The sequence below is a fragment of the Lepisma saccharinum genome, chromosome 26 (genome assembly GCF_977018435.1).
Source record: "Lepisma saccharinum chromosome 26, izLepSacc3.1, whole genome shotgun sequence".
NCBI lineage: Eukaryota > Metazoa > Arthropoda > Insecta > Zygentoma > Lepismatidae > Lepisma > Lepisma saccharinum.
The window spans coordinates 12,358,780-12,591,824 of record NC_139254.1 but is presented as its reverse complement, the minus strand read 5'-3'; the positions used below and the strand labels follow the sequence as shown (position 1 = coordinate 12,591,824).

At 38.7% G+C, this 233,045-nt stretch overlaps 2 protein-coding genes across 3 annotated transcripts in view; both read left to right on the top strand.

Moving 5' to 3' along the window:
• LOC145979540 (ubiquitin carboxyl-terminal hydrolase 37-like) overlaps nt 1-16,271 on the top strand; it is a 59,844-nt gene extending 43,573 nt beyond the window's left edge. For both annotated transcript variants that reach the window (XM_083112508.1, XM_083112507.1), the window contains 5 exons: nt 5,792-5,906; nt 7,325-7,471; nt 12,899-13,001; nt 14,501-14,642; nt 15,981-16,271. In XM_083112508.1, the coding sequence (XP_082968634.1) occupies nt 5,792-5,906; nt 7,325-7,471; nt 12,899-13,001; nt 14,501-14,642; nt 15,981-16,017 (544 nt within the window). In that variant the 3' untranslated portion in view covers nt 16,018-16,271. The remainder of the gene's footprint in view (nt 1-5,791; nt 5,907-7,324; nt 7,472-12,898; nt 13,002-14,500; nt 14,643-15,980) is intronic.
• Nucleotides 16,272-23,372: 7,101 nt separating this feature from the next.
• On the top strand, nt 23,373-192,064 carry LOC145979830 (transmembrane protein 59-like). Its single transcript, XM_083112856.1, has 7 exons — nt 23,373-23,683; nt 108,831-108,936; nt 117,384-117,487; nt 169,432-169,645; nt 172,725-173,014; nt 182,191-182,365; nt 191,300-192,064. Exons 1-6 carry the CDS (start codon nt 23,540-23,542, stop codon nt 182,317-182,319), a joined length of 987 nt encoding a protein of 328 aa, XP_082968982.1. The 5' UTR covers nt 23,373-23,539; the 3' UTR covers nt 182,320-182,365; nt 191,300-192,064.
• Nucleotides 192,065-233,045: the final 40,981 nt, after the last annotated feature.

Genomic DNA, 233,045 nt, shown 5'->3' with positions numbered 1-233,045 from the left:
AGCACAAACGGTACTTCCTCTCCCCCCTTGACAACCCAGGTGTATACGATGCAGAGTGTGAATGCAAGGCTCATTACATCGGCAGGTCCATCAGATCTGTCAATGAAAGAATCCAACAGCACCTAGCAGATGCGAAAAAAGCCCAACCCACTACTGGTCTTGCTAAACATATCAAATACAATAGCCATAAAATTCAAAAGGTTCGAGTCAAACACACTGCCCACACGCTCATAGACACCAAAATCAAGGAAACACACGCCATAATGCACTTCCCGCACGAACTAAACATCGATAGCGGGCAAGCGCACCACACTTGGATTCCACTACTGCAGCAGTTATCACCCGGAAATAGCAGACGACGCACCAAGATGCACAGCGCACCTAACCTCAGCCAGAGAACTACGAACAAAAGACACACGCCAAGCAACAGCGCAGCAAGTTCCAACGAGGATGGTGGCAGTGGCCACTGAAATTAATCGAAAAAGAAGAAAAAACAGCTTCGCGGATAAAAGTGAGTACTAGTTTCTCCGTATTTATATACTACTCTCTTTTCCCAATTATGAATTACAGATTACGTTAAGGGTTTTTAGGTTAAATTCCAAATTAACTTTAAATCAAATAATAAACTCTCTTAATAACAGACAAAATAACTCAAGTTTCTCAAATTCAATTTTACCAAAACTTAAATTACAACAAAGTCATCATTACACTTTTCTTTATCTCATCTAAGAGATCTAAATACATGGAAGGGGAGGGGGACAAATTACGGATTCAGAAATGTAGGTGATATGAAGTAACGCTTGTTCACCTAAAGAAAGAGAAATGAGAGAAACCGGAAACTCCAAACTAATTACAATAAATAGAATGGAAGGAAGTTAACCTTCTTAAGTTCTGCTATTTTGTAAGTTTCCTATTTATGAGTTAGGTTACAGAGAAACTTAGTACAGTCAACTCTCGATTCAACGACCTTTCACAGTTCCCGGGAAAAGGGTCGTTATTTCGAAGGGGTCGTTATTGGAATATGCACCAATTTTCAGCTTAAAGGGAGCTGAAACGGACAGAAAGATGCCTAGGAGATGGTAACACCATTTATCCTGGTAGTTATACAACCTGTTATGCACAGGATGCGTGTTGTGAGAAGGAAAATAGAACATGAAAAAGTTTTCACAAACGAGAATTTATAATAATGTTACTTTGTTTCAATTGTGCACAGTCCTTGCTTTTCCAGTAAATTCTTACAATTCTAGTTCCTGAGAAACCCGTGTGCACTGAGACCAATGGAAAGGAAAACAATCTCTCGCTTATTGCAAGCGAAACTCGAAGAATCTTGACACCAGTCAGACTGGTGCCAGCAAAAGTCGGGAGATAATCGGGCAGAATGAATGTTGGATTTTATACAGGTTCACTGGAGCATTGTCTGTTACAAGATTAACTGGTAAGATTAGATCTCTCGGGAGAAACAACACAGGTTGTCTCTAGGTACCAGACAAAAAAAATAAAGGCAGGGCTGTAATTTTCGTTCTGGTTCGGCTGTGTAAAATACATCGTAAAAAAAGTCACTTTTCTTTGCTTCAACCAACTTCATTCTCCCTCCTTCCCCATTCAAGGGAGCAGTCCAAACTCCTTCCTTGACTTGCATTGTAATCCAGCGTGAAAAAGGAAACGTGCAACTTGCGATCTGTTTTCACCCAATGCGTATTCTAGGACACGTCATTAAACAGCGTGGCAGTCGATAATCATTCGGGTTTGGAATTGAATTTCACTTTAAACTGTATATTTAGTCCCGATTAGCCCATCAGCATAAAATGAACTGAAAACAAGCTTTATGAAATTGCGCATTTTCACATGTCAAAATGGTAGATCGTTATTTACTCTCATGTTAATCGATGATTGAATGTTGGATTTAGGAGTATTCTCGATGTCAAACACCCACCCCTCCAAACGTTTTCCCCTTGAATAATGTCTTTTTAATCGGTCTCAGCGACCATTCCTACATTGAACTCTTTTTTTCCCCCTCCACATGAATGGTTCTGAAAAAAAGCGGATGCAAATTAAATTAAAGATTTGCTTATCAGAAGGCGCAGAACATGAAGTTATTTTAACTCTTGTTTTCCTTTCTGGAGATCGAATTTCGTTATCGTCAAATCAAAACAGCTTTGCGAGATTCAAAACAATAACCTTTTTCTTCACGCTGGATGAGTCATCGCTGTTATCGGCAAGGGACAGCTTTGCAGATGCTAGACAAAACACTGGCGCCAGCTGCATCGTAAAAACAGAGAGACCTGCTGGAAGTTCGAGCAACAGGTGGCGGAAGAGAATAATCCCAGCATTTTAAAGATAACGCAACTGTCAAAGACGGAACTTTTAACAGTAGTGTAAGGAAGAAAGAAATGACCCTTGCTTTATGTTTTACCATGCAACAGACAATAATAGGGGCAATATTTCCTATGCAGACAACAGCATTAAAAAAAAAAAAAAAACAATTCTGCAATTATCAACATTGCCGTGCACACCAGTGGCGGAGAATGAGCTGGGGAAAGGGAGTTGGGTCACGTTTTTTTATTACTTGTTCTATGGTTTTTGTTCGTTTCAAGAATATATCCAGAACTGGTTGCCCCATTTTAGACGTCAAAGGAAAGGAAGAGGGGTGGGTCATTTTCCACCCTCGCCTGTAATCAGCCCGCATCAGCAAGAAAATCGGGGCTGAAACAATCTGCATCCCCCCCCCCCCCCCCCACGTTTGCTGACATGAAAAGTGGGAGAAGTCAGTCAGCCAACGGAACACTTTTTTGGCAGATATTACGACATCGACACAATTAGGAAAACGTATGAAGTGGGATTATGATGCACGTAAGATCGAAGTAAACTTTTATGGAAACCTGGATGACAACGCATTAAGCGGCTTGACGATCTTTAGTTCACCAATGTGGTTTTGATTATCTAAAAGTTTCGCTTTTTTATGAAGTGTTGCAGGGAACAAAGAACACTTTTTGAATGAAAGCTGTTACCGGAAGTTGTCGTCTACAAGGACGAGAGTTGCTCACTCACGGGAACCTGCTGAACTGTAGGTCAGAGCTGGACAGATGGGCCAGACTTCCAGGCGCCAATCATCTGTATTTTCGAACATTTGCGATCTTATCTCTCAAGGTGGTGTATTTATCGATGAAAGAGCTTGACCTGCCATACACATTGGCAAAGTCTGCAAGTCCAGCAGTCATTTCAGGCTGCTCCTCCCCCCCTCCTCCGCGAGTTTTAAGCAGCACTTAGGACAAGGAAACAAGTCAAGTCGATTTCAAATAACATCCAAGCACATTCGATTTTCTTTTCTCGCATATCCAAGACCAAGCCTGGCGCGTTGGGTAGCGGCCGTCGGGTGCGGTGTAACATTGGTGCGCTTGAGGGAGGGGAGGGCAGAGGTCAAGTGCTATTGGATATCACTCAAGCATGGTGTGGTGGTGTCTATTTTTAGGTCAGACCTAATTGTGAGCGGTAGAGCGCTCGTAAAGGGAATGAGTGGAGGAAAAAACAACGCATTTTTCGGCCGATTTCCTTCAATTTTTCAACTTTTTTTTTCCAAATTTTTCTAATTTTTTCTAAATTTTTCACGATTCCCGGGAAAAGGGTCGTTACTTCGAGAGGGTCGTTATACCCGGGGTCGTAGAATCGAGAGTTGACTGTATTCACATTTTCCATGAAGCTGTTTTTGAAACCGTGATTACTAAGTGTGTGTGAAATTATTTACTACCACATCTCTCATTTCCATAAATATGAATTTAAGTGTTTATGAACAGAGAATGGGATTTATATGTAGTAAAAATGTGCTAAATACATATTTACTTATTTTAACCAAAATGTGGAGTTAAATATGGAATTAAAATTGTAAAAATTTACCTTTATGAATAATATAAGACTATGCAAGCTACATAAAATACAATCTCAGCATTGTAACTATTACCATGACTGTCTTAAAGAGAAAGCAGTAGCAGTTCTCGCATGTGTGCCACAAAATCATTGCTTCTGGCACTCCTGTTGGGCACGCAACTGGTATTGAAGGTGGAGGTAGGAAAGGATTGTTCTACTTGGGAGACTCTTGCTGAAATAATGTTTGTAAAAACCAGGAGCCAATGCTTCACCCCTATGCTCTATTATTCACAATTGTAAATAAACAGGAATTTAAAGTGTTTGACAATAGCAAAATCAAACAGTTGGGATGTTTTTTTTTTAATATAGATATATATATATAGATGACAGAAATCTTGTAATTAACACAATTGGAGGGTATTTAAAAGGTTGTAAACTTTCATTTGTCTTACGTCACTTCACACTGTCAGATATTTGCAAGAAATTCAAATGTTGAGAAATGTTCTGAAATATGTAAAAATAACTAAAATATGAGTCAAAATCTAATATATGTACAAATATGGAAAATATAAACTGCATTTTTCGAGTCTACATGCCATGGTGCGCAAAGATAATACAAAATATAACTGATTTGAGCTTCATACATGAATATGTATTTACATATAAATCCGTTCCCTGTTCATAATTATTTCATGACAAAATGTGATAGTAAAATGCACTTTTCACCCTTTGAAACAATCTCAAATGAATGTTACAGTGTGTTTATGTTGGAAACAAATATCCCACCTATATCGTACAGAGTATATGTTCCAAGGTATTGAAAAGTTATATGCAGTTGTCAAAAGATTGATATAAAGCAGCATACTCTGTATACTATTAAGTAGGAATGGGCCAGATTAAGTGGTGCTTTATCAGTATCAGTCGATGTAGACATATTGGTGTATCAGTAAAATTACAGATTATTTTGCCAATCTGATATATCTACAATTGTCTTACAATTTAATGCAAAATTCTGTTATTTTGTTATAATTTTTAAGAATCTCCATTCCCTACTGTTGAAATGTCTAAATACGCATCTTTTGCACTGCTGCCACCTAGAAACACACATTTATTAACCCATCCGCATACCATTTAAATGCCAATTTTTTTGCCATAAATACCATTTAAATTTGGCTATCTCCCATGAAGGTTGCACAGCAAGACAAGATGTCTATTGTGAAAACTATCCAAGCAATTTATGTGAAAATTTTATATATTGAAGTGGAAGTATAGTAATAAGTATGCACATATGCAGTTTACTTGAAAGATAATTAGAAACTCACCTAATAATTTTGATCACACACATCTTTGTATTCAATTTCCATTCCTCAACCTTTTATATTTTTCCTGCCACAGCCACCTCTTCCTCACTTTCACTACATTCTTCAATTTCACTAACACAAAATGAACCCCCGTGTTCATCTCCACTTCCAAAATCCACATTTTCCTCTTCATCGCTATCGAAAAGCAACTTTTCAATCGCAGAATCTTCTACAACATTCTTATGCAACATGTTTGCAAGACGTAACAAATGAAGGTTTGTTTACATGAGAAATTACTGAACAAAACACGCTTGAAATGGTATGAAAAACTTAGCAGCACAAACATACACATCATAGATTCGAAAGATCATACAACCTCTGCCATCTATTGAATGATAAAGAAACTACGTGATGGGTTAAGGAGGTCAATGAACCAACCATTGAGGTTCTGCAAGGACCATTTGGAATTTTTAATCAGATTGGTAAAATATCAGTATCAGTAAATTTTATATCACTGTCGGCCATAATTTCATATCAGCCCATCCCTACTATCCCTACTATTACCCTACATGTCCATACTAATTTTAATTAGGATCCTCGTAGCAATTAAGATATAATTTACTTCTCAGGCCACCATCACACCTTGAGGAAGGCAATTTTCAAGGATCGCAAGGAAATAACCCACAGACCAATGAGAAGGCACCAATAATTGTAGATGAATCCGAAGAGGACAATGAATTAGAGGTGTAGTATATGTAATATATTTTGTATCTAAAGCTGGCCTCCGTGGCAGAGTGGTTAGCTACGATGCCAGGGGTCCCGGGTTCGAATCCTGACCTGGGCATGGATGTTCGTGAATGTCCATCCATCAATTTCATCATATCATCCCTCATCTTCGCAAGTTAGCCAAAAGTGGCACAAAAATCGAAGTAAAATAAACAAATCAATCAATCAATTTTGTATCTAAATTTCTTTAAATTGTTCAATATATGTACAGACATATATCTTCCTCAAGAACTAAAATACAAGGAAATCTAATTTCCCAAGACAGTTATGATTACTGCCAATTGTCTCTTTTTGATAGATTTAGTTTATCTTACTTCACTTTTCTGCCACTTTTGGCTAATTGCAAAGATTAGGATGAATGTAGATGAAGTGGATGAAGGGACAGTTGCAAACATATAGGGACAGTACAACTTGAGCTCCATGGAGGATTATCCTGGCCGTACGTCCAGGTGGCAGAGCCTTGCTAGTCTGCAAGATGCAGTGTGTCGTCAGAGAGGGTCACAATATTGAAAATTGGAAGAAAATATTTGAAATTTATCGTACAGAACTTTTAACTTCCTAACCCACTTACCTTTTTGTATGACAAATTTCAAATCTTTTCTTTCTTCTGGGCATTCATTGAATAACACTTGGTGTTGCCCTCTGACGTGACCAATGTTGCCAATAGCCGGCCCCCGTGACGGAGTGGTTAGCACATCACTCTATGATGCTAGGGGTCTTGGGTTCGAATCCCAGCCTGGGCATGGATGTTTGTGAGTGTCCATTCATCAATTTCATCATGTCATCTCTCATTTCCATCTTCGCAAATTAGCCCAAAGTGGCACAAAAAGCGAAGTCAAAAAAAGCAAATTAAAATCAAAGAATGTTGCCAATGCACCTCATAATTTTGAGGAAAACCACACTTTTTTTAATGAATATGCCATAATTAACCCATAAATCATCTGTAATGCATAAAATGCGTAAAAAATTATTGTTCTTTTATCAGCTTTATAAATGCACGCAGTGAACATCGAAACGCATCGAAAAGTTTTTGCAAGCAACTCCACAGCTGCTTTCTTTCTATCTATGTTTGTTTTTCCTCCCTTTCCGAACGTTCATGTAGAGCATCATTTTCTTGTTTAATGTTTAAAAAATTTCGTATAAGACAAAGTTAATTAATACCCAGTGTAAATTTCATGTGTCTTATCACTTTTTGTACAAATGTTACGTACGTTGAAAATCTGTTGTGTGACATTTTGGACACCCTGTACAATGCAAGCAATACATACATAGAAGAATAAATTTTAATTGTTTTAATTTTCACGGCAAGAATTGGTAGAAAGATTGAAAATGGTATCGGTATCGTCTCAGTCCTAATCATGACCATTCTCTTGCAGGAAGCCATGCGCCAGTCTCTTGCTGAGTGCAAAGAACAGGAGGAGAAGGAGCAGGCTGAATTACAAGAAGCTATCAAGCGAAGTATTGAGCAGCAGGAGAAGGATTTGGGGATCGGAACCAGCTGTGGCGATCTGTCGTTGAGTGGTGTAAGTATATCTGTGAGGATAATTTCAGAGAAAGCGATTACATGCTCATAGCTGTCTGCTTACCACATTTTGGAGGATGAAGTTACTGTATTCCTTCATAATAGTCTCCGGCCAAGTATAGCACATGTTGCCAAATTTGTGGCAATGCCATCACGGAATTATTTATCCATGTAACACCTATGGCCTGCACTATGGTCTTGAAGCAACATCACTGTACTGGAACTATAGCTTCCGAAAAAAGTCCTAGTCACAAGAAGAACTTACGTCCGGACTATAGGAGGTTGCTCAAGCAATTGCCCCAATTGTACATTCTTGAATTTACATTTTCCCCCATTCTCGTACACCCAATCTTGATGGTCCCAATGTAGCAAAATGTTATAAAGTTTTCCTCCATTTTACATTATTCCTTATTTTAAGTTTGTCAGCTATGTCAAAAACATAAAATCGAGGTTCCACTGTATTTGTGCAAGCAGTGAATTTCAACTGTACTTGGGCTATGAATTTAAATTTTATAACATCTTGCTTTAATTGTGATAGTGGAATTTAATCTTAACAGAAGAGTTAAAATATATTTGTAAATAGGATGATGGTTTTAAATGACTTGATAAAATTTGGGATCCATAATTAAAAATTCATAACATTTTCATTTAGAATTATAATAATAAAACAAATTGTTTGCTTTACAATGAAGTTATGTTTCAACAATGTAACATTATTGATCAGATTCATTGCTCAACTGCTCCTTTTTATTGTTGTTAAATTTATTCCATTGTTATAAAGGCCAACTGTACACAGATCCAACACAACACAACATGAAGCGAAGCGAGGCAACGCAACGCAACACTAAATGACACAATGTGACATGACACGACAAGTAATTTTGTTTGTTAGCTAAAATATGATAACAGATTTCGTCGATGTTCGCAGTAGATCTAGGCCAGTCTGTCTATTATAATTTGGGAAAAGGGTAACAATGCAGTATAAGAGTTTACACAGGGTGACTACTCACTGAGAATTCCTTGAATTGTGGTAAATGTGCATGAATTATTGGTTCCGGAAATTCTACGTGAATTCTGCATCCATAGATGTGAAAAATTGCAACTTTTGTTAATCCAAACCCCATTGAATTTATACATATTTATAAATGCCCAGAGGCAAGTTTTTCAGTTTGGCCTTTATTTTTATTGAGAAAGGAAAATAGAACAGAATTGTCTCAATCCGTTTACTTTGTTAGTGTCCTTTGCAGAACAATCTATCTGACAGACGGAAGATTATTGCAAGATACGATATATTTGAGTTGATTAAGTAAATTCGAATGGAAATTCTTGTACAATTAACAATTTTTCGTTGATTACAATACCCCATAACATTTGTGACTTGTTTGTTTGTATACGTATTTTGAGTCTGAAAATGTGAAATTGCAAATGTAAACTCCGCAGCTTATATTAAATATTTAAAATATAGTAGGAGTGCTATCCAGAAAGTAGCTTACGTTTTGGTGGAGTGGGGTGGGGCAAACACCGCCATCTTGGTGTCAGAGCGTCCCCTCACTCAGTATGCATCCAGCTGTGGTAGCGTGTGGTTTGTGTTGCTTCTGCTGTGTTCACTGTGAATGTTTAAAATGTGTGCTGCAATCGAAAATCCCGCAAGTTGTGAAGTGAGGTGAGTGATTAGGGTTTTGTTGGTGAAAAACCACAAACGAATTGAAATTCATCGGCAACTTTGTGAGGTGTAGAAACGATGTAATGATTGAAGGCGGAGTGAGGCAGTGGTGCAATATGTTTAAAAATGGGCACATGAATGTGCACGATGTAGAGCGAAGTGGCTGACCGAGCATTGTGACTGATGAACTGGTGGTGAGAATCAATGCAAAGATTCGTGAAAACTGCCGCTTCTCAATTATGGAGCTCTCGCTTAGTGCGGCCATTTTTAAACATATTGCACCACTGCCTCACTCAGACTTCACCCATTACGTCTTTCCGTACACCTCAGAAAGTTGCCGATGAATTTCAATTAGTTTGTGGTTTTTCGTCAGCAAGAATCTAATCACTGACCGCACTTCACAACTCGCGGGATTTTCGATTGCAGCACACATTTTAAACATTCACAGTGAACACAGCAGAAGCAACACAAACCACACGCTACCACAGCTGGATGCGTATTGAGTGAGGGGATGCTCTGACACCAAGATGGCGGCATTAGCAATGCCCCTCGCTCCACTCAACCAAAACGTAAGTTACTTTCTGGATAGCCCTCGTATATACCATTTTATTGTATTGAATTAGAATGACACAGACTCTAAATATTGTTGATATATTTGTGTGTGCTTGCATGTAGGTGGTGACAAGTGGTAATATGTAAGGTTAAAACATCTACTTGTACCTTTGAATATTTGGAAAGTTCACCTTGAACTGGGAATTATACTTGGAATTTTATCCTGGTCCTAGAGTGGCGATTTTGTTACAGCAGAATGAGTATGATGTGTATGTTGAATTAATCAGTTGATTAGTTTTGAATTGAAAATTGTATATGTATATACTGCTACTTCCCTTACACTGCTGTGATGTTTATTGCGTGGACCACAGGAGCTATTGAAATAGGATTTTTTGCCTCCATTTCCAGTCTACGAGGTTTGGCTAGAAAAAAACCGGATTGATGTTGCTATTAGCAAACAACGAATGCGCGAAGGTTGAGCAATGCATGATTCTATACTACCATACCCTGCCTACAGAATGACTAATTGCCCTGGGTGCAGGCCTCTCAGTTTCGCTGTGGCACTTGGACAAAGCGGAACGTGCGTCTGTGCTCTGTCGGAAAAATGCTGAGTATTAAAATGGAACAGCGTGTCAATATGAAGTTCCTTTACAAACTGGGGAAATCCGCAACAGAAGCGTACGGCATGTTAAAATCTGTGTACGGGGATGAGTGTTTATCACGCACACAAGTGTTTGAGTGGTTTAAACGGTTTAAAGAAGGACAGGAAATGATCCAAGACAACCCACGTTCAGGACGACCATGCACGTCGAAAACGGAAACAAACATTCAAAAAGTGAGTGATGTGATTCGAAAAGATCGTCGATTGACCATTAGAGCAGTTGCTGAAATCACAGGAATAGACAAAGAAAGTGTTCGACAAATTTTACACGAGAATTTGAACATGAGTAAAGTGTGTTCAAAACTCGTGCCAAGGAACCTCACACTGGAACAGAAGGAAGCTCGAGTGAACATTTGTACGGACACTTTGAAGAACATTGAAACAGACCCTACATTCTTAGAGAGAGTGATAACCTGTGATGAATCGTGTTTTTTCACGTACGACCCTGCCACAAAGCGCCAACCAATGCATTGGAAGACCCCGAGTTCGCCACGTCACAAGAAAGCTCGCATGAGCAAGTCCAAATTCAAAGCCATGATGATTGTCTTTTTCGACATTCGAGGCATTGTGTACGTTCATTGGGTACCCGAGGGTCAAACTGTAAACCAACATCATTACATTAATCTGCTGAAAACCCTTCGTGAGCGAATAAGAAGACGACGACCTGATTTGTGGCAACGGAAGTCATGGATTCTGCACCAAGACAATGCTCCTGTCCATACGGCCCTGTCAGTGAAGACATTTTTGGCTAAATATGGCATCCCAGTGTTAGAACATCCACCGTATTCGCCGGACCTTGCTCCCTGTGACTTCTTTTTATTCCCCAGAGTGAAGTCCGCCCTAAAAGGAACCAGATTTGAGACAGTAGAAGCTGTGCAAAGAAAAGCGACGGATGTAATGAACATGATCTCCGAAAATGACTGGCAACACTGCTTCCAGCAATGGAAAATTCGTATGGAGCGGTGTACAGATCGTGCAGGGGAGTACTTTGAAGGAGATAAAGTTCCTGTTGTACAAAATGCCGAATAAAAGATTTCATAGCATCAGTCCGTTTTTTTTCTAGCCAAACCTCATATATAGTATTTAGACGTCTGAGGCTGAAGTGAATAGATTTGTGCATGCGCAGATCATTTTGTTGCAAATCGTCACAATGTGACTCGAATCAACTGTTTTGTCCAGTGTATGGCTGCCCATAAGACAGTATAGTATGTCTTCCCTGAGACGGTTTGCAGCAAGAATGACTTGTGTCAGATCCGGTGTGTGACTGGCCTAATCAAACTAAGAATAAATGTCTGATCAATGAAGCATGTGTTCTTCCGAAGCGTTACATTAAAAGTTGCTTTTATGTAAGATGTGATCTCTTCTGTCGTTGATTATGGTTCTTGCAGGCATATAAACACAGGGTGGCTACTCACCTTGAATTCCGGGAATTATGCATGAATTCTGCTTGAATTTTTCCCAGTAGACGTGAAAAATTGCAACTTTTATTAATCCAAATGTCATTATTGAATTTATTACATATTTATTAATGCCCCGGAGCAAGGAAAAGAGAAGAAAGCTGCCTGGAAAATAAAACAGAATTCTCTCAATCCGCTTGCTTTGTTAGTGTCCTTTGCAGAACAATTTATCTGACGAACGTAAGATTATTACAAGATATCTTGAACTTTTACGTAGATTATTACATCCCGTAATATTTGTGACTTGTGTTTGTAGATGTATTTCTAGTCTGAGTATGCGAAATGGCAAATGAAAACTCTGCAATAAAATATATATACCGTTCAATTGAATTGAATTATAATTTTTGGATACATTGGAATCGCAACGATGTTTTATATTGTTAATATATTGTCTTGTGTGTGGGAGGGGGTGGGGGTGGTGACAGGCAGTAATATGTAAGGTTGAAATGAAGAAAACCCGTGCTTCTACCCTTGAAATTTTGCAAAGTTCACCTTGAAAACTGGGAATTGTACTTGAATTTTATCATGGTCGTAGAGTAGCCAACCTGGTATTGTTTCAGGAGAATACCCACTCCCTTCATCGGACATGGAAAAGGAGCAGTTATGCATTGTTATGTACTTGTAAGAACTGTAAACTACAAGACATGTCAGGAAAAAAAAGATACAACAGATATATATCTGAGGGAAAATATGTAAGACATTAGTTGTCAACACTAACAGTAACCTTGATCCTGGTCCTTTGTTGACAATGAACGTCCACTGGACATTCGCTTTTTGCCTGGAGAAACCGTATTACAACCTGCACTTCGTATTTGGCAGGATTCTTTATCGCCGGAGCTATTTCCAGCACGTGTGACTCTCACAACACTCAGCGCAGCATTGCGAATGAATGCTACTGGAAAGAATAAGATAAAGATTACTGTCAGTCTTGTCAACTTATGTCTTGCATATTTTCCCTAAGATATACATATATCAGTTGTATATTTACTTTCCTGACACGTCTCGTAAATCCAATACGTACATACAAGAAAAATTATTGTTGTGTAACATTTTTGTTAGAACTCGATAAAGACTTAAATTCTTATTTGTATTTAGGTTGCCAACGAAGACGATAATATGGAGGATGTGTCAACAAGTTCTGATTATTCATACAGACTGATCAGTATAGTTAGTCATTATGGAGCATCTCTTAGCTCAGGTGTGTATATCTGAAAATATGGTAAGGAACATAGGGGGTGTGATATTTATGTGAGCTCACGTCCAACGTGGATGTACCCAATCCTACTGTAAAAATTTACTATTTTAAATTAGAATGATAAACTATAATAGTGAGCCATCAAATAAAATACAAAAATACAAAATTCTGGAATTTTCACTCGGTGATTAAATATACAGTGTCTAAAATGTTGCCAAAGGTTTGGCATAGAGATATGCCGAAGACTATTACTGATGCATGAATATCTGCATAAATTGACATATCGGCATCAGTATCGCCATCGGCAAAAATCGATATTTAAATCTGTACCGATAATACTAGAATTTTACCTTCTATTAAGTTTTATATTTTAATTTTGTAAGATTTATTGAGAATTAGGTTATGGATCTTAATCACTGTAGAGTTTTTGTTTTAAAATTAATGCAAACTCTCATTCAGAGGATCAACCTACCTCAAAATCAGAAATTGAACAGTACATTTCTGAACCAACTATTCCATGTGACTAGGATCTGTTGTTGTATTGCAAATTCAAAAATGAGTATCCAAACCTGAAGCAAGGCACGAGAAAATACTTGGGCATACCTGCTGCATCAGTATTCTGTGAACAAGTGTTCAGTGTTGCTGGACAGATTTGCAATAAAAGATGAAGTAGGTTACTACCAGAAGTGTTTCAAAAACTTGTGTTTCTGAAGTTGAATCTGCCAGCATTAAATTTACAATATTAAGAACAAGAACTCATTTTTCATTTCAAACAACTGCTTATGTACTTATGTTAGATATCTGAGAACTGGGGACTTGCAGTTTAAAGTGGGATCCGAACAACTTGTGCCTCAACCTTGCATCAAACCCGGGACCCCTTGATTACAAGGATGCAACATTACCACTATGCTATCCATCAAAGAAAGAAAAACGAAAACTGTCCCACAACTTGTCAAGACATGGGCTGTTCCATTTGGAACAAAGAAAAGTAGGAGAAAGGTTTGTTCCACTTTCTGATAGGGGAGGAAGTGTGATAATTTACATTGACATTTCCTAATATTTTAAAAATTATTTTCTCGAAAATGATACGAAGTCCCAAAGTTTTTTCATTTCCTGGTGTTAGTACATATATTCACCTACAAGTTGGCATACTTAGTGTATTTTTACCTTGATGCTGTTTTGAGATAGGCCTAATTCTAAAGATGCATATTTCGATCGACGAACATTGGCACAGTGGGTTGGATCCCACTTTAAATTGTAGATCCAGACCCGTTTAGCCTTTCTGTGCATAAAGTTGGCTTAAAACAATAAATCAAATTGAAATCCAAGGCTAAATTAATCTCTTGTGGATAATTGTTGAAAACTTTCCAAGTGCTTACTGATCTTGAAACTGTGCCAATTTTGAATCATTGTTCTCATGTTCTCAGTCAATTGTTTGCTAATGTAGATGTAACACTTTGTGAATATACTGTATTAATGCATGTAAAATTTGCTTCTTTTAGGGCATTATGTAGCAGATGTGTTCAACTGGAAGGAAAAGAACTGGTACCATTATGATGATGAAGTGGTCTCAAGCAGATCCGAAGACGAAGTGCTGGGTGAATCTGCACAGAGGAATGGATATATCTTTTTTTATATAAACCAGTAAGAATTTTTCTAATTTCTCTTTTCGTATCGGTACAGGTGTCAGTATTCAACGTTACATTGGTTGGTCCAGTCTTACAGTTATGCTGAGCCGGTGTGGTGGTGAGCACTTTAGGAGACAGACTTTCGATCTCCACTGAATTTTCTAGGTTCGAGTCCCAGCCTGGACATGTGTGTTGTTTTGTGTCGCTTCATCAGTTCACAGTAGATGAAAGCACCACTCATAAGTGGATGTACCCAGACCTTCAATTACCTTAAATTCCTTGCATCACTTTTTTTTTAACGCTCAGTATCTTGAGAACCAGTAGACAGATATTAACTACTTTTTTCTTTGAAGTGAAGCTAAATGACGAAATATTCCAAAAATGTAGTTTCACATATTATAGCCAGATATTTACAGTGAATAGAACATCAAGATTTAGGTACAACATATTTCCGGTATATAAAATGGAATTTTAGTGTTAAAATGGTGAATAAAACCCTAAATTTGATTTGAAAACTATACTTATTACACAAAATAAACATTTTCCCTTCTAATAGCACAAGTTATCAGAGTATTAAATTTATTCCTGTGTAAAGGAGTCTTATGTTTGCTTCTCAAATATTTACAGCAGAATTAACCAATCAGTAAGTAAACTCTAATTTTCAGATTTAAGAGTTTCTTTTGCATTTTACAGTTCATTTTGCATCATTTCGTGACAAAACCTCGGAGTAAAATGCATCTCACACCTTTCAAAAACATGAAAAATGTACATTAGAGTGTGTTATTCCACATTTCGTGTTTTCTTCAAAAATTGAAATACGAATGCCTCTACATGTAAGGGATTCAAGTATTCTTAGTTTTGTAAACATTTAGAAGGATAAAGTTACAAATATGAATTGGATTTACTTAAAATTGGGCTGTTTTATCACAAAACATGTTCAATAACATTCATAAGCTTTAATTTAAGGTATGAAACATGACATTTAGTTGAAAATTAATATAATATCATCTGTTAAATTGTTAGTACATGTAGCACATTTCGTTGTACTGTAGTAAATATATTTTATGTAAAGAACTGTGCAAATCAGTAGAAGACCAGATTTTAAGCTCAGTTTTTTGTAAACTGAACGTGAACAATTTAATTAATGCACAATGAGGAAACATTTTAAATATGATGTGAAACTTATTTTTTGCTCTTGTTTAATACAGATACATGTAAATTATGCCAAAACATTGAGTAAAGAAAGTTATAATTTGATTAGCTTGCAGTAAATTTTGCATCTTATTAGTACTTACCAAGAAAATTAAACCATAACGTGTATTGTTTCATTAGCCATTTTGTTTTCTCTTTCCAGAAAGCTATTTGATCATCTGCAGAGTGGGGATACGTGAAAAGGCTGATATGTTGTTTCTTTTGGCTTATTGCAAGAACTGAAAGAAGATATTGCTAGTTTGTGGTGAGCCATAGAACAGAAGAGGCTGTATTCCGTACAGCATTTCATTTTGGTTATGTTAACCAATAAGAAACATAATTAATTGTGTGATGTGATATTCCTTTGGTTAGAAGATTTTTTATTAATATTTAATGTAGAAAAGAACAGAAATGCCTTAAACTTTTGTAAAAATATATATTCTTTTTAAGATGATTCTTTGTTGCCTTATATTTCTTTGTAAATATATTTCTGTACTCCTTTCCCTTAATTCTTGGATTAAAGTTCTTCGTAAATATCCACATTACTGCTGTATAAAATATGGTGAAATATCCAAAGGTCTGTGTACATATGAACAATATCTCTTTTCTTTGTCCAACGTTTTGTTCATTTATACATTGTCTCCCAAATGGAAGAAGAAGAAAATTTAAATAAAAATAAAGTCATTCAGCATGCCCCTGTGCCTACCACAATAGACTAAGTGAATGAAAAAATGTAGTATGTAGCAGTGGAACATTCCTACAACCATGAAAAGTTTCGTTGGAAAGAGATTGATGCTTTTTAGGGGGAAGAAACATTGTATGAGAGCAGCAGTGTGTTGCCAGGTTATAGATAGAATTTCTGGAATTTTCGCTTCTAGCAGTGCCCCTATAGATGCTGGATGAATCAAATTCAAAGGAAAACACGACAAAAGAACACTATTTGAGGATATGTAATGCTCATGACCCAACATTGAAAAAAAGAAAAAGATAGAATATTATGTAACATTTCCGAATGCTGTAATTTCTAAAATTGTGCCTTTTGCCCTCAAGTTCCCACACATTAAAGGTATTATTTTTGTCTCATTATTACATGTAAAAGTGAAATATATCAGATAAAGGCATTGGTTGAGGAGTTAGAGCCCCTTTTTGTAAAATCTTGCCCACAATACCAAGAGGGAAACAAAGAACTTTTTCAAATGTCACTTGTTAATAATAGTAACAATGGATATATTGTTTTGTAATTCGAGTATTTCATACCTTCACATGTATACTAAGGAACAAAAAAGACCGAACTGAAATATCATGTGTAGTTTTCAAGAAATGGTGGTTAACTCTGCGTTGGTTCACGCACAGTCTCTCGTTCCAGGTGTGTGGTTTTGACGTTGCCATTTATTAACGATTATTTTGTCAACACCCTCCATATGTCTAGCTGAGTTTCTCATGTTCCTCTTTTACACCACAACTCATTTTTCAGTGCTAGACAAATCCTCGAGCCATTAGGGGAATTCATTGAAGCGCCCGGTCTCGGAGTCAGTGCTTGACCGTCGGCGTAACTAGTTTTTTCTGAAAATCCGGTTTGCTGTTCTGTATCTCTCTTGTTTATTTGTGTTGTAAACATTGATACTTCTACAATAACTGAACAACTGTTGTAATAAGGTGGACATAAAGGAAAAAGAACTGATTGAACTGCTATTTCTGGAAATTTCGAGGGGAAGTGACTCAACACATGGACAGTTTGATTCAGATGATCATTGAGATCCAGCAGCGCAACATTTGCAAGAATTCCGTGAAAAATGATAAAGATTTTCAATCAGCAATTATTTTATTTGCGAAAGATACATTTTAAAATTGTCTCCCCAATGGCGCAGTGGTAACTTAATCGCAGTGTAATCGGAAGGTCCCAGGTTCGATATCGGTGAAGGAACATAGTGGTTTTACTCACTTTGAACTGTAGGTCCAGTCCTGATTAGCTTTTCTGTGCATAGAATGGACTTTTAAAAAAAAAAAAAAAAATTCAAATTTTAAGTTCGGATATGTAACATTGAAATTTTTAACATGTGGATTATTAGTTATTTTGTTCTGTGTATTTAATTTATTAACTAAAATGCACATTTTATAGTTTTATAGAATCTCAATTGCTTGTAAAAAGATCTAATCGTAATAATTGAGGAATTGGCATTTTAAACCATTAATTTACCTTCTTTTAAAAACCTGGTCTCTGAGACCGTGTGAGACCATCGACTTAACTTTTTGCATGCAACCCACGAAGTGTTAATTGATGCCACATGGTGCTGGGATATACAGTGGAACCCCCATTTTACGTTCCCGGATTTTACATCTTCTAGCATTGTACATTTAATCTTGATGGTCCAACATAGTAAAATGCACGGGTGTGCAGGATCCTGAAAAGTCGGGACCGGGATCGGGAAATAACTTCCCGACTTTTTGGGAAATACCGAATGGACATTTTAAAAAAATGTTAATTCTAGACGTTTTCTGCATTGCAAGTGTCTGGAACTTATCGGAAATTGTTTGTTTTTATTCCAGAAATGCAAAAACAATCACTTAAGTTGAAAATGGCATGTAGAATTCGAGATTTCAAGAGCTTCGGTAAATTTCGAAAATTTCAGACTTCGTTGGGAAATGGCGAATTTTTCCCATCCCGAATGTTGGGATTAAAAAAAATTTCCCGTCCCGACCAAAAAAATTCTGTCCCGCACACCCCTAGTAAAATGTTCATAAATGTTCCTCGAATTTACATTTTTCAATATTTTAAGATTTTTTAGCTTGGTCCCCTGAAAATGTAAAATCAAGGTTCCACTGTATTATAGCCTATCAAGCGACTGAAGGTTAACAAAATGGCAATAGAGCCTAGGAAGTGCAAATTTAAAACCTTATAGAAAAAAAGGATAGAAAATGTGCATCAGCACATTGGTATAATATCCAACATATCGCCCAGTTCACTTTGCTTATCAGGGAGGATATGAGAGACATTAGTACTTACGAGGGCGTAAGTCTGAGTAGCGTACAGTTTTCTTTTTACAGGGGTTTAACTGAGTGAAGTTGTGTCAATGTGCCAGAATGGAGAAAACTGAGGTGAGAGCGGTGATCAAATATTTTGTGAAGAAGAAGTGGACGGTATCCAAAATTCATGAGGACTTGGTGGATACACTAGGGGACAGTACTCCTTCATACAGTATGGTGAAGAGATGGTGTCGTGAGTTTAATTGTGGGAGAGAGTCGTGTGAGGATGAATATGCAGGTGGAGCACCAAAAACTGTCATGACGACAGAAAACATTAACAAAGTCCACGATATCGTGCTGAAGGATCGTCGAGTCACTATCCGTCATGTTGCTGAGATGTGTGGCCTGTCATATGGCACTGTGCAAGACATAATAACCCAGAAATTGCAAATGAAAAAAATTGCTGCAAGATGGGTCCCTCGAAACCTCACCCCACATCAGAAGCTCACCCGAGTGCTCATCAGTCAAGAACTTCTTGACAACTTTCGTGCTGATATAGACGATTTCCTTCCCCGATTTGTAACTATGGATGAAACATGGGTCTATCACTTCGACCCAGAAACAAAATCACAAAGCATGGAGTGGAAACACCCACATTCTCCACCAAGAAGAAGTTCAAGGTGCAAACGTCAGCAAAAAAAGTTAATGGCCTCAATTTTCTGGGACTGCAAGCGTGTCCTACTTGTGGACTATCTACAAAGATGGCAAACCATCACTGGCACATACTACAGTGACCTAATCAAGAAATTACGTGATTCCATCAAGAAAAAGAGGCGTGGGATGTTGACCCGTGGTGTGCTCCTTCACCAGGACAATGCACCTGTCCACACCTCACGCATTGCGAGGGCCGCTATCGCAGATGCATCGTTCCAATTGTTGCCCCACCCACCTTATTCCCTAGATTTGGCCCCCAGTGATTTCCATTTGTTCAAACATTTGAAGAGTGACATTTGTGGGCAAAAATTTTCTGATGATTCTGAGGTGATAAGGGCTGTGGACTCATGGTTGGAGAACCAGTCGGAAGAATTTTTTTTGCAAGGTATCCAGGTGTTGGAGCACCGATGGGAAAAGTGCTTTGGAGTTGCAGGGGAGTATGTTGAAAAATAATAAAAAAATTGAAACCCTATTGCCGCTCTTTCTATGTTAGGGTCAGAGCAACCTGATCGCCCCTCGTACATGTTTAAGATATGATGAGAATATTAAAATGAATATGCAAAGGGTAAGAATTATAGAGAATTGTTTCTAAGGAAGACTAAAATTGTTCAGTTTCAGAAATAAAGTGTTCTTTTTGCATTTTTATGTAGGTCTGCCTGCATGTGGATATAGGGTGTCCATCACCTGGGAATTTATGAGTGAATTTTCTTCAAGGCTGTGAAAAATGACCATATTTTAATTGAAAATGCACATTGCCCTTTTTCCCTAGGTGTCACCTCCTAGCTTCATTGAAGGTAGTATATATCTTGTGGAGACATATAGTCTTGAGAGGTGGACAACAGAACAGGAAGACAATAGCTATTTATTATTCCCTTAATGAGCAATTATTGGATGTTTCAGTGGTATTTGGATGATACTACTAGTCATGCCAAAAATATTGAGTCCGTACTCAGTTTACGTGCATATAACATAAGAGGAGAAAAGTCTAATATAACTCATTGGAGTTTCCAAGTATCAATTTAGTCATCACTACTTTCTTACTATAATGAAAATTTCACAAAAAGTGTCATATTTTTATTCCATTTTGAACACCATACAGTTCACAATCATCTCTAGATATAATATCGAGATGATGTATGTTTGAAGGTGGACAATTTGGCATTTCTGTGGAAAACATTAAAAATTGAAATTTTAGGGAAACGTTCAAACTTTAAATTCATTCATTTTTATTGCTTTTTCCAACTTTTATGCGAAAATATTTTTTTCAGTATTTTTTTTTGCACATTTAAACAGCCAGATTGAGTTTTGAGTTGTCCACTTTGTACACAGATAGGCTAATTGTGACTGGACTTGCCGTTTGATCTGAACCACTCTCTCTTGTACTGGGTCCCTTTTTTAAACATAAAATATAGCCACCCAATATATGACACTCACATTCACATACTAATGTTAACATAATATGCCACTGTATTCTAGAGCTTTGCCCTCACACACCAATGGAGGATCATATAATAAACAAAAGGTAAAGTCATCCTCTGCATAATAAGCCATGCCACGAAGTTAATGTAGGAACTTGTACATACACTACCTTGTTTTCCAGGCCTGTAGCCAGAATTTTATTGGGTGGGGGGGTAATCTTTTATCAGCAGCAACAATCTAAAAAGAGGCTGGATTATTACAAACCAACAAAACATTTGTATGATTTCGGGGGCCATGACTACGTGCCTGTTCTTTGATGATTTCTTCATTATTACTCTAACTGAAATAAAGATATAGATGGGATTGTGGAGCTGTAAACAAGGGGTGCTTAAACAACATCCCACAACACTGTAGGCCTTACCGATTTCATTTCGTGTGAATACTTGCTTTCCCAGGTGACCATAGGCATGCGCAGACCCTCTGATTATGGGGGGGGGAAGCCTTGATGAAAGTTCAGTCGGGGAAAAATCCTAATTTTGTCGCACTGTTTGTGTTATTGCCTCTATAAGTGTGTATATATACACCCCTCCCCCCACACAAATATAGGCTATATATACATAATCGGTGGCTCAGAAGTGTGGGGCGTTACCCCCACACCCCTTCATGGCATGGTGCTAAGCATAGAGGACCACTTTACCTTTTTATATACATAATCAATTCATCTGCCCAATAACAGACCAACAGCAAAAATCATATAATTTCTCTCTGAAATGCGTGCGCTACTTTTTCTCCAAACAGTTGTTCATGCATAGATTTAAATAATTGTTCATGCATTTAAGAGAAAACCGTTTAGCAGCAGTATTTCTCTCTCCCTGGTAATTTACAATGCATTATAGACAAAAAATTGCGAGCAAGAAAATATTCAGATCCAAATTTTTGCAAGATGAAAACAATATTGATTTAATATGGTGCCAAAAATTTCATGGAGCCCCATGCAATTCTGTTTTACATTTTTTATTTAGATCTTCGGCGTTTAGAAGTTGACAAGACTGCAAGAAAGAAGATACTGCGAGCGAAGCTAGCAAGAAAGTTTTGCAAAATGTTTATTAAAGTTTGAAATCGATTGTGCAATTCCATCTCTGTGCCCCCCATGCAGGTGCTCTTGGCCATCTGAAGAAATAATGCAAGATAGACATGAAAATTAATTCCATCTTGAGTATACCTTTTTGTCCTGCTATTCTGCTAGTCTTGCTTTCCTTTACTTCCATGTTTGCCCCCTAAAATTGATTTCCGTCCAAGGTTGGGGGACAATGCCCCCTGCCCCTTCTGTTTACCACCACCCCCTTCGCCCGTAGTTGCTTTGAAATTTCATCGGCTTGAAAATACTTAATTTTCTTTAAGAGTATAATATCGTTTAATAACGGCGATAAGATTCCTCTATCCTAAATTTCTAGGTGAAAATATAAAAATATTTAGGGGCATGGAAGTCTGGAAGGGGGCAAGGATGGCCATATCTCCCACTTAGAAAATGAATGTCAAACTAAAAGTACATTTTCACAAGTATAATTTGATTTCAGTCCTAATAATTTACATTAATTATTATAATGGGGATGCAGGAATGCGATAATTTCAAAATCGAGAAGTATCTTTTGAGGGAGAAACACTATTATCGGGGTAATATGATGCATGGTAAAATACCATGCTTGTCCCTTCGTGGATAAAATCTGCGGACGTCCATGATTAGGAGGTCATTGCCCCCCCCTGTGCGCATGCCTATGCAAGCGACTTTGAATCACTGGCGTACTCAGGGGGAAGCTGATGAGTCTACAGACCCCAAATTTTGAGGAAATCCAAATTTTCAAATGAAAGCAATAAAGAATTCTGGAAAAGACTAGTTGTAAATCCAAACCCTCCTTAAAATAACCTCCGATTACCATTTTTGTTCTTGAACAACTTTTAAAACTAAGGTTAAAGATGGTAATATAATTAACGAAATTTATGCTGTACCCAGCCACTACCTAGAACGTAGTTATGTAATATCCACTTTTACAATTCCAACCCCCCTCCGAAAAAGAAACCTTCGTTCGGTGGCAGCTGAATATAATATAAAAATATTGTTACAGGAAGCGCCCACATTACATTACAATGGGGCAATTTTCCCGTTCACTAGGCCTAAATCTGGCCCTGCGAACAGTGTCTCTCTTCTTGAGGCAAGTTTGCAGAACCGATTCATTTTTTTATTATTATTATCCTAACAGGAATAACTCCTACTCGCCTCTTTTTCCACTCTTCAGTAATTTAATTCACTTCCAATTTTTTTGCCTTTTTATTTCGATCGCTTGAGCTCCGATCGACAACTGCGCAAAGGCATCGTTTTCGTTTGTACGTGGTTCAGTGCCAAGGCCACACTTGCGAAACGCGTCATTCTTCTGTTCAGCACTGTCGATTGCAGAGACATCTGCATAATTCGATTTTGAGCGACATTAGCTGAAGCGCTGTCAGGGATAGTGGTTCTTAGCAGACGAATTGTGTATGTTAGTTGGTTTCCATACGAATATATTTCTTTGTAGACTTGTGTGTAGGAAAAACTTTCGCGCGTGTGTGTGTGCATGAATGTAGACTAATATGGCGAGATATGTGCTGTTTATTGGACTTACATTATTAGTGTTTTGTGAGAACGTTGTTTCGGAAATTCTTGACAAATTACACAGTATTGATGCTTGTGTAGCTTCGTGTGATGAAACATATCCACTGCATACCTACCCAAATGTAAGTATACAAATTCATTTTAAGTGCACATTTTGTAGTTTACGTAGATTATTAGATGTAGCCAGTGAAGGTGAATGAAATATTACATTTCTTATTGTTGAACATTGTAGACAGTGTAAACAATTCACGATCAACTATTCGGCTGCAATTTCCGTTGACAAATGAAACGTCAAGTGCCTGCTTTTCCAACACACGGTTGCAAGTAGCCTAATAATTTTCGTGTAACTATTACAGTTTGAATATCAGTAATAGATTATGCACTTAAAATAAGCTTGATTAATTTATGTTCTTCTGCATAGATCAATTGTTTCAAGTACGTCCTATTGTACTAGTCTGAGTCTCCCGATTTAGTGTTAAAATGTTTATTTGCAATCTAGAGATTGAGCATTACTTTTTTCGGCCATAAATGTAAAAGCGATGTTATTAATGTGACATCACACATGCTTGCATTGTCTTTTTTTATATACATGTTTTGTCGATTGCAAAGCAGATAAAGACTGATATCGCCTTTTTTTCTTTATTTAACGTTATGAAGACTGTACGAAACTACTATCTACTACTTTAGATAAGTTAACTATAAATGACCCGAATCCTTATGATGGAAAAAATGAAATGACAAACGTAAATAACCATATCACACAGTAATTGACACTTCTGAGTTGTAATGACCCCATTCATAGTCAACCCCCCATCGATCTCGCCACCGAATTTCCAGGGTTAGAATCCAGCCTGGGCATGGGTGTTTTTTTTTGTGACCCCCCCCAATCAATTTCATCTAATCATCACCCATTCTCATCATCGCGATATACTTACAAAGTAACAAGAATAAGAAAGTCAACCCAGAAATGTCCAGGATTGTGCATGAATTCGAACACGAGACTTTACCACATGTATCCTGAATGTCTAGTAGTAGTCAAGACTCGGTTACAATTTACCTGTTTCTTTGACTTAGTAAGACTAAGAGCAAGATCTTGTCACTGTTAATCATCAGCATTTAAACTTTTAGAGAAAGATGAAGCTTTTTCAAGCCGATGACCGATGAAAGTGCAAGGCGGGAGGGGCGTCTATTATTTATTTTGTAATTTGAAGTTATCAGCGACATAGTGGTGCTTAAAACTCTGTACCAACTGAAACATTGAGGATAGGATAGAATTTTGTCATCGTGTGTGTAATGAAAGTTTTAGTTTAAGAAGAGCCGTGAATTTTGTTTTGATCTGGCTTCCCTTTACTTGGTTCCATTTTCACATCAGGGGTATGTAATGTATTTCACCTAAAATTACACTTAATGTAGTACACAGGGATGTGATTGGGGTCCGGAACCACCCTAGATATGCCCCCTTTCTGTATGCAGTAAGACAGAGAGTTCGTAAAATAGTGAGGTGGAATGTGATTTTAATTTCCCAAACTGAACTTTCATTACGGCTTTTGCCCCCCACTCCAAAACAGAGGGGCTACGCATGTCTGTGCAATATCTTCATTGTCTTATGCAGTTTTATAATATCGTATTATTTATAGATTAATACGATATTAATAACATACGGTATATGAGTCGTAAAATTTTGTAACGTATTTTCACGTATCATTCTCAGGGGTGAGCTGAGGGGAGCAAAGGGAGAAGTTAACCCCAATGGAAAATCAGATTAAATTATATATTTTACGTATATATTTTCATTTGCCACATTATGACGCATTTGATCGCTGCTTTTATTTTTTTCGGTCTTCGTCATCCATTTTGTGTATGGTATTATGACAAGTCCTCTCTCCATGTTAATAAAATCTTGCTTTCAGTGACGCATAACGAGTTCAAGATCATCGCTACCTACCTCACCTCATGATACTGTCCTTTTTTTTCGTCATCTTACAAATTTAAATCGGCAATCAAAATTTTACAATACCAGTTTATTGGTCAAGCCATCTCGAATTACTATTTGCATAGAGAGTTGTTTTCGTTCATAAGATGAGCATTATAACCTCAAACACGAGAAATCATACTTTAGAACTCAATACAAGAAATGCATGCGGGGAAACGCGCCATTCCTCTTGTTTTATGCCCAGAGGGGTGTGAAGTTTTCTTCCGCACCCCCTTTTCAAAATCTATTTTGTATTTTCAACCGAAAACACTATTAAGTCTTCCATTGTCATATGGAGCGTAGAATGTTTGATATTGAAATGAGACCGCTGTTATTGTATTACAACCGACAAGCCATTGATACTTATCTGAAAAACATTGTTGAGACTACCCCCAGTCTCTGCAATGATCGGCTGATGTCCTTCTTTTGCCATTATTGTTGTTGAGCATTGTTTCTTCGGTACTTTAGTATTATACGGACTACCTCATTTCAGATGGTCTATAACTTGGTTCGATTTCGATTTACTTCTGTTAACACATACTGTGGGAGTTTTACCGAGTACTTAAGATGCTCAAAATATGCTTTCGTGGTTAGGTTAGGCAGGTCAGGTTTGGTTCACTTAGCATTAAAATAAAAGTAAGTCACAATATATATCATTAGCCTGCCTTAGAAAGCTTTTTTCGTTACAAATTACAAAACATAGAGTCAAAACAAGTCACTAGTTGTATTCAGTTTCATTGGCATATTTTCATAGAAGCCTGCTAAACGTTGATTGGTATTTTAATATAATGGTTAAAGCATGAACATGTTTCCTTTGTTTTGAACATCGTATCCATACATTTTATTCCGCACCCCTCAACACCCCTGGCGCCGCCGCTGTTTATGCTGCTTTTCAATATGCATAGAGTAATGACAATAAGAACTAATCTGTCAGTTTGATGACAGAAACACTCACAAATAAATATATATTCCCTGCCTAGGTACAAAACTAGAAAACTGGTTTCATAAGAAGCGAGCAATTTTAGATGGCGGCGTACTTCTTTAGGGCATCGAAACCAGGGCCTGTCGCCATTCTGTGGCTATTCTGAAACAATGTTATGTGTTCGTTGGAATAAACGCAGCCGGAGGACGTTCTTTGTTTTAAATTTAGACACCTGTTTGGCGACGGTCTACCAGTTCTCTATTTTCATCTGTTGATTGGATTTTGGCCATTCAGCACCCTGAAGCGTGCGGGGATTCATTAAACAGAAACGTTACTCGCTCCAGAAGTGAAAGCAAGCGTCCATGTTTCGTGGAAATAAACATGTCTGTGAAGAAAGAAAGTCACGGCGATGAAAATAATTTGAGAAATTGTTACCTCAAAAGCAACGACGTACCCATAAATTTCGTAAAGGGAAAGGGCATATAAGGGACGACATTCTGGAAAGGTACTCGCTCGTCAACCTCTTACCCTTAACTGCAACCTTGTAGGCTTAAGATGCTCTGGCTCCTTGATCTTCTGTGGGGTTGTGCGTTGCTTCGTGTGTGTCCTTCCATGTGCTGAGTTCCCCCTTTACAGCACCACCTATTAACCTATGGAGATTTTTCAGATGACAGCAAAGTTTTAATTGTTGTCCCCCCCCCCGAAAAACTAACGCAAGTCCAAAATTAAATAAGAAAAATACAGGGCAGCTGTTTTTACACAAATGTTAATTATCTTAACTACACATACGTCGGATAAATAATACATGCCTCTCTTTATCTGTTCATGCAATAATAACAATAATAAGTATTATTAATTTACCTGCTGAGTGGTTAGCACATCGCGCTGCGACGCCAAGGGTCCCGGGTTCGAATCCCGCTCGGGCTTGGTTGTTTGTGAATGTCCTTTCATCACTCATCCCCATCTTCGCAAATTAGCCAAGAGGCACAAAACGCGAAGTAAAATAAACTAAATCAATCAATCAATATTAATTCAGATATTTAAATATCATTATTATTATTATCTTATTAATCTATGATTATAATCGTTATTATTGTTTAAATATTATTACATGTGAGACACTTGGTTCGGCCCCCCCCCCAAATGTAATTCTAGATCCCTGTATTGTGTGACGGGCACAAATAGTTGATGTGCTCATAATATTAAGATTCTATGAATCAATCGTAAAGGGATTTTTCTTTTTTTAAACAGCCAGTCATAAAAGAATAAATCTCGGGCAAAAGGGGCTTATATCCCCCATCAACATCTCTTGAGTACACCACTGTCAAAAAGCTTAATGGCTTCCCGTGCATTGCTATACTACTCTTTTTAAGTGGTGTGTTTGGTTGAAGGTTTGGTAAATTTACAATCTAAGAGCAAATCGGGAAAAAAGCGTGCTTAGACATTTCGGTGCCATTTGGCTACTAGTGCATAACATTTACGCGCCAAAGGTGAAAATTTAGTCGTGAAAATGTTATTTTATTCAATAAGAAAAGATCAAATGCCAGAAATAGTGTGTCCGAGGAACAAATGTGAAACCTTTATTTGCGATTTAGGATTATTCAATGAACGGTAATTTAACATTTAACCTACCTTTGCGGTCAATTAATGTCATTTCTTTCTAGTTCCGCACAAAACAACTTGTGTTTCCAATTCAATTTAACACGTACTGAGACTAGGCGTTATGTAGAAGTCACGATTCGAACCAAGAAATCGTAACTCCACGGAGTCTGAACCAGCACTACAGCCAGTGCCGGATCTACAAGCCTTGCCCTCCGCGCAAAATATTACCAAAGGCCCTCCTCTACCTACACCCACACACACACTCGAACCCAACTCAATTTTTTTAAATGGGAAGGGGGTTGGTTATGTGAGATATATATATATATATAGTACACTGTTTTCTCACACCTGGAAAAATGATAGGTACATTTGCAATCACGCAGTCGTAACTTTTTGAAGGAACCTTTACCCCGGCATTTCTCGTGAAATTCTAGCCTTATTTGATTCTAGTCTGACTGCCACGCGAGAAATCTGGGGTTGGTAATCTAAGGTCGGAATTTTTCCGGCTTTGTCCCCGCGTAAACCGGCCATAGGACCCACCCAGCCTCAAATCAAATGGTATTGGGGGGGGGGGTAAAGGCGGCCGCAGCGTGGTGCTGATCACATCACCTCCAATATGGCCGACATGGAAAATATGTGGGGCCCTACCCCCATTCCCTAAATGTGCCTTCATGGCAAGGTACTATATGCATAGGGCTTTTTACCTGTATATATTGTATTAGTTTCTGTACCCCCGAGTAACTACGTTTATTTTTTACTGTGTCAATGGCTGAGGCCCCCCTAAAGGCTTACTTGTCTCCTCCTCCTCCTCCCCCCCCCGCACTGCGGTGATTTGCTGCTTGTAGATCCGGCACTGACAAACTGACAAATATAGCATTTTAGGTTGGACCAAATTATTTGCAAATAAATAACGGGTCTGGTTTGCTTGTTTAAAGACTGCGACAGCTCTTGAGGCTATTTGCACACCCTTCAAGTACTAGACGTCCCGCCGATCCCAGTGGCAGAGTGATAAGTGTTCCGAAGTTACATATCCCGGGTTCGAAGTCATGGGTGTATTATTGTACGAGGCGTGTCAGGAAAGTAAAGATACAACGGATCTATATCTTAGGGAAAATATGTAGGGCGTAAGTTGACAACAGGGACAGTAACCTTGATCCTTACTCTTTCCTGTAGCGTTCATTCGCAGTGCTGCGCTCTTTTGTAAGTCACACGTGCTGGAAATGACTGCGACGATAAGAATCCCGCCTGTACATCTTGCAGATGTCTGGGCTGATTCCTTCCCACGTTAAAGCGACTCTTCAGATCTTTTGACTTGCACTCATGTTTATGAACACGTTTCTTCAAAAGTGGCCATAAATACTCAATCGGATTCAGATCTGAACTAGTGAACTGCTTGGGTACATTCAAAATCAACCAGTCCCTGCTACCCGATTTGCTGGGTACCTTTTTTTCACGTTATTCTTCAGGATATTATTACAGACATGTTTGTCCATGATTCCGCCAATGACTTGCATTTTCCCAACTCCTTTAGTGAACATACAGGCCCAGATCATAATGGATCCTCCACCACGTTTTACCGTAGGCGTTGTATTGGCAACATTGTCCTGACCACACTCTGCTCACACCATCTGATCCGTGCAGGTTTGTTTTGGTTCAATCGGAGAAGATCACATTGTCCCAAAACTTCTGACCTTCATGTAAATGCTCTTTAGCAAATACGACTCTGTCGAGTGTCGATACGTTTGCCCTGTACGAGCAACATTGTGAGTAACTGTATATCCGTTGTATCTTTACTTTCCTGACGCGCCTCGTATTTGTCCCATTCCATCAGTTCATCACTTGTCCTCAGTGTTGAATCCAGTCACTTTCCTCCGGTGGGGGCATCAACTTCACGGAATACCAATAAAACAGTTGTAATATTTTAAATTACCCCTTACTTGGTTTAATTAACTGCCATTCTAAGAACGACACTTTATGGGGTTCTTCGTCCCTCTCAGCAGTTGGCCATCTTCACACAAATTTGAAGCGTATCATATTTCTTAATTTAGCAGTTATCAAAACGGACTATAGTTTAAATTCGTTCATTATTTTGACTTTTAATTATAAAGGGACTGAATCAGAGTTTATTACTACGGAAAAAAATGCGTTCTATGTTAAATTAAAGTGAATGAAAACAAGCCAAAGTCAACATTGCTGCTAAATTTCTTGGCTATTTTTCGGGGGATAATAAAACTATAATATCTGGAATTTTGAAAACCGGGAAACCGGCATTTATTTATTGGATTGCATGGTAGAATATGAAAGTACAGGGTGATTCAGAATTCCTATTACACACTTCTAGGGGTTGTAGAGGGGACTTAGTAGATCAAGTTTTGATAAGGAACCCATGTCCGGAAACGTACCGTTTTGGTACTATACACATGACAACATCACATAATTTCACATCTCCCGCTTCACGGATTCCTCTATTTTACATTATTTTTTTTCGATCTAATTCACTTTTTACTTTGGTTACTCTGTTCGAAAACTAACTAACCGATCTTTTCTTTTCTGTTATTAACAATAAAAACAACAAACTTTCTGCTTTTTTGTAACTTGGAATTAACGATGCCAATTTTCATGGGGCGCCAATGTGATAATGATGAGGCAAATAACGGTAAATATTAACCGTCGTATGGACCACCCTGTATATAGTTTTGACTTTGTATATTACAGTGCAAACATACGCTATTGCGCAGGCCCATAGCCAGGATTTCATTTCGGGGGGGGGGGGGTGTCATACCTTATCAGCACAGGCGTCGCCAGAAATATTTGTAGAGAGGGGCAGGCCACTAATAAGACTTGATTAGTAGAAATAATAATTATTACCACGGTTTTAATTGTAATTTTACAATAATAACTATTATACGATATTAACAATAAACCAATTTTAATCCAAATTTATTGTTATTATTATTATATGAATGGAAAGACTGCTACTCGATCCACGTATGATTCAATATCCAACACTAGTGTTGTTCATTATTTTTCTTACAGTTTATACAGTTAGTTTACTGAAATTCGTAGTTATTGCATTTTGTTATTAACTTTTATACATTCCATTAAAAAAAATAAAAGTTAGGGCCAAATTTTACTCAAAGTTTATATTGTGTCACCTCTCACAAAGAAAACTATACATTTTGAGAGCTGTGGATCCATTTATTCTTTTGATTAAATGGTAGAATATAAAATATAATCGGGTTCCTCTATTATACACTAAACTTTTTTCGATCAAATATTAATCCTGCTAAGGGAGTAAAATTCATTACCACTGTACACTATTTAAATTAGATGTTTGTAGGATTTCGGGGCTGGCTTCAGCCCCCTTAGCCCCCCACCTGGCTACGTGCTATTGCGCAATGAAATTGTAATCATCATTGCTTTTGTAACTTTAGCTTCTAGTACAGTTTCATCTATGTCAGCAGAGTTAACCAAAACAACATTGCAAAACAGCAATCCTGCGAGTGCTTTTCACGCAAATAATTCCGTGCATTGCCATTGCTTTGTTTTGCAAGCTAAATATTTGAACAAAGCTTTAAACAGGCCACGCTGAATCGTTCGAATTGCATTTGCAGTCAGTCCTTTTCAAATGACGTGGAATGGGTCCCTTTGGTATTGGCCATTAATCATGGTGCGCATGCTCGACAGTCTTTTTTTTCCTTTTCCGTTGACAATGTCATCATGGAAATTCTGCCTAATGGCATTATTTTGAAAATGTGATGCTTCGTTCTAATGTTTTTCAGTGTTGAATGGGCTGCTTTAGTTTTTGTTATAAGATGGTTGTCTCCTAGTATTAAACACTTCTTTTATTGCGTAAAGAATTGAAAGTTTTGTCTTAGACACTAGCGTACGCCTGTTTTTTTTCTCCGTAGGATGCTGGAATGGTAAAGGTGAATATAGCACAGCGCGACGATTAAAGGGATATCGGGTTCGAATTCCGTCCTGGACATTCCTTCATCAATTAATCATATAATCATTCATCCTCATCTTCGTGATTAAGTAAGATATTCAAAAAAAATAGTTTCCTGTATAAAATTATCATCTAACAGTGTTGCCACATGTAGGGAAATTTCCCATTTGCAGGGAAATTCGAACCGAAATTTTAGCCAAAAGGGAAAAGGGTATTTCTATGAAAAATACCACAATTTCAGGGAAATTTTAAGGTCATCTGACTTTACATTATTACAGTTTATGTTAATTTCGAATTTCAAATCCACATTTTTATGTTATTTATTAATTTTGATATTCATACTTGTTTCTGCTCCTTTAAGTTTATTGTACGTTACTTTTATGCATCTTTGGATAAATAGTAACCATGAGGATTAACGATTAAATGGATTCCTGACCAGGATTCAAACCTGGGACATCTGGCCAGGAAGTGATGAACTTAAATGTGAAATTCCTTTAAAATATTCTTTATTAACACTAATAACGAATTCAACGGAATACTTAACTACGTACTACCACCACCACCACTAATAATGCTGCTACTTATATTTGCAATTTTCCACTTGTCTGGAAAAATATCAAAGCGCATAGAAAGATTAAAACAATCAGTGATGTATGGCAGTAAATGAGGTAAAATCAGCTTTATAAGTCGCAATGGAAGGTTGTCGGCTCCTTCAGAACCACATTTGATGAAGATTACCAATATTTGATAATATCTTACACCAAACTTTATAATTCATAACATCTATTATACAGATGATAGACAATTGACATATAATTTCATGTACAATTGGAACATCTGTTAAAGGTACAGGAATATCTTCATCGGGGGCAAAAATTTTGCAAAAAAAGTGCACATTATACATGAGTAAATACAGTAATACACATAAGAAAATTTAAAAGAGAAATGCTTTTAAAATGAAGTTTGGATCTCAAGACAAGTGTACCTGCCTGACCTGAAATTTATTAAAAAAATTAAATAATTAGTTTGTTTTGTTTTGTTTGAAGACCACTTTCCGCACAGATAGGCTAATCGGGACTGAGCCTACAGTTTAAAGTGGAGTCCGAACCACTATATGCCTCCACCAGATATTAATAAAATTGTAAAATATACAACTGAATCTGCAATTATTATTATTATTATTATATAATTTGCTTACGTGAAGGGAATAAATGGTCCAAAAAGGGAAATGTTGCCCCTTGCAAAGGGAAATTGTGCCCTCATATTGTGTCAACACTGTTCTACTGTACATTGCCGCATTCTAGGAGAGAGAGAGAAGGGGGATCGGGGGGATCCACAATTAAATATTTTGCTTGCTTGATTGATTTTGTTTATCTTACTTAATCACGAAGATGAGGATGAATGATGATATGATTAAATTGATGAAGGAACACTCGCAAAGAACACCCATGCCCAGGACGGAATTCGTTCCGGGATCCCTTGAGTCGTCGCGCGATGCTAACCACTCTGCCACGGAGGCCGGTAAAATATTTTGCGATTAAAATATTTAACTTTCCTTTTAAAGTTTATCAATTGAGGGTAATTTAAGGGCGGTTTGTATTTACTACTTCGAGTTTTTTCTAATTTCATTTGAAATGTTCGATTATATCAGAATTTCGGGAGGGGCTGTATCCCCATTAGCTAGCTCCCCCCTGCGTACGAAGTGGTCTTAAATATACTACTGCTTGGCGTCTGTCGCAGGCAATGGTTTTCAACAGGATGCGAAATCACGTCAGGTTGGTTGGATGTGTAGGCTATGTATGTATGTATAATGTCTTTATAAATAAATATGTGTCAATTATTAAATAATCAAATTATATTATAAATTATACGTATTAGACAAGTATTATATCGACTGTCCTTCATTCAAAATTCGTTTGCAAATTCAAGATTTTAATATGTTATGACGAATGATTTGCGTGATTAAGGCGAGGGGCAAAAATTAAGAGAGATTGAAAAATATATAGTTTCCTGTATAAAATTCTCATCTAAATGCTATTACGTGTTTTATTAATGTATTTATATACTTTGCGGTAGTTGACGATAGGCGATGAGAAATGGAGAAGAAATAACATCTTCTGTGTTCTGGGGATTGCTGGGTTAAGTGTCCTTAGAGATTAAACTCTTCGATGACTGTTCTTTGTGTGCGTTTTCCATATTATTCCAGTAAAGTACAAGGTGCGGTAAGAAAAAGTATTCGACTCCCAAATTAATTGTTTATGTTTGTTGTGAGAACAAAACAAAACCTCTCCCCCCGGAAAAGTTTGGTGGTGGGGAAAATTTCAGGACAAAATCGTTGGTGGGGGGAATTCTCCTATGTCCCCCCTGGATTTCGCACTCTGGTTATCAACCTTTTTTAGTTCACTGCACGCTATTTTTAAACTGAAAACATATTTGAATACCAAACAGACACACTTATCTGGAAAAGATAAGAACTATTTGGGCTGATTGTTGACATGGGAGGTGAAGCAAACATTGACTGCTGCGCGTTTATTCTTGTGTCAAACTTGAGAGCCTCCCCGATGTCGTAGTTCTAACGTCGTCGTCTTTGTAATCGAGGGTTCACGGGTTCGATACCTGGTGGAGGCACATTGTATAGTGGTTCGCATCCCACTTTAAACTGTAGGTCCAATCCCGATTAGCCTGTCTGTGCATAAAGTGTACTTAAAACATCATTTCAATTCTTGTCTACTTGTTGCTTGCACTGTAGAATTATTCGGCTTCTGGTTTACGGTTGTTTTAAAGCAGACAAGGATAATAAACCTGTCCTTATCTGAATTAAAAACTATAAAGGAAAATGCAGGAATGTTTCGAAGGAAATGATTTCATTGGGTGATGCGTGCTCAGCCCCTCGAGTCCCATCAGTGTTGAATCCAGCCATTCACGGGGGAGGGGATGTCATAGACCTCAAATTATAATTCTACTAATAAAATACTAATATTTTCAAATTATTCCTTATGTCTGATATGTAATTAAATTAAGGTAAATTTCGATAAGACTGCAGAAGCATGTCACCACCATTAGACGTCAAAGCGTTGACTTAAAAATAGCTGTAAGATGTTGAAAATCGTTACAACAGAAGCTCACATTACACCAACCCTGCCGCTTTATATGTACCCATTATTGAGTTTCGCCGCCTCCCGTGGCGGAGTGGTTAGCACATTGTGATACGACGCCAGGGGTCCCGGGTACGAATCCTGGCCTGGGCATGTATGTTTGTGAGTGTCCATTCATCAATTTCATCATATCATCACTCATCACCATCTTTGCAAATTAGCCACTAGTGGCAGGAAAGGCGAAGTACAGTCCCTACCAAAAGTTTAAGACCACCTTGTCATGTGCTTTTTCAGACAAACAGAAAAAGTACATGTGCGAGTGCTTTTCATTAAATAAACACTTTAATACAAAATTGGAATTATTATGTAATGTTATTGAAAGGTGCATCAAGATCAAGAAAGTGTAAGGGCATATTAATGCACTTTAACTAATAGATGCAACTCAAGGTACAATTTGTAAAATCATTAAATCTGAACTTTGAAAATATACTTGGAAACAAACATTTCTCCTGAAATTAGATGAATAAAGTGTGAAATTTTAATAGTCAATAGGCCCACCTTTAAGTTTCAAGCACATTTGCACACGCTTTCTCATGCTGCGGACCAATTTCTGGCATTCTTGGGGCATTATCTCATTCCATACTTCGGAGATCTGTTCACGAAGTTCCTGGACATTCCTTGGCTGGCGTCTGGCTACACGAAGACCAACGGTATTCCATAGGTTTTCTATAGGATTCAGATCCAGACTTCATGCTGGCCAAGGCAACAATGAGATTTCCCTTGCTTGAATCCAAGCCATTGTTGCTGCTGACGTGTGGCAAGTCTAGCGATAATCCGGTCCTCGCGTAAAGACGTTACCCTGAGGCAGCCGCAGCGTGGTTTATCAACCACTGTACCTTGCTGCTTGAATTTGTTCATTGTGTTCGCCACGCAGGTTTTACTCACATTCAATGCGACTGCAATTTCTCTATGAGATCTATTGCATCTGTAGGCTACATACCAATTATTTGCCATTTCACGGCCACGGGCACAGATTTTTTCCCCATTATCACGTAGCTTGCGATTCAAACAATCTGTTTTAATCACAAGCTTTCTGCGCCATCTATTGACACACATTTCAACTAATGACTGATAAAATTTGTTCACTCCAGCGCAGTCGCTGAGGAAGATATTCTTATCTGAAGACCTCTCAGTTTTCGGTGTATTATTTTTATTTTGCGAATTTAAAAAAAAATGAAACACGAGAAATTTTTTTTGGATTTTTTTTAGCGCCAAAACCTTCGTTCATGTTCCACAATACTGGAAAAAATTCAGTACTGTCATAATGGCGTCGGTTACGTGTATACACATTCATCTGTACTTCAAAATGCTGGATTTTTCAGTTAAGAAATTTGATTTTCCACTTTCGTATCTCAAGAACTACAAGACGTATACCAATATTTTCTCTGCAATAATATGCCTCGCACACTATATTACTTCCATACAATTTCACTCCATATTTGTACCAAAAACTTTCGGTCAGGATTCATTTATATGAGAAAAGTTGGTGGTCTTTAACTTTTGGTAGGGACTGAAAAAGTAAAGTGCTCCCCTGTGCTTAGCACCACGCCATGAAGGCGTAGAGGGGGTGTGAGGGTAACGCCCCACAGTTTCTTGATCGGTCGTGAGTGGGGGTGATGTGATCAGCATCACGCCCTTGATCGCCTTTACCCCCCAGGTACCCATGTTATTCGACGCTGGGTGGGCGCCGGGGCCGCTTCCAACGTTAGAAAAGTTCCCGGATTTGAACAGGCCGGGGATCGAACCCGGGACCTTTAGCATGGTAGTCAAACGCGTTACCGACTGAGCCACCGCGGCCAGGGACTGTGAAATAAAGCAATTCAGTCAATCAATTATTAAGTTTCAATGATATGGAATTATTATTTATTACTAATTAGCAATTATCAAAACGGGCGATATTTATACTCGTTCATTATTTTGACTTTTAATGATAAAGAAGACAGAATCCGTGCTTATTAGTAAAAAGAACACTCAGAAATAGTACGTTCTAACGCTGAATGAAAGAAAATCAAAGTGAACTTGGTTGCTAAATTTCTTAGCTGTTGTCCGAATGATCTACCAGGTTATAGAAATTTCTGGAGGGGAATACACAGGGCCGGCGCGTGGCTTTCCAGGCAGGCAGGGCACATTTTTCTTTTGGGTGGGGAGGTGGTGGGGGACAGATAACCTCTAAATTTCTCTTTAAGGCGTTTGAGAAGAGTTCCTTGAAATAGAGTAAGTAAATTGTTCGAACAATGGGTCACTATTTGGAATGAAATGTAACAAATTCCTATCTAATAGCAATAACTAACTAGGAAAATGATGCACCGTTAAGTTCAGTTACAACAATTTTTTTGTGGCCATGTACCCCCAAAAAAGTTCGTTTATACTTACGAAGAAAATCTGCATGTCTAGTTGTCTGGAACACAGACACAACCACTCAAATAAATACATACGTACAGTAACTATAAACTCTTTTTCGAAAAAAAAAAAACTAGTTATTTCATAAGCGATCAATACGCACATAGATGGAACGCAACGCAGACTCACACACTAACAAATTCGAATCCGTATGCATGCAATGGAAAGGAAGGATGGTCTTTTTGAAAATTCCGAGGGACTAGTTTGTGAAATGAAAAGTGTTGGCAACTTTTCAGGTCGCCGGAACAAGCTCGAAGAAAGGCATTCGAGGGATTTTTTTTCTAGCTTATTGCTGCATCTTACTGCGGAAGGTGAAAGTACGAAGGCTGGAAGAACGAATGAAGTGCCTGCCAAGAGTTGGAAACACTGAACGGTGAACGAGGCAAAAATGAATGGGCAGGGCACCTCGTCCACTGCCTAAAGACGGCTACGAATTTTGCGCTTTTCCATTGTGAGGGCCTACTGTCCCTTGCCTATGCTGTAAAGCTTTGGATCAGTCAGTGATGTCACGTCCCAGGGTAGAGCTGAGATCAGACTCTCTCCAACAGGACGCAGAAATATATTAGCCTCGCACAGGATGCACACCCTGTACCAGTGGCGTATGCTGGTTCTAACGAGTGGGTAATCTCCGACCCTTGATCATCAAACTCCAAAAGTTTCCGTGCATTTTATATCAGGATCCATATGGGTCCAAAAGTTTCCGTGCATTTTATATCAGGATCCATATGGGATTTAGGAATATTTTGTGGGAATGTTTGTCTTATTGTGGCGACCACAATCAATTAATTCTCATTATTGCAGTTTAATATACGTGTAGAATTTCAAATAATAAAACAAGACAGTATTATAAAGCAAAATAAAAAAAACTGTGAAATATAAAATGAAAGACATGCACTAGTGAAATAGAAACCCTCATTATTAATTTAAGTGCAAAATTCAACTTACTCCAGGACTCAGAATGAAATTCCCTATGAATGATAAAAAAAAATCCCTTTCCGAGCTCCAAATTCCCTGCGATGACAGGTTTAAAAGTTCGAATCAGTGCAGGCCTGAGCCAGAAATTTATTTCGGGGTGGGGGTGGAGAGGAGGGTATTAGCAGCCGCCACATAAAGTTGAAAAAGTGGGGGTAGAAGTTCTGAAGATAAATCTCAGATAATTACAACGTATTATGCAAGGTGTTTAATCTGCAAATGAAGTAAAATTAATTACCACTGTACACTTTTTAAATTAGATATATGAATGATTTCGGGGAGGGGATTTCAGCTCCCCGAGTCCTCCACCTGGCTGCGTGCCTGATGTGTTTGTTCCTTATATGTTTTAGTCGTTCATCTTCATCACTATTAATCTAAAAAGGTGGAATAGTAACTTAAATAAACTAAAATATATGTAATTTATTTATATCTTTTCCTTTAAAAAATATTCAGTTCCGTGAAGGAAGTACTCTCGCTGCTTTTGAAGATTAGAGAGAAGAAACAATCACTATTTTTGCAAATACAAGAATGGGGGGGAGTCAGCTTATAGGTGCATTAATTGCTTAAGTTTTGAATTTTAATTTAGTTTGCTTCATCTTCAATATTTAAGCATTTTCCTTTTGATAAATTTCTATGTAACAGACATCAGCAAGACAGAAGTAAATGTATAGTGAAAATTAGCGTAGAATTGGTTTGCCTATGTTATTCATATTTTCCTGTTCTTCGCACTTTACCGGGTATGTTTTCCCTATTTCCCTTACAGAAGGCAATTTGTGAACCCAAAATTCCCGTTCCTGAGAAATGTCCCTGCCATAAAAAACACAGTTTCTATGTTTAGCGACGACATAGCATTCGGGAAAGAATTGTGGAGGAGGGTTGTAGGAGGTCAATGGTCGCCAGCGGAGGGAAAAGCAAACTCTAGGGGTTGAGACCGGTGGACTCTCACCAGAAGGAGCTTACCCTGACCACAGAATCAAGCAGAGTTTCCTCCCCCCTCTTTTCTTCAGGGTGGCGACAGACCTGGAAAACCTGGAAAACCGGGAAAAGTCAGGGAATTTGAGGTGTCAAAAAAAGTCAGGGAAATGTCAGGGAATTTCGTCTTCATTGACTTTTTAATTTTTTTTATTTAAAGATATCGTTATGGAACTCTGCACGGGAACAGAAAATTGTTATAACTCTGGCACTATGGGAGCAATCTACTTCAGATAAGTTTTGTTTTTCAGCTAAAACATAAGCGCATGCAACCGTGTACAATTCAGAACGCCGGACCGAGGAAGGGGGTGGGGGGGGGCTCGACCCCCGAATTTCAATAGAGAAAACAAAAATCTGAAGTTTGCCCCCTCTTCTCCCACTATTTTGGGGAGAAGGCGCAAACTTTAGAATTAGTTTCAAAGATTGGACATTTCTCAAGAGATTGAAACATGTTTCATGTTCTTGGGTACCATACAAGTAGAATAATAAGTCAAAATGTGATTATTATTTTTTTTTATGAAAAATATGTAATTTGCATTTTTGGAGGTAAATTGTTATAACTCGGGCACTATGGGAGCAATCTACTTCGGTAAAAGTTTTGTTTTGCAGCTAAAACATCAGAGCATGCAACCGTGTACAATTCAGAACGCCGGACCGAGGAAGGGGGTTTGGGGGGCGCGACCCCCGAATTTCAATAAAGAAAACAAAAATCTGAAGTTTGCCCCCTCTTCTCCTACTATTTTGGGAAGAAGGCGCGAACTTTAGTATTCTTTTCAAGGAATGGACATTTCTCAAGGGAATGAAACATGTTTCATGTTCTTGGGTGCCATACAAGTAGAATAATAAGCCAAAATGTAATATTTTTTTTACGAAAAATATAAAAATATGTAACTTGCATGTTTGGAGGAAAATTGTTATAACTCGGACACTATAGGAGCAATCTACTTCAGATAAGTTTTGTTTTTAAGATAAAACACAAGAGCATGCAACAGTGTACAATTCAGATCGCCGAACCGAGGAAGGGGGGCTGGGGGCACGACCCCCGAATTTCAATGAAAAAAAACAAAAAAATGGAGTTAGCCCCTACTTTCCCTGCTATTTTGGGTAGAGGGCGCGAACTTTATTATTCTTTTCAAAGAATGGACATTTCTCAAGAGAACATAACATGTTTCGTGTTCTTGGGTGCCATAGAAGTTGAATAATAAGCCAAAATGTGATTTTTTTTACGAAAAATATGTAATTTGCATTTTTGGAGGTAAATTGTTATAACTCGGGCACTATGGGAGCAACCTACTTTAGATAAGTTTTGTTTTTCAGATAGAACATCACAGCATACAACCGTGTACAATGCACAACGCCTGACCGAGGAAGGGGGGTTTGGGGGAGCCCGACCCCGAATTTCAATGGAAAAAAACATAAAAATCTGAAGTTTGCCCCCTCTTCTCCCACTATTTTGGGGATGAGGCGCAAACCTTAGTATTCTCTTCAAAGAATGGACGTTTCCAAAGAGAATGAAACATGTTTCATCCTCTTGGGTGCCATAAGCCAAAATGTGAAACACTGTTTTTTACAAAAAATAGGTAATTTGCATATTGCTCAGAAAATTGTTATAACTCGGGCACTATGGGAGCAATCTACTTCGGTAAAAGTTTTGTTTTGCAGCTAAAACATCAGAGCATGCAACCGTGTACAATTCAGAACGCCGAACTGAGGAAGTGGGGGGGGGGGGGTTGTGGGGCGCGACCCCCGAATTTTAATGGAAAACTATAAAAATCTGGAGTTTGCCCCCTCTTCTCCCGCTACTTGGGACTAAGGCGCGAAGTTTAGTATTCTTTTTAAAGAATTGACATTTCTCAAGAGAATGAAACATGTTTCAGGTTCTTGGGTGCTATACAAGTTGAATAATAAGCCAAAATGTGATATTTTTTTTACGAAAAATACGTAATTTGCATTTTTGGAGGAGAATTGTTATAACTCGGGCACTATGGGAGCAATCTACTTCGGATAAGTTTTGTTTTACAGATAAAACATCAGAGCATGCAACTGTGTACAATTCATACTGTCGAACGGAGGAATGGGGTTTGAGGGCGCGACCACCGAATTTCAATGGAAAAACATAAATATCTGAAGTTTGCCCCCTCTTCTCCCGCTATTTTAGGGAGAAGGCGCAAATCTTAGTATTCTCTTCAAAGAATGGACGTTTCTAAAGAGATTGAAACATATTTCATGTTCCTGGGTGCCATACAAATTGAATAATGAGCCAAAATGTGAAACTCTGTTCGGAAATGTGGAATGGATATGTTGCGGAGGGGGGGGAGAAGGGGGAGGTTGGTCATCAATATGAATTTCCCAGGCTTGCTCCAGACCTGTGTCAGAGTTTCCACCCAAACATAAGAGTATGAACGTCCAAAAAGCACATTCATTTCGTAATCAGCACAATTATACCATATGGTATCTATCATCAGGCCAGTACGACGTTACTCGGATGATACCATATGGTATTATTGGGGTAGTAAAGGTTAAGCCTCTAAATATTACGTGGAAAATGCATTGAATTATATTTTTTTCTTGTCCATATGGGAGTAGTAAGGGGACTTGTCACGTAGTAAGGCATTTTGTTGGACAAACTGAAGGAACATGGTAACAAATAGGTTCCATTGATACATACGATTTTTGTTGAATATCGCCACCTGACAAGGTATCTCACTACAACATGCGACAGAAATTGCATGGACTGCAACATCCAACAAAAATCGAATGCATAAACAACAAGAGCTTTATACTGCAAATATGCGGCTGGAATTTTATTACTCTTCTGGCTCACTTCACCTTATTTAATGTAGCAGTGCTTATGAAGGTCTTCTTTCATCATCCTGATGTATTACTGGTTTCGCACAAGTTAACATACGTTTACAATGACATGCACTATTCTTAGATATCAAGAAGAATTCAACCAAACGGGATATATATTGAATACTATCACGAAAAAGTTAAACATAAATCTGCAATGGTGAACGTTATAAAAATTGGCAAGAGCATGCTCCCAACCTCAAATTTACTGTAACACTAGTATTGCATTGAAATTAACGCCACTCTCTGTCCTGTCTGTTTAAACTCGTGAGAGATGGTCATTAATCTCTCACAGGGTAACGTTAATGTCCAATATTATGAAACAAAATACTAATAATAAATACGTAAATATTTTAATATCATATTTACTAGATTCATTCAATCATAAAAGCAAATCACTTTCTTCAAGGATTGAATTTTCTCTGCCAGCCCTGCTAAATTTTCACTTTCCATCTACTATTTATATGAGGGGTGGCCAGAAAGTAATTTCCAATTAGTAGGGACATTGATTTTTCGCAAACGCCAAAACCATGAAAAATGGTAATTGCTGCGAAGTTATGTTTAGGAATGTGCAGTGATGTTTGGACACATTTTTCGCCCATTTGAAATATCGAAATAATGCGAATTTGGCATAAAATGCGAATTGTTGGCATTTTTAACGATTTTTTTTTAAAGAAATGTCCTAAAAAACGAAAAATTCCATGAAATCCAACATTCTTGTCTTTTCTAGGCCATGTTTGTGTACATAGAACATGCAAGTTTTCCAACATTTTACTCAAGAGTAAATTGTAGAGTTATACGAACATGGAATAATTCCGACAGACACATTAAGTCATGTATTTCCCACGATCAAAACCATTTGCATCACAGAGCAAAGTGGCAGGGTTCTAACAGGAGATCGAGTGCATATCTACCGTCACACGGGAGCCACATCTTCGTATGTGTCACACAAGATATGTTTTGAATTACCAAGCTAAGTGCGCACCATCGGCATTTGTCGAGCCAGTAATAATGGAGCTCAGTCGTTAGGGCGTCTGACTACTATGCGAGAGACCCGGGGTCGATCCCCTGCGGTGGAGAACCGGGATGTTTTCCACATATTCAAACTGCTCCGGCGACCGCCCAGCATCATACGAAGCTGGTACCTTGAGGAAACTTTGAGGGATAAAGGTAGCCAGGAGCGTGGTGCTGATCACATCACCCCCACCTTCAGCCGTGATCAAGAAAGTGTGGGACCCTAACTCCACACCCCTATACACCTTCATGGAAAAGTGCAGGGGAGCACTTTACTTTTACTTCCTCAAAAATCTGTTCCAACATATCAAACTGTCACGAAAATACGTAGACCATGTGACCTACAATTTAAAATAATAGTTTAAAAGCACAATGAAGTATTAAGTTTCGGTATGTTTGGCAGATAAATGTTCTAAAACAAAAACGCGAATTTTGGGAAACGTAACACTAACAAGTCAAAAAAGATAATGCCAATTTTTGGTGCTATAATATATCGGTATCTGTCACGTGAGATTGATTGATTTTAATTTTTTGGTGCGTCGCCACTTATGGTCATTATGCACCCTTCAGTATATACGGAGAAAATTCCATTATCTAAAATCCTTACCTTAAAATTAAAAAAAAGGGGTATGGAAAATAACTTTCAAGATATCAAACTCTCACGAAGAGGCGTAAGCCATGTGACTTACAATTTGAAACAGTAGTTTAAAAACACCATGAAGGTATAATTTCAGCTATTTGCCAGAAAATGCGCTAAAATGAAAATGTGAATTTTGGGAAAAATAACACTGTATAGTAAAAAATAAAAAATAAGAAAATACACCAATTAAAAAAAAAATAACAAAATATTAAGGTCCCTACCAATTAGGCATAAATAAAACAATAATATCAGTAGTAATTTATTGCATTAGTAACAGTGAGTCCTAACTTAATTTTCGGCATAATTACCACCGTTGTTCTCGCATTTGTCGTAGCATGGCACTAAATTTTGTATGCCCATGGTATATGTGTCTGACAAACAAACAACTAGAACTATCTCTACCGCAGTGTAGCTGTCAAATCCTTGCCCTGCCTGAAACCTATTCAGTTAAACCAGGAGATGAAAGCCAGTACATTAAAGGGCAGGGCTGTACAGGGAGTGGTCCAAGATCTCTCACATGAAGTGATGCAAAGGGCCTGTGTTGTGCTGTATGGGGTTGTGCACATTCGATTGGCCTTCCGTGAATTGTCTGCACCATCGTCTGACCATGCTATTATTCACGACATCCGGTCTACACACCTCACACAATTGCTGGTGGCTCTGTGCCAAATTCTGAGCGTGCAATGTAGGCTACATCGCAGTCTGTGGGATACTGTATGATAGCTGCAATCTTTAACCTAGAACTGTCCTAAAACATCTGCATTACAACTGTACCAGATTACAGCTACATGCCACTTCTTCCTGCCTGCATGTTTGTGTGTCACTCTCCGACCACTATTGTTCCGTATAGGCACCATTGGAGTTTTTTTTCAGGAGGCCCCTCGTATATGAACTTTCAGAAGCTTTTATTATTAGAGTGTTCCTGTTTTAATGTGTGGTTAGCTAAATCAGGTACCTATACAATGCAATTCTATAAATTTCTTGCGTTAAATTTCTAATACCTACATACCCTTTTCGTCAGCATTAAAGGTATAACTGCATGTTGTTAATTTCACAGTACTTCACTTGGATATACTGTACTGAAGCAGAAATCCCATTGATAAAGTAAGGAAATATGACACTTTATTTTGTTTGATTCAATTGTTTCACTTATATGAAAGAGTTAAGTTCTTTGCTTTACAGAGAAGAGAGAAGTAGCTTTATGCATTGAAAAATGAGTCCGCACTCATGGTTCTTTCAAGCAGAGGGTTCCAAACTTGAGTGGAAATATCAACATATAATACCGAGAATGGATAAGGAGACTGATAAATTACAAATTGTATTTCTTAATCAATCACTCTTCACTCTTATCTCATTTAGTCGTAACTTTAAAAATAATCAAGTATTTTATTTTAAAGTTACTGTGTATGACAAAATTCCGTAATCAATCCTTCCCTAGCTTGTGAATTGTAATAATTTTCCAAATTCACTATTTTGCAGTTTGAATTCAAATCATAGAGAATAGAGGAATTAAGTCAATTTCATAGAAGATAATATTGGTGTTTAACAAATCCATGCATGGATCTGTATGAGTTTATTATTTCAATTTACAAAAACATCGATTTAGTTTAGTTTGTAATTGTCAGGGAAAAATGTAAATTTTGTCCTGGAAAACCTGGAAAAGTCAGGGAATTTCATTTTTGCTTGTTTGTAGCCACCCTGTTTCTTTCTCTTCCCTTCTCGCCAAGGGTTGTAAAGGAAGCGGGTGGAATGACGTCAGGGTGAGATTCCCTAACGTCATTCCACCGGCTGGAGAAAGGTTCCCGGATATTCAGCGGCAAACGGTTGGAAGCATTCGCGGCGCGCTGGAAGCAAAGAAATGTATGCATCGAAATTGGTTTGGAAGAATATTGCGAAGAAATCTATATATATATATTTTTTTTAAAAAAAAGAAAGAAATACAGCCGGGTCATCTGCGATTACCTAGATGACCCAGAGTATACGCCGCTGCCCTGTACGTCTGGTTGCAGCAACGTATGAGTGGAGGGGAAAAATAGTTATATACCGATCGTCTCTTCAGATGAACTTTTTATGTTAAAATTGTTGCGGGGCAGTGCCCTAGTTGCCCTTTATCACCGGACCACTTCCCGAATTCATCACTGAGTCCCATTGTCGCTGTTTTCTGGCTTTCGAGACCGGAGTCCGCAACTTCTTCTTTCCAAGTAGCTCCCAATTTGTCCTCACGACACTAACGCCGAAGAGAATCAAAGAGTACGATTCAAACCCCGCCAGGGAAAGCGAAAGAGACTGAAATTAAATAGGAGAAAATTGTACACGAGAAGAGTCTATCTACTCGTAATAAATTTAGTTAACCGGAAGTCCGTGATTGCGCGCGTATCTTGCGACGAGGATGAGGAAGATAAATTCACGATACAGGGTTGGGTCATTGTGTCCGTGTCCTCAAAAGAAAAAATAAAATAATCGAGCCTCATCTGCATGGAAGAAACCGAGAGGGGAGGCTGCACCCCCTCCCTTTTCCAGTCACTAATGCAATTTCCTCGGAGTAACTTGATTTCGCGAGGTGGAATTTCGTGTTCCTGCTTTTGATCCCTACAGGCTGATGTGATTACGAGTGTGTTGATCATTAGTAGGCTCCTGCAAACGGTAAGTTGGGGGAGGGGGGGGTGCTTCCCATTGTTCGGAAAGGGGCTAATCTACTCCGGTCATGTAAAATTGGTTTGTGTGCCAGTCAACAGGGCTTAAGGAGAGCAACATGTCGGTTTGTTTATGCTTCGGTGGAAATCCACCCCCGCGAGATAATGGCGCGGGCAGTTTCTTGCTTATCGCTGCCCAAAGTGGATTACCCGAGTTCTTTTCGAATAACTGGATCTTCACGCTTTGGAGCGGAGGTGTTGCGCCCACACGGCCTTACACAGAGCGATCCATTGAAGTGTAGACCGCCGCGTCATTGTTTGCGCTATCGGCAAGCGAGGCGCTCGCGGTCCGGTAACTAGTTTGAATAGTGATTTATTTACGACATGAAACTTTTACACCCGGGAATCTTGTTCCAAATCGTTTTTGAACTTCACGTGCCGATTGAGTTAACACTTATGAATCATAAATAAATACACCCCGTGTTGAATGCACTAGAACAAACGCAACGAGCACCCTATCACTTCACAGTCGCCACACCAATACACAGGCCACAGAATACAAAACAAGGACCCTTATCAGATTACTTCAAAGTCTCATGTCTACTTTCAGGACCTCCTTAAAAACAGATTTCTAGCCCCCCCCCCCCCTCCTCGCCAGCTTTCGTTAGTGGGTGTCTTAATGAAGATGTATCAAAAATCTGTGCTCATCGAAGGCAACTAGTTTGAACACCTCCTTTTATAAAGTAAGTAAATCACTTTTTAAAAATAATTCTGGAAACCGTTGTGCCCAAGCTTCATCGACACTCGACGATGCCGACAAACGGCCGCGAGGCCCTCGCTTGCCGGTAGAGCAAACACCGACGTGGCGGTCTGCACTTCAATGGATCGCATTGTATAAGGGAAAGGTTTAACGGGGTACACACTTTTTCCATTGGTCCAGTGAAAATGTTGCACTAATTGTATAATCAAAGAGACAACATCTTAAAATTGGTCAACACACTACTTACTATGTTAACATCACACACACACCCCAAAGTTTAATGTGAATATACTATTGTTTTGGTTGATATAATTAACGTACAGCCCCGTCAATAAAAATGGGACACCTATATCGTGAAATACTTGCTTTGACGTATGGCGTTGTGTGTGTTGCCTAACTCTTAAGGCAATGGCCAAACTTCAGTAGCAGGTGTTCAAGAGAAATTTCTGCTTACGCCGTAGAGTTAAACAACACATATAACTGTATGCAGGGAAACAAGTATTTCAGGATATAGGTGCCACATTTTTATTGTCGGTTACTGTACATCAAGCCAACATGTAGCTGATTTAGGCTCTGTCCGAAAGGTACAAAGTACGTACTTGAAGTATGGTCTTGACGGAAATGACGTCACGTAGTACAGTTTGAAAGCGTCAAGTTTACGAGGGATCGAGACCATAGTGCGGAGCAAGCAAAGTTGCATGCTTGGTCACGTGACTTGTTCATTTGTTGGAAATCGCGGAGGTTGAAAGCCATCAAGTTGTTTGTTGCAGTTCTAACGTGTGGAAATGTATGTATAAGAACATTTGTAAATGCTATGTTATTTCTGTGGTGAAGAATAAGTGTTTAAAACGTGGAAAACCAACGTGTCCTCGCTTGTATTTAATAATCGTATTTGGCGCTGCAGTCGAAGTGCAGTTCGAAAGATCTTCACTTCCAGTCCACGACTTCAAGACCGCACTGCGAGACCATTCTCGAAGTTTGCTCGCTTCAAGTATGGTCTTGCACTTTTCGGACACGGCCAGAATTACACATATAGGCTAGGTAATGAATACGTGCTGTTATATCTCAATTCCTATGCTGTCTTGTTTATCTATTCATGTAATAGTAACAATATTAATTGACTTACCTATTTTAGTTTTTTTATGAATAGATATTAACTCATTAGTTGTAAACTTTTAATTATTATTATTATTTGTGAGACATTTGATTCGGACAACTCCCGAAATATATTCTACATATGTCTCTGATTCTGAGTATACATGAACCACGCAGTATAAGTTCACATTGCCACTAATAGCTACATTGAATTTGTACTTATGTTTGATTTGGTTTGATTTTGTGTTTTAAGTCCACTTTGTGCACAGTAGGCTAGTCGGGACTGGGCCTACAGTTTAAAGTGGGATCCGAACCAGTATATGCCTCCACCGGGTATCGAACCCGGGACCCCTTGTTGTACTTAGGTGTTATGGCCTGCTATGTATATAGACTTACATGTAGGTGTATGTTTTGTGTTTGTCTATGAATTCCTATTTTTACTGTGGTTTGTTTGATTGAAAGGTGTTCATTATTTTCTAGGTTTATATGTAAATTATATTATGAATGTATGTTATGAACCCTATAGTTGAGTGTAATATTCAATAAGCCTTAATGTCCGCCATACAAAATAAGAGATAAATAAATAATACTATGAACAAAATATGTGATTTATCTACAAGAAAAGTCAGGCATGTCTTATGTCGCATAGGAAAATATATTTGATTTAGGTAAAATTTTAATTATCGTGCCAGTAAAACGAGACAGAGTATCGTCCTCGTCTCGATTGTTACAAGCCTGTTTCGGTCTCGATATCATCTCGACTGGCTGCAGAAATTTAGTTACAACGTGGTGTCGATTTTTAAAAATCAAACAGGTTCTCAAGTTCGATTCTCTTCGTAACACTGAGGCTTCTGTGCGTAAATTTAAATTTGAAATTAGCATGTACTAACTTTAGCTGTGCATCATTACTCACCCGACTAGGTGTATTTCCACTTTCACCACACCATTAAAAATAACTCCGCTATTACTACAACAAAGAACATCCTTGACACGATAAATTGCACATTCACGGCTGTTCCGTAACTAGCATTACCATGCATATAAGCGTGAAAGGAAATGCCATGCACTGAAGAGAATTATGTGCGTGTATAGCTCATATCCTTGATTATCATAAGGGAAAGCAAATAATAAAAGTTCAAGGAATCCACCTCCTGCCGACATCTCTTGGTGGTGTCGCTTCAACCTAAACACGGTTGCCCTCGTAAGCGGTTACCGCATCAGATTTGTATGCCAGGCGAACGAGAACAAGTCTCTGCGCAAGAAGTGACGCGAGACGGCTCCACCAATGAACAGTGAGAGAAACGGGATTGCGTAATGGACGACGGGAGTTACCCGCTTTCTCAGGTTTACTCTGTCAGCGTTGCAACCTTTTCAAACCGATAATACCGTACACACATGGCAAACGGACCGTATCTTTGTCTCCAGGTCCGTACGCTTGGTTTAAGAATTTCTTAGGGAAATATTAGGGATAAGACAGCAACTGCAAATTTTGACAAGCCGTGCATCTAGCTTAGATGCCTTGACATTTCTGTACATGTACGGTAATGACATACGGTTGGCAACGTTGCGCTTTCACCACTTGATTTTCCTCTTCCTCTGCCGCTATGCGCGGCCCTGCTCTACAGTTAGCTGGGAGAGGGTAAAGTAAAGTTGAAGTCCTAATTCGAACGCCACTTTACTTCAAAGAAAGTTCCGAAAGATCAGTTTCTTTTTGACAACCATATGTCAAGTCCACGTGGAGCCCAGTACATCCTCCCCTCAAGCCTTTTCCACCAATAGCCTCCGTTTTAGAAACAGATAGTGCTTGTCAAGTCCACGTGGAGTAAATGAGATGTTGCCAAATCAATTTCATAGCGTGTGGTTATCTTTGCTAGGTTGTGTTGGTGTGTTGTTTATACAATGTGGAGTCCTAGGGAGTGTAACGTCGTCGCAGTTCGTGTTGCAGGCTCGACCAGGACTCGAACCCGGGTCTCTAACATACAATACCAGCGAGCCCTGGCTTCACCTGATTTTTGCTGTCGCTGTTTTACCTGTGTGAAATTATCTGCAAGTGCTACCGTAACGGGGTTTTGGAAACACTGATGATGTCAACAGAAATAGGACGGCATGCCAGAGACCCGGGTTCGAGTCCTGGTCGAGCCTGCATTTGTCGCTGAAATTTCTAATGTGTATTTATGTGTCAAGAAAGGACGAATTTCCTATCTTCCACCACAAGCAAGATATTTCACACGCTGTGAATTTTAATTTGTCCAGATGTGTCAGCTTGTATTAGTATCTAGTGGCGTACCTAAGGGGGTTTGGTGGGGTCATATCCCTCCCCTTGCGCCCAGAATTCCTAAAAAAAGAATGTCAAAGGCAGGAAAAGATGACAAAAAGTTAGGGCTGACTACTAAAGAAAAGTATATGTAACCCCAATTCGAAGATTAGGGCACGGGGTGTAAAGGGTGATCCTTCCACGTGGTACACCCTGGTCTGCATTTGGTAGACTAACGAGGCTCTGGCGTCTGAACGCACTGCCAGTATATTCCTCGTAGGGCTGTGTGTTTTGTCCTTATGTGTTCTGAGTGTCCCTTTACAGCCTCAGCTTTTAACCCAAGCAAGAATATTTTAGTCCCTCGACATTGCAGTTATGTTATATCAGTTATTTTTTAGGAATGGTAAGGGGCTGGACCCCGTATAATGTGGCGGTTACAATATAGCCTAAGTGCTGACGCACCCAAAATTTTATATTCAATAAATCAATCAAGATCCTGGGCACGCCGCTGATTAGGATTAATATCATTCTTGCTCATTGTTTGAATTTCAGATGGGAGTGTCCTTGCTGAACCTATGAAGATTTCCGAGAGACTTGAATATATCCAAGAAGAATTGCAATGCGAGCGACGTGCCAGTCTTCACGAATATACTTAACGAGAGGAACCCTTCTCCGCCACTCTTTCACGTGAACTGGAGGCTCGAAATGGCCAAAGGGGGAAAAGTGGAGGAACGAACTGGGAAAATTAGAAGCTTTTATTCTGCCCTGAGGAACGCGGCATTAGAGATTCATACCGGGGATGGATCTCTCTCTCGCCAGAATTGAAAGATGCCTTGAGTGGCCTCTGCCGAGGTGGAAGCGTGATCAGATGGCTTGGATGTTGGAGTTTTATCGATTCGCTCCTGGTGTACAGGTTTCTCGCCGTATCGGCACGCTTTTTGGCTCGGGGAGGCAGGGTGTGCGGTCAATGAGCAAACATCGCTATGTGCAGCGCGACGTCCGTCTCTTCCCAGTGCTCGGCGTCTAAGTGCCTGTCTCGTTCTTTTTTCTGCTTCTGTTTGTAAACACCCGTCTGCCTCTCGACGTGGAAGTCTCGAAATCGTCTCGGGTCTCGAAACATAAATAGTATAAATAGGGGCATACATATTTAGTTTTTGACGAAAACACGAAATGTGAAATAACACAGTCTAATGTTAATTTTTAATGTTTCTGAAAGGTGTGATTGATTGATTTGTTGTTTTAAGTCCAGGGTCCAGGGTTCGAATCCCGGCCTGCGCATGGATGTTTGTGAGTGCCCATTCATCAATTTCATCATATCATCACTCATCCCCATCTTCGTAAATTAGCCAAAAGTGGCACAAAAGGCGAAGTAAAGTAAAGCAATTCAATCAATCAATCATACATAGGTTTTAATAACAAAAGGCAGTTCTCAATAAGCTCACTGAAGTTATGGTCAAATTACATAAATACATATGAACGAAACGAAAGTACAAGGTAGGCCTATACGCATTGGAATACTGGCCTCCCCAAAGGCGCAGCCGTAGCGTCGTCGCCTTGTAATCAAGGGGTATCGGGTTCGATACCCGGTGGAGGAACATAGTGGTTCGGATCCCACTTTAAACTGTAGGTCCAGTCCCGATTAACCTTACTGTGCATAAAGTGGACTTAAAACATCATCTCAATCAATCAATCAATCAATCAATCAAAAGCATTGGAATACTGTATACGCTGATGAGTACGGTTAACCATACCGCCATTACGCTCGGCTACATCCCTGACAATGTATAGAGGTCATTAAGATACGCCATGGACCTTCGCCTTGCGCCAGAAAAGCCTTTCTCGGATTGATTGATTGAGTTGATTTATTTTACTTCCCATTTCTTCCACTTTTGGCTAGTCGCGAAGATGAAGGGACAATCAGAAACACAAGTCCTACAGAGTATAATCCTGGCTGCTGCTCCAGGCGCCAGACCCTCGCTAGTCTGCAAAATGTAGTCTAGGATGTACTATGTGGAAGTGGAGGTTGACATTTGGGTGCCTTCTTCTTATACTCACCCTTCTCCCTCTCGAAGGTCAAGTCTCCAAAATCATCTCGAAATTGAAATTTTAAAAAGTTGTTGGTGAGAGAGACATTGTGAGTGTCTGCACGTGCGGGACGGAGTGTTTTACGGCTCGACTGCATCTTTCGCAGCCATCAGGGCGTTTTTTTTTTTTTCAAATTTTCCTATCCATTCCAAAAACCGCTTTGATTTTCGAAAATATGGAAAATTACATCAGCTTGGAATTCCTTCTAGATCATTGACGTGAATTTTCGTGTTGTTTGCTTTCACTCTTATCTAGAAATTATCAATAGTTTAATAGACTTACGTAATCGCGAAACTATTGAGAATATCTAGATAACAGTGAAACCAAAATTCACGTCAATGATCTAGAATGTAATTTTTCAGATTTTGGAATATCACATCAGTTTTTCGAATGGAGAGAAAAATTTTAAAAAATCGCATCTGCAACCAGCATAGTTTTGATTTGTGATTTGATTGCTTTCTTTTCCTGCGCTTTTCGTGTCACTTTTGGCTAATTTGCAAAAATGGGGATGAGTGATGATATTATGATGAAATGCATGAATGGACACTCACAAATATCCATGCCCAGGCCAGGATTCGAACCCGAGACCCCTTGCGTCGAAGCGCGATGTGCTAACCATTCCGCCACTGGGGCCGGCGCAACCAGCGTAGTGAACTGAATATCCAGGCTTACTTAAATAATTAATTCTCTGTAAGTGCGCTCATTTCCCGACATCAAATAGTTTATTTTGGGCCTCCCAATGGCGCGATGGTAGCGTCGTCGCCATGTAATCAAGTAGTGGTTCGGATTCCACTTTAAACTGTAGGGCCAGTCCCGATTAGCCTTACTGTGTATAAAGTGGACTTAAAGAACAAAATTAATCAATTATTTAATTAATCGTTTATTTTCTGTGGTTTTCTCTTCTATTCTAATCACCCCTGTTATGGAAGTGTAACCTTATTATTTAAGTTCTCATATATTTCTCTGTACATTTAAAATTTTTAAAAAGTGGTAATTAAGACATGAAATGTGGTGTTCTTCCCGCCACTGGGAACAGGTCTTACCGGAAACTGCCTAACCCCCCAAAGTCCAGGCCCATTCTACCACTATTTACCAACGCTCTTCTGGACTGTGTGCGACTCACGCTTGAGACGGGCTGTTTCCAGTCGCGCCTCTTGACCAAACATGAGAACACAAACCACGTAAGCCATTTCCAGAGCTGATGGCCACGTTTCAGCGCCACAAATCCCTTACTTGCGAATGGTCTGCGCTAACGCTCCCATAAGGCAACGGCGTAAGCGGGAATTAGGGTACGTTTACGACCTCCGTCTTCGCTCTCTGGCCGCTGCGTACCTTTCATTGTGCGTTTCTTTGTTTCGCAGGCTCAGTCTTGAAAAAAACATTGCCGTTAGAAACGTTATGGTACTGTTATTTCCGCCTCTCATTGCTGAGTCCATTATTGTTTTGCCAGCACGTAATTTTTGTAATGTGTTCCTGGCAACACTGCACGTCAGCATTGTGAAGTTAAGTGATGCTTACCCATGGGAAAAAATGTGTACCAGAAGAAAGCGAAAGTGAATGCAAAGATCACGAAGTAACAAGGGTGGAAAACGTAAAAAAGTCCTTCAAAAACGTCAGGTAAAGAACATTCAGAAGAAGGTATAATCAACGCCTACTCCAAAAAATACATATCATGTACGCATTTGGCTTCACAGGTATGTGATCAAACTATTGATAACAATATCCGTATCCCAAACAAACTAAAAGATGATTTTTTTATGGTAGATACAAGTGACTCATCCAAAAAAGAATCTATGAAAATCAGGGAAAAAGCTAACGTAAATAAAAGGAAATTCAATAACAAATCTGAGTATTCTTCACTTATATATACACAAGGGCTCGAAGGGAAAGAAATTGATTTAGAGATGATAATTCAAGATGAAAATCAGGCAGACATAATATGTATCACCGAGTATTGGCTCCAAAGTGATAAATACAAACATATAAACTTGCCAGGGTACAATCTAGTAAATAGCTACTCTAGAGAAGAATACAAACGTGGTGGTACATGTATTTTTACCAAGTCAAACAAAGGTAGATCAACTGCAAGTTAATATTCAAAAAGTAGAGAAAAAAATTTGAATTCTCAACATCAATGATAAAAGAAATGCAGCTAATCGTAATATGTATATATAGAACACCGGATGGTGATTTTGAAGTGTTTCTAAACAATCTCAACTTCCTGGTTAAACACATTTTCTTTCAAATCCAACATAGTGGTCTGTGCCTAAACGTTGACTTTTTAAAAGACTCCACCCAGAAAACAAGACTAAGACATCTAATATGTAGCTATGGCTTGACACCTCATGTTGACTTTCCTACAAGAATACCAAAACCACACAGTCCATGATTGACCAAATTATGTCAAATTATAACCTAAACAAAACAGCATGAAAAGAATTGAAATATACTTCTCAGACCATGATGCTCAGCTACTCACAATAGACACAAGCTGCAATAAAAATACAAAATATACCAACACTGCAGAAATGCGTAATTATAACCCAAACAATGTACTATGTTTTAAGCAGAAATTGTCAAATGAAAAATGGACAGAAATCTATGAAGGTAACAGCACAAATGAAAAAAAAATATAACAACTTTATTAGTATTACTAAATCTGTATATAAAGAAACCTTCCCTGAAAAACGTAGAAAACTTAAAAATATAGAGAACAAAAGCTGGATTACAAATGGAATTACAATCTTAAGTAAAAAAAAGAAATCACTTCACAGAGAGAGCAAAACCAATAACACTCCCAATTTCTGGAACAACTATGCAACATACAAAAAAATTACAGAAAAGTTTTGAAAGTAGCAAAAAGCAGCTGTATGACAGAGAGATAAGCAACGCAGCAAATAAAACAAAAACAGTGTCGAATATAATAAAGAAAGAAACAACTCCGCACCAAGGAACCACCAAAACATAAGCCTAAAGCTAAGACAAAATAACGTTAACAACCCTCAAAAATCTCAAATGTTTTTAATAATCACTTCATAGAAAGTGTTAGAAACTTGTACCCACAAAACCTCACCCCCAAAACAAATCATCATCACTGACAATCAACTGGAACCCAATAACATTTTTTATGAAACCAACAGATGACTCAGAAATTATACAAATTATCGGGAAACTAAAAGAAAAAAAGACAGCAGGATTTGATGAAATAACAGACCACATTATAAAAGCAAGCCATTTGCAAACAGTAAAACCCCTTGTACGTATTATAAACCACTCCTTTTCAACTGGAATTTTTCCAGAAGAACTTAAAACAGCCAAAATAATACCAATCTATAAAGAAGGTGAAATGAAATGATGTAAAAAACTACAGGCCAATTACACTACTGTCAGTGTTCTCTAAAATAATCGAGCATGCAGTTGAGAAACGACTAAGGAATTTTTGTAACATGCCAAATTATAACACCAACCCAACATGTTTTTTTTAAGAGAAAGAAAAAAGTACAACTACAGCGCTTCTTGAATTCACAGAAAATGTACCGGGACTTCTCCACATGGAAAGGAAACTACTGAACACAACAATTTTCTGTGACTTAAGTAAAGCTTTTTATACCATAGACCATGATATACTCTTTATAAACTAGAAAGATATGGGATTAATGGAATTCCTCTAAATTGGTTTAAATCTTACATGACAAACACAAAGCAAATTGTAGAAATATCACATGAAGATAAGTATGGCAACATTTACAAGCACATTTCAAGTACCAATACAAATAATCGTGGTGTGCCTCAAGGAAGTGTACTAGGTCGCCTCTTGTTTCTGCTATATATAAATGATCTCTCATCTGCTGTACCTGCATCAACTACACTACTCTACGCAGATGACACCTCCCTAGGTGTAGATTGTAAAGGCAACTACCTTATTTCTGATTACCTAAATGTGGCTATTTGTATGTTTGTTGAGTACATTTTTAAGTCTACTTTATGCACAGAAAGGCTAATCGGGACTGGACCTGTAGTTGGAAGAGGGATCCAAACCACTATGTACCTCCATCGGATGCGTGGCTATGTGTTTTTAAATAGTTTGATTTATTGTAGATAAGAATTAAAAAGATAAGAATTAATTGAAGTTTCTGCTGCATAACATAAGTATATTGCAAAATCATGTATGTGGATGACATTATGTAGTTATTACGTAATTACATATTACAATAAACGTGTTCCTTAACAGTATTAAAGTATTTTTAAAATAAGGCTATTATCGTTCGTCATTACAACTGTAAACAATAAACATGATAGCGTTTTTCATTGAACGAAGGTGAAAAGTAGGAAGACCCGGGTAGAAAGATTGGGGAGGCGGCAGGGTGAAAATTACGGGGCGACACAAATTCACCTCGCCCAGGTGAATTTTCTTAATGTCGAGCCGCCCCTGTGCATCCAGTATACGTATATGTAAGTCAAATGGCGTGAATTGTAAATGTAATTTATTCTCGTTCTGTTGACTACATTGTTGATATTTCTATCTGCAGCAGTATAGAACACGTCATTTGTTACATATAACATTAGCATGATTACAGTACAGATACATCCACTTGATTACATATATGGGATTCGGCATAATTAAAGTTACAAGTATATATTATTACATCGGTTTGATTACATACATGGGATACAGCAGTTATAATTACACACATATATTACGTACCCTTGATAACATATTTGGGATGTAGATCAGCATAATTGCTACATATATGGGATGCATATCAGCTTAATTAAAGTTTCGTACATGTATCAAATTGATCAAATAGAGAAGAAAGGTGAAGAAGACAATGAACTGGAATGGGGGACTGAAGATAAACAAAGAATAGAAGAATGTGTTAGAAAAAGTGGAAAGGAGAAGTGCGAAGGAGGAGAGAAGAAGGAAGAGGAATGAGAAAGAAAGGATAAGGAAGAATCGCGTGAGATAAAGAGTCCAACCACTTTCCAGATGAAAGGAAATGTTTATCTAAATCGCCTGTCAAGTGAAACAACAGTTGACAAGGGAAGGCCACCTGCAGGAACACCTGGAAAGGAATATTCCAGATAAACAACAAGCGTAGAATCTAGACTAAGGTATGGCATATTGCTGTGGTGGAACTCAACAAAACTGTCGAAGGTTTTCATTCTAAAAAAAAAATCATCAGAACTATGGTCCAGGAGCCTCAATAAACATCTTGTAAAAATCTGTTCACCAAACTTTCAATACTCACAGTACCATCCCTATATATATTAGAATGCCTTATAATTTTAAAGCACAACATCAAAGTCTTCAAAAAACAAAAAAATATATATATATACATAATCATAACACAAGAACAAAGGCAAATATACACATACACAACCACTTTACATTATATAATTCGGAAAATGAGCAGTATCTCTAACTTAAAAATGGTAAAAATACTTTCTAATAATCTTGTGTCTGGAGGGGGGTGATTTTTGTTTATATATATATATATATATATATATATATATATATATATTCCTGTTTTGTATCTTATTTCCTTTGTACTTAGTACAGAGTCTGGAGAAGACCTTGCTATAAGATTGTAACGTAACGTTTATTTTTTGTTTTAAAAATAAAATAAATTCTGCCTTGGTCAGCATATTGAGTTTTTCATATCATGGAAACAAGGCTTAATGGTGTTATAATTCACAAACATCCATGCCCAGGCCAGGATTCGAACCCGGGACCCCTGGCCTCGTAGTAAAATAATTATGTTAAATTAATTAAGATAGTATATTCAAATTAATTAATATTATATTTTTATTACATGAATGGGTAAAAGGACGGAATGAGAATAGTGATATATTAGCTTATGTGTAGTTAAGATCGATAAAATTTGTAAAAAACTACAACAACTGCTCTGCCAAGAAAATTAATTTCACATAGATAAAGAATGTTTAATCCAGTTGACGATAAGTCAACTGGATCTAACGATCTGATATTTTATGAATGTTACGTTATGAGTACTAATAATTCTTGCATAAATCTTTTTTGCTACTGTGATTCAAAGTCGTATGATCACAATATAATCCTGGTCTTCCAATTATTTGGCGGAAATAAATAATCCGTACCCCCTGGAACCCCCCTCCTAAATACGTCCTTGGTGGGAAATAAATTCTAAACAGACTAAACTAAACACAAGTCCGCAGTCTTTTCATATCCAAGGCATACCAAGCGGTTTTCGTTGGGTGACGCGTGGTCAGCGCATCGAGTCTCATCGCCTCTGTTTCCGGTTTTTTCTAGACTGGAGCCCGCTGCTACTTCTTTCCAAGTAGCTGCCCAGAAATTTTGGAGACTTCCACCGAAATCACTCGCACCAAAGGCGAGAGCATTTGGTTATGCGGGAGCCCAATTCCATACAGAGTAATAAAAAAATAATGACCTAGTTTTACACACAGCACAAACAGAGAGTGGTGCAGAAGCCACTGTACACTTTGAAAATAACGAAGTCACTTTATTTTTTGTAATACTTACACTATATTACTTTTTTTTGTGTTCCTTCTGTATTAACACACAGCTGAAGTCTGTTTGGAACACTTTGTCCGACATGAAAACACATCTGAGTATTCCTGTTCAAGTGTGGAAGGCAGTAGCTTACGCAGGATTTTCTTCGGAGAACCGGAATTGTGGCGCGCGGGAGTGGGAGATTTTGATAATGCCGTAATGCACAGTAATAATATATATATATATATATTGTTACATAATTCAGGACATAAAGAGGTACATGTATGCCATTTGCAAGAAACAAAACATAACTCACGGTGTGAAAATATCGTCCTCTAAATGGCGTCCCTCCCTGAGGTAACATTCCTGCATTCGGGAATGGACGTTTCTCATAACTTTCTGCAGTACGTCCGCAGTGATAGACCGAATCTCTTCACATATCGCAGCCTTTAGTTCCTCCAGTGTATGAGGACGAATAGTAAACACACGACCCTTTAAATATCCCCAAAAAAAGAAATCATACACGGACAGATCTGGCGATCTTGCAGGCCAGTTCATATCGCCGTTCCTGTACATGATACGCCATTTAGAGGACGTTATTTTGAAATCGTGAACTGTTTTTTTTTTTTCAAATGGCATACATGTACCTTTTTATGTCCTGAATTGTCTAACAATATATATATATTATATATATTATTACTGTGCATTACGTCATTATCAAAATCTCCCACTCCTGCGCGCCACCCTGTATAAGTGAAATAATATTATATAGCTGTGTTCTAGGTAGGGACGGTATTCACTATAAAATACAATAGTTCGTCATTACTATTTTTAACTTTTATTTTAAGAGTTGTTCAAAAACAAAAACTGTAATTGGAAGTCGTTTTAGGGGAAGTTTGTATTTACCATTTTTTTCTTTCATGTGATAATTTTGATTTTCTCGCACTTGCGGGAGTGGTTGTAGTCCCATCAGCTTCCCCTGCGTACAGCAGTACAGGAAGGCGTCCTCAAAGTTATCATTCAGCTTTTCAAATGCGTGCGGTTTCCTCGCATACACTGAATGTTTCACCCTACCCCACAGGAAGAATTCAATTGGGTTGAGATCCGGTGAACGCGGCGGTGGCAGGTTATTGGCAGACAGAGTTTTCCAAATGCATCAGGAGTTCTGGTACCGAACCCAGGACCCCTTGATTTCAAAGTGACTTCCAACGGCAAGTACTGTATGTGTGTAGTGTATGTGAAAGCGAGAGAGAAGAGATGATATCGTTTTCAACAATTTATTTTTTAACCACTATGGAAGAGGGCTGGTGTTTATTTTTCAGTCGACCGGACACAGGACAGCTGTGCAAACAAAACGATACTGGAAGCAATACTTCTTCTTCCCCTCTTCTTCCTTTCCTGAATGAAGGCATATGCAAACAGTGGATGCTCGAGCGAGAGGCCGTTGAACAAAGGTAACTTCCTGGAAACTGAATTTCAAAGATCGATTCCGTTGCCGAGACTTGGGTAGCTCGTGTGGAGTATAGAATGGAGAATTACGCTGCTTTTTCTCAACCAATGAGGTAGAGGTCTTTAGCGGCACTGAAGTGGTTTCACGGCTGAATGCGAAGTTGTGCCTAACTATCTGCGGGGAAGGAAATCGTGCTCAGGTTACACAACTGTTTCAACGCCGGCTTCCACTCTTTTGACTAGGGCTAATTGGATTAGTGTAACCGATCATTGAAATACTCTTGTGTAAATATGAATAATTTAATCAGCTGATACTCTTTATTTACAGCCTCACTTTGCACTATATGTACCTACAAACTAACTTCCTCTCGGCATTTATTCAATGCGAGAAGTTCGAAAGTTTATCTAAAGCCCCTATCACACGGAACTGGATTTCTAGTAGGAATGCCCTAGTTGGTGCTGAACTAACTTTCTAGGTAGCCTGGCTGACTGCTTGACTGGTTTGTAGGAATAGGACATGTTCTAATTGCTACTTGCTTTCCTCGACTGGATTCTGTGGAACAGCCAATCAGAGAGAGGTTTCGCCATGTGAAGATAATCTATAAACTGTGAGTGTGAAAAGAAGCGTTTTTCTCTGTGGTTTCCGAGTGTTACTCCAGCAATGTATAACGTATACAGCATGAAAGGCTCGTCAAGTTACACCATCTATGCTGAGTGCACGGTGTTTACATTTGAAACAATTAAAATATTCGTCCACACGTGTACAGTAAACGTAAAGTATGTATTTAAGAGGCGCCATTGTTTTGTACCTAATAACATTTTATACGAAACGATATTCCACTCGGTTGAATAGTTATCGGCTTTTAAAAATGTGAAGTGATACATTGTTTACATCTCACGCGGCTGCCATTACAACTTCACTCGTGACCTCTAGATTGGAACAAAAGTCTATCGACAAGTACGCTGATAAGCATCGTGTGAGGCGAAAACTAGCAAATGGGTAGCCAGTCCAGCGCCAACTAGGACATACCTACTGGATATCCAGTCATGATCGAGTTCCGTGTGATGCGGGCTTAAGGCAGTGGTTCTCATGGGCGCCGGCAGAATTACTTGTAGGGGTATACACGCCGTTTATAAACATGCTTTTGCTAACATCAAGCACTTTAAGAAGCCCAGCCGTCCCCCGTGAAGGAGTGGTTATCACATCGCGCTACGACGCCAGGGATCCCGGGTTCGAATCCTGGCCTGGGCATGGATGTTTGTGAGTGTCCGTTCATTCATTTCATCATTATCATCACTCATCCCTATCTTCGCAAATTTTCCAAAAGTGGCACAAGAGCGAAGTAAAATAAAGCAACTCAATCAATTTAAGAAGCTCTCTTTTACAAATTACACATACTTCATTCTAGAAAAGTAAAAATATAATTCGTAAGACTAATTTATTCTTTTAGTCTAACATTTAAGTAAACACACATGCTGAATTTGAAAACATTTTTTTTTTTACTCGCCGAACTATTGTGATAATGTGCAATGCTAGAGCGAGAATAACATAAATGTAGAGTTTAGACTACGTACAACATGGGTTGAATTTAAATAGTTAAAGAATATATATATTAGAAACTTAAATGTAATAGGTTTTTAAGATACGTTAAATACATTTTCAAACCCGACTTCACGACCCACCAAATGCCCCCTCAGGACCCAGCAGTGGGTCGCGCCCCATAGGTTGAGAAACGATTGTCTAAGGTGTTTTGAGGTCTGAGGTTTGTTTTTAGCCCACAGATAGGCTAATCGGTACTGTACCTACGGTTTAAAGTGGAGTTCCGAACCACTATGTGCCTCCACCGGGTATCGAACCCGGGACCCCATGATTACAAGGCGACGGCGTGACCACTACGGCATCGGGGAGGCACTCTAAGCTGTTACCAATGGTCGTCTCGAAGTTCGCGGGTTCGAAGCTCGGGTTGGGCATAAGTGTTCTTTGTGAGTGTTCCTTTATCAGTTTCATCATATCACTCATCCGTATCGTCACGATTGGCCCAAAAGTGGCAGAAAAGCGACGCTAAATAACAAAATACAAATACAGTCTGTAGTGCGTTATCCACGTCACCGAACACTCGTGGTTTGGCCAGGAGGTACTCCATTTTGCCGTTCTTTGTGGAAAAGTAGGGGGATTGGTTGACTTCGTGCTTCTTCCAGAAACCCGGTCAAAAGTCTGTCGCGTGTCGCTCGGACTGGGCCGTTATCTCAATGGCCCACATCGTGTCGCTTCCGTCTGTTGGGAGCACATGCACGGTGAATGCTTGCTTATAAACTAAAGGGAACTGTGTCGCTTGTCACTTCGGTATGGCCCCTCACCTTGCGCTTGTCGTTTTGGTCTGAAATCTCCTCTGTCAGATTAGCAACTATCGGTGTGCCAAAAATTGTTCTATCTATTTGCTTATGTACAGATGCACCCCATATATCGGTGCTTACGGTTTATCGCACCTACCAACAGGCATTCTCTTTTCCCTCAGACATGTTCTATGCCGAGTTTCGTAGTCGGATTATTTCGAATATCCCCAGCTGACTCTCCAGAGTTTAGGTAGCGTGCCTATCAACAGTGTAGAGCGCAAGCAAGAGAGTTAGCGATAGGCGCTGGGTTGAGATGACGTCAGAAGCTCGCTTGTTGATTGGTGTATTCAGGAGTTGAGACTCGTTCCCAAGCTGCAAATGAAGAACTGCCCGAGATGTTGCGGAAATCATCTCACTCTACCCAGCTAGCAAGCCTACCAACAGTGTGGAGCGTGAACACGAGGGTTAGCGATAGGTTTCGGGTTCAGATAGCGTCAGCGGCACGCTTGTTGATTCGTAGGTTCGGGAGTTGTGACTCGATCCACACCTGCAAATACATAACTGTCAGAGATGATACGAAAACAATCTCAACTATGGGATATATCAGTGCGTAGTTAGAGATCGGTTAGTTCATTGAACTTTCCAGTCTAACTATTTTGGGGGAGCAGGAATAGGCATTTAAAGTCCTTGCCTTGACTCATTCTCACCTAACAGGTCGGTAGGTGCCGGGGCTTGCCCCGAGTTGATACCTTCCTGGAGATGAGACCTGCTCGAGGATAAGGTATTTAAAACAATCTTTCTCTATCTAGGTCACTGACCAATGGTGCATCTAGGTAGAAAATCTAGTTCACGAGCAACGAACTGCATTATATCGCAAACTAGTTACATCCTGTTTGTGTGTGTGTTGGTACGGTACGGTAAACAGCACACAGCGAGAGCTGATGAATTGGGCATACGCCATTTGGCGGAAGAGGCTTCACCGAAAAGCGCACAGTCCAAATTGAAATCAAGTCATTACAGTAATGAGTTTCCTGAAGTATGCATGTCCGCCGTGGTGCGGGGCGGTCTGTGAATGGCTATCGATTTGTGCTCTTTAACAGTCGCTGCATAGATGATGAGGCTGCTGATCTATCAGGGCCCGTTCAGACGGGCGATTGATAGCAAAGGCAGTGGCCCAGCCCCTTTCACTTCTGAATGGAGCACCCAGGGCCAGGAAACGTCTGAAAGGGGGACAATGGAATGGTTTTCCCGGCATGTTTTTAGTCATCGCATTCGACCGTTTCTTTCTCTGTTTCGTTTTGCTGCCTTTTGATTATTTTCTTTCGTTATTTTCTGCTGAGGCACCCTCAAAGTTAGAAGAGATTGATTCGATTGATTGAATTTGATTATTTTACGTTGCTTTTCTGCCACTTTTGACTAATTGCGACGATGAGGATGAGTAATGAATGATATGATGAAATTGACACCGCCCCGATGCCCTGGTACCCTGATAATGTATCGTATTCTTCCCGACGCAGTGAAAACTTTCAGACAAGTCGTGCCTGTAGCAAGTGCAACGTGAACGATAAAAAATATACTGCAATGTTTCGCAGCATTCCGTGGAAATTTCATTGCCCATTGCTGTTAAATGACATCAGTGTTTTTTGTCACGGAATGATGTAACACATATCCTGTGAAGATAGTTATTGGCAAATTCGTGTACTGAATTCGAAATGGCTAAATCGCTACTTACTTTGATTTCACAATGATTCTACACGCAAGACTGTACGTGTTCGTTTCGACACCAGAACAGTTATCTCCCTTCAACTGGTTCGTCGTTTTGTGTTGTTTATTTACGTTTTCCTTCTGGTTTTTATCCCATCCTCACCTTCGTCTCTTGTTGCTTCTTGTGTCAGCAGTATCATTATTCTTATGCTGTTTTTTCTGGCCGGATTACTCTAATTTTGTTTCTACTAGTTAATCCCGTTGCTTTTTGCTAACGGTATTCTTTGTTACTGCTTGAACTCCGTAAATATGGATCTCCGCTTGTAAGTTTACAAGAAAGTTTTTTTATTGGTTTCCAATGTAGAATCTGTCTTTAAGGGGGTTTTAAAGCCATTTCCTCACGATGGTGGGTTGCCACCGGTCCTATACACAGGCCGAGAACCCAGAGACTGAACCCAGTGGACTCGAACCAATGCCGTCCCGCAGTCAGAGCCAAAAGCACAGCGCCTTAGACCGCACGGCCACGGAGGAGGACCTATACAAATAGTACCTACTCTTGATTCATGCGTAGATCTGGCAACATGGCACTCGGTTGCCATGACAAACGGTGCTGCCATCTATTATCGAAAAGTTACTACAAGATTGCCTTTAGTTCCCCCTTAAAGTACCTACTACTGTGTTTCTCTATGTATTGTGGCTGAGCTGATACCAATTTGAACCGATACCGATACTCTTACCGATTCCCACCGATACCGATACTTGAAAATTGCAATAATTAAAATTTGTTCAAAATATTGATCAATATTGTTGTGTAAATTTTCTTCTCCTATTATATGCATCAATTTACCAAGAAATTTGGTTTAGAATATTCAAGAATTGCATCAGAATATTAAAATAGATAATCACAAATTATAGTTTTTCATGCAAAATTGATGCAAAATGAAAATGAAGTTTAGGCCTCCCCGATGGCGCAGTGGTAGCGTCGTCGCCTTGTAATCAAGGGATCCCGGGTTCGATACCCGGTGGAGGCACAAGTGGTTCGGATCCCACTTTAAACTGTAGGTCCAGTCCCGATTAGCCTTACTGTGCATAAAGTGGACTTAAAATACCAAATCAATTACCAAAAAAAAAAAATGAATGAAAATGAAGTTTGAATTTTGCATAATTTCCAGGATAATTAGAAAGTGTTCCGCGGAATTTTTGCGTACCCCGTGAAAGACCAAAATGCCGAAATAGTATCGGCTGGTATCGGTATATGAATTTCAACCGATACTTTCCGATACCGAATGCATCGGTATCGGCTCAGCCCTAGTATGTATGTATATATATATATATATATATTTGTGTGTGTGTGTGTGTGTGTGTGTGTGTGTGTGTGTGAGAGAGAGAGAGAGAGAGAGAGAGAGAGAGAGAGAGAGAGAAGGAAATTGTTAAATCATTCCCTATGGAACTTAATTACTTGTGAAAGGTGCATGATGAAATGCTGCTTATTAACCCCAAAAATACTCCTCACAAAAAGTTTGGTTATACAATATTAGGCATTGGGTGATAAGTAGAGCCCGGAAGTTTGGCAAAATGCCTCTTTTTATCTACTGCATATATTGATAAAATTTTTCCGGATATACGTTTCTTATGTTGTTTCGAATGTTTTGGAAGCCTTTTCATTTTGCCTATTTTGCCTATTTGGTAACCCACTGCCTATTTTTAATTATAATGCCTTTTTTGCCTTTTTCAATGAAATTTGACATTTTTTAAAAAAAAATGTGTATATAAATTATTTTTCTCCCAAAAAACTTTGTTGGCATTTATTTTTCTTCCGTTTATTATGTGAATAATTTTCGCCTTATTTAAGTAATATTGAACTCACGCATGTTTCAACATTGCTGAAGGAGAAAAGTGTGAGAAAAAAGTATTTCATGCTGATTCAGGATATTGCCTTTCGGTTAACATTTCTTGTGCATGATTGACTGCTGAAGTGGACAGGTTGATTTCGAACACAAAGAAAATATTTCTGAAATCTCCCTCTCGAACCCGAAAATTTCAGGAAGTTGCGATTGAGCTTAGTTTAACTCAGCAACCAGTCTTGACGAGATAGGGAACCTGGATATCAGCAGCTATATATTATGCTAACAACCTTCAAAAAATCAGTGAGGTGATCGATGCTCTTCCAGAAAATGAAGCGGCTTCAATTCGTGAAGTGAAAAAACTCCTGTGCTATTCAAGTTTACTTTTGCACATTATGGTGCATTGCCAGAGACAATTACAATTATAGCATCCATAAAAATCTTCGCGGAATCTATGCAGCAGATGATGGAAGTGCCAGGAGAAAAGGGGTGAGCTGTTGCGGAAAAGTGCTAACGGGTAGTGAGTGCAAATGAGGACTTGAAACAATTGAAAACAATTTGTGATATTCTAAAAGGTGAAAATGCTGTTACCAAAATGAGTCCAGCTACATTAGCTTGTTATATGTATGCTCCAATAACTTCTGTCGAAGTAGAAAGATCATTTTCTATTATGAAAAACATTCTCTTTGACAGACGACTATCAATGAATGTTTAGAACTTAAAAAGCACCTTGTAGTTATGTGCAATCAAGACGGAGAAAATTGAAATGCTCTTCCCAATTTAGATTTTAACATTTTGCCAGAAATTATAGATAAAAGTAAGCGACTTCTAAATGTGCCTTTTTTCGGTTTATTTTGCCTTTTTTTTCATTTTTAGTGCCTATTTACCACATTATAAATGCCTTTTTGCCTGCCTATTTTAACGAAAATAAATGCCTGAACTTCCGGGCTCTAGTGATAAGCAAGATCTTGGAATTCAACAACACATGGTATCTGTCTGCTGGACGTTCTTGTGCTTTCACCGACATATGGCTATCACCTATCGCCCAATCGTCGTCGCTTTGTAATCAAGGGGTCCCTGGTTCGATTCCCGGTGGAGGCACATAGCAGTTCGGATCCCACTTTAAACTGCAGATTCAGTCCCGATTAGCTTTACTGTGCACCAAGTAGACTTAATACTCCAATCAATCAAAACCTATCACCTAATATACTCGTAAAAATATTCCCAACTTTTTGTGAGGAGTGTAATTAATATCTACGATATAGTAAGACATATCAGATTTATGAATGTCGCTTTTTCTCTCTACATAACGTGTGTATTTCTCAATAGCTCATTCTCGGCCCTCCTCTCTTTCTCTCTTCACCCACTCTTTCACACAAAGGCAAAGACAAGTCACCCTCACTTCCACATATTACACCCGGGCAACTCGAATGTTGCAGGTCAACGAGGCTCTGGCGCCTTGACCCACGTCCAGTATAAACCTTTGTCGGACATGTTTACTGTCCATGTGTGCTTGTGATTGTCCTTTCATCAATTTCATCACATCACCATTCATCCTTATCTTCGCGATTAACCAAAAGTGGCAGAAGATCGAAGGAAAATAAAGTAAATCAGTCGAACTTTCACACACACACACACAACACGGGCGTCCGACAGTGTAGTTACTAACGCTGTTGCACTGTAAACAGAGACCCCCAGCTTCGATTACACATGACGGCACGAACCACATAGCACAGTGGTTCAGATTCCAGTTTAAACTACAGTCCATGTCTGTGGATACATACATTAGACTTTGAACTGAAAGAAAAAGTAATAGGCACACACACGCGCTGGTTTTCATTCTGTTTTTCACCACCTCACTATGGGTGCTCTCAGGTGAGAATTTTCCCGTTAATGTCCCTGCATAAGCGGTTCTGGTTGTCAATCAGTGGGTACGCCCGCTCCCCCCCCCCCCCCGCATTTTCCTTCACGAAACGGTGCAATGCACACGGGACAGGTTTATTTACTGTATTTTTCAACCTCGCTGTTGCTTTGTTTCTGTTTTATCCCCTACCCCCTCTCTCTCCTTTGAGATTGTATTTGCACTTCTTTTTACTAAGAGAATTACCCACCCATTCACACCGACTGCGGATGGATATGCCCGAAAGGTTTATAACCACGACTGAATTGTATTCAGCAGCATAAACTTTTAAATGCATTAATGCGTGGCTTCATCTCCAACCTCTCGTTGCACGCTTTCAACTCCTGTCTTGCTTGCCCGCGGATATTTTTCCTCCCGTGTGGCGCATAGAGGAAGCAACATCGAAGTGGAAACGAGGAGACACGCTTGGCTAGCTTGAAGTTGGGCTGATTTGAATGTTATTTATTTTTGTAATTGAGAGTGGGGAATTTTACTGCATGGCTACACCTTTTTTGGTGTAGAAAACATTTCTTGTTGCTGAGTGCGTTGAGTGGTCGACGCGCCACCGAAGATTCCGGGTTCGCGTCCTGGTTTTGGTAAGGATGCTGTAGGGCATTCCAGCGTTTCGTGTGTGACATTCGAATGTAATATGCGATTGGTTGGGTGTAAGGGGTGGCCCTCTGCGAAGATATCCAAATGTCAACCTCCACGTAGTACTCCCTTGACTGCATTTTGCAGACTAGCGAGGCTCTGGCGTCTGACCTCATGGCCAGTAATCCTCCGTGGGACTCGTGTATGTGATGTCCTTGTTTTTTTTCCAACTTCCTGGAATCCACGTACAATTATGGTTATACGAGGGTATGTCAGTAAGTAGGTCACAAACGTTTATTGAAAAGAATACTAAGTGAGATAGATACTGACTTGCAAACAGCTTTTATTTTTCAACGTAATCTCCACCAACATCGATACACTTATCCCATCGGTTTATCAGCCCCTACCCCCCAAAACCTGCTGCATAAAAGTCTTTGGGCCGCCGCCCCAGCCACGGTCTCACCTACGTTCAACATCTTCACTATCCACGAAACGTTTGCCGCGAAAGTGATTTTTTTAGCGGCCCAATTGTTACACGACAAACACTTCTCACCGTAAACATGAAACATTTCCTTATGGATATCCTCTGCAGGATGTCCTTTTGTCCACAAAAAAACTCACAACAGCAGGAACGTAATACTCCTCGAGCACGGTCGCCATTTTTAAACTAAGCTGCCCATGCGTGCGTCTTGCTATCTGGCGACTGCTAACTGAATATCATCAAGATGGATTGTGCTGCCTCCTAATGATGCCTTTACTAACTATAGTGGAACCACAAGGAAAGAAACCTGCGCAGAACCTCATCGCGCTGGAGGGTGGGGAAAAGAACAGAGCGAAGGAGCCTTCGGCGCGGCCAATGGCAGTGTTGCCAGACCTATTGATTTCTCGGAGAATTCCTTAATAAACTATTGCTATGGAACCTTCAACGGCCTGCTCAAAAACACGTTTCCTGCTCATCTTACTTGAACATGGAGGGGAGAGATAGAGTAGAACTCCACTCAGCCATGAAAAGTGCTGTTTGAACTGTGAAATTATGCCAAATGATACTCAATTGTGCTAGGACATTATTTTATTACTATTACTACATTACTATTTTTAGATGGTTGTATTTTATCCCACCCGAAAGTCTATTTCTATTTTAGTTATTTTACGTCGCTTTTGTGCCTCTACGGGTAAGTACGACAATATGGATGAATGAATGAAGTGACACAAACATAGTGAAACGTCCTTGCCTTTAGAAACACTGACTTCGTAGCGTGGGCAAAATATTTTATACATGTGTGTGTGTGTGTGTGTGTATATATATATATATATATATATATATATATATATATATATATATATATATATATATATAATGCAGCAACATCCGGGAACTTTTCTAACGGTGAAAGCGGCCCCGGCGCCCACCCAGCGTCGAATAACATGGGTACCTGGGGGAAACCCTGGGGGGTAAAGGCGGTTAGGGGCGTGATGCTGATCACATCACCCCCACTCACGACCGGATCAAGAAAGTGTGGGGCGTTACCCCCACACCCCCTATACGCCTTCATGGCGTGGTGCTATGCACAGGGGAACACTTTACCTTTACCTTACCTTTACATAGAGGCAGCATAACTGACGAATAAAGCATGTGAGTGTTAATAACAAGAAATTTGCTATAGAGCGAAGCGGCATATTTAAATTACAAAGGAAATAATGCACCCGCTCCCCCGTAGTAGCTTCCAACTTTCATCGGCTTGAAAAAACTTAATTTTCTATCCTTAATATACTATTCTATATTTAAATAGTTAATTTTCTACAAAATTATATAGCGGCATGGACGTCCAGAAGGAAGTGCAAGGATGGTCGCCACACCCCTCCCCTTCTGGAAAATGAATGTTGACATAAAAGTATTATTTCAGATGTATGAGTTGATTTCAGTCACAGTAATTTACATCCACTATTATAATAGGGATGTATGAACGTGATAATTTCAAACTCAAGTGGCGTTTTCTGAGAGGGCAACATTATTACGGGGTAATATGCCTCGTTTACCCGCCTGATAAAAATACATTGTTTCCCCCTCGCTGGAAAAAATCTGCGTAAATCCCCTTGTGCGCACGCTTATGCCGCCCCCCGTCCCCGAGAACGTCGTTCATCCGCTACTATTAGATCATCGGATTTTGTAGCAGATCGTTTGGTTTCCCAAGGAACAATCTCCCGATTTTTCAAGTCTGACCTGGCAACACTGCTCCGAGCACCGACAACGGCAGGGAAGATGCGCGAACGCTTTTGACGGAAGATTTTTTTCCTTATGGTCGAGCTATACTCACTACTATTTTCAGCCATATCAGTTTGTGACCTATTTACTGACTTCCCCATGTCCAGCGAATTTTAAATGCCCCAGTTCCAACACCCACGTAGACCCCTGACTGAAATATGGTTTGCCAAATAGACTTAGTTATGAAAAATCTTGCACAGCAAGTAAAGCATATTCAGCATTTTTCCTCCCTTACTTTCAGCCCTCTAGCAGGTACTACCTACCACTTAATCCATTTTTATTTTCGTTAATTCTCGAATACCTTCCATTATCATGGCCAATTCTGACGACCGAGGAATAGTTTGCCTCGGGATATCAAATTACACGAATCGTCAGTTAGATTACCGAATGGAGGATTCGTTACTCTGAGAGGCGAGACTTTTTTTTTTTAAATTGAGGGAAAGAAGTCGGATCGGAGTTCCCCTGTAGGATCATTCGCGGATCCTCATTTCATCGAACGTATCGGATTACAGGCTGAGCCACTCTGACGAGTTTGGAAGCGCCGGATTAAATTCTGAATGGATCGGTGCAAATGGAATGCGTCTCCTTGGGTGCAGCAGCCTCGGACTCACCCACGAACATGCATGCTCTTTTCGAAAACGTTCAACCATGCAGGGATTTACACTGGGAACATTCCGACTTCAATTTTCAACGATGGTCTACCTCTACCATGAGATTCAAAGTTCCAGGAACAAAAAATTACATTGCATCATAAGTGTCGGTGAAAATGTAACAATCTACACTACCGACAAAAAGTTTAAGACCACCAGGAAAAAGTGCCAAAAATCAGTAGAAATGAATGTATTTTGTAATTAATGTACAAGAAACAGATGTAAGAATCTGCTTGGCAATATACAAACATAGGTATACACTATACATACTAATGTCACCTCGTATTTCGCTTTCATCAATATGTCCGCCATGGGCCTTAATGACAGAAGCGCAAAAACGTGGCATGCGCTCCTACTTTGTCCAGATAGGATGGTTGAATGTTACGCCAGGCATCGTTGATGAATTCCCATAGCTGTTGAGTGTTGCTGGGTAACTTCTTCCTGATGTCCCTATCGATTTGGTCCCATAGCAGTTCAATTGGTGAAAGTTCAGCAGACTGTGGTGGTTACGTCATGTGAATTAATGCCCCTTCTGTTGCCTTGATTCCAAATACCGCGTGCGCAATTTGGATGTACGTTTGGGATGATTATCTTGTTAAAAAATAAACCCATTACCAACGAGACGATGACCAGAGGGGATGGCATGGTGCACCAATATCTGATGATACCATTCTTTTACCAATGTTCCCTGAATTTTATGAAGGTCTCCCATCTGGTTTCCGGCAAAGCATCCCCACACCATTACACTTCCACCCCCATGTTTCACTGTGGGAACAAGACGCACTTCTTTCATTCTCTCGCCGACTTTTCGACGCACAAAGGTTCGCTTATTGCTGCCAAATAATTCATATTTGGATTCGTCGGTCCAGAGTACCCATTTCCAGTTATCCACAGTCCAACGTTGGTGCGTCTTAGCCCAGGCCAATTGTTTCGTCTTATTCACACCTAGCAGCTACTCTGCCATGCAGTCCTTCACGCGACCTATTCTTCACCGTTGACGCAGACACAGGCGTCACTCTGCTGTTATTCAGGGAAGCAGCGATGACTGGTGCTGTTAGGCGCCTGTTCCGTTTGCTACTTACTGTAATATATCCATCGTCAGCTACAGACATTACACGAGCTCTTCCACTATGTGCACGGTCAGCATGACTGTTGGTTTTACGGTATGTGTCCAATGCACAATGAACACCAGTCTTGGAAATATTCAGTTTTCTTGCTATTTCACGTTCCGAATAACCTTCATTTTTCAGTGCACATATCACAGCACGCTTTTCAATCGAAATCGCCTGTACCCCACGATGACGGGCCATTTCACACAGCTCCACTTACCTTGCACACCTCACACACAACAAGGGGCTCGCAAAGTCGCCTGCATGAACAGCAACTGACCCTGAGCCACTGATAAGGATGCCCATGAGCCTGGCTACCGTAATGACCTGTTTCACGCACACAGCTGCAATGTTGCCAGCTTCAGCAACGTTTTTGTCACTTTCCATTTTGCCAACCACATGCTACACATTCGGCTAAAAATTGGTTTCGCGTTTTGCGAGGTTCAACCTAGACTACAATGCATTTTCCATGTTTATCATCGTCACGTCTTTCTTGGATAGGAACCGTTGGTTCCATACAACACTCCATACTGATTTTTTGGCCGTTTATCATGGTGGTCTTCAGTGACGTGCGGTGACGTCGACACTTGGGGTAGCAGTCAGTGGCGTGCTCAAGGGGGGTTGGTGTGAGTCACACCCCTTCTCCCTTTAGGGCCAGTATTCCTTCAAAAAAGAAGAATGTCAATAACAGGAAAAGATTGCAAAATTATGAATGAGTACTAGAAAAAAGTACACGTAACCCCCACCCACATTCGAAAATAAAAAACTATTTGATTTGACTCTAAGCCAGAGATCCTGGGTTCGAATCTCGGATTGGCCATTTGTGTTATTTGTGTGTGTTCCTTCATCTATTTTGTTGTACCAAAGGTGGCGGAAAAGCGAAGTAAAATAAACCAATTTGAGCAATCAATCAATGATTTGATTTCATTTTTGTTACTTAGCGTCGTTTTTTTGTCACATTTGGTTAATTGTGAAGATGATACGATGAAACTGATGAAGGGACGAGCACAGGGAACGCCCATGCCCGGGTTGGGGTTCGAACCCGGAACGCCTGGTGTCGTAGCGCGCTGTGATAACCACTCCACCGCGCTTGGTTGATTTGGTGACAGGAAACAAAACACAACACACTTTTTTGTAGTTTCTTCAATGATATTCATTTGACTTTTTGAGTTCTGAGATACATTTTTCATTCCAAATTATTTCATTATTCACTGCAACACATAGGACAAGAATGCGCACTCATCACGGGTTCGAATCCTGGCCTGGATTGTTCATATGAGGTCCCTTCACCAATTTCATCATATCATCACTCAATCCTCATTTTCGCGATAACCAAATGTGGCAGAAAAGCGAAGTAAAATAAACCAAACCAACAACAATATGAACACGCGTTCTCTTGCCCAAATAAATACATCCGTATTTATGACTGTCACAGGCCAATATATTAGTATATTTAAATAAAACACTACTAAAACGAGAGTCAGAGAGAGCCTGAGCACATATTTGTAATTTAATCATTATATATTCCATATTTGAAAAAGGAAAAAAGAAAGAAAGAAAGCATAACATTATTGTCTGCACATAACACGTTCCCATTTTATAAACAATAAAACTACATCGCATATTATACATACACACATATTGTACAACGTGTAAAAGGTTGTGTAAATACAGAGAACATAAGTACTGCAGAAAATTTTACCCTGTGTTCTTTAGAGGATTTACAAAAAAATTATGAGAAACCAATCCCCTATCTGTCCTATAGGAGATAGACTGGGGGACCTGAAAGCCTGGGCTTTCAACCATTGCAGCGGGGAGCGTGGGGGCAAGGGAAGTAGAGGTAGAAATCTTCCTTTTCCTTGGGCCGGCCGTTTCTACCTGGAAACTGGCCTGGCTGAAGAAGAGCGAGCTAGGGTATCCGGCCTGCTTTGCCCGCGGAGAACACCGATGGACGAGAAGTGCGTGGAAAAGAAGGTGTTGCATATGAGCTGTGGTGGCTTTAACAAGACAATAAATATTGTGATTTGAATATAATTCGAGATGTGAGATTGATTGATCTATCTCTGCTAGACTAGCTACTCCTCAGTGCACGTCACTGGTGGTCTTAAACTTTTTGTCGGTAGTGTATATCCAGGTATTCCTGTGTATTCATTCATTCATTTTTTCTGTCCAGGGGTAGGTCTTTGCTTCGGATCCCACTTTAAACTGTAGGTCCAGTCCCGATTAGCCTTACTGTGCATAAAGTGGACTTAAAACACCAACTCAAACCAAACCAAATCAATCCTCTTGGTGGGGCAGGTTGCAACAATTGCAAGGTTACTTTTGTTGTTTAATTTCTCACAAACGGCTCATAGTTTATTTGCAGTTATTGCATATTTTTAAACTAGAAATATATAGTTTCTTGTGTATAAAATTTTGTTTGTGCACTGCCGTGTATACATCGGCAATATACTCGAGAACAAAGAGTGTTGCAACCGTACCCGCTCTCCCCTATTTATTTATTTATTTAACAGAGGGTTCATGAAATTTTCAGAGGATAAAACAAAGTCAATGGCCATAAATATTTAAAAAATCCTAGAGTGAAAATAGTGATAAGCGATAAAATAATTGAACAGGCAACAGACTCGAACACCAAAAAGATGTTGAGAAAAATTTAATAAAATATAATAGATTAAATTGAATTTTGAAAAGCAAGACAAGTGAGAAAATAAATTTAGACACCATAACATAGTAATTTTAAAACCTGCTCTTCCATATGGTAGCGAATGTTGGACTAGAAAAAAATGTCCACAAATGAGATTTTTGCAGTCTTTAAGTGGAGGAACCTTACGAGACAACATTAGAAATGAAGAAATCAGAAATAAATGAAAGGTCAAAGCAATGGTGTAAGAAATTCAAAGTGGAATCAACATGTACAGAGGATGCGAGATAGCCGTTTGCCTCAAAAATTATTAAATTACAGGCCAAAAGTAAATGAAATTGAGGAAGATCATATTGCCGATGGAATGATCATTTTTGTAGTCTCACAGAACGGACTTTGGTTACTCAGACCTGCAAGAAGAAGAAGGAGAACAGGATTTCAAATAGGCTACAGAATTAGCCATTTTACATTGTACTGTAATAACAATAAGTAACAATAAAAAATAACACCATAAACTAAAATTACGTACATATGATAAAGTGACTTGCATATCTACAAAATAGCCTTCTATATCGTGCCTCGTTTTAAAAAAAATGTCTAATCGGTTTGCTAAATTGTTGTTTTGCCTGGGTAGTCTGGGAACGCCGAATGAGGCATAATCTTGGTTTCTGGCAAGCACAAAATTGAGTGCTTTTTGTGGTGCGAGACGGGAATCGAAAGTGAATTTCCTGGAGAAGGCGATCACTTCTAATGTTCCCATTGGCTATTTTATGGAGGGATATATATGACTGCCAGTTTGTGTCTATCTTGAGTGTGAGTTAGTGCCTGTATACCTCACTTTCTGCGAGGATGAGATGAAGATGAGGATGAATGGTGATAATATGAAATTGATGAAAGGACAATTACAAACAAAAATGAACAGCACACAACACTAGCCACACAGCGGATTATACTGGCTGTGAGTCTAGACGCCAGAGGCTCGCCAGGCTACAAAATGCAGCCCAGGTGTACTACGTGGTAGCGAAGTTCACATTTGGGAAAATCTTTGAGCTTTAAGTGCATTCATTAGCCAATGCGAAGGTCGTTGTGTCCATGTGCGTACAACAAAGGCCATTGTCGAACTTCCTACTCCAGTTGTAACCTTTCTAGTGTGGTAAGCAGCATAGAGATATTGAATCTTCGTTTGCCAGAGTAGGTTTTCAGAGGACAAGATACCACTGCTCTTCACTGGCGCAAATGTGTAGGATGCGCCATATTTAATATGAAGCTCACTTGATCAGTGTTGCAGCCTTGAGGTTGTTTTGTAAATAACAGCTAATACCTCATATAAAATAAAGATGTTCTGTTCTACAATAATGATTGCGGGACTTTTAGGGTTTTTATTCGAGGCCTCCTTGATATATATGTAATGTGTTTGTGTGTGCGCGCGCGTGTGTAGTGCAGTGCAGGTTTACATTCAACAGTAAAAATGAAATAATATATGTTTTACTACAATTTAGTCATACCCAGGGCTAGTCTCAGTCCCCCCTGTAGCCCCCCTAGATTTTTGTAGTACGATAGACGTATTTTGACCGAAAACTTAAAAAGTATAGAAATTAACATTTTCCATTATAAAACTTCCATTGGGGCAAGTACAATTTTAGAGTACATTTTCTAGTTTGGTTAGATCGCGAGGTTACTTTATTACAGCTGCAGATATGCCTGGATAACAATGGCCACTGATCATTTGATACTAAGTAATTGGCCAAACATATAGTAATTGCCTACGAAATCTGCTGCCTGGCTGGTGTATTCATTTCCTATGAGATTGTTCTTTTATTTTGGTAGAGTCACTCGGGGGAATATGCCCATCGGGGTTAAATGTCCACCCCCTCGTATCTCGCGCAACGTTAATGCTATGGCAATTCTGCGACTCTTGTTTGAAAGCGCCCTCCGTGGTGAGACGAGGCAACAGGTTTGGAGCTTCTGAGAAGAATCTGAAGCCATTCAGGGTTAATTTCGTGAGGTAAGAAGACAATTTTTGAGTTAATAATTTTTTGGACGTTGCTGTATTAACAGTGTACAATAATATTCCCAAGAGAGAAAGAAATTGAATTATATTTGGTGTAAACATCAAGAGTCAGGGAAACATATCTGCAGAGTGAAACTGCGCATGGTGCTCAGAGTTGCCAACCCAGTGATTCAATTTTCTGCTTGTAGCTGTGGGGTGATATGCCCACAGAAATTAAGTACAATATGCTCGTGGGCATTATTATGAGAAAAAAGGACCACAATGTGACGGATCCAGTGTATTCGTTGTAGTATGTGGATGCATGAAATATGTACCAAATTCACGTCCATGTGTCCAAAGTCCAATGCAATTTCTCACAAATGTAAACAGTAAAAGAGGCTATGGTTAATTCAAAATAAATGTTGTTAGAAACGCTATGCTTGTCTGTACAAATGATGTTCTGTTTACGAAACAGACGATAATAATCTTCCAGTTAATGCTGTGTATTATTTTCCTTTAAATATGTCATGTCAAGTATTACAACAATTGTTTCTTGTATTGGGCATTTTATCCCTAATGGGTGGGCATTTTACCCTGAGCACGGGGTGATTTGCCCAAATTGACGTTCATCTCTTTATTTTTCTATGGTTATTTTGCTATAAGACTTACAGTAATAAAACTTATAGGTAACAATAACAAAACATGTAGCTTTCATTTGACATCCTTTTCATTGCGACACTCCTTCATTTAGCGAAGCTATAAACCGCCAAATAAAAAGTTGGGCTTATTCCTCCGAGTAAGTGACTCTATATTCAACTAAATGTGTTAGTCTCTATAACTCGTATTACCACATTTCGGAATAGGTCTAACAGGTGCGACAAATGAATTTTTATAAGTAGGTCCCTTTGGCGGAGTGGCTATCACTTCGCGCTACGACGCCAGGAGTCTCGGGTTCGAATCCAGGCCTGGACATGGACGTTTGTGAGTGTCCATCAATGAATTTCATCATATCGTCACTCATCCCCATCTTCGCAAATTAGCCAAAAGTGGCACAAAAAGCTAAGTAAAATAAACCAAATCAATCATTTATAAGTAGGACGACGTTCAGAATCTAAAGAAGCGTTGTTTGTTAGTTCCTCATTCGAATACTGACAATTATCAGCGATGTTCTCATTGCTTTCATCGTTATCTCATCGCTGCAAATATTCGAGAGGGAGAAATATGATGTTAAAGAATAAAAAAACACTACAAACTATATAATTCTTAAATGCTAAGATTTGGAAAGATTAAAATTGGGCTCCCAGCCCAAATAGTCTAGCGATAGAACTGCTGCATTGATATCAAGGGGTCACGCGTTCGATCACCAGTGAAGGTAACATTTCATTAAGTGGTTCGGATTACACTAGAAGCTGTAGCTCTCGTCACGATTAGCCTTTGCGCATATAGTGAACCTTAATACAAATCCAATCATTGCATTGCAATACGGTGTAAAAATCAGCACGCCTGGGCAAATTTATTGCTCGCAGTGCTAGTCCTACATGTTAATTAATTATCATTTGTGATGTTAGAAAATAATTCAGTCTACCAACACAGTGGCCAATTTCGATTCGTGGAGGAGAGTCAATATTTCAACTACTCATCCAATTCTGATTAGACTTTAAGCTCGTATGTTACAGCTTCTCATAAAAATAGCCTATTATAACTATTTTGTAGTTTCTTGCTGTAGTTGTCTTTCTCTTTTTAGCAAAAAAGTATTCACGCTCTTCATACATAGAAATAGGTTTTACATGTAGTAGCTATTTATACTTATAATCCAGAGAGTTGAGAGTGAGTGTACACATAGTGGCCAAATTTGATTCCGTGCAGCAGAATCAATCTTTGAAACACATCTAAAACTATTTATCCAACTCTGATCAGTATTTATGCATAATATATTCTGAAGTAACATTCAATCTTCAGCAGTTATTTTCACTAATCGAAATGTCCAGTGCAAGAGTTGCAACCATATTCATTGCTTTTGTGTCGATGTATTTGTCTCCTAGAGCAGTTGAATTTGTAATGAAAATATGTTTGTTCCTTTAGTGGACCTCCTAAGTGGACGGTATTTCCCCATTTTTGGCCCTAAGTTCTGAATCCCAGTCGTTGAACAAGAAAACAAGATATTTCATCATCGCAGAGAAAATGGTATCATTAACACATTTTCTATTCAAGGATGGCAGTGTTTATTTGATGCCTACTTTATTGAGTGAGTGTCGCTATTCTGAAGCACGAAAAGCTACAATCTTTTGCTCCTCTTTATACTGTCATGATTTGAACAGCTTTAGAGCTATGGCACAACGAGTCAGAACTCAAAATAAAGACTCTTCAGGAGCTGCTTGAAATGGTTGACACATTCCAAACTGCCTTTAACAAATTTTATAAGCTTTGTGTTATTGAAATGTGCATACCTCCGTCAACGGCTGCTTGCGGCAAATCAAGTGTTACCTTAGTAATCGAATTGGTAAGGAGAGGTTGAGTACTCTATCTATTCTGTCCTTTGAGAAGGAGCTTGCAAAATCTTTTGGATCTAAACAAGGTTGTAGCTGCTCATAATAACAGATATATCTTATCCTAGTTTATTGCTGCCGTTCATTTTCTCATTTTAGCAAAAAAAGTGCTGTACTCACTCTCTTTACATAGAAATAGTGTTACGTGTAGTATTTATACGTATACGAGTTGATAATGTGTGTATTTTGTACTGTTCATATTAATAGTAAGTCTCGGCGATATTTTTCCACTTAATAATGGCTTAGGAAGAGAAAACAATATAATTATTGCATTTTATTTGACATAGAAGATTCGTGGCCAGGAGAAGGGAATTGTAAAACTAAAAATTATACTTTTTTCTATGGTGGTACTGAAAATCATAATTTTGGAACAGGCTTTTTCATAAATAATAGAATTATCTCGGCTCTTAAAACAGTAGAATTTATTAATGATAGGATATCATATGCAGTTTTACAGGGTAGGTGGTGTAAAATTATTTTAATAAACATACATGCACCAACGGAAGATAAAGATGATAATAATAAAGATGATTTTTATACAGAGTTAGAACAGGTCTTTGATAAATTTTCTCAGTATGATATGAAAATTCTGTTAGGTGACTGTAATGCACAGATTGGCAAAGAAGAGACATTTAAACCCACGATTGGTAAAGAAAGTCTTCATGAATTAAGTAATGATAATGGTATAAGATTGATTACTTTTGCAACCTCAAAGAATTTAATTGTGAAAAGTACCACTTTTAAACATAAAGATATCCATAAATATACCTGGTCTTCTCCAGATGGTAAAACTCATAATCAGATAGATCATATTCTCATTGATAAGAGAAGGCATACTAGTATAATTGACGTTCGTACACATAGAGGTGCTGACTGTGCCAGTGACCATTATTTAGTAATTGCTAAATTAAGAGAAATACTCTCAGTGATAAATCATAAGCAACAAAATCTAAAAGTTATAAAATTTGATACAGGAAAGTTTGTTGATGAAAGAATTAAGAAAGATTACCAAATTAAACTGTCAAATAGATTTGATGTTTTGCAGGATTTAAATGATGATGAAAATATAAATGAAACAGACGTAAATAAGAATTGGGAGCACATACGTAATGCAATAGAATCAGCAGCTAAAGAAAGTATAGGATACCATAAACCAAGAAAAAGTAAGCCATGGTTTGATAATGAATGTCATAATCTAATAGAAATAAGAAATCAGGCTAGACTTAGATGGTTAAATAACTCGGATGATACAAATCTAAGCAATTATAATAGAATAAAGCGAGAAGTTAACCGCACGTTTAGAAGTAAAAAAAGAGATTACTTGAAAAGCAAAATTGACGAAATTGAAACAAACAGCAAAAATAAAAATATCAGAGATTTATATAAAGGTGTAAATGAATTTAGAAAGGGGTGGCAACCTAAAGTAAACTTGATAAAAGATAAAGACGGTGATTTTCTAGCTGACCCATGCGATATTCTAAATAGATGGAAGAACTACTTTAATGACCTTTTAAATGTCCATGTAGGAGATAAATCAGAAGTAAATGAAGTCCACACAGCAGAACCTTTAGTTCCAGAACCTAACTTGACGGAAGTTAAAGATGCTATTAAAAGGCTAAAGAATAACAAAGCACCTGGCATTGATTTAATACCAGCTGAGTTAATTAAATATGGTGGAAATTCATTAATATGTCAAATTCATAAATTAATTTGTTTAATATGGAATAAAGAAGAAATCCCTCAACAGTGGAAAGAATCCATAATTGTTCCTGTGTTTAAAAAAGGTGATAAAATGAACTGCAATAATTACCGTGGAATTTCTCTACTCTCAAACCTTTATAAAATATTATCTAACATTCTTTTAACAAGACTAACCCCATATGCTAATGAAATTATAGGTGATTATCAGTGTGGATTTAAACGTAACAGATCAACTACAGATCAAATTTTTCACATCAGACAGACACTTGAAAAAAAGTGGGAATATAATCAAAATGTCCATCAGCTATTCATTGATTTCAAAAAAGCATATGATTCGGTCAAAAGAGATAAATTATATAATATATTAGTAGAGTTTGGAATACCTAAGAAGCTTGTTAGTATGATAAAAATATGCACCAGTGAAACAGAAAGTAAAATTCGTGTGGGTATTATGTCTACAAATTTACAATTCATGATGGGTTAAAACAAGGAGATGCATTATCTCCATTGCTCTTTAATTTTGCCTTAGAATATGCTGTTAGGAAGGTAAAAGAAACTAAAGAAAGACTAAAATTAAATGGTGTGACTCAGTTGTTAGCATATGCAGATGATGTAGACTTACTGGGGGATGATGTGAATACAATTAAGAATAATGCTAAAATATTTTTCAAAATTGCTAAAGAGATAGGTTTGGAAGTTAACAAAGAGAAAACTAAATATATGCTTACAGGCCGAAACCAAGTGTTAGGTAATAATCAAAATCTAATTATTGATAACAACTCGTTTGAACCAGTTTCCAAATTCAAATACTTAGGAGTAATATTAACAAATGAAAATTATATTAAAGAGGAAATAAAAAGTAGGCTTAATTCAGGAAATGCATGTTACTTCTCTCTTCATAAACTTTTGTCTTCTCGTTTAATATCTAAGAAACTAAAAGTTAAAATATACAAAGCAGTAATTTTGCCTGTAGTATTATATGGGTGTGAAACTTGGTCCCTTACATTGAAAGAGGAACATAAATTGAGAGTATTTGAAAATAAAATCCTTAGGAAAATCTTTGGACCTAAAAGGGATGAGGAGACAGGTGAGTGGAGAAGGTTACATAATTTAGAACTACATAATTTGTATTCATGTCCAGATATTATTAGAATAATTAAATCAAGAAGACTTAGGTGGGCAGGCCATGTGGCACGAATGGGAGAGGAAAGAGGAGTTTACAGGATTCTTGTTGGGAAACTTGATGGTAAGAGACCTGTAGGAAGGCCAAGACGAAGATGGAGGGACAACGTTGAGATGGACCTAAAGGAAATCGGTAGGGATGGAAAAGAGTATATAGAACTTGCTCAAGATAGGAACAGATGGAAGGCCTGTGTTGCTGCAGCCATGAACCTTCGGGTTTAAGAAGGCTAGAGAGTTAGTTAGTTAGTTAGTTAGTTAGTTAGTTAGTTAGTTAGAAGATTCGAGCCTAAAAGTACTTTTATATATGATGGAACAAAATGTAACACCTCAGTGATTTATGTTTATGTATAACTGTAAAATATGTCGCTGTCAAAATTCTACCGTGATAAAATATTAAATAAGTACCTTTTACCCGGTATTAGTTACCCCCCGGGAATTTGACTCAAAATCTGTAGCCCCCCACTTATTTCAGGCTGGCGCCGTCACTGGTCATGCCTGGTCATTTCGGCTTCAGTTTGAATTATGTACAAGTTGCAATCCCTGTAATGGGCGGATTTGAAACCATCGCCTCAAAGTCTACAAGGAACGCTCGTTGACCTTTCGCATTTTCCTCAGAGAGAATGCGCGATGTTTTCATTCTGGTTTCTATCTCCCTACTTTTCACTTGGAAGATCTTATCTCTGAGAAAATTAAACAACCTACTTTGGAGCATGACCTCAATAAATCTCCCCGTATCTCCTTTCAAGAGATAACTGCAAACTAACTAATTTGTTTTATTGTTGAACTCCTTGGAGTCCATCTGTTTTCTTTATGTAAAGAACAGTGGTGGGGAACGAGGTACGATTTCGCATAAGATGCATTTTTTATATTTCAGTTCTGTCGATATTCTATTGCGACGTTCATTTATTATGGACTATAGACCGTGTTAAAAATGTAAACATAAACATTGTTGAGGTCTTGCCCGGTCCCCTGGAACTTTCGGTTTAGGCCAGTCCCCGTTGTTGCCAGTGCAGATTCACCATCATACGAAGTAAGAAATGAGCGCTTGTTTTCATCAGTTGTGCGACGATAGTCAAGAAAGGTATTTGTTAAAGTTCTACTATGAAGGAGTGGACGTCGGATGATCAACTGCAGAGCAGATTATTAAAATATGACGTGTCTTTGTGGCCGCCAGCTGTGTAGCATACTACGTACATACAAGTATCTCATGTAGACGCACGACGAAAGTTGAGATATATTCAATTAGTTTGTAAATGGAAAAGTGAGGGAAAGATAATTCTATAAAACTAGTGATATTATTATATTATAAAGTATGCTTAAGTGAACCTTTGCCAACAAATCTGCAGAAGTAATGAGACATAACAAATGCTAGTAAATATACGTGCTTTCAACGTCGCCTTTCCGCCTGAGGGATTTAGGGAAAACCTATGATATGGTATGCCACTTTCACTTGCACGAATTTACTTCAAGCAACAAGGGAGTTTTCAGACTGAAGCGACAAGCGATATCGGGATTTCGCACATAAGCATTCGATCTAAACCAAACCATTCACCAGTGACGCTTGCGCAAATAACAGACCGTTATCAATGCACGGTATTGATAAAACGGCCCAGTCAGAGCGACAAGCGACACCTGCAATTTGTCGTTCGGAAGGTGTTGTTTATTTTTTAATGTTGGTTTCCAAGAGTCACGTATCGCTGCAGTCTGAAAGCTTCCTTTCGAACCAATTCAGGGCCTCCCCGATAGCGCAGTGGTTGCGTTGTTGCCTTGTAATCAAGGGGTCCCGGGTTCGATACCCGGTGGAGGCACATGGCACAGTGGTTCGGATTCCACTTTAAACTGTAGGTACAGTCCCGATTAGCCTTTCTGTGCATAAAGTGGACTTAAAAAACAATTCAATCAATCGAACCAATTCATCACGAGAAAATGCTCGTGTCGCTTGGACTGGAATGTTGTTTTCTCAGCACCATACATACATCGTGTCGCCTCGCTTTGTTGTACTCGTATGCAAGGTGAATTGTTTCCTTTGGAGTAAAGGGGCTGTTGCTTGTCGCTTCGGTGTGTAATCCCTGTGCCACTTAAAAGTGAATCCTCAGTGATCAATGACATTTTTCGAACCGAAGCGATACGACAAGCTGCACGTGTCGCTCAGATTCCCAATGGCGTGTATTGTGCCGCCTGAGACTTGATTTCACATGAGCGGTAAATGCTTATTTATAGACTAAATGGGCCTGCGTCGCTTGTCATTTCGGTACGAACCACTGCTGTCGCGTGTCGCTTCGGTTTGAAACCTCACTAAGAGGCGTGCTTTTCAGCACAACAGAATACCCAGATAAGCGATCAACATGCTTGTAACAAAATGCAAGTCGTAAAAACCCTTTCCGGGTACCAATCCTTTCTCGTTTTGCTTGTATCCACAGGTTTCGTCTCTCTACGTCCTTCGGAAACCTACGAAGTGATACTTAACTCAATAAATTTGTTCCCGATCGAACTGTACAACCATATGCTACACAGCGGACACCCTATTTCCTTGTAAAAGAATCTCCACTTTGCCCTTTCATATTAACGTCCATAGCATTGTAAGCGTAACCGGATGTTCGAGGGGGACCAGACGAGTGCGCATGCTCCGCAGTAGCTCCGCCTTGAACACCGTCTATAATAAATCGCTCTCCAAGTTTTAATGAGAGCTTTTTTTCGGAATTTTTCATCTAGGCAAGTTCTCCAACCGTTATTGCGTTTTGTGCAGTTATATTAAGTAACACAGGTGGACTCTGGCGTACTCAGGGTTTTTCTTGGGGGGGGGGGGGGGCGTATTGTAAAGGTGGAAATAGCTTCGTTCTGGGGAGGAGGATACAGCAAGATGTGAAATCAAGGAGACTGGTCGGGGGAGAGGAAGATCTTAATTTACACACCCACCCACCCACCCAAATATAATAAATTCATATATATGATATACATATTAACTATTACACGTGAAATTAAATAATTAAATATGTATATTGTATTAATATGTATATATATAATATATATATAAGGGAATTATTGGGTACTTTTATATATATCAGATATTTATAAAGCAGCAAAGTACGCGTAATTCCTTTACCAGCTGGCCAAAAATGTTCATAATTCAAATGGTTTTATTATGTATGAGTTCTTGTTTAGTTTACTTTCTTTTAATGTAAATTTAACACTTTTATCTATCTTGCATTCTCGTTTTACTTTTTTTTTCGGCCTCCCTGATGGCGCAGTGGCTGCGTCGTCGCCTTGTAATCAAGGGGTCCCGGGTTCGATTCCCGGAGGAGGCACACAGTGGTTCGGAACCCACTTTAAACTGTAGGTCCAGTCCCGATTAGCCTTACTGTGCATAAAGTGGACTTAAAACAACAAATCAATCCAATCGTTTTACTTTTATCTTAGCCATTTTACAAAAGTGGCAGAAGAGTGAAGTAAAATAAAGAAAATTAATCATTCGTTTTACTGTGCATTGTGCATATATTGTTATTGGGGTAAATCTGTTAGTTCTCACTTGAAATGTACCTATCAAAAAGACAAAAGCTGCAAAATTTCAGATTTTTTTCCGCTCTTACTTTTTGAGTTATTGACTTTCAAAAAAGCAAAAATCCAAAAATTTGATGACATTTCGAAATTTTTAAACGGTTCAGATCAAAAACAATTTGACTTAGAGAGCTCAAATTGGTGTCATTCCCTTCTGCTTTTAATGGGCTTTAATTTGAAATGCAACATCAGTGTGCTATTTGAATTTTGTATTTTTTTAAAAAAAAACGAAAAAAAATATTTTTTGAAAATCTCAAAAACACCATTTTTATTTTTTTAAAAAAAATATATGATTTGAAAACATCAATTGACTATTTGTGTGCAAAATATCATAATGGGACGGACATGAGTTCCCATGGAAATGAAATTTTTGTATTATAATGTATGCGAAATATGCTAAATTTGTTGACTTCCATGTTATAACCACAACTATATGCTGAGTGGTTGATGTTGAAGTCTTCATATTAGTCTATTTTATAATTTTTGAACTACACATAATATAAAAATACCTCAATTTATCACTTTTAATATCAGACAAGCAAATTGAAAAATGTACGAGGGGAAGTCATTAAGTAACAGGAATGTTGTCATGACGATCGAGCAGTATGCGCCTAACATAGTTAGGTTAGGATTGATACTGATAGTTATTTTCAGCGTGTTCTTTCGCTATTTTAGTGTACATACAAACAGTTTTTAGTAACAAAAAGTTTTGAAAATACTCCGAAATTGCAGGATCAAATATCTCCGTTATTTGTGATTTCCTAACTCTGGAACCACTTTTACATTACATACAATATTAAAATCTGCCGATTAAAAAAAAAAAACGACGTAATTTTCGAGGGGGTACAGTGGATAAACGGCCCTATTAATTTACTTTAGCTGGTTCAACGTCACTTTTGCTACTGGGTGCACCATATTAGATGAAGGAAAGGAAGAATTTAGGGTTGGGAGCAGATCAAGGAAGGTGTTCAGTAAAGCTAAAAAAGAGTGGCTCTCAGTAATAGGATACTAGTGTACACGCTGTCGTAATTATATACTTTATTGGTATTATGATATGTCCGAGGGCTGCGCCATTGCCCATGGGGGGAAGGGACATGGACACCCCTGAAGTAACATGTTCCAAGAACATCCGCTTTTCGAAAAAAAAAAAAAAAAGTATCACCCTCTCTGCTACTTTGTGCAAGGATACGTGCAATAAATACTGAACAATCTTTCATTATCTCGACCCTAAACATTCCTCTTGCCTTGCAGTGCATTAAACTTACAAGGAGCCATTTGAAAGAATCCATTCTTGCATCGTATCCATTTATGAACATTGATTCGGCAGGTTTTCCTTCATAATAAATTATTGGTGTTTTCGGTTCCACCTTTATTTTACGGGGTTCTTTTAACGACAGAGTTACGTAAACGGCGAAGTAAAAATATATTGTTATTACTCCATGAAGACGCAGCGCCACTATCGTTATTCCGATATGAATCCATCCAGCTTAACGAAAACTAAGTGTTGCCAACCTTGGTGAAATTTCCCCACGGAAGAAGCAGGTGTAAGTATTGACTGCCTGTATGGTGTGGTTAGAAGAGCTTCAAAGTCTTCAAAGTCATGAATTTATGACGTTTCTTACTGCGTCACGGGAACTTGCCCAGTCTCCTTATGCGGTACGATTAAGAGTACAAAATTGTTACAATGAGTTTCCTTGCAAGTGATGCAAACGACACGTTGCTTAGTATTAATTGAAAAAGAAAATAAGAGGCCGCTCTCTCGCGAAAGTTCAGAATCACTGGTATAGAACAATTAAAAGCTTACTTTTCTATTCTATGCCTGTTGAAGCCAGTTCAATGGTTTCAGACCCATCAATGCCACACCTGTTTATTTATTTAAAAATCTTGACACTACAGGCAAATGCCCGTTTATAGTGTTGTACAGCCAGCGGCAATAGAAATGGCACACCCAGATCATGAAATATTGACTTCCTGCAATGCATTGTGTGTGTTGCCTAAAGTCCGCTTTAGACGAAAGCATTTTCCTTAGCATTTTTCTTAACATTTACGCCATGACCAAAAAGCTACCGTGTAAAGTGAGAAATGTTGGCATTTCAGATGCCATGACATATTTCATGGCATTTCTCAAGGATAGGCTCGGTCCGTAGCATTTTTCGTAGCGTAACCAATCAGAAGCGACCTCTAGGTCACGAGTATAATGGCGGCCGCGTGAGATGTAAACAACGTATCACTTCACACTTTTAAACGACGATAACTATTCAACAGAGAGGAATAACGTTTCATATAAAGCAATATTAGGTACAAAACAATGGCATTCCATAAATATATACTTTTCAACATTCACTGTACACGTGTGGAAAAATATTTTAGTTCTTTCAATTGCAAACACCCTGCACTCGACGTGTCTTTCCTGCTGTATATGTTACACATTGTAATCGCAAGAACTTACCGAAATTTTACATGAAATGCTTCCGTGTAAAGTACTACCTGCTATGAGGTTTTTGGAAGCATTTACATAGCATTTATGCTAGGAAAAATGTTAAAGGAAATGCTTTCGGCTAAAGCGGGCTTTACTCTACGGCAATGGGCCAACCTCAGAAGCAACTTTTCAATAGAAAGTTGTGCTATCGCCGCAGAGTTATGCAACACACGTAACGCATTGCAGGGAAGTCAGTGTTTCAGAATCTTGGCGTCCCATTTTTCATGCCGATGGCTGTACATGTACCGATAATTGACACGTAAACTTGTATTGATATGCAATTTTCTGATTACATGTTTATATATGCACTATGATCATAAGCGCGCGGACTTTGGGAGGGAGCAAGTCACTTTCTGTTCCCCCCAAAATTCACCTAGAAGGACACATTTTATGTATGTTTACTAGGACTGAGCCGATACCACTTTAAACCCATACCGATGGTATTGTTATTTATTTATTACTGGGCCTCCTCGATTGCGTAGTGGTAACGTCGTCGCCTTGTGATGAAGGGGTTTCGGGTTTGATACTCGGTGGATGCACGTAATACGGTGGTTCGGATGACTTGTAAACGGTAGGTTTAGTCCCGATTATCCTTCATGTGCATAAAGTGGACAACAATTCGAACAAACAACTAAACAATTTATTTATTTATTACTGTTATTGATGCATAATTTGTAGGTATCCTACTTGTTCCACTTTACTGGCGATTACGGTAGCTTTGAAGGATTATATGGATTTGATATATTGCACATCTCTGAAGTAGGTCTAGACTTCGGATTACATTTTTGAGTAATTTGAAACATGTGCACTGTGTACCTTGATTTTGATACTTCTTTGAATGATTTACACATTCTTGAGTTACAAAGTCTTTTCTTGCCGTGGCGGAGTTGTTATCATATCGCGCTATGACGCAAGGGGTCCCGAGTTCGAATCCCTTCATCAATTTCATCATATCGTCACTCATCCCCATCTTCACGATTAGCCAAAAGTGCCAGACAAGCGAAATAATAAAATGAACCAAACCAACCGATCAAAAATATTTTTTGTCGCAGCTGGCAACACTGTAAAGGTGAAGGCATCGATGAAGGAGATGTCGATTCCGCTCCGACGTTTTCCAGGTTTTCCGCAATCACAATTTTTTTACGACGACATTTTTATTTGGTATATATCCCCAGCGAGGAAACCTGCAAGCTTCTGTGACACTTTTCTTTCCTTTTTTTGTTTCTTTTTTTTTTGTAGCTTGTTCTCAAGCTGTGCAGAATTGAATGCTGCCCACCCTACATGTCGTGGAGCCTACATTAGCATATAAAGCGTGGCTCTCAGTGCGCCATAAACCAGCATGATGAAGTCACGTGACCCCCTTTTATTGCAGCGGTTAATACCCAATATGCCTGGCTCGCTAGCATCAGGTCACTATCTGTCAACTTCTATGTGAATTGGGGGCGACGAAAGTAAAATACAACAGCAAAAAGAGCGGACGTTTTCCGTTGCGGGATATCTTTTCAAGTGTCGCCGTTGTTATGATGTGCTTAAAAGTTTGTTTCTCTTAATTGCGGCGGTATATGATGCCCTGTTATTGAAGCGTTTGCTCTTTTGTAAGAGATTTTTCCTTGCATTTACTATTATCCCGAGCTTTTCCAACAGTTGAACCAGGACTGCAGTCGACCCTGTAATTAACTACACTCATCCTGTCATCCACATGTATACCCAACGTCGAAAGTAACACTAGGCGAATTGTCCACCACCATTTTCCACAATGTGATGACAATGAATTGAAATAAAGACGTCAATAAGAACAGAATACTGTCTGCTTCGAACCAACATAGTTTCATTCCTTAAAACAACACAGGATGTACAGTCAACGGCAAAGATAATGGTAGGCAAATTGTCCATTTTTCATTAGCTACTTTTTTTATTCTACATCCTGTGTTGTTTTAAGGAATGGAACTACGTTGGTTCGAAGCAGGCATTGTTCTTTGCTTATTGAAGTCATTATTTCAATTCATTGTCATCATATCGCGTAATTCAGACCGAATGAAAATTGTGGTGGACATATCGCCTACTGTTTCTTTCGCCGTTGGGTGTACAATAAAAAAGTAGTGAAAAAAGCGGTGGACAGTTTGCTTACCATTATCTTTGACTGTACCTTCTGCTACAATGCGCATACCTTCAGCTTTCGTTTATATAATTTGGCCTTAACTCCGGTAAGCTTATTAAGATCTGCCTTTTGTTATAAAAGCCAATTTAGAAGTTTGACTTAACATGACTTGAGACTTCGAAGTATCGATTCTCTCCGATGCTCGCACCCAGGATACCCATATATCCCCTACCTAACCTAGTACTGAAGCCATCCCAGTATTTAAAAAATAAATAAATTGGTTTTCGCGAAGTGAGGGGTGCAAACGACCTGAGCGTCAAGGTGATCACGTTACCTCCACCATGGTCGAGATCGAGAATTTGTGGACCCATTTTTGGACACACACTGTGAATAACCCAAGGGGATAGCTTAGTTCACTCGTGTGCCCCCACCCGCCGCTCAAAAATGTTTCATGTGAAACTGTTTTCATCACCAGAAGAGTCAATTTAGTAAATATCTCCCAATTTTGTTCATCTGGCAGAAATAAAAACAGATTGAATTCTGTTTTTCTCGTTATGAAGAACTTTCCGTCTCGCAACAGATACTCTCTGCAGGTAACGTTTTTTTTCTTTGGAGAGGAGGGGTTATTCTCCTCCACAGAGAAGCTCTTGAAAGATGATATTAAATGTCGGATGCTCCACCAATAGTGTCATGTTACTCCAGAAATCCGAAGAACCCAAGTCCATTAGGACATTTCCCTTTTGGGAATAGGGTATCCGATAGTATGTGTCCGGTCGTGACAATGTTTTATCTCACAATGTGAAGAATGTGTAAAAGAAGTTATAGCCTCCAACAGGGGTAGACAAAACTAAAAATAATTCAGGCGCTCATAGCCCGTTTTTCTCAGGAGCCAGTATAAGAAATTATTATTATCGACAGCCTTTGAAGGGCTTTACCTGTCACCCAACTGCCAGTCTCCCTCCCACAATTGTACCTAGAAGTGTGGAGATCTTCAACCAGTAATGGGGTGGCGTGGGGTCAGCACGTTGAACCCTCAGCCGCATAGGAGATTTTCCAGACCGGGTTACGCTACTCACTCGTAGCTCCCCAATTTCCTCACGATAGTGGGTTGCCACTGGTCCTACACAGGCCGAGAACCCAGGCGGACTCGAACCCATGACGTCCCACAGTCGGAGCCCAAAGTACAGCGCCTTAGGCCGCACGGCCACGGAGGAGGTCTATTATTATTATTATTATTATTATTATTATTATTATTATTATTATTATTATTATTATCTATTTGTTCTAGTCATAAGGATTTGGGCATAATTATTGATTCTAAATTGCTATTTGCATATAATTGAAGTTTGTAAAAAAGCTAAATAGGTTTTAGGTTTCATATTTTTTAATTGGACTTCCCTTAATTGAATGGAAACTTTTAGATTCCTATTTATAGTTTTGGTTCGCCCATTAGTGGAATATGGAAGTGGATTATGGAACGTAGCAGCAAATAGTCACACCGAGAAAATTGAATCAATTCAGAAATTATTTATTACGTTACTTTGTATGAAAATGAAGAAAAGTTACATATCACTAAATTATAAGGAGTGGTTGGAGATACTTAATTTACCAACCTTGAGCTCAAGAAGGAGATATAAAATTAATTTATTGATGCAAAACATTTTGTCAAATAGGATTGATAGTGAATACTTTATAAATGCAATAGTATATAACGTTCCAAAATACAAAACAAGAAAAAAATCATTATTATCAGTAAATTTGAAAAATGGTGGTGAATTTATAAAAATATTAATCGATGATTTTAACTATGACTTCCCTTAAAATATTATCTTTAGGTATAAGATGAGATTTACTGTAAAAATCATCATGAGTTAATCCTTTGATATTACACTTTGTGACATAGTGCTGTATAAGTTTTTTCAAACTATTCTCAGTACTTTAAAATAAACAGCGATTATTATTATTATTTTGCAAATATGGTTTAAGAAATCCATGAATCCAACTAAGATAAAGCTATACGTTTTGAAACGTGACCTTAAAACATCTAATTTATTAATTGATACAAGATTGGAACCAAAGTCATTAATTGGAACAAAAGTGATTAATTCTTGTGCCGCAGTGAGCTTCCTAAAGAACGTGGATCTACTGGTAACAGTATGAATAACTATGCAATACATTCTAATATATGGCCGATTCTGCCACATTGCTGCAGATTTCAAACTTCGATTAGCAACAGTGCAAAAATGTATATTGGTATGTTTATTATTCTGATTTAATGATACACGTGATAGAGAAAATACACAAACATAAAAAAAAAACATACTGTACTCGTTATTTTTTTTAAAAAAAGTAATGGAAATGTCCATAAGTGTTCGAAATATTAAAAAAATTAAAACTGAATTTAAAATTCAGGCGACAGGTAAACATTTCTAGGCGATCTGGATTTTTCTACCTGTGACTCCCAACCATACAGGAAGGTGGGTGATTTGCAGTGGTTAGAACAGCCATTCTCCATGGTTTCTTTGCTCTATGTTAAGTGCAAAGGACTGAAAGCCAAGATTGAACCATCATTAATGGTTCCAGTATTCTTTCTTCCTGGCAGCCGTCCACTAATTGCGTGCAATCTTCTGTGCGACCGTAAAATTAATTTGATGCACTTTTCTCATTATTGCAGGAATTTCTTTAAGAAATGCAGTTTATGACATTATTTTGGCAACTCACTTTTCAACCCTCATGTCTACCGTGAGTAACTTACTGATTTTCAGTTCCATCTTTTTTTTCTCCATATGGCTCGTTTAGATATGTTCTGGCCAGCTTTTAAGAGGTGTTGAGAATTGACATATCCATTCCTCATTCCGCATTTGATTTCTCTAAGATAAAAGGAAGCCGCGGTGATCTACTAGTTGACCTCCGTGGTGGACTCTACTAGTGTCCTACCCCCACATCCCATAGATGTACCTTCATTGTACGGTGTTATGGAACAGAAAACTTCACCTTTTTTCTGAGATAAATACTGTTACGTTCACTTTGAAGGGCGATATAAAGCTAAAAGCTTCTCACTGCATGCGTAATATCATTACCTGGTATTGACAGATTTTGCTGATCCAAGTAATGCATTGGGCTTTTAGTGTTGACATCATTACACCTACTTTCACTTGCCTACACGATTGAATTACCAGTATGCAGTCACAGTGTGGACGGATAGATATGTCATGCAAAATGGAAAGATGAGGACGATAAGAAGTGGTTTTCCTCAGTCAAAACAAAGAAAAATTTCGTTATAGGGCCCTGCAGTGCAACGCCTACAAGGAAATCATTGGTTTAGGGGTTCCGGGTTCGATCTCTAAAATTTCAGTGTTAGTACAGTCTCAAGGCAATTGGTATCTACTTGAAAAACAGAAATTCCGGGATTTAGACAGACATCATCAGCGGTGGAATTCGATGCGTGGAGTTTACATTAAAAAGCATGGAGGATTAATAATTTTTTTGGACCCCAACCTATCCTTTGTTTTGGACCCTGTCGACATTATTATTATCCTATCTTATTATCCTATTTTGACAGTGACTTGATTGTGATACCGTGCTCATCGCTTAAATATATAATTATTATTAGTAGTAGTAGTAGCAAGTAAATGACTCGACATGTGGTTTTATTTTGCTATTGTCACAATATTCAGAAATGTTAATAGTCGATGGTCTTTGTGACTTCTGTCCCTTCAGCGTCTTATTTTCGTGCAGCTATAGCCGAGGGTAGCCTAGCCCCTGTTGAAGAGTTGAAATACATCTGTATACTTGCAGAGAAAAAGTTTGAGTGTATAATTATTATCCTTGAAAGTGATGTGATTATGTTAGATAGTTCTATAGAACTGCCAAAAGTCTTCACTTTTACAAGGCAGCACCGAAGGAGAAAATGAAGACTAATCATCAATGAGACAATTCAAAATTCTCCAGCTTGTCCGAAAAAGGCAACGTAAGAAGACATGCTAAAATTGACTGATTGATTTGCTTTATTTTACTTCGCTTTTTGTGCCACTTTTGACTAATTTTCTGTCCAAATTGCCTACACACGTCTCGACACGAGTCTGTTTTCAGGTAACTGTCATACATAAAAATTCTTTGTTGTAACGTGAACTTTGCGGCTGGCATTTCAATTGCCTCACTTACACACAACACACACACACTACAATTACATAAAGAAGTAGCACGGCAAGTAACAAAAAACCAGTCTTTCACACAGTACGAAATTAACCCGCTTTTGGATCAAGGTCTGTTCCTCACACCATTCGCAGCTCTGTCCAGGGCACCTATAGTTGCGAAGGAAAGAACAACTGAAGCTCGGAGCTTTCAGATTGCAAACAATGCTCACGAAAACCATTAACTTTTAACGGTTTAGTGTGTAACGATCTTGATACAGTGTTACACATTCGAAACGTCCAAACGATTCCGAGCGAAGCAAAACGCTTTAGGTAAACGTAAGCGGGACGTTGCTGGTCGAAAATGTCGGCATCTCCGCTAGCGCCACACGTCTCCCGATCTCTCGGCCTCGCAAGGAAATAGACGCACGGTATATATACTGTATATGTAGTAATTTGCTTTTTATGTATATAAATATGTATATGATACATAAATGATATACATGTGTCTGTGTGTAAATTAAGTTATTCTTTCCTTCACCAGACTACATTGATTTCTCAGCCTGCTCTAGTTTATTGCACAACTTGAGTGGAAATCATTGCAATGTCTGCGAAATAAATTCCAAAGCTTCAACCTTAATTCCACGTCCAATCTATTCTGGAGGATACGTGGAACGTTGCATTTCAGAAGAAAGGACAATGCCCGAGCTAAAAATGCCATTCTGATGGTGATCAAATCGAAGCGTTTGAGGGAAGCTATAAAACCTTTCGTAACAAGAATTCCAAATACTTTCTTTCGTGATGGCGTGATCCGTAAGTAGGAATCAATTCGATTTATTTTTAATCGGTTATATGTTCTAGTTATTTCTGTTGCTACGTTTTCTTGTTAGTGAAGTATAAAAAAACGAAACTTTCTTTGAATGAAAGTTGCGGTATCGCGTCGCCTTTTAGTTTCAATAGTGTATGAAGAGCCGAACTGATAGGATTTTTTTAAAACTTACATTCCATGTATTCGCTTTCCTGTTTCACCAAACTAAAGACTGTTTTAATGTTCGCTTTATGCAGTCAGGGGCGGCTCAACTCAAAATTTTCACTCCAGTGAGGTGGATTTTTGCACCCCCCTAATTTCCATCACATTACCCTCCCAACCTACCCTGGTCTCTACTTTCCACTTTTCTCAATAAATAGAAACCTGACAATATTATATATTATGCGGAAGGTAGCACTGTACCAGAAATCTAAGGTGTGTAAAGTATTTTTCAGACACTATAATGTTTTTTGAAAAAGGAAAATGGCCAAACAATAGATAAACAAGTTATTTATTAACTATCATGAACACAAATGTTAAGACGCAAAGGCAAAATTAAGTGGTTGTAAATTAAATGAAAATTTACAGATTAAAAAAAGCCTGTTCCCAGTACCGGACAGCAAACATGAAGTCATTATTATCAAGATTAAGAAACATAAAAAGTAAGCAAATTGTGTTTTCTTATAAAATCACTCCTGGCAGTGGTCACAAGTATAAATTTAAATATGTTCAATATCAGCACAGTCAATATGGACCCGCCCGTCAGACTTGGAACACTGAACCCCCTCATCGAAAGTATATTGGCAAATGCTGCATGTAGTTTGATATCTACTAGCTACATTTTCATCACTATGTAATTGTAGTGTCCGTTGAACTCCACTTGAGACCTGGCGTCCTCTTCCAGCCTTGTTCTTTTCTTGTCTACTGCGAAAACTTTGCTGTGTGGTTGCTATGTTGGCACTTGGGTTTGTTCCATTTTCTTCACACTTTGCATTTCTCCTCGTTTCAGAATTTGCTTCCTTCTGTTTGGCCTCGGCTGCTTTAATTTCAAGTTCTGTCTTTTCCTTTCAGTGAGCCTTATCTTAGAATTGGATGAAAGTGTGGAAATTTCATTGATGACATGTTGCACGTGGGAAGAGGTTGATGGAGTGCTAGGGTGCGTCCGCGAGGCGTGTGAGGTGCTGCGTCTAAATGAAGTAGGGCTATCGTGATTGGTTTGTGTTGTCACAGGAGATGAGTGTCCATCATTAAAGAACCCATCTCTTTCAAGTTGAAGATGATCTGAAGTAGACACTGTGGACGGTCCAGGTGCTGACTCTGCAAGATCCTCGGGTAGGCCTATGCAGTCAGGATGTTCACGTGTTGAGCAGAGGAAGTGTAAATCGGAGAAGACATTCCGATTGAAAGGAAATAGTCCCGTGCATGAACTTACTTCTTGAGTGTGAATGCTTCTGGACAAAATACGTGTAGCGTGTGGAATACCTAACTGTTTTAGTCTATCTCCCAGTCCCGGTGTACTTTTCGGTACCGAGAACTGATTAGAAGCGTTCCTAATCGACAATAATTTATCCTCGCTTTCTCTGTTGCATTTTTTATGCCTTCTTTAGTGCACTTCCCTTTCTTTTTTTATTCATTGAGTGATATTCCAACTGAAAGAAGAAAAACGCCCAATTTAAACAATTACAAGACGAATGGTCTTTACTTTCTTTTGCCCGGTACTGGGAGCAGAGTTACCGTCCGGCACTGGGCCACACACGACCAGTTAACACGATTACAAAAAAAAAAGTAAAGTGCTCCCCTGTGCTTAGCACCACGCCATGAAGGCGTATAGGGGGTGTGGGGGTAACACGATAACAAAGGTTGTTAATGGTTTTCGATCTTACTTAATCATAAATTAATAAATACGTATTACGGTATTAAACGGTTCAGGAAATATTGTTCTGCTTCAAATTATCTTACGTTTTTCACTTTCTTCTTACAACGTGCAGAAACCGCAACACAAATGCCTGTTGTGACGTATTCTGTGACTTCGATCACTCCAACTGCACCAATAGCGTCACGCAGGCTGATCTTACATTTTTATTGTTGTGTGTATGACAACTAGAGTGGATACAGAGAAACAGTTACTGTCCGGTACTGTGGGCTGTCTGGTACTGTGCAACTCTCCCCAACTGTTTTAATGACGAAAAATTATAACCTTATTTTTTAAGCACTTCAAGTGTTAATGTTAAAGAAGACGTTTATTGCAGGCGTGCATTTATTTAGTGCCTACATAATGATGAAAAAAGTTAGTTTAAATTGCCACATAATTTTGCAATATCCTTTTTTATGTTATGCAGCAGTAACTTCAATTAGTTCTTGTCTACACAAACCCAACTCGTTAACACAAACTCGCTTAAGACGAACACTCGGTTAACATGAACAAAATGTTGGTCCCAGCAGGGATGTATTATATCTTATAGAAAGTTTTATCGGTTAAAGCGAATTTTGGTTACTACGAATTACGAACTGCTTTTTTTAGTCCGTTGCGTCATTAGATCTCATTTAACACGAACTTTCAAAGTTTTTCATATTTTTTTTTCTGTTGTTCCTCTGCTAGGTATGTAAGAAATCGCTCAACAGTCTCTATCATCTTGTCAACAATCAACTTATAACAGTATTGTAACCAACAGATTCAGATCAACAATGTGTTCAAATGTGTTTTTCTATTCGTTAAGACATAGCCAATACGAGTAAAATCAAGATCAAAACTTGGGTGCAATTGCTTGACAATCCTGATCATCGCGTTAACAATGAGCTTATACGTATTTAACCAACAAATTCAGTTGTGTTTTCAGATGTGTTTTTCTATTCTTTAAAACGTAGAAGACTGAAACCCCAAGATTTTTCGGTCCCTTGGGATTCGTGTTAACGAGGGTTTACTGTAGATAACCACGCGTATATAATCAGAAATAAGGTTTTTTCCCTACTCAACCTACTCAAGTGGGATGCCCCTTACAGTCGCCCCTAAGCCGCCCCCTTTTTTTGTGCTTCTGTTGTGAAGGAGTTTGACAAAACTACGCGTCATCCATTGCGATACTTCAAGATTTATTGAAAGATGGATGTTTACAAAACGAATTGAGGTTCTTGTCTGCAAATCTAATCGTCTTATGTTGTGTGATAGAAAAAAATAAAACTTTCACACAATTGATTTGCGAAACAGTGAAGGACGTTAGTGCAGTTGAAGGGAAATTGAACTCTCTATCAGACAAATTCCGAAATCTGTTCGAATAAGAAAACAGGGTACCAAAAACTATGTAAAGCTGCTCAGGTTCTGGAGCGTGAACATGTGGGTGAATTAACGCTGTAAAGTGCGCATGACATCACTCACTTCAAATATGCACGTCTGACTACGTGTGATGTGGAAAGTTTTGCAACACAAGACATTATTTAGAGATAATCGGCGTGCATTTTCAATGGACAATTTGGAAGTATGCTTTGTTGTTCATTGTAATAAATACGTAGAATGCAACAAGCATCTAACGCCCTGCTGTCACTTGTATCTATTTATTTGTTTGAAAATATTTTTGACTTTTAGCCACGTTTCCGCTGTTTTTAGAACAAGAAATAAGTATTTTAAAGTTTTGTGCCACCTAAAAATCCGCTCCTTAGTGACTTATTACAGTGCGTAAGCGATTTCATGGTTCCTCTTCAAAAAATATATTTCTGGGATATTTAAAAAGACTAGTACCTCGCGGGTTATAGCTCATGTTTCTAGGCGCTCCCCTTAATTTGTGTCTATTGTGAGAGCGTGGGAGGAAAATATCTGTGAAGGAAGCACATGGACCGATGCCTAAATTTCATAATCGAGAGTATGCCTACAGGAAATACTGAGGGTTGAATTTCCGATGGGTGGAATTCGGGCCCGTGTTCCCGGAAGTTGTCGGAAAGTCAAATTAGCAGCGAAATGAGTTTTTAATCCAGTTTAAAAGAAAAAAAGGGATTTTTTACACTTGTTTCTATCACTGCGAGGCTTCGATAGCTGCGTGGGTGTGTATTTATTGGGGCCATTTGAATATGAGCCACGTGTTTTCCGCTTTTCCTTTACTTGTCATTGTTCATATCTTTAAACTCCCGCTTGGTTTGTGCTCACTTTCTTAAGCTCGTCAGTCTTTGTTCACTATCTTAAGCTTTCACTTGGCACTTGTTAATCAGGTTTTTTTTATTTTCAATTCCTTAAGCCCCTATTTGGTACTTGTTAATCAGTCTTTGTTCACTTCATTAAGCTCTTGACCCTTGTTAATCAATGTGCTTGTTCACTTCCCTAAGCTTCCACTTTGTCCTTTTAAATCTTCAGTGCCTTTGTTCACTTCCTTAAGCTCCCACTTGGCTTTGTATTCTGCTGGAAGGTTTCACCTATTTTTCAAGTATTTGAATCAAGGTAGTGAAGATTCCGTGTATTTCCACTGGTTGGCACAGTGTCAGATTCTATGCTGAAGTTGGCCTCTGAGGGTCATTCCACGGTTCCAATGACGGAATTAAATGATTGACAATGACTGGTACGGACTCTGATACAAGCGCCACCATAAAGGAAACTAACAGGTTTTTGTAGGCAAACAAGCAAACCAATACACTTCTTATGTAAAATACATCCAGTTTCTTTTATTCTTTGTGGACTCCAAAGTTGAGAGGGCTTACATAGAAGACTTTCTTGTGGACTGTAACGTCTCCTCCAATTGTCAATATTACATCGTTTAACAATATCAGTGTTATGCAACTTTACAATTACTTTAAATGGCCCTTCGTATGAGCGCGAGAGTGACTTGGTGACTCTTTTGTCAGTGACGATTTAGTACTACATCAAATACTTATACTGGGTAATAGCAAGTTTCTTTCTGGACATAGAATACGTCCTTTTACATTTTTAGTGCTTTTTGCCGATCCATTAGTTAACGATATTTTCACATCTTGGTCCGTTATTAGTAACTTTTCATGTTATGAGTTCTTAGGTTTTTTTTGGTTGTTCTGCAACAGGCATCTACAACATATCTATCTGCCTTTGAATTAGGCACTTTGCATGTGGCGGCATTGATTGTACTTGCACTTATTTATTTTTCTTCCATTCCAAGTTCCCTTGACAATGACTCCTTTCACTAGCTTGACTGTCACCTTCCAGCAATCCATCCAAAACAATGAAATATTCGCGGACAATTAAAAATTGATAATTTAATTAAAGCTTGAATGTTGTAAATTTAACACGCAAAGAAACCTAACTTCGTTCCCATAGGAGATTCCGTGACTCATTTCACCTTTACATCCAGAGAAGACACATAGTTGGAAATAGAGTTGCCAAGTTTAACTCTTCCCACACTTTACAAATTTGCAAGGTTACAATTTAAGAGTCGTGAAGTAACTGTAAAAGTAACTATTGGTTACGTTACTTGTGTTGTAAAAAATTCTTCTGTTACAGTTACATCTACTTACTTTTAAAAGTATAGCTAGTTACATTTGCATTTTTTTTAAATGTTACTTGTAACTACGTTACAAGTAACTAATTACTTCTAAACACGATGTAAACTATACTCCAATGTAACAGTACACTTTCACTTAACACCTGCATGGATCCATCCCTCTTAAAACTGTAAGCCCAGTCCCGATTAGTCTTTCTGTGCATAAAGTGGACTTTAAGAAAATTCAAACTGAATTGACGTGTGCACATTGCTGTGAGATGATGAGCCAAACGTTAAAACTTACGATAAACCTTCCGTGCATTGAACAGTAAAAGTAATAAGTTGTTCTGAGTTCCAAATTTCAATTTTTACGTTACGGACTCAATTTATTTTTCCTGACAACATAGCAATATGTATGATCCCAATATAATCCTTGCCTTCTAAAAAGTTCAAAGGAAATTAATAACCATCGATTATGCAACAAATGCTAATATTTTCATTACTTAATTTTAGTACTTTTTTGGGGGCCCGTACCCTTGGACCCCCTAAATACGTCCTTCCTGTCCTTCAAAGCCGTATGATCCCAAGATAATCCTTGTCTTCCAATAAGTTCAGAGGAAATTATACAACAAAGACTAAAATAATATATTTTTCATTACTTAATTTAGGTACTTGATAAATATTTCGGGGGGGGGGGGGCTTCCGGACCCCCTGGACCCCCTAAATACGTCCTTGTTGTAACTGTTTCTTTGCAATAAACCTCTGTGATGTTGGAAAGACTCTATGGCCACCCCAGGCGCGTATATTTTAGGCTAGGTAGGCCATCTGCGAAGCCTGAAACCCAGAGGCTAAAATACAGAAGAAAGTCGATTAGAAATTGTGAATTAAATTGTTCACTTCCAATAATGATGCTTCAGGAGTTGGCAACCTGATTTCCAGTCTTTAATATTATCATCCAAATTTACGATTGTATTATTTTTTCGCCATGTAGAAAATTTCATATCAATAATCCTATTTCTCCCACATTGGCTTATTTACTCTTTAGACATGGGTCTCCTATATTTGTTCCTGAGTTTGACGTTTCCCTGTCTATGACTATGCGACAACAGAAATAGCAGTTATCTTTATTGTTATTATTACTTTGTGATTGCTGATTTCGATTTTTAAAATGAGAGAGCAATTGGTCACAATGTCACTCCACTTCAAAAATCCAAAAACATGAACAAGCAACAACCCTCCATTTTGAAAGATAGCTCAGATTTTGTTCTCCGAGTACTGCACTGGACCACCCTGTACATCTGAGAAGTTAAAATTTTGGTTTAACTTTTAAAGCAATTGCCCACAGTAGTTATTAGATCGACCTGTTTTGTATTCTCCGCCGCCTCCCAGTTATATAGATGAGGTATTGATACAAGCCCATCTTGGGCGCCAGCATTCTTGGTGCTTCGTGGAGTGGAGCTGTTTTCAAAAGGCAAAGAGGAAGACCATTTCACGACGCGAGAGGTTGGCTGGGAAGGTTGTTTGCTCTGCCCATCCTACATCGATTGTGGACAGGCGTCTTCCTTACGTTGCAGGAAGTCCTTACTTGTTACATCATCAATCTAAGGAGAAGAAAAGCAAATTCCAGTGATATTTACAAGTGCTTTGTGAGTCTTGAAGGCTTGGCAAGAGACCTGGTTGGAAACTCAAGGTGACTGCAGAAAAATCGGTCTCAGATGGTCAATTTATGATGCCATCGTACAGTCACGGACACTGCCGGCTTGTAACGATTCCATTGAAAGTCAATGTATTCATTACAAGCCGGCAGTGTCCGTGACTGTACCACCACAGATAAAGATATATAAGCAGATCTGCAGAAAAACCAGTGCACTGACCACCTGCTGAGAATCCCCATTCGCAAGAAGTTTTGTAATAATCCGCTAAGAGGCTCTGAGAGCTCCACTCGCATTTTTGCTTCCACTTCTTCTACCAAGCAGAATAAGAGATGGCGCTGCTGAATTTCACCGCTGTCTAGGTCTATATCTTTATCTGTGGTACCACCGTAAGACAATTACCATCACTGTTTTTAAAGTATTTACAGTCATTAAATAGTTAACGCAATTAGTGTAATTTTAATCTTTTTACATAAAAATATATTCAAATGTGAACATAAAAACTGTTTGCGTCCCGTTTTTGATTGATTGATTTTGTTTAATTTACTTCTCTTTTCTGCTACTTTTGGCTTATCGCAAAGGTGAGGATGAGCAATGATATGATGAAGAGGCACTCACAAAGAACACCCATGCCCAGGCTGGGATTCGAACCCGGTGTTCCTCGCATCGTAGGACGCTTTGTTAACCACACCGCTACGGAAGTCGGGGAAGATTATCCAAAGACATTGAACAAACATGGTACCGAATCCTGAAAGAAGCCGACAGTCTCTCGAAAATTGGAACCTCCCGTTCAGGCAGTCTGAGAGAGGATAAATTTAAGTCGCGACCGAAACGAGCGCCTTGGGGGAACCACCAGACCAAGTTCTTGCACTTGCAATGGGGCGATACTGTACGGTTAAGTGGACCGAGAGAAGCACTTTGGACAGGGATACGCCTCTTCAATGTTCTAGTGGGAAGAGTGGTTTATGGCGGCGTGCGATTTGAACTTCTTGCTTTGGAATGGTTTGCGTTGTCTCTTTTTGGAGAATAACTCATTATTATTATTAGATTTTATACGGTATTGAGCCAAAGTAATCATTATTATGTTATAAAAGAACTGCTTATGTAAACACAAAGTAACTATCCAACATATAACAATGGGGAAGGGTTGGAATGTCTCCTGTGTTCTTCTCTACCTAGTGCACATAATGGACGCACACAGTGGTTCGGATCCCACTTTAAACTGTAGGTCCAGTCCCGATTAGCCTTACTGTGCATAAAGTGAACTTAAAACACCAATCAATCAAACCTAGTGCACATAATATGCTCTCATAAAGATTGATAATTATATTTTTTGGAACCATTGATGACAAGGGTCCTAAATCTAAGACTAGACAGGCACGTATCTAGAAATATTTTTTTTAGGGGGGCGGGCCTGAAACATGTGTGCCAGAAATAATGATGATAATATAATAATACAGAGTGCTTACCAGTCAAAAATGTCAAGAAATCAACAGGCAGATCAAGAAAATCAAGAAATTATGCTTGTGGTCAATATTTTTTGCTACTTTTCACAGTGAATTTACATTGTTATATACTTGTACTGGGATTTGATAAAATTGAATATTTGGAAATCTAAAATTGCATTGAATTGTGGTTAAAATTTGTTCACTTTGTTTCTTAAGAAATGCATTCTTGTATGCGTCAAGTTTTGTAAAAATATTAAATAAAGTAATGTGGCCATTCCTCATCCAGGATGAAGTCTGAAGCATTAACTTTTACATGCATTAATAATTTTAAAAAAGTCTAAATTTCTTGTTAAAGCAGGCTACTGCTTCAGTTTTCATGTTATCCAGTCTTGTGGTAGGGTTTTTTCATTGAATAGACTTCTCTGTTTTCTTACTTTTGCAATTATGCCTAAGTAGGGGGCGATTAAATAGATGTTAAGAAAAATGAGAAAACTGTCAAGAAAATGGAATGAAAGGCCAAGGAAAAGTCATGAAAATGTCAAGAAATTTGGATTTGTTAATAATAATAAATGTTTATAATTATGTTAATATAATATATAGGTCAATTCATAATAATATGTAAATTAAATATTGTTATTGTTGCATATAGAGTAAAAATAGGCTATGAGAATATAGATATAACAGCACATATTCACTATCAAGCTAATAATAAATAATTACCCATTACTCGACAGCACTTGAAGAGCCTAGGCCGATCTCCCGACTGCACGTCTCCTGCATCTTATCACAATCATCCTCATATTCGCGATTAACCAAAGGTGGCAGAAAAGCGAAGCAATATAAATCAATCAAAAAAACAAACTAATATTTCTGACCATAATGCATCTAATGGTAAAACGTGTTTCTAACTTATGTCAAGCCCCTGTTATGGGGCGGCTTCTCTCATCCTCATGCAACCACCCGCCAGTTTCAGTAATGTTTGTGGTTCTGCGCATGCGCAAAGGGAAAACAGTCTTGCTGAACATGATGATAATGTACCCGCTGAACACAGTAATTGCTGTCCCACCAGGCTCACGTGAGAAATATAATGTAGTCACATTTCATCGCAACCTGCACATGTTGCAAAATTAATATGTAACACATTGTGAAATGTAATACGAGTTTCGTTAGTATCGCTAGCCATCTCTTTGCAGGCGTAGCATATTGGTTGGTATTTCTCAGGAGGTAACTGATTACGTGTAGAACGCATCTGCATGATGAAAATCCTGTCGTGGAGTTTCGTGATATCTCTGCTTGACATCTGATTTATTCCCCCAGACGCCTTGCGAATAATTTATATTGTCGATGAAAGTACACGTGGACTTATTGAGGTCTTACGAGTTTGCATATCTATCCGGGGTTCCAACGTGTTTGTTGCTGTTTTTTCTGTCATCTGATAGACTTCAGCATTCTGTACTTTCTGCATTGTCGTAGCATTTCATTTCCAATATTTTGTCAAAGTTTCATGCGTTTATGAGTGAGTGAACTCACGCGCTTTTCCATGTCAGTAAATTGTAGAGTGAAATAATTGTCGAAATACAGGGTGGTGCAAAAGTAGGTTCACAGTATTGTTATTTTGTTGTGGCTACATTTCTGGTAAACGTATTTTCATTTTTCCAGTAATTCTTCAGGATCCACTTTCTCTCCTGGACTGTCAGATTGCACGCCATTACGAATCACCAACCTTTAAAATACAAAAGAAAGACTGCCAACCTACTTTTGCACCACCCTGTAGTTGGCGTGGTCCTACTTTTGTCCATTGCTGTATTCAGTACTAAAGAACAATAAACAATTATTGTTGTTACTATTAATCGCAAAATACTGCCCTTGAGCGGATCCCCTTTTTGTTAGCTAAAAACAGAAAGTTTCTTTTTTGTCTACAGGGTGATCAGTTTGACATGTCAGAAAAGCAAATCGTTATATACAAGAGGTTAATGCACGGATCTTTGAGCAGTTTGTTGTAATGTAAGTAGAAAGGATGTGAGTTTCGAGTGAGAGGAGTTTTACATATTTCAGTCGCGTGGCACTAGCGTGCGTGGTTGACAAATATAGCCATCGCGCCTCAACAGCTTGCACAGTGTGTCGTATGGTATGTGAAATTTTCGAGTAATACATGTACTATAGCGCCGCCACGCGACTGAAGTCTGTAAACCTCCACTCACTCGATACTTACATCCCTTCTGCTTATGGATCCCACTTTAAACTGTAGGTCCAGTCCCGATTACCCTTACTGTGCATAAAGTGAACTTAAAACACCAAATTAACCAACCTACGCTTCTGCTTATACTACAACAAGCTGCTCAGAGATACGCATGCTAACCTCTTGTATAGAACCGTTTAATTTTCTGACATCTCCAAGGGATCACCCTGTACATCCTACCCAAAAGAATCAAAGCCACGGTACTAGTACATTGTGGTAGTAGTTTCCTCACTTGATGTCTGCTTTTGGAAAATTTTATGAGGAAATAAAAACTGTTTAAACTTATGGGAATGAAGCCTAGAGCTTATCTAGCTTGTTCGTGTGTTTAAAACTTGTTAAAAACTATGTTGAAAATAACTATATATATATTTTTTTTAAATCAAAATTTTGTGTGAATATTGCTATTTTATTGTATTATAGTACAAGGTTATTCAAATTCTATTTAAAAAGAACTTGAGAGGTATGTGGCCTGTTCTAATAGCCAATGTGTGTATATAACCTTATTGAAACACGAATGTGTGTGTTTAGGTTGAACTTTGTACCCGTAAATCATAAATGTTACTGCACCACTGCAATTAATAATTACAACAACTACATAATGAATCATATGCTGTATTTCCAAAGCTACTTGGTCAACCGTGTGGTTAAACCAATGAATATAGGTTCGAATCCGGTTCTAGTCATAACTGTTTCTTTCTGTGTGTTCTTTCATCAGTTTCATCAATCCACCTCTGTTGCAATTAAATTGGAGGCAAAAAAGTGGGATGAATTTGGGTAGGATGTACAGGGTGATCCGTTTGAGATGTCAGAAAATTAAACGGTTCTCTACAAGAGGTTAGCGTAATTCAGTACATTACCGGAAGCAAAGTTTTCACTGTTCTGCAACATAGCAGTTATTTTCTGTGTAGATGATCCTTTTGCATGTTATTTTTAGGCTACTGATTGCCTTTGACATGCCATTGTACAGGGTGTACATAAATTTTGGGAACACTTTCCTTAATTCATTTTACAAAGAGTACAAAAGATATAACTTTCATGTTTTGAAAAGAAAGGCTCTAATTTTGTTTCCACTTCACACCACATTTCCAAGATTTGATATATATGGACCACGTGTAAATCGGAAGATGTCAACACGATATTCAAACTTGCCATATCTTACTCATCGTATGGTCCCTTCTCGAATACTTGGCTTGAGTTTCTATACCATTCTTGGCAAAGGCGACACACTGATCCTATCCTTTATGAAACCCCTACAAATCACACAGAGACAAGTCTAGCGACGCCGGTGGCCATTTCCTTAGATATTTGTTCATTTTTCCAGCGTTGAGGCAACTTTGCGTGTACATTACGAGAGAACTTCCTGCGTGTCTAATATCCAAAGTACGCTGTACTTTTGGATTGATTGATTGATTTATTTAGTTTATTTTACTTCGCGTTTTGTGCCTTGGCTAATTTGCGAAGATGGGGATGAGTGATGAAATTGATGAATGGACATTCACAAACAACCAAGCCCGACCGGGATTCGAACCCGGGACCCTTGGCGTCGCAGCGCGATGTGCTAACCACTCGGCCACACGGTCCGGCATTGTACTTTTTGAGAATGTTTAAGTCTCTAACGATGATTAATGGGAATGAGTATCTGTGACTATAATAAGTTTACGAAAGTGTTACCGAACTTTATGTACACCCTATATATTCATATCCTTGCAGTGTGATATTGTGATATATGTTTTCAAGGCGCATTATTTCTTCTCCGCAGGTGAAGCACTCGACGTGTTGTCGCAGGGGATGCCGGTTCTTTCTTCTGGAGGAGATCGTTCAGCCAACAACGCTCGTGAACGAAACAAAAGATGCCTGCCAAGCATGTGAGTACACTCTGCTAATATTTCGCATCCCTTGAGGTGTTTTTTTAAGTTAACTCTTCCTCTGTTTTAGCCACAGCCTCTCTTTATACACTGTTCCGGGAATCTCTGGAGAAAGATCGCGCATAATGGTAGAGAAGGGGAGAAAGGAAGTGGGCGGAGCGATGCAGTACACGCTCCTGCAAACGGCTGGTAGAGTGAGATTATTTCCGTAACATCTTTGGCTGTTATGCATTTGAAGCTTCGGAACGAGTCAGAACTCTCGAAGCAGCCAATTAACCAAGCGAGCCGCTGACGTCATCTCAACCCAGAACCTATCGCTAAGCGCCTTTCTCAGGTTCTACACTCCCACTAGGCTCGCTAGACAGACTCGCGCAGTCCGCTGGAGATGTTCCGAAAGTAATTCGACTCTAGCTGAAGTTGCTTTTCCCCCTTTACGTAATCACATTCTCTCTCACACGTTCACTGCCCGAGCTCTCTAGAGTCACTACGTGCACAGAGACGTGTTTTCTCGTTCGCTCGCTCCAAAAATTCCCGAGACAGAACATAGTTCGCTCTTCGCGTCTTTTTCTCTCTCTCTAACTCCCCCTATTTTTTTTTTCAAAGACGCGCACACACACGCGAATTTGGTGCAGGAAGGGCCATAATTTATTCTTACCCCAGGTGCAGAAATCTCTAGATTGGGTAATATTTTGGCGTTTGCAACTGTAACTACAAATTGATCTCTCTATTAAAAGATAAATTTTGGCCAGGGACGACTAAAGGGGCGGGTGCCGCCCTCGGGGAGGGGCGTCAAACCCGAGTGTCCTTGAGTAGCGCCAAAACCTTATTTCTGATTACTAGATGTCGTATTTTAGGTTTTTAACCTATTTTTTTCCTTTACAGGTATGTAAGAAATAATAAATTATGTCAGAGTTTCGTTAAAAAAGCAACAACTGGCGAAGTTTTATAGTGCCTAAGAAACCTATTTTGCTTGTTAGAACCTATTTTAGGTTTATGCTCCTAAATCAAGCCTTTTTAAAGGTTGTTATATATTTTTGAAGGTTTTACAGGATTTTTATGTCACACAGAGGCATTTGCTGTTTTTGGTCACGAAAAAATTGAATGAGGAACGTGTTTGAAACGTACTATCTGTCGATTTCCCTTCCTCCAAGTCCATGGTGATTTTTCAAAGCTCTAAACAAAGCGAAATATCTGGTGCCACTGTTACCTGTACAGTCCAAAGTGCAAACTTCTGATCCGCATGGTCTTGCTCACCTTCGCGTCACTTTGGTGCTTTGTGGCATTCACACCTTGCAAACTAACATTTCAGCATTGAAGTTTGCAGCACTGACTTTTGTTGAAAGATTATTTTCATCATGTAAGATGATCCTCACAGACGAAATTGCGGAGTTTGACTGTAGATATAATGAAAAACGATTGTTGCCTAACTATACGGCGAAGAGTGGATTTTACTAGCAAATTCCCAATGGTGAGTTCTGCCATCGCCGAAGGGTTAGGCAACACACACAACGTTATGCAAGATAGTGCGTATTTCAGGATATAGGTGTCGCATTTTCACAGTATTATTCTCGAATTTTGAACTAATTTAAGATCTTTTGAACCTACTTCAGGATTTTTCGAGCCTAACTTAAGATTTTTAGGACCTATTTTAGGATTTTTAGAACTTATTTTAGGAACCTAAGAGCACACTTTTTAGAATCTAAAAATCCGAGGTCTACTGATTACATAACCACGTTTGAGTTTATTTGTAAGTCCACATTATAAACAGAAAGGCTAATCGGGACTGGACTTAGTTTAAAGTGGGATCCGAACCACTATGTGCCTCCACCGACTGCGTGGCAATTTGTTTTAAAATGAGTTGGATTTTTTGTTGACAAGAATTAATTAAGTTGCTGCATCATAACATAACAAGTATTAAGTAGTATTGCAAAATCATGTAGCAGTTAAAGCCAAGAGATTACTGTTATTTTGATCTTGGGTATTAAATGCGCACATACCTGCAACAAACGTGTTCTTTAATAGTGCCTTTCACGTTCAAGTCGCCCGTGGAGCGGCGGCTAGCGCGTCGGGCAGTGATAATGCGTCTGCCGTCAAACTGGATGCAAGCAACATCCGCGTAACATTCTGCTAGCTAACTGTTATGTAATGAAATAAGTTCTTACAATTGCATTGTTGCAATTAAAATGAGCACGTAGCTTGTTACAAGAGGTGTTGGAATTGATGTCCTCCTGCATCCACACATTTACGGCATATTTATAGGAATTTCTCACTAACACGTATCAGTTGCTCTTTCGAAATTGCTTCAATTTATCTCCTGATATTTTCTTTAAATTCTTCTAATGTATGGATTCAGGTTTAGAAGCTTTGTAACTCGCCACGCAGATGTCACGGAAATGTCTGTGTTTCTTCTGCAAGGCACCGGAGGGATTTGTGAGGAGTATGTTCCAATCGTACTCCGTCGTCGTCTAGTTTCTCCTCAGTAAGCACACACCGTTTCACCCTTCGCTTCTTGTCAAGAAACACCCTGTTTCCCTTAATTTGTTCACAAGTTTTCGAACAGTGTCTCTGTGTGGAACAGGAACATTTAAGAGTGGTACATAAAAATTTGTTATTTTAAATTGTACGTTTATCGTGATATTATTAGACTGAATAGAAGCATCAGTAATAACTATTCTGAGACAAAACAATCTAAGACACCTTAACACTTCACAAACACGTGAAAACTGGATACCAGTTATCTAGGTTGACCAGACATACTCTTTTTTTAAGAGTATTATACTCTTTTAGAGGTTCATATACTCTATACTCTTTTCAATTTGCAAAAATCCCCAAATATACTCTTTTCCTTGCTATTTAATTTCATTCATTATTTTACGCGTAAAAAGGCCTTAAAATCCACAGAACGGAAAACGTCAAGATGTCAACAAACTGAAGTATTTACTCCTTGACTCAAGAATTTCCTATGAACAATTTCAAGTCATTTTCATATTCCATCAACAAGCAAAACATATTTCAAATTCATTGGAATTTAATGATTATGATTAGGGCTGAGCCGATACCACTTTGAACTGATACCGATACTCTTACCGATTCCCACCGATACAGATACTTGAAAATTGCAATAATTAAAATGTGTTCAAAATATTGATCAATATTGGTGTGTAAATATTCTCCTCCAATTATATGCATCAACATACCAAGAAATTTGCTTTAGAATATTCAAGAATTGCATCAGAATATTAAAATAGATATTATATAGTCACAAAATATAGTTTTTTGTGCAAAATTAGTGTAAAATGAAAAGGAAGTTTTAATTTTGCATAATTTCCAGGATAATTAGGCTGTCAAGAAGTCGAGCGGGATTTTTGCTGACCCCGTGAAAGAGCAAAATGCATGCGCACCTTCAACCTATAGACTATACTCTTTTTGGTCAACAAATATCTGGTCACCCTAAGTTATCTGTATACTGAAGCAGTGACGTGCCCAGTGCCAAAGTCAGCGTAAAGCTATGGGTGTAAATGCCGGAAGACGCGCTCTCACTGCTCCGCCGCTGCACAGACAACTTGACCGTGAAAGGTACTGTAGAAACACTTAAAGTATTTTAAAAGTAAGGCTATTTATTATCTTTCGTCATTATAACATGATAACTAGGGCTAGGATTTTGATGCAAATAAATATTTTTTTTTGATAAGGCAGAAAGATTGCATAAGTAGATAGGAACGAGTTTTACACGTAAGTTAATAAATTGCGATGCCTTTGTTAGGGCATTTTTTTTTTGCATTTTTTGACCCTTTTTGGGGTAAAGGTAGTGTTTTAAACTTTTAACCTTCTAGCGGGCGCGTTCATAATCGTGTCACCAGCGGGCGCGTGACGCATTTTTTACGTCATATAGTATCATTCATTATGAGCAAGGATTTTTATAATATAAACGTAATTTTTTTTGGGTCTACATTTATTTATATCATATCTGAGGTAAATATAAATGAAACATATTGAAATACAAGTTAGAATGCTGAAAAAAATAAAAAATACAGTACGTAACTTATTACATATTTATATCGCACCACGCTTTTCATCAGCAGGCGCATGTCGTACTTTTTACGACAGATATTCCTGCTGAAAACCTAAATGTTACAAGTAATTTTTTAATTTTTTTCAGCATTCTAACTTGTATTTCAATATGTTTCATTTATATTTACCTCAGATATGATATAAATAAATTTAGACCCAAAAAAAATTACGTTTATATTATAAAAATCCTTGCTCATAATGAATGATACTAAATGATTCACTGTCATATTGATTGACTTCTATATATTCGTCACTTAAGACACTATCACTGTCCAATTCATGTGATCCCTCTTCATCAGAAGAAACTTGAAGGATACTCTGAATTTCGCTCACGTCTACGTTTTGTCGACTCATTTTCAACAATGACCTAACGAGAAAATTACAGAACAGGAGCAGGCGCGCAGCGCAAACTTTACGACACGGTGTTCTGATCTGAAATAAACAACAATTGACAGAGTATAACATATGGATTAGTAACAATGACTGCTAATATGCAACACAAAATACCTCTTTGAGGAATACATATAAAGTATAGGTCGACAAATTCAAAGGAAACACAAGAAAATTAAAGAAAATTACTTTTGGCGTAAATTTTGCGCAGGCGCGCCCGCTCGAAGATTAAACCGTTTGTCATTTTTCGGCCTTTAAGTCATATTATGCATTTTTCTACATTTTGGTGAAAGAAGGGGCATTTTACATGCAAATGTAACCCTTTGAAGGAGAGAGGTTCCCGACTCTCGTCTCATTGCCTTCAGCGCAGTTCTGAAGGACTGTGTTTGAAGAAACAAAGAAATTCTGTGCAGTATTGTTGATACAAGCTGTTGTGTAACAATTCAGCTCAAACAATGTGATTTCCCCCTTTATCAGTAAATGCATTTTCTTTAGACGGATTATTGTTAAAAAACAAGGGGTATAAAGTTTTGTGCTCTGCATCGGACATTTTGTCAGGGAAGCGATTTGCACTCCATGGAATTGAAAGTGACTTAACAGCAAGTGTCTCAAGTGATATTGTTCATTTCAAGTACGCTCCTCTTGTGTCGGTGGAAGTCGAGAGAATTTTTCCATGTACGTACACTCTTGTCCGACAATCGACAATCATTCACTTTTGAAAATTTGCATATGATTTTCGTTGTGTACTGCAACTCGGTACTGAAAGTGTAAAATATGACAAAAAGTGAACTTACTTACTTTTTAGGTCATTTTTCTAAGTTTATAGGGCATTTTCTAGCATATATTAGGTCATAAATACATTTTTTAAAGCTCATTTTTTGTCAATTTTAAGGTAATCAAAATACTAGCCCAAATGATCACGTTTTCTATTGGAGGAAGGTGGAAAGCAGGAAGACGAGGGTAGGAAAACGAGGGGAAGGGTGTGGCAGAATGGAAATTAAGGGGACTCCAAAAATTGAACTCGCCCGGGAGAAATTTTATCTTGAGCCGTCCATGATTTCAGCACCGATAAATCATAGAACGACGCGATATGTTCATTTCTTGGAGAGCAAGTTCCAAACACGGGATATTTTCGAAGACAGACGCTTCACAATGCCTCAGCGCCTGCAGGTCTCACCTCATATCTGCCCAGTCGCACAAACGTGTAACATGATCCGCCCAACATGGAAATTTCGGAATGTAGCAGGGTAAGGAAGGGGGGGGGGGTGCTTGTGGGAAATAATCGTGACGCCTTCCTTTCATGGCGGTCGTGGGTTGATGTCTCGTTTTCATTCTTCCTTTTTGTTCTCTCTCCATCTGGTGGGCTGTGCCAAGCAAAGGCCATCCGTCAGGCAGTGTTTTACGTCGCAAAGACTGAGGAGGGGACAGTATTGTTTTTCGACGTGCCTGTCGGAAGGACTGGAATTCAACCTGCTTTAAGAATGGTGTCGAGAGAAGGCATAACCAAATCAGGATAATATTTTATCCGGATATTGGATAATTTCCTATCCGGGTTTAAAATATCCGCATATCCGAATGTGTGCATTATCCGGACATTTTTATCGTCTATCCGTTTTAGGGCTATCCACGTATTCTTTTATTCGTCATGTTCTTATTTCACTACGTATTTTTTAGAAATCCTTCATCAAATCTGTACTATCCGGATTATCCTGTTATCCCTAGTCTAGAGTGTACGATTCAGAGATACCAATAGGATATCTACACGCAGATAGGATAGAATAGGATATCTACTAAAAAAACAAACTATATAGTATGGTTATAGCACTTGCATTAGATATGAATTTTTCGAAATCCTCATTTGATGAAAGAGGTTTGTTCGCAAGTCCAAGGAAATTTCTGAAATTATGGCGTTTCTTGCGAGTGAAGCCATTGCTTTTATCTGTATATCCATTGAAACAAATATTGTAAACACGGACACGCTCTGCGTGGCTCCGCCAGATGTCGCTTCTAAAACCGTACGCCGTTAGAGTCTAAGTCCTACTAGAAAATGCATGCAGCAGGAAATCTAGCCTCGTTGGACTCAGGCACGTGAGACTGCTCTTCCTTTGACACTGATGGGTTGCGACATAACTTCCCCCAAAACAAAGGCATAACTAATTGCAAATAATCTTATTTTGCTCTTGGAAGCGAGGAATATGCTTACAGCCTCTAGGAAGTTAACATCCTAGATTTCTTAACTGTGGAAGCTATAAGGGGTAGTTGTAAGTCAAGGCTAATAGGGGAAGCATTGGCTTCGGATGGGAAGTTCACGTTTTTGAGCGCCCGTTCAGCGCCTGGAAAAGCCAGAACAAGCACCCAATTCCCGAGCAATTTTCCATGGACATCTGGGCTGGAGCTGGAGAAGTGTGGGGGCGTGAGAAAGTTCCGGAATTTCGCGGATTCGTTTTACGGAAACGAAGAGAAGAATTCAGCGCACGTGTGCGAGAATCCTTTTTTTTTCTTTTTTAAAAAAAAGGATGAAGTAATTTTTCTCCCGGTTCATCCCACGGTAGATTTTTCATGGATATTAGATAAATTTTGCGTTGATGATATCATTCCTCGTCTGGCACTAGAGCTGAACGGATACCCATTCCCACCTATACCGAAACCGAAGCTTGAAAATTGCAACAATTAAAAGTGTTCAAAATATTGATTTATATCAGTGGGTGAGTGTTCCACACCAACTATAAACATCAATTTCCCAAAGTTTTACCACAGATAAAGATATATAAGCAGATCTTCATCTAAGGCAGGAAAACCGGTGGACGGACATCCCACTGGGAATCGCTATTCGCGAGAAGTTTTGTAATAATCCGCTAAGAGGCGCTGAGAGCACCACTCGCACTTTTGCTTCCACTTCTTCTACCAAACAGAATAAGAGATGGCGCTGCTGAATTTCACCGCTGTCTAGGTCAAAAACTGACGTCACAAAACTCCCCCCTTCCCGGAGGGATGGGGTTTCCCGAGAAACGGCCCCCTGCGATTCTGCGAAGCCTCGGTGCTTCCGTGGCTTGGCTATCGAAAATCGGCGTGACTTTTACTAGCGGTTAGGAAACAATAGAATGATGCCTATATATCTTTATCTATGGTTTTACTTTACAATATTCACAAATTACATCGGAATATAAAAATACTATGGAAACTTCGAGGCAGATAGGTGTTTCGGATTACACTTTAAACTGTAGGTCCAGTCCCGATTAGCTTTTCTGTGCACAAAGTGGACTTAAAGAAACCAACTCAAACCCAATTCAAACTTCGAATTTTGCATAACTTCCGGGATAATTAGACTGCGAAAGCATTGAGTGACATATTTGCGGGCCCCGCCAATAATCAAATGCAGAAAAAATTTCGGCCAGTATCGATAAAAAATCCAACCGATTCTTTCTAATACCGATACCGATACATCGGTAGTGTGACTCAATGGACAAGCCGGAACAACATAGTTGTTGTGTATTATATATATACACACACACATATATATCATAATGTTCATGTACTTTTCTATTTATTTGAAAGTATAACTACAAAAAGTACATTTTTGTCTTAGTGCTTTATATAAAGTGACTGTGCTTACAGGATCATTGTGCAAAGATGTGAATCATGTTTACTGCTGTTGTGTAATATAAAAAATGAAGTGAAGGTACAGGTCCGTAGCCGGAATTTTATTTTGAGGGTTGCTCATCCCTTATCAGCAGCCGCCATCTAAAGGCGAAAAAGTGAGGGTAGAAGCCCTGAAGATGAATTTCTCAGTATATTACAACTTATTATATAAGATGTTTAATCCTGCTAAGGTAATTAATTACAGCTACATACTATTTAAATTAGATATTTGTAGGATTTCGGAGCTGGGGGTTTCAGTTCCCCTAGGCCTCCCTGGCTACGTACCTGTAAATGTAATATTTTTTTGTTACAAAACTCTCACTGACTTTTCTTTCTCTTCCCTTCAGCCTGCATGGAAGCCTACAGTCACACGAGTGACAGGTATGCCTGCAATATTGGCTGTTCCAATATGGCGTCATCACCTAGGAAACCGAAGCAAGAAGTTAATGACGTAAGTAGTATTTCCTCATCTTACATTCACTGTATTTTATTTGGTGCAGGATGCATGGCATTTGATACCCTCGTTTCGCCGCTGCGAAAAATGCAGGTAGAAATTATTAGGCTAAGTATTTGCCCTATTTTTTATTTTTCATTTTTTTGTGTTCTTTGGCCAGATAATTTAGGCTCGTAAGTTTAATAAGCCATTTCAGGTCATTTCTAATAAGAATACATGAGTTTTATAGGGCTTGATTTAGTCAGAAGTATCCATACATCAAGCTCTTACATAACTACTTGTGCGATGTCGTCAGTGAAACTGGAATTGTATCCTCAGAAATGCTCCTGCCTTACCATTTCCCTAAAAGGAACCAAGCGCCTTCTGTTTATTCTCTTGTAAATAATCTCATCAAAATGTTTCCTCTCATGTTTAACGTGGTGTAAATAAGAGACAAGTGGGGTGATGCTTTCCATAGGTTTTACTAGTTGTGTATGTCTCCCCGGTGCGTAGTGGAAATGTGGTCACATTGTAATATAGGAATTCCGTCGGAGGCACATAGTGGTTAGGATCGCACTTTAAACCGCAGGTCCAGTCCCGATGACCTATCTGTGAACTTTTTTAAAAAAAACTAAACGAAGGGCTAGTTATAATGATAGTGTGTTCCTGCACACCCACTTTGAGCACTGCTCAATGTTATTCATCCTTCCTCATTGTCGCGATTATTTATTTATCTATTTACTTACTTAAAGTTTCAGATACAGCACTGAAAGACCATTTTATACTGAAACTGTAGCAACAAGAAAACAAAAACAACAACATCACAACAAAGACAGGATGACAGAGTAAAAATGTTACATATTCATTCTTAGCGATTGTCGGAAACTGCGTTTTGACAAGAGAATATCAATATTTAGAGGCAGGTTATTATATTAGTGGGGGAGCCTATAGTAAAGAGACCTCTGCAGAAGGGGAGAGCCTTGTAGTAGGAATATGAAAGAGCATTACGTTGCGGGTTGGCCGTGTGGGTAGGTACTCGTAGATGAAATTGGTTGACTAGGAATTCGGTTTTAATTTTGCCGTGGATGATCTTGTGCAAAAAATCCATGTCTGCTAGTTCGTGACGAGTGTGTGGTGACTGGATATTCAAAACACACATATTATCTGTTTTATGGAGATGTCTGAGAGGTATTCTATTGCGAGCAATGGCGAGGAAAAAGTTGAGGACAGAATCAATTCTGAAAAGATTAGTTTTAGAAGCCATGGTCCAGACGAGGAGGCAGTATTCAAGATTGGGGGAGATAAAGTATTTGAAAAATATGCTAATGGATGATTGGTTTTGGATTTCAGTAAACCTGTACGGAAGACCATGTGTAATGTGCTCATTGAAGTTAAGTTTTTCGTCGATGATAACACCAAGATCTTTTTGAGAGGAAACCTTTTTGATGGGACTGTTTTCGAGATTATAAAGAGAAAGCACTTTGTTCCTTTATAAGGAAATGGTGGAGCGAGAACATTTCTGAGGGTTTAATTCAAGTTTCCACTGGCGACCCACAAGTGGCAGAAAAGCGACGCTAAAAAAATCAAATCGTTGGCATATTGCATCCACAAGAAATAGAACGCTCGTTTTTGCATGCACCGTAAGTTATGTCGTGTTTGACACAGTAATTAATTGGCTCTACGACGCCAGGGGTCCCGGGTTCGAATCCTGGCCTGGGCATGGATGTTTGTGAGTGTCCATTGATCAATTTCATCATATCATCACTCATCCTCATCTTCGCAAATTAGCCAAAAGTGACACAAGAAGCGAAGTAAAATAAAGCAATTCAATCAATTGACCAATTAGGTGAAAAAGTCAAAATTTGTACATTCGTGGTTTTGCCATTGGTACGACGATATGGAAAATAAGAATCTCATTTTTCGAGCTTACACACAACAATTCTCAATGCTAATACAAAATAACATTGATTTTAGCATCATATGAAGATACGTAAATATGTATACAAATCCGTTCTGTGGTTAATCACCTACATCTTTTTTTCTGTTTGGTGTTTCGCCTCGTTTTGATACTAATCCTAATTACAAGTCGAAAATAACAATAATATTGCGAAATCTTTTGTTTGGAAACCGTGTTAAATTTAAAGAATAAAAAATTGATACTCTTTTGATTATATAAAATAGCGAAGTTTTCTGTTGCATCTAACAATGCCTTTGTCAGTTTTTAATTTCCGGCATCGTGCAGTAAAACAGTTGGTTTTGACAGGATCTCTTGTGAAGAACATCAACAATATATATATATATATATAAACGTGCAGCATATTGTTTCCAAGAATAAAGCCAATTTTGTCCAGTCGGTCCACCGTGTTCTTGCCGTTCGAGTGGTCAGCGGATGTTAATGAACAAGTAATTTCACGCACAGGGACGAACGGAGCTTTGATTAATAACAAATGAACCGCGATTGTGCACAATGTACTCATAATAACATTATTATGATTGATTCAGTTTCCTTTGTTACTGCCATGTTGTCGAGTTGGCGGTTACCCGTTGGGTACAAATTAGTGATAGTAATTAGCCAGCAACTCGGGCATCAACACAAATCTTCCTTCCCTTGCCCTAGTTACCACATGCAGGGAAAATTCAAAGTAAACAATTTGGCGGTTCTCTTTTGTGACGTGACGTGAGGATGAACGAATAGTTGCCTAAACAAGTACACTGACCTAATCCATGCGTTACACAGGACTTGAATACAGGACCCTTGGATCTGTATCACACTGTCATGCCACTAAGAATTGATTGAGTTGGTGTTTTAAGTCCACTTTATGCATACTAAGGCTAATCGAGACTGGACCTACAGTTTTTAAGTGTGATCCGATTTACTATGTGCCTCCACCGGAATCCCGCTCCTTGATTACAAGGCGACGACGCTACCACTTTGCCATCGTGGAGGTCCTACGCCACTAAGAAGTAAAGATGTTCCCTGTGCTTCAATATATCCAAATGATCCTTGTATCTACAATCATTGTAATATTATAAATAAGAACTTTCGTTTTCGTAGTGCCTTAAATTCTTTAATTTACTTAACGTTTCGAGACGGTGATTCATTCCCACACCCCTCCTAGCACGCATCCAGAATTTCCTCAACACCCCATAAATATTAACTTGGAGGTGTAAAGGTGTGTTTAAAACCAAAATTATCGTAAAGTGAGCTTGGCTTTGTGAAAATTGTTAATGGGTATTTATGGAATTTTGGAGGGGGTTGGGAGTGTGTGAAGGAACGCCGCCTATAGGGTAGAGAGGGGGAGAAAAACTTGTCAAAATTTGCTCTTGCAGTTTTATTCCTAATATTTCCCTAAGAAATTCTTAAACCAATCGTACGGACTTGGAGACAAAAATACGGTCCGTTTGCCATGTGCGTTCGGTATTTTCCTTTTCAAAAGTTTGCAACGCTTACAGGAAATCGGGTAATTCCCGTCTCCCATTACACAATCCCGTTTCTCTCACTGTTCATTGGTGGAGCCGTCTCGCGTCACTACTTGCGCAGAGACTTGTTCTCGTTCGCCTGGTCTACAGTTAGCTGGTACGGAGTTTAGTACACTCTGTCTCGGGAATCTGTCGATCAAGGCTGCGCAAAACGGCAAACAAGGGGCGAAAGCGAAAGGGCGGAGCACAGTAGTGCGTTCTGCTGAAACGGCTCGTATATTGTGAGCACATGCAAAAGAACCTCCGCAGAACCGGGTGTCCTGTGCATCGTACTCGAGCGTGGAGGGAAGGGGCAGAGAGGAGCAGGCTTCAGCGTGGGCCTCGCTGAACGGATGAAGGGGAAGATGCGCGAAGGCTTCTGGCCGAAGGTTCTTCTGTTTGCACTCACTTCTCCTCTTACGCGTTCATTGGTCGAGTCTTACATGCGCAGATTACTTGTTTTTGTTCCTTTGCTTCAGAGATTAACAGAACTGAGTAGAGAGAGAGTATAGTTACTAATTAGTAGAGCTCGGATAATTATAGATTTTGCATATTGCATACGCAAATGCACATTTAAGGATTTTTAACTAAAAATGCATATTTTATATGCAGGTGCATATTTGTATGAAAATAAGTTGATGTTGTGCATATTTTTGTACCCACAACCAACACCGAGCATATAATGTATTTATTTTTCTTCTCCTCGCTTCTCTTCTCTTTTCTTTATCGTTTATCTGTCTTTCGTCTTTCAACAACTTCAAACAAGTTACAACTTCAGACAAGCATCAAAATTATAGAAGACGTTAAAGAGGTCCTCGCCCAGGTTGAAGATCCTGCGTATGTACAGAAATTGGATGCAGTATTCAGAAAGAACAGTGGGTATGCAACAATGGTGAAAGTTTGCAATATTCTGCATACAAATGGACAACGTGTGGATGATCTGGAACTTGATGTGTGTGACTTTGTTGCCCTAATCCACTTGTATCTTACGAAGTGGAACGTGTGTTTTCTGAATGTAAGACTATTCTAGCTGAAAACAGAAGGAGTTTAAATTTCGAAAATTTTGAGACATCATGTTGTTATCAAATGCAATCATGATCTTGATCATATTAGCCTAATTGAAAAAAAATCTGTGTAGCGAATGAGCATTCAGAATAATGCATATTCATTGCCTGGCATGTAATCTTTTATAGTTTGTAATATACAGCATTTATAAATTAAATGTTTTTTAAAGTGAATATTTAAGTACATAGGCTATTTTACACTTTTTTAGTGTATATTTGCATGCATATTTTGCTTTTTTTAAATGCATAATTATCCGAGCCGTACTAATAAGCTTTGCCTGTCTTTATAACAACAAGATTTAGATTGAAATGAAATCGCACTGCTTATCTGAAAAGTGGTAGCAGTCGAAGGCTCAGTCTTCGTTATTTATGCAGCAGAGAGAAGATTGGATGTGGGTGCCATCTCTAATGGGTCAGCCCGCTTGATCCATTTGAAGAAATTTTCCTGGAGGAGGATATGTGACGTGAGGTGCCGAAACGTAATGGCTCGACTGGCGGGAACAAGGAAAACGACTCCACTGTCTTTCTTTTCAGTCAGCCTGGCGGAATTCTTAGTGAAACGAGTTTTCGAATCGATGCCAGTTCTCTTATTTCAGAAATTTGATAGCACGTGTCGCTATGTACCAGGTTCTCTTACGAGCATGTGAAAAATCATCTCATTTGCTCAGTTACAAAAGTAACCTTTTGGGGGTTTGAACTGGAAACTTCACACTAGACAGTCAGAAGCTGATAGATTTCCATGCAAAAGATGCTCTGGTCCATGGGCATCCAGAAATTTTTGTAATGGGGTCAGGCCATTGACAAAACTTTTATTCCTTTTTCTGTTATTTATCGTCGATTTTCTTCCACTTCTGGCTAATCGCGACGATGAGGATGAGTGATATGAGGAAATTGATGATGTAACACACTTGAAGCCCCGTGAACGGATTCGAACCCGTTGAATTTGATTTGTTGTTTTAAGTACACTTTATGCACAGAAAGGCTAATCGGGACTGTGCCTACAATTTAAAGTGGGATCCGAACCACTGTGCCATGTGCATCCACTAGCATCGTCGCCTTGTAATTAAGAGGTCCCGGGTTCGATACCCAGTGGAGGCACATAGTGATCCTGACCCCACTTTAAATTGTAGGTCCAGTCCCGTTTTGCCTTTCTGTGCATAAAGTGGACTTAAAACACCAAATCAAACCATGTGCACCAAGAGGGCCATCCAGACTTTTTTTAAAATATAAAAGTAAAAAATCCTATGATGATGCGAGTTTTCTTTGGCATTTCGACAATTTCTTTTCATAACAAAGATATTTTCGACATCCAGTTAGAATACGTGTGCATGGGGGAGGAGAAGGTGATAGGAGTTGTTTTTCCTTGCCTCTTGTAATTGTTATAATTTTAGGGAAGTGTCCTGTAGTGTATAAAGATAGGTTAGTGAGTGAAGATGATTCGGATTAGTACGTTATTACTTAAACACACGTTGTATTCCACGTTACCAAACGAGGATAAACATCTTGGCCAGTGGCGCAACTTCAAGGAGGGGGCGGGAGAGGGTACATTTCGGAGGGTTTTTTTCGATTTCTTGATCACGTTGGCACTACCCATCAATAGCAAAATCAATCAAGCAGTCAATCATTATCCACCTTTGGAATCGATTTACGAAACATGGCGGAATTATCAGGTTTCGGATCGTACCATCCCCATCAACTATTCTTTCCAGTGCATCTTTTAGCAGGCACTCATTATTAGCCAAAATTGTTTTTTTTTCTTTCTTGAGCTCTCCCAGCATTGTTCTTTTACCATCGTCTCTTTCCATCCTTAGTTTGTCCGGCCATTTCGCACGCTCCATTCTATCTTTACCATAGCCACTTTTCCTCGCTTCGACGAAGCATCAAGTTTTTGGCACCATACAATGCTGTAGTCCAGACAAAACACTTCATTAGTTACTTCCTTTGTTCAGAAGGCGACATAAAGATCACTTGTGTAGTCTCGTCAGAAATGGCAACGGCGTTCCGGTTCGTTTATTATTATTTAGATATTTCACCACATTTTCCTTTTGAATTGAATTGTGAATGAAATTGTTAATTCTCTTTAATAGGACATAGCAGAGCTTTCACGTAAGTTTTCCCAATACATGAAGATGGGTTGTTTGGGCCTCCCCTGTGGCGGAGTGGTAGAGTCGTAGCCTTGTAATCAAGGAATCCGGGGTTCGATACCGGGTAGAGGCACATACTGGTTCGGATCCCACTTTGAACTGTAGGTCCAGTGCCGATTAGCCTTACCGTGCATAAAGTGGACTTAAAACACCAACTCAATCAATCAATGAAGATGGATTGTTGCCGCGAGGGGAGTTAGCAGAGTAACAATGAATCCAATCCTTTAGCACCGCAAAAATAACAATATGGACATATATTTCACTTGCACAAATTTATTTTTCAATAAGTATTATTACGTAATACAAAGTATTGAGGATATGTAGATTTTTAAATTTTAAAAATAACAAAATTCCAGAAGCCTCGTGTCCAATGTATTTTATATTGTTTGGTGTAAATATTTTTATATAAACTATTATTAGGCGTTTAATAATAGCACGTCATTTCACTAGTAGTTAATCTCGTCTCTCTAGTAATCAGAGACAAAATAAGACAGCAGGATGTTAACGAAAGTAAATCGTTCCATTTCGCGAAAATTTCGAGCCCTGTTTGCATCTAACAGGTAGCAAATCTGGTGCTTGTTTGTTCGTATGTGTGTGTACAGAATTGAAAAAGTTATTCAGACTTACCAAACGCATTACAGTTTGCTTTGACATACTACAAGGAAATTTAGCTGTTTACGCAATTATCGCATTTGTTCTCCGTTGTACATGTTTCCCAGCTGAAACTTTACATGCACAAGTTTATGTAAAACATGAGAACAAAGCATAAGTTTATGTAAAACATGAGAACAAAGCATGTTTCGTCCAGGAAAATAAACCCCTCCAGTTCCGAATTTATGAAGGTAATTCAAGTAAAAGTAACGAAGTAACATTACTATTGCTCTTGCAGCTTTGATAACGCGTTACTGCAATGCAAGTACCGAAAAAGTAATGCGTTGTTGCGCAGGGAGGGACAACCCTCCTCGATGGAATAAGGAAAAATTGCCTACTTCTCCTGCCTCTCCTTCTATTTGCAACACTTTTTCCTACCTTTCGATCTTCGTTTCTCAGTTTTAGTAGAGTCGAATTACTTTCGGAACATCTCCAGCGGACTACGCAAGTCTGTCTAGCGAGCCTAGTGGGCGTGTGGAGCCTGAGCAGGGGGCTTAGCGATAGGTTCTGGGTTGAGATGACGTCAGCGGCTCGCTTCGTTGATTGGCTACTTCGAGAGTTGTGACTCGTTCCGAAGCTTCTAATGCATACCAGCCAGAGATGTTATGGAAATGATCTCCCTCTAACTCTTCGTTCGTGTTTGCTTCCTCTTTTCTTGATCATTTATTTTTCTGTTTTCACTTCCATTTCCTGGATGTTTTTTCGTTATTCTTTCCCTCTGTATATCTTCAACCATTCCTCTTTCTTCTCTGTCTCTTCCTGGTGAGTGATTCTGTAGTCCTCTATCTCACTCTCTCTCAATCTTGCTTTTCTAGTCTTTCTTTCTCTCTCTCTCTCTCTCTCTCTCCAGTGGCGAAGCGTGACATTTTTACGTAGTCATCGCAAGACTTGCCAAACGTCAGGGTCAATCTTTCAACCGTGGAGGAGGAGGTGGGATTTCTACATTGATAATGATGATAACAGTGTTCGTACAGACGTGTGAAGTAGAGATGGCCAAATTCATTTTCTTCTACCTTGTATATGATCGTAAAATAAGGAAGACTAAACTTTCTTAAATTCTAGCCGAAAAATGAAAAAAATTGTTAAGTCTCTCTCCGAAATCCGGGTAGTAAAATTTCCGAATCGAGATTTTAAAATTTCCGGAATACTGATGATGTTGACCATCCCTGTGTGAAAGTTAGGGAAATGGTTCTGTCTAAGTAAGTATGTCATGTCACCTCGAGAACAAAAATCTTGATCAGTCTTGTCATTCGTAAGCATAGTAAACACAAAACAATTTCGTGTTTTGTAAAGTAAGAACATTATTTTCAGAAAACGATATTTGAACCGCAGGATCAAAAGAAAGAAAAAAATTGAAAAGGAGAAATACTGTGAAGAAAATACAATGGATCCAGAACTGCTCCCCCCCCAGCTCTTTCTAGCACTAACCGTGGGGAAATTTATGTTTTTGCTTACTTATGATGTCACTGAAAGCCTGCCGTGTTTGTAAACAAGGGGGCTGAAAAAAGGCCTCTTATGACCAGACCTTCAAGAGCCTGACACCACTGCACTCAACAGGAAACGTAGCGGGACGGCTGGGTACGGGGGATAGAACTGGGCTCTCCTTTCGATTCGTTAAACTTAGCGAATCTCTTGAGTATTTCTATCTGTTTCACGGCGTCGAGTGAAAAAAAATTCGCTCAAATATGCGAGTATTCTGACTTACTTTTTACTTCTTCTCTAAAATATTTAAAAAGCAATTTTTTATTATTTTACTTTGTCATCGCTGCATCTCCCGATGACCGGACGCTTCGCCTCTGTCTCTCTCTCTTCTACATCTTTTCTTCTGTCTCTCTCACTTTCTATATGCTTATACTGTGCCGCGTCTTTATTTCAAGTCTGTTCGGGGAAAATCACCTAAGTCAAAAGTTTACGATCATACAGTTATTTGTGTTTGTACAGACATAATATAAATATTGCATCATCGCTGTTTAGAGTCTTTAGACACGCCCAATATAAAATTATACACATAATATTTTATTTATTTATTTATTTATTTATGTCTCAAGTCATAATTGATATGTTTGATATTTTTAACAATATATGTCAGGGGAATTCAGTTTTGTTTTATGTTTACTCTCGAACAGAGAGAGAGAGTGACGCTCAGTTTTTGACGAGACAATATGGCCGAGTGTGCGTGGTAGTTTCATTCCGTCCATCGCGTTGCATTGCACCAAGTTTGTACATACATGTAATCTTTTGTTTTATTCAATATATCTTCGTTATCATCAGTGAGTGTCATTTGCAATCATCCGAGTCGAATCACCTTATGGAATTCAATATGGTCCTCCACTCCAGAGGTATGGGTTTGTGATAGCGACACGCAGTAAGTACTATCATTTTCTTTGGCGTGCATCGTACAAATTAGACAGACCCATCTCGGCCCAACAGGCAAGCACATTTTGGTTCATCAGTGGCCACACACAAAACATTCATTTTGGTCCAGTGACCGGACTCATTCAATTTATTTGAACACAACAGGTGAATGCCCAATTACAGTGTTCTACACTTTCTGATAAGGATAAAACATGTTAACGTTAAAGTAAATGTGCACAACACAAAGTACAGTTACTAAAAGAATACGTTATAATAATAATACAAGTTGAATTGAAAGAGTAACATAAAATATCAGGCTATCCAGTACAAATATAGCCTATATGGATACGAAATTTCAAATATTACAATGTACAACGTATTATATTTACAGTCAATGTTTCAGATCAGAACCACTACGTACAAAACAAAATATTAAGATATATTAATATTTAATTTACATAACATATGAAATTAATATATACACAGTAAAATTCAAGGATGGAAGAGTCCGCAATACTCGTTCTGAGTTGTTGAATGAGTTAATATTTAAAACAAAAAAAAATCGGTAAATTATTAATTAACATTAGCATAATTTTACAGTTCCTGTTTATTCATTTATATAGGGTCAAGGGGGGACAGATGGCGCACATTTTCAGTCAACACAAAAAGCTGTTTATTTATCTTTTTATTTATTTTCAATGTACTTTAGATCATTTTTCAGTTCTTTAGGAACAATAAAAATGTACGATGTCTAAGTTCTGTATCACCATGTAGCGACAATATGCACGCAAGAAAATGGTAGCTTTTAGCCATCACGTGTGGGACAGATGACGCAGTGGGAATGCGATCTGAATAGAACAGTTTAGCGCCTCACATCTTCTTCCGTAGCTCCATTTTTTCACTCTTCCACACGCAGAGCACTTATCAGGATAAATTGAACGAGTTTCATGGAACCAGCTTACGTATTTGATGCATTGTATCCTGTTTGCTGTGGACGTTAACTGTTGGTACACTTGTATGCACTCTTTTAGTTTCATTGTCGGTAATAGATGCGTTGCGGTCACAGAAATATAAGCGAAGATGAGTTCGTTACCGGGTGTGATTCGGATCCCACTTTTAAACTGTAGGTCCAGTCCCGATTAGCCTTCCTGTGCATAACGTGGACCTAAAATTTTGAAATGCTAAAAAGAGGACATATCAAGCTTGATGTGCAGTCCATCACTTTATAACTGTTGTGATGCTTAACAGTATGAAACGCGAAAGAACCTTCCGCAGCACTTACTTTATCTTCATGTTCACTGCCAGGTTTCGTGAAAAACTGTGTCAATTTTGTAGATGAAGCTTCACCTCTGATGGCTCTTTTGTGCTTTTCGCACGCCACGTCTGCTTGCAAGTCTAGCACTCCTTTGCTTGCCACAGACACATATGTACCGGGTTTACAAACCATGCACTCGCCTTCAAAATCGTCTCTACCACGTGTAAAACATGAATACTTTTCTTGTAACCCATTAGTAAACTTGCACTTTCCTTTAGGTAACTTCCACTTCGAAACACGAACAAACGAATGACGCGGAAATCACATCGACCGGAACTTGAAACTGTAACAACAAACGACTAACGGTTAGCGCATCGTCCAGTACTGCCAACATCAGACGTTTAATGATTCGAAAAGTTGTAAGTTCGTGATCTCTGACCTATGATGATTGGATAAAAGTAAAAAGCCGGACATTTTAACAGAAAGCAAAAACCCGCCCGGACGCAAATTTCAGGGTCCGAAAAGAGGACATGTCCGGGAAAACCAGGACGTATGGTAGTCCTACCTAAAACTCAAACTCAAACTCAGTAAGCGAAGGTGAACATTAGCCGGTAACCTTATATCCGGCAATTCCACAAGTAGAGTCCAGCGCAGATAATTCTGCCGTGCAATGCGCGACAGAACTAAAGAAGCAGTGTTGCTAATGGAGCAGATAGAAAAATCGCTGCGGTGCGCCGATGCACAGCTGTTACGTACAACAATAAAATTAGAGAATTCAGGTCTATCTAACGTTGAGTTTTAAACGTCATGCATTATACCAGGACTAGGATTAATATGTACTAACAAGTGACTATGTATGTAGCTACATACATATGGACTAAAAATTCGCAAAATATGAACTAACACATAAGTAAAATTACCAAAAATGCTGCAAAGAAGACTTCTTCATACGATTCCTTATTTGAGTGATTTCAAACAAAATAAAAATATATATATATTATTTTTCATTGCATTAATGCACTGGTGGCGTTCTAACTTTTCACTCCCAAAACCCGTATACACTGGTATGGAACTGCAACGGCAGATAATAACATGCCAACGTGTTAAACCGCTACAATTGCACCATAACACTCCTCCTGAAGCAGTATTATTATTTCCTCTCTGAGATCGGCGACAGTCGGTTGCCTTTGTTGTACATTTACAAAGGATGCCGGCTTCCACAACAATAACAAGTACATATACTGCCACTAGACGATAAGCTGCGCGGCTTTTTCTTTTGTTATGAACCAGGGCCGGCGCTAGTCATTTTGCCTCCCTGGGAGGTGGCGGCAGATGCCGCTCTATTTCGACCCCCCCCCCGGTCATTACGCAGCAACGGAAAATTGAAAATCAATATATTCCTAACTAAAACATCAAAATATAAAATAAATAATGAGACTTCTTATGCTATTTCAATACTATTCAGCGCAAAAGAATATCTCGCTCGATCACAGTTTTCAATAGGCTTATTTTTTTCTTCTCTTCAAATTTTGCCGCTCTGGGCGATGGGACGGTTCGCCCTCCCCTTCCGCCGGCCCTGCTATGAACTTGGTCACCCATCAAAGCATGGCAATTTTAACACAGAAAACAATATGTATCGCATTAAGCAGCAAAAATGACAGCCTCCTCTATGCAATTTCTACAAGAACACGTGCCGGAGCCAGAGTTGAAATGATGTTGGAGCCACATAATTTATTTATTTTGAATAATTCCAAAATTATGAAATATGAACAATTTGTTGCTGCTGTTCGCTGCTCTCTTGTCAAAATGCTTTATTGGGATGCTAACACCATGACTGGCTTCCTCCTTCATGAACTCGTGCACGTTGCTTAGAATTTCCCGAGCTTGGCTATGCAAGGTTTTTGATTTCAACTTCGACAGAACTGGAGGCATTATGGAATTTAACGTTCATTAGCAAACACACACTTTTACATAAACACACGCAATACACGCACACAACGTCAAACCGGTCAAATACTTAGTATAAAATAAAAATATGGTGCTTCCAATCCAACAAAACTCACCGCCACTTAATCTGCCTTTTCCCCTTCCGTGACAGAAATAGTGCTTCATTATTACAGTTGGCAACACTAGTTACTAGCTAGCCAATGAACATGCACTGCATAAAAGAAGCAAGCACTACGCCGTGCTATATTGCCACATTAGCGTCCCTACCGAGCGGTGGGAACCGCTAGCTGGAGCGCTATTTAATTGTTTTCAATGATGTTTGCGCGAGTGTGTCCAGGAATGGAATGACAATGTGGCAACAATAGCGAAGGTTTTCGAGCAGGGTAGAACACATGATGCTAAGAGAGAGGGAGACGAAACGAAAATTCGTTTCTACGCAACGGCAAATTTACGTGTGTGGCACTCTACATGGAAAGAAGTCGCCTTCACAGGTAGACTCTGTCGCTTGTCGACTCGCTTCCCGCACTTTCATCTTCTCGTTGATCATACGCTGTGCAGCTTTCTGATGTCTTCCTCCGTCCAAGATGCTCGTTCCGTTGATTTCTGGTGCGTTTTTGGCATATTTCTGTAAAAAAGTGGAAAGAGTAAAGGCTGAGGTGATGAAACGAGTAGAACATATGGTTTATGAGTGATAAAACAATAATATCAGACTCCGTAGTACATTACTGATATTGTAAACTTTCGTGTAAATATAAAAAACGCCGCCATCTGTCGTACTCAATATTGCGTCATCTTACCCCACAACGTCGAGATGTTTTCACAAAACCTCACCAGATGGTAACACTGACCTGAATATACAAAACAAGTGTGGAAGTGCAGTAGACAAGCTTCCCGAAAATGCGTTTGAAAATTTCTCAGTTGCTTCCTATGCGAGATCTATGATGCTTACAAAATAGTAGTAATAAATATATTTCACTTACCAGCTACGTCCTGATGACGTAAAAGCCTTATAGTCTCTCTGCTATCTGATGTATCGGGAACACAACGCTCATTCGTTCGTCCTGTTGTCTCTTCTTCAAAAATGTGCAAAAGTGGCGCCAGTGGCCTGCACCTTCTATGATGCGCAATCTGTCCGCCTGCGCCATCTGTCCGCCCTTTACCCTATCTTTAATTGATTCAGTGTGACTTGTGACGGTCCTGTGAATCCGCACAATATAATTATATGTTTATTGAAATTATTAATTTCATATTATAAAAAACACTTTATATTAACGTTTAAAAAAATGTATAATTATTACTTTGTACAACGTTAATTATGTTTTATGTTATTTATTGCACTATACGCTGTATAAACGAGATATTTGGAATTCTAACGTTCCTATAGCAACAAGAATCAATAGTCATTATGTGGTAGTGTGTCTGACAAAAATGGAAATATAGGTAATAGTGAACTGCATATTGCTTAGTTATTTCACTAATATATAGACCTATAGAAGTTGTATCTTCACCTTCGCGTTTTATTTCAAATATTTATGAACTAAATGTGATCGTGCAAATTATTGACTTGTGAACGTCACAGTATAATTGGTGGTCCAGTATTGTGGAACGTTATCAGCACGATCTTGAGTGATGTGTTTTGCGTAAGTGTTAACTTACACCATTGTTCTCGTGAGTCTAGTTTGTACATAAATTTATATTATGTACGCATCAAGTAATCCTTATAATCTGAGATCCAAAACAAGTCTTACAGCTAGATCTATCAATTGTGGTGATGAACCTGATGAATCACAAAATAAGAATGGTGCCATGAATATGGTGAAGTGCTGCAAAGACCCCGATAAGGAAAGGTTGGTAGCTTGTGAAAATTGTGGCCATTGGTATCATTTACAATGTTTGGGTTTGTCCGATAAGCATTGGGAATTATACCAGTTAAATGAAAATTATTTCTGTACAGATTGTGATCCTTCTTATGATCCGTTCAGTATTGAAGCTTTCGTGGAATGGAAAAGAAGTCAAGAAAATGTTCAAGAAATTGACATTCGTCCTTCTGTGTTGGCAGAGACGTCAACGGGGCAAAGTAATGTTCCTTTTCAAATGTTTGATCTACTTGCAGAGTTAAGGAAAATCAGCGAGTCACAACAGGTGGAATTTACAAAAATTAGGGAAACTCAAGATTCTATGAGGCAAACTCAAGAGTCTCAACAGCTTGAGTTTACAAAAATGAGGCAAACTCAAGATTCTATGAGGCAAACTCAAGAGTCTCAACAGCTTGAGTTTACAAAAATGAGGCAAACTCAAGAGTCTCAACAGCTTGAGTTTACAAAAATCAGGGAATCTCAACAGGAAATTCAAACTTCACAGCAACTACTCAAGCTTGACTTCCACGAATTGAGTACATCATTACGAAAGGAATTAGCTGAAGTTGCCGAGTCCTGCAAATTAGCAACACGTTCATTACATCAGGAAATGGAAAGAGAAGTGCAAGGACTAACAGAGAAAATCGAGGAAGTCAACACTACTTGTACAGAGAATTCTGATAAACTTTCTGGATTTAATGATCAGATTACAGAATGCCAGAACAATGTTTCAGGGTTGTCTCGGCAAGTTCAAAGACTTGAAGCCGTTGTGAGCAAGGACGAAATAACTAAGCGCGTGGAAGCATGTGAGGAAAATATTTCTAAGTTAACATCTAATATGTCGACTAATGTTGAATCAAGTAATCCTGTACAAGTTTACAGTTCTCATGTGAATAGTAACTGTCAACCTGGTATTCCTGCACGGAACCTAACCTCTCCTAAATCATCTGATTCTTCAGCGTGTGATGTTTCTGATGATGAACACAATCGCATTGCTTCACAAAGACACAAACGTTCTAGAAATAATCGAATGAGAACTAGTAATACTAACAAGTTATGTCCATCAACCCGTTCTTTATATTCTGATGGTTCTGGTCAGGAAAGAAAGAGGCAAGTAAACCAAAAGTCAGCAAATCCGCAGAATCATCGACGTGACTATCCTGACAATTGTATGCGTTTGCTTACTCAAGAACCTCGACGGTTGGTAAGATTGAATGAACTTACTGTTCTTCCTAAATATTCTGGAGATCCTGAAAAATCAAGCCCACGTAAGTTTATTAAAACTTTAACGTCTTACTTAGACTTACTGCAAGTTCCTGACATGCAAAGGCTTGAATGTATTACTAATTGTTTTCAAGGACCTGCAGAAGGTTGGTATAATACTCATGTCGATTCGTTTACATCATACAAACAGTTTGTTGACGAATTTCTGAATCACTACACGTCTTATTCGTTAACTCAGGCTCAATTATCTGAACTTAGAAGTCGTAAATATGATCCTAAATCGACGAGTAGTATGGAAGTTTTTGCTATTCGTACGCATTCAGCATATTATAATTTAGTTGATCGTCCGAATGATGCAGAAGTTATTGATATTTTAATCAATCAGTTGCCCACATCTATTGCACAAACAATATTAGCTGCTAGATTAGTTAAAATGGATGATGTAATTGCGTTACTAAAGAGGTTGGATTTAGTGAATTCAAGATCAAACAAGAGTTTTAATGTTCATGATAATGTACGTGAAAAAAATTTCCGACATGATGGGAATAATTCTAAAAGTTTTACCGACAATAATAGTGCAAGGACAAAACTGAGAGTTCAAAGTGTTGCTAAAAGTTCATCGTTTGTGAACGATGATGAACCTAATGGAAATCAAGGTTCAAGACGTAACGTAAGACCTAATGATAGTGTTCATTTTGTTTCTTCTAGCGATGAAAATAAAAGAATTAAGATTCCACGTACAGATGTTCCGTTTGTTGCTGAAAACCAACAATCAAACTCCAGCCAGAAGACGATGATATTTAATAGAAATAATAATTTTGGGAAACCTAACCTAACTAACAGACCATATAATCGTTACAGACGTAATGGTGCAGGAACTCAAAATTTCCGGCAAAATAGAAGTCCACAAAGCTCACGATACTTCAACAATAATGGTAGATTTATGAGCAACAGTTTCAATGCCAGAAACGAGCAAGAACAACAGCAATTTACACTGCGTCCTAACTCTCAGTTCTCTAACAATAATTTCCACTCATTCCAACCATGCAGTGTATGTGCCAATTGCGGATATTCGTCTTCTCAGTTGTCAACGGGAAACAGTTGCAATGCAACTGCAGTGGCGAATACTCCATTAAATGAAAATGCTCCATCTTTCGATCCAAGAGAAACTTCTTGTAAACAGTTCATTTCTTCTGTCCCTGAAGCAACATTAAACGAACGTCGCGGGTGAACGTGGACCAGTTTGCTCGCACTAACATAATGGAGGGTCCGTCTAAATCATATCGTAGTGATAATATAGGCACAACTTGTCAGTATGCTGTATTAAGTAATTCCGTTTTATCTGAAGTTGATCATTGTTATCCACTTTCAATATTTTTTCAATTAGATTGGTACGAAGATGAACCTACTTGGATTTTAAATGATACTGGTATACCTACTCCAATTACTGATCAACCTCTGATCACAGGAACAGTTTGCGGTATTACCATACAGTGTGTCATCGACAGTGGAAGCCAGTGTAATTTAGTCAGTTATGAATTATGGTGCAGTATAAAATCAATTATTCCGAGTGCCAAACTGGATACAGTGGATCAACTTAAGTTATTGCCGTTTGCAGGACATCAGAAGTTTCGTGTTGCTGGTCGGAAGATTATAAGTATTTCAATTAACTCGGAAGTTTTTTCTTTGGAGATGTTTGTATTGAAGCAACTGCATGCTGAATTAATTCTCGGAATACCATTTTTAAGGCAATACAACGCTGTACTCGATTTTAGAAGAAATGAAATTAGTTTGATGGCGTCTACTGGTTCCGAATTGGTTCAACCATTAAATTCTAGCAAAAGTACAACTGATAGGGATTGCTGGCAGATGCAGGAAGTTACTATAGTGAAAGAAGTAGAAAATTTACTTGTCGTTTCTCTAGATCAGATCACAACGAAGGTGCGGTCGTGTGAATCACTCAACACGGAGCAGCAGTCTCAGCTTGAGAATATAATAATAGAATATCATAGTTTGTTTTCTGATCGACCCCGATCTGCATTCGTAGAACCTTATCAAATTGAACTAGACACAAAGGAACCAATTAAGGCACCTATATACCCAGTACCGTTCGCCAAAAGAGCAGCGTTAGAAAAGGAACTAGAAAAATGGAAAGCCTGGGGAATAATTAGAGAGATGTCTTCGCCTTATTTAAACCCAGTACATATCGTCCCAAAATCTAATGGTGAGTGGCGTCCAGTGGTGGATTTTCGTCGCCTAAACCAACATGTAATTTCACCACTTACCCATGTTGAACCGATAAACGAGCTACTTCAACATTTTAAGGGTGCAAGATATTTTTCTTCGATTGATCTCTCCTGTGGATATTTTCAAATACCACTTACGCCCGACTCATATAAGTACACAGCTTTTTCGTATCGAGGACGACAGCACGTGTTTTGTTACTTGCCATTTGGTATCAAATCAGCTGTTTCTGTTTTTGTTGAAAGAATGAATAAGGTGTTTGGACCAGAGACTCATTCATTTCTGATGATATATGTGGATGACATTTTAATATTTAGCCCAACAATAGAGAAACATTTTGAACATCTTGATTATGTTCTACAGACATTGCAGAAGACGAACATGTCCATAAAATTTGCCAAATGCAAATTTTTCCAAACGGAAATTAAGTTTATGGGTCATGTGGTGTCTGGTTCCGAGATTAAGGTCGATCATGATAAGGACTCAGCTATTCTACAGTTTCCTGTTCCTCAAAACAAAAGGTCACTTCGCAAATTTTTAGGACTGGCAAATTGGAGGAATCGTTTTATACAGGGATTTTCAGATATCGCTAGTCCATTATATCATCTTTTACGCAAGAATGTGCCATTTTATTGGACACCTCAGTGTCAAGAAGCTTTCTTGTTATTAAAGAATGCTCTAATTTCAGCACCAGCATTGAGTCAACCCGACTTTGAGTTGAGGTTTTGTGTTTCTGTTGATGCAAGCCAGAAAGGATTGGGTTGTGTACTTTGGCAAGTTGATAATGATGAAATTCGTGTCATACAATATGGCAGTCGTGCTCTTAGAGGAGCAGAGATTACATATAGTACACACGAATTGGAATGTTTAGCTATATTATTTGCTCTGGAGAAATTTGCTATATATCTTAAAGGAACAGATTTCAACTTATATTCAGATCATAAGTCGTTGTCTTGGCTTAAAACTGCACAATCACTTAATTCTCGTCTTACGAGATGGGCTCTCAAACTGCAGTGTTTTGATTTCACGTTATATCATGTTCCAGGAGTTTCGAATAATATTGCTGATACGTTGAGCAGATTTCCGCCTTGTACTACTTATTCTGCACTTGATGATAAATTATATATCAATCAAGTAATTGTGGAAGATTCACAAGATGATACTTCGTCTATTTGGTTAAAAGCTCAACGAGCAGATGAAAAATGCAATAATGTAATTTCTCACCTGGAAGATAGTACAACTGATAAAAACTTTTCAAAGTATCTTCTTCACAACAAAATTCTTTTTTATAAACCCAATTCAGATGAAATTTGTAAACTTGTAGTGCCACGTGAGCTTATACCTTTGGTATTGCACAAAATGCATGATTTAAATGGACATTTTGGTTATCAGAAGGTTTTAGCAGCTTGTAGAAGGGCATATTTTTGGCCGTACATGAGAAAATCAATTAGAAATTACCTGAAAGATTGCTTAGAATGTGCACGAACAAAGATTGTAGGTCGGCCGTTGCGTAGAGATGAATATCACGTCGTTTCTCACCAACCTCACGATTTCCTCTCTATTGATTTAATCGGAAAATTACCAAGATCACGTACATATGAATATCTCCTCACAATTGTAGACGTTATGTCAAAGTTTGTTATGATTTACCCGTTAAGAAAAGCGACTGCCAGGGAAATTATCAATCGTTTTGAAGAACAATATTTTAAACATTACCCTGTATGTAATGTATTATTATCAGATTGTGGAAGCCAATTTACATCAAATGAGTGGAAAGCCTACATGGATTCAAGGAAAATTAAGCATATTACTACCACTACATACAATCCGAAATCTAATCCTATTGAGAGGTACAATAAGGAGATTGTTAGATTACTGCGATTATTCTGCAATGATAATCACACCAGTTGGTATCCAAGAATAAATTCTATTATTCAGTTATTAAATCATTCATGCTCTGCAGTTACCGGATTATCTCCTAGTGAACTTTTCTTACATGAAGATATGAAGGACTCAATATTTGAAGAAATCAGCTGGCCAGAACAAATTAAATCTTTGCCATGGAAACGCAAATTGTTTTTAGCAGAAATCAGGACTAGACAATCTAGAAGAAGTAGGAAGATTAAGAATGCATTGAACTCGATCAAACTTCAAACAGGAGATTTGGTTATGATAAAAAATAGGCAAGTTAGTTCCAAAATTAACAGCCAGATTCATAAATTGTTCAACTTGTATATTGGGCCATTTCTTGTCAAGGAAATTAAGGACAATAATGCAATTCTTTACACAATGAACCAGCAATTTTATGACAAGGTGAACTTTTCAAATCTTCGCGTGTTTAACTGTTCGGAAGAAAAGAGGAATCAACTCTTGTCTGAGAATTAAATTTATGAGAGTAGATACTTGAAAAATGAAACCATTCTGTTCATTATTTTGTACAATTGAATGTTGTATTATGTGTTGATTTGTTATTACCAGTTAGGCACAAATCTGTTTATGTGCACGTTGTTGTCGAATGTCAGATAATACTGTCCATTTGTAACTTTGTTGTAGTTATGTTGATACACATCTGACTGATTTATAAATGAAAACTCCTCCTCCTTGTTTCGTAGTTTTCATTTTCCCGGAGGAGGGGAATGTTGTGACGGTCCTGTGAATCCGCACAATATAATTATATGTTTATTGAAATTATTAATTTCATATTATAAAAAACACTTTATATTAACGTTTAAAAAAATGTATAATTATTACTTTGTACAACGTTAATTATGTTTTATGTTATTTATTGCACTATACGCTGTATAAACGAGATATTTGGAATTCTAACGTTCCTATAGCAACAAGAATCAATAGTCATTATGTGGTAGTGTGTCTGACAAAAATGGAAATATAGGTAATAGTGAACTGCATATTGCTTAGTTATTTCACTAATATATAGACCTATAGAAGTTGTATCTTCACCTTCGCGTTTTATTTCAAATATTTATGAACTAAATGTGATCGTGCAAATTATTGACTTGTGAACGTCACAGACTTAAATGAAAACAACAGAGAATCGCAGTTTGTGACTTACGTACCTTTTCCCGAAAACCTTAGGTTTCTCTTCCCTCTGTATGAGTTTTGTCTCTCTTCAGTATTTCAATTTTCTTCCCCCCCCCCCCCTCTCTGTATGTTTGTCTAGCTTCACTTCATTCTTATGATGCCTTTAAACAAGACGCCGACACATCTAATTTAGAACACTTTTCGACCCTCCCTGTGTAGACCGGGTTACGCTACTCAGACATAGCTCCTCACGATAGTGGGTTGCCACCGGCCCTCTTCGCGATTAAAATTATCCGATATGCCATCTGGTGGTATTTTCCGGAACTACTCTATGTAGGATAGGAAGTCGTTCAAAGCATGGGAAGTATTCGAAAGAGTAACGTCTACTGTTCAGATTTTTGCTCTAAATCGGTTTGTGGGTCAGGACAAGTGAAAAGTTTGCATGTGTTTCCACCCCATGGAATCAACAAAATGAAATTTGTAAATAAATCAGGGTAAACCGAATTGATTGACCGAAGATTGGCATGGGTGGGGGCTAACGCAGCAAGGAAATTACGAAGAATGCACAAGTCTGTTCACTTTATATTCCGAAAGATGATTCTATTACCATGAAAGTAAAGTTTTAAATTGTTCTTTATGAATAAAACTTTTTTTTCGAAAACAATGTATTATGTATAAAATTTGGAACATGAAAATAGTTTAATAATGTTATTAATGTTTGTAATCATAAAGGTAACCAGAAAAAGAAAATCGACATGCCAATGTTGTTGTTTCATTCAGTAAGTAAGCCCTTTTTCAGTGAAGAGAACCGCGATGAAATTGTGAATTCTATTATTATTATCCTCTGTTATTATTAAACCAACTTGCTTCTTTGGGGAAAGAACTGCAGTGCAACGGTATGTTTACATTACTCTCTGATAGACGCATGATAAGAGGAGGAAGAAGAATTTGTATTTTATAGCATGTTATCTATTTGTTGTGATAGTAACCAGTGTGTAAGATGTACGTGAATGGCTTCCATGCATTAAAGTTATGTTGTTTAATTTGAAGCTACGTGTTTGTATGTCTTGTGTAAGTATAGATAAGAAATCACACACACACAACAAGGCTTACACTCTCCTGCCCAAACTTTGCAAATACAATTGACTTGCTTTATTTTCAAATCATTTCGGAGAGCCCCCAGTTACAACTGACGTGCAGATAAAACAGCACTGCTTTGAAGAACCAGTGCGTATACATTAGTTTCGTCTGCGTTTTCCGTGTTCTTTTTGCCTATCATAATTAAATGTTTCGTTCTCAGCACAGCTATGTTTTTAGTGCAAAAGTGCGAGATGTACGGACATATAAAAAACGGAAGAAGGAGCTTATTTTCTTCAGTCAGGACAATACAGAGGGATGCGGTAATGCAAACTTGCTGGTTTCGTTCCCGTTTGAACGCAGAAATACAAAACGCTCATTGTTATTTTAAGTCAATTTTCTGCTATTTGTGTTAAACATGACGATGAGGATGAATAATAAACTGGAAAAATCAATGATGGGACAAACAGAATGACACACCATTGCCTCACCATGGTGTTCAAACCTAGGACCTCTTCTCTATCAATGTTGATTTGATTGATTGAGTTGATGTTTAAGTCCACTTTGTGCACAGTAAGGCTAATCGGGACTGGACCTACAGTTTAAAGTGGGATCCGAACCACCATATGCCTCCACCGGGAATCGAACCCGGGACACCTTGATTGCAAGGCGACGACGCTACCACTGCGCCATCGGGGAGGCACTCTATCTATCAATGTTGAAAGGATTTCCATTGCAAATGACGAAAATTAATAATAGTACCCGCACTTAATTGTGCTACAAGTTGTTGTGCTACAAGTATGGCGTCCCGCGCGAAGGCACTTCCTTCCGGTGGATAGCCCCTATAGCCAGACGGACTCGAACTTATGGCGTCTCGCAGTCGGGAGTCCAAAGCACAGCGCCTTAGACCGCACGGCCACGAAGAAGGACTTTTTTTGTTTACATAGGTACATTCATTCATTGTTTTCTGCCTAATTGGCAGGTTTTTCACTGCAATCTCCAGCTTTCCCTGTTCTCTGCCTTACGCTTCGTAATAGCATACGACCCAGTTAATTTAATATCATCCATAAGCTGATATCTCTTTCTTCCACGGACTTTTCTTCCTTCAACCATTCCCTCCAAGGCATCTCTTAGCAGGCAGTTCCTTCTTAGACAGTGTCCTAACCAGTTTCTTTTCCTCTTCTTGATGGTCTCCAGTATAGATCTTTTTTCACCAACTCTTTTCAGTACGGCTTCGTTTCTTACCTTGTCTGTCCAATTTACACGCTCCATTTTTCGCCATGTCCACATTTCAAAAGCTTCGAGTCGTTTCTCTTCATTTCTTCTCAACGTCCAGGTTTCTGCACCATATAGTGCTACACTCCACACAAAACATTTCACTAATCTCTTCCTTAGACCTATGTCCATGGGTCCACAAAAAACATTTTTTCTTCTATTAAAAGCTTCTTTTGCTATTGCGATTCTCATTTTCACTTCTTAGTTGCAGCTCATGTCACTGCTTATAGTGCATCCGAGGTACTTGAAGCTATCCACTTGCTGGATTCTTTCACTGTTTGCTCTCACATTAATAAACCTTGGTTTCCGTCCTATAACCATTGCCTTTGTCTTCTTTACATTAATCTTCATTCCATACTGCTCACATCTGCTGTTTAACTCTTCTAACATACTATTTATGGTTATTTCATCCTCAGCGAATAATGCCATGTCATCAGCAAATCTTATGCAGTTTATTCTTCTTCCTCCCAATTTGACACCTCCTGTGCCCTGGAAACAAGTTTTCACTATATCTTCTAAATAGATATTAAACAAAGTAGGCGATAGGCAGCATCCTTGTCGTACTCCTCTTCCAATTTCACAGCCTTCTGTCATTTCGTCTCCTGTTCTCACTTTAACTCGTTGATTCATGTATAAGTTGCTTAGAAGTCTTCTCTCTTTCCAATCTACGCCAATTTTCTTCAGAATTTCTAAAAGTTTAACCCAATTCACTCTATCAAAGGCTTTCTCCAGGTCTACAAATACTACAAACACCTCCTTTCCTTTCTCTAAATATCTTTCCCCAATGGTCCTCAGTAAACCAATTGCATCCCTTGTACCTCTTCCTTTCCTGAAACCAAACTGTTCTTCCTCTAACTCGCCACTGACCTTCGAGTATAGGCGTCTGTTCAGAATTCTTAGAAGAATTTTTGCCAAGTGAGATATCAAGCTGATTGTCCTGTACTCAGAACATTTTCTGGCATTGCTTTTCTTCTGCAGAGGTACCAAAACAGTCTCCGTGAAATCTTGTGGCCAATCCCCTTTCTCATAGATTTCATTGCATAAGTGCAGTATTTATCTTTTTCCATCTCCCAGGCATTTGATAAGTTCAACAGGAATTTCATCAGTGCCCGTTGCTTTCCCATTCCTCATTTCTTTGAGTGCTTGCTCAAATTCTTCATTCAGGATATAGTATCCTTTCTCATCATCAGGCACGTCGTCTTCATTTTCTACATTCAGACTGTCTGGGCGATTCTCTTTCTGGTAGAGCTCTTCAACGTACTTTCCCCACACATTCGATATTCCTTTTTTGTCTGTGATTTCACATCCTTCCTCGTCTTCTATCATCCACATTGTTTTCCATTTCTTCTTTTGGAAGCCCAAGCAGTTTACTTCACGATACATCAAGTCATACCTTCCTCTTTTTTCCAGTTCTTCAATTTCTTCACATTTTTGTTTCATCCATTGTTCTTTTGCCCTGTCAGTTTCTCTTCTTAGCTGGTTATTCAGTATCTTGTAATTATGTCTTCCCTCTTCTGTATTTACATTCTTCCATTTTCTCCGTTCCTCCATTTTTTCCAGCATACTTTCAGTAATCCATGGTTTCTTTGCACTTTTCCTTTCCAGTTATATATTAATTATAACAATAACAAAAAATTACTATCATTATCAACCAATTGTACACCGCCACTGGCAGGAATGTCTTGAAGAACACACAACCAAAGGGGTGCGATATACGCCAACCAAGTGAATTTTTGCCTCCTGTGGACATTACTTTTATGTTTTAATGAACAAAAGTAATATAGAAACTTTGCGTACACCCTGGGGAACAATGTATTTTTTTTTTTTTAAATATTCACGGTTCAAAAATCGAAATACAAAAGGGGTTGGGCCTGATAGCCCTCCTTGGGTAAGCTAGGGTTACATATGCCCACGTGTCCGCTTTCCCTTTCCCCGTTATATGATTTTTCTCATCAAGGCACTCCCCCCAACCCTGTTTCCAGAAAAAGAAAACGTCAGTTCTTCCCGCACATTATCCCGTGCGTGTTCCCGGTTATTTTGATAACATTTTCTTAAGCCGCACACTGCGTTGCCGTCAGTACGACATTTGCGTGCGGTCTTTCCAAGGAATTCGTGCACGTAAAGACCCCTCCTTCATTACCTAGTGACGGTTATTCAAGAGGTATTAAGTATAATTACTACCATCTAACTGATAGTGCATCACGTTACTTTTGTACAGCAGGGAAGATTTTTTTTAGGGATAGGCTATCTCCAGTGTGGTATTTAAAGGGGTGGGTGTTTTTCTTTGGGTGACTTCTTGTGAAGCTGCAGGCCACGTGTGTGTAGGTGTGTGTGTGTGTGTAATCTCAGTAATAGTCCTATCAGACTTGAAGCCTCCCCCCCCCCCCAAAAAAAAAACATACTTGTACTGATCTAAGCCATGTAATGCACTTCATTCATTTCTCATGATAAAAACGTATTTGGGCCTTCCTGTATTTTTTTTTTGTGAGTTCTTCAAATGTTCATAACACATCTCACATTATTATGGAATCATCTAATTTTGAAAATACTTTTCAAAATATGAATAATTTTTCAAACAGCAGCTCGTATTTAGTTGTGCTCAATCTACTGAAGATTAAGTGATCATTTTTTTTTTAAAAAAAATGAAAAGCTGGCCTTCGTGGCGGAGTGGTTAGCACATTACGCTACAACGCCAGGAGTTCCTTGGCATGGGTGTTCTTTGTGAGTGCCCCTTCATCAATTTCATCATTTCCCACGCCCATCTTCACGATTAGATAAAAGTGGCAGAAAAGCGAAGTAAAATGAACCAAATCGATGGATCAATTAAAATGAGAAATTAAATGCTTTTTTTTACACATTTGCAAATTAATGTGAGTAAAAATGATTCACGATTGTTTTCGTTTATTTTACTTCGCTTTTCTGCCACTTTTTGGCTAATCGCTAAGATGAGGATGAGTGATGATATGTTAAATTGATGAAGCGAACCCGGGCCCCCTGTCGTCCTAGCGCGCTGTGATAACCAGTCGGTCGGCAAGAATTATTCACGAGCTGTAAAAATTGAAACCAAAAAGGGCGATGCTTGTAACCCGAGAGAGAAATTCCCCTTCACCCCCTCCCCCTCGCCGTAAATACCATCCTAGATATCCAGTGTTGCAGTGGATGACCCAGTATTGATCTAAGTTGTTTTAATTTATTTATTCCCGTTTGCTGTGGTGGATCGCACGTGTTACATTCTGACGTGGTATTCAGAGCATTTGGCTGTGTGACTTGTGCATTGGACAGGTAGAATCATTTTAAACATATCCATTCTTCTTTCACTAAGATTCTACTTCCTTATTTCAGTCAGTCCTATTTAATCCTAGAGCGCATTCTGTTTGCCTCTTCCTACTTTGTTGCATGGAATCAAGTGCTTTTCATTTATATAACCTGACTTATTTTTCCCCTAAAAAATCATGCAGCTGAAGTCGCAGGAGGCTTTGCCAGCCACGTTCGTGTATTAGGAAACCGATTTTCATCTGATTCGCAGGTAACAGTGAAGCATGTTAGGGATTGGATATTAAACACAGGATAAAGGATTGGATATCGCATCCAAAATTAGGGATTGTACTGAATAACGGATTCACAATTAGGGATTGGCTATCGTTTCCAGAATTAGAAATTGGATATAGAATCCAGAATTAGTGATTAATCCTCCCCGATAGCGTAGTGGTAGCATCGTCGCCTTGTAATAAAGGGGTCCCGGGTTCGATACCCGGTGGAGGCACATAGTGGTTGGGATCCCACTTTAAAGTGTAGGTCAAGTCCCAATTAGATATATATCGAATTCAGAATTATGGATTAGATATGGATTCCAGAATTAGGGATTTGATATCGAATCCAGAATTAGGGATTTGATATCGAATCCAGAATTAGGGATTTGATATCGAATCCAGAATTAGGGATTTGATATCGAATCCAGAATTAGGGATTTGATATCAAAACCAGAATTAGGGATTGGATATCGAATCCAGAATTAAGGATTGGATATCGAATCCAGAATTAGGGATTGGATATCGAATCCAGAATTAGGGATTGGATATCGAATCCAGAATTTGGGATTGGTATATCGAATCCAGAAATGGAAGGTTACTATCACATCAAGAATTAGGAATTGTATTAACTCGGATCCAGAATTATGAATTTGATATCGAATTCACAATTAGGGATTCGATTTTGTATCCAGAATTAGGGATTGAGTATCGGATTCGAACGCCCACTATGTACAGTGGGATCCATGAGTATTATCGTGCAAATTGTCCATGACTATTTTCATTCATTTTTCTCTTACATCCTATGTGTTTTAAGCGATGGATTTTTATGTATGATAATGCATAACTTATTAACAGCTTGTTTTGAGCTTTCTTTTAATTCTTGAATCTCTCATTGGGCCAAATAAAGTGCACGAACATGGTGATGGACAATTTGCACGGTAATACTAATGGATCCCACTGTACACCCAACGGCGAAAGAAACAGTAGGCGAATTGTCCACCACCATTTTTCATTCGCTCTGAATTACACAATATGCTGACAATGATTTGAAATAATGACTTCAATAAGCAAAGAACAATGCCTGCTTCGAACCAACATAGGTCCATTCCTTAAAATAACACAGGATGTAGCATAAAAACGTAATGAAAAAAGTGGTGGACAATTTGCCAACCATTATCTTTGCCGTTGACTGTACGTTGGTGTCAGTCGTGTACTGAAACAATTCTGATTTAGCTCAAATTTTCATATTCCCTGGATTCAAATTACTAAGTCCTGAACAAGACGAGTTCGAGATATGCCACCTGCGGTGGCTCAGTCGGTAACGCGTCTGACTACCATGCTCAAGGTCCCGGGTTCGATCCCCGGCCGGTTCAAATCCGGGAACTTTTCTAACGGTGGAAGCGGCCCCGGCGCCCACCCAGCGTCGAATAACATGGGTACCTGTGGGAAACCCTGGGGGGTAAAGGCGGTCAGGGGCGTGATGCTGATCACATCACCCCCACTCACGACCGGATCAAGAAAGTGTGCGGCGTTACCCCCACACCCCCATACGCCTTCATGGCGTGGTGCTATGCACAGGGGAACACTTTACCTTTTACCTTTACCATTCCTAGTTAAAACATATTGTGGATTACTCACAATATCCTCAGAGCACACCAAGTACGTTGTCCAAAAAAATGCAGTAGAAAAATATATTCCGTAGGGGCGTGCTTTGCAACCATTCGAAAGTACTTTAGGGACCTTTTAATTTTATTTGGTCCTTCCAACGGGTATCTTGGCAGGGTATGCAACCCACCAGTCTGTCGTGCGATGTGGGCTGCCCGAATCCGAATTTGCGCCTTGGTACTCATATTGTGTGTGGATTGCAACGCTGTCACTGGTAAGACCACGCAAGATGAAAAGGAAAGCGGCGTCGGTGGGTGTTGCGAATTCCAGTTGCGTGCTGCGGTCTCCCGAAGACAGTCGATTTTATTGACCGATGCCTGTCACGTTACGTTGTCCTTCGTCTCGGAAATTTGTCCAAGGGACTCTGAACTTTTGGATAGTAATTCCAAGAAATTCAAAAGTGTGTCAAGTTTAGCGTTGCATCGTGTCGTGGAACATCGGTACCTGGTATCGGAGATTGTTGTTAAGGATATTTTATTCAAGAAAGGGTTGAACGGGGAATGTTGGGAAATAGAGACGAAACAGATAATTTAGTAAATTACGTAGAAGGAAAGATTTGTGAATATTTCGCCTAAATCAAAATTATTTTAATGTTCGACGTATCCGGACATACTAAGGAAGTTTTGCTAATTGCACTGAAAAAGATCTCAAATGTCCTCGAAGTGAAAATAATAGGGCTGAACCGATATGTATACCTTGCCGTTGCTCTTACCGATTTGCACCGATGCCCATGCTTGAAAAATTGTAACAATTAAAAGTTCATCAAAATATTGATTAATATTAATGTTTAAGCATTGCACTCCAATTATCAGCATCAATTTGTCAGAATTTTTGCTTTATAATATTGATACGTGTCCCGCACCTTGGACTTGCGGTATCAGGCGTCATGTTTAGGCTCCGGCCACGGTTCGTGTTTTCTGAGGGAAGCGTAACAACTTGTACTGAGATTTAGGCCTGTGTACGGGACCACCCACCATCGTGAGGAAATTGGAGAGCCATTAATACGTAGTGTAACCCGGTCATGGAAACCTACAAGAGCGACAGATGGTTCGTCGTAATGACCATACGTGAATCCAGAATGAACGTCGCTGCCTGCTATCAGCAGGGGTTTTGCTGCTTCATGACAATGCGAGGCCTCACACCGCTCGTCAAACCCAAGATCAGATCGCATCGTTTGGCTGGAAAAAATTGGTTCATCCTCCTTACCACCCGGACCTTGCGCTCAGTGACTATCACCTCTTCCGGCATCTAAAGAATTTCCTCGGTGGCAAGTATGCCACCCCGATGGCGTAGTGGTAACGTCGTCGCCTTGTAATCAAGGTGTCCCGGGTTCGATACCTGGTGGAGGCAGATTCGGATCCCACTTTGAACTCTATGTCCAGTCCTGATTAGCCTATCTGTGCATAAAGTGGAGTTAAAAAATCAACTCAAACTCCTCCGCAGCAAGCGTTTTGTCAGCGACGAAGAAGTGAAAACGGGAGTTGGTGAATGGCTTGCCTCACAAGCGGCTAACTTCTATGAGAAGGGTTTACAAAAGCTTGAGAAATTTTTAAATAACCACGGAAACTATGTTGGATCAAGGCATGTAGAATCTGATACAAAATAAATTTTCACTAAAAATTCGGACTCTGCAGATCTTGTATTTATTTTTTTGGCACAACGGAGCTTACTTAAAATCTATCCCTCGTATTATGTTTAGTAAGTGTTTGTTTACATTTTGGATTTTTTTATATATTATTGTTATTATTATTATTATAGAAAACATTGAGACTCTTCCTTCGAGACCAAGACTGAAATTTGCCTGTCGGGACCAGAACCGACACCAGCAACAGTATTGTGAGCAGGGTGTTTTTGTTTTTTTTTGGAAGGAGGATGAGGCAGAATCCCCCTCTCTGGTTTCTGCATTCCCCTTCTATAGCCTGACAAGTTAAGTCCCGATATGCGCAGATCGCTGCGGAGCACTTCCTATTACGTCATCCCCCACCACTCTTCTAGGTACTGGTCTGGCCTTGAGAGTACGAGTGGTGCCAATATCTATTTGGATGATGCACTTAAACGTTTGGTCTGAGCTACAGAGTTTATGTAGCTCAGACCAAACCTTTAAATGCATCATCAAAAAAAATGAAGGAAGGTGCATCAAGGAACATCAACTGAAGCATTTAAGTGCATCTCGACTGAAATAAATCCTCACTTGAATCAAATGATGCACTTTGGTGTTTCTTTCACGACATACAAAAATGCACCCAAATGCATCAAATGTGAATTTGATTCTTTGAAGAAGCCATAAAACATACTTAACATAACATAGTTAGATGCATTCTGGTGCATCAATCGATATGATGCATTTAGTTTTCTGTGTGCAGGCTGAGCCCGGGATTCGAACCCACGACCTCTAGTGTCGGGGCCTTGAGGGGAACTACACCCCCCCCCCCACACACACACACTTTGTATATCATCTCGATGCTCAAGGGTGGATACTGTATCTCCATCAACAGCAAAATTTTTAAATACCACACTGACTGCATAAAAACCCTACATTTTTATAAAAAAAGAAAATGTATAGCAGATGAGCCAACTTCTCTCGAAGCTTTTCAATGCTTCTAGAGTGAACGAGTTGTATCTTTGCGGGTGAACCTTGACCAAGACTGGCTGCGCAGTAGCAAAGGGAGGAGCTTCCGGCTGCCTTAGCCAATGGGTGTCATTCTCCTCTAACTTTGTAAGAGCTGTCGACCACTCAACGGCGAGTAGGTAGCATCTACGGACATGTATCTGCGCCAATTGGTCAAGGTCACCCGCAGAGATATAGCTCGTCAACTCTAGAACCGTACTTTAAAAGCGATAACGTGGGAGAGGGTAGACCGATTGCCTATCAGTTGCCATGGTAGAAAATGAGCATTGATTTTTAAGTGGTCCAACACCTACCTTCGACTGTGAGGTCAGCAGACAGGACACTACGCTTATATTTACTACTTGCGAGAAACAGTTGGCATGTCAGAAACGATTCTTGGCTTTATTTTCTTAGAATCGACGCATTATTCATCAGCAAATAACCACGTCAGGTCTTTATGTAACCGTGCAGTGTTTCCAACCGTAGTAACATGTCTGTCTCTACGTGATAGAATTTCATTACCGTACTTTGCCAGCGTTGGGACTCGTAGACGGATATTTTAGAACGGGACATTCTTAAATTGGAGGAAAGTTACTTATTGTGTTAAACATTCGTTTTCATTATTGGCACCCGAAGGTTAAGGTTCGTAAGCATGGGCGTCCGCAAGGAAGGGCTAGAGGGAGCACTTGCCCCTCCGAAATATCTGGGGAAAGTTAATGTAATTGGAATGGTGAAATTGTAGCTGTATTTAATTACAAATTACGAGGGACATTCCGAAAGTAAGTTTCGTCATCTGTTTTTCACAGGAAGCTGTATTACAAAGTGAGAAAACACATTGCCATAACAAAAGACAATCTTTCCTGAATTCACGACAGGAGGAGCGATGGCGCATGCGCAGAGTGCCGAAGAATAGAGATAAGCAGCAGACCGACGTGCCTGAGCTCATTCGAGTGAAAACCAGTAGGGTAGAAAGACGTGTGCTGGAAACGTGGTCACAAATGGAAGTTCGGCACGCTATTGCCACATACTAAGCAAACTGAAGTCTGACATTCGACGCAAGAGACCAGGGCTCTTAAGTCGAGGGGTTTTGTTCTTAGATGACAATGCAAGACCCCACACAGCAAGGGTCACTGCAGAACACATTTGTCGTCTGGAATGGGAGAGATTGAATCACCCGGCCCACAGCCCCGATCTTGCCCCATCAGACTTCCATCTTTTCCTGAGTTGAAGTCAGCGCTATCGGGACGTCACTTCAGAACCAACGAAGAGGTGCAACAGGCTGTGAAGAACTTCCTTAAATCACTGGGCACCGATTTTTACCAGGAGGATTTCTTGAAATTGATTTCCCGGTACAACAAATGTATCAATGTCGGTGGCGACTATGTGGAAAAATAGCCAAAAAATTGTATTTTGTTATGACATTGTATTTTTCTGTTTGTAATAAAACTTCCCTGTGAAAAAAAATGACGAAAGGTACTTTCGGAACGTCCCTCGTATATTGTTTTCTGTAATTTACAACAATTAACTGCCATGTCCAACAAAATAATGAGAAGACGTCACCAGAGACATTAGAATCATGTAGACTGCCGTAACTATACTCTGTCCCCGGCATCTCCGGAGCAATGGCGCGGAACTAATCCCGTTCCCTCTCACATGTACATTGGTGGAGTCGTCTCACGTCACTATTTTCGGAGATACTTGTTTTCGTTCGCTTGGTTCAGAGGTAGCCGGGACAGAGTGTAGGCCTGTGCGGGCCGGTGAGGTTTTGGTTGGGATGGGATTTGGAAGGGAAGTGTTCGTAACCTAGGCGTCCGGGAATGGAAAGGTACGCCGTTTCAGGGACGGGAATTTTCGAAATTTCCCGATGCGGTGAAAATCTCGAATTTCACACCCTATTTCCCCGCCCGGTGATTATTTTTGCACTTCTGTAATAAATTTGATTTGATTTGATTTAGTTTATTTTACTTCGCGTTTTGTGCCTCTTGGCTAATTTGCGAAGATGGGGATGAGTGATGAAATGATGAAATTGATGAATGGACATTCACAGACAACCAAGCCCGACCGGGATTCGAACCCGGGACCCTTGGCGTCGCAGCGCGATGTGCTAACCACTCGGCCACAGGGTCGGGCACTTCTGTAATAAAAACTGCTAGTTTTAAGAAATTAGAGACACTTATACTGCAGTAGATATCAACAATTAACCACTTTTAAATATGATCCTTTGGAATTCCCCGCAACGCGAAAGTTCGGAAATCCTATCCCGCAGTTGAAATCTGACACTGACAATTCACAGCCTTTTTTATTTTTGTCTGTTTCAGTACCTTTCGGGCGTAAAAACGTTGAATAGAGGTACCATGAAGAAGAACAGATTAAGCTGTCTGTCTTTGATATTTGTGCATCGTGAAAAAGTGCAAAAAGACCAGAACTATTAATCAACGACGAGATGACGTTTAGAGAAAGGTATCAAGGCGAATCCTTAAATAGTGGACTCAAGTCTGAACTTGTCATCAATGTATTTTCAATTCAGTTTCAATTTTATGATTTGTAAAATAATAATAATAACAATAACAATAAAATGTATAATATAAATTCCTATCCCTCCCTTCCTGAGAAAAATATACTACGGGCGTCCTTGTTTGTAAGTAGCTTTCTTTAGTTTTTATATACAATCCAGGATTTGGAGGGACATTCACATTTGGAAATTGTTTCCATCCTCGCTAAAAGTATTATTAAGAAGAATATTGTAAACAGTAGAATATTTTACTGTAAATTCTAACACTGTAGGGACATTTTGCAGGCGTCTGCATGGATTTTACACCAGATAGTTGGAGACAGCAATTGTTGCTCTATTGACGTTGTGGAGGTGGAAATAAAAATAGCATGTGTATGCTTGTGTGTGCGTAGGTAATAATAATAGTTTTCCTGCTTGTATTACACAACAGACCTTCCGCGAGTTTGCCCATTATGCATTGATTTCTGGTCGCTGTTGTGTTTTCATGTCTTGGCAACAGCGAGCTCAACGGGTGTCAACCCAATGCAAGACATACAGGGTGTTCATAAAGGCTGTTTACAATTTCACACTTCAATAAGAAGAATTGTAGTTGACATGCGAAAATATACTACAGTCAGTGGCGGCGATTGGGTCCCAAAACCGGGGGGGGGGGGGGGCAAGGTGCCAAAACTAGGGGGCAAAGACAGTATATTTCCATTTGTAGATAAGATTTAGCATAGTGGGGGGGAAAGTGGCGAGAACTGGGAGCAACTGCCCCCCCTCCAATCGCCGCCACTGACTACAGTTGATGCGATGGAAGTACTGGTAAATGTTTTTGGTGTTCGGTCCACTTGGACATGTAACGACGGAGTTGTCATGCTAGGGGTCCCGGGTTCGAATCCCAGCCTGGGCGTTGGTGTTGTTTGTGAATTCCCCTTCTTCAATTTCACCATATCATATTCATTTTAGCGATTAGCTAAAAGTTGCAGGAAAACCAAGTAAAATATACCAAACCAGTCGATCGATCAATTTGATTGATTGGTTGAATGATTTGGTGTTTTAAGTCCACTTTATGCACAGTAAGGCTAATTGGGACTGGACCTTCAGTTTAAAGTGGGATCCGAACCACTATGTGCCTCCAGCGGGTATCGAACCCGGGACCCCTTGATTACAAGGCGACGACGCTACCACTGCGCCATCGGGGAGGCCCGATCGATCAATTACAACAGCATTTCATACTCGCCATAGCATGAGTCCTCCAGTAGTGTCAGTGGCAGGAGCGTATATGCAAAGCCTGAAGTCTAGAGAATAAAATACACGAGAAAAGTCGATCAGAAATTGTAAATAAAATTATTCATATTAGTGAGATGATGGTGATTCTGGAGTTGGCAACCTGATTTCTTGTGAGTTGGCAACCTGATTTCTTGTGAGTTGGCAATTTGATTTCTTGTGAGTTGGCAACCTGATTTCCTATGAGTTGGCAACCTGATTTCCTATGAGTTGGCAACCTGATTTCCTATGAGTTGGCAACCTGATGTCCTATGAGTTGGCAACATGATTTCTTACGAGTTGGCAACCTGATTTCTATTCATAGCCTAGGACCACGTGACATAGTACGCCACTGGTCAGTGGGTATGGAATATTCTGGTCTGTAAATCATAAAAATTAATCACAGGAATTGTGTCCTCACCAGTGGCGCAGGAACGGGGGGGTACAGGGGTACATTGTACCCCCGCAAATTTTTGAAGGGGGGTACTGTACCCCCCTAAATCCGTAAATCGAGTTGTACCCCCTGTACCCCCCTTTGGTAATTTGACAGCAGACGGAAGGTGCTACTGTTAAAATTACCTATTATCAATTCGCCCAATAAAAAATGTATTATTGTTTATAAATTTTAAGCATTATAGTCCTTACCACAGAAATTCAAAACATTTAATTGTAAACTTATTATACTACATTGTGCTTGCTACTAGTTAGTTCATTGACCTAAGTTCTTGGAAACCTCTTTAACGAGATGAAAATTGTTTAAAATGTGTGTGGAACGATGGAATCAGATTGACTCTCAGACAATTACGCTGCAGACGATTGCTGCTTTGCGTAAGGGGGGGGTACACATTTCTAAAGCAGTGGTCGCGTCGATTCGAAGATAAGATACAAATCTTCGTCAGAAGAGTATATGACTGACCCCATTTTCTTTTGAATATTTATAATGGAATTTTCCGAAACTGAACACTTACACGAACGAGACGAGACACGATAGACCAACTGGGGGGGGGGGAACTGTACTTAAACCTATATATTAAGATATATTTTTTTAAAAAAAATAGAGTGACGATTAGCCTATCTGAGAATGAGGTAAATTTGGAATAAGTTTTCATAACTTCAGAGTGGAAACCGAAAGAAAAATAAGCACAAACAAGAACGAGAAGGACCTCACCACACAGGATACAAGATGAGGCTGTGACAATTCTCGACTCATCGCATCGCGATACCATTCCTAGGTGAAATGAAATCTTTCCTAGACATTTAAACAGAGTGCAATTTGCGATTTTATCAGAGGGGGGACTATTTTTTTACCTATGTATTAGGTATACTTATAATTGGACATAAATTGCTTAAAATCTAATTGTGATATCAAATGCAACACAAACACAACACCATTTTATGTTAAACTCTAAAGTCAAATTGTAAGAAAATTACATTAGTCAGATGAATGCACGAGATAAATGAGACTCACTGCAGGTTCTATTGGTAGATTTTGGATTGGATTTACAAGGTCTCTGGGAGTAAGATGGGAATATTTGATTGATTGATTTGGTTTATTTTACTTCGCATTTCTGCCACTTTTGGCTAATCGCGAAGATGAGGATGAGTGATGATGATATGATGAAATTGATGGACACTCAAAAATAACACCCATGGGCAGGCCAGGATTCGAACCTGGGACCTCAGGCGTCATAGCGCGGTATGCTAACCCCTCCGCCACGGAGTACGGCGAGGTGGGAATGTGTTTTGGATTTTCTTTGTAGATGCGAAAATCTTTAACTGTGACGCGCAGCATGCTTCTGCTTACATTAAAGTTTACATTTTCACATAAACGAGAAATTGACATGTCATCCTAAAACACACGCATGTATCTGCATTTAATACCACTACATACGAAAATAAACCTTGGCCGGCTCTTCACATTGTCCACCAAAAATTGAAAAGAAAGAATAAACTTTTGAGGGTATAGCTTTCCTTGCTACTTCTGAGAGCTGAAGGATTTCGGTTTTGTAAATGAACCGAATGATATTACTTTTAGTACTTGAAGAGCGTCATTAGGACAGCTAATTATATTACAAATAAATGATTTGTCATATTTTTCACAAATATTTCAAAGTTAGACTTCTTACGAGTTGATTGGGAACCATCTGAACTCATTTTTTTCTTTTTTAATACCAAAAATAAATACATGGCTTCTAAAAGGCATTGGATATGGTACACACCTGCCATAAATTGTTTAAAGATATTTTTATGCGTAGCTATGGGACTTTTAAAATTAGAAAGAACGGAACTGAAGTGGAACTGTATATAATGTAGTTTCTATATCCAGTGGGCGGGAGATGATTATTCCTGGTTGGGGTGGCTCAAGATCCCCCTCACTCCTGATTTTCTGTTCCGTGAAATCGAAATAAGCCCAGAATGAGGTCCAGAACTTAGCCTTATATGTTTCAGAATTGTTATCTGATTTTAAAATCTGTTTTTTTTAAACTTAAATTCTAACAAAAACAATGAAAAATATTTATGCATATTTTGCATTAAATAACACGACATTCGTGTGTGCTATTCTAAAAGAGAATATTTCTCATGGCTTCACATTATACCTAGGTATCAAGGACGTTTTTGTGGGGGTCCAGGGGGTACTTACCAAGTAGTAAAAGTAATTTATCAAAATATAATTGTTTAGCATTTGTTATACTCAATTTTCATCAATGCCAATACCATGCTTGAACAGCGTAACAATTAAAAGTTAGGGTGCGGCAGAAATATCTCCCGGATTTCATTTGTGAAAAACAAAGCAACGATAGATGTTATGCAAAACTTTATTGCACAGTTGGAAAGAACAAGGTTTACCATTTTATTGCACATTTGCAAAGAACAAAATGTTCCAATTATTTTTTACAAAATTGCCACAAGTCACCATTTTGGGTGACATAGTTGACTTTGTTTTAAAATGATATCGTCCAAATGCCGATCTGCACAGTGTACGCATTTCTGAAGTCTCGCCCTGAAGTTCTGCATTACCCTCCTAGTCATGTCTGGTCGGTATTGCCGCTCTTTCCTGTCTGATACCATCTTTCAGATCATTGGCGGTCCTCGGCCTTCCTTGGTAAACTTTAGCCTGCAGGTACTCCCACAGAAAGAAGTCGCAGGGTGCGAGCTCGGGGGAACGAGTTGGCCATGGAAGGTGACTTAAAAGTGAGATCAGACACCCTGGAAACATTTCATGTATCACGTTCATCGATACGCGTGCTGTGGCACCATCCTGTTGGAACCACACAACCAATTTGCCACGTTCGTTCGATTGCGGCTGCAGGAAGTTGCGGAACATCCATACATAACGGTCAGACGTTACATTAACTGCGTGCCGTCTTCCTCAAAAAAGTAGGGGCGTTCATGGAGTTGTCTCGGTACATATGGGAAACAAAATGGTAATCCTTGTTCTTTCCAACTGTGAAATAAAATTTTGCATAACATCTATCGTTGCTTTGTTATTCACGAATGAAATCCGGGAGTTATTTCTGCTGCACTCTGTATACTCGATGGTTTTATCCGCTGAACTTATTGGAAGGCAAGGAATTTGGCTTATACGTCTTTGAAGGATTCCAAAGATTTATGCACACTACTAATGATAATATCCATAAAATATTAATCAGGAACTTTACTTTTCGTTAATTGGAACTAACTCCTTTTTTGTTATTCAATAAATATTCAATTCTTTTTCTATCTGACATTAAATTCCTTGCCAGGGCAGTTTTTTTTGTGCAAATCTTTGCGATATTAACTACACGTAAGCTAGATAATGAACACTTGCTGTTATATTTCTATTCTTTTACTATCTTTTACCTATTCATGTAATAATAACAATACAATATTAATTAATGTACATATTTAATTAATTAAATATAATTATCCTAATTATTATTATTGCGACACTTGATTGGACATATATATATATATGGGAGGCTGAATTTTGTACCCCCCCAAATGGAAAACGTTCCTGCGCCACTGGTCCTCACCCTCCTTGACATAAACCCACGAAAATTCCAAGGATTTAGTACCAGAGTACGTAGGAGGTCAGGTAATTGGACAACTTCAATCAATCCAAAGTGCTGGAAAAAGTTGTATTCAGGTCACTTCTCACAATGTGGTGCAATGTCTTGCTGGAAAATCTAGACAAGAAAAGTGTGAGGTTGTGCTCCGCTTTTTGTAAACCGACAGGCGGACTATGAAATTTTAACAGAGACTTGTACGTTATCTTCTAACCATGGACCTAACTTGGGGCTTAATTTGGAGGTGACAAAATTGAACTTAGGGATTAAGTTGGGGGGGGGGGGGCTGGTCTACTTAAATTTTAAAAATCCTGGATTGGGGGGGGAGGAGTACCCCCGCCAAGTTACGCACATGCTTCTAACAGTGTATTTTACGGCACATCGCTGCCCTTCACACATTGAACTGTTTAGCTGTCATTTGGCAGTGAAAGAAAATCGATTTCTTTTGCTCTGTTTCCAAGAAGTCAGTATGATGAAACCAACTTGTATTCGTTAATTTTAATGTTAGATTGTCACCGATGAATAATAAAAGAAGTCTCCCTCCCTTCCTCCTTTGAGGTTCTTGCATGAAACATGCTATTCGAGTTTTACCTTATCTACGTAGGTGAATCAAATATAAACGGGAATTTATTTCTTACTTGCAGGGAAAGTGTGGTGGAGTCCTGTGACCTTGAGGTGATGATAGTGGGTGTATCTGCAGTCTGTTCCTTCCCTGGAGTCCTTGTCAACTTTTAACACCAGTCAGTAGCACGATGAGTGAGCAGGAGGTACACCCGTCCATTGCGAAACGCATCATTATCAATTTTTTTACAAACGAAGGGGTAAAATAAAATTAAATATTGACCAGACTTCGAGCACAGTTTGGTGAGTCCACCCTTTCAAAGACCCGTGTGTATGAATGGCACAACTTGTTTTTGGGAGGACGGGAAACTGTGGAAAATGAAAGACATAACGGCGGCCAAGGAAAAGCATCACTCAAGAAAACATTCAGTCTGTTCAGGCCTTGATTGAAGGTGACTGTCGCTTGGCAGTCAGTGAAATTTCATCTGCAGTGGGCATAAGTTATGGTAGTGCTCACACGATCATTCATGAGAACTTGGGCTACAGAAAAATCGCTTCGAGGTGGTTCCCACGCCTCCTCACTGAGGAGCAGAAAAAGGTTCGACTGGAAATCTCTCAAAGGCTCCTGGTTCGTTATGAGAGAGAAGGGGATGAATTTTTGCACCGTCACCTGTGATGAAACTTGGGTCCGCCACTACACACCAGAGTCAAAACAGGCCATCAAGGAGTGGCGGAAAAAAGAAGAGGGCCAGTCAAGGCCAAAAGTCACGCATCAGCTGGGAAGATTCTTGCCACATTTTTTGGGGATTTCAGAAGTGTCATTTTTATTGATTATCTTCATGAAAGAAGAACAGTAAATGCTGCTTACTATTGTCAACTCCTGGAAAGTGTTAAGGCTGCATATCGGACCAAACGACGTGGTACACCCATCAGAAGTGTTCTGCTGCTTCATGACAACGCCAGACCTCACACACCACTTGAACATTTTCCATACAGTCCAGACTTATCCCCTTGTGATTATCACTTGTTTGGACCCCTGAAAGAATCAATCGGAGGTAAGCGTTTTCAGGATGACGCAGAAGCGGAAGAGTTCGTGTGCAACTGGCTGCACACACGACCGAGAACTTTCTGGGACAAAGGGATTGCCAAACTCCCTATCCGCTGGCAAAAGTACATTTCAGTTCAAGTGAGCTATGTAGAAAAGTAATTACTTTGTTTTGTATTTTGTTTCAATAAATTATGAAAAATAAATTCCCGTTTATATTTGATTCACCGTAGTACAATCAATTATATGTAAAAGTAATTTTTCGAAGACAAGTAAGAGTTCAAATGGTATTTCACCTTGATACTATTGTTATATTTAACCGCGCGTCATGTACTCTATAGTCGGTAGGGCGTCTGACTTCCACGCGGGAGACGTGGGTTCGATTCCGGGGGTGAGCGGTCTAATGCCCCACATGAAGTGGCTCTGGGGCTCACACAGCCTCAAATCAATGGATACCTCGGGGTAACCCTGTGGGGTAAAGGCGGTCGGAGCGTGGTGCTGATTACAACCCAAAAATGGCAGAGACCGAGAATGTGCGGGGCGCTACCCCCACATCCCCTAAACGGTGAATTTTACCTTACTTTACTTTGCGTCATGTTTTGCGAAACTTAATACCTTGTGTGTGTGTTTTCAAGTTTCTAATTTTACAAAAGAGGAATGCTGTTCAGAAAATTGTTACCTATTTCTAAAAATGTAAAAAGGAAGTATTTTTTTTCATAGCATTCTGACTGAAAATAAGATACTTTTTACTATTTATAGACTGTCCATTCCCGGCACTGCCTGCTCCCTGGCCGAGCACCTCACGAGGTTACTAGAACAGAGTCCACTCGAGAGCATTGCGTTTCTTCAACAATTTCACCTAATCACCACCCATCCTCACCTTCGCGATTAGCCAAAGTGGCAGAAAAGCGAAACAGAATAAACCAAATCAATCAATTTTTCAATTTGTGATTGAGATTTTGTCCCGTATTTCCAGCACATGATTCCAATTTTGTCCCGTATTTTTATCTTGACAACCTTGCAAACCCCGTTTCTGACGTTGCTAGAAGAATTTCACTTCTTTCGGTTGCTCCGACAGAGCTACCCGAAAGAAAAAATGTCGCACGTGTGCACGTAGCCTAACGTGGCCAACACTTCCAGCACCCATTCCAGAATGAGTTCTGGCGGAAACGACCATCACACGTCTGGAGCGTTCCATTGACCGGTGCGGTGACTCCATATCGACCTGCATGGGGAGAAGTGGGTCAAGGAGCCGTATGCATCGTATTATGACTCCCGATGCTCAGTAATTGGGCCGACACGGCCGGAGAATGGCTCTGCGGGGAGATTCCGAAACATGGGTGCAGCCGTGTAGGCCGTTATGTAAAAGTCGCTTCCTTCAACCCCCCACCCCCTCCTCGGATCCGGAAAGATTTGTTGCAAAATTTCTTCCGCAGTAATTCCAGTGCGTACGGATGGGTTCGTAGAGTCGAAACCGTGCGTCAAACAAAAAGTAATGTTACTTTTTAAAAGTAACTCACAGTTAATTGGTGTAAAAGTAACTGAGTTAGTTACTCATTTCAAAAAGTAACTCAGTTACAGTTACTCATTTCAAAAAGTAACTCCGGTACAGTTACTCATTTCAAAAAGTAACTCGGCTACAGTTACTCATTTAAAAAAGTAACTCAGCTACAGTTACTCATTTCAAAAAGTAACTCAGCAACAGTTACTCATTTCAAAAAGTAACTCAGTAACAGTTACTCATTTCAAAAAGTAACTCAGTAACAGTTACTCATTTCAAAAAGTAACTCAGTAACAGTTACTCATTTCAAAAAGTAACACAGTAACAGTTACTCATTTCAAAAAGTAACTCAGTTACAGTTACTCATTTCAAAAAGTAACTCAGTTACAGCTACTCATTTAAAAAAGTAACTCAGTTACAGCTACTCATTTCAAAAAGTAACTCAGCAACAGTTACTCATTTCAAAAAGTAACTCAGCAACAGTTACCCATTTCAAAAAAGTAACTCAGTTACAGTTACCCATTTAAAAAAGTAACTCAGTTACAGTTACTTATTTCAAAATGTATCTCAGCCAGCTACAGTTACTCATTTCAAAAAGTAACTCAGCTACAGTTACTGATTTAAAAAATTAACTCAGCAACAGTTACTCATTTCAAAAAGTAACTCAGCAACAGTTACTCATTTCAAAAAGTAACTCAGCAACAGTTACTCATTTCAAAAAGTAACTCAGTAACAGTTACTCATTTCAAAAAGTAACTCAGTAACAGTTACTCATTTCAAAAAGTAACTCAGTAACAGTTACTCATTTCAAAAAGTAACACAGTAACAGTTACTCATTTCAAAAAGTAACTCAGTTACAGTTACTCATTTCAAAAAGTAACTCAGTTACAGCTACTCATTTAAAAAAGTAACTCAGTTACAGCTACTCATTTCAAAAAGTAACTCAGCAACAGTTACTCATTTCAAAAAGTAACTCAGCAACAGTTACCCATTTCAAAAAAGTAACTCAGTTACAGTTACCCATTTAAAAAAGTAACTCAGTTACAGTTACTTATTTCAAAATGTATCTCAGCCAGCTACAGTTACTCATTTCAAAAAGTAACTCAGCTACAGTTACTGATTTAAAAAATTAACTCAGCAACAGTTACTCATTTCAAAAAGTAACTCAGCAACAGTTACCGATTTCAAAAAGTAACTCAGTTACAGTTACTCATTTAAAAAAGTAACTCAATTACAGTTACTCATTTAGAAGAGTAACTCAGTTACAGTTACTAGTTACTCATTTCAAAAAGTAACAGCTACTGGTACTTGAAAAGTAACTAATATACTTCTATAGTTACTTTCCGCTGGAAATTTTATTGCAAACAAATTACACACAATCAATGATCATTAATTATGACAAAATAGTATGTGCAGACGTACATGTGTTTTATTTATTTTTCTGGTTCATGTTATGTCTTCATGTAGCTATTTACTAGGGTTGTTAAGAAAGAAATGCGCCGCAGTTTTTAAAAAATGAGATAGGTTTATTGAACTTAAATTAAGTTCACACTCTGCAAAGCTAAATGTTATTTTTCTACAAATCCTAACATTAAGTTCAGTTCTACGGCCTTGAGCCATGGCGGAACGAGAGCACGTTTTTGATTTTACCTCGTTTCGTTGTCTTCAAACCTTGTTCCGCGCATTGAGTACTTCATTGAACCGAACAGACAGAGATGTGATGGGGCAAGATCCTGGCTGTGGGGTGGATGGGGGAGCACGCAAGTGCCTCCATTTATATCACGTAAGAGTCGTGCATAAAAATGCATTTTTGAAATTGTGCTGATAGCGGGTATTATTTGACTGCAGGAGGGCATCAGTAATACGTAACAAAACAATCTAAAACACATGTTAACACCTTAACACTTCACAAACATGTGCAAACTGGACACCAGTTATCTGACGCGTTCAGTGGCAAGTCAGCGTACAGCTGTTGGTCTAAATACCGGCAGATGCGATCGTACTTCCCGCCGAGGTAGCCGCCCTTCCGCGGGCGACTGGTATCGTCCACACGAGCGGACGTGGGCCGAATGATCAAGTCACGCGCTTTGCGCATTGTTTCACACCACGTGGTGCTGAGTTCTATCGTTGTGTTTCTGATAAACATTGTTTTTGCAAGTGAAGATGGGTGATCTAGATATAGATAAATTAGACACAGAAGTATTCATTATGGAAGTGGAAAAGAGGCCACGTACGTATTTGGGATATTCGGTGTGAGGAATATAAAGACAGAAACAGAAAAGAGTCGGCGTGGAATGAAATTTGCTGTACTTGTACTTTGTTACCAAACTTCGCAGAGCTTTCAGTAGTTGTAGTACAACGAACCACTCATCTTTGGTTTATTCACACGTACATGCTTCTCGTCTATTGCTCCTATGCAGGGTGGAAAATTAGTATGATTTTCGAAGCCGTTTGCAATATTCTTCCACATCTCTTTCGTTGGTGGTTGAGGTGAGGAAAGCACTGCTTCTGTAGAGTGTCCCATATTGCACGACAAACTGTTCTGACCACCTCACTGGCCGTAGATTTGCCAATTCTATAGGTATAGTGCAGCTCAATGAGGTAGCAACCAATTTCGGTCCAGAAAACTTTTTTCCCGCCCATCAATTTTAATACGGTCCAGGAACCTTTTTTCAGCTTTCAGATGCAGAGAGGAAATCTGTTTGTTGGTAAGTCATGACTCGTGTACGAGAGCTTATTCATAACACACGGCATGCAAACACATTAATCCGGATGAGTAAAAAAAAAGGCTACTAGTAAATATCTCAAAATACACTGACATAAAAGCCATCCCCATCTCCTGAAAAGGGAAGGGGCTCACCTTTTTTGTTTTGGTGAAAATATCAGTTTTTAAATGTTTACGTTCCTCACCAAAATATAATTGGCTGTCACTTGAATAAAAGTTACGTATTTTCAGTTTCCGCTGAGTGTCAGCATTTTCTCTGCATTACCTTACGGACACAATGGGGAAAGAATGCTTAGAGGTTAAGTACTTTTAAGCATTCTTTCCGCCCGTGTGGACCGGTAAACCGAAAAAGGCACTGTTGTTACTTGTAACGCATTTGCTCTATTTTCCTTGCTCACTCTCGCCCCCCCCCCTCCCCCCCATCCTGTCTACCTGATGCAATGTGATCACATCATCGGTAGAACGTCCGTCAGTCGAACTGGGCAAGAACATGCCAGTGCATAAATTCGGCAAAATCCGGATCCAGTATGACCATAAGGTAACATTATCGGCCGTGCCCTCCCGAGAATTGTTCCATTCGTGCTGGGGGAAGGGGGGGTCCACCCAGAATCGAACCAGGGACCGCGACGGAATAGGATCTGCTCGAACACCAGGCGCCTTTAGCATCGACCCGCGATCTAAGTAGGGTCTTCCGGGACCCGTAGTCAGTCACGATTATATTGACATTCCGGGGAAACACCCGACGCGTAAATTCGTTAGAACGGGGCCGCACCGAAGGGTCCATTTTCCAACTTACATGTTCGGCTAAGGAACGACCTCCCATTGGCTGCAAATTGTTTGCACGTGTACGGTCCCCAACACTTAGTCCTGATTATATAGACATGAAGTAATCAGGGAGTGAAGAGAAGGAGAGGGGAGTATTTAATGAATGGAAAGTTTGTCTTTGACTTAATTTTCTCTTGTGTTGACAAGAGACTCGACGGAAGTTTTCTGAAAAGAATGGGCGAGAAACTTCCAAGGAAGAACGAGAAATTAGTGTTGAGTTAAGGAGTTCGTGTAATTTGCAGGGTTTCCTGACGTGTCGTGTGGGTTTTTCTTTCACGATGCAATTGCACCATGGATTGATTATCTTGGCGGACAAGGACGTATTTAGGGGGGGGTACAGGGTGTACGGACCTCCCCCAAAGACTTACTAATTACTAAAATTAAAGTAAAAAAAAGTAAAGTGCTCCCCTGTGCATAGCACCACGCCATGAAGGCGTATAGGGTGATCCGGTCGTGAGTGGGGCTGATGTGATCAGCATCACGATCCTGACCGCCTTTACCCCCCAGGGTTTCCCCCAGGTACCCATGTTATTCGACGCTGGGTGGGCGCCGGGGCCGCTTCCATCGTTAGAAAAGTTCCCGGATTTGAACCGGCCGGGGATCGAACCCGGGACCTTTAGCATGGTAGTCAGACGCGTTACCGACTGAGCCACCGCAAAATTAAATAATGAAAATATCAGTGGCGTATACTGAGTCCAAGATCTGGGCTATCTCACCATGTCACGTGGTCCTAGGCTATGAATAGAAATAAATTTACCAACTCTAAGAAATAAGGTTGCCAACCTATAAGAAATCAGGTTGCCAACCCATAAGAAATCAGGTTGCCAACTCATACGAAATCAGGTTGCCAACTCATACGAAATCAGGTTGCGAACTCATAAGAAATCAGGTTGCCAACCCATAAGAAATCAGGTTGCCAACTCATATGAAATCAGGTTGCCAACTCATATGAAATCAGGTTGCCAACTCATATGAAATCAGGTTGCCAACTCATAGCAAATCAGGTTGCCAACTCATAGCAAATCAGGTTGCCAACTCATAGGAAATCAGGTTACCAACTCATAGGAAATCCGGTTACCAACTCATAGGAAATCCGGTTACCAACTCATAAGAAATCAGGTTGCCAACTCCAGAATCAGCATCATCATCTCACTGGTATGAATAATATTATTTACAGTTTCTGATCGATTTTTTTTCCTGTATTTTATTCTCTAGACTTCAGGCTTCGCAGATAGTCTAGCTGGCCTAGAATGTACGCTCCTGGAAAATATACTTGTTTAATCGAGAATTATTTATTTCCGCCGAACTTATTGGAAGGCAATGATATATTGGGACCAAGCGACTTTGAATGACGGTACTAAAGAAGATTTATGCAAGATTGATTACTACTTATAATAATATGAGTAAAATGTTACCAGAAATTTTACTTTTCGTCAACTGGATCTAACATACTTTTTTGAGAATCGATTAATATTCATTTCTTTATCTACTTGACATTAATTTCCTTGCCAGAGCAGTTGTTTTCGTTTTTTTTATTTACAAATTTTCCTGATTCTAACTATACGTAAGCTAGATAATGAATACGTGCTGTTGATGTTATATCACTATTCTTAGAGCGTCTTCTTTCATGTAAGAAAATATTAATTAATTTGAATATTTTATTAATACTATTTTGATCCATTTAATATAATTATTTTAATTTTCTTCTTCTTCTTCTTCTTCTTATTATTATTATTATTGAGACACTTGGTTCTGACCTCCTCTGAAATATATTTCTAGATACGTGTCTGTTGGCAGACTATGACATGATTCAATTTTCAGCAAATCTTTGTGAACATTATTTTGTTTATTTTCCTTACTTATATTGGAATTTTATTCTTCATTTTAAAATGTATAAACATGGTTTTATTTAACATAGAATATTTTAAGAGAATGTCTTGATTGACATGCCCGTGCGTACATTAAGAATAAAGGCGAAAAGTTCGAACAATGAAAAACAAACAATAATAATATTCATAACGCTGTAAATAAAGAACGAATGTATTTTTAAAGTCTTACAAGAAAATAGTGCATGTTTCTAAACTTTTGTTTTCAAAATCTAACTATACAAATCGAATTTACGAATGTCAAAATTACGTGAAAGATTTTTCTCGTTTTATGCAGCTACGTAAAATTGATGTACAACATAACAAACCAAATCAAGACGATCAGATAACAAACCAAATCAAGACGATCAGCGCTTGCACCCTCCTTAGCACAGTGCTACCTTATGGTGGCTGACAGACTGCTCGAGGCACTGCTAGGTGGAGGGGTGCGTGGTGGGAGGTAGGGGAGGAAGTTGAGCGTAAAGCATACGTAAATTCTACGTACGGTAGTGTTCTAGGGTGAAGTTCGCGAAATTTAAATTCATTTCGATATAATACGAGTTCGGCAAACCATACAAAGCAATTGTGAGTAAGTTGCTTGGTTCTGCAGCAGGCCAGGACTAAGAAACATGCAAATTTCTAAAATGTTATTCTGTATTCTGACCTGTATGTTATATATTGATTGGTTTGCTGTTTAAGTCTATTTTATGTACAGAAGGCTAAATCGAGACTGGGCCTACAGTTTAAATAGTAATCCGAACCACTATGTACCTCCACCGGGAATCGAACTCGGCACCCCTTAATTACAAGGCGACGACGCTACCACTACACCATCGGGAAGGCCTGAATGTTATATAAAATTTAGCTTAATTCTTTGGTTTAATATTATCCATCCCATGAACATCTGCTGCAGAAGTGAAACCGCACCGTTCCCCTAAACATGGTCGAAAGTGGGTCACCCCAGCTGCAAGCTTGCACCCAGTAAGTATAGTAACCATAAATCGAAGTTGCAGCAAACTTAGCAAGGCAAGTCTGCATCATACTTGTCATAACTAGCTGTAAGCTTTCGGCAGTAGTCTCTGCAAAGCAAAAGTGCTTGCGAATACTCACCTGTCGAGTACCACTTACATCGAACTTGCATCCAGCTTGCTATATCAAACTTACTTTGACAAGCTATACGCAAGCTATTGTAAGCTAGCCACAAGCTTACGTGCTATCTGCTTAGTATCTTGAAGTTGTTTTTAGCGAAACCCTTAGCCCACTGCCGTTATTGGAACACTTAACATAATTCACCGAGGGGTTACGAATTGCGTGTGCCCGCGCGTAAAAGTTATCCCATTAATGTGAGTGCACACCGAGCCGCTAAACTCTTGTGGCGTATTTTTAGGCGTTGCGCGGGGATATTTTTTAAGCACCCCCGCAGCGAAATTTGTGTAAAAGCTCCCCTGCCCGGAAGACGAAGAGTGATGGATTGGCGTTTCTCGGAATGTGTACTTAGTCGGGTACAACCACGTTGAATCTGCAACAGCAATTCTTCTAGATGTGTACATGAAACCTCCTGCGTGCTTAATACCAGCCATCAATCATGCTGAAAGACGTCTAACCACGCATGCGTGGGCCCTGGAAAATTTCAGCATTGAGGTTTTTCTGTCAGTGTAGCCAACTCTTGAAGACATTCCCTACGCGTAGTCGTTATTTTGAATTCTGCAGATAAATTATCTTGTTAGCAAGAAAATGGACTTGCCTACAGTGTTATGTAATAGAGCATTGTCTAGGGCTTCTAAAACTACATTTAGAGAGAGCACCTCTTTTCTCTCGTCTGGTGAACAATTTATTTTTGCTGGTGGTGGAGATCGAACATGACTGATCAATTCCCTCCCCGACTTCTATTATGGTCATGAGTGTAAAGTAAAGGCGAAACCCAGGTTTCCCAATGAGATGTCGAATTTTTCTCTAGAAATGCCGCAGATTTTAGTTGAGTCAGAGGCGTGGCGTGCATGTAGTCGGTGTTAGCCCAGGTAACAGCAAAATGTAAAGAATTAAAAAGTTGTTTCAATAAAATGACAACATTGTTAAATACGTTAATGAACACAGCCGACAGAAGCGAAGAGGGAGGCCGTTCCGCTACCCTGAAGAGGCAACAAGGGAGAAGAGGGCGCCAATGCAAGGAAAGAGCGGGGAAGGACTTTGAGGCATAGTGTGCTATGGGGTTATTCATATGCCTGTTAAGGGCCCCTGTTGCCGTTCAGACCTACCGGATCAACTAGTGTTGTCACATCGGATTGGCAGAAAAGAGCTAAATCCAGCCTAAAATAGGAATACCATTTCTGTGAAGCAGCTAGAGGTAGACTGCAGAGCCAAGGCTGGATTGTACTGCAACTGAGACCAGTTAGGTAATAGACGAAAATATAGTTCCTTGGTGAGATTCGTGATTTGGACAGACCTTGCTCGAAAATACTAAGTTGGCAACAGTAGTACGTACAGCTGGGCGATTCCCTTCCACAAAGGAGCGGAGTTCTGTCGTCTTAGTGCTCACCACACAAACGTCAAACTGACCCGAGAAAAGTGTAGATCTTCTTCTTCCCCTTCGCACCTCATTGCAAAGAAACAGAGACAGATGAAAAATTGACAAGGGTCGACCACTATTCATTGGATTTTTGCGGTAACTGTCTCATGAGTGGTAGTTCTTTCTAAGAGTGTTTGTGGTTAAATCACTGTGCTGATTTGTCGTACTGATAGCTGGTAACACTTTCGAAAAAGTCACGCCACGCCACGGAGTTGAGATAATTGTATCATCCCCTTAACCTTCACAACAGGCCTTAGGTTTGTCATTATAGTGTATGCACAGTAAAGCACGGAATGTATTCATATGAACCATTCCTTGAGCACAATACACAAATCACAACAGGAGGTGTAAGGGATAACCTATGATATGAAGGCATTCAGATGTCAACTTCACTTCTACATAGTGCATCCTGGTAAAATTCATTTAAGCAGGCCAACGAGGCTCTGGCGCCTGGACCTAGAGGCAGTATTAACTTATTTAGGGGTGTGTGTTGTCCTTATATGTGCTGACCACCCATTTTAACCTTGGTAAGGAGATTTTAGCAATGGCGGTTATTCCAGTGAAGTAGGGCAGTGACACTTCACCACATTGGTGTACAAAATGTTTGTATTAAATGAAACATATTTGTGCATTGTAGACTGTTAAGTGGCTTGCACACTCGCTTCTGCCGCACCAATCCATCCGGAAGTGCAGAGCTCTAGGTGGAGAAATGATATCCATGCACACAAAGGTAGTTGTGCTATGCTTGTTGCCATGACAACCGTGATGTCTCTGCTTGGGCTGCAAGCTTTGCTATTACGCGACTGCTGAGCTATGGGCAGAAAAAGCAACCTACCGCACTTGCCTTCAAGGAGTTGAACTGACTGTGTATTATTAGATATGTCGTTTCCTTTTCTGCAGTTTTAAGATAAATATGAATCGTGTTTATGATTTAGTGTATATTTTGTTAGAAATCCCATTTTCTCGTTGGAAAGACGAAGATAAGAAGGATGTTTTACATTGTGGACATCCTACCAGATCACTAAGAATCAATGCTAGTAAAGAAATTAAGAAATACTGTAAATATTGTAATGTGAATTTTATACGTCCCATGGAAATAAGCTTTTCATGCCTCAAACAGATAAAAACATACCTCAGGAATGCAATTTCACAAGAGAGACTTTCTTCGTTAGCGAATATTGTAATTCAGAAAAAAGAAACAGTTAAAAAGCAGCCGTTTCACAAGAACATCAGTGACAGGTTTGCAGCCTTTAGGACATAAGGATCGATTTGGTATGCAAGAAATATGTGAGTTTCAATGGTAAAATAAGTATGTGTAACTATTGATCTAATTTTATATATTACCCCATTTCTTTCACTTAACTTCTGAGCCACCAGCCATCGCTGCAGAAACATGAATGAAACACATTTGAGTCTTTACATATTATTTTAATACAATTGATCATGTGTAATTTGTTTGCAAGAAAATTTCCAGCAGAAAGTAACTGTAAAATTGCTTACTGTTACTTTTGAAGTACATGTAACTGTAACTGAGTTACTTTTTAAATGTGTAACTGCAACTCAGTTATTTTTGAAAAGTAACTTTCCGAAGACTGCATAGAATAGGAAAGTTATTTCCTTCATCATAGTTTCCCATGTAAATATATTCAGAGTGTACTGTATGTATTTGCAGATGGAGGATGCCGGGGAGCTGTTCCCGTTTGGCCTGATGGTGAACCTGTGCTCGAACATGCTGAGTCGACTGCGTGGGATCCTCAACATTGGTTTCAATGTGTATACAGAAGATGGAGACAACAGCAGCAGTATTGTGATTCTGAGGGCCGAGGCTGAACCGGAATTCATCTCTGATTCAAAATTAAGCTACTCTTCTCAGTTCAGTATTCAAGGTGAGATGAAAGTGTTTTTACTTAGCTGTGCATTTCTTTGTCCAAATATGTGCCAAAATTATGTAAAAAGTTGGACTTGAGCATTTATGCTCTTACAATTACCAGAACCTTAAATATATTGCTGCAAATTACAAAAATACAGTTTTATTCAGCATTTTTCAAAATTACTATTTTTTTTACAGTAAAGTTATCTTTACAACACAAGGTGACCCTGTAAATTAAGTTAATATTTGTATGTAAAAAGGGGGTCATTTTATGTATACGGTCTATTCCAGGAGTCTGTGGAGAAGTTTAGTTTAGGACTACCGGTGTGTACAAGTTACAGTACATGGTAATATAGGACATGTCAATACTTACATTACAATACAATACTACATTAATAGATTTTACAAATACAAAATATGTAACCAAAAATTGTAAAAAATTGGGTCTTACTCTGGTATTATATCAAAATCACAAAAAAATATAACATGAGAAGATACAGAACATTACAGCTTACTTCTAGGTGATACTAATTATCCACCTTCATTTGACATTTAATTTTACAAGAATAATATGTGATTATACTACATTATGTACATTTGTCTTACGTAAAAGTCCCTTCCATGTATTCAGCTATGGAATAAAAAACATGCTTCAGAAGCAGTGATTTTATCTTGTGCTTGAATATCATCAATTTTGGTTCTTTCCTCACATCTTGTGGTAGTTTATTGTAGAGGTCTATGAAATAGTTTAAGGGACGTTTCTTACATAACAGTAGAGAAGGGGAGAAAGCGAGTGGATGGAGCAAAGCTGTGCACACTACTGCAAATGGCTGGTAGCTGCAATCGTGTTGCCCCTCCATGCAATCTTTCCCTCTAACGCATTAATTTGTTGAGCCCTCTCGAGTTGCTCCTTGCGTGGAAGACTTGTTTTTTTTCGCTTGCTCTAGAAACTTCTGGGACAGAGTATATATATTTCTAAGGAAAAGGAGGAAAGAACAAAGAAAATTCCATTTCATTACTGCCGTTACAGATAATGTGGGTCATAACTGTAAAAGCAACATCCTTCCAATAACTAACATAAATTACTGTGTCTGATAATGTAATATATAGAGCCCGGAAGTTTGGCAAAATGCCTCTTTTTATCTACTGCATATATTGATAAAAATTTTCTGGATATACGTTTCTTATGTTGTTTCGAATGTTTTGGAAGCCTTTTCATTTTGCCTATTTTGCCTATTTGGGACCCCACTGCCTATTTTTAATTATAATGCCTTTTTTTTTGCCTTTTTCAATGAAATATGACAATTTTTTAAAAAAAGTGTGTATATAAATTATTTTTCTCCCAAAAAACGTTGTTGGCATTTATTTTTCTTCCGTTTATTATGTGAATAATTTTCGCCTTATTTAAGTAATATTGAACTCACGCATGTTTCAACATTGCTGAAGGAGAAAAGTGTGAGAAAAAAGTATTTCATGCTGAGTTAGGATATTGCCTTTTTTGTTAACATTTCTTGTGCATGATTGGCTGCTGAAGTGGACAGGTTGATTTCGAACACAAAGAAGATATTTCTGAAATTTCCCTCTCGAACCCGAAAATTTCAGGAAGTTGCGATTGAGCTTAGTTTACCTCCACAACCAGTCTTGATGAGATGGGCAGCTATATATTATGCTAACAACCTTCAAAAAATCAGTGAGGTGATCGATGCTCTTCCAGAAAATGAAGCGGCTTCAATTCGTGAAAGATCATTTTCTATTATGAAAAACATTCTCTCTGACAGACGACTAGCAATGAATGTTGAGAACTTAAAAAGCACCTTGTAGTTATGTGCAATCAAGATGGAAAAAATTGAAATGCTCTTCCCAATTTAGATTTTAACATTTTGCCAGAAATTATGGATAAAAGTAAGCGACTTCCAAATGTGCCTCTTTTCGGTTTATTTTGCCTTTTTTCATTTTTAGTGCCTATTTTCCACATTATAAATGCCTTTTTGCCTGCCTATTTTAACGAAAATAAATGCCTGAACTTCCGGGCTCTAGTAATATATAATTTTATGGTAACATTAATTATCCATGAGGGGGGGAGGGCATGCCCCCCTTTTGGACATCCATGATATCTTCTTAAAGGAGTAACCAAATTTCAAGAAAATAAGCATTAAAATTTCCAGGTTGCTATATTCTGCTGTATATTTTGTAATAGAATTAACAGACTAGGACTATCATGATGGCCGTGATTAAGAAGTAGCAAAAGAACCCTAACCACAGATAAAAGTAATCATGATTATTTCTCCACTGATAATGGTGGATACAGCTGAGTGAGATAGAGAGGACAGGGTCCTGTAACATATATTTGACAACTTCACACTCTCGGTCCAACAATCCTTAATGTCTGATGCTCACAATTTGTGTGCTCTGTAAATTAGATGTTCATCACAGACTGTGCCATGAAAATTTTTGGGAGCGTTTTCCTGAACATTATAAAATTCTACATGTATATATGTCTTCTAACATGTACAAAAAGTTTGTACCTTGGCACCATGATGCGATATGTGCAATGAGGTGGTGTTGGAGGGAAGAATCAGAATTTATTTCCTTAGTAATTCATTTACTTTAGCTGGTTCATAGTCACTTTTGTTATGTAAGTGCACTGTATTTAGTCTGTTAGATGAAGAAAAGGAAGAATGGGAAGGGGCAGATCAAGTAAAGTGTTCAGTAAAGCTAAAAGTAAGTGAGGTTAGTTAAATAAGTAAGGTTAGTAGTGGACATGCTTCTGACATGATCGGGAAGGATCCACCATTGGCCGTAAGGAGGGATGGACACCCCTGGTTCATCGGCAGGCTTCCACATCATGTCTGCCTATTGTAACACCTTAGTGCAGTTACAGCACCCAGAAATTGCTATAGAAGGGGAATTACTTTGATGTCTGGTCATTCACCACACCCTTCATGCAAGTAATACGTTACAGGATACTCCTTAGGCATATAGACCATTTGGAATTTCATACTGCATATTTATAACTCTCAAAAAGCATTGTGATTGGTTAATTTCATTATTGTAAAATGAAGTATCCTACAGCTGTTTTTCTCTCTTGGTTTAAGGAGACGACGATTTGTTGACCGACCCTGCAGTTTTACGACAGCTGGAAGAGAACAACAATGGCCGCCTGCCCGAGAAGCACGTGAAGACCCTACCCAACCTTGATATACCTCGGAGGATGGAGGAGACCGGGGGTTCTGCGCAATTGGATTGGCTTGGCTGTGTCTCCCGAAAGTCGGGCCTGCCACGTTGGCTGCTTGCTGCTACAATTTTCATGTCTATAATGGTTTTTGTGTGGCTCTGCTTTGCTACTGCTTCAACCTCACCGGATCATTCAAATTACAAGCGCTTGGTAAGTTGATGATTTAATATTCAGGCTGCACAATCATAATTTCATCACCCCCAATGCTGATGAACTACCTTAGTGCTGTGTGATTTTTACGCACAGCTTGCAAAATGGAAAGTACGGTATATGTGTAAAAGTTTGGAGATTTGTAAATGCTGTTGCCTAGGCTACCTTTTGCACCATAGCCGGGGAAGCCAACAGTTGCTTCCCTGTTTGAAAGGTAACAATAGGAGCTTGCCCCGGTGGTTGGGGGTGGGTCGTTTGTCGGAGGTATAAAGGCCGGGTTCCGACTTGTTACGCTCTCTCATATTCTCACCGGTCTCAGACCAGAAGTGGCTGTCCCTCAATGGATTAAGACAGTTTTTATGGATGCATTGAGACACACAGAGAGTAAGCACTGTATGTGTAGGGACCTCTGCGTGATAAAATGCGGGGGTGGGTTAGCGCTATGCTAAATAGTGTGCTCGTAGCTCTAATAAGATGTACTGCACTTAATAAGCGGACGGCGTAGGGACCCCTGCATGATAAACTGCAGGGGTGGGTTAGCACTATGCTAAGTAGTGTGCTCATAGAGTGAAGTCTTGATAAGTGCATTTCTCTGTGTCCTGGGGGAAAAGGCAACTTAGAGCATGGGTTATCGGATCTGTAATGGAAAGATGTATATACGGAGTAGGGGAGGTATGTGTAAATGAACTGTACATACAAGAGAACTCCGAGAGATCTTGATTCCTCGCAACACTAGGATGTAGTTGAATAAACTTGGCATTGGTAAATTCAACAACAAATTGTTCTATTCTCAGCTTTGTGAAATAATACATATGAAAAACATGACTACAAGCCAGGGTTGTTAAAGGTCCAATTGTAGTTCAGGAGAGAAAATCACCAAGGGTAAATGGGTTCTGGACTGTAAAGAACCTTTTTATCTTTATATCACTTCAGTTCGGTCCTGAAACCTTTTTCCAAGGTTTAGGACTAAATTCGGTATTGAAATGAAACAATATGCAACTTGGTTCCGGTCCTGTCATGGAACCAAATGCAACCTGTTAGAATGTATGGGTTCCTCGACTTTTAACAACCAGAATTTATGGGTTCCTGGACTTTTAACAACCAGAATTTATGGGTTCCTCGACTTTTAACAACCAGAATTTATGGGTTCCTCGACTTTTAACAACCAGAATTTACGAGTTCCTGGACTTTTAACAACCAGAATTTACGAGTTCCTGGACTTTTAACAACCAGAATTTATGGGTTCCTGAACTTTTAACAACCAGAATTTATGGGTTCCTGAACTTTTAACAACCAGAATTTATAGGTTCCTGAACTTTTAACAACCAGAATTTATAGGTTCCTGAACTTTTAACAACCAGAATTTATGGGACCTGGACTTTTAACAACCAGAATTTATGGGTTCCTGGACTTTTAACAACCAGAATTTATGGGTTCCTGGACTTTTAACAACCAGAATTTATGGGTTCCTGGACTTTTAACAACCAGAATTTATGGGTTCCTGGACTTTTAACAACCAGAATTTATGGGTTCCTGGACTTTTAACAACCAGAATTTACGAATTCCTGGACTTTAAACAACCAGAATTTATGGGTTCCTGGACTTTTAACAACCAGAATTAAAGGGTTCCTGAACTTTTAACAACCAGAATTTATGGGTTCCTGGACTTTTAACAACCAGAATTTATGGTTTCCTGGACTTTTAACAACCAGAATTTATGGGTTCCTGGACTTTTAACAACCAGAATTTATGGGTTCCTGGACTTTTAACAACCAGAATTTATGGGTTCCTGGACTTTTAACAACCAGAATTTATGGGTTCCTGGACTTTTAACAACCAGAATTTACGAGTTCCTGGACTTTTAACAACCAGAATTTATGGGTTCCTGAACTTTTAACAACCAGAATTTATGGGTTCCTGGACTTTTAACAACCAGAATTTATGGGTTCCTGAACTTTTAACAACCAGAATTTATGGGTTCCTGGACTTTTAACAACCAGAATTTATGGGTTCCTGGACTTTTAACAACCAGAATTTATGGGTTCCTGGACTTTTAACAACCAGAATTTATGGGTTCCTGGACTTTCAACAACCAGAATTTATGGGTTCCTGGACTTTTAACAACCAGAATTTATGGGTTCCTGGACTTTTAACAACCAGAATTTATGGGTTCCTGGACTTCTAACATCCAGAATTTATGGGTTCCTGGACTTTAAACAAGCAGAATTTATGGGTTCCTGGACTTTTAACAACCAGAATTTATGTGTTCCTGGACTTTTAACAACCAGAATTTATGTGTTCCTGGACTTTTAACAACCAGAATTTATGTGTTCCTTGACTTTTAACAACCAGAATTTATGTGTTCCTTGACTTTTAACAACCAGAATTTATGGGTTCCTGGACTTTTAACAACCAGAATTTATGGGTTCCTGGACTTTTAACAACCAGAATTTACGAATTCCTGGACTTTTAACAACCAGAATTTATGGGTTCCTGGACTTTTAACAACCAGAATTAATGGGTTCCTGAACTTTTAACAACCAGAATTTATGGGTTCCTGGACTTTAAACAACCAGAATTTATGGGTTCCTGGACTTTTAACAACCAGAATTTATGGGTTCCTGGACTTTTAATAACCAGAATTTATGTGTTCCTGGACTTTTAACAACCAGAATTTATGTGTTCCTTGACTTTTAACAACCAGAATTTATGTGTTCCTTGACTTTTAACAACCAGAATTTATGGGTTCCTGGACTTTTAACAACCAGAATTTATGGGTTCCTGGACTTTTAACAACCAGAATTTACGAATTCCTGGACTTTTAACAACCAGAATTTATGGGTTCCTGGACTTTTAACAACCAGAATTAATGGGTTCCTGAACTTTTAACAACCAGAATTTATGGGTTCCTGGACTTTAAACAACCAGAATTTATGGGTTCCTGGACTTTTAACAACCAGAATTTATGGGTTCCTGGACTTTTAATAACCAGAATTTATGGGTTCCTGGACTTTTAACAACCAGAATTTATGTGTTCCTGGACTTTTAACAACCAGAATTTATGTGTTCCTGGACTTTTAACAACCAGAATTTATGTGTTCCTTGACTTTAACAACCAGAATTTATGGGTTCCTGGACTTTTAACAACCAGAATTTATGGGTTCCTGGACTTTTAACAACCAGAATTTATGGGTTCCTGGACTTTTAATAACCAGAATTTATGGGTTCCTGGACTTTTAACAACTAGAATTTATGGGTTCCTGGACTTTTAACAACCAGAATTTATGGGTTCCTGGACTTTTGACAACCAGAATTTATGGGTTCCTGGACTTTTAACAACCAGAATTTATGGGTTCCTGGACTTTTAACAACCAGAATTCCACATCCCAGTGGACCTGCTAGGCGACGCCCAGTCCCCTGGTGGACTGCGGAGATCGGTGCAGCCATCAAGGACCGCAATCATGCTCTCGATCGATTTAATAGGAACCACACTGCCGCAAACCTCGAGCAGTTCCGCATTAAACGTGCCCGTGCCCGTCAGCTCATTCGAGCCAGTAAGAAGGCGTGCTGGGTCCAATACGTGTCTTCTCTGACGAAGCAGGCTTCGTCGAAAGCCGTTTGGACCAAAGTACGTCGCATCCAGGGGGGTGCATCTACTCCACTGAGCGCTCTGGAGCACGATGGGACGTTGTACACAGATTCCGGAGACATAGCTAATATCTTGGCCACGCAGTTTTCTGGTGCGTCTAGCTCTGTAAATTATGAACCACGTTTCCGCCGTGAGAAGGAACGTCAGGAACGACGCCCTCTAGTTTTTCGAAGTCATAACACCGAGCCATACAACTCTCCATTCACTGAACGGGAGTTCGATCAGTCACTTCGAGATTCTAAGAACACAGCTCCTGGAGTGGACAAGATCCACTATGAGATGCTTCGTCATCTGCCCATTGGAGCAAGAAATTTCCTTTTGGCGGTATTCAACAGGCTTTGGTTGGAGGACTCTTTCCCCACTTCCTGGAAAGAAGCTATTATTGTTCCCATCCTGAAACCAGGTAAACAACGCACCGCAGCCTCGAGTTACAGGCCTATTGCCTTAACTAGCTGTGTGTGCAAGTTGATGGAACGCATGATCAACAAGCGTCTCACCTGGTTTTTGGAGGAAAACTGCTTGATAAGTAATTTTCAATGTGGTTTTCGCTCCAACCGTTCCACACTGGACCATCTGGTTCAGATGGAAACACACATTCAGGATGCATTCCTCAACAAGGAACATTTAGTTGCAGTTTTCTTTGACCTCCAAAAAGCATATGACGCAACGTGGCGTTTTGGCATCCTAAAGCAGCTCCATTCTTGGGGCGTCCGTGGCCATATGGCGTACTTTATTAAAAACTTTTTATCTGATCGTTTTTTCCGCGTACGTGTTGGGAACTCCTTTTCGGATCTTCAAGAACAAGAGAACGGTGTCCCGCAGGGCAGCGTATTAAGTGTGACTCTGTTTGCCATAGCAGTGAACAGTGTTATGGCGAGCATTGTTGCCCCTGTACATGGTCTTCTGTATGTAGACGACCTCACGATCTTTTGTCGCTCACGGAATCTCGCGTCAGCTTCTCGTCAACTCCAACTGACGATAAACCGTTTGGTTGAGTGGTCCTCCCAAACAGGTTTCACCTTCTCATCCAAAAAATCCGTGTGTGTTCACTTTTGTCGTCAACGTACATGCCATTTCGATCCTGACCTGTACATGGGGAAATCTCCCCTGTGCTTCGTGAATGAGGTCCGCTTCCTGGGCCTCATTTTCGATAAGAAATTAACATGGCTACCTCACCTTCGCCAGTTAAAGTTCTCTTGTCTTCGAGTTCTCAACCTTTTACGTGTTTTATCCCATACTTCCTGGGGTGCTGATAGGACGGTACTGCTTCAATTGTATCGTGCACTCATCAGGTCGAAGCTTGATTATGGATGTGTTGTGTATTCTTCTGCCCGCCCATCTAGACTTCGCATCCTAGACACCGTCCACCATGCTGGTATACGTGTGTGCTCTGGTGCTTTTCAGACCAGCCCTATCGCCAGTTTGTACGTAGAGGCATCTGAGCCGTCGCTGTCTCTGCGAAGACAGCGGCTGGTAGTGAACTACTTCCTCCATCTTCGCTCGATGCCTTCACATCCCTCATTTCACACCATCTCAGACATGAATAGGCTGGAAAGGTATCGGCTCCATCCTAGTGTCACTAGACCATTTGGTGTTCGTGCAGACGAGATCCTGTCAGCACTTGGTGTTGACAGTGATCTTCCTGGCGTCTCTCCACTCATTCCGCCTCTCCCTACCTGGGAGTTTCCTGCACCTTCCATCGATTTTTCTCTAACTGCTCTTCCAAAAGCAGAAACACCAATGGTTGTATACCAGCAACGGTTTTTAGAACTTCGTGCGAAGCACCCCAATTTTAATGTGTTTTACACGGATGGGTCCAAGACAGTCGAATCAGTTGGTTGCGCCTTCGTCCTAGACTCTCAAAGTTCCAGTTACTCGCTTCATCCTGCGTGTTCCATCTTTACAGCAGAGTTATACGCCATTCTAAAGGCACTGGACTTTGCAGACGTCAATGGTCTGAAGAAAGTCCTTGTGTGCAGTGATTCGACCAGCATGTTGCAGACCCTGGATTCGCCGTATTCCCGGCATCCGGTAGCGCAACGCATATTCAGACGGCTTGTGTCCTTATCAGCCAGTGCGGATGTACACTTCTGTTGGGTCCCTAGCCACGTGGGCATTCAGGGGAACGAAGCAGCTGATGCTGCCGCCAAGTCTGCTGATGCAGATGGCGATGTTCTCGTCCACCTTTTGCCTGCTAGCGACCTGCAGAACATGTTCCGTTGTCGCCTTCTTGACACTTGGCAGGCCGAGTGGGATACGGAAACGGGGAACAAGCTTCACGCTATTAAGCCCACCATAGGTGCTTGGCGTTCCTCATCCCGTCCCTCTCGGTGAGAAGAAGTTATTCTTACCCGCATGCGTATAGGACACAGCCGTCTAACGCATGGTCACCTGCTCCAAGGGCTGGACCCTCCGTTGTGTCGTGCTTGTAATGTTATTTTAAGCATCCGACACATTCTCGTTGAATGTGTCGATCTTGCTTACCTCCGGCAGACTTTTAACCTTTCCGGCTGTTTGTCATCCCTCTTGGGTGATGACAGCAGTATTTTATCCCATGTTTTTAGGTTTTTGCGAAGAGCTGGACTCTTCCACCGTCTGTAAGGAGGTTTTTAGTTTGTTTTTTCTGACTTTTTAATGTGTCGTGTTTGTCTCGTGCAGGTCTCTTTACAACCTTGCACTTTTAGTTTTTTCCAAGGGGCTATCTACACCCCTTTTTTAAATTTTAAGTCAGAATTTTAGATAAGGAGACATTTCCCCTTATACATAGAAGGGTGCGAAATGGCCTTAAGTGCTGACGCACCCACAAATTTTAATTCAGTCAATCAATCAACCAGAATTTATGGGTTCCTGGACTTTTAACAACCAGAATTTATGGGTTCCTGGACTTTTAACAACCAGAATTTATGGGTTCCTGGACTTTTAACAACCAGAATTTATGGGTTCCTGGACTTTTAACAACCTGAATTTATGGGTTCCTGGACTTTTAACAACCAGAATTTATGGGTTCCTGGACTTTTAACAACCAGAATTTACGAGTTCCTGGACTTTTAACAACCAGAATTTACGAGTTCCTGGACTTTTAACAACCAGAATTTACGAGTTCCTGGACTTTTAACAACCAGAATTTACGGGTTCCTGGACTTTTAACAACCAGAATTTACGGGTTCCTGGACTTTTAACAACCAGAATTTACGGGTTCCTGGACTTTTAACAACCAGAATTTACGGGTTCCTGGACTTTTAACAACCAGAATTTACGGGTTCCTGGACTTTTAACAACCAGAATTTATGGGTTCCTGGACTTTTAACAACCAGAATTTATGGGTTCCTGGACTTTTAACAACCAGAATTTATGGGTTCCTGGACTTTTAACAACCAGAATTTATGGGTTCCTGGACTTTTAACAACCAGAATTTATGGGTTCCTGGAATTTTAACAACCAGAATTTATGGGTTCCTGGACTTTTAACAACCAGAATTTATGGGTTCCTGGACTTTTAACAACCAGAATTTATGGGTTCCTGGACTTTTAACAACCAGAATTTATGGGTTCCTGGACTTTTAAGTGTAGGTATTGCATGTGGTACACTTCTCCAGCTCCCACCCGTTCCACACCAAAAAAGCAAATCCATTCTCTCTGGCCCTCAGGGGACAGCGCCTGAACACTTCACCCACCTCCCGCCAGAATTATAACCTCCGCCTACACCAGGCCCTGGTTAACCGTGGATATTCCTCCATCCTGGTCACCAAGCAAATATCACGAGCTGCCTCACATACCACTACCACCAAGAAACCTGCTGCCACCAACCCACCTGCACTCATCACCCAATATCATCCCCACCTCAACAAAATCAGGCACACACTGCACTCTCTTCTCCCAATCCTCCACAGTGATCCCGAAACCAAAAACATATTTCCCGACAAACCCAGGGTGGTTTTTAAACGCCCCCCTAACCTCCAAAACATCCTGGTCCACAACACTCCTTCACCACACATCCAACACCCCCCTGCCCATAAATGCAACCGACCCAGGTGCAAGACCTGCCCCATCCTCATCACTTCTCACACCCTCCAGGTGCACACGGCCACTGGCAAATCTACCCTCCATCCCAAAGGGACCTGCCATGCCTCAAACCTTATCTACATCCTCACCTGCAACATCTGTGGTGATTTTTACCTGGGGGAAACATCAACGGCCCTCAACCTCCACATCAATAACCACCGCTCCTCCACCCACAACCTGGACTTCACTGTCGCCGTCCACACCAACCACCACAACATCAGTTTCAACGACTGCTTCCGGGTAGTGATCATCCACCTCCTACCCCAACCAGCCAACACCTCTGTTCGCAAAAGATGGGAGAGGGCCTATATATCGGCCATGAGTGCAACCACTCCACCTGGCCTGAACAAGGCCACCCAGTAATGCCCAACCCTCACCCACCCTCCCGCCCTCCCTCCCAACTCATCCTACACACTCACAGTTTACGACGAGCCTGGTGACGAAACAGTGTTTTTTTCGTTCTACGCACCGCTTCTTCTTCAATGGGGACCTGGCAACTCTGCAGGACCCCAACTTCCGGTTCCGTCTTCTGTTTCTTCTCACACCGATGATGCTATAAATTAGCGAAAATTTTGAATTTTCCTACTGTCCGGTGAGTGTTTCCTTTTACCTTATTTGATTTTTACTTAGCCCCTTTGGCCCTCCTTGCTTTTATCGATTATATATATATATATATATATCTTCACGAACAAGCTTTCATCAACCCCATTGACTTTCAATGAGATCATTGCAACTCTGAAGTGTGTGTAACTGTACTGTCTCTCTCGGTACCTTTTAGCTACATCTTTCAGAGGTACCTGGTTGTATTGTCGACACTTTTACTGATAGTTCATATGGACAGACACAAGAGTACTTTTTTAAAAAAACGTTTCTGGTTTGAACCAATTCATCAATGTACAGACATTTGCACAACTAGATGTTCTTAGAAAGACAAGAATTGAAAGTATCATTTGCAGATTTGGATTTCCTTTAGGGCTGTGCCGATGTATCGATATCGGAAATTATCAGTTGGAATTCATCAACCAATATTTTTCCAGCATTTTGGCCTTTCACGGGACCCACACAAATGGCGCATAACACTTTCACTAATTATCATGGAAATTATGCAAAATTCGAACTTTCTTTTTATTTTGCACCAATTTTGCATGAAAAACTATATTCTTACAAAACTATATATATTACATAACATCTATTTTCATATTCTGATGTAATTCTTGAATATTGTAAAGCTAATTTCTTGGTAATTTGATGCATATAATTGCAGAAAAATATTTACATACCAATAGATATTGATGAATATTTTGAACAAATTTTTAATTATTGCAATTTTCAAGTATTGGTATCAGTGGGAATCGGCAAGAGTATCGGTTCAAAGTGGTATCGGCTCAGCCCTAATATCCTTGCAGGTATCCATGTTTGTAATTCTTCTTATACTACGTGTATTGAATCTATGTTTTTCCTTGCAGGGCAACCTGGAGTATCTCCATAGAAACATTCTGCAGTACGCTGAAGATGATGAGTTCAATAAGAAGTTGCCTCTTAATATGCAGGAAGCTCCAGAGTTACCCCTGAAGCTCAGTGTTGAAAAAGTGTAACAAAACCTGCCAAATCCATAAAAAAAAATCATTCCTAATTGTTCTTGTAAGTAGTTTGTTTATTCATCTTGCCAAGTACTAGTAATAGTGTGTGCCTAAATATAAGAGTAGTACTTACATTTTATAACAACTTTTCTCCTGAGATTTCGGTCAGATTTTGACCCACATGAAAAAATTGGGGAGGTACAAATGAGTAGCATAACCCGGTCATAGAAACCTACAACAGTGACTGGGAGTTTGTCATGCTGACCACATGTCACCCTGTAACTGATTGGACAATTTTCCACCTCTGCTGAGGCATGTGGGAGTGAGGATGGGAGTCCGTACAAGACCCTGGCTCTCAAGGGCTGTTGTGCCATAGGTTGCTATGTATATACAGGGTGCGTCAAAAAAATGTATACACACTTTGAACTGTCTTAGAAAATTTATTTTCCAACCTACATGGTTAAATTTCTGGGAAAAGAAAGGCTACAGTCCAATTTGAAAAATAAGTGCACTTTCGTTCAAACTGAATGTTCCAAATGGTGATTAAGGTAAATGTTCAAAATGATGGCCTTCAGCTTCGATACATTTCTGAGTACCAGTGATGACTTATTCCGTACATCGCACCAAAGTGTCCAATGGGATTTCTGCACATCCCGCTTGAATCTTATCCCAAGTGTGTCCAGGTTACGTGGTTTGCGAAGGTACACCTCATCTTTTACTGTGCCCCATAAGGTCTGCAGAGCATGCAGGAAACTCGATTGGTCCCCTGCGCCTATCCACTGGCCTGGTACATTTTGATCCAGGTATGCTCGCACATCCCTATGATAGTATGGAGGATGCCATCTTGTTGGTAATAAAACCTGTCATTACCGTACATTGCACGAATGACAGGGAAAAGGGAATCAGCAAGCATTGTTAGGTACTTTTCTCCAGTTACAGTAGTACCTTCAACACGGAAAGGACCAATGAGTCCTCTAGGAGATAAACCACACCACACATTTACACCAGGCAAATTCACAGCCTTTTCAACAGTAATGTGGGGATTATCTTCAGCCCAGTACACTGCAACAGTTCTTTAATTCAAAGACATTTTACAATTATATTTTGTTATTTAGTTGTGAGCATAATCTGAAAAGAATGAAGAAAATTCTGTTGTGCTACTCTGTTCAATTTTGATTTTATTTTGTTTATTATTCGTTACTATAGTGACTGTGGAAGTTGGTTAATATACTAATTTTGTTAAGTAACATTTGAAAAGTTATTTTTATTTAAAATATTGCAACAAACTGCTCCACACCGGGGACAGTTGCAATAAATTGGCGACCTAGAGCCAGGATCCGAAAATTGTAAGTTGATACGAACTGAACTGATAATGCTACAATGAAGAAAAGAGAAGTACCTTACGTGCTTTGAAGTAGTGTGTGTCTTCAACCGGATCTCAGTGATGTTGCTGAAGTAAGCAACGAAGAGGACAATTCTGGTAAGCAAATGGAGGATTTACTCTGTTGGAAGGACAGATTTTCTGACACTCGCATGATTGAATGCACGTCATGCAAGAAATGGGAACACGTAAATTGTAGGGGTCTTACAGTTATTCACTGAGTAATATTCAGCTCTATGAAAGAAGACTATTACTGTAAGGCATGCAAGCCAGAATTCAATCCATTCACTCTAAAATCATACTTGGATACAGTAAATCCCAATATTGACCAAATTTTATCTGCTTTTCACTTGAGTTTGGCTCAACATGAGAATAGGTTGCAAGACGAGTTGCTCCAGAATACCGAAACGCTGGAGAATAGGTTACTTCAGAACACTGAAGCCCTGGAAAATAGGTTACTTCAGAATACTGAAGCTCTAGAGAATAGGTTGCAAGAGAAGTTGCTCCAGAATACCGAAACGCTGGAGAATAGGTTGCAAGACAAGTTGCTCCAGAATACCGAAACGCTGGAGAATAGGTTACTTCAGAACACTGAAGCCCTGGAAAATAGGTTACTTCAGAATACTGAAGCTCTGGAGAATAGATTGCAAGAGAAGTTGCTCCAGAATACCGAAACGCAGGAGAATAGGTTGCAAGACAAGTTGCTCCAGAATACCGAAATGCTGGAGAATAGGTTACTTCAGAACACTGAAGCTTTGGAGAATAGGTTACAAGATAGACTTGATCAGAACGCTGAAATGCTGCACGAAAGTTTAGAAACAAACTGTGAAGTTTGGGGCACAAAATTGGTTAGGTTGCAGCAAAGTACTGAAAAACTAAACGAAGGACTCCAACATGTAGAAAATAAGTTGCAGCAGGTTTCTGATGCTTGTCAATCAGCTAATAGGTTACTAAATGAACGTATAAATGATGAAGTAACTTTATTAAATTCGAAAGTCAGTGATCTTGAATCAAAACTAGACCATCATGATGATGAGTTAAAACAACACTTATCAAACCAGTTGTGCCAACATGAAACTTCTATAAGTACACTACAAACAAATATGAATACTACGCAGGTAAAGTTGCAAGAATTTGATTCTATGCTAAAGGATTTAAATGAGAAATGCATTAACTTAGAGCAAAGCGATGTTATTTGTACTAGTATGGTTAGAGACGTTCTACAACCAGATAAAGAACTAAGTAATGATGATGCACTTATTAATGAACATAGGCACATAGCATGCCAAACTGATACAAGATTAAATTCTAAAATAAAGCATGTTGTTTTTAGTGAACACAATAAATGCGAAACATTTCATACAGGTTTTTCTGGCTATGATACATCTGATGCTGAAGTGAATTCTGTAAAGGAAAATGTAACCAAATTGTGCAAGGGCAAAACTGCTCACAATAAAAGTAGAAATAAATTTGCTAAAGCTTCCACTTCACAAGGCAAGAATACATATGCATTGCGGCATTGTGTTTTAGATAATACTGAATTTAGTAATAGCAATCCTACTGTTGACAAAATCCATTGTACATGTTCACTCAATAACCATTCATGTCTTTCTTCGTTGAACAACTCTTTACTGTATGATAATAAGCACGTACATACTTGTGATACTGAAAATAATGCACCTAGTTCTTTATGTGCTACAGACACATCAAAGCAAATTTGTTCTACATCTAACAGAAATTCCATACCTTCTAGAACTTATGTTGCTTGTGATAGTAAAGACAATTTCACAGGTCTTGAAACTTCAGTATGTGGTTGCCAACGTCAAAGTACATGTCATTCCTTAATCCATGATCAGTTTCCTGATGACTTAAATGTAAATCATAGTCCTTGTACTAGAACAAACTGTACTTATAACCCGATGTGGCTGAATAATGATTCTACATGGAATTCTCATAATCAGTCTGATACATGCTCTAATAGATTTTCACGAGTTAGTGAACTTAGTCAATTGCCACGTTTTGGAGGAGATGTTTCAAAACAGTCTGCTAGAGAATTTATCGAACAACTAACTACAATGTTAAACATAATTGGTGTTCCTCCCAAGTATAAATTATGTATAATTCGTAAGTGTTTTTATAATGTAGGCGCTTACTGGTTCAACAGTGAAAAGAAGAGTTTCATTTCTTATGAGGACTTTGTACATAAATTTCTTGATCAGTTTGCATCTAACGAGTTATTAGAAAGTCAGTTGACATTGTTACGATCAAGAAAATACAACCCAGCTTCAGGTTTGTCATTGGAAGCATACGCTTTAAAAACGTACTCTGCTTATTGTAACCTTGTGGAAACTCCAAACAAAGTTGAAGTAATACGGATGATTTTGAAACAGCTACCTGAGTCAATTTCAAAGAATGTGGGCTGCCATAATATTACAGATCTTAAGCAACTGACGCAGAAATTAAGGACTATTGATTTGTATTCGAGAGATAAGAATATAAGTTTATCTTTGCCCGGTGATAATACAGATTCTGATGACAGGGCTAATAAGAAGAGAAGTTTCGACAGACCATAATACTTCGTCAGGCAAGTAAATGTGGAGCGGAATGCTTATGATTCTACAACACAGACCGAAAATGCAGGAATCAATGTAAATCATCGCACATCTCCCAGAAGATTTGAACGCAACCCCATAAGAAGGCAGTTTGTAAGATCTGAGAGAACTAATGATAACGTGAATAATTCTAACTTCAGACGTGAAAATCATCCATCCATATATAATAATAATGGGAATGTTAGTGCTAGAAGAAATACAAATGTTGATGAACAATCAACTTATAATAGTGGTCAATATTCACTAAGTTGTAATACTACTCAAAATAATGACAGTGTTAGTTCTAATTCTTGTAATGTGATAAATCACTCGGATGCTAGAACGAATTATCCTGTTCCATCTAAAAGGTTAGGTTCTTTATTTGAACAGTGAGCTGACCATCGCTGTTAGAAGACAAGTTCAATTCTTTATATATATCTCATTATCATGTGTAAAACAGCATGAATTTATTATTTCTGTTCTGTTTATTTACTGTTAATCATGATATTGTCTTTTATGGAAGAACTTACGTTTGCCTTCTCCTCTCACAAACCATGTATTTTATTGTCTGACATTTCAATGTATCAAAGGCAAGTGCTTGACACAAATAAAAGCGGAAAGCGCCAGGAAGAATATACAGTGCCTCGCGGGAAGAATGATAAGAAGTAATGTATGTAAGAAGAATGTAATATGGTATACCATTATAATGAAGGACTTCATTTGCACATACAGCTTCAAAGGGAAGAAGTGCACTCGTGAAGAATATAACCCTTTAAATGGACATAAGATGGTTATGAAATAGTAATGGTAATGAAATTGCAATAAAGAAGAAATCTACTGAAGATGGCTGTAAAGAAGATGTGAAAGGAATAAGATTGCTGCCAAAGAAGTAGTAGAAGAAGAAGTGAAGATGATACATTTAAGATGTTACATTTGAAAAATATACTTACTTCTACATCAAAGTATGATGTCAACGTTTTCAACCGGAGGAGGAGGCTATTGCAACAGTTCTTTAATTCAAAGACATTTTACAATTATATTTTGTTATTTAGTTGTGAGCATAATCTGAAAAGAATGAAGAAAATTCTGTTGTGCTACTCTGTTCAATTTTGATTTTATTTTGTTTATTATTCGTTACTATAGTGACTGTGGAAGTTGGTTAATATACTAATTTTGTTAAGTAACATTTGAAAAGTTATTTTTATTTAAAATATTGCAACAAACTGCTCCACACCGGGGACAGTTGCAACACATAATTATGCCTATTGACAGTTCCATTAAGTTTGAATTGAACGTACATCCCCCATGTTGACGTTACTCTCTTGCCACTAACTGGGTTGCGCAGCTAGATCGACGATTCTGCTGCCACCTGTTGAGGAAACGTAACATTACTTTTCCCCAGAAATTTAACCTTGTAGGTAGGAAATTAAATTTTCTATGACAGTTCAAAGTGTGTATACATTTTTTTGATGCACCCTGTATAATGAGTGACATTTTATCTGTAATATACAAGGAATAATGAGGAAAAATTAATACAAAGCTTGTAAATTCCAAACGGTATTCATTAGGTGAATACAAACTGACTTTCGTGAAAGGATACTTCATACGCTACTACCAAACACAGTATCCCCTCTAGTTCAGGCAAGAATCGTGATTTTTTTTTTTTTTTTTTTTTTTTTTTGTAAAAGTACCAGTAACTGTAACTCAGTTAATTTTAAAAAGTAACTTCCCAAACACTGCATTGCAGGAAAATGACAAATCCAAGAATGTAAATAAGGTTTCCAGTGTATATCATAGGGAAGGACCGATATGAATTTTTTGCTGATACTGATAAATAGGGCCCAGGACTTTATGTCCTATAAAATTGTAAAAGACGCATGGAATTATGTCATAAAAATGGAAAAATATGTACAACAGAACTTTCGAATTTCTCATTATACAGGAAGTCAGTATCTTCCGGGGTAGATCGACTAGGGTGAGGGTGGGGATTTAAATGATGTCAGAATTTCTTTAATCAAAGAAAATAGTGGGAAAATACTGAAAATATCGTGAGGTTCTCTGCAATTATCCTAAGTTTAATTATGTCAGATTTACACCTTTGTGGAAACTGTGTGGTGGAGAAGTCTCTTGTCACTACTTGCGCAAAGTTGTTTTCATTCGCCTGCTCAAGAGATAGCTTAAAATACTTTTGTTATTCTCGGTTAACTAGAAATAACATTTTTTTTGACAAAAACCTCGGAGCTGAGCCGGGACAGAGTGGCTCAAACGACAAGCCATCTTGAGACTCCCGTACTCGATAGAGTAGGGGCTGTAATGTAACGAATGTTATTTTTACTTTAACTATTGTGAGAAGCGAAAAAAGTGTAAAGAAATGAAAACAATTGAAACTTGTTTACTTGTTTATGGTGATTCTCGTGCCCACACAACAACGACGGCGAACATTTTTCCTCAATAGTGTTCGCTCAACTATCAATTGTCGGTGGGATAAAAAAGGGGAGATGATATTATTCTGTACTAGTTGGTAAGAGAAGATGCCATCTGCATTTAATTATTTGTCCATAATTCAATTTCCCTGCCATCGATAATATAAACTATCCGTTGAGCTAAAGGTACGAAGAATCTATATATATTAAAATGGATGCCTGGAGCAATTTCAATCAAACTTCGTACACATATGACTTACAATCTGGAAAGAAATACTGTGGGGGTTAGACACCCCTGGCAGCCCTAGGGGTGGGGGTGGGAAAGGGTGACGTAAAAATAATTGAAAACAACCTATAAAAGTGTGGAACCCATAGCTTTCGGGGTCGCTAAGATGAATAGTGCCACTCCCAATGCTGTTTAATTTATTTATTCTTGCTCCTGTAGGTTGTTTATGACCAAGTTTTAAGTTAAATTTGTATACTATTACAGGTAAACACCTGTAAATAAAATTAGTTACATTTTACACTATAGTTAGAATTCATTATTTTCCTGTCTGATTAGGATAAATAAATATCTGGGCAATGCCAGGTAATTAGCTAGTAAATTATAAAATAACCGATTATATGCAAGACAATTATGAAATTATACAGAAATGTCTTCTTATGAGAAAATTAAGAAATATGTTGTAAAAATTGGTAAAATATGTCAAAACATGCCTTATCAAGTTTGTCTATTTCGGCTGATTTTCATCAGATACGTAAAAATCTCATCCTAGTATTCGATCCGATGCCAAATAAAAAATATGTTATAACATAAAGCCCTGGGTCCTACTGATAAAAGTTCCAATATAAAATCCATCTGTACCAATAGCCTGTATGAAAACAAATACAATGAACCCTCGATTTTATTTTTTCTCAGGGGACCAAGCTGAAAAAAACTTAAAATATGGTTAAAACGTAATATCCGGGAACATAAAATTGGGGTTCCACTGTACTGGGTATGTTCCCAGCCTCTAAGCGAACCACTGTAACCAATTGAAGGCACTAGATGTGTTGAGAACTTGGCAGAGACATCATCATTAAGGGTGGAGGTGAAAAAAATTTACTTCAATATTGGGGGCGAACTTCAAGTTATATATTTACAAAACTTCACATGTAGATCACAGTCGGTTGAACAATTCTTCATTGGTGAAATTAAGAAGATAACAGTATAGCGACCACAAGGAAAAAACTTCGCCGAAAAGTGTCCGCACAGCTTTCCCTTCTTCCGTTCAGCTCGGGCCATAAGAAAGCATGCTTTACTCTGCCCCTCCCCTCCTCACGAGAGTATGGTGCATGGGAGTCTCGGGTCTGCACAAGTTTTTTTGCTTGTGGTTCCACTATAGCCAACAAATAATGTAATATGTGTCTACTGCAAAAATTTGAATGTCAGTGTATATTTTTTTATTTCTTAAAGATGGACCAGTTTCCTTACACTTCACTATTGATGTTATAGGTTGTTGAAATTCTCCTCTTCTTCTCCCCCTCTCTCTCCCTCTCTCTCACACACACACACATTAAAACTATTGATACATATATATTAAAAGAACTTCATACGGCACATAACTATACAGTGTGTTCAATATATTATGTACTGAATCTTATTTACATGTACAAAACAATAAGCCATATTAAGTTTTATCTACAGGGTGTTTCCAGGCTGCTGATACAAACTTTCAGGGATGATGGAGAAGGCACATGTATCAATTTGAAATAAGGAACCCTTGTCCGGAAACGACTTAGTGGAAAGTTATAAGCGAAAATCAGCGTATGAAGATCTAATACTTTTATTACCTGCACAAGTTTCACAAGCTGATGGGGTCCTGTTCTGTGGCCAGCTCGGTTACCTGATCTGACCCCACTTGATTTCTTTTGTGGGGATCATGTGGAAATTCTTGTGTACGAGACACCTGCCGAGACTGAAGAGGATCTCCTTGCAAGAATTCTCGCTGTCTGTGACATTGTTCGATCGACCCCGGGGTTGTTCCAATGGGTACGCCAGAACTTTGTGCGACGATGTCATGCCTGCAGCGAAGCTGGGGGATGCCACTTTTGAACAACTGTTGTGAATGTAGCAACTTGTGAAACTTGTACAGGTAATAAAAGTATTACATCTTCATACACCGATTTTCGCTTATAAATTTCGACTAAGTCGTTTCCGGACAAGGGTTCCTTATCTCAAATTGATACGTGTGCCCTTCTCCATCATCCATGAAAGTTTGTATCATCAGCCCGGAAACACCCTGTATACAAGGTGGTGCAAAAGTAGGTTGACAATTCAGTTGACACATGCTAAGTAGGTTTGACATTGTCTTTTTATTACAGCAGTGACATTATATAAATCTATGGGTTTGATGTCTGGGGATCGTGGGGGCCATTCAATGTAAAATACAAAAGAAAGACTGTCAATCTACTTTTGTACCACACTGTGTACATATTTGACCTACCCAAGCTCATCAACCTCTACATCCCAGGGATACTATCTAGTAATTTTCAGAGCAACTGTTTTTAGTCCTGTGCCAAATTCATAGGATGTAATGAAACACTTTTTTTCGTTTCAGGTTCACGTGATATTTCAGACTAAAAATTTCAAGTGAAATTTGCAAGAGCTAATATTCATGAAGACTGTACAATTGCCAACATTGTCCAGCTGGCAACTAAACATTCATCTGAAACTAAAGGGAAAGAAAAATTCGATTGATATCATCTACAATAGTTGGCCTACATCATTTACATCCTTGCTTGTCTAGTCTCATTCTTCTCACTGTCTTGAAATAAAGTTGTAAATGTTTCACGATGAGCTATAATTGTTTCATGAAGCAATTCATCTTAAAGCAAAATTAAATGCAAATATATATATGTTTATACACGATTCAATATATATATATATACATGGATAAATATTTTGTATTGAAATTTTTTGGTTAGATACGTGTGTGATTTATTAACGCAAGTGCAACAGCTACTATGCTCTTATGACATTCTTGTATTCTGTCTTTCGTTTCTTTACCTTTCATTTTTATGTTCAATTCATCATTTTTCATTTGTGGTTTGTTGTATATAATGTAAAGCAATCTAGCAGCACTTGTTGATTCATCCTCTTCATATAGCAAGTCTTTGTGCTCCTTTTGTCCGTGTTTTAGCATTGAGCTTTCATTCAATATTCAAGAGAAACAAAAAAAGAATCACTGTCTAGTACCAAAGAGTTATTGTATTTGTTAATTGTTATTTTCAAGAAAAATTGATATTTAATGGTAAAATGTGGTATTATATACATAATATATATATACATATTAAATTTTTGAAATAAATGTTAAACACACGAAGTGGCATTTTCATTTCTTAGGTTTGATGTTTGACAAGCGACACCAGCCCCTTCAGTCTGTAAGCATGCTCCAACAACAGGCCGAGTTGACACGATGCATGCAATTGAGAAAACAACCTAGTTAATGCAACATGCAAGGGCGAGCAACATGTTCAAGAACATCAGCTGATTTTCACATAAGGGAGTACAGTTTTTGAAATTTTAACTCGCTTTTACTGTTTTTAATGCACTTTAAGTGAATTTATAGTGAATATGACAAGCTTTAAGGGAATACAGGGTGAAAGGGATATAGTTTTATCTGATAAATTTTCCCCAACCTTTCCTTGTGTGATATAACGACGCGGCATGGCAGTATTGCATGCTTAAAGAATGCCTGAAGAAGGGGGGGAGTCGCTTCCCTGAAACGTAGCTAACTCAAGGAGTAGGCTCACAAATACGTAAGTAAAATAACTTTTATATGATATTTTTATTGTGTTCTTAATAGAAATATGTTTTAATATGTGCAACTTGTTGCGTCACTTCAGTTCAGAAGGTTGTATTGATTTCTGACATTTCACTTCCAAGCAACACATGTCATGTATCGCTTCAGTCTGAAAGCTCCCATTTTCATGTCTAAATGAGGATGTGAATTAATGTGGTAATGAGGAGGTGCCTTCCCAACCTCTCTTACAGACACTGTACCTACTAAACTTTCTAAATGCATTTTCCCTGAGTTTTCCAGAATCCTCACATCTATTCCAGAGGACTCAATGCACAGTACATTAGCAGGGTGTCTAAAATTTTGTAGAAACGAAATTTTTTGACTCTTCCAGATTTTCCACATGAAGAACCAAAATTTTCCAGACCAAAGGGCAATTAGTGTACATGTCTGGAAGAAGGTCACTATATTTCAGCTAAATGAATGTTTAGAATCTTGCTAAATCTAATACTGGAATATCTACTTCACATGTAAAGGTAATAATGAGAAGGAAACCCCAACAGTAATTGACTTGGATATGGGGAGGGAAGCAAGTAGCAGGGGTGAGTTTTTATGATATTTGACTTCATCATTGACTAGTGATTAACAAAGAATTATTTTTAAAAGTAATCATAAATTACTGCATAAATAATACATAATTATAGTACAATAAAACCAGCAACAAGAAATGGTAAGGTCCCATCCCCCAGCCACCTATTGTAATAGATTTCTAAATGAAAATAGTTCAAATTTTACTGTAACTACTGGAAATGGTCAGTATATTAAAATGAAGTACTTAGTTTGTCAGCAAGTTTTGAATTTCTTGCTTGTCCTTTCTTCCTTTCTATGTTCAACAATCTACTTTTAGTGCAATACTACAAAAATGTTGACTTTTTCCAGAAACAGTAAATTTCCCTGACATTTCCATGACTTTTTCCAGAAACAGTAAATTTCCATGACTTTTCCAGAAAGAATTTATTCCCTGACTTTTCCAGGTTTTCCAGCAGTGGCGTTACCTACATGGAACAGAGGGAACAGGCTGTTCCCTCCTATTTATCGCGCTTTTGAGCTATTTAAATTATTTATATTAACATAATAAGAACACTTCTTTCTCCCGAAATCAACTTTTCCAAAAGTAACACTGAAGAAAATCTTTCACCATGGCTGGACGTTTGTTTACGTCACCTACCCCTAACGCATCATGGTTCTCTCCCTCTACTGATGCCGACCACGTGCGAAGGTAAACGATCCCCACGGCACCACGGAAGCTGAACACACTATCTGTTCCCTCAGAGAGATATTGCGGATTCGCTTTTCTTCCAGTTTTTGCTTTGTGCTGAAGTTTAATCGCATCATAAGTGATAGATACTTTTGAGTGTAGAAGAGAAAGTCTATAACTTCCTAATCTCGCTGAGAACTTGCGTCTGACATTCATAACGAACTGGAAAAATCTTCTACAGTCTAAGCATCTGCTAAATGCCTTGGCTAAACGCTGCGAAATAGCTTCCGAGGGAACAGCTCACATCCACCTGTTCCACCAGCCCCAAGACCAAAGTTTCAAGGCACGCAGCGGCAGGACAAGAAAGCGAATGTTGCGAGTGTTGTATGATCGACCGGGTTGAGGATGCAAGCCTTTAGTTCATTGAACTTTGCAGAAAATACAACAAACAAACACATATCCTAACTGAATTAAAAACTAAAATGAAATCATACACAAGGCATTTTCAAACGAGTTACTACATCTCTGTAAAACGATTAACTGGATATTCTTTCAGTGGCAAATTATATTGTTGTCCTTGTTTGATCCTGAGAAGGGACTCTGGAACCGTTCGGGTTTTGTCACATTAAAAACTTCTACTAATATAGCGAATGTCATGAAAAAAAACTCAAGCATCTGCATGCCATTATTGCATTGAGAATGTTTGAATTACAAGAATACTCAACTCTATGAAAAAAAGTCAACTTAATCTACGAATAAAGAGATGAAACAGGTTTCGACAAAAAAACATATTTTTTTCTCTGATTACTCATAAATTTATATTATTAAATATTTCTTTGTTGCACGTCAACAATTTTATTTTTAATGTTTTCTTTATATTATATCATATTTGCTTTAAAATTATTATTGTCATATATTTTTAACGTGCCTCATGTTTGTCACTTCTGACAATTTGTAATATATGTATCGTATATTTATTTGGTTCATTTCAATAAGTGTTTGAATTTTACTTGATCTACTGTATTATATTAAGACACCCATGGGTGGGGGGGGGGGCATGTGCAGATGACCTGTTCTCCTGCCTGATTTATCACCGCACGCCACTGGTTACTATTGTGTCGAAATAACATAGATGTAATATACTTTAAAAATTCTCTCTCTCCATTTCTACTCTGTACTGCTGAGAAGTCAGGGAAGTATGAAAAGTCTGTAATGGTCAGAACACATACACATCTGTTCCATGTAGGGTTCAATTATTAACGGAACGGTTATCGGTATCATTTGTAGAACTTCCTCTTTGATTCTGCATGCCAGAGATAACTATAATTCACATCATCTGTACGACTTCCTCTTTGAGTCTGCATGCAAGATATAACTTTAATTCACACTATTTCCTTGTTACATCCTGATACATATTCTCCAGAACAGCGAGGAACAAATGCTGCCTTTTAAATTAATATAATGCAAGATCGAAATTATTTTATTGTAAAACATAATGGAAGCAAAAATAGTTTAGTAGAAAGTGGTACGGTGTACCTCCTTCAGGGTTCGATTAATTGATTTGAAATGTTAACTTCAGTTTATGCACAGTAATAGTAATCGGAACAGGACCTACAGTTAAAAGTGAATCCCGAAAGGTTGTTTATATGTTATTCGGACCTACAGTTTTATGTGAATTAGGACAGTGTGGGGCTTTGATTGATTGATTTGATGTTTTAAGTTCAGTTTATGGACGGTAAGAGTAATCGGAACAGGACCTACAGTTGAAAGCGAATCCAAAAAGGTTGTTTATATGTTATTCGGATCTACAGTTTATGTGAACTTGAATTGTCCATATTTTTACCCGGGTTTGATTAGATGTTTTGTTCGATTTATGCACAGTAAGAGTAATGGGGACAAAACCTTCCAAGCAATAAATATTAAAGAGGAACACTTCTTCTTTGTAGCTAATCAGTGGTGATTTATTAATTCTTTTTTTTTTACTTTTAACCACTGTTATTTTTTTAAAAAGATATTTACCTACGTTTCGGAGGCTGAATCTGCCTCCATCTTCAGGGTAGCATGTAGTCGTTAGGTCACATAAATGGTTGCCTAGGAGGATTATTCTTGGTGGCATAGGCTCCACCCCGTCTGTCGGTCACAAGGCCACCAAGAACAATCCTCCTAGGCAACCATTTATGTGATCTAACGACTACACGCTACCCTGAAGACGGAGGCAGATTCAGCCTCCGAAACGTAGGTAAATATCTTTTTTAAAAAATAACTGGTTAAAAGTAAAAAAAAAAAAAACTACAGGTACACTTGTATTTTCTTACAATTCAAATTTCTCTGTTTTCTGCTTCTGAAGTATCTGTTTCTGCTAGTATCTCCGGGAACTCTCGATGATTGTTTCTGTTCCCGTGAAATTGGTCCTCGATTTTACCGATGCTGGAAAGAAAAATGTATTTATGTTTTAAATTCTCACGGTGTGAAGGATCATTGGAATATTCAACCTTCTCTTCCACATCTAATGCAGAACCTTTTATACCTAGCATCTCACTCAAAGCTTCCTCCAAATTCGTACCGCTTTTGAACCACTGCATTATTTCAGACATTATCAACACAGACTCTGTATGTTTTCGGAATCTGTGCATATTATGTCCCTACATCACAATCATATACTTCTTATGACCAGGTGCGTGCCCAGGATTTTCATAAGGGGGGGGGGGGTTATGAATCCAACACATTTTCCAGTTCACAGGTCAAATCTCTTGTAATAAATTTGATAATTAATATATTTGAGTTTTACCCCAATGAACGCAATCAATGTATTTGCTATGGATGCTTCATGTTTTTATTTTTTAAGTCACACTTGTGATAAGAAGCAAAGCATCATATAAAAGCTCCTGCTTGAATATTTTCAATTATTAATATTTTATATTTAATTGCTCAAATAAAATTTTCAAACAAAAAATATGTACACTCAACATTGTAACAACATTAAAGAGATTAAGACTACTTGATGTCTTGAAGACAGTAATAAATAAGGTACCACAGTTCAACAATTTAAATTCTGAAATTTAGGCATCGAGGTTTCTGTGCGAGTTCTGACAATATGTTGTCGCAAGTAACTTTTATATCCCGGTGAATGTTCAGAGCAGCTAACCCATTTAATCTTTCTTCGCAAATGGTATTTCGAAGATAGGTCTTTAACTGCCTCAAAGTTGAGAATGATTTCTCATTTGATGTTGTTGTTACCGGGATTGTACATAATATGTGCAAACGTGTGTTTACCCAGGGAAATATTACTTCACTACACATATCAATTGCTTCAAGAGCATTTACTGGACGTGTTTGCATTGCTGCAACATGACGATACCACAGTTTCATTTCAGTGGGAGCGTCGTCGCCTTGTAATCAAGGTGTCCCTGGTTCGATACCCGGTGGAGGCTCATAGTGGTTCGGATCTCACTTTAAACTTTAGGTCCAGTCCCGATTAGCCTTACTGTGCATAAAGTGGACTTAAAACATCAATTCAATCAACATTGTACTTGTTGTGGAGATGATTTTGCTAAATATTGTGTACATTTTTGGCATTGTATTATTATATTATTGGTCAAAACATTTGTTTGACAGTCGACAAACAAATACGAACCCCTTAAGTAATTAACAATTTCTACTATAGTGTCATTAATGTGTCATGTTCATTTTCATATTAGGTCTAAGGAGAGGAATTTTGTATGTTGTTAACGTTATGGAACTGCGAAACCAACTGTTAAAGGCCCCCCCCCCTTCCGAAGCTCAGCACCGCACCACAGGATCTGTCACTGAGCCCGACAAAATCTTGCCAGACAGTGCTCGAAATGGAAATTCGATTTTGGAGATACGAGGGGGTACATCCTTGTATGGATCAACATGGAGACAATACAGTAGGTGGAGGATGCTCAATATGAAAATTATTCTAATTGGGGGTATGCTTTGTGAAACTTTATTAACTGGAGGCAGCATCCCCTACTTCGACCACTGATGCCAGAAAAGGTGCTTTCAGAAAATGAATTTATTACTGCACACACATATTACTTATTGTATTTGTTGCGTTTGTACAAGAGAAATATTCAGAAGATTTGTAAGGAATATTTACAGTTCATAGGATGCCTACCTAGTCTATCCCGTATCGTAATACAAATTTTATCCCTTTCCTACAAAATAATAAAACTGTCCATGGCAACCGTGATTTCATAATGTGGTTGCATACATATATAGTAGCACCAAGCTTTCTGGAACCTCGAAAAATACGTGAACTACAGGCTTCCCCGTGGCTTTAACTAGCGACACTAGTGCCACTGCTCCGACGCCAGGGTTTCAAATGCCTTGGAGGATCTATAGGATAGGTAATATAGTTTTCCGAGGGTTCATAAACAAAACAAAAAGTAAATTGTTTTAAAGTCCATTTTATATTTCGATACGTTAATCGGGACTGGACTTAAAGTTTAAATCGGGATACGTACCACTGTGCAATGCACCTTCACAGCGGATCAAACCCAGGACCTCTTTGATTACACCACCATCGGTGAGGCCCTTTAAATCAGTGAGGAAACTTGTTCATCTTCATGTTCTCTCGCCCTGTGAAAGTTTATTGGTGATATAGGGTGACATCCTACACACGTCTTCCAGACATACAAATGCGGGCACCCCCCTCCCCTGCACACACACGTTTGTATTTTTACATCACATGCTGTGCCCTCCCAGAAAAACAATTCTAAATCCGCCTATGGATATATCTGCTATCAAATAATGAACGTCACTTACCTCGACAGTTCCTTGACATAATTTTGCAACAAGGGTTTCCAATATCTTCTGTTATGCCTTCTTGTTGAATATCAGAGTCTGAAAGTTCGCACGTTTCACTCTCGCAATTCGGATGGAATTCCTCTGAACTTAAATCGACCTTTACTGAGGTTCTATTTGTGGAAGCTGAGGGTTCAACTTCCATTTTTTGTTTCTTTTGGAAATAATCTAATAATGTATTTCTCCTCTTTTCTCTATCCATCTTTAGTTCCATGTCAAAAATCTATTACACACGCAGAAACATAACACACAACACTGCCACTTCGACTTGTTACCTTGCAGACTGCAACTCGCTACAACCCCAGTGAACACCAGGACTTGGGACAAAGATACCGGGCGAGTGTTTGTGGTTTGGAATGTCTGAACCATGCATCCAGCTTGGTCCAGCTCAAATTACGTCACCAGTGTTGACAACAACCAGTAGCGTCAGTGTCAGTAGTGTTGGCAACTGCTAAATTATTTACGCAGAAATTCAAGTGAAATCTTTCACAAATTTTACAAGAAAATTCAATAAACTGAAGGCTGGAAATTGGTTGAGAAAAAAAAATATCTAATTTGTAAAGAGCACAAGAGTAAATCGTATAATATTTTGGCATATTAATTGTTTTTATTTTGTTTATGAAACTGACGGCCAGTTGGGCTATATAACGCATCCCTCACCCACTCCCTTCCTCCCTGCATGCTATTGTACAAAACTTCGCTTGCCTCCTTCGTAAAACCATGCTTCGCTACTGCCTGCAACAATTATTATTATAATTATAATTATTGATATTTTAAAATAAATATGCATCCAGATGCGAGATAACATTTTGACTTACTTTGCCTAATTGTAGTGATTCAAATCTCTCAGAACTTTGCTCTGCTCAGTGGCGGATTAAGCTTCGTCGCCGCCCCTAGGCACAAACTTAATGTGCGCCCTTCTCAAAAGAAAAGTAGTAACTTATTTGCAGTATATTTACAGGCTAATATAAAAATTAGTGAACATACTTAAATAAAAACAAAGGATAAAAATCAATAACAAACAATTCATTTTCTGTATGTGCTATACCTAAAATTATGTAATGTATTGAGAAATTAAATTCACCACTCACCACTTTTCGTGTGATGCTAAAATATTTTAAATGCTTTTCCAGTCTGAAATGCCGGGAGTTGGGATATTTGTCTTGCCCTTGAACAACCAGCATGATGCACAATAAACGGCACCAGTGCTGCACGAATATACCAAATAATTCCGCAAAATTGATTCGCCATTTACAAGTTTACGAAAAAAAAAAAAAACACTATTATTTAAAAATCTTGTCTTACCTGCTATGAGTCTTTGCGATTTAGAAAAATAGTTTTCAGCATTCTGATTAATTCCACGTCTTAGAAGAATGTCAATTGTAGACTCATTCAGACACCACCCGGCAGGATCGTCACTAACGAAATTTGCACTCTCACTGTCACAATCAGGAACTCCTACGAACTGAGGACACCCTGAGGTGCACTTTCTTCCTCCACTAAACCCACAATATTTGCGACATTTTGCGTTTCACAGAGTTCACTCGATGTAGCCACTTCCAATTCAATTTTTGAACTGCCTTCGGAAATCACTTGTTTCTTTCTTCTTTCCTGCCTGGCTATTAACAAAAGCTTAGTGGAAGATCGAGGGGTATGTATTTACAAAAACAAACCAACAAAGGCTGGGCGACTTGCATTGTATTGTAAGCGATAAAAGCCACAGCAAGTGTTAAAAACAAATTTATTGGCGCCTGAAGAAGGCAGAGCAGACGAAACATTTCTTGATAACACATAAATCCGATACATCAATGTTTCTTTCGTATGAAGCGAAAGTGTTGCAAACCGTTGATTTGAAACATTGGTTTCATAGGTCTAAATTGTCACTGTGTACGTAAGACACTTTTTATTATTCTTGATATTCTGGAAAAAAGATTTGCCGCCCCCAAGAGTTGCCGCCCCTAGGCACGTGCCTAGTGGGCCTATTTGGTAATCCGCCACTGGCTCTGCTGGCATAAATGGTATAAGAAGGGGAAAGAAAGAAAAGGGAAGTTAGCAGCACTGTCGTAACAGGAAAGGGAGGGTCATTCTCCTAAGAGGGTCATCGTGGGTGAAAGAAAGGGTAGGAGGGATTCCTTCAGTTCGCATTCCAAGGGTTACGGCTCTTTTCTTGACCATACTGAGAAGGAAATTCTCCTTCCTTTTCAGTGACTAAGGAATGAATGAATGCCTGTGCATTGCTGTTACTCAACTCCAATATTATCAAAAGTAATTGAAGAAGCAAATACATTTCTCATTGCCAAATGTAAACATTTTACAATATTGGCGATTTGGTACTCAAACACATTTATGAAATAACATTTATTTCACTTTTGCTTTGATTTTTTTAAAATGACGAAACCAATTGGGGGGGGGTTTAACCCCACCAACTCCCCCCCCCCCCTGGGCATGCCACTGCTTATGACGACCAATCCGATACAGTCGCGGAATTTCTCCACTTAACATTTCATCCAAATTTTCATACCTTATTATTTCCACCTCCGTCATATTCATGTTCATTCTTTCATCGGCCATCATGATATATTTTCTCTCCATACAACGTGGAGGAATATGCAGTTATGATATATGCATAATGCATATGTTCCGAATTTACTTCCGTTTCGGTTTCCACACATATACATTCTGTCGGAGAACTTCCAGACACTATAATAAAAGGTCCTGCATGATATCAGTGAGTTGCTATCTCACAGACTACACAGTACTGTCATCACCCCCTAGAGCTAGAAGGCCACTCCCTTGCAGCATGATGTCACACCAACCCGACCTTTCCAACAGCAGCCAGTGCTGTTCATTCGTATCTCAGTTCACGATAGTGCTTCTACAGCAGGAAAGAATTACTACGTAATGTTGAGCAGAATGTTGTTAAACAAGAATAGTAAGTAAGGAGATACAAATCTGTTGAAAGTCAATTATTTTAATATACCAAAATATAAAGTAATATATACATTGTACTACATTAGTTCGAACATCTAATTTTTTCTTCCAAATGTAGTGATTTACATTTATGTATGCACAATTCTTTGCATTTTGATATTAGCATTGAATAGAGTTGCAAAAAAGCTGACTCTTTCGAATGGATGTTTTTTTTTTCCGAAAAAAAAAACGGAAATTTTGGATTTTTACCAATTACAGCTAACCTATTTCACTTGAAGTTACTGTTATGAGTTTACAGGTTTCTAGTGACATTTTAAACTAGGTAAAAAAAACACATGATGTAGCTGCCAAGAGACAGATTGTCTACAAAAAATACATTTTTGAATGTTACAAGAACAAAACAAGCTGTTTCTTGAAGTTACTGAGACACTGAATGCAGATCTAATTTGAGAATTTCTCCATCGGGCTCAGGTTTCCTGTAAAAATGGTTTTTGTATTTGCCTATCTCAGCCTATGTTCTATATGTATTGGTCAAAAGGACTCGCTTTCACAAAAGTGCTACAAACTTAACAGGTAATAAATCTGTCAGTATACAAAGGAATGAAGTAAATGAGTAACATGAAAGTGTATAAACATACCTAAAAATGTTTCCTTCCCGATTTTCTACAAAACTTTGACTCAGAACATCTCTTCGTAAGGTCCAGCAGTAGTCGGACAGCATTGCGGCGCTCCATTTGCCTTGATACCGCTTTTTGATTAGTGAAACCATTCACCGTGTTCATCATTAACAGCACCAAGGTTACTTAGGAAGAAGTCCAGGTGATTATTCAAGAAATGTAATTTTAGAGACATGTTGCATCCCATACTTTGGTATGATCTAATTAGTTATGGTTGCCTAGAAAGTTTTTACATACACTTGTAAAAGACAACTATGCCATTTTCTCAACATCTGTTAATTGTTGAATGAAATTCTCGTCATTCATCAATTCCCTTATTTGAGGCCCTACAAATATTCCTTCTTTAATTTTGGCATCACTTATTCTTGGGAATTTCTGCTGCAAGTACATGAATCCACGTTAAGTTCTGTCCATGGGTTTCACAAAGTTTTTAATTAGCCCCAATTTTATGTGCAGAGGAGGGAGATACACATTTTTGGGGTCAACAAGAGGAGTGTTTGCCACATTCTTCTGTCCAGACATTAATTCACTGTGAAGAGGCCATTTTTTTCCCAAAATAGTGATTTTTTCTGTCTCTGCTGTCCAACTCGCAAAAGAAGCAGCAGTGCTTTGTGTACTCAAGCTGAATGCCAAGCAGAATTGCAATTACCTTGAGATCTCAGCATATAATCAATTTGTATTTCTCGTATTGGATATTTGTCAGAAGCTGTTTCAAGTTCTCATACGTCTCCTTCATGTTAACAGCATGAGCAATTGGTACTGATGGGAATTTGTTTCCTTTACGGAGAAGTGCAGCTTTCATACTAACTGCTGGAATCGATGAAAAGATGCCAATCGTGTGAACTGTATTCATGGCCAAGACAATCCATAACGGATGACATGTCATTAAAAAAAACCATGTCTCCTTCGTGGGAGAAATATTCTGAGTATTTATAGTATGGCGGCCACTTAAAAAAAAAAAAAAAACACTTTCGTATTGCAAGTGAGGAGATTCCAACCTTACAGTCGCGAAGCTAAAAGTTCAGACTGTTGCTTAGACAAATTTAAATCCCACGTAAAATCATTTGGATCCCCTTGTGACAATAAGTGTGGCTTCATTGATGAACCGGACACTTAAAATGTTTTGTCGGCAGTTTCTTCACCTCTTGCACTTTCTTCCCTGTGTTGGTCACGACAATCATCTTCACTCAGTGTCACATTCTCAGGAGGCTTTAGTACTGGCAATTCTTCATTGTGACATACAGGTCTCATGGCTGATAGTAAATTTGAGTACTACACAGTGTTCTTTGTTTTCAAAGTGATTCCAACTATTTTGGTCAGGTAGAAATAAGGTCTGTTGTGTGATCTGTTGGTTCCCTCCAAATATGGGAACAGCAAACGACATGTGACGTGATCCTTTTAACCAGCTTGTCAGAAGTGTAACACAGGTCAAACCGCATATGTGGGGGGCCCATGTTTTGTCCTGGTCCCCAAAACTTTACACCCAAAATAAAGTTCGTAGCACTTCTTTTCAAGAGGGTCAATTCGTCGCTTTTGTGACTTAAATGTCAACTCTCCATATATATAACAAAACGAATTGAGACTATTTACGCAGGTATGAGGCATTTTCTTCTGCACTAACGCTACACAAAACTTCTGAAACTTCGAATCACAACCTCATCACAGGCAGTCACTTCCCACTCCGTCAGAACTCACAATGCTGAGATGCATGTGACAACAAACAACACTGCCATTCTACGCATTTGGGCATGACTCATCGACAGTGTTGCCATGCCTCTCTCTTATTTACAATTTGGTGTGTTGCAACTGGAGGAAGGTCCCTGGCCTTAGGAACGTGCTGGTCATTCAATGATCATATAACAACTGTTATTCAACCATATCTGTAGAGTAAATATAGTTTAAGCCACAGCCCAATAGGCAGATTTTTCACGAATTCCATTAGGTACAGATTAGTGTGTAACAAGAAAACTGAGCCCGATAGGAAAAAACTGATTTCATTTTCGAATTCAGCACCATCAACTTACCTTAAAACACCATTCACATTCCTTGTAACAAATTTCATGTTGACCAGTGTGGCCAATCCCAGTGGACACATATTGCATAGTGGTTCAGATACAATTTTAACCCTAGCTTACAGAGGTGAAGAGGGGGGGGGGGGGGTTGCTGGCCTACCACACGTATATTTTTTAGACTTTTCAACTGTTTGAAAATAAATTAAGGGGGTTCTAAAGCCATGTTAAAGAATAGGTCCAAATTCCCAGACACAACCGTACCACTAATATAGATTTTGTAAGGAAGAAATTTTCGGATGTAAAAGATTGTTTTATTCACTACAACATGAAATACCTATAATTTTGTTAAGATTAAAGGATTTTAAGTAAATAACAGAATATATAACGTCTCAGTCATGTTCCAACTGCTGCGTACAGATGGCGTCGAAGTGGTAGTTCTTGACAAGACCGGTGCATTTTTGTCTTTTATGACTAGTAAGCGAGATTTTCTTGTGAAACAACGAATCCAGTGTATAGCTGCAAGTACCTGAAATACTATGTGGAAAGGTGAAAACATTTCGTATCTTCAGAAAGTAGTGGATATGTTTATGATTTTTGAAGTGACGTTTCGTCGTTATGCAGATTTTAGCATACACTGTTGCCAAGATTTCACTCCGTGTTTTATAAAGATATGATCAATGCGAGTGCTTGATTGCTCGAAAGTCAAACCAAGCTACCAGAGACTAACTACCGTAGTTACAAGAAACGCTGTTGTCAAGATTACATTCTGTACATTTTGATCAAAGACCTTCTTTAGTTTTTACAATACGTTGATTGTTCAAAATGGGGAAACTGAAATACAGTCATCGAAGAAGAGCACACCCAATTTACTCTGGAAAATCAAGGGCCCAAAGATTACATCGTGAATGTGAAAAACAAGAACAGGTTAGAAGGTAAGTATTATTTATATTTAATTGCTTGCTAGTTTCTGTTACAGATATAAAGTAATGTAGAAATTCAGTGTGCATAATGTATTAAGATGGATGTTTATTGTGCAGTACACACATTTCTTTAACTTTTTATACCTCCTTGTTTCAACCAAAATCGGCAATTATCTGCACGTGAAATGTGAAAAAGATATAGTACATCAGAACAAAATGTTTGTCCGTTTTCCTTGTGAGTTTTGACACTGCAATTCACACAGTTTCTGTTTATTACTTCGTACAAATAGAAAGCGATGTCGAAGGACAAGAGTTCGGAATTTAAGGTATCTCCTTGCAAACTCTTAAAAATCAGACAAATTACGAATTCACTTTGCCCTTGCACTTTATTGAATAGACCTAAGGTTTTAATGAATATAAAACAATCAGTCATTGTTATCTCTACACCGTGTGATACACTTTACTTGCTTGAGCATGTTATCATTCATGAATTAGACTAAGCACGATCCACTATTACGTTACGATAAATCAACTAAATTAAGATAGGTTAGGTCAGACTTAGTTAAGATTATGTATATGTACTGTCTCCATAACGCCTTACATGTTACACGTTTCCTTGAGCTTCTAATTAGAAGAGAAAACAACATTGCTGCTAGCTTTGTAACACTATCTTTTAACTCTCTCCTCCTCTTATAACTTTCACCAAATTATGACCTAATTTCCTCCTAATGACAATGTGCTATATATTTAATGTACAGAAGTTTATAAAAACCAATTGAGACAGACAAACACATGTTGGCCGATGCTGTGCAAAACAGTAACTACATTTGCAGGTTTCTACATTGTCTACAAGGAAAATTTAAAAGTAGATAGGGTAGATTTAACAATGACCGTATCTGTATTGTATATAGACATTCTATTATTTTATGAAAATATATTTGTTTTGTGTAGCAAAAATGCTTACCATAGAAGTAGGTCAAGGAATAAGAAGTATGAGCACTTTACAAAACGCAATTGTATTTGTTTCGTATAACTTGTGGACCGTAAATCAGTAATTAGTTCAGATTTATTACAAACTGAAAAAGACTGATTGATGATATTATTGTGCGAATCATATTATATTGATTCACAAAGAAAGTTTGAACATTAATTCAAATAATAAATGTTTGTGAGTAAAATACATTTCTCCATACTAACACGGAAACATATTTGTTATATAATCGCATATTGTATATTTGATGGAAGTTGGAAGATTTCTCTAAATGGCGTATGTTGAAATGTATATTTCATTATCAGTTTGTGAACCTAAATAACTTCTCTTTCATTGCTTTTTCCCTTATATACATATTACATATGATAAACTGGAGATGTTACTACAAGCAAACTATTAAACATATATCTACGGCAACTTTCTAAATCATCTTACAGCATATTTCAACTCTAGAAAGGTTATGAATCTTGCATTCATTTTTAATGGTATGGTTAACACAAATCTATTAGGCTATACGCATTTAGTATTTTCAGTAATACCACGAAAGACTTTGCTTGAAGAGAGAATATTACAAGAATAATTTATTTTAAATGACCAATATTAATCATAAAATATGCACCAAATTAAATGTACAAACGCACACACAGACATACATAATGTGTGTGTGTGTGTTTTTGAGGTTACGTTATGCTCAGATAGGCTGATATGAGGCTAATATAACTACTGTGTAATATGCCTCCACAGGATATCGAAGGCAGGACCTTTCGATTACAATATGACAAAGTATCCACTTTGAGACCTCCCCCCCCCCCTTTCCAACACACACACTCTTTAAACATGTAAACTTGGTAGTACAAAACATGGTTTCTCAATGTACGAATAAATTAGAAGTCATCTATGTTTTTTACTTCACTTTTTCAGACATTGGTTGATTATATGGTGTTTATGACTACTTACTTATGCCCATAGCTGTGGATTGATAATGTTGAGCTTTCTTACAATTTCTTGCCAAACTTATATTTATATCTACTTTTAATATAATACTGCAAAAATCACAATTAATTTTGGTACTTGCTTCCTTACGTTTCTTAAAGAATAATGAGAGCATTGTTTTGTCTTGAGGTGTACTGTACGTCAGAAGTCCTATACCCAATGTCAATCATGTCTTTCTTTCGCAGGTCTGCAGTAGAAAATCCAAATGCTCAGTTATCGCACAACAATGAGGAGCACCTGAACGTTATGGACCCTAATATGAATTTTGAAGATTCATTGTCGACATCATAATACGTATATACCATTCACACCGAATGCTTCGCCTGTGAGAGGGACTACTTTGTCCTCCTATATACGTGCACTACATGATATACCTCCACTCAATGCATATGAAAGTGCTATGTGTGAAGATGGTTCAAGTTCATTACCGCTACTCACAACCACATTTGAGAGACTTAAAAAGGGTGTGCCTTATGGAGACAATTTTACTATTTGTGACATGGGTCATGTAATTGAACAGGCACGATTACTGGAGGCGTCTTTGTATACATGCAATTATGGGGGATCAATGATTCTAGTTAAAACGACACAGAATGGACTGGAGAGAAATTGCTTCTATGAGTGCAACAAAAGTGAATGTTCTCATAGGTGTACAATTAGAAGTTTTGCAGGGGTAAATACAATTTCTATAAACATGGTTGCCGTTCTAGGAGCCCTATCAGCTGGAAGTTCATACTCTCTTGAAGAAGAGAAATTTTCGTCAATGAATGTTAAATACATGAGTCAACCAACATTCATTCATCACAAAAAATCTCTGGGTGAAATATTGGAGAAATGTACAAATAAAGCATTAAGTAAAGCAATTGCCGAAGAGAAGAAGTTAGCAGAAGACAGGGGTGACATAGAATCAGAAAAGTTCCCTAACATTAAAGATATTGTTGATGATGGCTGGTGTAAAAGAACTTACGGACATGGGTATAATGCCTCATCAGGAGTGGTAAGTGAAGGTAATAAATATAAAGTGTAAGGTAAAACTATCCCCTGTCCATCACACCTTGCCTTGAAGGGATGCGGAGGTAGGGCTCCTCACATTCTCGACCCCGGTCATAATGGAGATGTTTAATTTTCATTTTTTGGCTTTCTATTAAGTATTTTTATTTTAAAATTTTCAAAAGGGAAGACTATCACAAACATCCATGTGCTACCAAGGATTCGAACACAGGACCCAGGCTTGTTTGAGATAACCAATTAACCACGGAAGTGGACACCAACTACACTTCCGTTAGTCAATATCTAATCTAATTGTTTCAATAGTTATTCCGTTCATTGGCTTACAAGTCTATTCATTGATCTAGCTCGTTTAGTGATTTTGAGTTGTTACGCTTCCCAACTGTTCAAAGTGCAACAACCAAAACTAAGTGTGCATGTACGAGGGTGAGGGGGCAAGGACCACTGCATCTCGCTTACCAAATTAATCATTGCCCTTTAGAAGTTGATCCATGTCTTAATACTGATGTAACAAAAGCAGATGTTGAAATATGCTAATGTGATTGCTAATTTTGACTTTCTGATATTCTATTTCAGGCGGTTATCATTGGTGTCGAAACACAGTCCTTGCTGTTTGTTGGCGTGATAAATAAAGTGTGTCTGATATGTCGTGCTACTGATGAAAAACAAATGAAACCAAGAGTTCACATATGTTGTAAAAGTGGCATGGGGCATCTACTGCCATGGAAGCAGACATCATTGCCGATGGACTAAATTACATTGAAGAAGTGCATCGCTTGCGCTGCACAAGACTAATTGGTGACAGTGATGCAAGCACGATGACCAAAGTGCGTGAATGTGTATCGTATGGCTCGCGTATACTAAAAATTGAATGTTCCAATCATGATGTCAGAAGATTTAGTCGTGCTCTGGACAAAATTTCTGCAGCTAGTAAATGTTTTCCAGGCCCTTCAGGTGTTAAATAGAGAAATCGTTGAAAAAACGAATATCACGACTTGCTGTTCGGGCAGTGATTAAATCTAGTGCAATAAAGAAAGTGAATGAAATTACAGAGACTAGACTTCAGAATTTCAAAAGTTAATTGAGGAATGTCATTTGTCACGTGTTTGGCCGTCATCAGATGTGTGGAGAATTTTGCAAGATAAAGGAAATTGATCCTGATGGTGATTGTTACATTCAAATGAAGGAGAGTGGTGTGTTAGAAGCAGTTGAGCAGGAACTGGACAGAAGGATAATATCCATAGCAAATACATTACTGTGGAATGCTACCGACAACCTGGCTGAAAGCTACATGATTCAGTTTGCAAAAGCTGTAGGAGGTAAAAGGGTGGATTTTCTCGAGCTGGAAGCATTCAACGTAGAGCTTGTGTAACTGCATTAGCATACCAAACTCGAGCCAAGGGTGGCATGATGGCGTGCACAATGCAGTGAGAAAAGAAGAGGCCATAGAACACAATTTGGTAAAGTTTCAGAAAAATGCAAATTAAGTAAACAAATTCCTGCTGGAGGCGATATTCATTATGGAACTAATCCAAATACTCCAGATCTTTCCAAAGAAATATATGATGATCTAGCAAAGAGCTATGTTAAAAGATTGAGTGTATCAACGGCAGATGAGGTGGAAGTATTAACATGTGGCCAAGACAATAACGAGAGATGGCGTGAAGAAAGAAATAAATGAATACCATCTTCTTTGATCAAAAACGTTGCGTCACGAAGACCAACAACACATACTTGTTGTTTGGTAAAAAGAATAACGAATCTCCATGAAAACACCAGCCATGCCCTTTCATTAGTTTATGGAAGGGATAATGAACTAGAAGCTCGTAGGCAATATGCAAGGTTCAACCCAAATTATAATGTGCAGCAATGTGGATTATTTGTACACAAAATGCACCCATTTTTATGTAGTAGTCCAAATGGTTTGGTGAATAGTGACGGCTTATTGGAGATAAAATGTCCATACAATGCCCGAGAATGTATAAGACTTGTTGACGTAGCGAGAAGTAGCAATATTGGGTTTAAAGTAAATGAAAGTGAGAAGTTGTACCTGAGAAAAGCACACCTCTATTATTACCAAATACAAGGACAGTTGTAAATAACACACAGGGACTGGTGTGACTTGTTTGTATGGTCCCCAAACGATACCCAGACAATAAGAATTCTTGGGGATAAGCCATTCTAAAAAATCTTTTTCCCAACCTCTACAATTTCTATAACGAGTCAGTGCTACCTGAACTGGTGGATTCACGAGCAGCAAGGGGTATGCCGCTTAGAGAACCTGATCATGTGATAAAGGCCATAGAAGATAAAACAAAATTGTAAAATATTTTTTTCAATTACTAAAAGTTTGTTTCATAAATTAAATATTTAGTTTTGGTAGTGCTGTGCTGTAAAAAGTTTATATATGTACTGAGTATGTTGATTTTTATTTTGTTTCACTTGTAGTAAACAAGACTTTATCATGTTATGTTCTATTCTTTTTAGTTCAAAGATATTCACCTTTATTATTTTCATGATCTCAGTATATTTAGCATCTTATGTTTATGACATATGTAATAATTGTTTAGTGCATTGATTAATATTTATCATATATTTAAATGCTTACAAAGCTACGATTTGCTTGCTCATGTATACATTTGTCTTGTTTACTTGATGGTACAGTCATGTTCAAAAAATCTGTCGCATGGATTTTTTCTAAGTCCAACGTCTTACGAAATTATGTTGGTAGCTCTGAAACAAGGAAGTGTTGTGAAATATACGATCCTCCAATCACAGTGAAGTTCGATTCGGAGAAGCAGGAGGTGTGACTCACGGTCTTGTCCACAGGAAGGTCAACCAATGCAGCATTTCCAAATATGAGATAACGTCCCCATTGGTTAAATATTGTTTCAATAATGCGAATCGGCAGAAAGATTGAGCAAAAGTTTACTTTGTCGTTTTAATGCCTTTAATCGTTTCAAATTAGTATTAAATTGTCCCAATTATAGTTCATGAGCTTAATATAATGTATTCATGTATGTGTTTGACAATCATATATCACTCATTAGAACAATTTTCAACATTGATTTCACTACGTGAGATGACATTTCATTTACATTTACGATAAAATAGTGGTTTGGGTGTAATAACAGTTTTCATTAATTAATTTAGAGATGCATTTTTATTTGTTGAGTTAATGATTAGGTTAATTCGTTATTTCTCGCGAAAAGAGGGAACCTCAGCTGAAAGAAAATTCACAACTTGTATTATTGAGGTCAAGAGTTCGTTTTAACATCACCTTTTGCACACATAGGCTAATCACGACTCGGGATACATTTAAATTGGAATCTGAAACATTATGCGACCTGACTGGAACTCGGAATAGGACACACTGATTACAAGACGTCGATACATTACCACTTGGTCTGGCGAACGCCAATAATAATGAGGGGTTGTGGGAGTGGGAGAGGGGTGACGGAAAGTAGAAAATAAATAGTATTTTTGGGGGTATTTAATGTTATATTTATACACATACAAACCTAAGAAAATATTTATTTTGATACATGTGTGTGGGGGTGGGGAAGGGGGAAAAGAGAGGGACAGGAAGATATTGGGAGAGATGGGACGAAGAGGTGATTGTGGAAAATGTTTTATTTGACGTTCAGTAATAAAAACAATCAAATCAATGATGATTATCTTATAAATACCATATTTAATGTACATTTGTTTTAAAAATGGGAGCGGGGAGCTGTTTGTTTTACGTTCAGTGCAGGATAACAAGTGGAGACACATAGTGGTTCGTATCTCACTTTAAACTGTAGGTCCAGGCCCCATTAGCCTATCTGTGTATAACGTAGATTTAGAATTCAGTAGAAAATAACGTCGATCTAGTATTTTGGATTTTAGATGCGTTGAGACCACTAAAATTTCTAATTCTTATAATAAGAAACCTGTCCTCATATTACCATTTTGAAAGAGAGAGAGTTAATTGTATAATCTTTCGTTGTTAGTTTCAAAGAAGAGTAATTCAAATAGTAACAATGGGAACGAATAAAGCTCACGAAAAGTTTTTGCCAACGTGCGGGTTTGAACCTACGACCATTAGAGTGACAACCCAGTGCGATAACCACTACCCCACGAGTTCGTTCCTTCTTACGGCATGATTATGAGTTAAGACCAATTCGTTCAATATGCATTAGAAATATAATCCCCACCCGCCTCTTTATAAACAACACACCCAAACGCTCCTTTGTAGCAAATGAAATAAAGGTGGTATGAATGTCACAAAACATTTAAGCAAAATCTACTATATTTACGACGCAATCGTTTTACATGGAGAGGTTACAGCTTCGAAAATTGAGGTTATGGTTTGACTGTAATTGTAGGATACCCCATAGGTATCGATAAGCCAAGGCTCCAGTGTGCACTAGATTGGTTCATTTGTAGTGACGTGCTCAGGAATTTGTCAAGGGGTATGTGAATATAAAAATGTGTTAATGCTAATTTTTTAAAGAGTGAACTCATAATTTAATATCTCTTTGTCCATCTCATTATCCTACTTAGGAACTAATTAGTATTGCAGGAGTCATACTGAAAAGAAATCTCACTTGACAATGACGAGAAATTAGATTTACGGAAGGAATAGTTTTCATATTTTAAAACCTCGAAGGGCCATGGGCTATCTCCCGACTGTCAGTCTCCCTTCCACAATCCTACCTAGAGTTATCTTCAACTGGCAACGAGATAACGTTGGTCAGCACGTCGAACCCTCAGCCGTTATAGAAGATATCTGAAACCAGGTTACACCAGTCACTCGTAGCTCCCCAAATTCCTCACGATGGTGGGTTGCCACCGGTCCTATACATATAATAGGCCGAGAACCCAGGACGACTCGAATCCATGCCGTCCCGCTGCAGTCGGAGTCCAAAGCACAGAGTCTTAGACCGCGCCGTTACGGAGGAGGAGAGTTTTCATATTTTGTTTCTTATAAATGTCGACAATACATTAAATATATTACGCACCAAAAATTAGTGTAAAAAAATAGCCGGTTCTATAAGAGATTCGAACCTTCGATCTTCACTCAACTTGGCCGCTATTTTTAACAATTTCCCATTTTCTCACTCAATAACCTTCGTTGAACGTTTGTCTTAAGAGTCGTTAGCAATCTTGTAAACCTTATTAACCTATCTGCTGTCTATCACAAATGTATTTTACAACCTGGAGTAGATTTTGATGTCTGCAATTTAGAACTTGACTTTCGTGGTAAGTAATTCTCTACCGTCTACTATAATAAATAAATCAAAGTCTACATATCTCATATTTTGTAAATGCGAAATGTCATTGTTAAATGTTACAAACTATTTCTTATTCCACCGTTAGTTCCAGATTTAGCCACAGCATTCTGGAAACCAGCGTGAAACGTGTTTCCCACACTTCCAAGGTCAGGTGAACCCTTATCAGTTGTATTGGATGCCTGTGAACATGTTACTTCATACGTCATGGTACTGTGGTGGATTTCTTCCCCTTCCCCTTTTACCTTGAACGGAAGTAATCCCCGACTGGGCACGACGAATCAATCACAGAAAAGCAGACTGTCTAGTAAATCGCATGCCATGTATTATTTCGAGCTCCTAGGTTTTGGAAAGTGAAATAAAAAAAGAATGTAACATTAATTCATAGTGGTTGACTTCTTTGGGTATTATTTCATGACTCTTTTCTACTTACTCCAATGAAACTTTTGTCTACTGTTTTCAGTAGATCAATAGGTGTTTTGAAACATCTACTGTGTTCAGATTTTCAAAAAGATATAAATACAAAAAAATAATAAGGGGGTATGAAATTAATATTTACAGCCAAAATATTAAACTTAACATATTATACACTATACTGAATAAATTAATTTCACTTGCAGTTTCTCTACTGTACTGGTTTCAGTAGATCAATAGGTGTTTTGAAACATCTATGTTAAGATTTTTTAAATTTGAATTACAATTTGTGTGCCTGAAAACTTAGGGTATTTTACACCTGTCACGCTATACACCTTATCATGACAAAAATAAAAGCGTGTCTGAAAACTAAAATATCCTTACCTGGGTTAAAAGCTGAGCCTGTAAAGCGACCGACAGTCAGCACAAACAAGGAAAACACACACGCAGTCCCACAAAGATTATACTAACAGTAGGTCCAGTCACCAGAGCCTCGTTAGTCTGCAAAATGCAGTTCAGGGTGTACTACATGGATGTGAGGTTGGTTTAAATTTTAAATAGATATAAAAACAAATTGTTAGTGAGGAGGAATAGAAAGTTATAACATAACCCACAGCGCTACAGCCCTTGAAGGGCCTTGGCTTACCTACCGACTGCTGGTCTCCCTCCCACACTGTTCCTCCGTCACCTATTATCGCGTGGAGATCTTAGACCAGTATTGGGGTGAGGGGTGATCAGCTAACATGCTGAGTTAAACACACTACAAGGGTGTAAGGGATGACCTTCCACGAAGTATGTACACCCAATTGTTGCTTCCACGTAGTACACCCTGGACTTCAGTTTGCAGACGAACGAGGTTCTGGCGACTGGCCCGATGGCCAGTATAATTTTCTGTGTTGTCCTGTGTTTGGTCCTTGTGGGTGCTGAGTGCCTCTTTACAGCCTCAGCTTTTAACCGAATTCAGAATATTTTAATATTTTAGTTACAACACGGGGCTGGACCCCGTATAAAGAGACAGGTGCAAAATAGCCTAAGTGCTGACGCACCCAAAATTTTGAATTCAAATTCAAACACACTACATGGAAAATTACATGTAGTACTGAAGAGAATATTTCACTTGTATTTCCTCAACTGTAATTACACATTAGGCCTACTAAAAGTGTTCAGTAGGAAATCATTGATTTTGAGTAGATTTCCGAGAGACACAGTAAACAGTAGAAATTACGTAGGTTTATAACGATTTTGAGAATAAAACAGAAGTAAAAACAATGATAATGAAATGCAGAAGCGACCTGGAGCAAACAGGAACGTAGAATGTCTGGCAGCGAGACGCAAGAGTTGATCAAGCGATTGTAGCGTCAAATTTAGTTTAGAGCTCATAATTGATATTTCTACATGAGCTCAACATACAAGTTACATACAATGAGAGAATTGAATTGAGTTTACATCTCAAGTGATATGAGTCGAAACTATTGTTGCACATTGAACTGTGAAGTGAATCAATATTCAATTCGATTAACTAGTGAATGGTGATGTGCTGAGATTTTGTAACGAGATGTGCCAAATGGCTGACAGTATAATAACTTATGGACACATTGATTTAATATATTTGAACAATCTTATAACGTGCGATTTTGCATGAAATTTTATTACTTGAATCTACATCACTTCATTGCAAAGGCAACAAGGCATTTTATGGGTTGTAAAATTCTGTGTTCGATTCACCGTTCGGTTAACTCTGCGATCTTTATTTCTTATTGAACCGAAAAATTATTTATTGCATTTTACTTACGAAAATTCGTATATTATTTGCTTTGCGAAATGTAGACAATATATTGTTTTTCATGCTTTTACAAGAATACAACTATGCATGATGAACAAAAAATAATGTAAAATAAATACTATTCACAAAAGGATGTCAATAGTATTTATTTGTTTTGTTTCTTGATAATGTTCCCTAAAATAAAAATGTATAACTTTCACTGTACATGACATTTCGTCGAATTAGACACGGATAATTTTTATGCAAATCCTAATAAAATGATGAAAAATTCAAAAACATATTCTGAAAAATTATTTTCAAAAATAACATTGAAAAATCATTAGAAAGGAGTGTTATTTTTTTTAAAAAAAATATATAAATTTTTTATTTCTTTCAATTATTAATTAAATACAATACTTAGTTGCTATATATAATAATAATAGGGATAATCGAACAGAAGTCAAACTTATAATCTTCGGCGTGTAATACTGATAGCCTATCACCGAACCACTTTACCATCATAAAAAAAATTGAAGTTTTTTCTCGGAAATTACTGGCTAGTGCACGCTGGAACCTTGCCATACAAATATCTACCCTACCACTACAAGAAGCCACGTCACAACCTCAATTTTCGAAGCTGTAGCCTCTCCATGTAAAACGATTGCGTCGTAAATATAGTAGATTTTGCTTAAATGTTTTGTGACATTCTCACCACCTTTATTTCATTCGCTACAAAGGAGCGTTTGGGTGTGTTGTTTATAAAGAGGCGGGTGGGGATTATATTTCTAATGCATATTGAACGAATTGGTCTTAACTCATAATCATGCCGTAAGAAGGAACGAACTCGTGGGGTAGTGGTTATCGCACTGGGTTGTCACTCTAATGGTCGTAGGTTCAAACCCGCACGTTGGCAAAAACTTTTCGTGAGCTTTATTCGTTCCCATTGTTACTATTTGAATTACTCTTCTTTGAATCTAACAACGAAAGATTATACAATTAACTCTCTCTCTTTCAAAATGGTAATATGAGGACAGGTTTCTTATTATAAGAATTAGAAATTTTAGTGGTCTCAACGCATCTAAAATCCAAAATACTAGATCGACGTTATTTTCTACTGAATTCTAAATCCACGTTATACACAGATAGGCTAATGGGGCCTGGACCTACAGTTTAAAGTGAGATACGAACCACTATGTGTCTCCACTTGTTATCCTGCACTGAACGTAAAACAAACAGCTCCCCGCCCCCATTTTTAAAACAAATGTACATTAAATATGGTATTTATAAGATAATCATCATTGATTTGATTGTTTTTATTACTGAACGTCAAATAAAACATTTTCCACAATCACCTCTTCGTCCCATCTCTCCCAATATCTTCCTGTCCCTCTCTTTTCCCCCTTCCCCACCCCCACACACATGTATTAAAATAAATATTTTCTTAGGTTTGTATGTGTATAAATATAACATTAAATACCCCCAAAAATACTATTTATTTTCTACTTTCCGTCACCCCTCTCCCACTCCCACAACCCCTCATTATTATTGGCGTTCGCCAGACCAAGTGGTAATGTATCGACGTCTTGTAATCAGTGTGTCCTATTCCTAGTTCCAGTCAGGTCGCATAATGTTTCAGATTCCAATTTAAATGTATCCCGAGTCGTGATTAGCCTATGTGTGCAAAAGGTGATGTTAAAACGAACTCTTGACCTCAATAATACAAGTTGTGAATTTTCTTTCAGCTGTGGTTCCCTCTTTTCGCGAGAAATAAAGAATTAACCTAATCATTAACTCAACAAATAAAAATGTATCTCTAAATTAATTGATGAAAACTGTTATTACACCCAAACCACTATTTTATCGTAAATGTAAATGAAATGTCATCTCACGTAGTGAAATCAATGTTGAAAATTGTTCTAATGAGTGATATATGATTGTCAAACACATACATGAATACATTATATTAAGCTCATGAACTATAATTGGGACAATTTAATACTAATTTGAAACGATTAAAGGCATTAAAACGACAAAGTAAACTTTTGCGCAATCTTTCTGCCGATTCGCATTATTGAAACAATATTTAACCAATGGGAACGTTATCTCATATTTGGAAATACTGCATTGGTTGAACTTCCTGTGGACAAGACCGTGAGTCACGCCTCCTGCTTCTCCGAATCGAACTTCACTGTGATTGGAGGATCGTATATTTCACAACACTTCCTTGTTTCAGAGCTACCAACATAATTTCGTAAGACGTTGGACTTAGGAAAAATCCATGCGACAGATTTTTTGAACATGACTGTACCTATTGAGTTGTTGTTGAGTTGGTGTTTTAAGCCTACTTTATGCACAGTAAGGCTAATCTGGACTGGACCTACAGTTTAATGTGGGGTCCGAACCACTATGTACTTCCACTGGGTACGGTACCTGTTGAGAATCTGTGTATGTATCATATGTTGCGCTATTACGTCATTAAAATTTATATAACAAGGATTTCTTTGTGTATTATATTTCATATCTTGTATTTTGATTGCTAAATATTTCTTACATTCTGTAAAACATCCTGATTGATTCTTCATTTCAGGTATCTTACAAAGAGTTGAAATTAATTATTAATTTTTGCACCATAATAAAATAATTATACATATATTTATGATTTATGCTACTAATAATCTCTCATGTATTTTGATAACTTCTGATACTACATTCTAAACATAGTTATTCAAATGTAATTCCTTAGGATCCAATTTTTTAAAAGATCTAATTAGGGCTTTTCCTTGTCGAAACTGTGACTTTCGTTGGGGGGGGGGGGGAGGAGGTAATCATACTGATACAATGTTGACAATATTACCCTTATGATCTCATATCTATTATGCTGCAGATTTATCGCCTTTAAATTCTCACCAGAATTGCAATCCAAACTGTGAGAGCTGAGAAATCTTATATTATCAGTTGTTTGTTTTACATGTATTCACATACAAGGTATTTTCCCATTGTGTAAATCCATTGATGTTTTACACGAGACTTGCCAATGCCAGATCGCCATAGTGTTACTAAACAACACTAATGCTTCCTCTAACTTGGAACTTGAAAAAACCACGCTATTGTAAGTCAGTCAGCAATATGCTGTGGTAGGTATACATACCTATCTGATAAGTATATCATTGTGCAAGATGAATTATGAATACTTTTGGTACCCACTATAAGGTATACAACATATTTACGTGGATCGTACTAGAGCATCACAATATGTTTCGTTCAGTAATAAAAAAAAAAAGGTAAAGTGCTTTGCACCATGCCATGAAGGCGTATATATACAATAATGCAGTATAAAATGGCTTCGTAAATGGCTTCGTGCATGGACTATACTTGACTACCACAACATTTGGAGAGGCTGTTTTTGGACACAGTTACAGTCGTAGCTTTTATGTGCCACAAATATTGCCATCTTCACATGCATAATAATTAAGAGTTATTTCATTATTATTTATTTATATAATCCACTGTATCTTGTTCAGTCTTTTCCATAACTGCTTTCCCTAAATTGCATTACGCTCGTTGGATAATTTCGTGAGAACAAATAATTGAATATATGCTTTACATTTGCTTTTGAACAAACAGAGGTAACACTATCAGGAAAAACCTAGAATTTTTGCTTTGGCGCATCTGCAAATTACTGTAACTTCATCGGCTCCAAAGGTTACTATGTTGCACACATATATTTAACACATCAACGTCATTTTACAATGGTGAAATAAATAACCCTTCTGTTTATAATGCATTTAAATTACTACTATCAAATATCTAGCACATTACGTCAACATCCTTTGTTTCAGTTCTCTTAACTAAAAAAGAAACAACGCAAATGTGACATCATTTATTGACAGCAAATGTTGCTTCGTTGACCAACCTGTATGTAGCTACCTTGCATCTGTTATCAAAAAATTACCCCAAAGTCAGCTTTAGTACGGCCTTAAGTTGTTCCCAATATTTCTATATTATCTTTACTCATAAAAACATCAATGTAATGCAAATGGGAGGCAACATGCACTTGGTGGGCTTATCAGGTGCCATCTTTGAATGCATCTCATTCGAGACACTCATGCCAGTGACAGTGTACAATTGGTTGGTAATTATGGTAACATTGTAATTATTATATTTAATAAACAAATGCACTTCTACAAACAAAAAGCATTAATAAAAAATTATTATGGATTTTGTGAGTTTTAGTGAATGATAAAATATGTGACATACTCGTGCAATAATTGGTTATTATTTTTTATTAAAGATAGTAATTTTTGTAATTATTACAATTAATAAATAACTGCACATACAGTGAGTCACATAATTATTCGGACACACACTAAATTTTTAACGTTTAAGAGCGGGAAGGGAGTGAAATCTGTGTACAGCGTTGAAGTTGATTTTCGTTTAAAAAATGTCATGTTTAGCACAAAATTGGACAATAAAATGTTAAAAAACGAACATCAGCAACAATATAACAAAGGATGAATCCCTACCGTTGCAAAAATAGTGCCACAAAATTATTCGGACACACAGTAAATGTTAACGTAAGTTTGCGATACAGTGACAATTTCGATTTACGGATTGATTGATACTCTGTTCATATATATTAACTCTGGTTTCTTGTAGGTTTCTATAGCAATTGCGATCGCGTTTTGTTTAACAAAGTTGTGATATAAGAACATTTTCTATGTAGAAATGGGGCGAAGAGGAAAGGAAAGTTCATTTGAACAACGTCAGTTAGTGATATGGCACCACGCTAAGGGTAAAACTTACCGTGCAATTGCCTCAATGTTGAAAATGAAAAAAGTACAGTTGCAGATATTATTAAGCGATTTAAAGATGAAGACAGGATCGAGTCCCACGGTCATACAGGGAGACCAAGAATTTTTTCCCCCAGAGAAGAGACAGTAATCGTGAGGAAAAATTTAAAAAAAAGCAAAGGTGAGTGCTCCAATGGTGTGTGCTGAGGTAGCTGAGGAGTGTGGAAAGCATAGTCATCCTGAAACTATACGAAGAGTGCTCAGAAGGGCAAACTATCATGGCCGTGTAGCCAGGAGAAAGCCATTTGTAAGTAAGCCAAACAGGACAAAAAGATTGGTGTTCGCAAAGGAACACTTAGGAAAGGATCAGACATGGTGGAATCGGGTAATTTTCACTGACGAGAGTAAATTCAATATTTGTGAGTCAGATGGGAGGGTAACGGTGTGGCGTAAACCAAATGACGAGCTCCGAGGGAAAAATTTGCAAGCAATAGTGAAGCACGGGGGTGGTCACGTAATGGTTTGGGGCTGCATGTCGGCCCAAGGCGTTGTTAAATTGGCTTTCATCGAACAGACAATGGACAGGTACCGTTACCTTGACATTCTGAAGTCAAATTTAAAGACTAGTGCTGAAATGATGGGCATTCTTTGTAAACTTTATGTTTTATCAAGATAATGATCCGAAGCACACTTCCCGCGTAGTACAAGAATGGTTATTGTACAACTGCCCAAAAGTGCTCCATCCTCCACCGCAGTCTCCAAACTTGAACGTCATTCAGTACCTCTGGTGTAAGTTGGAAAAAGAAGTGAGGAATACACCTATAACCTCGAAGGCAGACATCAAGGAGAGACTTCAACATGAATGGGCCAACATATCGTCAGTGTACACCAGAAAATTGGTAGAAAGAATGCCAAATCGTTTATCCGAGGTGTTAAAAATGAAAGGGATGCCTACCAGATACTGACATTTCTGTTCGTTGCTTTTCTAGCGTGTTTTCCTGTTTCTCCTTCCATGTGTCCGAATAATTTTGTTTAACCCACAAAAAATGTTTGTTTTGTTTAATGAAAATATTTTACTATTATATTAAATATAATTAACAGTGTGCTCATATTGTGTTTTGTTTGTTAAATAAATATTAAACATTTATCATCGTATTATATCACGACTACATCAGTAAATATTCAGAAATCTTATCTGTCCGAATAATTGTGTGACTCACCGTATATGATCAGCAAAGTAAACATTGATTCAATAATAAAATGGTTTATTGAATTTTAGTGATAAAAAATAAAGTGTGGGTCGCGAGTTGCCCCGGAATGTAAGTTTCTTGTACGGCATGGGTAAGCTAGGGTTAATACTAAAAGTGTAGTCCTGATGAGCACATCTGACCATGAAATGGACTTAAAACAATCTTTTATGTTTGTGTCTCAATTTAAATGTTGATGTCATAAAATATGAAAGAAATGTTATTATCAAAATATTTGATGTTTTGGAACAATTAAAAATCTTTACTGTTCACAACACACATGCAGAAGTATATGTATTATGTGAATGTGTGTATATATTCTGTTTAACAGAGCTTTGAGATGGAAGCGACACATAGTACTGCTTCCTTAGAAGTAAATGCAACCATTTTCGAACTGGAGCAACATAAGCTGCAAGTTTCACTTGTCACTTGGCCTCTACCATTTTCTCAGGGAAGCAACAAGTGACATGTGTCACATGGAAGTAGACCCTGAGTAATTCATTCAACCTTTTGAACTGAAGCATGACAAGAAGCTAAACATGTCACTTGCATGTTGCTCGCACTGTACTGTTTTCTCAGTGGCGTGCATTGTGCCACTTCGGTCTGTTGTTCTTACATGCACGGTGAATGTCTTGCTTTATACTGAAGGAGACCGCGTCGCTTGTCATCTGTGACTTCAGTCTGAAAGCTCAACTAACTAGAATTTTTGCAGGGTGTGAAGAATTTTCACCCTCCTTTTCTTTGACCCCCAAGGGTCTGTCTGTCATTACTACGTCATGAGGAGGAGGTTGTTGAGCGAAATGGCCTCGAGTTCTAGGGATTGACAGTACTGTAGATGTCCGGGAACGAGTTTACTGTACCGGACAACTCTCCAATTTCTATGAAATTTCGCCTACTCACTAATTGAGACCTCCTAATCACGAATCTGCATGTAATAATTGACGGTCAAGTATGGAAATCTAGAGAAAAACGAAATAAACTATGTTTTCCAAACGTAACGTAACCCTACTGTAAGAACATGAGCTCCACGAAAGATGCCATTTTCCCAACATGAAGAAATCAGCATGCAATACACTGTTGCCAAATGTACCTAATCAAACGAGTCCACATTCCTAAATAAAAATTTTTCATTGTTATTATGCTAATGGAACCTAACCTTGTAGAAATTTCTCATCTGACGTCGGAACACAAAGTAGGAAAACTGTTGTGCGACAAGGAAGATCATAGCAATTGCTCTGTATGGAGAATCATCATGGTATTTAACAAGGTTATTCTACAACTTTTACACATTATCTTACAATTTCCATTCTTGACCACCAATTATTAGCTGCCGATTCGTGATTAGGAGGTCTCAATTAGTGAGTATGCGAAAATTCATAGAAATCGGAGAGTGGTCCGGTATTGTGAACGGTAACAGTTTGTTATATCGGAGACACATTTCTTCATTTTTACAGAAGAAACTACTTGCGGAAATGATTTTCTCCAAGCTTTCCAACGTTCGTGGAGGTGTTTTCTTTCATCGTGGAATCTATTTGACTGGCAAATCATATATTTTTCAAGAGAAATATCTCACCGACGCACAATTGACATGCTTCCCGTACGTGAACTGCATGCTCCACACGTTCGATGACGTAACCCACCGTCAGTGTTTCAAACTCCTATTTTTTTTTAATATGTTTGCCTAACCCAACCAAACCTAACCTTATGGAAATGGTTCATGGGGCTATCCGTGCATAATGTATAATTTCCACCGGTGACGAACACGATAGTAAGTATTTGTCGGTGAAGAAGGTTGAAACACTGCATACCCAGAACGAGTCAAGGTGTGCCTGCCATATTGTGTGTTCCGGAAGCGAAGAAAGGAATAAAAAAAATCACTCTGTATGTGAAAAATTGTGTTTGTTTTCGTGTAAAAAAGCATAATGGCATCTTGAACTATGTTCCGCAATACACAATTGGTAAGTACGAACCATGCGAAACACAAAATATCCAATTTAAATGTGTCTCCAATATAACGAACTGTTACCTTGTAAACTCATGCCGATGTCCATATACACGAGCTTCCTCGAACTGATAATGGGTCTCGCATAAACCTCTTCTCCGACTGAGTGCATACTTTGATTTTTTTTTTTATTTGATTTAGTTTATTTTACTTCGCGTTTTGTGCCTCTTGGCTAATTTGCGAAGATGGGGATGAGTGACGAAATGATGAAATTGATGGATGGACATTCACAAACAACCAAGCCCGACCGGGATTCAAACCCGGGACCCTTGGCATCGCAGCGCGATGTGATAACCACTAGGCCACAGGGTCGGGCCTGAGTGCATACTGATTGGACAACCTTGACTTTCCATTTCCATAAAAGTTTCCTCTGGCAAATCTCTATTGTAAAAAGTCAATAAAAATTATACCCTATACCTTAAAGGGACATCGAAAATCAACAATTTTGAATTATTACTCTCAAATATTTTTATTCTACAACCTTTCATTTGTTTTGCATCCGGAAATTGTTACAGGGTATGCGAGACACGTTGTCTTGCCACGAAAACACTCTGTATACATTCCCATCAACACTACATTTTTGTTTCCTCGACATTTCACCAAAATTGCTGTTCTGGGAAACCTTTTGGGTAATTATGCAGTATTGCCCGAACATCTCTCTCGTTTATTTTGTTAATTTTAGCATATATATATATTCTGCTTTACGGAAGATTCCTTAAGGGGAAGTTATGCCTTTTTCCATAAAATAGTGTCAACTTTTAATATTACGAGACATTATTTGTCTTTCTTGTTCCGCTTGTGTAACAGACAATATGGCGTGCACTCCTCACAGATCATCGCACGTCGTGCTTGTGTTTTGTCGATTTGCAGTGCGCACGCAGTGTTTCAAACCGTAATGACAAAAAATTATGTACTATTACGATTTTTTTTACGTTTCCATGATTCTTACATGATTACCTCTACAACCAATGCACGATAAGGTTAGTTTAGTTTGGTTAGGCAAACACAGTTAAAATTTGGGGTCGTTACCATTCCCATAAGTTAGTTCACAAAAGGGTATTGGTAAATGTTTACTATCCTTCGGACACCTATAACTTCTGAGTTTCGTCAATTTTTGACATTCGTACTTACCTATCTGCTTCACAGAACATTCTGTGAATGGTTTTTGGGGCTATCCATCTGGAATCAGTGCGAAATTTAAACCAAAAAATTATTTTCGTTTGAAATTTCTGACTCAAATCTCCCACCGATTCCGGGCTCCGCCCCTGGGGTAATTGACCTACCGTTCCCAACTGCTAACGTGGCCCCGCCTCCGGTCTAGCTCCCCGGCTTTTTCTATAGACTCCCTGTTAAAGGTATGTTAGAAATTGGCTGGAGTCACCTGCCCCCAAATGAGCCACAAACTTTTAAATTTGAAGAAATCCGTTTCCAGGATACGGAAAACTTACCTGAATTTCACACAAACACCTTCCCGATGTTAGACAATACTACAGGAACTTATTACGATAAGTAGTTTCTTCTGTAGAAATGAAGAAATCTATCCGAAGGATAGTAAACTATTACCGGATATTTAACATCACAAATCATGAACATTTAAACACGTTAGGTTACCTTAAGATAGTTAAAAATAATTCAGAACTAGATAAAATATATTCTCTTTTCTTATACATTGCATTTCACAAGTTCAATTAACACAAGATGCGCTATTTACAAGTTTAATTAACACAAGACACGCTATATTGTGTGTGCCTGGAAGTTCTATTTTTGTACTCGCATGTACTGAACGGTAGCTGCTTGTTTAAAAAATTCATGAACTCTCGTCTCCCGTGGAAAATTACTCTTGAAGAGGTACTCAGATAAATATCCTGATAAGTGATATTTTCTTCGTCCAAACACTGGAATTGAACGCCGGACCTTACGCCAAACTCTCTCAATGTTTCGTGAATGGATTGGAATTTCTTCACCCATGAGTCGTTGCACGTTCTGCTGATGAACATGTCCACTTGCAGGTGTGTCGACGAATTCCACACTACGGTTTACTCTGAGGTGTCTGTAGCCTGCTCCTTGTAGGTTGATATATGCTTTCCAGCAGTCTGAAATTATTGTTGTTCCAGGAAGAATGAATTGATGTATGACTTTCAGCAGAGTATCTTCGGTTCGGTTTTCTATGGGAACCATGAAGAAACGTGTAGGGTTTCCCCTTTCAATTCCTCCGAATACCCACTGTCCGTCAACTGGACGCGCCCTTCCACTTACACATGTTTTGGTTTTTCCGAACTTTGCCTCATCGACTTCTACAATGACTCCATGACCTCCGATTGGTCTAGAATTTCGATTTACCCATTCCTCACACACTTGCCTACAGTGCCTTGACCAGTCCACCACTGTTCCTTTACTTACGTCCATTTCGAATTGTATGGAATCCTGTCTTGGGTATGGCAAAAGTAGCCACAGTTTACAAAATGTTATGATCTGTTGCACAGTCAGCTTACTTTGTCCTATGAAGGTTCCCAATCTTGCAGATCTTTCAAATCTACACGGAACTTTTTTAAACTTGCCACGTACTTGGACTCGCTTCGTACAGGCATATATCCACTTCCCATTTGGTCGAATGTGCAGCTTGCATGTACTTCCACATTTTTCACATTCAATTTCTTTCTTCACGATTCCGTGTTGAACTACAAATTCCACTACATCTTCCACATCCAACAACTTCACGACGCATCCTTGACACGTCATCTTATTGGAACACAACGACGTGTTTGGAAACAGTGACAAGGGTTTACGACATAAACAGTCACTACGTGTCGAACAGATGGTTTTCGATTAGCGTGTTTGGAAACACTGACGGCAAATAGCAAGGAAATGGCAGCAATCGCCTCTGCTTGTTGGAAAAATTTCTCACGAAAGAAAAAGGAATTCCGGGTCAGAAAGCTTAAACGATCAAAGAAAACTCCTTCAAGAACTTCCACAACGTCAGAGAAATTGATTAAAGTAAATAGTTTCTTCTGTAAAAATGAAGAAATCCGTTCGGGCGATACTGCATATTTACAATATTTTGAAACGCTTACATACGGTTTTTCTTCTCTCACTTTTTCTTTCGTAGGCGATCCTGACACACTCGATCAGGGCCAATACAATGGGCTTTGACTTGGAAAATAATTTTACCTTATAATAATGGGCCCAGTAAACTTGCGAACTACAGTGCACGGCAAAATCTTTTCGTATCTTGTGCCTCTCACCCGCTCTCACCTTCTTCTTCTTCAGTTTGTTTCTTGCTTGCTTGCTTTATCGTGGCTCACACCGCCTATCCTTTGCGGTTTCTAGCCATCGGAACTGATTTATTTGATGGTTGGCCGAGTCTCCTGCCACGCACGTGTCAGCAGTAAGAATAAGCGTCACATTTGCTCCTGCCACGTAATTCGTCTGCTAAGAGGATGTTACAAATCTTAAGAACAGATGAAGATGAGAGAAATGCAAGTTTATGATTAGTGGGAATGAATGTACAGGTAATTTAGAACCTGTTTCTGTAGAAAGCATTTAGCGATATTATTTTAATGTTAACAGAACCTAACCTAACTACGAGAGCATTTAGGTTTATTATTAGAAGAATGCTAAGGGACCTAATCTTAAAACATTTTGTGAAAGTAATCGCTACAACTTCACAGTATGTGTTACAGATGTAATTGCATATATAGCATGATGAAATCACGATAAAACAAAGACCGAGTCTGCTGCCACGCGCATCTTTTTTGAGGTTCCAGCAGAAAAAGAACGTGGCAGCAGACACTACCATTTTTAATCCCGACATTCGGGACGGGAAAAGTTCGCAATTTTCGGGACGGGAAATGGTCGAAATTTCCCGAAGCTCTGAAAATTTCGAATTCTACACGTCATTTTCACCTTAAGTGATGGTTTTTGCATTTTTGGAATAAAAACTAACAATTTCCGATAAGTTCCAGTAACTTACAATGCATAAAACGTCGATAATTAACAACTTTTTAAAATTATCATTCGGTATTTCCCGACTGCTCAGGATCCTGAAAAGTCGGGAAGTCATTTCCCGAAGTCGGGATCAGGACAGGAATTTTTTTCCCGATCCCAGTCCCGACTTTTCGGGATCCCACACACCCCTAAAAATTATAATTATTCTTTGAATTAAATGGTAGAATATTAAAAAGATATCCTGGTTCCTGTATTTTTCACTCCCTTTTTGATCGAATGCATATTTTATATTGATTACTCTGTTCGAATACCAACCAAGTGAACTTTATTTCTGTTATTAACAATAAAATAACAAACTTCCTGCTTTTTTGCAACTTGAAATGAAGGATGGCAATTTCCAGAGGGGGAGGAGGGGTCGACTGTCCTACCGAAGCCCATGGAGAGAGCGCTTATTAACACCCAAAAAGCAAATTCGTTATAATATGATTATAAATAGTTCCAACTTTTATATTTAATCAACACATGTGTGTTAGACAATTATAATTTTCAAAACACATAAAATATTTTCATTTGATTTGATGATGTGCTGACTGCAGAGCCTCCTCCCTCGTGCTTGTGTCCAATCTATCCGCTTTACTGCCTACATCCACTGATTTTTCTGTATCGGATCTGTCTGAAAACATAGATACCTGAGAACAATTGTTTGTTCGCCATCTCATGCTGAAACCAAAAGCCACACAAATATTGTAGTCTTTTCCGAAGACACGGCCTTTACACCTTTGAGTTCAATGTTATTCTTTTCAAAACCGGAAGTGCAGTCCCCGCCAGCACCAAGGAAGCACAGAAATGTAAACATCCGGTGAATATCGCCCATAGGTGGTTGAGTTTTGGATTTCATCCCATTCGTGTTTGATTTTCATTTTTACTCGAGGGAGCAAGTCTGTGTAAGGCAATTGTAAGGGGGTTGCGTGTTCGAGTGTTCGAGCTTGCTTTGCGTAGATGTCTACGAAGTCGTGAGATTTGTTTTGATTGGAATGTGCCTTGATGTAGGTAAAGGTCACTTCTTGTCCCCGTTTACGGAGCCGTAACGCTGCACTTTGAATAAGATAAGGAAAATTCGTAAGTTTATAGGCTGGTGTGTCTGCTCTTGACAACGTTTGGAGCACGCTTAAGGCGTCGGTCAGTATAAGAGACTGTGGAAGGCCCGACGCTAGAATATGAAGTAATGCTCTATATATTGCATAACATTCCGCCGAAAAGATTGACGCGTCGGGAAGTAATTTAAATTGTCTAATTATGTTCTGGGACGGGATAAAAAATGCAGAACCTACTGCGGTATCGTCTTTTGATCCATCCGTATATATTAATGTCGTTTCCGGCCATCTTTCTTGATATTTTCCATGTTCACTACGGTCGACGTAATGGATATCTAGATTTGGCTCTATGGGGATATTTAATTGGTATATGAGTGGGTGGTCGTGGGTAAATGACAGCTGATAGGCCACTGTGTCTATGAAATAACAGTATAAGAAATAATATCGGGGGGTTGAGTGATCTATACGCTTTATTATCTCCCATTGTCTTTGTTTGGCGAATTCTCAATTCAAAGGGTGTATAGCCCATGTTTTGAGTAGAAATTGTACTGTGAGTTTTTTCGTCTGTTGGTGTTTGTTCATTACTCTCGAGATAGACACTCACGTTTGAGCTGAAAGGCATTAGGCCGAGGCAAGTTCTTAAAAGCCTGTCGTTGTAATATATCTAACGAGTTCAGGGTTTTCGCGTTTGCCCCACCGTATACTGGGGCTGCGTAATCTTATAATGATCTAAAACAATTTTTATAAAATAAGAGCATGATGTATGGATGACTCCCCCACTTAGTGGTGGATATGCTTCGTAATATGTTAATATTTCCCCCCCTTTTACTTTGAGGTATTCAATGTGGGGTCTCCACGTTAGTTTTCTGTCAAGAAAAAACTCCGAGATATTTATAGGAGTCTACAATAGGTATATTTTGGATACTTGGGATATTGTTTGGATAAGTTAAGGGTTGTCGGTAATTGAAAATTAGGATTTTTGATTTGGAGGGTGAGAAGGTTAGTCCTATACTCCAGAGGTTATCCCGATGTACAGTGATAGCCCTTTTTAGAGCAAGTATACCTTGAGTGGCATCAGAAGTTTATTTATAACAACATAAATAGTCGGCGTATTGTAATACTTTAAATTCAGCGAGATCTAATTGGTGGATGTGGTGGGTATATATATTAAATAGTAGGGGGCTGAGGGGGACCCCCGGTGGTATTCGGGTTCTTACTTTTCGGGCCCCGTCCACTCGATCATCGAACCAAAATACAAGATAAATTCCAGATAATATTAGTAACGGAAGGATGTATTTGTAAGTTATCTAATACATTGCATAGTATTGGGATGCAAACAGAATCATAGGCTTTCTCAATGTCTGTAAACAGGCTAAAACAATAATCTGTAGTGATCTGACTATTTTGTATTGCTACTGTGAGAGTGGATACGGCATCTTGGCTGCCGTGATTGAGCCTGAATCCTATTTGTGTTGGGGGGAAAAATTGTTGCTTTTCCAGGGCCCAGTTTATTCGATATTGTAATGTTTTTTTCAAAACGTTTGGTGAGTACCGGAATTAATACTATGGGTCGATACGATTGTGCGTTGTTGCGAGGTTTGGATAGTTTGAGGATTGGAATTACGATATGATTGTTCCAGGTTATTGGGATAATACCGGAGCGATATATTTCATTGTAAATTTGTACAATGAGGTGGATACCTTCGTCCGGCAAGTGGCGAAGTACGTCATATGTAATGCCGTCATATGTTTGAGGGAGTCCAAGGTATTTATGAGTTCTAATGCGGTTACCGCAGGAAAGTCATCTGTGAATGTTGTGTTTAATCTTTCGTCGTGTTTATAACCCGAATTAACCGAAGGGGGTGTTAATAAAGATATGAAGTCATTTTCCCATGTTCGGTCTAGCGTTTTCACCTTACTTTGGGTAGGTTTGCGAATGGAATTAAATTTGTGCCAGATGGAAATTTAAGGAAAGGAAAGAAAGGAAAATTTTATCAATATTTTTTGTATTTTCAATATAATATGTTGTGTACATGTATATCATATTATAATTTAAAGATATCGTACAAATTTAATACTATTTTGTTGGCTTTAATTTATTTTATATGTGCTTTAAAAAGCCTCGTTGGTTCAGTCGGTAAATAATCTGACTGTTACGCTGAAGACGAGGATTCTGTTCCCAGGGTGGTTGGTCTCGAAGGGGATTTTCTCAGCAACGTCCTTGCATGAAAACTGCTTTGAGGTTCACCAGGGGTCTAAAAAAAATAGTATTTTGGGGGCCGGAACGTGATGCTAACACCACCTTCATAAATGGCCGAGATTGTGAATCATAATCCCTATATTCATTCATGGCATGTTACAACGTGCTAAGGTACTTTTGCTTTTAAAACTTAGTGCATATTTAGTCGCACACCGTGCCCGTTCGGTGACCACACACCATTGTGAGGAAATTGGAGACCTACGAATACAAAATGACTGGGTGGGTCGTCGTGCTGACCATACGTCACCTCGCAACAGGTTGGATGATCTCCCTCCTCGGCAGGTGGAAGTGAGGCCGGCAGTCGGTAGGTAGGCCTTATTCCTGAACGAGGGTCACTATTTATATTTTGAGCCTTGGCAACACTGATTAAAGTTAGGCGCGATTTGACGTTTGCACGGAATCGTCTGGCATTATTGACCATAACGTACTTCAAATGTTTTGTCAATAGCTTCATTTGTGTTGTTTATGTTGCCTTGGAGATTGCGCGACAACAATAAAATGGAATTAACTCGTGAACATTTTCGTGCGATGATTTTTTACGATTTTCGACGTGGATTATCAAGACGAGAGTGCATCGATCAACTTACTTCCACATTTGGCGATGAAGCCCCATCCTTTGCCACTGTGAAACGCTGGTATAACGAATTTAATCGTGGCCGTCATTCGCTCACCGACGAGTTTCGCGAAGGTCGTCCAAAATCAGTTGTTGTTCAAGAAAACATTGATGCTGTGCAAAACCTAATAATGCAAGATTGAGGCAACCATAGGCATTAGTTGGATCCCACACAATTTGACAAAAACTCAAAAAGACGCTCGCGTCAATTGGTGCAAACAAATGCTCAATAAATACAATCGTGGTGCTTCAAAAGACGTATATAAGATTGTAACAGGTGACGAATCATGGATATATGCACATGAGCCGGAACGTAAACAGCAGTCGACTGTATGGGTGTTTCAAGATGAACCCAATCCAACAAAAGTTGTTCGCGCTCGAAGCACATCGAAACAAATGGTCGCCTGTTTTTTCGGGAAAACTGGTCATGTGGCAACTGTGCCTTTAGAGGAACGTAGAACGGTCAACTCTGAATGGTACACAACAATTTGTTTGCCAGAGGTCTTCGGTCAAATACGGAAAACAAACAAACGCCGTCGGATCATTCTTCATCAAGACAATGCCAGCTGTCACACATCTCGTCTAACAACCGACTTTATGAACAGTCAAAAAATCGAATTGATGGGTCATCCGCCGTACAGTCCTGATTTGGCACCCAATGACTTCTTCTTGTTCCCGAATGTCAAGAATAAATTGCGTGGACAACGATTTTCGTCGGCGGAAGACACCGTTGATGCGTTCAAAAACCATATTATGGAGGTGTCTCAAGAAGATTGGAAGAACTGCTTTGACAAATGGTTCGAACGAATGCAAAAGTGTATTGACCATAAAGGAGAATACTTAGAAAAACAATAAAGCAGTTTTCAATGCCAAATTCCTGTTTTTTCATTGTTAGGCTCATAATATAAATAGTGACCCTCGTATTAGTACATATTTGAATACATGCCGCGAGAATACTGACACATTATGAAATTTGTTTGACTCAACTCAAACATACTGCAGAAACTCTTTCCACGTAGATTTAATAGCCAGGGCATCCGTGGCAGAGTGGTTAGCACATCACGCTACGACGCCAGGAGTCCCAGGTTCGAATCCCGGCCTGGGTATGGATGTTTGTGAGTCTCCACTCATCAATTGTCATCACGACTCATCCCCATCTTCGCAATTAGCCAAAAGTGGCAGAAAAGTGAAGTAAAATAAACCAAATAAAAAATAAAAAAAACTAGATTTAACAACTAACACATCACTCAAAACTTATTACAAACAAAACCTTCAATCTCTTCGGCCCTCGAGCCGAACTAACACTACACTGAGGCTCCGGAAGTTCTGTCGTCAATGTCTTCAGCTTTGGACCCAAACTGCGTTACTTTACCGTATTTAGTCCTTTTCATTTTCGAATCACATGGACACTGACTGATCACTAATTGACTGTATGAACTGATTGTGCTGTACAGATCAACCTGGAAATTGAAGCTGCGTATTTTAACCTCATTATATTCTAGAACGTTCCGTAGATAAAACGATTCGTTAATGTTGCCAGTAGTTGA

What these genes read in the sequence shown, in the direction of transcription:
- LOC145979830 (XM_083112856.1), top strand. Translation starts at nt 23,540, where the DNA reads ATGGCGAGATATGTGCTGTTTATTGGACTTACATTATTAGTGTTTTGT. An exon ending in AAAAGATGCCTGCCAAGCAT is followed by an intron (nt 108,937 to 117,383) that starts GTGAGTACACTC and finishes TCTTCCCTTCAG; the next exon opens with CCTGCATGGAAGCCTACAGT. An exon ending in ATTCAAATTACAAGCGCTTG is followed by an intron (nt 173,015 to 182,190) that starts GTAAGTTGATGA and finishes TTTTCCTTGCAG; the next exon opens with GGCAACCTGGAGTATCTCCA.